General features: G+C 51.4%; 18 protein-coding genes, 3 long non-coding RNA genes and 1 pseudogene across 44 annotated transcripts; 15 read left to right on the top strand and 7 right to left on the bottom strand.

The window, feature by feature from the left end:
* The first annotated feature begins 37,965 nt into the window (after positions 1–37,965).
* On the top strand, positions 37,966–99,577 carry LOC103347436 (uncharacterized). Its single transcript, XM_089320840.1, has 5 exons — positions 37,966–38,208; positions 39,569–39,730; positions 41,843–41,952; positions 97,803–97,968; positions 99,440–99,577. Exons 1-5 carry the CDS (start codon positions 37,966–37,968, stop codon positions 99,575–99,577), a joined length of 819 nt encoding a protein of 272 aa, XP_089176966.1.
* A 2,056-nt stretch (positions 99,578–101,633) lies between these two features.
* Positions 101,634–116,642, bottom strand: LOC103346781 (speckle-type POZ protein-like; annotated as a pseudogene).
* A 17,365-nt stretch (positions 116,643–134,007) lies between these two features.
* Positions 134,008–141,244, bottom strand: LOC100356855 (interleukin-9 receptor). Its single transcript, XM_051842138.3, is given in 10 exon segments — positions 134,008–134,390; positions 134,392–134,775; positions 137,176–137,260; positions 137,884–137,989; positions 138,397–138,595; positions 138,954–139,099; positions 139,495–139,673; positions 139,751–139,949; positions 140,124–140,235; positions 141,108–141,244. Coding segments are annotated over 9 exon segments (1,614 nt in total). The 5' UTR covers positions 140,203–140,235; positions 141,108–141,244; the 3' UTR covers positions 134,008–134,153.
* A 3,599-nt stretch (positions 141,245–144,843) lies between these two features.
* On the bottom strand, positions 144,844–146,555 carry LOC138846946 (uncharacterized). The gene is made up of 2 exons (XR_011384489.2): positions 146,339–146,555; positions 144,844–145,545 (listed from the first exon to the last, which is right to left on the bottom strand). It is a non-coding gene; the product is annotated as an uncharacterized LOC138846946 (long non-coding RNA).
* A 5,120-nt stretch (positions 146,556–151,675) lies between these two features.
* Positions 151,676–159,575, bottom strand: POLR3K (RNA polymerase III subunit K). Its single transcript, NM_001171411.1, has 3 exons — positions 159,465–159,575; positions 157,266–157,353; positions 151,676–151,803 (listed from the first exon to the last, which is right to left on the bottom strand). Exons 1-3 carry the CDS (start codon positions 159,573–159,575, stop codon positions 151,676–151,678), a joined length of 327 nt encoding a protein of 108 aa, NP_001164882.1.
* Positions 159,576–159,816: 241 nt separating this feature from the next.
* Positions 159,817–162,223, top strand: SNRNP25 (small nuclear ribonucleoprotein U11/U12 subunit 25). Its single transcript, XM_002723906.6, has 5 exons — positions 159,817–160,033; positions 160,775–160,865; positions 160,969–161,074; positions 161,498–161,572; positions 161,854–162,223. The coding sequence occupies exons 1-5, from the start codon at positions 159,992–159,994 to the stop codon at positions 161,909–161,911; spliced, it is 372 nt and encodes a 123-aa protein (XP_002723952.2). The 5' UTR covers positions 159,817–159,991; the 3' UTR covers positions 161,912–162,223.
* A 1,339-nt stretch (positions 162,224–163,562) lies between these two features.
* On the bottom strand, positions 163,563–179,644 carry RHBDF1 (rhomboid 5 homolog 1). Of its 11 annotated transcripts, XM_089320627.1 has the most exons (19): positions 178,474–178,609; positions 171,844–171,984; positions 171,644–171,774; positions 171,348–171,452; positions 170,667–170,880; positions 170,162–170,371; positions 169,952–170,074; positions 169,721–169,878; positions 169,101–169,358; positions 168,919–169,030; positions 168,763–168,837; positions 168,525–168,686; positions 165,831–165,931; positions 165,628–165,691; positions 165,265–165,359; positions 164,983–165,058; positions 164,816–164,916; positions 164,560–164,713; positions 163,563–164,370 (listed from the first exon to the last, which is right to left on the bottom strand). In XM_089320627.1, exons 2-19 carry the CDS (start codon positions 171,958–171,960, stop codon positions 163,951–163,953), a joined length of 2,676 nt encoding a protein of 891 aa, XP_089176753.1. In that variant the 5' UTR covers positions 171,961–171,984; positions 178,474–178,609; the 3' UTR covers positions 163,563–163,950.
* Positions 179,645–181,869: 2,225 nt separating this feature from the next.
* MPG (N-methylpurine DNA glycosylase) lies at positions 181,870–187,436 on the top strand. The gene is made up of 4 exons (XM_051842208.3): positions 181,870–182,016; positions 182,895–183,128; positions 185,442–185,646; positions 186,985–187,436. The coding sequence occupies exons 1-4, from the start codon at positions 181,993–181,995 to the stop codon at positions 187,359–187,361; spliced, it is 840 nt and encodes a 279-aa protein (XP_051698168.3). The 5' UTR covers positions 181,870–181,992; the 3' UTR covers positions 187,362–187,436.
* Positions 183,951–185,314, bottom strand: LOC138846945 (uncharacterized). The gene is made up of 2 exons (XR_011384488.2): positions 185,171–185,314; positions 183,951–184,602 (listed from the first exon to the last, which is right to left on the bottom strand). It is a non-coding gene; the product is annotated as an uncharacterized LOC138846945 (long non-coding RNA).
* On the bottom strand, positions 187,357–225,586 carry NPRL3 (NPR3 like, GATOR1 complex subunit). 13 transcript variants are annotated; one of them, XM_070063753.2, is made up of 14 exons: positions 225,388–225,585; positions 220,982–221,051; positions 212,658–212,787; positions 209,996–210,070; positions 206,008–206,161; positions 203,279–203,360; positions 197,477–197,614; positions 194,898–195,054; positions 192,235–192,341; positions 191,698–191,827; positions 189,421–189,556; positions 188,687–188,879; positions 187,938–188,108; positions 187,357–187,823 (listed from the first exon to the last, which is right to left on the bottom strand). In XM_070063753.2, the coding sequence occupies exons 1-13, from the start codon at positions 225,503–225,505 to the stop codon at positions 187,943–187,945; spliced, it is 1,656 nt and encodes a 551-aa protein (XP_069919854.1). In that variant the 5' UTR covers positions 225,506–225,585; the 3' UTR covers positions 187,357–187,823; positions 187,938–187,942. The 13 variants fall into 13 exon arrangements, with proteins under 13 accessions (XP_069919854.1, XP_069919859.1, NP_001164884.1 ...); XM_070063758.2 differs by having other exon boundaries at positions 189,421–189,610; positions 225,470–225,555; NM_001171413.2 differs by having other exon boundaries at positions 189,421–189,610; positions 225,388–225,549.
* Positions 225,587–225,614: 28 nt separating this feature from the next.
* LOC138846944 (uncharacterized) lies at positions 225,615–226,513 on the top strand. The gene is made up of 2 exons (XR_011384487.2): positions 225,615–225,861; positions 226,019–226,513. It is a non-coding gene; the product is annotated as an uncharacterized LOC138846944 (long non-coding RNA).
* A 5,853-nt stretch (positions 226,514–232,366) lies between these two features.
* Positions 232,367–233,346, top strand: LOC138846943 (hemoglobin subunit zeta). The gene is made up of 3 exons (XM_070064224.2): positions 232,367–232,535; positions 232,816–233,020; positions 233,165–233,346. Exons 1-3 carry the CDS (start codon positions 232,441–232,443, stop codon positions 233,291–233,293), a joined length of 429 nt encoding a protein of 142 aa, XP_069920325.1. The 5' UTR covers positions 232,367–232,440; the 3' UTR covers positions 233,294–233,346.
* Positions 233,347–237,735: 4,389 nt separating this feature from the next.
* HBZ0 (zeta globin) lies at positions 237,736–238,677 on the top strand. Of its 2 annotated transcripts, NM_001171415.1 has the most exons (3): positions 237,736–237,830; positions 238,111–238,315; positions 238,460–238,588. In NM_001171415.1, the coding sequence occupies exons 1-3, from the start codon at positions 237,736–237,738 to the stop codon at positions 238,586–238,588; spliced, it is 429 nt and encodes a 142-aa protein (NP_001164886.1). The 2 variants fall into 2 exon arrangements, with proteins under 2 accessions (NP_001164886.1, XP_089176768.1); XM_089320642.1 differs by having other exon boundaries at positions 237,808–238,315; positions 238,460–238,677.
* Positions 238,678–241,458: 2,781 nt separating this feature from the next.
* Positions 241,459–242,566, top strand: LOC100357885 (hemoglobin subunit zeta). Its single transcript, XM_089320838.1, is given in 5 exon segments — positions 241,459–241,636; positions 241,917–241,960; positions 241,963–242,064; positions 242,067–242,119; positions 242,264–242,566. Coding segments are annotated over 5 exon segments (597 nt in total). The 5' UTR covers positions 241,459–241,541.
* Positions 242,567–245,984: 3,418 nt separating this feature from the next.
* Positions 245,985–246,696, top strand: HBA (alpha-hemoglobin). The gene is given in 3 exon segments (NM_001082389.2): positions 245,985–246,115; positions 246,193–246,397; positions 246,481–246,696. Coding segments are annotated over 3 exon segments (429 nt in total). The 5' UTR covers positions 245,985–246,020; the 3' UTR covers positions 246,610–246,696.
* A 2,193-nt stretch (positions 246,697–248,889) lies between these two features.
* Positions 248,890–249,663, top strand: LOC149120675 (hemoglobin subunit theta-1-like). The gene is made up of 3 exons (XM_070064222.2): positions 248,890–249,069; positions 249,154–249,358; positions 249,454–249,663. Exons 1-3 carry the CDS (start codon positions 248,975–248,977, stop codon positions 249,580–249,582), a joined length of 429 nt encoding a protein of 142 aa, XP_069920323.2. The 5' UTR covers positions 248,890–248,974; the 3' UTR covers positions 249,583–249,663.
* Positions 249,664–252,118: 2,455 nt separating this feature from the next.
* LOC127490061 (hemoglobin subunit zeta) lies at positions 252,119–255,195 on the top strand. The gene is made up of 2 exons (XM_051842108.3): positions 252,119–254,894; positions 254,980–255,195. Exons 1-2 carry the CDS (start codon positions 254,787–254,789, stop codon positions 255,106–255,108), a joined length of 237 nt encoding a protein of 78 aa, XP_051698068.1. The 5' UTR covers positions 252,119–254,786; the 3' UTR covers positions 255,109–255,195.
* A 2,433-nt stretch (positions 255,196–257,628) lies between these two features.
* LOC100357627 (hemoglobin subunit zeta) lies at positions 257,629–258,477 on the top strand. Its single transcript, XM_070063795.2, has 3 exons — positions 257,629–257,723; positions 258,004–258,208; positions 258,376–258,477. Exons 1-3 carry the CDS (start codon positions 257,629–257,631, stop codon positions 258,475–258,477), a joined length of 402 nt encoding a protein of 133 aa, XP_069919896.1.
* Positions 258,478–262,191: 3,714 nt separating this feature from the next.
* On the top strand, positions 262,192–265,417 carry LOC149120674 (hemoglobin subunit theta-1-like). Its single transcript, XM_089321656.1, has 3 exons — positions 262,192–262,367; positions 262,452–262,656; positions 262,752–265,417. The coding sequence occupies exons 1-3, from the start codon at positions 262,273–262,275 to the stop codon at positions 262,878–262,880; spliced, it is 429 nt and encodes a 142-aa protein (XP_089177782.1). The 5' UTR covers positions 262,192–262,272; the 3' UTR covers positions 262,881–265,417.
* Positions 265,418–267,258: 1,841 nt separating this feature from the next.
* On the top strand, positions 267,259–268,498 carry LOC138846919 (hemoglobin subunit zeta-like). The gene is made up of 2 exons (XM_070063941.2): positions 267,259–268,191; positions 268,277–268,498. The coding sequence occupies exons 1-2, from the start codon at positions 268,084–268,086 to the stop codon at positions 268,403–268,405; spliced, it is 237 nt and encodes a 78-aa protein (XP_069920042.2). The 5' UTR covers positions 267,259–268,083; the 3' UTR covers positions 268,406–268,498.
* Positions 268,499–270,950: 2,452 nt separating this feature from the next.
* On the top strand, positions 270,951–271,881 carry LOC138843081 (hemoglobin subunit zeta-like). The gene is made up of 3 exons (XM_070063793.2): positions 270,951–271,049; positions 271,330–271,534; positions 271,681–271,881. Exons 1-3 carry the CDS (start codon positions 270,955–270,957, stop codon positions 271,801–271,803), a joined length of 423 nt encoding a protein of 140 aa, XP_069919894.1. The 5' UTR covers positions 270,951–270,954; the 3' UTR covers positions 271,804–271,881.
* Positions 271,882–275,601: 3,720 nt separating this feature from the next.
* On the top strand, positions 275,602–276,209 carry HBQ1 (hemoglobin subunit theta 1). The gene is made up of 3 exons (NM_001171416.1): positions 275,602–275,696; positions 275,781–275,985; positions 276,081–276,209. The coding sequence occupies exons 1-3, from the start codon at positions 275,602–275,604 to the stop codon at positions 276,207–276,209; spliced, it is 429 nt and encodes a 142-aa protein (NP_001164887.1).
* The last annotated feature ends 3,334 nt before the right edge of the window (positions 276,210–279,543 follow it).

Raw genomic sequence — 279,543 nt, 5'->3', positions numbered from 1 at the left:
CTGGCAAAAAAAAAAAATACCTAAATGAAAGACCTCTGTGAGTGAGATCCCAGTGGAAAGAACAGGTCATCAAAGAAGGAGGTACCTTTCTCTGAAGGGAGGAGAGAACCTCCACTTTGACCATGGCCTTGTCAAAATAAGATCAACGTCGGCGAGCTCAGAGGGCTTCCATACCCTTGGCAACTCATGACTAGAGCCTAGGGAGATTACTGACGCCTTAAACAAGAGTGTCAATTTGTTAAGTCAACAACAGGAGTCACTGTGCACTTACTCCTCAGGTAGAATCTCTGTCCTTAATGTGTTGTTCAATGTGAATTAATGCTATGACTAGTGCTCAAACAGTATTTTGCACTTTGTGTTCTGTGTGGGTGAAACTGTTGAAATCTTTACTTAATATATGCTAAATTGATCTTCTGTATATAAAGATAATTGAAAATGAATCTTGATGTGAATGGAATGGGAGAGGAGCAGGAGATGGGAGGGCTCCGGGTAGGAGGGAAGTTATGGGGGGGGGGGGGGAATCCATTGTAATCCACAAACTGTACTTTGGAAATTTATATCTACTAAATAAAAGTTTTAAAAAAATATGGAAATTGGGGCTGGCGCTGTGGCATAGTGGGAAAAGCCATGCCTGCAGTGCCGGCATCCCATATGTGTGCCGGTTCAAGTCCCAGCTGCTCACTTCCTATTCAGCTCTTGGTATAGGCTGGGAAAGCAGTACAAGATAGTCCAAGTCCTTGGAAACTGGCTAAAGAAGCAAAGATGGATATTATTTGACACTGACTGTGAATGCAAACAAATATGGATTAGGGAGTTAAACTCTAAAATATACACAGACAAAATTTGCTGCATTCTCTGAGTGCCCTGAAGCATGGTAGTTTTCAATTTATTCATGTGTTAACCTATTTTTGTTAGCACGATGTTTAACTTTTATGCATGCAATTTTAAAAATGTTATATTAATTATTCTTGAATCAACTAAAAAAGATTGTCCTTGATTACTTTTATGTGTGTAGAGAGACCAAGTGTCAGTTGGGGACTGCACTGTGGTGTAACGGGTAAAGCCACCGCCTGCAGTGCCAACATCCCATATGGGCACCGTTTCAAGTCCCAGCTGCTTCACTTTTGACCAGCTCCCTGCTATGGCCTAGGAAAGCACTGGAGGATGGCCCAAGTCCTTGGGGCCCTGCAGCCATGTGTGAAACCCAGAAGAAGCTCCTGGCTCCTGGCTTCAGATTGGCACAGCTACAGCCATTGAGGCCATCTGTGGAGTGAACCAGCAGATGGAAGACCTCCCTCTCTCTCTCTGCCTCTCCTTTTCTCTGTGTGTAACTCTGACTTTCAAATAAATAAATAAATAGATCTTTTAAAAAATGAGGGCATTAGACACACTGTTTTTTAGATGACTCATTTTTAGTAGACTTCTTACATGAATGAACTTGTGAACCTAATCTACAGTCTGGCTCACATGATAATCTCATTTCCAAATACATGCAAACAATTTTTGCACTTGCAGTTGTCCTTGAGTCATGCCCTGAGTTTCACAACTTGGAAAGCTTGAGAAGATCCCCTTCATTGGGCCCAAAAGAGAGAAGGACGCTAACCTTTTGGAGCAATGTAACAACTTGGCTTTGTTCATTTTTTCTCCGTAGGATTCTGAAAACTCCTTCCTTGAGGCAGGTGATAAGGAGCATCCAGACACAGAAACTCAGATGATAAGAAAATATCCCACCCACAGTCTATGAACAGTGAGTGGAACAGAAAGGATTTGAACTCAGATCAGACACAGGCTGCTATGTGCTATGCTGCCTCCCCGGCTGAGAATGCACTCAGAACTTTAGAGGTAAGGAATAAAAAGCTGTGAAGAGAGCAGATTTGTGGTTCGGATCTCTTAGATGCTATTCTTGCTCCACTACCATCCCTCTAACATTTTTCCCCACCCACTACCCTCCAGAGATGCCCTCTCCGAGACACATCCCGTTCCAAGTGTTTCTTGAGTTCTTTTCAAATTAAGCTACACAGTTTCTCTATTCACACTCCTCCACTCTAACAAGTTTTCCTTTGAGTGCAAAGGTGTAGCCATCTAATATCAGACAGATGTGAGGCCTTTGTATGTGTCTAAGTATATTGAATATGTGCATAGGAAGCTCCTATGGTATTTTTAAAGTGTTAAACCCACACCTCTGTCTGTTCACCCCCAGGTAGGGGTCACTGCGAAACTGTCTGGAGAGTGTGGCTTGCCCCACTGGCAGTCAAAATGGCAGTTGGAACCCTAGTGTCCTGCCTCCTACCTGCCAGCATCCGAGCTACTGCCCAGGCTGCACGTGGGACGTGAGCTTGCTGCTCCCTTTCCCCTGTGAATCAGCAGGGGACTCTACAGTGGTAAGTGCTTGGAAACATCAGAAAGGAAATTTTCTGCCACCCAGAGAAGGCCTAACCAACACCTTGCCATGTAAAAACAAACCCACAGGCACACGCTGCATTCCCAGTTTTTTCCTTGAGGCTAAGAAAATTAAACTTCTGCCAAAATGTCCCAATACTTTTAGATTAAAAGAGTAAGGGTTTCTTGTAATGCCCAAGCAGTTAGAAAGGTTAACTCTAGATTTTAAGTGGTTCCAGGATGTTCTTTGGTGAACCTGTACCAAATCCTAAGCAACAAATTTACTCACTTTAAAGTGCTGGGAATGAATGAATCACATACTTATCACGTATGTTATATTTAGCACAAGATCACCTCCTCAGCTGTTTATTTCATCACTACACATGCCCTTCACATCTCGGCACATTGTTTGATGGTGGTGATGTTGCTTAGAATGCTGTCTTTCACTGTGGCAAAAAAATGACCTAAATGAAAGATCTCTGTGAGTGAGATCCCAGCAGAAAGAACAGGCCATCAAAGAAGGAGGTTCCTTTTTCCGAAGGGAGGAGAGAGCTTCCAATTTGATTATGGCCTTGTCTAAATAAGGTTGGAGTTTGTGAACTCAAGAGGCTTCCATAGTCTTGGCAGCTCATGACAAGAGCCTCAGGTGATTACTGATGTCACAAATAAGAGTGTCAATTGTTAAATCAACAACAGGAGTCACTGCGCATTTACTCCCCATGTGGGACCTCTGTCCTTAATGGTCTTGTACTATTAATGGTAATACCAATTTTTAAAAAGTGCTTTATACTTTGTGTTTCTGTGTGGGTGCAAACTGTTCAAATCATTACTTAGTATATGCTAAGTTAATCTTCTGTATATAAAGCTAATTAAAAATGAATCTTAAAGAATAAGGGGATGGGAGAGGGAGTAGGAGATGGGAGGATTTGTGGGTGGGAGGGTGGTTATGGAGGGAAGAACCGCTGTAGTCCAAAAGTGGTACTTTTGGAATTCATATTTATAAAATAAAAGTTTAAGAGTTTTCTATTAGGGGTTGGCGCTGTGGTACAGCTGGTTAAAACCCTGGCCTGAAGCTCCAGCATCCCATATGGGCGCTGGTTCTAGTCCCGGCTGCTCCTCTTCCAATCCAGCTCTCTGCTGTGGCCTGAGAATGCAGGAGAAGATGGCCCAAGTCCCTGGGCCCCTGCACCCACATGGGAGACCTGAAAGAAGCTCCTGGCTCCTGGCCTCTGATCAGTGCAGCTCCAGCCATTGTGGCCAAATGGGGAGTGAATCATCGGATGGAAGACCTCTCTGTTTCTACCTCTCTCTGTAACTCTGTCTTTCAAATAAATACACTTTTTAAAAATGTTTTCTATTAAAAATATTAGATTCAATGAGTAAATCAAATTTTCCAAAACAATTCATTCCTGGGCTTCATTACAGGCATTCTAAGGGTAGCATAAAGTTCTATGTTTTGGTGTATCAGAACAACTGTAACCAGTGCACAAAAACTATGAAATACAAATCCTAGTTCTGGCTACGGCATGAAAGAGTAAATTTACACTTTTTGTTCCTCAGGGCATATAGCCTGAGAATCTGACAGATAAATCCTACTCTATTGCAAACAAGTACATTTAATTTTATAATTTATTGCTTAAAATGTATTTGGAATAAAAGTTTCATCCTAAAGCTTATTCACAATGCTATGTAAATATTTGAAAGAAGAAATTTCTGGTAAGGTATAAAGTGTTTAATTTTATAGGAAAAAATGGTAAGCTAAAATATCCTCAATCTATACAAAGATAGGTGACATGCACTTCAGATAATCTCCTTGAAGCATATTTATATTTAGATAAGATTATTTCCCATGAATAAAAATAAAAGCCATGTGAAATCAAGGGCTAGGTGGCTCTGCTCTAACTGGATGTCACGCACTGAAATGTCTCAAGTCTGTAAGAGTCAAAAGTGTGACAGAAAGCAAAGCTTATTGACAAAAGGGAAATATTGGGCTGGGTCTGAATAAATGGTGTTACATGAGTAGAAGTAAAAGAACAAAAAGGACAACATGAAGAAAGGTGGAGAGATGGAAAAGTAGGCCCAATTAACTCAGAGTTTGATTAAATCCAATAACACAAGAGGAAAAAATTTTTGTCCATGCAGTATGGTGGAAATGAATGTTCATGGTAACATTAAGTGGAGACAATCTAAGTGCTCATCATACAACAGAACTGTATTCTACTACATTGAACATTGTTTTACAAAAAAAGATTAAATAGATGTTGTAACATGGATGGTAGCATACTACTGAAAGTAGTATACTAAGTGAAATGACATTTCCTGGGCAGGGAAATCTTTGGAGACAAAACATGGTGGTTGTGTAGGACTAAGGAACAAAGAAGGACTAAAGGGGTGATGGATAAGTGATACATGATTTATTTTCAGGGTGATTACAAATATTCCAAAATTGACTGAGGTAATGGTCATCCAACTCTGGGAATGTACTTTGGAATAGTGACTTTTGTTATATTAATTGGGTCATCTACATATGCAAAATATATAAGAATTCTTTGAAAAGTTTCTCAAAATGGGTTAAGAGGTAAGGGCACTTTTTGCAAAAAATTTTTGAATTGCTGCACAATTTCTCAGAGTGCACATTTCCTGTGAACTAAATGAAATTGCATCTCAGTTATTCATTTTTTAATTTTTTTTAATTTATTTATTCGATAGGTAGAGTTACAGACAGTGAGAGAGAGAGAAAGAGAAAGGTCTTCCTTCCGTTGGTTCACTTCTCAAGTGGTGTCCATGGCGAGCGCTGGCGCTGATCCAAAGCCAGGAGCCAGGTGCTTCCTCCTGGTCTCCCAAGCGGGTGCAGGGCCCAAGCACCTGGGCCATCCTCCACTGCCCTCCCAGACCGCAGCAGAGAGCAGGACTGGAAGAGGAGCAACCAGGACTAGAATCCAGTGCCCATATGGGATACCAGTGCCGCAGGCTGGTGGAGGATTACTCAAGTGAGCCATAGCGCTGGCCCCCTAGTCATTCATTTTTAAAAATCTAGGGGCAGGACCTATTTTGGATTTATAGACTATACATGACCTGAACATTTCCCTACATCTATGTGTGTGTACATGTTTGTTTGTGTATAAACACACGTATGTGAAGTTCAAAAGAAAGAAATGAGAATTCTTCAGTTAGACTGTATATTTTATACAATATTAGCATTTTGTGGAATAGTATAATGGACTTTCTGAACAATTTATCCAGAAATACATTAAATTAATATACATAGGTTCTATGTCTTGTCACTTTAAGTAAAAATAAGAAGTAACAGAATTTTTAGAGAATTATAGTGAATTTTATCCTTCAATTTAATCTTCCCTGTTTCACCATGGCAGTGAAATACTACTAACTCTATTATATAACAGGAAAAATGCCTCTCAACTTCTGTGAAGAATGGTAGTTAATAGTGATCCGAAGCCAGGAGCCAGGTACTTATCCTGGTCTCCCATGGAGTGCAGGGCCCAAGCACTTGGGCCATCCTCCACTGCCCTCCCAGGCCACAGCAGAGAGCTGGCCTGGAAGAGGGGCAACCGGGACAGAATCCAGCGCCCCAACCAGGACTAGAACCCGGTGTGCCGGCACCGCAGGCAGAGGATTAGTCTATTGAGCCGCGGTGCCGGTCATATCTTTTAGTTTTAATTAGTGTTTCCCAGACTCAGCTTGCTTTGTTGACACAGTTGTAAGAACTTAATGATATTCCCTTCCTCACTCCCCCTTTCTCCCTTCTGCCATGTTTCCTTCTCCCTTTTCTTTGTCTTTGGTTTTAGTTTTTGAAGAGAGCCAGTTTTCAAATTACATTACAGTAAAAAGGGTTAATATTTTACCACTTAAGTTTAACAAATAAAAAAACAAAATGCCAACAGTTTAGTGAGAATATAGACAATGGCTGTAAACAGCAATTGAATAAAAAAAGATCATTTCACTCTTATGCAGTAAATTTTAAAGTAATTACATATGATTAAAAATTTAGTAGTATAAGATTGTTAATCATTGGTTTCACAAAGGCATAAAATAAAGTTTAAGAAAACTGTATTTGCAGCAATACTAATGCACAAAAACATTTATTTTCCCCCCTAAATCCATTTAAGGGGGAACATGTGTTATTTTTCTTTTTGGGTCCAGCTTATTTCACTCAACAGGATGTGCTACAGTTAATGTCCATTTTGCTGCAAATAGAAGAATTCCATTGTTTTTGTGGCTGGGTAAAATTCCATTGTGTGTGTCTACCACATTTTCTTTACCCATTCATCTAATGATGGACACCTTGATGGGTTCCAAATTTTGGCCTTTTTGAGCAGTGCTGCTAAAAACATGATGCAGGTATCTCTTGGATATCTTGTGTTCAAGTATTTTGGTATACACACAGTGCTGGGAATGCTGGATCATGTGATGTGGCACATCACATGATTTCTGGTTTTAAAACACATCTCCACACTGTTTTCCACAATGGCTGCACTAATTGAGATTCCTTTCAGCAGTGTCTAAGTGTTTCTCTTTAATTCACCACGTCCTTGTTTGTTACTCTGTGTTTTGGCTTTTATCCATTCTAACATGGGTGAGGAGATATCTCATTGTGGTTTTGACTTGCATTTCCCTGCAGCCCAGAGATGAGCATTTTTTCATATATTTGTTGGCCATTTGCATTTTCAACCTGCTTTTCAAGAACTGTCCGAGTCCTTTTCCATTCCTGTATTGGATTGAGGTTTTTGACTTTTCTAAGTTGCTGATATATTCGAGATTTTAATGCTTTGCCAGATAGATGGTTTACAATTATTTTTTTCCATTCTGTTGGATGTCTCTCCACTCTATCATTTTCTTTGCTTCTGAGTTCTATACAGTCCCATTTACTTAGTTTTGCTTTTGTTGCCTGAGTTTTGGGGATCCTGTCCAAGAAGGTGTTCCCTACATTGATGTCTTTGAGTGTTTCCCTTAGTTTTCTTTCAGGAACTTCAAAATATCAGGTCTAAAATTAGGTTTTTGATGTATGCTCAATTGATTTTTGTATGTGGTGAGAGATAATGGATCTAATTTCATTGTTCTATGCACATGCATCCAGTTTTGCCAGCATCATTTTTGAAGATATTGTCGCTAACTCCACTGTATGGGGAGCACGTTTGTCGTAAGTCAGCTGGTTATATGCATGTGAATTGATCTGGGACTCTCCTCTATTCCACTGAGCTGTTCATTGGTTTTTATGCCAATGCCAAGCTATTTTTAATTACTGTAGCTTTGCAGTCTGCTTTGAGATCAGGGATTGTGATGCCTTCAGCTCGGGTTATCTTGTTCAAGATAACTTCAGCTCTTTGTGGTCTTTTGTGATTCCATGTGAATTTTAGGATTGTCTTTCCAACTCTGTATAGAATACCATTGGTATTTTGATAGGGATTCCATTGAGTCTGTAAATTACTCAGGCAGTATATACATTTTAACAGTACTGACTTTTCCAATGCATGAGTAAGGAATAGCTTTCCTTTTTTAATAACCAAATCATCTTTATTTTTATTAGTGTCTTTCGTGTCTTTTTGATTGGGTGATGCTACATACTGGCAAACCATTTATATTGTTAAAATAACAAATTACTCCATACTCATGGACCAAAATGAATGGATCTACCTGTTGAGTGAAAACTCATAATCTTATTTCATGAAACCTGAGACATGCCCCAAGTATTAGATCAATTGTAATTGCTTTACCTAAATCTTAAAACCCTGGGGGAACCTTTAATTTCTGAGACATTAAACATGAATCATTGTATTTTACAAATTTTTTCTTCAGCCGTAGTCAGTTATTGTTTTTTCCTAACTGTAGATGTTAATCTTTTTCAGTATGGATTCTTTTCTATTAATTATCCCTTTTCTTCAAGAGTCAGTGGTTATCCTTGGACTTTCTCATTTTTTCTTGGTTCATCCTTTGTTTTGTGAGTTCTTATTTGCATCTCTATACATAATACAGTACGGTTGTCCACTGTGGGGTTAGAACTCTCTAATGAAATGATGATAACTGGGCTTGTAAACATCAGTTAGAGCCACTATTGCAGAATGACTCCAATACTGACTGAAAATATTACTTCTTATCTTTTTTTTGACAGGCAGAGTTAAACAGTGAGAGAGAGAGACAGAGAGAAAGGTCTTCCTTTTTCCGTTGGTTCACCCCCCAAATGGCCGCTATGGCCGGAGCTCTGCGCTGATCCGAAGCCAGGAGCCAGGTGCTTCTTTCTGGTCTCCCATGTGGGTGCAGGACCCAAGAACTTGGGCCATCCTTCACTGCCTTCCCGGGCCACAGCCGAGAGCTGGACTGGAAGAGAAGCAACCAGGACAGAATCCGGCGCCCCAACAGGGACTAGAACCCAGGGTACTGGCGCCACAGGCGGAGAAATAGCCAAGTGAGCCATGGCACCGGCCTACTTATTATCTTTAATTGGCTCAGTGGTACTTCCTAAAATTTGTGATTGCTGTCATCACTCATCTCAGAGAATGAAGCACCTGCCTTGAGCCAAGGGCCTCAGAGATTAATTACAATTTCCAGATATGGTCAGAAGAGGGTAGAAAAGGGTCCTGGCACAAGTTCATGATGTCAGGGTTTTGGGATCCTACACTTTGTGGAGGCAAAAATGGGTTAGTAGAATAAGGATACAGAAAGGTCCTAGCTAGCACGAGGAGAGGTAGTTACAGTGACAGTGACCCAGAGTGTAGAATAAGGACGCAGACAGGTCCTAGCTAGCATGAGGAGAGGTTGTTACAGTGACAGTGACCCAGAGTGTAGAATAAGGATACAGACAGGTCCCAGCTAGCACAAGGAGAGGTAGTTACAGTGACAGTGACCCAGAGTGTAGAATAAGGATACAGACAGGTCCCAGCTAGCACGAGGAGAGGTAGTTACAGTGACAGTGGCCCAGAGTATAGAATAAGGATACAGACAGGTCCCAGTTAGCATGAGTAGAAGTAGTTACAGTGACAGTGACCCAGAGTGTAGAATAAGGATGCAGACAGGTCCCAGCTACCATGAGGAGAGGTAGTTACAGTGACAGTGACCCAGAGTGTAGAATAAGGATACAGACAGGTCCTAGCTAGCACGAGGAGAGGTAGTTACAGTGACAGTGACCCAGAGTGTAGAAAAGGGTGATTGGCTTGTGGAAAGGATTGTTGTAGGGGTCCACAGTCGATAGCTGGGAATCTGTCATGGTGGTGGGCACTAGTAGATTTCAGGAAATGAATCATCAGAGCCTTTTCCCAATCATGGATTCTAATCTCAACCTAAAACCCAAGGTATGGCTCCCTGAAGTAGCAGTGTCTATGGAGAGCCCTGAGAACCCATGCAGATTTGCTGTGTGAGAGTGGCACCAGGCTGCCCACAGAAGTGGGAAAGTCCACCTCTGTCTGAGAGAAGACGGCGAGTGGGTTTGAATCTGTCAAACCCAAATGCAGACAGTGATGGAGCTGCAGGTATATCCCAGGAACATGATGTAGCGCCCTTGAACAAAATGTGGCTTCAAACAGAGGAATATGTTTCTCTCCATGGCTGACAGCATTAGTTACAAATGGATTCGTCATGCGTTTTAGGCACCTAACCAACCTGAGAGCAAATTCTCAGATATGTGAATCTCACTTCCTTAATTCCACTGAGTCTCAGTTTCTCCCCCCAATCATCTGGGGTAATGATTTTCATGTTGCAAGGTGATCCTGAGGATATGACTGTCAAAAATGTAACTGGAAAGGAATTTGACACCTTGCAATTCCTGAATGGATTTGATTGGATGAGTTTTTCTCTTTACCTTCTCATGGAAGAACATACATGTTACAATTTCCCATCTTTAAAGGCATAGTCTTGTCTGCTACAAAAACAACTGATGTTACTGAAGTAATTACTGTGCCACATGTCACACTGTTCTTTATTTAGACATATTTATCTGAAAGGCAGAGTGAGAGAGACAGAGAATAGGTTCTCTCAACTGTGTACTCAGTGTCCAAGTGTCTAAATAGAGGTGGGCTAAGAGGGAGCCAGACACCAGGAACTCCATCCTGTTCTCCCACATGATTGAGAAAGGCACAACTATTTGGGCCATTTTCCACTGCTTTCTCATGTATATTAGCAAGAAACTGGATTGGAAGTGAAGTAGCCTGGACTAGAACTGGCACACTGAAATGGAATGCTGGTGTCAGAGGTGGCAACTTAAACCATGAACCCCCCCCCCATACTATACTTTCTGTAATGTTACTTTATTTAGTAACCATGAAAATTCCCTGAGGTGCTTCATTTCTTTTGAAAATGAAGACATGGAGATGTTTCTAGAGTAATTGATTTTCCCCATGTCACATGCATGATGAAAGATATAAAACCATCCAGTATATTGATATTTGATCATCCATTTGGAAACTTAAGGGGAAAAGAATGAGGAAAATAGTTCTGTGTCTGTGATATGCTTAAATATTATAGGCATAACATTATTTTTATATGATTTCTTATATTTAGTACTCAGAGTAGAAAAGTCAGTGTTAAAAGTAATAAGTGAATGTAGATGATGATGGACTAAATTGTTTCCCCACAAATGCTCACACTGAAGCCCTCACCTCGTTCTCCTTCCCTGTCATGTAAAGATACAGTGAGAAGATGATTGTCTACAAGCCAGGAAGAGACTAGATCAGGAATACTGCATGATCTTGGACTATAATAAGTAAAATAAACCTCTCTTCTTTATAAATTACTGACCCCAGATATTTCTATAGGAACAGAAGATTGGTGGAACCATAAGTATAATATTGAACTGTAGTTTGGGGAGATTGTGCCATTTGTAGAAATTAAATGAAAAGAGTTGTTGGCGTCCCAAATTGCATGTGAATCAGTAATCACCTCTGATAAGTTTTGGAAAACTAAAGAAGGGGCTTTTATATGGGAAACCAGTATGGCAGATTGTCAGTTATGGCATGAGCCTTAGAACCTTGACATCATAGTGGCAAGTTGCCCTGACTACTAGAGAATCCTTGATGTTTCTGGATTTGTCTATAGTGCTCTAGCAAGACATATAGGCTGCTTCATTTTTGTGCCAAGGAGTGAAGAAAAAAGCTGTTCACATCCACCAAACAGCAGTCCAGGAGTTTTGAAGGTCATCCAAACCTGCACCACACAAGGTAGTATTTTCATACACTACTTGAGATCATCCCAACACACTGATAATCCCAGGAAATGCACTGACTTGCTTCCCCTACGTCATAGGAACCAATTCTTAACTTAAGCACTGATTTTATAAGAAGCTATCAGGTTCCTAATAAGTAGTGCTGCTGAGATCAAGAGAACCCCTTGTATTCTCAGAGGAGGTGCTTTCGTGGCTCCAGGAGAAACACGTTTCTGTAAATCTCTGAAAATGCCTGCCCTATTTATGAGTTTTATATTTTCTATAATCTGTTTGGTTCTGTCTAGTATGGTCACAGACTTCTGTTTGAACATAGTCAAAACACAACCAAATTATAGCAAAGAATGGTTTTGTCTTTGGAATCTTTTTGATGTGTCCAGCATTTTATGTTATTTAGCACTTCATTTTCCAAAAGGTCAATATTAAGTAAGGTGGAAATTAATTCATCATAAGCTTTAGTAATTTACATTTTCATGCTAATATAAAACTAACTAACTTGTAATTACTTCTTTACAAGTATTTTTGTTATTTTGTCTTACACATGTTTGTCCAAACATTGTCTTGGTTCTCATTTTGAAAATTGTATTTTAAATGGTTGATCAGTCAAACTATCCTACTCATCCAAGTGTTCCTTACTGAATGCAGCAAAATGGCTTGTGTAGAATGAATATTCACTGGTTTATTGACTGGAAATACCAAGTTTTAAAGATGTAAATTGGTTTAAAATATCAGGGAAAAATAGTTTTATCTTTTTCTTCTGTCAAACAATCCATGGTCATTGTTAATTCTGATGAACTAGCAGCAAATATTTATTGTGAACTCTACTGATTAAGAATTATTTGGGGGCTGGAACTATGGCATAGTTGGTAAAGCTGCCACTTGCAATGCTGGCATCCCATGTGAAATCCAGTTTGAGACCTGGCTGATTCACTCCCAATCCAGGTCCCTGCTAATCTGTCTGGGAATGCAGTAGAAGAAAGCCCAAGTGTTTGGTCCCCTGAACCCACATAGGGGATCCAAAAGGAGCTGGCTGTGGCCTGGCACAACCCCTGCAGTTGTAGCCATTTGAGGAGTGAACCATCAGTTGGAAGATCTCTCTCTCTCTCTCTCTCTCTCTCTCTCTCTCTCTCTCCCCCCATCCCCCATGTAACTCTGAATTCAAAATAAATAAATTTTTCAAAAAAGTTTTTGGTATCTTTCTTTGTTGCATCATGAACTTGTGAATAAACATTAGTTTTTTGGTTACATATTATAGTTTACTTATATGCTATCATTGGTATTAACATGGAAACTGAATTTTAATGGTCCATTGGCATAGAGTGTGTATGTAACGTATTTTAAATACTGTTTAAGGTTGCTTCAAGTATAGCTTTTTTGTATCTCTTGGGCCCGCCTTCTAGGGACTCGGTCCTGTTTTCTGCTCTTCTGGCTCTTATTCCCGTGTCAGCCTTCCTGTTGCATGAACAGTAGAATGGGTGTGCAGCTGATTCATTGGATCAGTCTGTGTTCTGTTTGTGGGATTTTGGGGTTGAAGAGCCTTCTTTCATTCTTTACTTTGTTCCTCTCAGTCCAAGCTGGAAGTGTTTCTGCTGATACAAAGAACTTTGTTCCTCCAGGGTTATGGGTATCAGTTGGATAGAAGACAGGAGCACCAGTCTCTGTTTCTGTCCTGCCCTCTGTATTTCTGTCTTTGGCCTGAGAGGGCTGAGAGGCAATGCCTTTAGCTTTTTAGAATCCCTCTGCTTGGCCTGAAGGGATCTGTGAGCCGCACTTTTCATCCTTTCTAACCTCGTGTGACTGAACATTCTTATTGCTTGATCTTTATGAAGCATTAGTAACAAGGTGTACAACCATACCCTTTTATCTGTGCCACATTCTCTGAAACATCCTCTTCAAAAATAATCACATCTTTTATGTCTGGATAGTCTGGGATTTCCCCAAGCCTTGAAACTCTGTCTCTTTTTGTTCAGTAACATTTCCTTCACTGTATCTTGCTCTTCTCAATTTCCCATAAGCAGCAAGAGTGAAAGAGGCCACCTTCTGAATATTTACTTGGGAATTTCTACTCCTTATATCCAAATTTGACATTGAAGAAGCCTACATTCCATATCACTACAGGAAGCAGTTCTTCTCAGGATTTCTGTTTTTTTTTTTTTTAATATTTATTTCTTTACCTGGGAGGAAGAGACACAGAGATATGTCTTCCATCTGCTGGTTCATTCCCAAATGGCCACAACAGCCAGAGCTGAGCTGATCCAAAACCAGGAGCCAGGAGATTCTTCTGGGTCTCCCATAGGTATGCAGGGACCTAAGCATGACCATCTTCTACTGCTTTCCCAGGCCATCAGCAGGGAGCTGGATCAGAAGTGGAGCAGCTGGGACTTGAACCGGTGCCCACAGGGGATGCCGGCTCTGCAGGAGGATGCTTAACCTACTATGCTGCATCAGCAGTCCCGGAGTTTCTATTTTCTAATAAGTGTTTCCCTTTGTCTGGTTTACAAGAACAAGTCTCTTCTTTTTCCCAGAAGTTCATGATGACCTAACATATTCTGTAAGTGAAATTGGTTATTTTTCTTATTTTTAAAATTTTTTTCCTTTAGTGCTTCTCAGTAACTTCTGAACCCTCACTAGCAGTATCCTTGATGCCAACAGTTCTCTAACAGGGTATTCAACACAATCTAGCCTATGCCCTACCATGATCCTCAAGTGATTTTTTTTGTGGCTACAATTACCAGAAACTTAGTGGCTTCAAGTCACAGGAATTCCTTGTTACAGTCCTGTATCTTATATGTTTAACAAGGCTTTTTCTGACTTTCTGCTTAGAATCCCCTAAGCCTTGTCAAGGGGTTGGCAGGCTGCATGCCTTATTGAAGACTCCAGGCCGACATCTACCTCTGAGCTCTCAGTCTGTGCCTGAATTCAGTTAGTTGTGGTTGAAGTACTTGGTTTGTTTGTTTGTTTGCTCACCACCTACCAGACAGCAGTGTTCCTGAAGACATTATTCATCCCGTCTGTATCAAATGGGAATTTTGCTCTTCATTAATGTGTAAGACCCCCTCAACTCAGGCTGGAGTCTGTGTTTTTTTTTTCTAAGTTGTGTTTGGCCTGTAGGGTACAGTATTTCAGTTTTAGCCAGAATCTACAGGAAAAATATCTGATTCAAATCTTAAGGGAAATTTGAAATAACCAATGCCTTAGACAATCTTATAAAAACCATGATTCCATGTGTTTTCACTTCCTCTAATCCAAGGTTATATATGCTTAGTCTGCTTTCTTAAGAAAAAAAATTGATGAAAAGCCATGTGCTTTTTTTATTCAGACCTCAAAAACATCTTTAAAATTTTTCTTTTTTTCTATTTTTTCCTCAAATACTTTTGAAGTAAGATACAGACAATAAATGAATGTGCGGTTCTCTAAAAAGTACTATCTTTAAAATACAGAATGTGGTTCATACCACATAGTCAACAATGAGAAGGAGACCAGTCAATCTACAGCTATTGGTTCCCTTTGATCATATGTGTCCAAGACCCTCCTTGGGCAAGCTGTGCTCAGGATACACCTTGTAAAATTTCATCTTATTTTCTACCCTATGCACTGAGGGGTAATAGATGTGAATGTTTTGTGCTTGACCCTGTAGCAGGTATAACAGGGATATTCTCAGGAGCATAGCTGCTCCCATCATATTTCAGAAACAAGCTAATAATGAGCATTGCTTGTTCATCTTTCTAGGAATAAGAACAACCTTAATACTAACCATCAAATTTCATCAAACAACCTGCAGTTGACTGACAATATAGTGAACTAAATGGAGGAAAGGATTAACACCTATGCCAAAATATTGCTTCTCTTGGATGGGCCTAGGATGAAACTCATGGCCACCTTCCAGTGAGTAATACAACTCAGTTTTGTGTGATTTTTTTAAACCTGGAAACCTTTTATTTAGGTGTGTTTACATAGATTAGCCATGGAAGGGCACAGTCAACTTATATTTTCTTTGACAGAGAGAAAATGTCGCTAAGTATCTCCCCGAACTTTCTGGAAGGGGAAGACATTGAAACTGATCATGTAATATGCTAATAATTCACATTTTGGTCTCCAATAAAGGCACTTGTAAAATGCCTTGTACTTCTTTCAAAAGGTTTTGTGAGCCAGTACATACAGAGGGCTAGTCTAATAGCTAGCACTTCAGGGGTAACTTCACTTGTTTTTCAGCAGAGGGTTTCCAAGGGAACTATATGGGCTATTTGGGGAGTATGTATTAAGGGACCATGGGAAAAAGATTGAGAGAGCAAAGCTCTAGGGCCTCTTTCCAATATTTTCCACCCTAAAGGTCTGGGTATTTTATCTTTTGCTAACTATGACAATAGATCTTTCTTCATCAGATATTATTAAATAATCCACTTAATTTGGAAAAATTTCTGTTGTACTATCAATTCAGCTTGCTAAAGAACTAGTATTGAATTTTATCAATTAAATTATACTGGATCTGGTGAGAGGAGAGAATGGGGAGTGGCTGCTTCAGGCACCCAGGGTTTGTTTGTGGGATATTGAAGATTCTGGATCAAACAAACCATGGGTTGTGAGAATTGTTGTGTCGCAGATTATCTTATTTTTGTCTGAAGAGAAGTAAGTATCCATATCAAAGGTTTGAGTCATCATATGTGAGTTAGTTTACCAATACCCATTTTGGGTCTGGCATGAGAAAGGGAATGGGGATCTCTATTCTGAACAACCTGAGCTGGCCTTCTTGTGTTCACAGGGAACGTGCAACACTACCCCTGCTCTGAGCAACCACACACCGAGTCTCACACATGCTTTGCACATTCTGATTCAGCACTCTACTTTCCTCTAGTTCTCATCCTACTCTAGCAAACTGTCTCAGGTTATTTTAAAATTGAGACAAATAAAATTTTCACGAAATTATTCTCTAATGCAACTGTTGGCTGAAAGAAATACAATGTTTATTGGGTAGAAACGCATTCCTGCAGCATACTCTCCCTGTCTCTTTTCCATAAGAGATTTCTCTAAACGTTTTCAAGTCCCATTTCTTAACTTCTTCACTATTTTGCGAGGGAAAGAAAATAGTTTTCTTTGGGAATATATAGAGACTTTGATGAGAGAATTGGTAAGACCCATATTTTTACGGAGGAGGAAGTGTGAGCACCACGTTAACCTGTTCTCTTGTGAACACATCCAAGGCAGTTACAACAATGCCCAGCATCTAGTGCGTTTGCTCTGCAAGTTCATCACTCTTGTGAAGAGTGGAAAGAGTAATTAGAATCTGGCCTTTATCCTATGCAAGTTGAGGACAATGAAGGTTCCACTCTCCTGATGAACCAGGTCTTGAGAAGCCATGGAAGTGGGGAGTGGAGAAAGGTTTGCAGGTAGAAATGGAACATGTGGCAGCCATGGCAGCAAAGCTTGTTTTCTTGCATGAATTAGCCATAGGAGGTCCATATGAGTCAGGCATGGCACTCTTTGGGATAGGCCCCAAAACAATGAAAATATAAACTCACACTCAACTTTGTGCACAATAATCCTAGCAGCATTCTTTACAATATCCATAAATAGCTAGTAATCGAATGTCTATTAACTGATGAGCAGCTTATAGAGGGTCTGGTGAGAGGAGAGAATGGGGAGTGGCTGCTCCAGGCACCCAGGGTTTGCTTGTGGGATACTGAAGATTCTGGAGCAAGACAATGTGGTTGTTGCAACAAACATCATAAATGGTCAGCTTTGTGTGTTTATTGCACATTTTGTGAAAGCAGTTAAGTGATAAGTACTTCAATGACTGAACCTTGAAACCTCTTCAGTTTGGATATTAAATGTGGCAGTTATATAGACGAGAGACTATTAGTCATTAGTATGAACTGATTTTCATCAAATGATCATATTAATAAAAATTATAACTTGGCCGGCGCCACGGCTCAACAGGCTAATCCTCCACCTTGCGGCGCCGGCACACCGGGTTCTAGTCCCGGTCGGGGCGCTGGATTCTGTCCCGGTTGCCCCTCATCCAGGCCAGCTCTCTGCTGTGGCCAGGGAGTGCAGTGGAGGATGGCCCAAGTGCTTGGGCCCTGCACCCCATGGGAGACCAGGAGAAGCACCTGGCTCCTGGCTTCGGATCAGCGCAGTGCGCCGGCCGCAGCACGCTGGCTGCGGTGGCCACGGCAAAGGAAGACCTTTCTCTCTGTCTCTCTCTCTCACTATCCACTCTGCCTGTAAAAAAAAAAAAAAAAAAAAAAATTATAACTTCTAAAAACTCATTGAACATATTATAACTCTGAATCTGTATGAAGAAGTAAATATGGCTATCATTTACAAGGGTTATTCTTGTCTCTGGTCCAACATGTTTATCCAAATGTCAATAATCTTCAATACAATTTAAAGTAAATTATAAGACTTTTTACTTTTGAATAGAATGTCAAGCTTAAATGCCCCCTGTGGTTCAACTTTACACCTTTTCACTTGTGGAAACTGAGGCTTACAATAGCTAAAACCATCTTCACATGTATGCTTACTGATTTCACCCTAAAGCTTCTATAAGTAAGATTCCCACCTGAGTAGTGAGGACTCTCTTAGTACTAGCAGTATTCTGTTCTTAATTTGAGTATTGGTTATGAGTGTGCTCAGAGGACAAAAACCTTGGTTATCTGTACAGTTATGTGCATTTCTTGATATGTATCATATTTTTCAATAAAATGTTTAAAAAGCAGCTAAAAATAATAGACCTGAAAAATAAAAAGCAAAGTCCCCAAATTTATACACAAGTTTTGTTTATCATTTTGGAGCCATAGATGCCACTCTCATCTTTTCCTTCTCTCCAACCTGTGGGTTGGAGATAGCAGTATTCTCAACATGTATTAAATCCTTATAACTGTAGGTCACTCTGTGGAATATCAAAGAAACTGCCACATCCATACCTGAGAAGGTGCCAGGCCCTCCAGTCTAAGGAAGAGTATTTTATGGAGTGCACCTGCTACCCAAACTGCTCATCATGGAGCCAGTTACTTTTTCTGGGCCATGCCTTGATTTCTTGCGAATCTTTCCAACTCATGTTTTGATCTTGCTAAATCCATCTATATGATGTGCATTGAGAATATTAGCAGCATGGATTGATTTGAAATATTAGTTATCTATTTTGAATTATTGAATTTGATTAGGTACATCAGTCGAGCCCAAGAGGAAGATCAGCCCAAAGGCATTCTTCTCCATGTTTTTGCTGTGGACATCAGCAACAGTACCACAGTAAGTGTTTTTAGAAGTAGGGTATGGTGGGAAGAATCACTATGTTTCTAAATCTGTATATATGAAATGCATGAAATTTGTATACCTTTTATAAATTTTTTAAGGTTCATGAAAATTCAAATTATAAAAAATTGTGCATGGATTTCAAAATTTTTGCACCAAACTATACCTATTGTTTAATTTCTTTTTACAATGTCTTTAAAAATACACTTTATTGCGATTTCACACTACCCTAAAATACAAATAATTATTGTTAATTAAAAATAAAAAAGTTTTTGTTATTTTATTGCCAAAAAAAGAAATCAAAACTAAACTTAATTTCCTGATTTGGACAGGATAAAGGGTGATAGAGACAGAGACACAGATAAATGCAGATATAGGGAGTGAGGGAAAGACATAACAGAAAGAGAAAGAAAGCCAAGGTTTCAGTTTTATATACAAAAAGAAAACACTCAGCAATGCAAAGCAAGAGGAACCCATGTTAACTGTAATGCTTAAGATTAGAAGGGCTTCGTTTTGTGAAATGGCCATAAAATAGAGTGATTTTTTTAATTAAGTGGTTTTTACGAGCTAGTATTTTTAACAAATTTAATGTGTCCACTCAATTGACATTACTTTTAGAGTGTTTTTACTAATTCCAGTTTCAATGGCTTTTTACAATTATTTTTATTTGAAGACAACTGTGAGCATCTATAAAAGTAAAAATTAGTATAATGAATACTATATACCATATACACTTTGCCAAGATTTGCAAGCTTGGTGTCGTTATCCCCCATTGGCCTTACTGGTTATTTTCTCTGTTACACTGTCTATATAGGTGTATGCATAAGCCTAGTTTCAAAAGCCAGCTATCTATGCTGTCAACTTTTATCTTTTTAAAAATAATTTATTTTTGAAGGTCATATTTACAGAGAGAGAACTTCTATCTGCTGGCTTACACCCCAGATGGCTGCAAAAGCCAGAGCTGGGCCAGGCCAAAGCCAGGAGCCAGGAGCCATAAGTTTTATCCTGGTCTTCACACGGGTGGCAGGGGCCCAGACACTTGGGATATCATCTGCTGCTTCTCGCATGCCAAGAGCAGGGAGCTGGATTGCAAGTGGAGCAGCAGGGACATGGACGATTGTCTATATGTGATGACAGTGTGTCAGGCAAAAGCTTTTCCTGCTACACCATGATTCCAGTCCCATGGCACCCTTTATCTCAAATGCTGCAAATATAATATTTTTGTGAAATTTATTTTAAACACTTATCAAACAGAGAGGAGCCATATATTTCTTTAGTTTTAATGATTTGGGATATATTTTAAAATTATATGCATGAAGTTAAATATCTTTTCCTTTAATTAATGTTTCTGTTTTCCTGCTGGACTATGGCCTTCATATTTTTGTTTATTGAACTTTTTATTTAAAGAAGTCAATAAGCCTTTGACTATAATGAAAATTATATGTTCCCAAAGCAAAATAAGTGCATATTTCCAAAAATCAGGGTATTTCCTTGCGTAGGAACCATTTCTTTCTCATGTGTACACTGAACATTGGGAGTATGTTGTAATCTACACTTCATGTTCCACTTCTGCTGGTTTGCCCGTGGATGCCCACTTTCTGAGACAGTATCTTCTCCAGGGTCAGGTTTTACATTGAGTTGGTATATCAGATACAGAAGACTCAGGCAGAGTCTTTCTTTCTATGGAATGCGAGGAACTGAACTGGGAGGGATGATGCTTTGGGGAGAGCCATATCTGTGTCTGTCTACGTCCTTGTTTCTATTTTAGAATATTCTATTTTAGAATAGCTTTGATTGTGTAAACTGCTTTCTGAAAGTGCAGTGTAGCAGCTAAGACATTCATAAGCGTGGCCATGATATTTCAGATACTTTGTGCTACTTTGTTCTTTACCACAGTCCCAGGTCACACAGGTTGTGAGAGGTAAAAATGGTGTTAAAATTATTTTGTAGCAAATAGCAAATAGATGCCTTTTCCAACCTGTTTTCAACTGCCAGATGCATTGCTTGAAGGAGATGAGTGTAAAGTTTTCCTGAATGGGAGTACATTTTCTGTCTGCCTGCTTTCCTGTCAGTTGTGGCAAGTGGTTATATTATGAAATTTTGAAGAAAAATCATCTTGAAATTTTTAATATCAATATATCAATATTGATATATTGATATATAATATTTTAATATCAATATATCAATATATCAAATTGATATATAAATAACTTATGTAAAATAAATAATGCTTTCCTTCATTTCTGAAAATCAGTTTCCTTCTGATGCTGTTTTATTTCAACTTACTGAAACTTAGCTTGCCATTTCTTTTCATTAAATTCTCATACCAATAAATTGAAAAGTCTGTATTTCAATTTTACTTCAGAAAGATATTTTTGCTCAAATAAGGAAATATTTCCATTCAGCACAGTAAAGACATTCCACTCACTTCCGATTCCACTCACTTCCTAATGGGTATCAGTATCATCTACCTCTGTGGTTTTTGCTTTTTTCTCCACTGCTTTTGAGATTTTTTTCATTTTTAACTTTCAAGAACTTGAGTAAACATGTGGTTTTCTTGGAGTCTATTCTATTTGAAATGTTTTGAACTTCTATCTGTAAGCCTTTGTTTTTGACACACTTTGAAAAATTTCAGCTCTTGTTATTAAGTAAATTGAAAATATGTTACTCAAACTTTTCCTTCCCCATTTTCTTTTCTGTCATTCTGGAATTCCAGTTTCATAGATATTACACCTTTTAGGTTTTATATATTTCCTCAAGGCTGTGTTACTATTCTGGATTTGTTTGCTTCTTTAGACAGGATACAGTTTCTTGATTTATTTTCAGAGTCACTGACTATTCCATTTATCACATCAGTCATGCCTTTAAGCTGAACCACTAAATTTTTCTTTCATATATTCAGATTTAAAAATTTCATTTTAAAAGTTTTTTCTATTTCTGTTATCAGATTTTCTATTTCTAGCATATTTCCTTATTTCAAAGGGCAGCATAATAATAACTGCAGCTGTGCCATAACTTGAGCATCTCTATTGTCTCCTAATTGTTTCTAAACTCCAGAACTAGCCACATTTTCCTGGGTCTTCGTTTGTCAACATCATCTCACAATTACACTTTCGCTAACTATTGCCTGATTTACTTTTAAAATGCTGTCTACTAGCAAAAAGCTGACTCTGCTTGAATTTATGTGTTTGTCCAGAAGGAAAACAGGATCAGGAAGAAATGAATATATCCTTAATAATTCTTTTTAAATTTCATACTACCTGAATGTCTTGAAAACATGTAATACAAAACCACAGAAATTAGAAAACAATTATTAGCATTTTAAGAGTGATTCTTTTTTTAAATTTATAGGAGGATTTTAAAATTCTGTGGAAGGACTTTCTGATATCTGATAAAACAAGGAAATCTTTCAATGAAAGCTAAAACTAAAACCTAGTGTTTGACCTTCCAAGATATTTTATGTTAAGTACCCCTGATATTCCTGATTTGGGTGACTTAAGTATTACTGTTGGTTGCGGAGGCACTTTCACAATACCCAGGACTACAAGTAACAGAATGTGAAATTTAAAAATTTAGAGCATCTTCTTTCAGAAAAATTTGATTAACAGCTTTCAAGAACATTTGCTAAGTCAAGCAGTTAGATCATAATAAAAATTCAATGCAAATGAAAGTAATGAATTAAAACAGGATTACTCTAAGGGGGGCATACAATGTTGGACCCCTTCTTTCAATACTGGCATCCCATATGGGTGCCAGTTTGAGCCCCAGATGCTCCACTTCTCATCCAGCTTCCTACCTAATGCCTCTGTGAAAGCAGCAGCAGATGGGCCACTGCACCTGTGCTGGAGACCCGGAAGAAGCTTAGAGTTCCTGGCTTCAGCCTGGCCATACTGGGAATGAACCAATGGATGGTGGATCTCTTTTTCTCTCCCTCTCCCTGTATTTCTATCTTTCAATTAAATAAAATAAATATTTTTTGATTTTTTTAAACTTTTATTTAGTAAATATAAATTTCCAAAGTACAGTTTATGTATTACAATGGCTTTTTCCCCCCATAACATCTCTCCCACCTGCAACCCTCCCATCTCCCGCTCCCTCTCCCATTCCATTCACATCAAGATTCATTTTCGATTCTCTTTATATACAGGAGATCAATTTAGCATAGATTAAGTAAAGATTTCATCCGTTTGCACCCACATAGAACATAAAGTGTAAAATACTGTTTCAGTACTAGTTATAGCACTAATTCACATTGGACAACACATTAAGGACAGAGATCCTACATGAGGAGTAAGTACACAGTGACTCCTGTTGTTGACTTAACAATTTGACACTCTTGTTTATGGCGTCAGTAATCACCCTAGGCTCTAGTCATGAGTTGCCAAGGCTATGGAAGGCTTTTGAGTTCGCTGACTCTGATCATATTTTGACAAGGTCATAGTCAAAGTGTAGGTTCTGTCCTCCCTTCAGAGAAAGGTACCTCCTTCTTTGATGGCCCGTTCTTTCCACTGGGATCTCACTCACAGAGGTCTTTCATTTAGGTAATTTTTTATTTTTTGCCAGAGTGTCTTGGCTTTCCATGCCTGAAATACTCTCATGGGCTCTTCAGCCAGATCCGAATGCTTTAAGGGCTGATTCCAAGGCCAGAGTGCTGTTTAGGACATCTGCCATTCTATGAGTCTGCTGTGTATCCCGCTTCCCATGTTGGATCGTTCTCTCCCTTTTTCATTCTATCGGTTAGTATTAGCAGACACTAGTCTCGTTTATGTGATATCTTTGACTCTTAGACCTATCATTATGATCAAATTGTGAACAGAAATTGATCACTGGGACTAGTGAGATGGCATTGGTACATGCCACCTTGATGGGATTGAATTGGAATCCCCTGGCACATTTCTAACGCCACCATTTGGGGCAAGTCAGCTTGAGCATGTCCCAAATTGTACATCTCTCTCTCTTATTCCCACTTTTATATTTAACAGGGATCACTTTTCAGTTAAGTTTCAACACTTAAGAATAATTGTGTGTTAATTACAGAGTTCTACCAATAGTATTAAGTAGAACAAAAAAAGTACTAAAAGGGATAAAGTATTCAATTGTACATCAACAGTCAGGACAAGGGCTGATCAAATATTCTTTTTTAACTTTTATTTAATGAATATAAATTTCCACATAACAGCTTATGGATTACAATGGCTTCCCCCCCCCCAAAACTTCCCTCCCACCCGCAACCCTCCCCTTTCCCGCTCCCTCCCCCCTTCCATTCACATCAAGATTCATTTTCAATTCTCTTTATATACAGAAGATCAATTTAGTATACATTAAGTAAAGATTTCAACAGTTTGCACCCACATAGAAACACAAAGTGAAAAATACTGTTTGAGTACTAGTTATAGCATTAAATCTCAATGTACAGCACATTAAGGACAGAGATCCTGAATGAGGAGTAAGTGCACAGTGACTCCTGTTGTTGACTTAACAATTGACACTCTTGTTTATGGCATCAGTAATCACCCTAGGCTCTTGTCATGAGCTGCCAAGGCTATGGAAGCCCCCTGAGTTCACTGACTCTCATCATATTTAGACAAGGCCATGGTCAAAGTGGAAGCTCTCTCCTCCCTTCAGAGAAAGGTACCTCCTTCTTTGATGACCTGTTCTTTCCACTGGGATCTCACTCGCGGAGATCTTTCATTTAGGTCTTTTTTTTTCTTTTTTCTTTTCTTTTCTTTTCTTTTTTTTTTTTTTCCCCAGAGTGTCTTGGCTTTCCATGCCTGAAATACTCTCATGGGCTTTTCAGCCGGATCTGCATGCCTTCAGGGCTGATTTTGAGGCCAGAGTGCTGTTTTGGACATCTGCCATTCTATGGGTCTGCTGTGTATCTCACTTCCCATGTTGGATCATTCTCTCCCTTTTTTATTCTGTCAGTTAGTATTTGCAGACACTAGTCTTGTTTATGTGCTCCCTTTGGCTCTTAGTACTATCATTATGATCAATTGTGAACAGAAATTGATCACTTGGACTAGTGAGATGCATTGGTACATGCCACCTTGATGGGATTGAATTGGAATCCCCTGGTATGTTTCTAACTCTACTGTTTGAGGTAAGTCATCTTGAGCACGTCCCGAATTGCACATCTCTTCCCTCTCTTATTCCCACTCTTATATTTAACAGCGATCACTTTTCAGTTAAGTTTCAGCACTTAAGAAGAATTGTGTATTGATTACAGTATTCAACCAAAAGTATTAATAGAACAAACAAAAAAATACTAAGAGGGATAACGTATTAAGTTGTTCATCAACAGTCAGGGCAAGGGCTGATCAAATATTCTTATCATAAATTTTTTGAAATCCGTATCTTGCATTTCTTCTATCTCATCATCTTCATAATCTTGGCTTGGGGTGTCTTGTTCATTTGTGGGCGTCATAATGTCTTCCTTGTTGTTGTTTCCTCAGTTTCTGTGTTTGTCGCTTGGCGTTGTGGAGATATTCTTTGGATTCTTCTTCCCTCGCGGTGGTGTTTTTTTTCTTGTTATACTATGACTGTATTACGTGGACTGTCTGCTTTTGATGGAGCCTTAGAGGCTTGAGATGGGTGTGGCCAGAGTTCTGTTTGGTTCTTCAGGGTTAAGGGTGTGCCAAAGGTGACACACCCAGGTTAGTCGTGGTAAATCTCTCTCTCTCTCTTTTATTCAGAAGAGAAGTAATCCCACACAGCTGAGCAGAAATGAAGGTAGTCAGCTTCCGATCTCTGGCTCCTGTGGGTATAACATTTGCCTGCTCTTTCCCAAGGACCACACAAAGAATCTGTTCTGCCCTCAGTGTGGGCTCAAATTCCCCTGCTGTCTCCCACCGGTTTGCCAAGGTTACCGAATTGTAGCGTCTCTGGAGAGTACTCACGTGAACTCTGTGAGTGTTCTCACCTACCATCTCTTTTTTCACAGTCTCAGTTCATTAGCTCCACACATTCACTAGGTCCTAACCTCCTGTTATTTCACCACCCCCAGAGTCAGGTTTTCCTGCTTGAATGAGGGCAGGCACAGCCCTGAGGTCACGCAGCTTTTATGTATGTCCAAAATGGCACCTGCTCTTTGTCTTGCTCGCCTTTGAGAGGTGAGGAGAGAGAGAGAGACTCGTGTCTATATCGGTCCCTTTTTTTATTTCCTCTCTCCTCTAGTTAGCCTGGTGAACTTTCCCCCACAGGGCTTCAAGCTTCGTTCCCTCTAGGCTCCTCCTTCTGGTTTCCCTCCGGTGTCTCGGGCTACTGAGGTTCGGCTCACTTCACATTCCAGTGCTGGTGCATAGATTCTGGGGTTGGCTCCCGCGCCCTCCACGCAGGTCCACTGTGAATCACTATTTCCAGAAGAGTTTCCTCTGCTGTTTCTTCCCCAACTCTTCCTTGAACCTGCAGTATCTCCACTTTTATTAAACTGTCTCTTCCTGGACTATCAGTGTGCTCCCTTCATATTCTGCCATCTTGCCCCTGTGTCACTAAAATAAATATTAAAATTGATTTCCCTTCCTTTCTCTGAAGGGAGGAGAGAACTTCCACTTTGACTATGACCTTGTCTAAACAAGATAAGAGTCGGTGAACTCAAAAGGCTTCCATAGCCTTGGAAACTCATGACTGGAGCATAGGGAGATTACTGATGCCATAAACAGGAGTGTCAATTTGTAAAGTCAACAACAGGAGTCACTGTGCACTTACTCCTCATTCAGGATCTCTGTCCTTAATGTGCTGTACATTGTGATTTAATGCTATAATGAGTACTCAAACAGCATTTTTCACTTTGTGTTTCTATGTGGGTGCAAACTGTTGAAATCTTTACTAAATGTATACTAAATTGATCTTCTGTATATAAAGAAAATTGAAAATGAATCTTGATAAGAATGGAAGGGGAGAGAGAGTGGGAAAGGGGAGGGTTGCGGGTGGGAGGGAAGTCATTGGGGGGGGAGCCAATGTAATCCATAAGCTGTACTGTGGAAATCTATATTCGTTAAATAAAAGTTAAAAAAATTGATTTCCCTTTAAGTTTGTTTCAGTGCAATTGCTAAGACCTGTGACTGTCCACTCATGCTGTTTATTTGTCCTCTTTAAGCTTTTTATTTTCTCAGAGGATCTCAGATCCAGACCTCATTGTGGATCTCTCTGATGTTGTTACAATTTCTTAGTTACATGTTGTCTCATTTGAAACTCTACCTTTTGTGGTTCAGATAGTTCGGTAGATCTATTTCAAATCCTCTTCAGCCCTATTAGGTGATTTTCTGCAAATTGTCCCTATTTTTATGAAGCAGCCTATGAGTGTGAGGGATGGAGGGAACTATTTTCTTGTTCACCGACAGCATTGCAAATGGATGCTAAACTTCTGAAAAGCTCAGTTTTGAATCCTACATTTCATTGTCTCAGTATATGTCCATGATAACCTAAGTGGGTTTGGTGCCTGACTCTCTAGGGATTCCTGAGTTGCTAATTTCCAGCTCATTCCACTGTGGTCTGAGAAGCTGCATGGTATGATTCTAATTCTTTTGAATTTGCTGAGACTTGTTTTATGGCCTACTATGTGGTTAATCCTAGAGTAGGTTCCATGCACTGCTGAGAAGAATGTAAAGTCTTTAAATGTAGGATTGAAAGTTCTGTAGATATGTATTAGATACATTTGGGCTATAGTGTTGATTAAATCTGCTGTTTCCTTGTTGATCTTCTGTCTGGTTGATCTGTCCATTTCTGAGAGAGGAGTATTTAAGTCCCCCAATACTATTGTATTGGATTTTTACCATGTCTTCTTAATGAAAGCCCAGTTTTCAAAATAAAATTCACATTAAGCTTTTGAAAACTGTTACAGAAGTCTACGACAGTAAGCAAATATTTGAGTTACAATGAATGAAAATGAAATGAAATGAATGAAAAAATGCACAAAATTTCCAACATAAGGGAATATACTGAATGGCGTGAGGTTGCCCATTAGGATAGGAACACATTCCTCAATCTTCTTCTTATGTTGAACAGTAGGATATTTAGATAGCATAAAAGTGGAAGCACTGGTTATTGTGAAGAGCTTCTCTCAAGAGTACCTGTAGTTAGTCAGAAGGCCCCATCTCCAGATTCCATGTGGATGTGAATGCCTGTGTTTTTAGCTCATTTGATTCAGGACCTTTCAAATGCTTAAAAGCATTGTTCTTAAAAATTCCCCAAGATGCCCCAACTGTAAGCACATGGATAGGAGGTGTATAGAGTAAATATTGTCTGGTATTCCCTTAATTTTAATTGTGGATGAGACTATTTGATCATGTACATGCATTTAGACTTGATGAAGTTATTGGTGATTGAATTTTGCTTTTCTGGGAACATGGATCACCATGCAATATTCTTCTCTTTATTTTCTATCACTGGTAAACATAATTTCTTTGAAGATTTTGAGGAAGTAAAGGCATAACTCTGAAATAATCAAGCAAACTGTAAATGTTTATTTGTTTTCAAGAAATAGTCTGACTTGGGGTAAATTATTACCAGACTATCAGTTTGCACTGGTTTGCTATGCCACAAAAACAAGTTCCATACAACAGGACAAGCCTTGTTCCCAATCCCCAACACTGCCCACCAAAGTCTCCTTTAAGCTTCTAATTTCATTCAGAAGAGTCGTTTCTGCATGTGCGAATCACTGTAAAATTAAAGGCCCACCTTCAAGGTAGGTGACAGCTTGTATAGCTGTGAAGAAAGTGAAAGTAAACAGAATCTTTCAGCAGAATGTTTTCTTTGTAATTTCTCCAATATGTATTTGCCGACAAGTTAATGTGGCTTATTTTTCCATCTTTTTAAGGTTTTTCTGCAAGCTAACAAAGAAAGTATATTTGTGACCAGTCTCTGGGATCAGGGGCTTGGTGTTCTTGCTGATGCAAATGAGGATAAAGAAGTAACTACAATCCAAAGGTGACGATGTGATAATTTCTCTACTCTGGGCATGTCTGGAATATACAACCAACATTTTCTTACAGAACTATTAGCTTCTGTGTTGGAGCCTTATCCAGTAAAGCATTAACCAACATGAAATTGTTGATTTTGTCACACACATGGTAGCCAGTTTCAATGGACATACAGGATTACCACTGTCATCAGTGAGGAAATCCATGAGTCAAAGAGATGCTATTAAACCAAATTACCCAATTATCAATACTAACATTGTCACAAAGTTACCTAAGCAGATAAGGCTACATGTGATCAAGGAATTGAATTCAGTGACTGATTTTTCCATGCATTAATGCCTGCGGTGAGTCTGTCAGATAATAGGCTTTTGCCATGAGGCAGCATTCCTGTCTTATTTTCCCATTCAATTAAAGTGTCATTTAATTTCAGTGAGCTTGGCCGGCGCCGTGGCTCAATAGGCTAATCCTCCACCTTGCGGCGCCGGCACACCGGGTTCTAGTCCCGGTTGGGGCGCCGGATTCTGTCCCGGTTGCCCCTCTTCCAGGCCAGCTCTCTGCTATGGCCAGGGAGTGCAGTGGAGGATGGCCCAGGTGCTTGGGCCCTGCACCCCATGGGAGACCAGGAAAAGCACCTGGCTCCTGGCTCCTGCCAGGATCAGCGTGGTGCGCCGGCTGCAGCGGCGGCCATTGGAGGGTGAACCAACGGCAAAGGAAGACCTTTCTCTCTGCGTCTCTCTCTCTCACTATCCACTCTGCCTGTAAAAAAAAAAAAAAAAAAAAAAAAAAAAAAAAAAAAAAAAAAATTTCAGTGAGCTTGTAGTTGAGCATGTTCAGGGATGCAAAAAGTGTTTGTAGTATACTTCTGTTAATTTAGATATGAGAAGTTGCCAAAATTAGAATATATGGTTGGGGTTTCAACAAATTTGCAGGCAATGTTTGTAAGACACATTGTTGCATTTCCCTGTATTTGCACTGGGTTGTGTCAATGGAATTAAAAATATTCTGTTGTCTATCTGTACATACTGTTTCCTTGTCAAATGTCCTGCTTTAAGATTGTATTTTCTATCTACAGACTCTCAAGACACTTTCCAAAAGCCAGTGATATGTTGTGGTACATGTTGGGGTTCTTTCCCAAAATTTTTCAACATTCCTCATTACATCCAAAGACAACTTTGAACTCACCATTGTGCGTTGTTCCAAGCATGCTTTCCCATTGGCCATCAACTTCCAGAATCTCATCACTGGAAGAGAACCAGGAGGTAATAGGATGCTTTATTTTTGTACTCTGAGGAGCAGAATGCCTTTTGGAAAATGTAATTCAGGGTATGAATTATTTTTTCATTATTTATTTGAAATGCAGAGTTACAGAGAGAGGTAGAGACAAAGAGAGAGGTCTTCCATCTGCTAGTTCACTCCCCAGATGGCCACAATAGCTGGTGCTGAGCTGATCCGAAACCAGGAGCTTCTTCCAGGTCTCCCACATGGGTACAGGGGCCCAAGCACTTGGGCCATCTTCTACTGCTTCCCCAGGCGATAGCAGAGAGCTGGATTGGAAGAGGAGCAGCCAGGACTAGAACCAGCTCCCATGTGGGATGCCAGCACTTCAGACCAGGTTGTTAACCCTCTGCGCCACAGCCCCGGCCCCCAGGAAATGAATTCTGATGGGCAAAATTATAGAGCAAAAAAATAATAAAACTTTGGAGTGTTGGCTGGCGCCGCAGCTCCCTAGGCTAATCCTCAGCCTTGCGGCACCGGCATACCAGGTTCTAGTCCCGGTCAGAGCGCCGGATTCTGTCCCGGTTGCCCCTCTTCCAGGCCAGCTCTCTGCTGTGGCCAGGGAGTGCAGTGGAGGATGGCCCAGGTCCTTGGGCCCTGCACCCCATGGGAGACCAGGAGAAGCACCTGGCTCCTGCCATCCGATCAGCCCGGTACGCTGGCCGTGGTGGCCATTGGAGGGTGAACCAATGGCAAAGGAAGACCTTTCTCTCTGTCTCTCTCTCTCACTGTCCACTCTGCCTGTCAAAATAAAAATAAATAAATAAATAAACCAAAAAAAACCCACTTTGGAGTGTCAAGGTTATTTATTCTATTCTGGAAGTTATGGAACTGTGGGTTCTAAGCAGAGAATTGATAATATTGAGACACTTCTTTCCAATCCAGGAGATAACTCACTGATGTGATTAAACCACAGAGAGAGAAGCAGCTCATGTTATATAACCTGGAATCTGGTCTTCGTAATTGGGCAAACCGATGTGCAACTCTGGCTGCCATCATTGAGGGTTGTGGGAAATTGGACAAGGTTTCCACACCAGAATTTCCTCTGCTGAGCAGTGGTACTGGTGATAATGACCATCTCCTGAGTTCACTATTGACTTCCTGGTTGGCGTGAGCTAGATGAGCACATGTAGCTCCACACAGTGACTTCCTCTGCTGTCGCTCCCCCTCTTCGTGGAGGAACGACACAGGACCCTGCGCTGTTCTTTCGTCTGCTCGGCCCTCCCCGGGTTTGCTGCTGGTTCTTCCCGGGTTGGCTACTATCCCTTCCACCTCCGTGGAAGGGCAGTTCCCCCTAGCCACATTCCCCACTTCCGCAGGGGAGCGGCACACCGCCGGCCGGCTCTTCTCGGGGGCTGCACAGGTGTTCCCTCAGATGTTCCCCATAGATGTTCCCGGTGCATGCCGTCTCTCTCCTTTATAGTCCTCCTCCGCCAATCCTAACTCGGCTGCCCACATGCTGAGTACGCTGCTCTCCAATCAGGAGCAAGTCCTACAGTTTATTGGTTGAACTGGAGGCAGCTGTGCGGAAGCTGTTTACTTCTCTCCCAGCGCCATATTGTGGGAGAGCAGATGCATAGAATAAGTCTTAATTCCAGTAACTCAGTCTAGTCCGGTTTGCTCCCCACACTCTGCCATTTGTGGCACATTCAGACACATGCCCATCTATCCTTTCATTTTGGCTACTGCAATCTGAAAATGAGCTGAAATTCCCAGAGCATTCTAGTGGAACTGCAGCATTCCAGATCAATCATAGCTCTTCCCCAAGATCCTCCGGTATGTAAGGCTGGGTTGAGGTACAACAATCCTGCTAGCAGCTGCAGCTAAACTAGCAGACTTTATCCCACAGCTGGTTCCTTTCTTTCCAAGGGACTCGCCCAGAGTCTCTGCTTCCCACGTTTAAGACACCTCACTTCTCACAACTGGTTCCTTTCTTTCCAAGGGACTCGCCCAGAGTCTCTGCTTCCCACGTTTAAGACACCTCACTCGATAAGTGCACTTCACACGGCTTTGTCTGTTGGGTGGTTTACAAAACTTAGATGATAGTGTGCATCCTAACCCAAAACATCCCATAAAGGTTAATTGAAAATTATAACTTTACTGATGAATTTAGTGACATCTAAAGATTATTGACTGAGCTAGGCCACAGTCTGTAAGTCTTCTGATGAGAAGTATTTTAAGATGAGTTAGAGGCCGGTGCCATGGCTCAATAGGCTAATCCTCCACCTGCGGCGCCAGCACACCAGGTTCTGGTCCCGGTTGGGGCACCGGATTCTGTCTCGGTTGCCCCTCTTCCAGGCCAGCTCTCTGCTGTGGCCCAGGAGTGCAGTGGAGGATGGCCCAGGTCCTTGTGCCCTGCACCCACATGGGAGACCAGGAGAGGCACCTGGCTCCTGGCTTCAGATCAGCGCTGGCCACAGCGGCCACTGGGGGATGAACCAACAGAAAAGGAAGACCTTTCTCTCTGTCTGTCTCTCTCTCTCACTGTCCACTCTGCCTGTCAAAAAAAAAAAAAGATGAGTTAGAAAATATTCTTGCAGCTATCATTGTTTATGTGGAAAGCTGAAGCACTTTTTTTATCAATTCAAGTTTTGAAAAATCCTGCTTTTTTATATTTCTGTAATGTCCAAATTTATTTATCACATGATTTATAACTATACCAAATTTAAAAGACAACCCTGTTTTCCCTCTTTTTCATGTCACAGATTTCTCTTGTTGATTCTCCTATCAAAAATTGCCTCTGCATACACAGAGATGACATCGTTGCGTGCCAGATGGAGAGCAGCCTGATTTCTCCCACCAGCTTTGGGAAGAGCCCCTTCAATTCTGACACCACAAAGCATGAACACAGCTTTGGTAAGAGCTCCGTGATTGTGACCACAGTGAGAGCATGGCAGGTCCGCAGTTAAATTTCTCTGGCTGTGGTGAGAAATAAACAACAAGGTCCCCAGAGATCGTGGGTGGTACTTAGACAGTGTCTGTCCTGGTTCCCAGGGCCAATCCCAAGGACAAGAGTGCATCGCCCATAGCTGTGTCTGCTCTGTCCCAAAGCCAGAACAGACCAGGAATGGTTTCCTATTGTCTTGTGAATGAAGAGAAGATACCATGAATTCTTTGACCTAATATAGTTCCTGATGCAAATTATAACTGCATGAAAGACATCATGTGATAATACTTCGGAAACACGTTTTAACTAAATTTAAGCAGATCCCATATGTGTAAGGGTACCTCACAGATTTTTGTGGCAACACAGAATTACAATAGCATTTTATTTCAGTGCTAAGGAATTCAAAGTAATGCATCCTCCCTTTATCCCAGGCATACATACACAGAATGGAAAATTGTTTTGGCATCAATTTAAAGTAATACTTTCAGTATTTCATTCTCCACAAGATTGTTGTCAGACATTTAATAAGTGTGTTAGTGTAAAACTCCCTTGAGGGACTTACAATATTGCCTCCCACCTCACACTCTGTAGGACCTGAGGCAACAGTTTTGTAGTGCCCATTGAAGGAGCTACTAAAGGAATACAATCTCAGAAAAAGCACTCGGTTTGATGTAAAGAGCGCCAAAACCTGTGCCATCATTTACCAATGATGTTATCTTTGGCATATATTCTCTGTCAGTCTCAGTTTGGTATCACAAAATAGAAATAACTGGAATATTTGCGTTTTAGGATATCCTTAGCACAAAATAGGGCAATGGTTGTAAAAATAAATTTACTTTACAAAAGCATGAATAGGGCTAGGAGAAGTTTCTGTGAGCCTAGAAACTAATACTATTCAAAGCAAGGTAATACAGCCGAGAGCCAAATGCCCATTTTGTAGGGGTGGATATTTTGGCACACGTATGAAGAGGTCCTTCCTATTTTTTTCATTTTCCTGTTCTAATGACCATAACATTGTTTTTGGGACATAAGTAGGAATATCTATTTCTTTAGAAGTTGAGATGCATCTGCTATCTGAGAGTATTTGTACTAAAAAACCTGTTTTTCCTTCAACAGAAGAAATGCAACAAAGTCTTGAAATTAGTTTGATGCCAATTATATCAATGGACAAACAGGCACAACTGAAGGATGATGCCAAGCCCATAACTGGTAGGGACCTACCCAGCTCTATGTCCATTTTCTAAGATATAAAAGAGTAGAACCTTCAATATAAGCATGGACTCTGCTTTTCCTTTGTTTCTTCTATTGTTTTGCTGAAAACTTTTTTTTTTTTTTTGGACAGGCAGGAGTGGACAGTGAGAGACAGAGACAGACAGAAAGGTCTTCCTTTTGCGGTTGGTTCACCCTCCAATGACCGCCGCGGCCAGCACGCTGCAACCAGCACACCGCGCCGATCCGATGGCAGGAGCCAGGTACTTATCCTGGTCTCCCATGGGGTGCAGGGCCCAAGCACCTGGGCCATCCTCCACTGCACTCCCGGGCCACAGCAGAGAGCTGGCCTGGAAGAGGGGCAACCGGGACAGAATCCGGTGCCCTGACTGGGACTAGAACCCGGTGTGCCGGCGCCGCTAGGCGGAGGATTAGCCTAGTGAGCCGCGGCGCCGGCCTGCTGAAAACTATTTATCCAAAATGTTTGCAGGCTTTCTCTGAGATTAAATTAAATCCTCACATTCTATCACATAATAGATGTATATCTGGCAAAAAAATTATGATGAGGAACATTATGTTGAGACATACCATTTTTGATAGTGTTTTCTGTCATTTGCTTTGAACATGAGTTTCCCTGTAAAATTGTGAAAGCCACAACTTCTTAAATGTCTATGCCATTGCCTCTGGATATTGCTTTGTCAGTTCCCCTCAAATAGGGTGTGGGCAAGATTCATTTTTCCTTGCATATTTACATGTATAATCTGTAATTGCTGGTTTTTTCTTCTCCATCATCTGTTCCTCTCTTGAGATGAGTGACCCATTTGCACAGAGTTGACTTTTTGTGGCATTGTTTCCATCAAATTTCTGTGAAGCATAAATGAATTCACCATTCTTCTATTCTTGCTTCACAATAAAGTTTATATTAATTCTTTCATCAATATTGGCAGAAAATCTACTGCTCTTATGTCTTTTCAACTGGATGTCTTTCCCTTCCTAGTTCCTCAAATTATCCTATTCATATATGTTATAAAACATATATTTATGTTTTATAACATACATAGCCTTGGAAACTCATGACTGGAGCATAGGGAGATTACTGATGCCATAGACAGGAGTGTCAATTGGTAAAGCCAACAACAGGAGTCACTGTGCACTTACTCCTCATGTAGGATCTCTGTCCTTAATGTGCTGTGTATTGAGATTTAATGCTATAACGAGTACTCAAACAATATATTTCACTTTGTGTTTCTATGTGGGTGCAAACTGTTGAAATCTTTACTTAATGCATACTAAACTGATCTTCTGTAAAAAAAAAAAAAAAGAAAGAAAGAAATTATCAATTCCCAACTTGACTCTCACTGGGATTAAACATGACAATAGGTCTGATCTGATTTCATCATCATTTAAAAAAAATCATCTATTATTTTTCACTTAATGTTTCTGTGTGGGAGCAAACTGTTGAAATCCTTACTTAAGGTATACTAAGCTGATCTTCTGTATATTAAGATAATCGAAAATGAATCTTGATGTGAATGGAAGGGGAGAGGGAGTGGGAAAGGGGAGGGTTGTGGGTGGGAGGGACAGTATTGGGGGGAAGCCATTGTAATCCATAAGTCGTACTTTGGAAATTTATATTCATTAAATAAAAGGTAAAAAAATAAATAAATAAATATGAATTTATTGTGGTACTGTAACTTCTAAAATATTTATTTTGAAAAAATTACAGGAGGGGGAGAGATTCCAATTGCTGGCTACCTCCCAAGATGGCCACAGTGGCCAGCACAGGGCTAGGCAGAAGATGGAACTAGGGCCTTCATTTGGGTCTCTCACATGGGTGGCAGGGACCCAAGCACTTGTAACATCTTACACTGTTTTCCAAGGCCAGTAGCAGGGAGGTAGGTGGAAATGGAGAAGCCAGGGCATGAACTGTCACTCTTAAGAGATGCCAGCATCACAGGCAGTGGCTCAACACATTGCACCTGTATACTGGCTCCCAGTGTTGCATTTTTAAAAAGACGTTTATCTGAAAGGCAAAGTTACAGAGGCAGAGGCGGGGGGTGGGGGGGAGAGAGATTTACGGTATCATAGTAAATATTCTTATGGAAGAAATAGTGATTATGTAATTTATCTCATGTGTGTGACCACTTGTAAAAGGCATATTTCAAAGGCAGCATTTCAGAGAAAAAGAGAAAGAGACAAAGAAAGGGATCTTCCGTCCATTGATTTATTCCTAAAATAGAAGCAATGGCCAGCCTGCCTGATCAAAGCTAAGACAATGGAGCTTTAAGTAGTTTTCCCAAATGTGTTGCTGTAGCTTGAGCGCTTGGGCCCCACTTCGCTGCTTTCCCAGATGGAGTAGCAGGAATCTGGATGAAGAACAGAATACCCAGGACTTGAATCAGCATTACAATATGAGATGACTGCATGGCAACTAACCATACTGCCACATAACACATGCCCCTGTAAACATTTTTCTGACTACTTATTTCTTTTAGTATTTGTGTAGAAGCTCACCTGATCACTCTGATCACATCTGGGCTACTCATTGGCCTGCAATCAACTGACAACTTGACTATTCATACATGACCAAGAGTAGGGACACCAGTTATGTAAAATGAATCAAGCTATATGTTCATGTGTAACTGAAGCAAACATTGACAAAAGTTGACATCCAAGAATTGGGTGAATTTAACAATTTAATTGTGTATTTGGTTTCTTCCTTCTTCATTTGAAAATGGTAGGTGTATGAGTTCTAGGTAGAGGTGGCATTGTTTTATGACTGTGTATCTATCCCAGAGGCTACTACATGAGATGGAGAACTGGAATGAAATGTACTACTGGGGGAGGAGAACTAGGTGTAGGCTCTCTTGGGTCAAATGAATGAGAGATAAAGTTGCTTTCGTCAAGGATGCCAAGAGTAAGAAGCCTGTTGAATATTCTATTACCAAGTCCCCAAAGATGTAAGTAGCATCAATCACGTCTAAGATGAGCAATTTGAAAATCACCAAATTTTGATTTGCTTGCCCAATAGAGTCATCTTGTTTTCTCTGACTCACCACTATGATCTCATATATGAAGTGATAATGTACTCCATGAACTGAAGTGTGATAAAACTTTTCTAGAGAAACCTTGCCCATTAGTTAATCAGATTATATCTCAGCTATGCAGGTGAAAATGGAAGGTACTTGGTAAGTGAGTTTATAGGATGAAAAATTAATGCAACTTATTGAGAAAGTGTGCACAGCTGCATAGGAGACACTTTAACGTCAGCTATTTTTGCTTTGAAAAGCAGCTGTTGGTCAGCACTGACTTTGCTGATGTTGCTGACTAGTCAAAATGATTTGGTTTACTTGGCCAGGGATTAGAATGAAAAGGCAATGGAGGATCATCCCATGCAACCAAGGGTTGTGACTTGATGCTGCCAGCCCTCTTGAGTGAAGCTGTGTCAGAAATGACAGAGTTCTGATGTGAGATACTTGGCAATGCATGTCATTCAAAATGGTGGAGGAAACCTCAAGACGTAGAAACCCTACTTTGAAAGCATGTGGTTATGAATATTTGGAAAGATATCTGACCCATGAGCCTACTGATTACGGTTGACATCAGGATATTTGTACCTCAGCATACCAAGCACTTCCTAATATGATACAACAGGCTGTGGTTGGCTCTCAAGGAAGTACTCCCACAGTGTGAATTGAACCCAAGTCTGTTCAGGTTCTAGGTTTCACTAATTCCTAAGTGGTGGGGAATGAGAATGCATTCTTAGCACACGAATATATGTTTTGAAACAAATTTCAGAATATAGACCTTTCTATGCAACAGCTGACTCATTTTTTTACTAGCCAATTCAGGAAATGTACAGTCATCTAGAAATGGTAGAAATGAGGTTCCATGAATGGAACTCTGCATCTAACCATCTCACTTCTTCCACAGATTCTCACATAAAGCTTACTCAAAAACAGCATTCCACTAAAAAGAGGCTATGTCGGCATGTCTTAGGCAGAAACCACAACAAGTTGGTACCAGCACCAGCACCTGATCTGCCCATATCCCAGCAAGCACCACTATTTGGGTCCCCCCTGCAAGATGTGTGCAAAAATGACAAGCTGCCAAAGCCAATTTTGGTAAGTCTCAGTTTAGTGTTCTATGGCCCAATGTTGTTGAGCGTACTTGGTGAGGTAATGTGTCCTCAAATGGAGAAATCATGAGAGAGCTGCTGGCTTTGTGTGACAAATTTTGTCCACACTGCACATCGAATAGTCTGATTTAGTTATTGACCTGTGAAGAGGCAAAGATAACAGATAGAAACAGACTCTGTATTACTGGCATCAGCAAATACCACACACACCTGTGCAGAGAAATTAGAATGTGCTCTGGATGTCTGAGTCTAAGTCCACTTCCCCTTCACATTCTCTTGCTGGTTTCTTCAGAAGTTGAACTCTCTGCTCAGCTGAAGTCTTCTTTCATTTCCTCTTAGTGTAGGATACTCACTTGGACAACTTATCGTATCTCACATGTATTTCTTTCCCTCTGAAGTGCTTCAACTCAAAAATTCACCCTCCAGTATGTATCCATCTTTCCATCCTAACACATCCTGTAAAATGAAATATACGGATTTGGGTCTGTGTAACTGAGAATTATATTAAAGCTTCCAGTGATAACATTTTGTGAGCGTCCATTATCTCTGCCAGCTAAACATGCAGTCTAGAGAATTTTACTCTGTATTCAAGGAACTTCACCAGTTTAGATACTCGGTATATATCACACTAGATTTAGCTCTTTCACAAAAAGTGTAGGGGGCATCTACGTGTGTCGTCATCCACATCTCACCAAATGAATAAAGTGAAGCTTTAGTGTTCTGTTCTGTCTAGTGTCACTGATTAAATGAGTGGACAATGCCTTGGGTCGTCTTATTATGATGCTTATTCCTCTTCTGCACTAGACATGAAGATAGAGCAGTAGCAGATGAAATATTGGCGAGCAGGGAATGCATTCAAAGAAGGCTTCCGCAAGATGACAGGTGTAAGCCTAGTTTAAAAAGAGAATTGAAACTATAGGAGGATAGAGATGAAGTGTATAGTCACCAGCAAGATAACAAATTTGGAAATGCAGTTAGCACAAAGATGCTGCACTTAGGGATAATCACTGATATTTGAGAAGATTGAGCACAGAACGATAATTTACAAGAGGATGATCCAATAGCAGTTTTCCAGCAGAGAATTTGGATTGTAAAGTATAAAATTCCCAGAAAGAGCCGTATTGTAAGATCTACACCTCAGTTGTTTTTTGTGGTATATCAGATATGAATATGAATGGTTGGTGTTCCAAAATGTAGAGATATAACAAAATAAAATTTTTCAGTGTTGATGTCATTATGTGCCTGCAGACCTGAAACCTCACCAATGCTGTAACAGGATACACTGGCTTTCTGTGCTTATGGATATGAAATGTCATATAATATCATTTCTTCCATTTTACTCATAGGATATGCTTTTCATAATTGATCAAAAAGGTCCTGCCACAAAGGCCATCTTCAGCAAATGTGCCACCTTTAAAGACCGTCTAGCTCTAAAGGAGAAATTAAATTCCAGAGAGTGTGTCGACTGGGAAAACGCATGCCCTATTGTGGTAGCAACTGTCTTGAAGGTAGGGGAAGTACTGACATCATCCATGCATGGTATGGAAGCCCAGTGTTGCATTATTTTCACCAAGTTTATCCCAAGCCATGAATAGGCATAAAGAATTCAGATTCTGAAAAACATGACACAAACTGCACGTTAAGTGAAGACAGTCTCCAGGCTGTTCAAAACTTCATAGTTTACATTTGCTTTGAGTTCAGAGACTTCGCTCTCCTTCCCACTCTATGGGAAATACTGTAGCATTGTTAATACTATTCACAAAACAATGCCAAAACATACCCTTCTCCATGAAGAATGGTGACCCAAAGCAGCATCTTTTATCTGATGACTTTACCCTGTTTTTCTAGCACATGTCCATCTTCAAACAAAGCAAAACAAAACACTTATCAAGAATTTGAATACTGTTAGAGAAGATTTCTATGGCAAGCACACAATTTCCTAATATGAATCAGCAACAGCCAAAAGGCACATCTGAATGTCCACTTGTTTCTTCATCATGCTTTCCTTTGTCTCTTACTCCTTCATATTCAAAGTCGTTTGAGTTGTTCCAGCAGTTGTGCCTTCCTCCATGTTTACTACCTCTGGAATGCTGGCCCAGTTATGACTGTGTTCACCACACAGCCCACTGCAAGGAATACTGAGAAATTTACTGCCACCACAACTTGATTTGGAAGTCAAACTATGAATGCAAATGCGGTGGATACAATTAGTCTGATACTGCAAGCATTCAATGGATCCATGAAAAACAAATGTGTTTGGAAATAAAAGAGCTAAGCCAAATATATGCAGGTGCATATCCATAAGGGGAAGTAGTAGAACATAGAAAGAATGTAATCCATCAGTTTTAGTATTTAATAATAGCTGTGAACCTATACATGTTTCTGAAAATTCCTTGAGATTTGGACACGGGCTTCCCTATCTCCGAATTCCCCTTTTTCTGTCAGATAAGTTGCACATGTTCAGTAATGATTGGTAACTGATCACACGTTATATACCATAATAAAAACAACAAAGTGAGTGTTGGCCTCAGAAAGGTATGTTCATAAAATTAGATTGATATTCAAGTCAGGTTCAAGACTATTCCTCTGAAGACTTTGCAATCTGGGCCTTTATACTACCATGTCAAACGCTGGGGAATTCTTCTAGGTTGTAAAAGCTATAGGATCAGTACCACAATGATTTTTTTCATTGAATAATCTATTTGCATAGTGCAAATAGATTTGGCAGTTTTTGCTTGGGTTGTGTTCTGAGTCCACCAATGGCTCAAAATCATGGGACCAGAAAATTAGAAAGAAGATGGGATGCCACCTCATGTGAGTTTAGTACACATTAGCCAAAGATGTTCCCAGGCCTGCCTAAATGCAGAGCCAATCAGAGGTTTAGCACTTCTCTTCTCCAAACTCATAGCATGTTCCATGGTACAAAAACTGATGCCTGTCTCCTACAGGAGGTTGTTGCACACCAATAATGTAGTGAATACCACTTACTGATTCCAGCAAAGCGTGTAAAAAATAACTTGTAGCCACGTATGGAAAATTCGGTAACATACGAAAGAAATTTCTATGTAAAACTGAACAGAATTTCTAAAAAGGAACGAAGGCTGAGTTTGCTGTGGAAGTTTCTTCCCTTGCGCACACAGCTCAAGGTAGAGGGCTGAACCCTCACTTCTGTATTAGTAGAAATGCATGAGAGGGGGTATTACTTGATTTGAACCATTCCTGTTAAGAACTAACATGTCATGACCTGAAATGAACAGGTAAAATGTGTGCACTCCATTTCATGTCAAGAAAACAACAGAAGCAAGAATGGTGTATCATGAGATCTTATAACTCTGTACTAGTTTCCTCAATCGTACATAAAAAGGGAGTGTCAGATATGAGAGGAGACTGTTTTTCAGAGTCGCTGCTGTCCACACCCTGATTTTATGCTGATGCATTTCATCAAGAAATTCAAGCTCATGCTGCTATATCTTGAAATTGGTGGAGAGTTGTAGCCAAGCTCTGTGTAAATCAGTTTGGGTAGCACTGAAGCAGTTGAGGATTAAACGTCACTGTTTAATTTTTAGGATGCTAACACATGCATGTTCCATGAGAATAATACATGTTTTTATCTATAAAAGGATTTACTTCAAAACATACCTGGAAGCATACTTACAGTCAATTTCTATGAAAAATTCATTGGTGTTCTGGATGAAGGAAATGAGGAAGCCAAGATAGCCATGAGTAAGAGGTAAAGATGTGATACTTATTCTTTTCCGTATGCCACAAAAGTACAAGCAACATTCTCTCAGCAAAGTATCAGCTTGAAATTTACCCTTTTATCCACTTACATTATCACCAATGTCAGCACTTTGATTTTGTCACACGTGTGGACACCAATTTAGAAAGAAATGCATTCCTTGCTACTGCCATTCAGCTTTTGTTTCTCTCTTAACATCCTGAATCTTTGTACACATCCTGAATATATGACACTGATACAGGAGTAAATCCATTGGTTTTTTTAAACATTTATTTTATTTCCTTGAAAGAGTTACAGAGAGAGGTAGAGACAGAGGAAGGAGAGAGGCCTTCCATCCGCTGGTTCACTCCCGGAGCTGAGTTGATTCTAAGCAAGGAGCAAGGGAGCTTTTTCCAGGTCTACCATGTGGGCACAGTGTCCCAAAAACTTGGGCCATCCTCACTGCGTCCCCATGCACATTAGCAAGGAACTGGATGGGACATGGGGCAGCCAGGACCCAAACCAGAGCCAGTATTGGATGCAGGCACTGCAGGCTAGGCTTTAACCCTTTGTGCACAGCCCCGGCCCCAGTAAATCCATTGGTAGAGGACAAATCAGCTGGTGATTTTTGTTTAATGGTGCCAAATAGATAGTGAACCAGAGAAGTCTACAGGTGATCAAGAATTGAATTCAACAAAACATTTTCCTAGGAATTCATACCTGGCTTGTCACTCAAGATAAATGAAGAGCTTTTATCTCTTGTCACAAAGCAGCATTCTTGTGCTACTGCTTTATAAATCAGAAGAGTGCATTGTTTCCACTTCTGTTTTCATTCAGTAGGCTTTATAATTGGCCACATTCTAAAGTGGAAGAATGTTTCAAGTATGCTTCTGTTAACTTAGATATGAATAATATTTGCTGTGTTGAACACAGGATGTAATAAAAGTCACACAATCACAATTGATCATAATGAAAGGACTAAGAGTCAAAGGGAGCACATAAACAAGTCTAGCACCTGCTAACACTAACCGATAGAATAAATAAAGGGGAGAGTGATCCAACATGGGAAGTGAGATATTCAGCAGACTCATAGAATGGCAGATGTCCTAAATAGCACTCTGGCCTCAGAATCAGCCCTAAAGGCATTCGGATCTGACCGAAAAGCCCATGAGAGTATTTCAGGCATGGAAAGCCAAGACACTCTGGCAAAAGATCTCTGCGAGTGGAAAGAACAGGTCATCAAAGAAGGAGGTACCTTTCTCTGAAGGGAGGAGAGAACCTCCACTTTGACTATGACCTTGTCTAAACAACATAAGAATCGGAGAACTCAAGGGGCTTCCATAGCCTTGGAAACTCATGACTGGAGCATAGGGAGATTACTGATGCCATAGACAGGAGTGTCAATTGGTAAAGTCAACAACAGGAGTCACTGTGCACTTACTCCTCATGTAGGATCTCTGTCCTTAATGTGCTGTGTATTGAGATTTAATGCTATAACGAGTACCCAAACAATATATTTCACTTTGTGTTTCTATGTGGGTGCAAACTGTTGAAATCTTTACTTAATGTATACTAAACTGACCCTCTGTAAAAAAAAAAAAAATAAATTATCAATTCCCAACTTGACTCTCACTGGGATTAAACATGACAATAGGTCTGATCTGATTTCATCATCATTTAAAAAAATCATCTATTATTTTTCATTTTATGTTTCTGTGTGGGAGCAAACTGTTGAAATCCTTACTTAATGTATACTAAGCTGATCTTCTGTATATTGAGATAATCGAAAATGAATCTTGATGTGAATGGAAGGGGAGAGGGTGTGGGAAAGGGGAGGGTAGTGGGTGGGAGGGACGGTATGTGGGGCAAGCCATTGTAATCCATAAATCGTACTTTGGAAATTTATATTCATTAAATAAAAGTTAAAAAAATGTAAAAAAAAAGTCACACAAAATATTTCAAAGATAATTTGGTACATTTTCTCCACTATTTTTGTTGTATTTTACCAATGGTATAGAAGATTTTTTTCCTGTTTGAGAGGAAAATATCCTGAGTTAAAATTCTTGCTTTAATAATGCCTTTTTCTGTTTTCAGGCTTTTAGCACAGCTGCCCAAACCAAACGTTCATCTCCTGCAATCTCTCTTTCGCTGTTTACACAAGATTTCACAGAAATCACCCTCGAAGGAGATGACAAGTTCTAACTTGGCATGGTGCATTACCCCAAGTCTTCTATGGCCACCAGTTGCCAGCATCCTAGATATAGCAATGGAATGGGAGAAAAAGGTAATTTTTATTTCCTATGGAGTACAGTCTCCACTTTCATCCTAAAATTTAGTATCTTAGTTCTGATGGAGTATTTGCTAATTGCACGTGTTAGGTACTCCTCTGCAGAGGCAGCTATTTATCCTTTGTTGCAGTTACGGGTGGGTGAGGCATTAGGTAGGACTTTGGGAGCAGGGAGTCATTTCATTCCTATGAAAGATCAGAACACCAGATTGAAGATATCACAGAGGGGAAGGTGAAACGATGTGATAGAAATTAATTTGGACAAAACAAGTTTTAAATTTGAGTCTCATCTGATATTTAACAATCATTCCAGGCCAAGCTTTGATCATATAATAATTTCAGTAGTTACAATACCAAAGGAGCTGAGTGAAATTGCTTAGTAGGCCTGGAAAATGAGGACACATGCTATGAACTTTCTGTGCTAATTGTGATTCAGAATAATAATGGGTTCATCTCTGCCGTTGGGATGTGTAATTGGGAGCTTCTATATGCCAAATAGGACATTAGCCTTTCCCCAAGCTGATCTGGAAAGCAAGGCTGGGGTGATGTATGACAGTGTGCAAAGACACACTATCAGAAATTTCTGTCTCCACAGCCTACTTTCTTTTTTCATAAAGATTTATTATATTATTTATATGAAAGTCAGAGTTATACAGAGAGAGAAGGAGAGGCAGAGACAGAGAGAGACAGAGAGAGACAGAGAGAGAGAGAGGTCTTCCATCTGCTAGTTTACTCCCCAATTGGCTGCAATGGCCAGAGCTGCGCCATTCTGATGCCAGGAGCCAGGAGCTTCTTCCAGGTCTCCCACGCAGATGCAGGAGCCCAAGGACTTGGCCATCCTCTACTGATTTCCCAGGCCATAGCAGAGAGCTGGATCTGAATTGGAACAGCCAGGCCTCGAGCCAGCACCCATTTGGGATGCCGGCACTGCAGGTGGCAGCTTACCTGCTATGCCACAGCACCAGCCCCTCCAACAGCCTACTTTCTTGTCAGAAGAACACACTGAGATACCCTGCTCCACATGTTGACAACACTTTACACAGGAAGTGAATTTTCCAAATGTGTATCTACTGGGTCCTCTACAAATTTTAGAACAAGAATACACATCTTCATTGCAATTATCCTAGGGAATGTTAATTGAATTAAAATATTTCTAAATGTACTGTCATTGAAATAAAATGCTAAAAGCTAGTTAAGCCATAAATAATAATGTTAATGCATTGACTAGAAGTACTTAAAGATTTGTCCCCTAAAACTCAAAGAATCTGACATTATTTCATATAGAAAATAGGTTTATGTATTTTATGACAGCTCTGAATTTTTCTCTTCTGATTTTCAAATTTTTGTAAGACCCAAGATTCATATACAAAATATGATTTCTCTTGATGCCAAAGTAGACCTACATCAACCACTTTTTGCTCTTTTTTTCAGGTTGCTCTTGTACAATTCTTGCTTGACCACTGTTCTGAGATTTTTGGAGACAGCATCACTTCCACCATCAGAGATCACCCAAAACATAGGGACCACTACCAGAAAGTTTCGGGTACCATGATTCATTTAAGTGCCTTTGATGGCAACTAGATGGACATACTGGTGGGATCATGAATGATGTTCACACAGTGTCTACCTGGGAGACCAGGGCATGTCTAAAGGACCACAGTGAGGGGCCCAGGGAGCAGTATGTTCCCTCATCACAAGCTGGCCTCAGGTTTCAAACTTACACCTGTGAAGTGATGGAAATGTAAGGCGAGGCCCAGATTTCAGGAGCATTAAGAGACTTCATAGTCAACGTGATCCATGTTAAACATAAGAGTGGGAATAAGAGAGGGAAGGGATGTATAATTTGGGACATGCTCAAGCTGACTTGCCCCAAATGGTAGAGTTAGAAACATAGCAGGGGATTCCAATTCAATCCCATCAAGGTGGCATGTACCAATGCCATCTCACTAGTCCAAGTGATCAATTTCCATTCACAATTGATCATAATTAGGACTAAGAATCAGAGAGATCACATAATCATGACTAGTGTCTGAAAATACTAACCGATAGAACGAAAAAGGGAGAGAATGATCCAACATGGGAAACGAGATACACAGCAGACTCATAGAATGGCAGATGTCCTAAACAGCACTCTGGCCTCAGAATCAGCCCTAACAACATTCGGATCCGGCTGAAAAGCCCATGAGAGTATTTCAGGCATGGAAAGCCAAGACACTCTGGCAAAAAAAAAAAAATGACCTAAATGAAAGGTCTCTGTGAGTGAGATCCCAGTGGAAAGAACAGGTCATCAAAGAAGGAGGTACCTTTCTCTGAAGGGAGGAGAGAACTTCCACTTTGACTATGACCTTGTCTAAATAAGATAAGAGTCGGTGAACTCAAAAGACTTCCATAGCCTTGGCAGCTCATGACTAGAGCCTAGGGTGATTACTGATGCCATAAACAAGAGTGTCAATTTGTAAAGTCAACAACAGGAGTCACTGTGTACTTACTCCTCATGTAGGATCTCTGCCCTTAATATGCTATACATTGAGATTTAATGCTATAACTAGTACTCAAACAGTATTTTTCACTTTATGTTTCTGTGTGGGTACAAACTGTTGAAATCTTTACTTAATGTATGCTAAACGGATTTTCTGTATATAAAGAGAATTGAAAATGAATCTTGATGTGAATGGAAGGGGAGAGGGAGTGGGAAAGGGGAGGGTTGCGGGTGGGAGGGAAGTTATTGGGGGAAAAGCCATTGTAATACATAAGCTGTACTTTGGAAATTTATATTCATTAAAAAAAAGATATTGGAGGTGATCCAAATGTCTAGTAAATTAGTTGAGTAAACTAAGGTAGAGTCAATGATACCTCTTTGTAGTCAGTATTACACTATAAAGATGCACCACTAATTAAACAAAATCAATTTTTAAAATAATACATAATTTTTGAACAATCATGTAAAATAAATGTTAATGAGTGAATATTTTGGTTCATACTCATGGTTGGCTGGTTAGGATTACAAGTGAATTTTATTTTCTTATGTTTACTTATTTGTGTCTTCTGTCTTTTGTTTAATTAATATGTACCACTTGTATGCACTAGCTCTTTTTAAAAAGCACATTAAAATAAATGTATAACTTGTACTGACAAAGAGACTTCATAGTCTATGATATAGTAGCTGGATCCTTTCTCACGTAAGTTTAAGGGAACCCTACCACTTGAGTGTACTCCAGAAAGCAGCTCTATGTATGGAATTTAAGCCTGAGTTTATTTTCTTAATTATTCGGATAAAAGAGTTGGGGCTGGCATTGTGGTACAATGAGTTAGCTGCTACTGTGACACCAGTATCCCAGTGCAAGTTCAAGTCTCAGCTACTTAACTTCCAGTCCGACTCCCTGCTGATGTCACTGGAAGTCAGCAAATGATGAAACAAGTTCTTCAGCCTCTGCACCCTTGTCGGAGATCAGTGTAGATTTCTGGATCCTGGCTTTGCTTAACCCGGCATTAACTATTGCAATCAATAGTGGAGTAAGACAGTTGATGGGAAAAAGTTCTCTCTGTCTCTTTCTCTCTCTGCCTTTCACGTAAATAAGTAAATAATCAAGAAAATGGACCCAGAGAGACAGACACTGGTGAGCAAATCTTGTTTGCTGGTTCGTACCCACAATAACTGCAGTTCTGGGGCCTAAGCTGGGCCAAAGTAATGAGGGAAAGTAATCCTCTTCTCCTGTTTACATGGCAGCAAACCAGCTCCTGAAACCAACACTTATATTTAAGTTAATTTTGTTAGAAAAATAATTGAAGTTGAATTGAAGGAGACTTACTATGAATATATGTGATTATGAATTTTAACTTTATTTGCATACAAAATGCCTTTTATCTTTTGAAAAGTGTGACTCAGGAGCTCACTGATTATAGCAATACTAAGCACCTCTCACTGCAGTAAAACAGGCTGTGGCTAGCACTGTCCAGGAAGTACACCCACAGTAAGAACTGAACTCAACACTGTTCAGGCTCTAGGTTTCACTACCATTTCATCAAAGGCATAGAAGTAGAATACATCCACACTACATGAGTGCTTTGAACAAATTTCAGGGTCCAGGCCTTTCTATGTAACACTGACTCACGGTCTTTTTTTTTTTTTTTTTCTAGCCATTTCAGGAAACATGGAGTCATCTGGAAATGCTGAGGGTCTGCCTCCTTCTTCAGATCCACACCAGAAGCCAACTCAGAAACGGCGTTCCGTTAAAAAGTGGCTGTCTGAGCATATCAGGGGCAGAAAACACAGCAAGGTGGCACCAGAAACTTCTACGCCCACATACCAGCAAGCAAAGATATTTGGATCAATTCTACAAGATGTTTGCAAAGATGACAAGCTGCCAAAGCCAATTCTGGTAAATCCCCACTCGATCCTCTACGGCCCAGTATTGTTGAGTGTACTTAGTGAGGTGCTATCTCTTCACCCCTATATATCCTCAAATGGAGAAGTCATGAGAAAGCTGCTAGCTTTGGGTGACAAACTTTGCCCACACTATTCACTGAATGTATCTTAGTTCTTGCCCTGTGGAGAGACAAACACAACAGACAGAAACAGACTGTGTCTACAGCACTGGCATCAGCAAACACCACATACACCTACGCAGAAAATCAGAATAGGCTTGGGTTTCTGATTCTCGGTGAGGCCATTTCCCCTTCCCATTCTCCTGTCGGCCTCTTCAGAAGCTGAACACTGCACAACTCACATTTTCTTTCCTTTCCTCTTAATGTAGGATACTCACTCTGACAACTCATCATATCTCACCTCTATTTCCTTTATCTCTCAAGTGTTTCAATACAAAAATTCACTCTTTAGCATGTATTCATCCTTTCCTTGTGACACATCCTGTCACATGAAGCCTACAGCTTTGGACCTTTATAACAGAATGATTAAGTTTGCAGTGGTAACATCTGCTGAGTGTCCGTTATCTGTGCCAGCTCACATGTAGAGAATTTTAGTCTATGTGTGAAGAAATTTTTCGGCATGGTATAAGTTGCCATATTCACAGAAAATGTAGGGAGTGTCTATGTGTTTCATCATGCACACCTTACTAAACAATGAAGACTTAACGTTCCGTTGTATTTAGGTCACTGATGTAAAGGGTGGCATAATATATGGACAAGGCCTTTGGTTGTGTTATTCTGATTCTTATTCTATTTCTGTACTGGACATGAAGATAGTGCAATAGGAAATGAAAGGCTGATGGGAAGGGAATACAATCAATGAAGGCCTCATCAAGGTGTCGAGTTTTAGTTTAAAAAGAGAATTGGAAGTATAGGAAGGTAGGGATGAGGTATGTAGTAACCATAAGGATAGTAAACTGGGAATTGCATCTAGCACAAATATGCCCACACTTGGGGACTGTGATTGATATTTGTGAAGAAAACACAGAATGGAAAATTACAAGATGATTCTGTAGAGGCCTTGATGCAGAGAACTTGAATTTTAGATCTCAAACATCCTGAAAAGAACACTAGTGTGAAATGAGGCATCTAAGATATTTTACTCTGTGAATATCAGATACGAATATGGGTTACTGCTGTTCCAAAATGTATTCAGAGACACAAAAATGGAAATTCTAGTGTTGGTTTCATTATGTGCCTCTAGACTTGAAAGTTCACGTATTTTAGCTATCTATCTTAACAGAAGTATACTTCCACTCCGGGCTTATGACTATGAAAGGTCATATAATATCATTTCTTTCATTTTACCCACAGGATATGCTTTTCATAATTGATCGAAAAGGTCCTGCCACAAAGGCCATCTTCAGCAAATGTGCCAACTTTAAAGACTGTCTAGCCTTAAAGGAGAAATTAAATGCTGGAGAGCGGGTTGACCGGGAAAACGCATGCCCTATTGTGGTAGCAACTGTCTTCAAGGTAGGGAAGGTAGTGGCACCATGTGGCAGATCACGTTCTTCAAGGTTGCCCCCAGCCAACAATAGGCTTAAAAATTCGGATTCTGAAAAACATGACACAAACAGCACATCGAATGTAGCCACTCTCAATGCTATTCAATATCACATGAACCACATATGCCTTCTTTTATTTCAGAGACTTCACTTTCCTTCTATCTCAGTGCACTGTATAAGAAAATCATAGCATTAATACTATTCACAATGTCAAAACATACCCTTCTCCATGAGAAAATATGACCTAAATTATCATGCATTTGATGATTTTCACCTTAACAAATGTCTATTTTCCAAAAGAAGGACCTAATCAAGCATTTGAAAACTGCTGGAGAAGTTTTCTGTGGCAATCCCACAATTACCTAAAGTGAATAAACAAGTGCCCAAGGGGATCATCAACATTTCCCTTTATTTCCTCTCTATGTCTTTGTCTCTCATGCCTTCACATTTAAGGTGGTATGAGTCATTGAATATTTGTGTCTTCCTTTACTTTTAACACCTCTGGAATGGTTGTTCCCTTGTTACTGTGTCTATCACAAAACTCACATTACTGAATGTAGAGTAATTACACCACAGGCCTTGACTTGTAAATTAGACTGTGCATGCAGGTGTAATAGAAACAATTAGTTTGAGATTCTGAACATTCAAGTAACCTCTATGAAAAATAAATCCATTTGGAAATGAAAGAATTCAGACATTTGCAGGTACATTTCCACAAGGGGAAATAGTAAAACATAGAAAAATCAAATCTATCCATCTTGCTGCTCAGTAATAGCTGTCAACCTAGAGATGGTATTGAAAATTGCATGAGGTTGAGACACTGGAGCTTCTCTAGTCCCGAATTCCTATTTGTCACCAGATGATTGTCACTGGTTCTGAAATATTTGTAATTGGCCATACTATATGCACATAATATGAACAACAAATTGAGTTTTGCCCTCAGAAAGGTATGCTCATAAAATGGACTTAATTTCCCAACAGACTCCAAGTTATCCCTCTGAAAACTTTGCACCCCGACCCTTGATAAAACCATGTCAAATAACAAGGGAGTTATTCTAGACTAGGAAAATTACAGGATCAATACCACAATGATTCTTCCACTAAATCATCTATTTGTATATCACACATAACTTTTGTGTCTTATGCTTGTGTTGTGTTCTGGGTACACTACACTGCTCTGCCAATGGTTCAATAACATGGAATCCAGGAAAGCAGTGAGTAGATAAGATGCAACTACATTTGAGTCTGGCACATATGTGCCAAAAGTGCCCCCAGGCCTGCCAAAATCTCAGAGCCAGCCAGAGATTTAGGACTTCGCTTCTCCAAATGTTGGCATATTCCATGGTATCAAAGTGAATACGTATTTCTCCTTCTGAAGATTATCCCACACCAATGATATATTAGATAAAAGGATTAGGATTGTGTCCCTTCTCTTCACTGTACTATTATACTCCTCTATTTATGACAAAGAGTAGATCTTAAATATTAAAATGAGAAAGTCATTTTACTATAAATAAAGTCACTGAAGTACTTTGAAACATTCCTACACCTGACCGCTACTCACCCACCATAATTATGGTTTCACTGATCAAGACTAGAATAAGCTATCTGTATTCCTCCAGGTGATTTTAGAATGCAGCATGGGCTATATGATTATCTCAATAGATGCAGAGAAAGCATTCAATAAAATTCAACACCCTTTCATGATGAAAACTCTAAGCAAAGTGGGTATAGAAAGAACATTCCTCAATACAATCAAAGCAATCTATGAAAAACCCACAGCCAGCATCCTATTGAATGGGGAAAAGTTGGAAGCATTTCCACTGAGATCTGGTACCAGACAGGGATGCCCACTCTCACCACTGCTATTCAATATAGTTCTGGAAGTTTTAGCCAGAGCCATTAGGCAAGAAAAAGAAATTAAAGGGATACAAATTGGGAAGGAAGAACTCAAACTATCCCTCGTTGCAGATGATATGATTCTTTACTTAGGGGATCCAAAGAACTCTACTAAGAGACTACTGGAACTCATAGAAGAGTTTGGAAAAGTAGCAGGATATAAAATCAATGCACAAAAATCAACAGCCTTTGTATACACAGGCAATGCCACAGCTGAGAAAGAGCTGCTAAGATCAATACCATTCACAATAGCCACAAAAACAATCAAATACCTTGGAATAAACTTAACCAAGGACGTTAAAGATCTCTACGATGAGAATTACAAAACCTTAAAAAAAGAAATAGAAGAGGATACCAAAAAATGGAAAAATCTTTCATGCTCATGGATTGGAAGAATCAATATCATCAAAAAGTCCATTCTCCCAAAAGCAATTTGTAGATTCAATGCAATACCAATCAAGATACCGAAGACCTTCTTCTCAGATCTGGAAAAAATGATGCTGAAATTCATATGGAGACACAGGAGACATCGAATAGCTAAAGCAATCTTGTACAGCAAAAACAAAGCTGGAGGCATCACAATACCAGATTTCAGGACATAGTACGGGGCAGTTGTTATCAAAACAGCATGGTACTGGTACAGAAACAGATGGATAGAACAATGGAACACAATTGAAACACCAGAAATCAATCCAAACATCTACAGCCAACTTATATTTGATCAAGGATCCAAAACCAATTCCTGGAGCAAGGACAGTCTATTCAATAAATGGTGCTGGGAAAACTGAATTTCAACGTGCAGAAGCATTAAGCAAGACCCCTACCTTTCATCTTACACAAAAATCCACTGAACATGGATTAAAGACTTAAATCTACAACCTGACACCATCAAGTTATTGATCAAGAGAAACCCTGCAAGGTATAGGTACCGGCAAAGATTTCTTAGAAAAGACCCCGGTGGCACAGGCAGTCAAAGCCAAAATTAACTATCGGGATTGCATCAAATTGAGAAGTTTCTGTACTGCAAAAGAAACAGTCAGGAAAGTGAAGAGGCAACCGACAGAATGGGAAGAAATATTTGAAAACTATGCAACAGATAAAGACTTGATAACCAGAATCTACAAAGAGATCAAAAAACTCCACAACAACAAAACAAGCAACCCACTTAAGAGATGGGCCAAGGACCTTAATGACATTTTTCAAAACAGGAAATCCAAATGGCCAACAGGCACAGGAAAAAATGTTCAGGATCACTAGCAATCAGGGAAATGCAAATCAAAACCACAATGAGGTTTCACCTCACCCCGGTTAGAATGGCTCACATTCAGAAATCTACCAACAACAGATGCTGGAGAGGATGTGGGGAAAAAGGGACACTAACCCACTGTTGGTGGGAATACAAACTGGTATAGCCACTATGGAAGTCAGTCTGGAGATTCCTCAGAAACCTGAAGATAACCCTACCATTCAACCCAGCCATCCCACTCCTTGGAATTTACCCAAAGAAATTTAAATTGGCAAACAAAAAAGCGGTCTACACCCTAATGATTATCGCAGCACAATTCACAATAGCCAAGACCTGGAACCAACCTAAATGCCCATCAACGGTAGACTGGATAAAGAAATTATGGCACATGTACTCTATAGAATACTATACAGCAGTCAAAAACAATGAAATCCAGTCATTTGCAACAAGATGGAGGAATTTGGAATACATTATGCTGAGTGAAATAAGTCAGTCCCAAAGTGACAAATATCATATGTTCTCCCTGATTGGTGACAACTAACTGAGCACCAAGGGGGAAACCTGTTGAAGTGAAATGGACAATATGAGAAACGGTGACTTGATCAGCCCTTGCCCTGACTGTTAATGAACAACTTAATACTTTATCCCTTTTAATATTTTTTTGTTCTACTTAATACTATTGGTTGAATACTGTAATCAATACAGTTATCCTCAAGTGTTGAAAACTAACTGAAAAGTGATCTCTGTTAAATATAAGAGTGGGAATAAGAGATGAGGAGATGTACAATTTGGGACATGCTCAAACTGACTTGCCCCAAATGGTAGAGTTAGAAACATACCAGGGGATTCCAATTCAATCCCATCAACATGGCATGTACCAATGCCATCTCACTAGTCCAAGTGATCAATTTCCATTCACAATTGATCATAATGATAGGACTAAGAATCAGAGAGATCACATAACCAAGACTAGTGTCTGCAAATACTAACTGATAGAATGAAAAAGGGAGAGAATGATCCAACATGGGAAGCAGAATACACAGCAGACTCATAGAATGGCAGATGTCCTAAACAGCACTCTGGCCTCAGAATCAGCCCTTAAGGCATTCAGATCTGGTTGAAAAGCCCATGAGAGTATTTCAGGCATGGAAAGCCAAGACACTCTGGCAAAAAAAAAAATGACCTAAATGAAAGATCTCCGCGTGGGAGATCCCAGTGGAAAGAACAGGTCATCAAAGAAGGAGGTACCTTTCTCTGAAGGGAGGAGAGAACTTCCACTTTGACTATGACCTTGTCTAAATAAGATAAGAGTCGGTGAACTCAAAAGGCTTCCATAGCCTTTCAACTCATGACTAGAGCCTAGGGAGATTAGTGATGCCATAAACAAGAGTGTCAATTTGTAAAGTCAACAACAGGAGTCACTGTGCACCTACTCCTCATGTAGGATCTCTGTCCTTAACATTGTGATTTAAGGCTATAACTAGTGCTCAAACAGTATTTTTCACTTTGTGTTTCTGTGTGGGTGCAAACTATTGAAAGCTTTACTTAATCTATGCTTAATTGATCTTCTGTATATAAAGATAATTGAAAATGAAGCTTGATGTGAATGGAAGGGAAAGGAAGCAGGAGATGGGAGGGTTGCGGGAGGGAGGGAAGTTATGGGGGGGAGCCATTGTAATCCATAAGCTGTACTTTGGAAATTTATATTCATTAAATAAAAGTTTTTAAAAAAGAATGCAGCATGGTTTGAAACCATTGATATTTTAGGCAATTTTAAAAAAACAATTCCAAATGGTTATGTTTTCTTTATGTTCTTTATTCCTTTGCAAGTCAAAAAGTAGGAATATTAATCAGTAAAACTATGAGTTACTTTTTCATGTTTGAAAATTTAATTTTGAAGGTGAATAAATTTTATGTATGTCACATATACAGATTTGGGAGCATAGTAATATTTCCCATCCTACCCTTTCTCCTGCCAATGCTGCCACCTTCCTTCCTTCTCTTCATTACTTTTTTAAATTTTTACAATGATCTACTTTTACTTTATTTTATACTCATAAGGTTAACCCTACACAAAGCAAAGAATACAACAAAAAATAGGCAGGAAATACCACTGTTCCTTAACAGTAGAGTCAAGGGCTGTAAACAATCAATGAATCTCAAATTTTTAGTTCTGCTCATACCCATAACATTTTCTTGTGTTCTACTAGTTATCACAGATCAGGGAAAACACATTGTATTTTTTTTTTCAGAATAGCTGTTTTCACTAAATATAATTTTTTCCAGGTTCATCCATTTTTTGGAAAATATTTAAATTCATTCTTTTTTTTCTGCTGAGGAGTATTCCATACTATATATACACCACAGTTTCTTTTTTTTTTTTTTTTTTTTTTTTTTTTTTTTTTGACAGGCAGAGTGGACAGTGAGAGAGAGAGAGACAGAGAGAAAGGTCTTCCTTTGCCATTGGTTCACCCTCCAATGGCCGCCGCGGCCGGCGCGCTGCGGCCGGCGCACCGCGCTGATCCGATGGCAGGAGCCAGGAGCCAGGTGCTTCTCCTGGTCTCCCATGGGGTGCAGGGCCCAAGCACCTGGGCCATCCTCCACTGCACTCCCTGGCCACAGCAGAGGGCTGGCCTGGAAGAGGGGCAACCGGGACAGAATCCGGCGCCCCGACCGGGACTAGAACCCGGTGTGCCGGCGCCGCTAGGCGGAGGATTAGCCTAGTGAGCCGCGGCGCCGGCCCACCACAGTTTCTTTATCCAGTCATCAGTTGATGGACATGGGGTTGATTCCATATGTTAGCGAATGTGACTTGAGAACAATAAACATAGGAGTGCAGATAACTCTTTCATATGCTGATTTCATTTCTTTTGGATAAATTCCCAGAAGTGGGTTTGCTGGGTCATATGGTATATCTATTTTCAGCTATCTGAGGTATCTCCATACAGTCTTCCCCAACGACTGTACTAGTTTACATTCCCACAAATAGTAGATTAGGATACCTTTCCCCCACAACCTCACCAGCATTTCTTGTTTATTGATTACTGTATAAGAGCAATTCTAACTGGGGTGAGCTGGAACCTCATTGTGGTTTATATTTGCATTTCCATCATGACTGATGGTTCCAAGCATTTCTTCATATGTCTGTTGAACATTTGAATTTCCTCTTTGGAAAAAATGCCTGTTCAAGTTCTTTGCCTACATCTTTACCAGATTGTTAGTTTTGTTGTTGAATTTCTTGAGCTCTTTGTAAATTCTGGATATTACTCCTTTATCAGCTGCATAGATTGCAAATATATTGTCCCATTCTGTAGGTTGATTCTTCATTTTCCTGAGTGTTTCCTTTGCCCTGAAGAAGCTTCTTAGCTTGATGTAATCCCACTAGTCTTTTTTATTATTATTATTTGATTGTCTGTGCTTCTGGGATTTTTCTAAGTATTCTTTGCCTATGCTAATGTCTTGCAGTTTCCCCCATGTGCTACTCTAATAATTTATGATATCAGGTCTTAGATTTATATCCTTGATCCTTTTTAATGTTGATTTTTCTATAAGATGTAAGGTAGGGGTCTTATTTCCTCCTTCATGTGAAGGTCCAATTTTTTCCTCACCATTTGTTGAACACTCTTTTTGCTCCAGGAATTGAATTTAGGTCTTTTGTCAAATATTAGCTGGTTGTAGATGTATGGATTAATTTCTGGTGGTTTATTCCATTCCATTGGTCCACTTGTTTATTTTAGTGCCATAGTCTTCTTGAAAATCTGGTAGAATTCAGCAGTGAAGCCTAGCCAAATATAGATTTGGCTGTTTTTATTTATAACTGCCCTGGACTATGTCTTGAAATCTGGTATTATAATGCCTCTAGTTTTGTTTTTGCTGGATAAGATTGCATTATCTACTTGGCTTCTCTTGTGTTTCCATAGGAATTTTGCCATTTTTTTCTAGACCTGAGAAGAATGTCATTGCTATTTTGATAAGAATCACATTGAATCTGTAAGTTGTTTTGGGTAGTATGGACTAGGTTTGATGATAGTGATTCTTCCAATCCATAATTATGGAAGATTTTTCCATTTTTTGTGTCTTCTTCTATGTCTTTCATGTTTTGTAATTTTCATCATAGAGATCTTTGACATCCTTGGTTAAACTTATTCCAAGGTATTTAATTTTATAGCTATTGTGAATGGGCTTGATCTTTGAAGTTCTTTTTCAGCCATGGCATTGCCTGTGTATACAAAGGTTGTTGATTTCTGTGAGTTAATTTTATATATTTCCATATTACCAAACTCTTTTATGAGTTACAATGGTCTCTTAGTGGAGTCCTTTGGTTCCCCTATATATAGAATCATGTCATCTGCAAATAGGGACAGTTTGACTTCTCCTTCCCAATTTGTATCCCTTTGATTTGTTTTTCTTGCCTAATGGCTTTAGCTAAAACTTCCAGGACTGTATTGAATAACCATGGTAAAATTGGGCATCCTTGTCTGGTTACAGATCACAGTGGAAATGCTTCCAACTATACCCCATTTAATATGATGCTAGCTGAGGTTTTGTTGTATATTTCCTTAACTGTGTTGCAGAATGTTCCTTGTATACTCAAGTTGCTTAAAGTTTTTATTATGAAAGATAGTGTATTTTATCAAATGCTTTCTCTGAATCTATTGAAATAATCTTCTGGGAGCCAGTGATCTCTCTGCCTCTGCTTATATCTGTGTAACTCTGACTTTCAAATAAATAAATAAATCTTTTAAAAAAGGAAATAACTTTCTGGTTTTTATTCAATTTGTTAATGTGATTTAACTCATTTATTGATTTGCAAAGGTGAACTATCCCTGCATAACAGGAATAAATCCAACTTGGTGCAGGTGAATGATATGTTGTTGTATTCAATTAGGTACTATTTTGTTGAGTATTTTTGCATCTGTGTTCTTCAGGGATATGCTATGTAGCTCTTTTTTTTGTATATTTTTCTTATTTTGGAATTAAGGTGATACTGGCCTCATGGAAGGAGTTAGAAAGGATTATCTCTCTGTAAATTGTTTTTAAGTAGTTTGAGAAGAATGGAATTAGTCTTCTTGAAAAGTCTGGTAGAATTCAGCAGTGAAGCCTAAATGGGCTTTTATTTATTGGGAAGGTCTTTATTACTGATTCAGTAGCCATCTTGCTTATTGGGCTGTTTAGATTTTCAATGTCTTCATGACTCAATTTTGGTAGGTTGCACGTGTCCAGAAATTTTTCCATTTCTTCTAGATTTTCCCATTTTTTAGCATATGGCTGTTTGTAGTTATTCCTGATGATTCTTTTTTTTAAATATTTTTATTTATTTATTTGACAGATAGAGTTAGACAGTGAGAGAGAGAGACAGAGAGAAAGGTTTTCCTTCTGTTGGTTCACTCCCCAATGGCTGCAACAGCCGGAGCTGCACAGATCCGAAGCCAGGAGCCAGGTGCTTTTTCCCAGTTTCCCATGTGCATGCAGGGGCCCAAGCACTTGGGTCATCGTGTACTGCTATCCCAGACCACAGCAGAGAGCTAGACTGGAAGAGGAGCAACTGAGACTAGAACTGACGCCCAAATGGGATGCTGACGCAGCAGGCGGAGAATTAACCTGGTGCACCACAGCGCCAGGCCCCTGATGATTCTTTTTATTTCTGTGGTATCCACTGTTACCTTTCCCTTTTCATCTTTGAATTCACTGAATTTCTTTATTTGGTCAGTTGAGTAAATGATGTATTGATTTTTTTATTTAAAAACAGCTCTTTATTTCCTTGAACATTTGTATTTTTTTTTAATTTTGTTTATTTTCTAATATTACTTAATTCTTTTCTCCTACTAATTTTAGGTTTGTTTTGTTGTTGTTTTTCTAGGTCTTTGAGATGCACTAATACCAAATTTATTTTATGGCTTTCCAATTTGTTGATATAGGCACTAATTGTTGTAAACTTCCCTGTTAACACTGCATTTGATGTACCCATAAGTTTTTATATATCGTATTTTCATCTTCAATCATTTCTAGGAATTTTTTGGTTTCCCTTCAATTTCTTTTATGACTCACTATTCATTCATGAGTATGTTGTTCCATCTCCATGTATTTGCATATTTTCTATAGATTCTTGAGTTGTCAATTTCTAGATTTATTCCATTGTGGTTAGAAAAGATACATGGTATGATTTCAATTTTTTCAATTTGCTGAGACTTTTTTTATGGCTGAGAATATCAGCTATACTAGAGAAAGTTCTGTGCACTGCTAAAAACAATGTGTATTCTTCAACTGTGGGATAAAAGGTTCTGTAGCGGGATGCCCACTCTCACCACTGCTATTCAATATAGTTCTGGAAGTTCTAGCCAGAGCCATTAGGCAAGAAAAAGAAATTAAAGGGATACAAATTGGGAAGGAAGAACTCAAACTATCCCTCTTTGCAGATGACATGATTCTTTACTTAGGGGACCCAAAGAACTCTACTAAGAGACTACTGGAACTCATAGAAGAGTTTGGAAAAGTAGCAGGATATAAAATCAATGCACAAAAATCAACAGCCTTTGTATACACAGGCAATGCCACAGCTGAGAAAGAGCTGCTAAGATCAATACCATTCACAATAGCCACAAAAACAATCAAATACCTTGGAATAAACTTAACCAAGGACGTTAAAGATCTCTACGATGAGAATTACAAAACCTTAAAAAAAGAAATAGAAGAGGATACCAAAAAATGGAAAAATCTTTCATGCTCATGGATTGGAAGAATCAATATCATCAAAAAGTCCATTCTCCCAAAAGCAATTTGTAGATTCAATGCTATACCAATCAAGATACCGAAGACCTTCTTCTCAGATCTGGAAAAAAATGATGCTGAAATTCATATGGAGACACAGGAGACATCGAATAGCTAAAGCAATCTTGTACAACAAAAACAAAGCCGGAGGCATCACAATACCAGATTTCAGGACATAGTACGGGGCAGTTGTTATCAAAACAGCATGGTACTGGTACAGAAACAAATGGATAGACCAATGGAACACAATTGAAACACCAGAAATCAATCCAAACATCTACAGCCAACTCATATTTGATCAAGGATCCAAAACCAATCCCTGGAGTAAGGACAGTCTATTCAATAAATGGTGCTGGGAAAACTGGATTTCCTCGTGCAGAAGCATGAAGCAAGACCCTACCTTTCACTTTACACAAAAATTCACTCAACATAGATTAAAGACTTAAATCTATGACCCGACACCATCAATTATTAGAGAGCATTGGAAAAACCCAGCAAGGTATAGGTACCAGCAAAGACTTCTTGGAAAACACCCCAGAAGCACAGGCAGTCAAAGCCAAAATTAACTATCGGGATTGCATCAAATTGAGAAGTTTCTGTACTGCAAAAGAAACAGTCAGGAAAGTGAAGAGGCAACCGACAGAATGGGAAGAAATATTTGAAAACTATGCAACAGATAAAGGCTTGATAACCTGAATCTACAAAGAAATCAAAAAACTCCACAACAACAAAACAAGCAACCCACTTAAGAGATGGGCCAAGGACTTCAACAGACATTTTTCAAAACGAGGAAATCCAAATGGCCAACAGACACATGAAAAAATGTTCAGGATCACTAGCAATCAGGGAAATGCAAATCAAAACCACAATGAGGTTTCACCTCACCCCGGTTAGAATGGCTCACATTCAGAAATCTACCAACAACAGATGCTGGAGAGGATGTGGGGAAAAGGGACACTAACCCACTGTTGGTGGGAATGCAAACTGGTAAAGCCACTATGGAAGTCAGTCTGGAGATTCCTCAGAAACCTGAAGATAACCCTGCCATACAACCCAGCCATCCCACTCCTTGGAATTTACCCAAAGGAATTTAAATTGGCAAACAAAAAAGCGGTCTACACCCTAATGATTATCGCAGCACAATTCACAATAGCTAAGACCTGGAATCAACCTAAATGCCCATCAACAGTAGACTGGATAAAGAAATTATGGGACATGTACTCTATAGAATACTATACAGCAGTCAAAAACAATGAAACCCAGTCATTTGCAACAAGATGGAGGAATTTGGAAAACATCATGCTGAGTGAATTAAGCCAGTCCCAAAGTGACAAATATCATATGTTCTCCCTGATTGGTGACAACTAACTGAGCACCAAAGGGGAAACCTGTTGAAGTGAAATGGACACTATGAGAAACAGTGACTTGATCAGCTCTTGTCCTGACTGTTGATGTACAATGTAATACTTTATCCATTTTAGTATTTTATTTGTTCTAGTACCATTGGTTGAACTCTGTAATTAACACACAATTATTCTTAGGTGTTTAAATTTTAACTGAAAAGTGATCCCTGTTAGGAATTTGGAAAGCAGTATACTGAGTGAAATAAGCCAGTCCCAAAGGGACAAATATCATATGTTCTCCCTGATCGGTGACAAATGAGCACCAAAAAGAAAACCTGTTAAAGTGAAACGAACGCTATGAGAAATGGTGACTTGATCAGCCCTCACCCTGACTGTTGATGAACAACTTAATACTTTATCCCTCTTAGTACTTTTTTGTTTGTTCTACTTAATACTTTTGGTTGAATACTGTAATCAATACAGTTATTCTCAAGTGTTGAAACCTAACTGAAAAGTGATCTCTGTTAAATATAAGAGTGGGAATAAGAGAGGGAGGAGATGTATAATTTGGGACATGCTCAATCGGACTTGCCCCAAATGATAGAGTTAGAAACATACCAGGGGATTCCAATTCAATCCCATCAAGGTGGCAGGTTAAATATAAGAGTGGGAATAAGAGAGGGAAGAGATGTGCAATTCGGGACATGCTCAAGATGACTTACCTCAAACGGTAGAGTTAGAAACATACCAGCGGATTCCAATTCAATCCCATCAAGGTGGCATGTACCAATGCCATCTCACTAGCCCCGGTGATCAATTTCTGCTCACAATTGATCATAATGATAGGAGTAAGAGCCAAAGGGAGCACATAACCAAGACTAGTGTCTGCAAATACTAACTGACAGAATAAAAAAGTGAGAGAACGATCCAACATGGGAATCGAGATACACAGCAGACCCATAGAATGGCAGATGTCCTAAACAGCACTCTGGCCTCAGAATCAGCCCTTAAGGCATTCAGATCTGGTTGAAAAGCCCATAAGAGTATTTCAGGCATGGAAAGCCAAAACACTCTGGCAAAAAAAAAAAAAAAATAAAGGACCTAAATGAAAGACCTCTGTGAGTGAGATCCCAGTGGAAAGAACAGGTCATCAAAGAAGGAGGTACCTTTCTCTGAAGGGAGGAGAGAACTTCCACTTTGACCATGGCCTTGTCTAAATATGATCAGCCTTGTCTAAATATGATCAGAGTCGGTGAACTCAGGGGGCTTCCATAGCCTTGGCAGCTCATGACAGGAGCCTAGGGTGATTACTGATGCCATAAACAAGAGTGTCAATTTGTTAAGTTAACAACAAGAGTCACTGTGCACTTACTCCTCATGTAGGATCTCTGTCCTTAATGTGCTGTACATTGAGATTTAATGCTATAACTAGTACTCAACCAGTATTTTTCACTTTGCGTTTCTGTGTGGGTGCAAACTGTTGAAATCTTTACTCAATATATGCTAAACTGATCTTCTGTATATAAAGAGAATTGAAAATGGATCTTGATGTGAATGGAAGGGGAGAGGGAGCAGGAAAGGGGAGGGTTGCGGGTGGTAGGGAAGTTATGGGGTGGGGAGCCATTGTAATCCATAAGCTGTACTTTGGAAATTTATATTCATTAAATAAAAGTTAAAAAAATGAACTTCAAAAAAATAAATAAAATAAAAGTAAATATACAAAAAAAGGTTCTGTAGATATCAGTTAGGTCCATTTAGTTCATAATGTATATTAGCTGTTTATTCATTTACTTTCTGTTCAGTTGTTCTTTCCATTGATGTAAGTCGAAGTAGACTGTTGAAACCCCCCCCATTACCATTTTTTTAAGTATATCTGTTCTTTACTATCCATTAACATCTGTTTTACTCTCCTGGTGCTCTGGGTACATATACATTTATTATAGTAACATCTTCCTGTTCAATTGATCCCTTAATCATTATATATTATCCTTCTTCATCTGTTTTAAGAGTTTTTGTGTTAAAGTCTATTTTTATCTGGAATTTGCATAGCTGCATCTGCTCATTTTTGCATTTGGTTAGCACAGAATATTTTTTCCATCCTTTCACTTTCAGTCTGCAGATATATTTGTTGGTGAGATGTGTTTGTTGTAGAAAACAAATAGATGGATCTTGTTTTTTATTCCATTCAGCCAGTCTGAACCTTTTTTAAAGATTTATTTATTTATTTGAAAGGTAGAGTTACAGAGAGACAGAGTGAAAAAGAAAGAGAGTCAGAGAGAGAGAGAGAGAGAGAGAGAGAGAGATTCCATCCACTAGTTCACTCCCTAAATGGCTACAACAGCCAGGGCTGGGCCAGGCCAAACCCAGGAGCCTAGAGCACCTCCCAAGTCTCCCACATGAGTAGCAAGAGCCCAAACACTTGGGTCATCTTCCCCTGCTTTTTTCCCTTTGTAAGATTTATTTATTTATTTGAAAGGCAGAGCTATGATGAAGTGGTTGGGGGACACAGAGAGAGATCTTCCATCTTAGGGTTCACTCTCCAAAGGGTTACAACCTATAGAGCTTGGCTGACACAAAGCCAAAAGGCAGGAGCTTTCTCTGGGTCTCCCACGTGGGCACAGCGGTCCAAGTACTTGGGCAATCTTCCTTTGCTTTCCCAGATGCATTAGCAGGGAGCTGTATCAGAAGTGGAGCAGCGAGGATTTGAACCCACACCCATATGGGACGCTGGCACTGCAAGCAGCAACTTAACCTGCTACACCACAGTACTGGCCCCAGTTTGCATCTTTTAATAGCAGAATTCTTGTCATTTACATTCAAGGTTATCATTGATAAGTAATGACATGGCCCTGTTATTTTTCCATAAATATTTTTATTTTTGGCTTTCCTTTCCTTTGTACTTTTTCTTTTTTTCTTTGTACTTTTTCTAGGAAAATTTTTGCATTCACATTATTTAATAAGAAGGCTTATTTAATAATGAGAAGGCTGAGCGAGTGTTTAAAAGTTATTTCAATTCTCTTTGTTCTGGAAGGCATTTATTTCTCCTTCATATATAAATGGGAGTTTTGTAGGATACAGTATTCTAGGCTGGCAAATTTTTCTTTTAAAATGTAAACTAGTCCCTCCATTTTCTGTTAGCCTGTGCAGTTTCTGATAGAAATCAACTGTGATTCTAATTGCAGGTACTCTGAAGACACTCTGGCATTCCTCTCCTCACATTTTAGAATATTATTTCATTATGTTTACTGTTGGACCATTGACTACATTGTTTAATGTTGAAGATCATTTCGAGACATGTCTGTTGGGAGTATTATTTACTTCCTGTATTTTGATGTCTCTTTTTTTCTTCAAATTAGGGGTCTTCTGTTATTATTTTACTGAATAGGCCTTCTTTTTAAAGATTTATTTATTTTTACTTGAAAGACAGAAATACAAAGTGAGAAGTCTACCATCTGCTGGTTCACTCTTCAAATGGCCACATTGCACAGAGCTGGGTCCACCTGAAGCCAGGACCAGGAGCTTCTTCTGAATCTCTGACATGAGTTCAGGGTCCCAAGAACGTGAGCCAACTTCCACTGACTTCCCAGGCCACTAGCAGAGAACCGGGTCAAAAGAGGAGCAGCTGAACTAGCACCCATATGGGATGCCAGTGCTGCAGGTAGAGGCTTAACATACTACACCACAGTGTCAGCCCCTAAACAGTCCTTCTAAACCATCCTTCCTTTCCACACCTTCAGGAACTCATAAGATTGGTATGTTGGATCATTTGATAGTGTCCCATGAATCTCCAACACTTTAAAATTTCTCCAGTTTATTCTTCTTCTCCTCCTCCTCCTGAGATATTTACAAAGAATTGTCTTCTAGCTTGGATATTCTTCATTCTGCCTCACCAAGTCTATGGTTAAGGCTCTCCACCGTACTTTGTTTTGGACATACTGAATGCTTCATTTCTAATATTTCAATTTTATTTCAAAACTTAAATCTCATGGGAAAATTTTTCATCCATAACATGTGTGGATTTCTTTAACACATGAATTTGCTTCTCATTGCCTCTGAGTAATCTTATGAACATTTTTGAGTTATTTTCCAAGCATTTGATCAATCTCTTCATCTTCACATTCTAATATTTAAGTGCAGCTATGTTCGTTTATGGGAGTCATATTGTATTCCTTGTTCTTGTTTCTTTTACTTCTGTGTTTATTTTTAGGAATTTTGTGGAAATCTCATTGAGGTTTCCTCTTATGGGTTTTATCTTTGAATTATGCCTCCATGGCTTAGTGGAGTGTCTGCTTTTTCAGTGAATACCCAGAGGTTTGTCCCAGAAACTCTGGTCAGTTACCAAGGGTGAGGCAAGAATCTGGGTGACAGCCCAGTTGGGTGAGGTAGATCTCCTCTACTGTGGCAGTGGAGAGGGTTTGATCACGCCTGTTGGCATAAATCAGCTTCGCCTCCTGTCTTCCAAGGTAATCAACGTTTGGATTTAGATCACAGTTGATTACTAACCCCATCCATGCTTGTGCATGACCCACACAAAGGATCTGTGGGACTTCAGTGTGAGCACAGAACCTCTCAGTGACCCTCAACAGGCCCTCAGGGAGCTCTGAACCTCTGTCACCAGACAGAGTGATTGCCCAGAGACACAGTTATGCCCATTGCCCTATCGTGAAGTTACAGAATTTCCAAGTCACTGAACTCAAGGCTCCCACAGTTTTGGATACAGAGGTTCTGCTCAGTCGTGTGAGCCTGCTCTTTCCCCAGAGAGGGCAGTCATTCTCAAAGCCAGCTGCATGTGGGTGCTCCACCTTGGCAGTTTGAACCCTGGAGCCTGAGATTTGTGGAGAGGATGGTGTCACCTCACATTCCTGTGTGGGTGCCTAGCCCCCTGGCAACCCTCACAAACAGACTCAGTGGGGAACACAACCTTTCCCCGCTGGTAAAATCCCCTGGCTTACACACATGTACAAGGGTTGCCTGCAGCCTTTACTGGTGTCAAAATGGCTCCTATCTGCCAGATCTCAGACACCTTGGAGGGGGTTAGGGAGAAAGAGATGCACTCTTCTTTCACTGTGAGTACCCTGCCCCTTTTGGGGACTCCAGTTCGGACTCAATGCCTGTGTGGTCTGAAGTGTCCTTCCTCAGGTAGTATCTCCAGAGTTGGGGCTCACCTGTCTCAGATGCTGGCACATCCCCAGCCCCCAGCTCAGGAGTCACTTGTGTAGTATTCCTGCTCACTAGAGTTACATTTTTTTTGACAGGCAGAGTTAGACAGAGAGAGAGAGACAGAGACAGAGAGAAAGGTCTTCCTTACGTTGGTTCACCCCCGAAATGGCTGCTATGGCCTGCGCACTGCGCCAATCCGAAGCCAGGAGCCAGGTGCTTCTCCTGGTCTCCCATGTGGGTGCAGAGTCCAAGCACTTGGGCCATCCTCCACTGCACTCCCTGGCCACAGCAGAGAGCTGGACTGGAAGAGGAGCAACCAGGACAGAATCCGGCGCCCCGACCAGGACTAGAACCCAGGGTGCCAGCACTGCAGGTGGAAGATTAGCCTAGTGAGCCATGGCGCCGGCCCTTGAGTTACATTTTTAATTAAATAAAAATAAAATGAGTGTACCGTCACTGGATTATAATTGTGACAGTTGCCTGGATTTATTTCTTCAATATGTTACTGTCAGAAAGATTCATTGATGGGCTCAGTAGTTGAGACCAGTGAAAATGATATTAGCGATGACATTTAAGAACATTTCCCATGCTTACACAGAGAAAGTGAGAGCGTTCATGGACCCTGTTTCATGGTACTGACATTGTTCACTAACCATACAAATAGAACAATTTACCAAGACAAAATTCAAGCTTACCCATAACACTGATAGTCTAAGGTCTGAATAATTATAAATCTCAATTGTGACAAATTTATCTCCTTGTATGGATTGCATTGGTTCCAAAAAGTTGCAAAGAAGAATTTGTAGGAATTCTTGGTGATATATATATACATATGTATATATATATATATATATATGAATTTGATGATATATGAGAGAAACTTTTGCTTAAAGTAAAAAAAAAAAAGCTGAATTTCTATTATGACAAAAAGATTGAGATTGGTATGACAATTTTTCCTAAGGAGCAAACAGCTCAAGGCAGAGAGCTGCACCCTCCTGTCTCTATTCAAGAGTACTCATGAGTGGGATATTACTTGATTCAGAACCATTCCTGATAAAAGTTAAAACTCTGTGACCGGAAATAAATAGGGAAAATGTATGTGCTTCCTTTTGTGTCAAGATAATAACAGGAGAAAGAGGATGAATCATCTTCACTTGTCAGTCTGTATGATTTTCCTGAATTGGCCATAAAGAAGGAGGGTCACGTGACAGGAGATGGTTTCAGTGTCACTGGTACCCCCACTCTGCATTTATGCTGATGCTTTTCATTAGAGAAATGCGAGCCCATGCTTCTGCACACTGAAGGTAGTGGAGAGTTGTATCCAAGCTCTGTGCAGGCCACAGATTGGGTGGTTTGAAGTATTTGGGGGTCAAATGCTTTATTGTTTTGTGTTTAGGAGACTAACCCATGCATGTTCCATGAGAATAATCCACATTTTTATCTATACTACCAGGATTTACTTCAAAACATACCTGGAAGTGTGTTTACTGCTAACCTGTATGAAAAATTCCTTGGCGTTCTGGATGAAAGGAATGACAAGACGAAGATAGCTATGATTCAGAGGTGAAGATGTGGTATTTATTTTCTTTAGTACGCTGGAATAATGCAGCCAACATTCTCTTAGAAAGATAGAAAATTGAATTTTATGTTATTTTATTCACTTTTAAAAATATATACATATATAAATATATTTTTAAGATTTATTTATTTACTTGAGAGGCAGATTTACAGACAGAGAGAGGGAGAGATGGAGAGTAAGGTCTTCCATCTACTGGTTCACTCTCCAAATGGCCACAATGGCCAGAGCAGGGCTGATCTGAAGCCAGGAGCCAGGAGCTTCTTCCAGATCTCCCACGAGGGTGCAGGGGCCAAGCACTTGTGCCATCTCCTACTGCTTTCTACTGCTTCTTTAACAGAGAGCTAGATTGGAAGAGGAGCAGCCAGGACATAAACCAGTGCCCACATGGGACGCTGGCACTACAAGCGAAGGCTTAACCTATCACACCACAGCGCTGGCTACTGGTTTGTTCGCTTTAATAATCACTTAGACTAACGCTTTCATTTTGTCACATTTGGAGGCCTGTTTATAAACAAAGGCAAATCTTGCTACTGTCATTCTATTCTTATTTTTCTCCTAAAATTATTCTTGATCTTTGTACTCATCCTGGATATAGGGAATAGCTATGAGAGTAAATTCATGGATCAAGCCAGATGTTAGGGGACCAATATACTGGAGATCTTTGTGCAACGTTAGCATAAGACTTAGAAAACAAGTGTAGGTTAGATGGACAGGAATTGAATTCAAGGAAACATTTTCCTGTGCCTTCATAATTGGTTTGAGTTATTAGATACAGGATAACCTTTGATCTCTTGACAGGAGACAGCATTGTTGTGTGACTGTCTTAAAACTCAGAGTACATTGTATTCAACTTCTGTTTTCATTCAGTAGGCTTTATAATTGGCCACATTCTAAAGTGGATGAGTGCTTCAAGTATGCTTCTGTTAACTTAGATATGAATAATATTTGCTGTATTGAACACAGGATGTAGTGGATTCAAAGAAAAGTCAAACAAAATATTTTAAGATAATTTGGTATATTCTCTAGCATTTTTGTTGTATTTTACCAATGGTATACCAGACATTTTTTCCTATTTGAGAGGAAAATATCCTGAGTTAAAATTCTTGCTTTAATGATGCCTTTTTCTGTTTTCAGGCTTTTAGCACAGCTGCCCAAACCAAACGTTCATCTCCTGCAATCTCTCTTTCACTGTTTACACAAGATTTCACAGAAATCACCCTCAAAGGAGATGACAAGTTCTAACTTGGCATGGTGCATTACCCCAAGTCTTCTATGGCCACCAGTTGCCAGCATTCTAGATATAGGAACGGAATGGGAGAAAAAGGTAATGAGGTGTCTCCCTTTTATTCCCTATGCAATAGTGTTCCCCTATGATCCTGAAATATAGTATGTTAATTCTATTGGAGCATTTTTTTTTGACAGGCAGAGTGGACAGTGAGAGAGAGAGACAGAGAGAAAGGTCTTCCTTTGCCGTTGGTTCACCCTCCAATGGCCGCCGCGGCCGGCGCGCTGCGGCCGGCGCACCGCGCTGATCCGATGGCAGGAGCCAGGAGCCAGGTGCTTTCCCTGGTCTCCCATGGGGTGCAGGGCCCAAGCACCTGGGCCATCCTCCACTGCACTCCCTGGCCACAGCAGAGGGCTGGCCTGGAAGAGGGGCAACCGGGACAGAATCCGGCGCCCCGACCGGGACTAGAACCCGGTGTGCCGGCGCCGCAAGGCGGAGGATTAGCCTAGTGAGCCGCAGCGCCGGCCCGGAGCATTTTTTAAATGCACGTGTTAGGTACTCCTCTGTAGAGGCAATTATTTATCCTTTGTTGCAGTTGTGGGTGGATGAGACATTAGGCAGGGCATTGGGAGCAGTGAGCCATTTTATTCCCATCAAAGAATTAACACATCACATTAAAACAGAGGAGAAAGTTATACGATGTGATAGAAATGAATTTAGATCTTGGAGTTGGACAAAACAATGTTCAAGTTCCTGTCTCATCTGACATTTAATAATCTTTTCTGGCCAAAGTTTTCTCATGTGAGAAATTTCAGTTGTTACAATACCAGAGAAGCACTGGAGAGTGCCTGGTTGCCCTGGGTGACATGGTTATGTGTCATCGCCTTCCTCTTCTGATTGTGAGCCAGAGATGCCATGTTCCTATTTCATCTCTGCAAGTGGATATGTGAAAGCTCATCAAAGTTCCCAGAGTTCTCAGAACAAGCTAAAGGGGCAGCAACCTGCCAGACGGAACGTCAGTCCTTCTCTGAACTCATCCGGAAGGCAAGGATGAGGTGATGCACGCCCGTGCACAGAGAAACACTTCTCTCTCCAACTGGCCACATTCTGGCAGAAAAACACACTGAGATGCTCTCTGTTCTCTAGTTGAGAACAATTAACTCAGGAAATAAGTTTCCAAAATGTGTGTGTGTCCATTTGGTGTCATTTACAAATTTTAGAATAAGAACACACATTTTCACCCCAAATATCCTGAAAATGATCATATTTGTAAACATGCAGTCATTGAAATAAAAATACTAACAAATTAAAGCCACAAAATGATAATATTAAAGCATTGACTGGAAGTATTTAAAGAATTGTCCACAACTCAGAGAAACAGACATCATTCCGTATTGAAAATAGGTTTATATACTTTATTGCAACTCTGAGTTTTTCAGTTGAGTTTCACATTTTTGTTTGATCCGATATTCATATATAAAACATGATTTATAATGATGCCAAATGTAAAAGTACAACACCTTTTTGGTCCTTTGTGTTATAGGTTGCTCTTGTACAATTCTTGCTTGACCACTGCTTCAAGATATTTGGAAGCAGCCTTACTTCCACCATCAGAAAGCAAACAAAATATAGGAAACACTACCTAGAAGTTTCAGGTAACATCATTCGTTTAACTACCTTTGCAGACAAGTAGATGAAAATACTTTTGGGATCATTAGAAGTCTAAACATTGTCATCCTTGAGGTCCTGAGCCTGCCCTGAGGGCAATGATACAGGGCCCAGGAGTCCACCTATTTCTTCATTGCAGGCTATCCCACAGACTCCAAACTTATACATACAGGGTAGTGGAAATGTATAATGAGTTACCTGATTCCCAGATCATTAAGAGACTTCATATTCTATGATACAGCACCTGTATCATAAGGGAAATCCTACCATCTGAGTGTATCTCAAAAAGTACCTATATGAATAGAATCTATGCATGCATGAGTTTATTTTCTTAATTATTTGGATAACAGAGTGGAGGCTGGTGTTGTGGTGTAGTAGGATAGTTGCTGCTATGGAACCAGCATCCTACTGCATGCTCAAGTCTCAGCTACTCAGCTTCCAACCCATCATACTCCTTTATTAAAAGATTTATCCATTTATTTATTTGAAAGTCAGAGTTACACAGAGAGAGGGGGAGAGGCGCAGAGAGAGAGAGGTTTTCCATCTGCTGGTTCACTCCCCAAATGGCCACAATGGCCGGAGCTGCACCGATCCAAAGCCAGGAGCCAGGAGTCTCCTCCAGGTCTCCCATGTGGGTGCAGGGGCCCGAGGCCGTGGGCCATCTTCCACAGCTTTCCCAGGCCACAACAGAGAGCTGGACTGGAAGTGGAGCAGCCAGGACTCAAACTGGTGCCCACATGGGATGAGGGCACTGGAGGCAGTGGCTCCACCCACTATGCTACAGCGCCAGCCCCCATCATACTGTTAATGTGGCTGCTACATCACCAGAAAATGGGACAAGTGCTTCAGTACCTGCCACCTATGTGGGAGATCAAAGGTGGGTTTCCTGGGTCCTGGCTTTGCTTGGCCCAGTCCTCATTGCTACAGCCATTGACGGAAGGATTCAGTTGGTAGATCTCTCTCTCTTTTTCTCTCTCTCTCTCCTCTCTTTGTCACTCTGCCTTTCACATAAATAAGTGAATAATCATGAAAAATACAGAGGAACAGACACCTGGATGGAGATAGGGTCTGCCAGTTCACACCCAAAATGACTGTACCTGGTGGGATGGGCTAGACCAAAGTGGGGAAGGGACTTAATCCTGGTCTCCTGCCTATGTGGCAGCAATGCAGATCCTTAAGAATTAACTTTGGTTTCATTATTTTGGTGGAAAAGTGATTGAGGATGAGTTGAAGGAGACTTAATATAAATGCATGTGATTATGAAATTTAGCTTGATTTGGGGCCGGCACCATGGCTCACTTGGTTAATCCACCTCCTGCGGCGCTGGCATCCCATATGGGCGCCAGTTCTAGTCCCAGCTGCTCCTCTTCCAGTACAGCTCTCTGCTGTGGCCCAGGAGGGCAGTGGAGGATGGCCCAAGTGCTTGGGCCCTGCACCCACATGGGAGACCAGGAAGAAGCACCTGGCTCCTGGCTTCAGATTGGCGCAGCGCCGGCAATAGATGCCATTTGGGGAGTGAACCAAAGGAAGGAAGACCTTCCTCTCTGTCTCTCTCACTGTCTAACTCTATCTGTCAAATAAATAAAAAAAAGAAAGGAAAAGAAAGAAATTTAGCTTGATTTGAATACAAAATGACTTTGTATTCATTTGAAAAGAGATATGAATCATGAACCCACTGATTACCATTAACATAAAGATACTTGCCCCTCAGCATACTAAACACCTATTTTATTTATTTATTTATTTGAGAGGTAGAGTTACAGACAGTGAGAGGGTCTTCCATCCACTGGTTCACTCCCCAAATGTCTGTAATGGCCAGAGCTGCACTCATCCGAAGCCAGGAGCCAGCAGCTTCTTCTGGATCTTCCATGTGCGTGCAGGGCCCCAGTGCTTGAGCCATCTTCAACTCCTTTCCAAGGCCATAGCAGGGAGCTGGGCTGGAAGAGGAGCAGCCAGGAGTAGAACCAGGGCCCAGGGATGCTGGCGCTGCAGGCAGAGGATTAACCTACTGTGCCACCAAGCTGGCCACTAAGCACTTCTTAATGCAGTACAACAGATTGTAGCTGGAACTGTCTAGAAAGTATTCCCACAGTACGAACTGAACCTGAGTCTTTCAAGTCTGGGTTTCACTACCAATTCATGAGAGGTGGGGAGACAAGAATAGATCCACAACACATGAGTGCTTTGAACCAATTTCAGTATGTAGACCTTTCATCACAACCATTGCTCATTGCTTTTTCTAGCAATTTCTGGAAACATGCAGTCATCTGGAAATGATGGAAATGAGATTCCATTAATTGAACTCTCCCTCCAAACTTGTGCCTTATTCCTCAGATCCTCAGCTGAAGCCAGCTCAAAAACAACATTCCATTAAGAAGTGGCTAACTCCGCGTGTTTTGGGCAGAAATCAAAACAGGGTGGCACCAGAACCCGCTCGGCCCACAGCCCACCAAGCACAGCTATTTGGATCACTCTTACAAGATGTGTGTGAAAACGGCAAACTTCCAAAGTCAATTTTGGTAAGTCTCAGTTTGGTCTTCTATAGTCAAACATTGTTGAAGAATAGATTCGTCATCCATGCCTGTCTCCAAATTGACAAATCATTGAGCAACGACCTACTTTGGCTGGCATTTTTTTCAATGCAAAATAATCTGATTTACATATTGCCCTGTGGTGACATGCAGTAAACAAATAAAAACAGATAGAAACATTTCTCTTGTCAATGTCACTGGCTTCAGCAAAATCTCCCATACACCTGTACAAATTGGTCTGGGTGTCTCTCAATAGCAGTGAGCCCACCTCCCCTCACATTATCCTCTTGGCATCTTCAGTATTTAAATCCTTTTCTAACTGAAAATATCTTATTATTTCCTCTCAACCAGACTATTCAGTCTTACAACTGAACACCTCTATCTTTGATTTCATGTTTCTCTCAACTGTTTGAACATAAAAAACCTCATCTACTGGCATGACTTTGTTCTTCCATTCTAGCAGAACTTGCCAGTTTAAAGGTACAAATTTGGACATTTATCACTGAAAAATACAACATTATAATGCCAGCAATAGCATCTACAGCATTTCCAGTGTCTCTCTGTGTTCACTACATGATGTAGGGAATTTCAGTCTCCATTTAAAAAATTCATCATGTTAAGTACATCATAAATATGCTAGTCCTTCCCTCTTTCAGCATTAATGCAAAGCAAATATATGAGTATGATCATCTCTACCCTCACGGAAGGGATAAAGGAAAGCCTTAATAATGTATTGTGCCCCATATCACTGAGCAAATAAATGTCATATTGATTCAAAATGCCTTAAGACACCCTACTCTGACACTCTCTTTTTTCACTGAACACAATAAGAAATGAAAGATCAGTGAGAAGGTAATCTAATGAGAAAAGGCTTTGAGATGAAACAGGTTTCAACTTTTTTTTTTTTTTTTTGAAAGGCAGAGTGGACAGTGAGAGAGAGAGACAGAGAGAAAGGTCTTCCTTTTTCCATTGGTTCACCCTCCAATGGCCGCCTCGGCCAGCATGCTGTGGCCAGCGCACCACGCTGATCCGAAGGCAGGAGCCAGGTACTTCTCCTGGTCTCCCATGGGGTGCAGGGCCCAAGCACTTGGGCCATCCTCCACTGCACTCCCTGGCCACAGCAGAGAGCTGGCCTGGAAGAGGGGCAACCAGGACAGAATCCGACGCCCCGACTGGGACTAGAAGCCGGTGTGCCAGCACTGCAAGGTGGAGGATTAGCCTAGTGAGCCGCGGCGCCGGCCTCAACTTTGTTACAAAGAATTGGAATTAGTGATGTATAGTAATGGGGTATGTAATCTATCCCGGGGGGATAAAACTTAGAAATTGGTCTAGTAAAAAGATGTCTGCACTTAGAGATTACAAGGATATTCAGAATGAATGAGCACAAAATGATAACTTATGATAGGATGACTCCACGGAGGATTTGAAGCAAAGAACTTGGATTTAAATGTATAAATCCCCTGGGAAAGAACCGACTGTGAACTCAAGCATCAAGGATGTTTTATTTTATGATTATGGACTATAAATATGTATGATTGATGGTACAAAAAGTAATCTGACACCAAATGGAATTTTTTAAAGTTGATTCCATCCCATACCTTACAGATCTGTAACCTTGTGTACTCTTGTCAAACAAGGTTATGCTTGAGCTGTGCTCCTGCTATGAGATGTGATGCATTTATTTCACTTATCTTACACACAGGATATGCTTTACTTCATTGATTTGAAGGGTTCCATCACAGAGGGCATCTTCAAAAAATGTGTCAATGGCCAAGCATACAGAACCCTCAGAGAAAAACTGAATTCTGGGGAAGAGGTAGATTGGACGACTGAATCACCTTATGTCGTGGCAACTGTTTTAAAGGTAAGAAAGTGTCTGTGAACAGAACTGAAGCCATTATGATGGATCTTCTCTACCATGATTGCTCAAGAACAATATTAGACCAAAATATTTAGATCCTGTAAAACATGTTACAAACTACACAAGAAGGAGCCACTCATTTGGTTATTCAGAACCCCAGGGGATGCATATGTTTTCCTTGATGATCAGAGAAACTATGCTGCTGTTCTTCATCCTCAGTACCCTATATCAAAAAAAATCAAAGCGTTATTAATACTGTTCATAAAAGAAGATCAAAACATGCCCTTTTATATTCAGAATGCTGACCAAGATGCATCCTGCATTTGATGACAGTCACAATTTCCAACAAAGGCACAATTTCCAAAAGAAAACTTCTATCAACATGTTGGATCAGTGAGCTATTGTAAGCACACAGTTATCTTCCAGTGATTCAATACATGGTTACATGAGCCATCAAAACCTCCATTGATTTCATCATCCTGCTTTCGCCTATCTCCTATGCCTTCACTTCCAAGTTGGCATGGGAAAAGATGGTTTCATCCACCCACTTTTACCTCCTCTGGTATACTGCTTAGTAGTTACCATGTTTACCACACTACCCGTTTTGCATAGAGGAACTTGTACCCACCACAAGTTTGTAATGATAATTCTGACTACAAATGTATGTGTGGTAGCCTCAATTGTTTGGACTTCTGAACATTCAACTGATGTCTTTGTAAGGTAAATCCACTTTGAAATGACAAAGCTGAATCACAGATATGCAGGTCCAATTCTATGCAAGGAAATATAAAAAATAAAAACAAACGGAATGAATCCATTTTGAAACTTGTTGACAGCAGTGCACAAGTAGTCAGACAATGATCAGAATACAAACCAGTTTTGAAAGTTACGTTGGGATGAGAAACTTGGGCTTTCCTTTTGCCCATTCCTATTTGACCGTAAGATAAGTTGTCATAGATTGATAATGACTTGTTTGATTACTATTGTGCTCTGACCAAAATAATAGAAACAAGTTAAATATTACCCTTTGTATGGTAATGTATGGTGAAATGGATTTCATTTTCCAGCCAGACTCAGAAGTATCTCTCTGATTTTGCATCTGGTCCTTGGTAGTCCCATGTTATGTAAGCAGCAGATAGGTATGGACTTGAACTTGTTTACATGGTCAGGACCACATTGACTTTGCCACCCAAGTGCCTAGATGCTGAGACCCTGCAGAAAATACTTTCAGTACATTCTGCTTGGGCTGTGATTTGGTTTAACTCACTAACTTAACATGTGGGATCTGGGTCATGGGATCCAGAACACCAGAGAGAAAACACTGGTTGTAAGTGCATGTTAGTGTGGTGCACACCCATCAAATGTGCCTCTGCATCTACCAAACCCTCACAGACAGGAAGAGCTTAGGATTACTTTACTCCAAACGTGGGGCCCACTCCATGGGAATGCAGTAGACACACAGAACTGCAATGGACTGTTCCACGCTGGTGACATTATAATGTACTAGAGGACTGGTACTGTGGCTCTTTTCTTCATTCCTCTATCCTCAGTCCTCCAAACTGTATCTGTGACAAAGACTACCACAGTGAACATTGGAGTGAGTACACCATCACTGGGCTACATTCACGACAGTTGCCTGGAGGCATTTCTTCCATCAGTTAGTATCAGGATGTTTCATGAGTTCTATAGTGATTCCAATTCAAATAAAATGAGTAAGGCAATGTGATAACTTCCTCTCATGCTTACACACACTCCCTGAAGTCCCACGTGTTCAAGGTCATGGTATTATCAAAATCAGTCACATATGGACCAATTTTTCATGACACCTCATAGGAAACAACGCTGATACACCAAAGCATGGAATTATGATATATCTCAATTATTATTACATTTCTTTCTTGTGGGTATTGTACATGTATCAACCAAAGAGTTGTAATGAAGAACCTGCAAATAAACATAGAATTTTGGTAACTTGTGCAAGAACCTGGTTAATAGCAGAGAATGGGTTGTCTATAAAGAAGGGTGAGGATATTATGAGAACTTTGTTCTAAGGAGAAAACACAACTCAAATCAGAAAGTGCCATTCTCACTTTCCATGTGTAAGTGAATGCATGTATCATTGTGGGTATTTGTTTCATTTGGTCCAGAATCTCTGCAGCTAAAAATTAAAATCACAGGGCCTGAAAAACAGGCAAAATATATGTGATTATTACTTGTCAAGAACTAGCATAAAGGTGATTCATCACCAGATCTTGTCAGTTTGTAAAAGTTGGCTAAAATGCACACCAACAGGGAGTGTGGGGTAATGGGAGAATTTGTCTTCATTCTCAACACTCCCCAGATACTGATTTTCATGTTTGTGTTATTGGGCTAAGTCCAAGCCCCTGCTTCTGCATGTACAAGTCATGGAAGAATTGTAACCAAACTCTGTAGACACAACTGCATGCTTTAAGTAAATGCTTTCTCAGTAGGTTAGCCAAAGAATGTTTTCCATGAGAATAATAACATTTTTCAATCTGTGTAAGGATTTTCTCCAAAGTATACCTGGAAGCTTGTTTACGACCGAGCTGTATGAAAAGTTTATTGGTGCTATGGATGAAGGGAATAAGAAGGCCAGAATTTCCATAATTCTCAGGTGATGATGTAATACCTATTCCCCTGGACATGTCTGAAAAACACAACCAGTGCAAACCTGGAAAAATATCAGCTTCTGTTTTATCAATGTATCGAGTCAACTCATGACTTAGGAAAAGGACTTCATTGGGTGATACGCGTGGAGGCTAGATTAGAAAGGAAAGGAGGCCTTGATTTTGTCAGTGAGTCCATGTTTCTCTCTTATTATGAACCTGGAGGACTTGACCTTTGTACACATCTTGGACTCTAATATATTTATACAAAAAGAAACCCTTTGGTTCAATGCACATGTGAGAGAATTGACCAGTGTTCTTTGTGTAACATTGTCAACACAGACCCACCAGTCTACTGGAGCTCAGGAATTGAATTCACTGAAAAATTTTCAAACATATTCATACCTCGAGTGAGTTTCTAAGATAACTGATGGCCTTTGAGTGCTTGCCACAAAGCAATGTTGCTTTGCTACTACCTTATATACCTAAGGAAACATTCTATGCAATTTTTGTTATTAACAGATTTTCAGTTTAGCACATTCTGGAATGCCAGATATTTTAAATATATTTATGTTATATTAGCTATTTATAATATTTACTCAATTTAAGACATGATATAATGTATTCACAGAAACATTGAAGACAATATTTTGATGATACTGATATATTCTTCTCTATTTTCATTTGTTTTGTCAATATGACCAAAACAATGTGCTCCATTTTGTATGTGAGTGCAAGGTTCTGAGTTAAATTCTTGCTTTATGAGTATCTTTTTCTGTGTTTAGGCTTTTAGATCAGCTGCCCAAAATGAATTTTCATCTCTTAGAATGCTTATTCACGTGTTTATACAAGATTGCACATTCACCACTCAATAATATGACATCGTCTGATTTGTCACTGTACATGACCCCAAGCCTTCTTTGGATACCCATTTCCAGAAACTCAGAAAGAGGAATGGAATGGCAGAGAAAGGTAATGTCTCTACTGTGAATCTGAAATCCTGTGTATTAATTCTGAGGGACCATTTTTAATTGCATACTTTAAGTACTGCTCTGAAGGGAAAGAGTCATTCATCCATTTGGCAACTGTGGGCAGGTGGTGTATTCACCAGGACACTGAGTGCACTGAGTCACTCCACCTTTCTCATGCAGGATTCAGTCACTAGAGACATACGACCACAGAGAGCAATGTCATACCATGTGCTAGAAATGACTCAGACATTGAGGTTGGACAAAACAAGGTCAAGGCTGGGTTTCACCACTGGAGATTGCGCGATAGTATACAAAATTTCCATTTTAGACATTCTTACCTAAGTAATGTCAATTGTATTGACAGCAGGAACCAGGTGACACAACCAAGGTGGCCTGAACAAAAGTGGTCACCTGCATGTAGCTTATTCTGCTGATTGTGATTCATTAAGAGAGATGGCAGGTTCTGATTTCATCTCTGCTGGTGGATTATAAAAACTAAGAACATCCCATGGAATCACAACAAGCAAGGTTGAGGGGAGGCAGGACAATGCACAGGAGAAACCACAGTTAGGCAGGCAGAAATTTTCCTTCAACATTCTCCTTTCTTGTTGAAAAGATTCACTGATGCTCTGTTTGCCAAACGGAGGATACTTTACTTAAGAAGGGAATTTCCCACGGATGTTTTTGTTGGGTATGTTACAAATTTGGGAATGGTGATATATATCTTCACTTCAAATATCATTAGGAAGACTTATTGGAAATGATACTACCTGTAAACAGGTAGTCAATGAAATAAAACTGCAAATAATTTGAACCACAAATGATAATGGTAATGTACTGATAAGAAGTATTTATTTTTATTTATATTTTTGTAAATGTAAAGAGATTTAATGTAGTTTATAGAGACAATTATAAAAATATAATGAATCCTTCCTTCCTTACATCTTCCCTTTCTTTCTTTTTTTAGTTTTTGTGATATTTCCATTACTTTATACCAAAAGGCTTATTGCTCCACTAAATTAACAGTTCAAAAAATAAAAACAAAAAGACCACTCTTTTGCATGAAAAAAGAGAAGGGCTATAAAAAATTATCAGATTGAAAGATCCCAATTTTACAATACAAGTAAAATTTTATATTCTATATATTAACTATCACAAATCAGAGAAAACATGATTTTGTTTCTTTTTTGAGTCTGACTTATTGCACTAAGCATATTGATATCTCATTGCACCCATTTTGTTTCAATGGTCAGGAATTTATTCTTTTTAAAAGATTTGTGCCCAAGTACTCTGGATTTTTCATATCATTTCATACAAAAAATGGGTTCATATATTTTATGTCAACTCATTTGTTTTAGAATTCTAAATGACATATTTTCGTGGGTTATAAGATTCTTATGTGTTTTATGATTTATAGCAATGTCAAATGTAAAAGTGCATTCTCTTGTTGCCCTTCATCTAACAGGTTACTCTTATACAATTTCTAATTGATAACTGCAAAAATATTTTCGGACATAGACTGACCTCCTGCATGGGAGGACACACAAAATATGAGGACACCTTCCAGGAACTTTTAGGTATAATGAATCATTTAACTTCCCTTGATTACAAACGGAGACAACCGCTGTGTCATGAGAGATTCTTATACAGTGTCTCCCTTGGAGTTCACGGCATGTCCAAAGGGCAGTGAGGCGGGACCCAGGAACCCTTCTGCTCCTTGTTCAAAGTATGGCTCATAGGTCAAGGATAGTTTTCACATTGTTGTGAGATAAAGAAAAATGTAAAGTGATGCACTGGATTTCAGAAAATAGTGTCAATTCTAGCTGCCTCAAGATACATCACATTGTATGACATAGGGGCTAGGATCCTGCAACAGGTAGGTGGAACCCTGTATGAGATTATCTCAGCAAGTATGAAGATTAATGGAATTTAAAATGTTAGCTTCTTAAAATTTATTAAGTTAAGACAGAAACCCTCTGGGAGAGAGAGATCCCTTTCACTGGTTTGTTCCTCTACGGAATATATCATGTAGGGTTGCACTGGTCCAAAGTCAGAAGCAAGGAGCTTACTGAAGCTTTCCCCCATGGGTAGAAGGAATCCAGGTAATCCAGTCAACACTACAGTTTTATCTTATTTTCATGGAAAATATTTTGAAATTCAGGCCTTGTTTTTTCATATTTACTTTCCATATACAGGGAAAATCATTTTTTGAACCAATACACTTTTGTCAGCAAAATATAATAATTTTAATTCCATTTTTCACAAGGAGTTTGAAGTTCTCTGTACATATAATCAATGTGCTCCAGATTAAACTCAACTAAGGGGCTCACAGCACTGCCTTTTAGTTTCCTTCCCCCTTCTTACTCAGTGAGCCCTGAGGCCCATGGATATTCTCAATATCCATGGAAAAGTCTCTGAGAGAATCACAGTCCTTGAGCAGAATAGCCTCTGTTCTGATGGTCTGCTTTCCAAAATGTAAAACATTGTGCCATATTTTTCTTGCTACATTAATGTCACCTTGTTCTCTGTCAGCCTGTTTTTGACCTCTAAAATAATGATAAAAGCAATACCTAAATTTTAGGATTGCTTTAAGGGATGAATGAGATAGTGGCTGAAAATTAATTTAATTGGGATAAAAGGAGAATTCATTGGGCTACTAGAGTTTTTTTTTTTTTTTTGAAACTTAAACTAACTAGTACTAGTCAAATCTAGCCAGTGATAGCCTACAGGTTCTCCATTTAATAGGGTAGAGTTCAGGTGAAATTTTTGAGGATATCTATTTTGGTTCCTTCACATTTGTGCCCTTTCCTGACTTTATGACATTCACCTCATTGCTTAGGAGAAATATGCAGGAAAATCCAATTCATTAGCAAGTGGGAGGACTGTAGAATTTGAGACTATAGGTAGTAAGGCAACATTTTGTTTTTCATTCAACAGAGAAAATGGAGCTATCTGTTGACTCTGAGCTCATGGAAGTCCCATACATCGACTAGAAGACCCAAATACGGAAGGATGGAAAGGCCACATCTAGTATGGGCCCATGTAACTCTGTATTCTACTTTCTGAACATCTACATACTTACATATGATTTTTTTTAACCATAGACTTCTTTTCACATTATTCTAAGACCATTTTAAAAATATTTATTGGAATTTTCTAAATTTAGTTGACATCTTAAACTTGTTTCTAGATAAAATGGATTTCTTGGTAAAAGACTGGTCATGAGACACCTGAAAATCAGACCAACTTTTTGCTTCATGTCTAACATTACTTGGTCTTAATGGAACATTCAGTGAGCAGCTTCTAACACATGAGCTCATCTTGTTAGATCTTAGTTCTACCATCACCCATACACAAGGGAGACTTGAAATGGTTCCTGCGAAAAGGGTATAGAAAGATTAAATGAAAAACAACAAAAATAGAATTTAACAGAGGAGTTTTTTGGTCAAAAATTTTTAAAGTCATGCAAATATTTCTGATAAGATGTATTTTCACAAACATTTTCATGATGCATATTTTTGAAAATACATCTTATCAGAAATATTTGCATGACTTTAAAAATTTTTGACCAAAAAACTCCTCTGTTAAATTCTATTTTTATGCTTTTCATTATCTTCTTACACCATTCTCTGTGTACTGTTTACTTTTCCCTAGACAAATTTGAGAACATCTTCCAACCAAATTTTTTTAATATTTCCAGTACTAACTTATTTTTCATCAACTGAAATTCCATTTAACAGATCAGCTTGTACATTCCTTTATGTTATATACATATAATTTTAAATATACAGATGACATCCCAAAAACCAAAGGAATCTTTCTGAACGAATAGGCTTCCTAGACAAATTCATGACCTGAATCATTTAAAAATATTCAAGACTCACAGTATATCTTGTAACTGTAAATGGAACCACAAAATGACAGATACATAAAAGTGCCTTGTTTCAAAAAACTCTATTGTGCCACATATATTCAAATGTTCATTAATAATGTTCATTTATACCTATTTGACTGTTAATATCTATTTGACTCTTTATTGATACCTATTTGTTAATACCTATTTGACTGTTCATTAATACCTATTTGACTCTTCATTAATACCTGTTTGACTTATTGTTAATACCTATTTGACTATTCATTCATGAATATTTGACTCTTCATTAATACCTATTTGACTTATTGTTAATACCTATTTGACTATTCATTCATGAATATTTGACTCTTCATTAATACCTATCTGATTCTTCATTAATACCTATTCGACTATTCAGTAATACTTGTTTGACTTACCGTTAATACCTATTTGACTATTCATTAATGAATATCTGACTGTTCATTAATATCTACTTTATAAAATTCCAATTTTATCTTTATTAGAAAAGGATTTAAAGATCAAATATGGAGACAACTAAAAATATGAACTACTGTTATTCTGAAAATGTTAATTTTTCATGTGACTAAAGTATGAAATTAGAACTATCCTCCAAAAATCTCAAATATTTTATAGAGCAAGAAACACAGGACCAAACATTGTTACATGTGCTTTTTATCAGTTCTATAACTACTTTTAATATTTTGTATATTCTTATGATGACTTGCAATATACTAAAACATATATACATAGTAATTCACTATTGCATCAAGGAATGTATAAATAAAATGTCTGATTACAAACTGTATTTTCTCAAACAAGCTAATTCAGCTTAATGACTATACAATAACATTTGATAAAGTCTAGTAATTTGATGAAGAAAATTCAGTAGTACACAAGTTCAGCTTTCAAACTATCATCTGACAATCTACATTTATTCTATTGTTTATGTCTTTTCTTGATGAAATAAAATTCACTATACAATTTACTGACTTTGTTAATCATTTTATTTGCTCGTGATTAGTGCTTTGTTGGAGGCTTAGCAGGATAGTCCTTGTGGTTTCATCTGGGTCACTCAAGGGCTTTCGGTGAACTGCCAGTGCCACCAGAGATGCTTAGGAGTCTTTCAATTTATGGTGGTTCATTCTTGATCTCTGAGGCATGAACACAGAAGCCCTGCCTCCTGGATAGGCAGGAAGGAGTTTCCTACAACAGGGATGCCAAATACTGTTCAAACTGCCACTTGCCTCACATTTGCTAGTGACCCATTGGTCAGAGTCTAGAGGTACAAGGTGCAAGGTCAAGCTCAGATTGAGTGGAGAATGGGACTGTACAAGGGGTCATGAGACATACCTGCATGTTCTAAGACAAGGTGGCAAAATTATTACTGAGGGCTGTTGCTGTAGACTGCTAAAGATAATCAAAACACACGGCATCATTACTAGCACACACATCCTTTTTATTCATCAGCCTTAACACTTCATTTTCCAGGAGGCTAAAACGGAATTTGGGTATGCTACATGGGTGAAAGAGCCCCAAGTGCTTGAATTCAAAGATAAAGGGGGCTTCAAAAACTTAAGGGATAATGTACATTCTCTTTTTCTTCCATTTCCCCACAAATGTATGAAGCCTCCTCATAGAAATCTGCAGGTAAAAACAAACTGTGTATGATTTAGTATTTTTCTCACTGGCTTTTAACTGCATCAAACTCAATTTGCTGTTAGTATCTTTTTCTTTGCTCCAGAATTTAAAGATGGCTTATAATACCTGGTGGAATTTATCTTTCCTCTACATAAACTTAACATGTTGAGAATTAATTTCCATTATCTCTAATGTTCCTCCTAATATCCAGCTAGAACAAAAGTCTACTAATATCGTGGGTCTTCTTAGCATCAGTTTCTCTGTAATTTTTATCCCCAAATTCCCATTTGTTACTTTACTATGTATGAAAAATTTGATCTTGATGCCCTATGAAGTTTTTAAAGAAAGATTTATATACTTATTTATTTGAAAGACACAGTTTCAGAAACAGGGAGAGAAATATCTTCTATCCACTGGTTTATACCCCAAATAGCCAAAACATCCAGGATTGAGCCAGGTTGAAGTGAGATGCCAGGAGCTTCATCATGTTTCCCGCATGGGTGGCCCAAGTACTTGGATCATCTATTCCTGTTTTCCCAGGCCATTAGCAGGGAGTTGATTGGAAATACTACAGCCACGACTCAAACCAGTGTCCATATCAGAAACAGTCACTGTAGATAGCGGCTTAATACACTAGGCCCCAATGCTGGCCCCCTGCCATATAAATTTTTATTAGTGATGTAAACTGTAATCTGATTAAGTTTTCCAGTTTTATTCATTCTGTTGCAAATGGCCAGATATCATTTTTTTAACCATTGTGTGGTATTCCATGGTGTATATATCCCATAATTTCTTTATCCAGTCTTCAGTTGACTAGAATCAGCATTTGGGCTGATTCCATATCTTGGCAATTGTGAATCGAGCTGCAGTAAACATGGGAGTAAAGATAATTCTTTCATATGCTTATTTCATTACTCTTGGGTAAATTCCCAGGAGTGGGATGGCTGGGTCATATGGGAGATCTAGTTTTCAGCTATTAGAGGTATTTCCATAGTTTTCCCCCAATGGCTGTACTAGTTTACATTCCCACCTACAGTGGATTAGGTTATCTTTTCTCCCACATACTCACCAACCTTTGTTGTTTGTTGATTTCTATATGAAAGCCATTCTTTTTTTTTTTTCTTTTGACAGGCAGAGTTAGACAGTGAGAGAGAGAGAGAGACAGAAAGGACTTCCTTCCATTGGTTCACTCCCCAAACAGCCACTACAATATGAAAGCCATTCTAACAGGGGTGAGGTGAAACCTCCTTATGGTTTTGATTTGCATTTCCCTGATGGCTAGTGATCCTGAGCATTTTTTCATGTGTCTATTGGCCATTGGATTTCCTGTTTTGAAAAATGCCTGTTTTAGTCCTTTGCCCATTTCTTAACTGGGATGTTTGTTTTTGTTGTTGTTGAGTTTCCTGAACTGTTTATATATTCTTGTTATTAATCCTTTATCAATTGCGTAGTTTGCAAATAGTTCCTCCCATTCTGTCGATTGCCACTTCACTCTCCTGAGTAATTTCTTTTGCAGTACAGAAGCTTCTCACTTTGATGTAATCTCACTTGTCAATTTTGGTTTGTTTGCCTTTGTCTCTGGGGTCTTTTTTAAGAACTCTTTGCCTATGCCAGTGTCTTGCAGGGTTTTACCAATGTTCTGTAGTAACTTGGTGGTTACACTATGTTAGTAGAATCAGCTTAAGAAAATTGTGTTATATAAACTGTGAAAAAAATCCAACTCTGGAGAAATTTTCCTTTTTCGAAGCTCTTTCATCTTCGTTTATTTTAAGAAAACATTTTCTCAGAAAATATTTTGTTAAAAGTATCGTTTAATAGAGAAATCACTAGCTATAATTTTTTCTAAACGATGTTTACCCATTTTTTAACTTTTATTTAATGAATATAGATTTCCAAAGTACAGCTTATGGACTACATTGCCGCCCCCCCCCCCCGATGACTTCCCTCCCACCCGCAACCCTCCCCTTTCCCGCTGTCCCTCCCCTTCCATTCATATCAAGATTCATTGTCAATTTTCTATATATACAGAAGATCAGTTTAGTATACATTAAGTAAAGATTTCAACAGTTTGCACCCACACAGAAACACAAAGTGAAAAATACTGTTTGAGTACTGGTTATAGCCTTAAATCACAATGTACAGCACATTAAGGACAGAGATCCTACATGAGGAGTAAGTGCACAGTGACTCCTGTTGTTGACTTTACAAATTGACACTCCTGTTTATGGCATCAATAATCTCGCTATGCTCCAGTCATGAGTTTCCAAGGCTATGGTAGCCTTTTGAGTTCACCGACTCTTATCTTGTTTAGACAAGGTCATAGTCAAAGTAGAAGTCCTCTCCTCCCTTCAGAGAAAGGTACCTCCTTCTTTGAAGACCTGTTCTTTCCACTGGGATCTCACTCACAGAGATCTTTCATTTAGGTTTGTTTTTGTTGTTGTTGGCTTTTTTTTTTTTTTTTTTTTTTTTTGCCAGAGTGTCTAGGCTTTCCATGCCTGAAATACTCTCATGGGCTTTTCAGCCGGATCCAAATGCCTTTAGGGCTGATTCTGAGGCCAGAGCACTGTTTAGGACAACTGCCATTCTATCAGTCTGCTGTGTATCTCGCTCTCCCCTTTATTAGCAGGCACTAGAGTTGTTTATGTGATCCCTTTGACTCTTAGTCCTTTCATTATGATCAATTATGAACAGAAATTGATCACTTGGACTAGTGAGATGCCATTGGTACATGCCACCTTGATGGGATTGAATTGGAATCCCCTGGTATGTTTGTAACTCTACCATTTGGGGCAAGTCAGCTTGAGCATGTCCCAAATTGTACATCTCTTCCCTCTCTTATTCCCACTCTTATATTTAACAGGGATCACATTTCAGTTAAATTTCAGCACTTAAGAATAACTGTGTATTAATTACAGAATTAAACCAGTAGTATTAAGTAGAACAGACAAAAAAAATACTAAGAGGATAATGTATTAAGTTGTTCATTAATAGTCAGGGCTATGCTGATCAAGTCAGCGTTTCTCATAGTGTCCATTTCACTTCAACAGGTTTCCTTTTTGGTGTTCAGTCAGTTGTCACCGATCAGGGAGAACATATGATATTTGTTCCTTTGGGACTGGCTTATTTCACTCAGCATGATGTTTTCCAGATTCCTCCACCTTGTTGCAAATGACCGGGTTTCATTGTTTTTTTACTGCGGTATAGTATTCTAAAGAGTACATATCCCATAATTTCTTTATCCAGTCTACTATTGATGGGCATTTAGGTTGATTCCAGGTCTTAGCTATTGTGAATTGAGCTGCAATAAACATTAAGGTGCAGACCGCTTTGGTATCTTGATTGGGATTGCATTGAATCTATAAATTGCTTTTGGGAGAATGGACATTTGATGATGTTGATTCTTCCAATCCATGAGCATGGAAGATTTTTCCATTTTTTGGTATCCTCTTCTATTTCTTTCTTTAAGATTTTGTAATTCTCATCGTAGAGATCTTTAACGTCCTTGGTTAAGTTTATTCCAAGGTATTTGATTGTTTTTGTAGCTATTGTGAATGGGATTGATCTTAGAAGTTCTTTCTCAGCCGTGGCATTGCTTGTGTATGCAAAGGCTGTTCATTTTTGTGCACTGATTTTATATCCTGCCACTTTGCCAAACTCCTCTATGAGTTACAATAATCTCTTAGTAGAGTTCTTTGGATCCTCTAAGTAAAGAATCATATCGTCTGCAAAGAGGGATAGTTTGACTTCTCTCTTCTCAATTTGTATTCCTTTAGTTTCTTTTTCTTGTCTGATGGCTCTGGCTAAAACTTCCAGAACTATGTTAAATAGCAGTGGTGAGAGTGGGCATCCCTGTCTGGTGCCAGATCTCAGTGGAAATGCTTCCAACTTTTCCCCATTCAATAGGATGCTGGCGGTGGTATTTTCTTAAATTGCTTTGATTATATTGAGGAATGTTCCTTCTATACCCAATTTGCTTAGAGTTTTCATCATGAAAGGGTGTTGAATTTTATCGAATGCTTTCTCGGCATCTATTGAGATAATCATATGGTTTTTCTTCTGCAGTCTGTTAATGTGGTGAATCACATTGATTGATTTGCGAAAGTTGAACCATCACTGCATACCAGGGATGAATCCCACTTGGTCTGGGTGGATGATTTTTCTGATGTGTTGTTGTATTCTATTGGCAAAAATTTTATTGAGGATTTTTGCGTTTATGTTCATCAGGGATATTGGTCTATAATTTTCTTTCAGTGCTGCATCTTTCTCTGGCTTAGGGATTAAGGTGATGCTGGCTTCATAGAAAGAATTTGGGAGGATTCCCTCTTTTTCGATTGTTCTGAATAGTTTGAGAAGAAATGGGATTATTTCTTTAAATGTCTGGTAGAATTCAGCAGTGAATCCATCTGGTCCTGGGCTTTTCTTTGTTGGGAGGGCCTTTATTACTGTTTCCATTTCTGTTTCAGTTATGGGTCTATTTATGTTTTCTATGTCTTCATGGTTCAATTTTGGTAGATTGTATGTGTCCAGGAATCTATCCACTTCTGATAGATTTTCCTGTTTGCTGGCATACAAGTCCTTGTAGTAATTTCTGATGATTCTTTTTATTTCTGTGGTGTCTGTTGTTACATTTCCTTTTTCAATCTCTGATTTTATTGATTTGGGTCTTTTCTTTTTTTAGTTAGTTGGGCCAATGGGGTGTCAATCTTGTTTATTTTTTCAAAAAACCAGCTCTTCGCTTGGCTGATTTTTTGCAATGTTTTTTTGAATTCAATCCTGTTAATTTCTTCTCTGGTTTTAATTATTTCTCTTCTCCTACTAGATTTGGGTCTGGTTTGCTGCAGTTTTCTAGGTCCCTGAGATGCTCTGAAAGCTCATTTATTTGGTGCCTTTCCAATTTCTCGATATAGGCACCTATTGCTATAAACTTGCCTCTCAATACTGCTTTTGCCGTATCCCATAGGTTTTGATATGCTGTGTTGTTATCCTCATTTACTTCCAGAAAGTTTTTGATTTCTCTTTTGATTTCTTGAATGACCCAGTGTTCATTCAGGAGCATGTTGTTCAGTCTCCATGTGTTTGCATACTTTCTAGGGTTTCCTGAGTTGCTAATTTCCAGCTTCATTCTGCTGTGGTCTGAGAAGCTGCATGGTATGATTCTAATTCTTTTAAATTTACTGAGACTTGCTTTATGGCCTAGTATGTGATCAATCCTAGAGAAGGTTCCATGCACTGCTGAGAAGAATGTAAAGTCTTTAGATGTAGGATTGAAAGTTCTGTAGATATCTGTTAGATCCATTTGGGCAATAGTGTCAATTAAATCTGCTGTTTCCTTGTTGATCTTCTGTCCGGATGATCTATTTCTGAGAGGGGAGTATTGAAGTCCCCCAGTACTATTGTATTGGAATCTAAATCTCCCTTTAAGTCCCTTAACATATCTTTTAAATAGACCGGTGCCCTGTAATTAGGTGCATATGCAGTTATAATAGTTACATCTTCATGTTGAATTGAACCCTTAATCATTATATAGTGCCCCTCTTTGTCTCTCTTAACAGTTTTTGTATTAAAGTTTATTTTGTCTGATATTAATATGGCTACACCTGCTTTTTTGGTTTCTGTTGGCATCGATTATCTTTTTCCAACCTTTCACTTTCAGTTTGCATGCATCTTTGTTAGAGAGATGTGTTTCTTGTAGGCAACAAATAGTTGGGTTTTGTTCCTTAAGCCAGTCAGCCAGTCTATGTCTTTTAACTGAAGAGTTAAGTCCATTAACGTTTAATGTGACTATTGATACATAGTGATTTTGCCCTGCCATTTTCCCAGAGATATTTTCTAGTATATGCTTTGAGCTTCCCATGCTCTTTTACTGGTAGGTGCTCTTCCTTTCCCTTCTTTCATATTGATGGCCCTGTTTCTGTGTTTCTGAGTGTAGCACATCTTTAAGTATCTTTTGCAGGGCCGGACGAGTGGCCACAAAGTCTTTCAATTTCTGTTTGCTATGAAAGGTCTTTATTTCACCTTCATTCACAAATGAGACCTTAGCAGGATATAATATTCTGGACTGGCAATTTTTCTCTCTTAGCACCTGTGCTATGTCTCACCATTCCCTCCTAGCCTGTAGTGTTTCTGATGAGAAGTCTGCTGTGAGTCTAATTGGAGATCCTCTGAGAGTAATCTGACGTTTCTCCCTTGCACATTTTAGGATCTTTTCTTTATGTTTCACTGTGATGAGTTTAATTACAACATGTTGTGGTGAGGATCTCTTTTGGTCATGTTTACTGGGGGTTCTATGAGCTTCCTGTACTAGGATGTCTCTATCCTTCCCCAAACCTGGAAAGTTCTCTGCTAGTATCTCACTAAAAAGGCCTTCTAATCCTTTCTCTCCATGCCTTCAGGAACTCCTAGAACTCGAATGTTGGTTTTTTTTTTTAATAGTATCCTGTAGATTCCCAACAATATTTTTTAGATTTCTGATTTCCTCTTCTTTTCTTTGGTTTGACTGTATGTTTTCCTGTGCTCTGTCTTCTAAGTCCGATATTCTCTCTTCTGTTTCACTGACTCTGTTTTTTAGACTTTCTAATGTGTTTGTCATTTGATCTATTGAGCTCTTCATTTCATTTTGATTTCTCTTCACTATCACACTTTCCTGTTCTACTAGTTCCTGCGTTTCATTTTGATTCTTCCTTAGAATTTCATTTTCACGAGAGAGATTTTCAATCCTGTCCAATAAGGATTTCTGTAGTTCAAGGATTCGCTTTTTGAAAACTTCTAAATGTTCTTATCATAAATTTTTTGAAATCCGTATTTGCATTTCTTCTATCTCATCATCTTCATAATCTTGGCTTGGGGTGTTCTGTTTATTTGGAGGTGTCATAGTGTCATCGTTGATCTTGTTTCCTCAATTTTTGTGTTTGTTGCTTGGCATTGTTAATTCTTCTTCCCTCACTGTGACTTTTTTTTTATATACTATCTCTGTGTTAAGTGGACTGCCTGCTGTTGGAGGAGCCTTGGAGTCTTGAGATGGGTGTGGCCTGAGAGCTCTGCTTGGTTCTTCCGGGTTACGGGTGTGCAAAGGTGACACCCTCAGGCTATGCGTGGTAAATCTCTATTTATTTATTTATTTTATTTTTTATTCAGGAGGTAAGTAATACCGCACGGCTGAGCAAAATTGATGGTGTTTAGCTTCCGATCTCTGGCTTCTACCCAAAGAGTCTGTGCTGGTTCAGTTTCTCCTGCAGACTCCCACTGGGTTGCCTATGCTACTGAATTGTAGCGCCTCAGTTCCTTAGCTCTCCCCTTTTGTTATGTATATCCCAAGTGGGGCCTGCTCTTTGTCTCTTGCTCGCCTTTGCAAGGTTGGCGGAGAGAGAAACTTGTTTGTACCAGTACCCCCCCACCCTTTTTTTTTTTCCTTCTCTCCTGTAGTCAGTCTGGTGAACTTTCCCGCCTCAAAGCCCGCTTCCCTCTAGATTCTGTCCATTTCCTCGCCAATGTCTCGGGTTAATGAGCTCACCTCCCCTTCCAGCGCCGATGTGTGGACTCGGAGCCCTGGGTGTCCCTGCTCTCCCCGCTGGTGTCTGTGTGACATCCACTCCCCTTCCTGCACTGGCGTGCAGACCCTGCGGCTCCCGCAGCTCGGCTTCTGCGCGGTGGGCGACCCTGCTCTCCCAGTAGGTCCTCTGAGTCACAGCCACTAGATCCGGAAGAGTTTCCTCTGCAATTTTTTCCTGATCCTTTTTCTGAGGCTACCTCCACTTTTATTAAATTAAATTTTCCCGGACTATCGGTGCACGCCCTCACTATTCCGCCATCTTGGCTCCGCCCCCTCCATGTTTACCCATTTTTAAAACTGCAATATGACTACCCTTCATCAGTTCACAGATCACTGCATTTTCTTTAAATGCACTGTGTAACCATCATGGAGGTCTAGATGTAGGCCATGACCAGCTCTTGCAAGTCACCATATGTTCCTCTTAAATCCCAATCTCTCTCACTTAGTGTAACCACTTTCTGAGCTCCATTTTTTCTTTTTTTTTCCTGAATAAGTAATAATAACTTCATTTTAACTCAATGTGCTGAAATACAAAAAATATTTTCAGCAGCAAATGTATGTTTCTCATTAACATCAACTAGTTAAAAATGAGGCTGAAAAGTTAAATACATTTTATATATCTGAATCTTGAAAATTAATTTCCACCATTATTAAATAACTTTAGCAGAATTTTATTTTCAAAAATGGGACTCAAATAAGTTATATCTTCATTTTAAAAACTGAATGCAAAATTAACTGGGTTACAGTTACAATGATAAAATCTAACAACAAAGATTTAAATATAAGAATTCCTTTTTAAACATAAAGTTCACATACTGCAAACAGAAAACAAGGTGTTATTTCATTCTTAGTGAAGAAGTCTTGCAAATGGTAGGCACTCAATATTTGCTCAACTGGATCTAACATTAACATCATTCCAAGAATAGTTAAATAAAGTACAGCTCATAATCCATATAAAAAGGTTTGCAAAATACTGTTATGTGTACTGAAAATGCTGTCTTTAAAATTTGAGAACACTTAAAACAAACCCAAGCACCCACCTACATTTTTTTGAAAGAATACACTGAATATTTCAATTTTACCCAATCAAGAGCATGCTATCCAAGTCAGAGAGTATAACCTCTTTGAGAGTATAACTGGCTAGGAGAAATGCAAAATTGCTGATGGATATTCACAAACTTATCAGATTCCTTGTATTTTAGTAGCACTTTCTATGATCCACAATTTTATAAAGAATTCTGCTTTGATTTTAAATTTATACACAAAACTTAAATGGGTGGGTTAGTTGGTAATTATACTTTTGACAATTTAAGCTCTCAGAGCCAAAAATTAAATAAAAATGTTCATAACAGCTTTGTAAGAGATCTTTGATAATATTTAATTCTGTTATAACTGATGACCTTAAAGGGCACTATCTTCATATTTTATCATGCAGTAAATTGAACATTTTTAAGAATTATCTCTGTCAGTTAACTGTGCCCCCAAATAAATCACATTTAAGTGAAATATTTCAACCAACCTGAACTTTCAACATTAAACTGAGTCCTAGTTTCAGAAATACACTCTTGAACAAACCACACACAAGCCCAAGCAAATACAAGTACACACATACACACACATACACACAATCACATAATTCATGCAAGGTTCTCCAATTACAAGACAGTAACACATGAGTATTTAAGGAGATAACATTGTCAAGCCATAGTATGGTACCTATTTGTGTTCCAAAAACCAATATATATTAAAATTCAAAAATGAAAAAGGCACAAATATTGTATATCTTAAAGAACAGTTATCCAATGGTCATTTTTTAAACATGTATTTAAAACAACTCACTACTTTCCTTTTTTTTTTTTTTTTTTTTTTTTTTTTTTTTTTTTTTTTTGGACAGGCAGAGTTAGACAGTGAGAGAGAGAGAGACAGAGAGAAAGGTCTTCCATTTTTCCGTTGGTTCACCCCCCAAGTGGCCACTACAGCGTTGTAGCCGGCACGCTGCCCTGATCCGAACCCAGGAGCCAGGTGCTTCCTCCTGGTCTCCCATGCGGTGCAGGGCCCAAGGACCTGGGCCATCCTCCACTGCACTCCCAGGCCACAGCAGAGAGCTGGACAGGAAGAGGAGCAACTGGGACAGAATCCGGCACCCCGACCGGGACTAGAACCCGGGGTGCCAGCGCCGCAGCCACAGGTGGAGGATTAACCTAGACCACTCACTACTTTCTAAGGAAAAGCCCTATTTGGGTGACAAAAGGGAAGCGAGAACAGACTGATAAATTGAAAGGCAAGATTGCTCTGGAAATAATCTGTGCCTATTTTGAGAATGTGTTTTAAAAATGGAAAGAGGAAAAGGCTAGTAGAGCACTTGCTTCAGAATACACTAACAGATTTTATCATTGTTTCAAGCACCCATGATACCAAAAATATACATAATAAATAAAAAATAAATCAACTACCATAAGATGGTAGGCATTGCATTACCGGAAACGTGGACACTTTATAAACATGGATATTCTTAAAGCACAGCGTTCGACATTTTTGGTATAAAATGTGCGACTAAACTTAAAAATCTTTACAAAATCCTTAGGATTTGCAATAAACACTACAGTAGGCAAGGGTAAACTGAAATACTCACTAATACGGTATGATTATTGAAGTCACTGTCGCTAGAAAATGTAGATTAGAGCAGTGAATCAATTCTCAATGTACCAGTGTGGTGTCCTTTAGATATATCAATTTTTTTGATAGATGACAACATTAATTACCAAGCAAATTTTTGTTTTCCTGTAAGACTCTGTTAAATTCTTAAAAGTTATATTTCACATGGAAATTTAATAGGCTCAATCTTAATGGTGGAGTAAAGGAAGTCAATTTTTATTCTCCATAACATTCTTACTTAGGATGAAGTCCATCACCAGGGAACAATATTTCTCCTATTCTAAGAGATTCTTCCAATTTAAGTTACTACAACAATTAAACATCACAGAGAGAGGCTGAATCTGAAAATGTGATCTTTCAAACTCCTCTTTGTTGTGAATAACAAATGCTTATTTTGATAGTACCTGCTCAAAGTACATATGAATCAGTCCTGATATGTTTGATTCCTCAGTTAACACCTAGTAAAGAGATAGCAAAAATAAAATCTATTGCAAATTCTCAAGCTTCATTTTTCTCCTTTTGCCCTGAACTGAAAAACTAAATAAACAAATTATATAAAGTCTAATCTACAGAATAAAGTTATATATGCAAACACATAGTTATATGCATTTTTCCCGTGACACACTTTTCTCTTGTGGTTAAATATAAATTTTACCTAAGAAGCACACTGTCACTGCTACAGTAAGTCAGATCCAACAGCCTGACACTGACTGCTCCTGCTTCTCTGGGACAATGCACCAAAACAGACCTTCCTTAGGAACACAACTCACAAACATTGAACATGTACACGTGTTTAAAGCTAAAACTCATTTGTCGTGAAAAACTGGCCCATGCAAAGCAGTTTATAGTTTTTCCTGTTCACATTGTGCAGAATTTTAATATCATCCACAGTTAACAGTAATGAAACACAAAGGAGAACACAAAGGGAGAAAGTTTCATAGTGCAGCCTGAAACAAACTTAAGAGTTCTCTCCTTTGTGTGCATCTTGCACATGCAAATTGTATTAGTTCACTGTTTGAAGGAGAGTAGACTGCCCAGGAATTGTTTATTGTTCAGGTGCCTTTTCCAAAGTGAAGAACCTTAAAAATCAAACCAAGATGGAGTGACCTAAGCCAATACCATTAAAAACAAGAAGTTACCTTTGCCCCAAATAAAAAATTACAGCCCTAAACTTTTTCCCCCAAAGCTAAAATTAGGTGCAGCTATAAAAATAAGGGACCCTATGCTCAGCTAGCTGCGACACTTGCGCCTGGCTGTGCTAAGACCTAACCCAGTTTGTATGCCTCCTAATACTCAAATAACGGTGCGGGAAGCGGGACGCCGCTCTCCCACCAGGGGAACAAAGGGAGCGAGACGTCGTCCCCCTCAGGGTGAACAAGATGGCGCTGGCAGGGAAAGGAACTACTAAAGAAGTAAACAACAAAATGGCGACGAGGTGCATGCCTCCCATGTGATCCCGTAGCTGATTGGATAGAAGACGCATGCCCTTCACATGATCAGCTCATGGACTGGACTGCTGTGTGCATGGACTCTATAGTGCTTTTGATTGGTTGCTGCGGGTATACAAACCGTGTGGCTTTGTGCTGGGGGCGCTCTCTGGACTCCCGAGTTCAGGAGGCCCGTCTGTGCAGACGCCGAATAAATCCTCTTGCTTTTGCATCAGCTGGTCTGGAGTCTGAGTCTTTGGGGTGTGCCCCTCGACGTGTTAGCATCCTCACTCTGAGGGTCTTACATTTCGGGGGCTCGTCCGGGATTGGTGCGCCCCCAGACTCAATTCCAGGTTCGGCTGGAGGTAAGAGCTAGCTCAGTTTTCATTTTGTGTTGCTGTTGTGTGTATGTCTTCGGTGTTTCGAAAAACTGTACCTGTACAGGGCTTGTTTCGCTTGGGCCAGCGGGGGAGGCAGACGTGCCCTGAGACCCCTGGTCCCGCCCTGGAGGACGCTCCAAGAGTTTTGTGGGGGAGGGAGAGAGATCAGGTCTCTCTCCTCCCCGGGGAACCCGGCCGTGGTCGGCCGCTCCCCTCTCGATTCGTACTTTCGGTTTGTTGCTGATCAGTTGCCACGCGACTTGTGTGGTTTGTTCTGTTCGTCTGTCTAGTCGGTGTCCTGCACGTTGTCGATTCAATTGTTTTACCCATGGGTCAACAACTAACTACTCCTTTAAGTCTGACTTTAGGACATTGGAAAGAGGTCACGAAACGGGCACATAACCAGTCAGTGGAAGTGCGCAATAAAAAGTGGCTGGCTTTCTGTACCTCTGAGTGGCCCTCCCTTGAGGTCCGATGGCCGCGGGACGGCACTTTTAACCTTACTACTATTTTACAGGTCAAAGAGGTTTTCCAACCAGGACCACATGGACATCCTGACCAAGTGCCCTATATTGTCACCTGGGAGAGTCTCTCCCAAGATCCCCCAACATGGGTTAAGCCTTCCCTTTCCTCTTTAGGGGCACAGACCCCGAAACCAGGCCCCAGGCCTTCTTCAACCCCACTTGTGCCTTTACCTTCGGCGCCACTCACTTCTTCTTCCCTTTTTCCCCTGAATGAACCACCTAAGCCTATGCCTAAAACTCCACCAGTTCTCCCAGATACTCAGGAAAGTCTTCTACTTCTAGACCCTCCTCCTCCGTACCCTCCTCGGGTCCCACCACAGTTGGTTCAGGAACCCCAGGACCCCAAGCCGCCCTCCCCCAACTCCACCGAAATGGGAGGGTTAGAGCCTTCCTCCTCCCCACCCTCTACTCACCTGCGGCTGCGAAGGGAACATGCCAGTGGCCCGGAGGGTGTCTGGTCCTCTCAAGCATTTCTTTTAAGGTCGGTGGCTGGCCAGATTCAGTATTGGCCGTTGTCCACCTCCAACCTATACAACTGGAAGACCCATAATCCCTCCTTTTCCCAAGACCCCCAAGCTTTGACCAGATTAATTGAATCCATTCTACTCACTCACCAACCCACTTGGGATGATTGTCAGCAACTTTTACAGGCCCTCCTCACCACGGAGGAAAAACAGCGAGTCATATTAGAGGGTCGTAAAAATGTGCTGGGAGCAGATGGCAGGCGACCCAACTGCCTAACGAGATCGAGGACGTCTTCCCTCTGACTCGCCCGGAGTGGGACTACAACTCCGTGGCCAGTAGGGAGCAACTCTGTCTCTATCGCCAGACTCTGTTAGCGGGTCTCAAAGGGGCAGGGAAGCACCCCACCAATTTGGGCAAGGTACGTGCGATTATCCAGGGTCAGGAAGAGACACCGGCAGGGTTCTTAGAACACTTAATGGAAGGTTATCGCATGTATACCCCTTTTGACCCTTTGGCCACCAAATGCCAGTCGGATGTAATTATGTCGTTTATCGGACAGTTGGCTCCTGATATCCAAAACAAGTTACAACAACTGGACGGGCTGCAAGGGTATACATTACAGGACCTACTAAAGGAGGCAGATAAAATTTTCAATAAAAGGGAAACACAGGAGGAAAAGGAAGAAAGATTACGCAAAGAGCAAGAGCGGAGGGAGGACATCCGGGACAAAAAGCGGAATCGAGAATTAACCAAAATTTTGGCCACGGTAGTGCAGGGTGCAGGGCAAAGTAGGCCAGGACAGAATAAGACCCTGGGAGACAAGAGAAGGCCCCGAGTAGAACGAGACCAATGTGCCTACTGCAAAGAAAAAGGACACTGGGTTAAGGACTGCCCTAAGCTGTCTCAGGAAACTAAGACAAAGACAGTTCCAGTCCTGCCCTTGGGGGAAGACAACTAGGAAAGTCAGGGCCAGGAGCCCCCCCCCCCGAGCCCAGGGTAACTCTTGATGTAGGGGGGCACCTGGTGACCTTCCTGGTAGATATGGGAGCACAACATTCAGTGTTGACCGAGGCCAGGGGCCCTCTGAGTTCTAAAACTTCTTGGGTCCAGGGAGCTACTGGGGAAAATTGTACAGGTGGACAACTGAATGAAAGGTCCATTTGAACACCAGACAGGTGACTCACTCGTTCCTACTGGTGCCAGACTGCCCATACCCCCTATTGGGCCAGGATTTGCTTTCAAAAGTGGGGGCCCAAATTCACTTTCATGATAAGGGGATTTCAGCCACCAGCCCAGAAGGGCAGCCCCTTCAAATACTGACAATACGCCTAGAGGATGAACATCAATTGCTCGAAAAAAAACCAGCTAATACAACCTCTCTAGACCCCAAGCGGTTAACGGACTTTCCCCAAGCTTGGGCAGAAATGGCCAGAGTAGGATTGGCTGTCAACCAGCCGCCCCTAATAATTGACTTACAACCCTCGGCCACCCCAGTGTCAATCCGGCAGTATCCTACGAGCAAAGAGGCCAAGGAGGGCATCAGGCCCCATATAGACAGACTGTTGTGGTTGGGCATCTTAAAACCATGCTGCTCGCCTTGGAATACCCCCCTCCTCCCAGTAAAAAAGCCAGGCATGGGGGACTACAGGCCAGTGCAGGACCTACGGGAAGTTAACCGAAGGACGGGAGACCTGCACCCTACTGTGCCCAATCCTTACAACCTGCTAAGTGCCCTACCACCAAGCCATCAATGGTATACGGTACTAGACCTTGAAGATGCATTCTTTTGTTTAAGACTGAGTCCTCAAAGTCAACCCCTGTTCACCTTCGAATGGAAAGACCCGGAGGCCGGACTTTCCGGACAACTCACTTGGACGACATTGTCACAGGGGTTTAAAAATTCGCCTACCCTGTTCGATGAGGCCCTGCACCAGGATCTGGCAGACTTCCGAGTCAACAACCCCAGCATAGTCCTCCTTCAATATGTGGACGACATGCTTTTGGCGGCAGAGACCAGGACTGTCTAAAAGGTACGGGGGCCCTGCTAAAAAAATTGGGGGAATTGGGATACAGAGCCTCCGCGAAAAAGGCACAAGTGTGCAAAAGACAGGTGACCTACCTGGGATACCTGCTAGAAGGTGGTCAGCGGTGGCTAACAGAGGGCCGGAAACAGTCGCCCTAATTCCACTGCCCAAGAGCGCCCGACAAATGTGAGAATTTCTCGGCAGTGCAGGCTTCTGCCAACTATGGATACCAGGATTTGCGGAATTAGCAGCACCTCTGTACCCCCTCGCTAAACCCAATGCCCCCTTTATATGGGAAAAAGAACATCAAATGGCATTTGATCAAATCAAAAGGGCTCTATTGTCAGCCCCTGCCCTAAGCCTCCCCGATGTGACTAAGCCCTTCACATTGTACGTTGATGAACAAAGGGGAATAGTGAAGGGCGTCCTGGTTCAGAAACTGAGACCTTGGAAAAAGCCGGTGGCTTACTTTTCAAAAAAATTGGATAATGTGGCCACTGGTTGGCCCCCGTGTCTGCACATGGTGGCCACAGTGGCAGTCCTTGTCAAAGACGCAGATAAATTGACTCATTGACACCATCATCCAGCAGCCGCCAGATAGGTGGCTCTCCAATGCCCGAGTGACTCACTACCAAGCTATGTTGCTCAACCCGGAGCGGATTCAGTTCGGACCTGCCACCCCCCTGAACTCCCGGATATGGAACCTGGCACCTGGGTACCTCATGACTGTCATCAAATCTTGGTTGAGGCCCATGGCACCCGGGAGGACCCGACGGATCGGCCGTTACCGGATGTGGAACACACCTGGTACACCGACGGGAGCAGTTTTCTACAAAACGGTGAGCAGAGGGCAGGGGCGGCCGTGGTGGATGGACACTCCATAATATGGGCAAGCACCTTGCCTGTGGGAACCTCGGCTCAGAAAGCCGAGCTTGTGGCCCTCACACAGGCCCTTAAACAAGCTAGCGGAAAAAAAGTTAACATCTATACTGATAGCCACTATGCATTCGCTACTGCCCATATACATGGAGAAATTGACCGAAGAAGAGGCCTCTTAACCTCAGCAGGAAAAGACATAAAAAACAAGACTGAAATTTTAGACCTCTTACGGGCACTTTTCCTACCTAAAAAGTTGAGCATAATTCACTGTCCTGGACACCAGCGGGGAAGTGACCCTATAACAAGAGGAAATAAAATGGCGGACGAGGTTGCCAGAACGGCTGTGGTAGGCCCGCAGACTCTATACCTGAGTACTGTGGTGGCCCACCATACGCCAGACCGCGGGGACCTCCCCTTCCCCTACTTAGATCAAGATTTGGACGAGGACCGGCGCCGTGGCTCAATAGGCTAATCCTCCACCTTGCGGCGCCGGCACACCGGGTTCTAGTCCCGGTCGGGGCGCCGGATTCTGTCCCGGTTGCCCCTCTTCCAGGCCAGCTCTCTGCTATGGCCAGGGAGTGCAGTGGAGGATGGCCCAGGTGCTTGGGCCCTGCACCCCATGGGAGACCAGGAAAAGCACCTGGATCCTGGCTCCTGCCATCGGATCAGTGCGGTGCACCGGCTGCAGCGGCGGCCATTGGAGGGTGAACCAACGGCAAAAGGAAGACCTTTCTCTCTGTCTCTCTCTCTCACTGTCCACTCTGCCTGTCAAAAATAAAAAAATAAAAATAAAAAAAAAATAAAAAAAAAAAAAGATTTGGACGAAATCCAGCGGCTTAGGGCGGATTACGGTGAACAAAAGGGAGTTTGGACATTCCAGGACAAAGTTGTCCTGCCCCACAAAATGGCCCGTGAACTAATAACTCAACTCCATAAGTGGACTCATTTAGAACATAAAAAACTAAAAATGCTGCTGCAACAAAAAGATCAACCTTACTTTATCCCAAGGCTTAACTCTCTAGTTCAACAGGTCACCGAGTCCTGCGTTCCCTGCGCTAAGGTCAATGCAGGGCGCCTCAAGCTGCCGGAAGGAACAAGGTCCCGGGGGGATCGACCCGGAGTCAATTGGGAGGTAGACTTCACCGAGGTTAAGCCAGGAAAATATGGTAACAAGTATCTCCTAGTTTTTGTAGACACCTTCTCTGGGTGGGTGGAAGCCTTCCCCATCAAACGAGAAACCACTCAAGTGGTCGTCAAAAAAATCATCGAGGACATCTTCCCGCAGTTTGGTCTCCCTCAGGTAATTGGGTCTGATAACGGACCTGCCTTTGTCTCCCAGGTAAGTCAGCTGGTGGCCAAAACACTGGGGATAAATTGGAAATTACATTGTGCTTATAGACCCCAAAGTTCAGGACAGGTAGAAGGGACAAATAGAACAATTAAAGAGACCTTAACTAAATTAGCTATGGAGACTGGCACTAGAGACTGGGTCCAACTCCTCCCTATGGTCTTGTTCCGGGTCCGGAACACCCCCTCACACCATGGGTTAACCCCATATGAAATACTGTATGGGGGATCCCCTCCCGCCGCAAATCTGCTTGACCCTATGCTTGACCCCTTTATTAACGCACCTAATTTGCAGGCATGACTAAAGGCGCTCCAGATTATACAGAACCAGATCTGGAGACCTCTAGCTGCGGCCTACTGGACCGGGAACGCGTCAGTCCCTCACTCCTTCCAAATCAGCGACTCTGTCTACGTCCGAAGACACCAGTCTAAGACTCTCGAACCCCGCTGGAAGGGCCCCTACACTGTACTGTTGACCACTCACTCCAATAGCCCTTAAGGTAGACGGAATCACCACCTGGGTTCACGCGTCCCACGTCAAGCGAGCACCATCGGGAGCTGATAGAGCTTCGGGCGAGCCAGCACAATGGAAATTGCAACGCACCCAAAATCCGCTCAAGCTGACTTTAAAAAACTCCCTAATGCTTTTAACTTTGCTTACTTCCACTGTAATAGCCAGGAACCCCCGCCCACTTTACCCTGACCCAAGTTTCCGGAAAGGGAACATGCCTAGGAAACCCTTCCCCATCTCATATACAACTGTGTAATGTTACCATCCCAAGTGCAAATTTAACAACCTATGCCCATGTTAGTCCAGGCTACGGAAACTGGTGGGCTTGTAACAAGGGACTTACCCCCTGTGTGTGTCCCTCGGTCCTTAGTGCCACCCAGGACTTTTGTTATGGTACAGCTAGTGCCTAAAATAATTTACCATCCAACCAACACACTAGAAGATTCCTATGATAGACGCCCCACCCGCATCCGTAGAGAGCCAGTTTCTCTGACCCTAGCAGAGTCCTGTTAGGGCTCGGAGTTGGGGCCGGGGTTGGAACTGGAACAACAGCCTTAATCCAGGGTCCTCGGCATTACAATGACTTAAAAATCGCCATTGATGAAGACATACAGGCCCTGGAACAATCTATAACTAGGCTGAAGGAATCCCTCACTTCCCTGTCCGAGGTAGTCTTACAGAATAGAAGGGGGGCCTTTGTGCAGCCCTTGGTGAAGAGTGCTGTTTTTATGTTGACCACTCGAGAGTCATAGAAGACTCCATGGCAAAACTAAGGGCTAGGTTGGACAAAAGACATAGAGATCAAGAGGCCCAACAAGGCTGGTTTGAGGGGTGGTTCAACAAGTCCTTCTGGTTAACCACTCTCATTTCCACAGTCACGGGCCCCCTCATTATCCTCCTCCTAATTTTAACTTTTGGCCCGTGCATCCTCAATCAATTGCTGCAGTTCATCCGGCACCGGCTGTCCATCATGCAGGCCCTTGTACTCACCCAACAATACCAGGCACTCAGGGACGACGCTGACCTTTAGATTTTAGGATTAAAATCTCTCCAAAAAGAAAAGGGGGGAATGAAGAACGTTAAAAATCAAACCAAGATGGAGTGACCTAAGCCAATACCATTAAAAACAAGAAGTTACCTTTGCCCCAAATAAAAAATCACAGCCCTAAACTTTTTCCCCCAAAGCTAAAATTAGGTGCAGCTATAAAAATAAGGGACCCTATGCTCAGCTAGCTGCGACACTTGTGCCTGGCTGTGCTAAGACCTAACCCAGTTTGTATGCCTCCTAATACTCAAATAACGGTGCGGGAAGCGGGACGCCGCTCTCCCACCAGGGGAACAAAGGGAGCGAGACGTCGTCCCCCTCAGGGTGAACAAGATGGCGCTGGCAGGGAAAGGAACTACTAAAGAAGTAAACAACAAAATGGCGACGAGGTGCATGCCTCCCATGTGATCCCGTAGCTGATTGGATAGAAGACGCATGCCCTTCACATGATCAGCTCACAGATTGGACTGCTGTGTGCATGGACTCTATAGTGCTTTTGATTGGTCGCTGCGGGTATATAAACCGTGTGGCTTTGTGCTGGGGGCGCTCTCTGGACTCCGAGTTCAGGAGGCCTGTCTGCGCAGACGCCGAATAAATCCTCTTGCTTTTGAATCAACTGGTCTGGAGTCTGAGTCTTTGGGGTGTGCCCCTCGACGTGTTAGCATCCTCACTCCGAGGGTCTAACAAAAGTACGAAAAAACAGGAATAAATTCAGTAATGAATATCTGAAATCCAAACCAATTTAAATATAATCAAGGAGACCCTTCTTATCTATTATCACAAATATCCCAGTTGCTTCCATGTGTCTTAAAAAATCATTTCAAAAGTTGACACAATTAATTACACCTTATTAATTCCCTCAAAACAGGAAAAATATATGTACCACTCAGCATACAAAAGTTACACATGAAAAGTGCATATATATCTTTCTTAATTGATCCACTCATTAAATTTACATTCGGTCATCCTTAACTTTTTTTTTTTTTTTTTGACAGGCAGAGTGGACAGTGAGAGAGAGAGACAGAGAGAGAAAGGTCTTCCTTTGCCGTTGGTTCACCCTCCAATGGCCGCCGCGGCCGGCGTGCTGCGGCTGGCGCACCGCGCTGATCCGATGGCAGGAGCCAGGAGCCAGGTGCTTTTCCTGGTCTCCCATGGGGTGCAGGGCCCAAGCACCTGGGCCATCCTCCACTGCACTCCCTGGCCACAGCAGAGGGCTGGCCTGGAAGAGGGGCAACCGGGACAGAATCCGGCGCCCCGACCAGGACTAGAACCCGGTGTGCTGGCTCCGCTAGGCGGAGGATTAGCCTAGCGAGCCGCGGCGCCGGCCCATCCTTAACTTTTAACATGTACAGAATTCTCATATAAACATAGGTCACTATAAGTTTTTTAAAAATTACTTCAGCAGAAAACATGCTTTCTTGTTGAAATCTTAACCTCAATTAGTTCTCGATCACTGTAAATTTGGATAATCCCACAGTTTGTTAAACAGTTAACATACAAACACCACAAATTTTACTAAAAGTCTTGGCCAACGCATTGCATATCTGCCCCTTGAAATGAAAAATAAATTAGAACTGAAGCAGTATATTGCCATAACTTACCTTGAAGGTAAGCAGGCTCATCTATATTTATATAACTTAGACTGGAGACATTACTGGTAATTTCTGATACACGTACTTTTAAGAAGAATCTACAATTAAACTTTGAGATAGCACAAGACAAAACCTCTAAATTCATTTTTCTTTTCAAGAAATAATGGAAGATCTTTTTGAAACTTAGTATCTTCAGTTATCCAAATCACCGCCTTATGGAGCTGCGCAATCCTGCGTAGCCTGGTCAAAATGGCAAGGCACAATAAAAAAAAATTAAAGTATTATATAAACAAGAGAAGTCATTGATAATTTAAGGCTTTGAAGTGAATTAATCAGACTAATTTAAAGCTTAAGAATAAAACATGAATTATCCACCTGAAATGCAAGTAATATGCTTTTCACCATCTGTTCTGTGTACAAGAAAACAGATACAACTCTTGCTTATGGTTTGTATATTAGCATCCTTTTGGACCTGGAAGGGTAACGGTCAATTCCATTTTTATAGTGTTCATGGAATATGTCAGGACTGTTTTAGCCATTTGCGAGGAATGCCAAACTGTGAACACTGTGCAGAGGCAAGTGCTCAGAAGGCTTCTGCTACTAAGTGAGGGCGTGACTGAATCATGGACTTCCACCCTGATGTTCCCGTTACGTCAGTTGCTTGACTGCTGTTCCAGATTTTCCCATCTTCACACCCAACCTGGCAAAGCACAGTGCACCTGTTAATAAAATCTATAGCTTGTGCTTTCAACTGTTCTGCATTGTACAAATCTGCAAGAAGAGGGGTATCAGCAACATTTTCTACTGAAAGGTCAATACACAAAGTTCTTCACACATGACCTAAAGTCGCTCCAGTGCAGATCTGTCTGCAGCTGCCAACAGTTGACAGCCATTTTATCAAGATTTGGTGGTTTCCTGTGTAAACGAATACCATCATTTCTTTAAAAAGGTCAGGGTCTAAATCACTTATTTCTACTCAATTCTTTTGCTTTCTTCCATTTCATGGTCAAACATTGCATTGAAAACTGGGGATTGGGCTGCAAGTACAGATTTATGAGCTTTAAATTCTTGTCCACGCGCAAAAAAAAACTGCAATCTGTAAATCTTATGTTTTCCCAGAAGTCACCTAAATCTTCTGCTAGTCGACATTCAGGCACCTTCAAAGCACTTGTATTAGTATGTCCGGATTTGTTTACCGCATCTTGGACCACACTCACCTCACAAAATAATATAAGCTTGTCATCTGGTAAAAGACCATTGGTTTCATCAAGCAAAAAAATCCTTTCTAATGAATTTTTTAAAACCCCAGTCCTGGGGCTGGCGCCATGGCACAGTGGGTTAACTCCTTGGCCTGAAGTGCTGGCATCCCATATGGTCCCAGCTGCTCCACTTCCAATCCAGCTCTCTGCTGTGGCCTGGGAAAGCAGCAGAAGATGGCCCAAGTCCTTGGGCCCCTGCACCCACGTGGGAGACCCAGAAGAAATCCTGGCTTCGGATTGGTGCAGCTCATCCAGTTGTGGCCAATTGAGGAGTGAACCAGCAGGTGAAAGCTCACTCGCTCACTCTCTCTCTCTCTGCCTCTCCTTCTCTCTCTGTGTAACTCTTTTAAGCAAATAAATAAATCTTTTAAAAAAATAAGAAAGGCTTTGCTGATGACCTGCTCCAAAGAGCAACCCCTTAGGCCCTCCTGATCCTCCCACTTTACCTAGCCTGATATCTTCCATTAGCACATTCTCCTGCTTACATGCTATTTGTGTTTATTCCTTTGTTTTTATATTATCTCCCTCTGCTGGGACACAAGCGCTGTGTGAACACAAATTATTCTATGCCTGGCATACAGTGGGCAGTAAATAAAGATATGGCTATGGAGACTGGGGTCAGAGTGACAGCTAAATTTAATTACTAGCAGATGTTGTCTTGGAAACTTTGAGGACATTTGGGAAAGAGCTTCTGATCTCTGGCTCCTGTGGGTATATCATTTGCCTGCTAACTACCTCCAACTTTGTTCAGCTGTGCAGAATAACTTCCCTGTTGAATCAAAAAAAAAGAGAGAGAGAGAGAGAGAGAGAGAGAGAGGTTTACCACGCCTAACCTGGGAGTGTCACCTTTGGCACACCAAACAGAGCTCTCAGGCCACACCCATCTCAAGCCCTAAGGCTCCATCAAAAACAGATAGTCCACTTAATCTAGAGTCATAGTATAACAAGAAAAAGCACCACAGTGAAGAAACCAAATATCTCCAATATGACAAATAACAAACGCAAAAACCAAGGTAATAAAAACAAGGAAGTCACCATGAAGCCCTCAAATGAAAAAGACACCCCAATTCAAGATTATGAGGATGATGACATAGAAGAAATGCAAGAAGCAGATCTCAAAAAATTGATAAGAACATTAAGAAGTTCTCAAAAACAAATTCTTGAACTACAGAAATCCTTAATGGACAAGATAGAAAATCTCTCTCGTGAAAATGAAATATTAAGGAGGAATCAAAATGAAACGAAACAACTAGTACAACAGGAAACTGGGATAGTGACTGAAGTGAAGAATTCAATAGATCAAATGAAAAACACAATAGAGAGCCTTACAAACAGAATGGGAGAAGCAGAAGAGAGAATATCGGAAACTTTGAGGACAGATATTTCCTGGCAAGTCAGATTTGAAAACAGGTAAGTATCTCTCAGCTAGGGTCTTGGCTTGCATCCTTTGTTTTCCATGGGACTCTAAGCACTTTCTGTTTTTTTCTTTGCTTCTTTAAAAATGGTAAAAATGATAAATTTTGATTTCTTTTTCCCAAATAGGTTTGTCATTTATTGTGTTTCAGGCTAAAATCTCACATTTTTTTTCTTTTGTTTAAAGGGAAATCCTCACATTGACCTGATACTATACTCAGATGAGTGTGACACTTAAAAATCTTCTCATTCAAAAGAGCACACAGCACAGATTGAGTAAGAATGAAAATGCCTGTGGAGACACTTCTGGGTGGTCCACATTGTATATTGCCTGTAAGTTTCACTCTTTTCTTTTCAAAGACTTGAGATTCCATTCTAAAAATAAAACAGTCCAAAGAAAACAAAAAATTTATTATCAAAATAATAATCTAGGCCTTGAATATTTCTTTCTCAGACTGAACTGAGATTATTTCTAGAATCAAAGCAGATGTCACCCATCCTGACTAAACTACACTATTTTGCTCTTGGACTTATATGAGATTTTTTCCATTTGGTGGCTGCAATTTTCCAATCTCAGTGTAAAATTTACTTTCTGGATAAAGACAACAATTTGGAAGTCTCTAAGCAAAATCCTGCACCAGCAGTGTACAGCAACTACATGTCCAAAGTGATTAATTTTGAAACCCTTTCAATGTTCCTGAGATTTGTCAGGATACCAGAACTTGGCGTGAAATGAAGATTTGCCAAACAGCTTCCCCTTAGCATGAAATCTTGAGTTGATTTAATGTCCAATGACTGGTACACCCCATCCCAGCCCAGCCCAGCCAAGAATGCCATTAGAAGTCTGGGGACATTTCTGTTAACTGTATTATCAGCCATCTTCTTAGGTCTCATCGAATCTCTGCTTAGTTGTTCCAACATTAAATAAGAATAGCTGTTAAGAATTTCTCCTTTGTTGAGCAAATCTTATCAAATTGTCACTTTCAATTTGAGACAATCTTTCAAAACTTTAATAAATTGCAGTGTACACACTTCCAGTCTTTGCTGGATATAATCTAATATCTAGCAACCTCCAGATATCCCACTTATTTCCAACCGTTTCTTCCATCTCAATTATCTCATAACTACCTTTGCTTTAGTTAACTCATAGAGATGAAGAAACATAATGAATGAAAGGAAGGTTCCTTCTCTTTCTGCAAACTATCAGGTGTGTGTCTATGTGTGTGTGTATGTATGTGTGTCTAGTCCAATAAAGGAAGAAAACTGTGTCAAGCTGAGGTTTTTGATACAGTCACCCATCATTCTAGTCTAGAATGGACTTTTGTGTGACTGGGTAGATTTGCTTTAATTCTCAGTAAACAAATATGCACCTCCCCCCATACACACACATTCACGTGAGTGTACGTGGACATACATCAACCATACTATTCATCCCAGATAATCTACATCAATTTTTTGTAAATAAAATCAGACCCAAGGAACAAATCGTCCAATGAATACTGAAAAGTAATTCTAAGTTTATTATAAATCTATTAGAGAAGGTATGTATGATTGCTTGAATTCTGGTATGCCCTGAAATTTCATTTGTTGAAATCCTCACCTCGAGTCATACAATATTTTGGTGTGGTACCTTTGGAAGGTTACTGGCTAATGAGGGTACAGTCCTCAAGAACGGGATTAGTGCCCTTAAAACACAATCTCCAGGGAGCTCTCCAGTGCTCTTTCTACCATGTGAGGGCACATTAAGAAGTTAGCAGTCAAGAAGACAGCTCTCACCAGAACCCGGCCCTGCTGGCAACCTGACCTGAGACTTCAAAAACAGTGAAACTTCTGTTGTTTATAAACCCCCCAATCTTAGTCCTTTGTTACAGCAGCATGAATGAAGCAAAACAGAAAACACAGCAAATCACATTTGGTCAAGCCTAAGATCTTTACCAGTAGCTGGAGCTCATCAACATTATTTGCAGTGTTTTCTTCTTTAGTCAAAGATGAAGTAAATACTGGGGAAATGCTACTATTTGTTTATCCACAATGGTGGGTAAGTGAGCATCTGTTACATGTCTTAATATGTTTTTAATATTTGCAATGAAAATAAGTTGAAGCAATTTCAAGGACAAGGTCCAGTCAGTATTAGATATCATGCTAAAGAATTTTGAGGCTTATCCCATAAGTCAATGGAAATTTATTTGGTTTTTGTGCAGAACAGTGATATGAAAACAAACACATTTCTATGTGGGGAGAAGTTAATTGGGCAATGCTGTGAGAGATGATTTGGCAGAACAAAGTCTAGTCTGACGAAAACAAGGCATGCCCTTGCAGCAGAGCTTGAAGAGAGTGAGATGAGTCGGAGAGGAACGGTGAGAGCAGGTCTCTTGGTTACGATGGCCCTAAAGAGCAGCGAGAAAATCTGCTCTAGAGCTTCTCATTTCTTCATGCATTTATGGACTCACTCCTTCTTGCAATATCTAGTGGGCACCCAGCTTAGTTAGGAACTTAGAGTATAAAGCTGTGGACCTTGCACCAGCCACTTACTAGTGCTAGAAACACAAGGAGATGGTACAGGATTGCGAAAAGGAGTGGTTGCTTACAAAACAGCCAGAGAAAGCAAAGGTCAAGATCTGGGGCATGTGTGAGCAGGGCTACCAGGGTGTCAGGTGAAGCATCCATAGCACAGAATGCAATGTGTCAATGCAACGTCACTGACTTTCACTGTTCTCCAACTGTAAGAACTGTCTTTGGATGTTATCACCTCCACTAATTTGTGATTTATGAATGTAAACAAAGCTGCTTGAATTCCAAAAGCCTGGAAATTGGTGCAGTTTTACAATCTTCAGTTAGTCCCACACTAGACCTACTTCTGGAGGAGTTGAAAGGATGCGAGCATAGACAACAGGACAGGGAAGGCGGCATCAGATTCTTCTGCATTCAGGAGTCTCAGTCCAACAAAAACTGATGTGCTCCACAGCACCATCTGAAAATAACATTTGGATGGCCAACAGACACATGGAAAAATGCTCAGGGTCCCTAGCCATCAGGGAAATGCAGATCAAAACCACAATGAGGTTTCACCTCACCCCGGTTAGAATGGCTCACATACAGAAATCTACCAACAACAGATGCTGGTGAGGGTGTGGGGAAAAAGGGACACTAACCCACTGTTGGTGGGAATGTAAACTGGTAAAGCCACTATGGAAGACAGTTTGGAGAGTCCTCAGAAACCTGAATATAACCCTACCATACAACCCAGCCATCCCACTCCTTGGAATTTACCCAAATGGAATTAAAGGGGAGAAAAAAAGAGCCAATTGCACCTCAATATTTGTTGCAGCTCAATTCACAATAGCTAAGACATGGAATCAACCTAAATGTCCATCAACGGATGACTGGATAAAGAAACCATGGGATATGTGCTCTATGGAACACTACACAGCAGTAAAAAAAAAAAAAAAATGAAATCCGGTCATTTACAACAAAATGGAGGAATCTGGAAAATATCATGAAATAAGCCAGTCCCAAAGGGACAAATATCTTATGTTCTCCCTGATTGATGGCAACTAAACGAGCATCTAAAAGGAAACCCATTCAAGTGAAATGGACACGATGAGAGACAATGACATGAGCAGCCCTTGTCTAGACTGTTGAGGAACAGCTTACTATTTTATTCCTTTTAGTATTTTGTTGTCATTGTTGTTGCTCTGTTTGTTCTACTTAATACCACTGGTTGAACTCTGTAATCAATACACAATCATTCTTAGGCATTTAAAATTAACAGAAAAGTGATCTCTGTGAAACATAGGAGTGGGAATAAGAGAGGGAGGAGATATATAGGTCGGCACACACTCACTCGGACTTACCTCCAATGGTAGAGCTAGAAATGTGCCAGGGGATTTCAACTCAATCTTATCAAGGAGGCTGTACCAATGCCAGCGCACTTGGTAAAGTGATAAGTATAAATACACAACCGATCAAAAAGACAGGGTAAGTGTTGAAGAGATTTCATAAATAAGACCAGTGTATACAAATAATTTAGGATAGAATTAAAAGGGAGAGAATGATCCTGCAGGGGAAGCAGGACACACAGCAGACTCATAGAATGGCAAACGCCCCAAACAGCACTTGGGCCTCAGAATCAACCCTTGGGGCATTCAGATCTGGCTAAAAGGTCCATGAGAGTCTCACAGGCATGGGAAGCCATGACACAGTGGCAAAAACAACCTAAATGAAAGATCCTGGTGAACAAGACCCCAGCAGAAGGATCAGGCCATCAAGGAGAGAGGCGCCTTTCTCTGAAGGGAGGAAGGAACCTCCACTGTGATATGTCCTTGACTAAACAAGTTCAGAGCTGGTGAACTCAAGGGGCTTCCATAGCCTAGACAGCTGATGGCAAGAGCCTAGGGTGATTGCTGATGTCATAAATAAGAGTGCCAATTGTTAAATCAACAACGGGAGTCACTGGGTACAGGCTCTCCACGTAGGATCTCTGTCCTTAATGTGTTTTACTATGAAACTTAAAGACAACACTACTAGTCGAAGAATGCCCTATACCTTGTGCGGTTGTGTGAGTGCAGCCTGTTGAAATCTTTGCTTAGTATATACTAAATTGATCTTCTGTATATGAAGGTAATTGAAAATGAAACTCGATGAAGGGCAGGATGGGAGAGGGAGTGGGAGAGGGGAGGGCTGTGGGAGGGAGGGAGGTTGTGGGGGGGGAGCCACAATAATACAAAAGTTGCACATTGTAAATTCAAATTCATTAAATAAAAAAAAATAAAAATAAATAAAACAATTTAAATGCAAAAAAAAGAAAATAATATTTGGAAACCTGCCTAGAGAGGTATAGACACTGGCTGTTTGGAGACTGAATTTTTTTAACTTTTATTAATAAATATTAATTTCCAAAGTACAACTTTTGGATTATAGCAGCTTTTTCCCCCCATAACCACCCTCCCACCCACAACCATCCCATCTCCCACTCCCTCTCCCATCCCATTCACATCAAGATTCATTTTCAATTCTCTTTATATACAGAAGATCAATTTAGCATATATTAAGTAAAGATTTCAACAGTTTGCACCCACACAGAAACACAAAGTGTAAAGTACTGTTTGAGCACTAGTTATAGCATTAAATCACAATGTACAACACATTAAGGACAGAGATCCTACATGAGGAGTAAGTGCACAGTGACTCCTGTTGTTGACTTTACAAATTGACACTCTTATTTATAACATCAGTAATCACCCTAGGCTCTTGTCTTGAGCTGCCAAGGCTATGGAAGCCTCTTGAGTTCGCCAACTTCGATCTTATTTAGACAAGGTCATAGTCAAAGTGGAAGTTCTCTCCTCCCTTCAGAGAAAGGTACCTCCTTCTTTGATGGCCCAGTTCTTTCGGCTGGGATCTCACAGAGATCTTTCATTTAGGCTTTTTTTTTTTTTTTTTTTTTTTTTTTTTTGCCAGAGTGTCTAGGCTTTCCATGCCTGAAATACTCTCATGGGCTTTTTAGCCAGACCCGAATGCCTTAAGGGCTGATTCTGAGGCCAGAGTTCTGTTTAGGACATCTGCCATTCTATGGGTCTGCTGTGTATCCCGCTTCCCATGTTGGACTGTTCTCTCGTTTTTAATTTTCTCAGTATTTGCAGACACTAGTCTTGTTTATGTGATCTCTGTGACTCTTAGTACTATCATTATGATCAATTGTGAACAGAAATTGATCACTTGGACTAGTGAGATGGCACTGGTACATGCCACCTTGATGGGATTGAATTGGAATCCCCTGGCATGTTTCTAACTCTACCATTAGGGATAAGTACGACTGAGTATATGCCAAACTGTACATCTCCTCTCTCTCTTATTCCCACTCTTATATTTAACAGGGATCACTTTTCAGTTAAATTTAAACACCTAAGAATAATTGTGTTAATTAAAGAGTTCAACCAATGATATTAAGTAGAACAAAAAAATACTAAAAGGAATAAAGTAGTAAGTTGTTCTCGATAGTCAGGACCAGGGCTGATCAAGTCACTGTTTCTCATAGTGTCCATTTCACTTCAACAGGTTTCCTTTTAGGTGCTCAGTTAGTTGTCACCATGCATCTTTTAAGAAAAGATAAATCTGAATATCATACTATCAGGGAGAGTGGGACATAGCAAACCAAAGTTGGACAGAGAGGGGCAGTGGTGCCAAACACGGGCTTGAACTAATTCTTCCTTTGGTACTAGGAGTCTCACAGCTTTGCACTGCTGATGTCCACTGCCCAAAATGAAAACCTTCCTTGAGCATGAATTCCCTTCACCTTGCTACGCCCATGGGAGGTCATTCAGCTAAAGCAATATTAATAAATGGTTCACCACATAGTAGCACTTAGATGAGCAATTAATAGTGTATTTTAAATAAGTGGTTCCAGTTGTACACAGAGACCAGTTTATGCATTAACAATGAAGGTAATAGGGCTGGCATTGTGGCACAGTGGGTTAACACCCTGCCTTGAAGTGCCGGCATCCCATATGGGAGTTGGTTCGAGACCCAGCTGCTCCACTTCCAATCCAGCTCTCTGCTGTGGCCTGGGAAGGCAGTGGAAGATGACCCAAGTCCTTGGGCCCTGCACCCATGTGTGAGACCTGGAAGAAGCTCCTGGCTCCTGGCTTCAGATCAGCCAATGGTTGCGGCCATTTGGGGAGTGAACCATCAGATAGAAAACCTCTCTCTCTCTCTCTCCCTCTCTCTCTCTCTCTCTCTCTGTGCCCCTCCTCTCTCTGTATAACTCTGAATTTCAAATAAATAAATAAAAATCTTAAAAAAAAAAATGAAGGCGGATAGGCAGCAAGTCCTTTGAATTAAACCAGTGGTGGGATAGAAGAATATGAATAACCTCCTGGATGTCTCTAATGGCTTTCAAGCCATATAGAGAGTAGAATGCTCACAAACAAAATTTTACACAGAACTATAATATACTGTATAGATAACAGGGGATCTGTTCTTATTGGAATGGGGAGCTGGCTTAAGGAACAAATTGTAACATATTAACAGTCCGCACACACCTGATGCTACTGCAATCACACTGTGGTCCTCAAATAATACTACCAAATTAGACCACTTCAGTGCTGATAAACAAGAGTCCCATGTGCTTCAGGGACTAAAATTAACCGCAGTATTTCTTTAAAATTACAGGTTGTCCATGACAAATATTGACTATCCTCTCAGATCAAAGTATGCTGTACCCTAGAAAACCCATAAACTGTTCACACAAATTAGCAGGTACATTTTAATAAACTCACCAGATCTAATTCATTCAAATGAGTGTCCTCATTTATCTAACACTTTCTGTGTGCCACACCCTCTTTTATGTTCTTCACATAGATGAACATCTTAAATTCTTATTATAACTCTACCAAGTAAGAACTGTGATTATACACATTTCCAGACAAGAAAACTCAATGAAATGCAGACTTAAGTGATTTACATCAGATTAAACAGCTAGAGATTACAATAGCTGAGATGGTAACCCAGGCAGACTAGCTCTCTGCTCTCCTGACCAATTCTTTGTAGAAGCTGTAAATTTATTTTAAGGATGCTATCATTTTCCAAATTGAGTTTTGGAATTCTATTTTAGGATTGTGTTAAATTGACAACACAACCCATGTCAATAATTGGGAATAGAGCATTTTTTTTTTATTCACAAACTGGTGTTCAAATCATATGGCACAATTTCAACCTCAAGAAATGAAACCTTAGGAAAATAGAAATGATTGATACAATTATGCTACAGAGAAAACACCAGTACCTGATTGTGTTGGCGCAGTGAAAAGAAACTGAGCACAAACAGTCCTGCTCCAGGCTGGAAACCACACCCCTAAATTCACTTGCCCCGGTACACTTCAGAATGTGACTACCTGGAGATAAGGCTTTTGAAAGAAGTAATTAAATTAAAAGTAAGTAATTTGGTGGACCTAATCCAAATAACTGGTATCCTTATGAGAGGAGGTTAGAACCCAGTCACACAGAGGGGAAGCCAGGTGAGGACTCAGGGAGAAGACAGCCACCTGCTAGTCAAGGAGAAAGGCCTTAGAAGGAACCAGACCTGCTCACACCACAGTCTCAGCTTCCAGCCTCTAGAACTGTGAGAAAACTAATTTTTGTTGTTCCAACAGAAGATCCCACACAATGGGGAGACCAAGAGCTGCTACAGCAGCAGACATGTGCACAATGGAAACTTTCTTGTCCATAGCTCAAGAGCCATGCATTAAGAATAGTGGCTACAGCAAAGTTGTATGTGACAAGATGGCTGACAACAGCAAAACAAAACAGTATTACTGGGTTAGTCCAGGAGCTCACAACTGCCTTAGCTTAGGTTACGAATGAAATGGGATTCCCTTAAGCACGCCTACAATACTGTAAAAAGAATGCTGCCCCTGGTGCAACTTCAGCTTTGCAAAGGACAGATGGCTCTTCAGCAGTGACTAGAAGGGAAAACCACAGTGACTCGCTTCAGATGGTACGAATCAGAGCTTGCTGAGGGCCAGAACAAGGCATTCTGAAGGAGGATGCAGCCAGGCAATTTTGGCTCAATGCCTTGGAAGTAAGAAACTGCGGCAAGGATGACTGGGTCAAGCGAAGAACCACCTCCACCGCTGCCATTTGGCACCGAGCTATGGCACCTCTCCTCTGCAATGCTGCAACCGCCTCTCAACTGTTCTCTTGCGTTCACCCTCGCCATCTGGAGTCTCCTCCAGACCACCCAAGGGGAGCCTCCACAAGCGCGTCACACAAGCTCACAACCCTGCTCCAACACACCCAGCTAATTCAAGTCCACAGGATGGCTGTGACCCTTCTCCCATCACATTTCTGACCTCCTGTCCTGCACCTCCCTTCCCTCTGGCCATAGAGGCCTCCTGAAGCTGCTGCTATCTGTCGCAGCTGGCAAAGGCTCCTCCCATGCCCGGCAGAACACACAAGACCAGCTCCCTCTCACCTTCAAGTTTTTGCTCACATCTGACCCTCTCAGGTTGGTCTTACAACTGCACATTCCATACACTCTCCTCTTTTTGCCCCTATTAATCTATCATTTGGTTATTATGTTTATTGTTTATTTCTGCCTTCTGCCACCAGAAGGCAAGTTCCATTAGGGCAAGCATTTTTTATGGAGAAGGACTGGGTATGTAGCAGGCATCTAATCTATATTTGCTTGATGAATGATGCTCACATTCTTGCTTTCTAAGAAATAAATGGGTCAGGGAGCATCCTCACCTGTAACAGAGTCATACTCAAGCCACAGGCTGGTGAGTAGCTCCCTCTTTTAGCCCACTTCCCACCAGGGTGTATAACAGTGTGACTTGGGGTGGAGCCTTGCATGAAAGAGAAAGAGAACTTACAAACTTGTAGCTAATGTCAGAAGGTAGATCTCTTCCCCTCTTAGAAGTCTTCTTTTGGTCTTTTTTTCCTTTTAGATGGTTTCTTTCATGGAACATTACTGGCTGAGTTGTGCCCAACAGCAAATTCCTATGTTGATGTCCTAACCATCCAGGCCTCTGAATGTCACTGTAATTGAAAACAGAGTCATTGCAAATGCAATTATTTATAAGTTAAGGTAAGCCCGATTGTAACATGAATGTTCTTATTAAAGGAGGAGATTTGGATTCAGAGATTTGCATAGAGGAAGCCCATGTGGAGACACAGGGAGATGGCCAACTGCAGGACAAGGAGAGAGGCTTGATACAGACCTTTTTCTAAGAGCCTTCAGCAGCAACTTAAGAGATGGGCCAAGGACCTCAATAGACATTTTTCAAAAGAGGAAATCCAAATGGCCAACAGACACATGAAAAAATGTTCAGGATCACTAGCAATCAGGGAAATGCAAATCAAAACCACAATGACCATTGAAAACTGGCACCAGACAGGGATGCCCACTCTCACCATTGCTATTCAATATAGTCCTAGAAGTGTTAGCCAGAGCCATCAGGCAAGAAAAAGAAATTAGGCCGGCACCGCGGCTCACTAGGCTAATCCTCCGCCTAGCGGAGCCAGCACACCGGGTTCTAGTCCCGGTCGGGGCGCCGGATTCTGTCCCGGTTGCCCCTCTTCCAGGCCAGCTCTCTGCTGTGGCCAGGGAGTGCAGTGGAGGATGGCCCAAGTGCTTGGGCCTTGCACCCCATGGGAGACCAGGAGAAGTACCTGGCTCCTGCCATCGGATCAGCGCAGTGCGCCAGCCGCAACACGCCGGCCACGGCGGCCATTGGAGGGTGAACCAACGGCAAGGTAAGACCTTTCTCTCTGTCTCTCTCTCTCACTGTCCACGCTGCCTGTCCAAAAAATAAATAAATAAATAAATAAAATAAAAAAAAGAAAGAAAAAAGAAATTAAAGGTATACAAATGGGAAAGGAGGAAGTTAAACTATCCCTATTTGCAGATGACATGATACTATATATAGGGGACCCGATAAACTCCTATAAGAGACTACTGGAACTCATAGAAGAGTTTGGTAAAGTAGCAGGATACAAAGTCAACGCTCAGAAATCAATAGTCTTTGTATACACAGACAATGCCAGTGCCAAGGAAGAACTACTAAGATCAATCCCATTCACGATAGCCACAAAAACAATCAAGTACCTTGGAATAAATTTAACCAAGGAGGTCAAAGACCTCAATGATGAAAATTACAAAACACTAAAGAAAGAAATAGAAGACGACACAAAAAAATGGAAAAAACTGCCATGCTCATGGATTGGAAAAATCAATATCATAAAAATGTCCATTCTCCCAAAAGCAATTTACAAGTTCAATGCAATACCAATCAAAATACCAAAGTCATTCTTCAAAGACCTAGAAAAAACAATGCTGAAATTCATATGGAGAAACAGGAGACCCAGAATAGCTAAAGCAATCCTTAACAATAAAAACAAGGCCGGAGGCATCACAATTCCAGATTTCAAGGCACACTACAGGGCAGTTATAATCAAAACAGCCTGGTACTGGTACAAAAACAGATGGATAGACCAATGGAACAGAATAGAAACACCGGAGATCAATCCAAACATCTATAACCAACTCATATTCGGCAAAGGACCTAAAACCCACCCCTGGAACAAGGACAGCCTCTTCAACAAATGGTGCTGGGAAAACTGGATGTCCACATGTCGCAGTATGAAGCAAGACCCCTACCTTATACCTTATACAAAAATCCACTCAACATGGATCAAAGAACTAGAGAAGCGCCACGACACCATGAAACTAATTGAGAGCATAGGAGAAACCCTTCAAGATATCTGAATAGGCGAGAATTCCTGGAGAAGACCCCACAGGCACGGGTAATCAAAGATAAAATAAACAAATGGGATTACCTCAAATTGAAGAGTTTCTTAACAGCAAAGGAAACAGTCAGGAAAGCGAAGAGGCAACCAAGAGAATGGGAGACGTTATTCGCAAACCACACAACAGATAAAGGATTAACAACTAGAATCTACACAACGATCAAAAAACACCACAGAATCAAAACAACCCAATAAAAAAAAATGGGCCAAGGACCTTAACAGACATTTTTCAAAAGAGGAAATCCAAATGGCCAACAGACGCATGAAAAAATGCTCAGGATCCCTAGCCATCAGGGAAATGCAGATCAAAACCACAATGAGATTCCACCTCACTCCGGTTAAATTGGCTTACATACAGAAATCAACCAACAACAGATGCTGGCGAGGATGTGGAGAAAAGGGGCCACTAATCCACTGTTGGTGGGAATGCTAACTGGTAAAGCCACTATGGAAGACAGTCTGGAGAATCCTCAGAAACCTGAACATAGCACTACCACAGGACCCAGCCATCCCACTCCTTGGAATATACCCAAATGGAATTAAAGGGGAGAAAAAAGCCATTTGCACCTCAATATTTGTTGCAGCTCAATTCACAATAGCTAAGACATGGAATCAACCTAAATGTCCATCAACGGATGACTGGATAAAGAAACTATGGGATATGTACTCTACGGAACACTACACGGCAGTGAAAAAAAACAATGAAATCCAGTCATTTACAACAAAATGGAAGAATCTGGAAAACATCATGCTGAGTGAAATAAGCCAGTCCAAAAGGGACAAATATCACATGTTCTCCCTAATCGATGGCAACTAAATGAGCATCTAAAATGATACGCCTTTCTCTGAAGGGAGGAAGGAACCTCCATTGTGATACGGCCTTGACTAAACAAATTCAGAGTTGGTGAACTCAAGGGGCTTCCATAGCCTAGACAGCGCATAGCAAGAGTCTCAGGTGATTGCTAACATCATAAATAAGAGTGCCAATTGTTAAATCAACAACGGGAGTCACTGGGTTCATGCTCCCCACGTAGGATCTCTGTCCTTAATGTGTTTAACTATGAAACTCAAAAACACTACTACTAGTCGAACAATACCCTATACCTTGTTTGGTTGTGTGAGTGCAGCCTGTTGAAATCCCTGCTTAGTATATACTAAGGTGATCTTCAGTATATGAAGGTAACTGAAAATGAAACGTGATGAAGGGCGGGGATGGGAGAGGGAGTGAGTGAGGGGAGGGCCACGGGAGGGAGGGAGGTTGGGAGCGGGGGAAGCCACAACAATACAAAAGTTGCATTTTATATTCTACTTAAAACTATTGGTTGAACTCTGTAATTAATACACAATTACTCTTAGGTGTTTATTAATGCTATAACTAGTACTCAAATAGTATTTTACACTTTGTGTTTCTGTGTGGGAGCAAAATGTGGAAATCTTTACTTAACATACGCTAAATTTATCTTCTGTATATAAAGATAATTGAAAATTAATCTTGATGTGAAGGGGAAGGGGAGAGGGAGTGGGAGAGGGGAGCGTTGTGGGTAGGAGGGAAGTTACGGGGGAGGGGGAGGAAGCTATTGTAATCCATAAGCTGTACTTTGGAAATTTATGCTCATTAAATAAAAAAAAAAAAAAACACATACACAATGAGGTTTCACCTCACCCCGGTTAGAATGGCTCACATTCAGAAATCTACCAACAACAGATGCTGTCGAGAATGTGGGGAAAAAGGGACACTAACCCACTGTTGGTGGAAATGCAAACTGGTTAAGCCACTATGGAAGTCAGTCTGGAGATTCCTCAGAAACCTGAATATAACCCTACTATTCGACCCAGCCATCCCACTCCTTGGAATTTACCCAAAGGAATTTAAATTGGCAAACAAAAAAGCGGTCTGCACCTTAATGTTTATTGCAGCTCAATTCACAATAGCTAAGACTTGGAATCAACCTAAATGCCCATCAATAGTAGACTGGATAAAGAAATTATGGGATATGTACTCTATAGAATACTATACAGCAGTCAAAAACAATGAAACCCAGTCATTTGCAACAAGATGGAGGAATCTGGAAAACATCATACTGAGTGAACTAAGCCAGTCCCAAAGGGACAAATATCATATGTTCTCCCTGATAGGCGACAACTAACTGAGCACCAAAGGGGAAACCTGTGGAAGTGAAATGGACATTATGAGAAACGGTGACTTGATCAGCTCTTGTCCTGACTGTTGATGTACAATGTAATACTTTATCCATTTTAGTATTTTTTTTGTTCTAGTACTATTGGTTGAACTCTGTAATTAACACACAATTATTCTTAAGTGTTGAAACTTAACTGAAAAGTGATCCCTGTTAAATATAAGAGTGGGAATAAGAGAGGGAGGAGATATACAAGTTTTATTGACTCTCTTGAAAATTAAGAAAAATGGGCCGGCGCCGCGGCTCACTAGGCTAATCCTCTGCCTAGCGGCGCCGGCACACCGGGTTCTAGTCCCGGTCGGGGAGCCGGATTCTGTCCCGGTTGCCCCTCTTCCAGGCCAGCCCTCTGCTGTGGCCAGGGAGTGCAGTGGAGGATGGCCCAGGTGCTTGGGCCCTGCACCCCATGGGAGACCAGGAAAAGCACTTGGCTCCTGGCTCCTGCCATCGGATCAGCGCGGTGCGCCGGCCGCAGCGCGCCGGCCGCGGCGGCCATTGGAGGGTGAACCAACGGCAAAAGGAAGACCTTTCTCTCTGTCTCTCTCTCTCTCACTGTCCACTCTGCCTGTCAAAATAAAAAAAAAAAATAAAAAAAAGAAAATTAAAAAAAATGAATATAATACCTTAGAAAATTATTAATAAATTAGAAACATGTGATACTGACATAAAACACTCCTGGCCAGACACATAGCAGGTAGAAGTCATCATGTCTTTCTCAAAATGATTGTGTGCACTTTGCTCAGCTCACAATCTCTATATGGCAAAGTTCTGCTTCCATTAATTCAAATATAATAACATTTTAATACATGGTTAAAGCATACGTACTTATAAATGGTTTTAGGCAACAAGCAATATTAATTGTTGGCATTAAAAATACCATCATCCTGCTTCCAGCTTTTAAAACTGATTCAAAGGGGCTGGTGCTGTGGTGTAGCAGGGAAAGCCGCTGTCTGTAGAGTTGGCATCCCATATGGGCGCCGGTTCGTGTCCTGGATGCTCCTCTCCCGATATGGATCTCTGCTATGGCCTGGGAAAGCAGTAGAAGATGGCCCAAGTCCTTGGGCTCCTGTTCCCACATGGGAGACCCGGAAGAAGCTCCTGGCTCCTGGCCTCTGATAGGCCTAGCTTGCGGCCATTGTAGCCATTTTGGGGAGTCAATCAGCAGATGGAAGACCTTTCTCTCTGTCTCTCCCTCTCTCTGACTTTAACTCTACCCTCAAATAAATAAAAACAATATCTTTTAAAAAATGATTCAAGGAACCAGCACTGTGGGTAGTAGGTAAAGCCCATATGGGCACTGAGTCAAGTCCCAGCTGCTTCTGCCTCTCTGTAACTCTGCCTTTCAAATAAATAGATAAATAAATGAAAATGATTCAGAAATTTTTCTTGGAACAATATCATCCACATTTGGAAGAGGTCCTGCTGTGTATGTTTGTATGTATGTGTGCAAATATCTAAGTAGATAATTTCTAACAACTGAGTCCTGCCAAAGGCATCTTATTAACTAGCTCACTTAAAAGTGTCAGTTATGACAATTCCCTCAATGAAAACCAAGATAAGCGAAGACATATACTTTTTTTTTTTTTTTGACAGGCAGAGTTAAACACTGAGAGACAGAGAGAAAGGTCTTCCTTTCCGTTGGTTCACCCTCCAATGGCCGCCGTGGCCGGTGTGCTGTGCCAATCTGAAGCCAGGAGCCAGGTGCTTCCTCCTGGTCTCCCATGTGGTTGCAGGGGCCACGTACTTAAGACATCCTCCACTGCCTTCCTGGGCCACAGCAGAGAGCTGGACTGGAAGAGGAGCAACTGGGACAGAACCGGCACCCCAACCGGGACTAGAACCCAGAGTGCTGGCGCCGCAGGTGGAGGATTAGCCTAGTGAGTGGCGGCACTGGGGTAAGACACATACTCTTAAGATACTGTTGATGGGGCTGGCGCTGTGGTGTAGCAGATAAAGGTGACCAGCTGCTCCACTTCCAATCCAGCTTCCTACTACTGTGCCTGGGAAAGCAGTGGAAGGTGGTCCAAGTCCTTGGGCCCCTCACCCACGTGGGAGACCTGGAAGAAGCTCCTGGCTCCTGGCTTCAGATCAGCCCAGCTCTGACCATTGCAGCCATTGGGAGAGAGAACTAGCAGATGGAAGATCTCTCTCTCTCTCTGCCTTTAACTCTGACTTTCAAATAACTAAACAAATCTTTAAAAAAGATACTGTTGGTGAAAAATTAGTAAAAGTAAATAGGAAACGGCCAGCGCCACAGCTCACTAAGCTAATCCTCCGCCTTGCGACGCCAGCACACCGGGTTCTAGTCCCGGTCGGGACGCCGGATTCTGTCCCGGTTGCCCCTCTTCCAGGCCAGCTCTCTGCTGTGGCCAGGGAGTGCAGTGGAGGATGGCCCAAGTGCTTGGGCCCTGCACCCCATGGGAGACCAGGAGAAGCACCTGGCTCCTGCCATCAGATCAGCGCGGTGTGCTGGCCACAGCGCGCCGGCCGCAGCGGCCATTGGAGGGTGAACCAACGGCAAAGGAAGACCTTTCTCTCTGTCTCTCTCACTGTCCCAAAAAAAAAAAAAAAAAAAAAAGAGTAGGATTAATGATTTATTTTAAAATGGAAAAAATTAAACATCAAATGACAGAAACCTACAGCATTAAACTGGAAATCTAGAGAAATACGCAATTTACCAGTAAAAACACACAGAAGCAAAATGCACTCTTACAACAGAAAGCGGGGCCATGTGCCTCGGAGGGTCAAGCCGCCCACTGCGGTCCATGCGGGTGCTGGCTCGGCCGGTGGCTCCACGTCCAGCCCACATCCCTGCTAACGCCCTGGGAAATGGCAGAGGACGGCCCACGTGCTGGTCCCCGCGCCCACGCGGGAGACCTGCGAGAGGTCCCGGATCCGGGCTGCAGCCTGGCACGGCCCTGGCCACTGTGGCCATCTGGGAAGCGAACCAGTGATGGAAGACCTCTCTCACGCTTTCAAAATCTGAAAAAAGAAAGAAGACGACGACGAACTGGCATGGAAACGCCCGGAGCCGCCGCGGGCAGACCGGGCGCGGGGACTCCCGGCGGGCGCGTGGCCTCCACAGACTGAACTTCGCTTTTCTAAAGTCACAGAAAACAGCAGGCGGCGGCTCTCCGCCGGGGACTTCCCGGCACGACCCCGAGGGCGGACACGGGGAGGCCGGTCACTGCGGGCTGACCGGACACGGCCGGCCGGCACCAGCGGGAGCCGCTCGGCCGCGCGGCGACCCTCACAGGCATAAACAAGTCTCACGTATCGACTTTTCCTCGAGGCTTTGCACCCCTGAGGATCTGTTTGTTTAAAAGAAAGGGCGACAGAGAGAGAGAGAGAGAGAGAGAGAGAGAGAGAGATCGTCCATCCGCTGCTTCACTCCCCAGATGCCCCCAGATGCCCTCAAAGCCAGGGCCCGGGAGCCGCATCCGGGTCTCCCAGGCCGGGGCCAGGGCCCGGGAGCTACATCCGGGGTTCCCCGGGTCGAAGCCAGAGTCCAGGAACCGCATCCAGGTCTCCCACGCCAGGGCCAGGGCCCGGGAGCCGCATCCGGGGCTCCCCAGGCCGGGGCCAGGGCCCAGGGGCCGCATCCGGGGCTCCCCAGGCCGGGGCCAGGGCCCGGGAGCTACATCCGGGTCTCCCAGGCCGGGGCCAGGGCCCGGGAGCTACATCCGGGTCTCCCAGGCCGGGGCCAGGGCCCGGGAGCTACATCCGGGTCTCCCAGGCCGAGGCCAGGGCCCGGGAGCTACATCCGGGGTTCCCCAGGTCGAAGCCAGAGTCCAGGAACCGCATCCGGGTCTCCCAGGTCGAGGCCAGGGCCCGGAGAGGCATCCGGGTCTCCCAGGCCGGGGTCAGGGGCCGGGAGCCGCATCCGGGTCTCCCCGGGGCAGGGGCAGCACTGGGCCTGCGCCGGCGCTCAGCAGGGGCGGCAGGGGAGCGTCGCGGCGCCTCGGCCCCTCAGACACCACTCGTCAGGGTTGGGATGGGCACGATTCTGCCTGTGAGGAGACCCCAGGCCCCGGGCCGGCGCCCCAAGGACAGCACAGACCCGCTGCCGCCTCACCTTTTCCTCAGGCCGCGGCGGAGTCTCCCGGCCACGAGGAGGAGACGCGGCCCCTCAGCGTCCCCAACCAAGCACAGCCGCGCCCCGCACGCCCCCTGCCGGCCACAGCGCCGCACAGCACGCCGGGCGCTGCACGGTCGCGGGGAAGTGCGCCCCCTCCCGGCGAGCCCGGACATTCACACTGGAACGGACCCCCCATCGCGAGCCCTGACAGGGATGCCGGGGGCCATGGCTGCAGCGTTTGCCGCGCGGGGTCCCCAAAGCCGTGCGCAGGTGCGCAGAGGGGGCGCCTCCTGAGGGCATCGGGGAGGCTCACGGCGGTCGCGAGGCAGAGACCCTCGCTGGTGCCCTGGCCCCCTGGCCCGGCTGCCTCAGACGCTGCGGAGCCCCCAGACGTCACCCCGTACCTCGGGCCTCCGGGCCTCCAGAAGTGTGAAAACCAAGTTTCTCTTCTTTATGAATTACCAGCCGCAGGTATTCAGTCACAGCAACAGATCACAGACCGAAACAGAGGGGGGTGACAAGAAGCAAAGCAGGTAACCAACAGACCGAAACAGAGGGAGGTGACAAGAAGCAAAGCAGGTAACCAACAGACCGAAACAGAGAGGGGTGACAAGAAGCAAAGCAGGTAACCAACAGACCGAAACAGAGGGGGGTGACAAGAAGCAAAGCAGGTAACCAACAGACCGAAACAGAGGGGGGTGACAAGAAGCAAAGCAGGTAACCAACACAAAAGTCGGTGATTTCCTGTGTACCAGAGGAACGGCTGGAATCTGAAATAAACAGCAGCGCTTACACTAGCACCCGAACACTGGGGTCCTTAAGAATAAACCTCACACAGTCTATACAAGCGTGCACTCAGAAACCTTTGAACATAGTGGAGAGACATTGGAACACACTGTAATGGGGCATTTCTTTGTCCGGGAGCAGTGTACTCATTGTTATTAGATGACAATTCTTTCCAATTTGTTCTGTGGAATCCCAACCAACTTCCCAGAAAAGGCACTGACGAGCTTTCTAAATCTAGAATAGACGACATAAGACTTACAATTACAAAGTTAAAGAACTGACGTATGAAGCCATTGTCTGGCATAGCAGCTACGATGCCACTTGGGCACCCCCATCCCATATCAGAGTGCCTAGGATCTGAACCCCAGCTCCGCTCCTGATTCCAGCTTCCTGCTAACACACACCTGGGGAATCCGCAGGTAATGGCTTAAGTCCTTGGGTCCCTGTCCCTCACATGAGAGACCTGGATTGGGTTCTGCTGCCTCCTGGCTTCAGCCTGGCCCTGGCCCAGTCCTGACTGTTGTGGGCATTTGGGGAAGGAACCAGTAGATGAGATCTCTCTTGATCTGTGTGTGTGTGTGTGCGTGCGTGTGTGCGCCTTTCAAAAAAATAAGTAAATTTTTAGAAAAAGACACCTTACATACCACAAACAGAAACTCAACACACAACTGTATACAGAAGCTGTCTTCATAACGATCAAATGCTGAGGGATCAGGATGACCTTCAATAGCAGAATGAGAGACAAACTGGAGTGCATCCGTCAGTGTCACACTGTCCAGCAGGAGAAACGGATGTCCACAGACACTGGTGAATCTTACATGCATGTGACTGAGTGACATCAGCCAGTACAGGCTGGCACTGTGGCACAGTGGGCTAAGCTGCCGCCTGCAACACAACATACCATATTAGAACTTCAAGACGTGGCTGCTCCACTTCTGATCCAACTCCCTGATTCTGTGCCTGGGAAAGCAGAGGAAGATGGCCCAAGTGCTTGGGCCTCTGCCACCCACATAAGAGCCCCAGATGGAGCTCCTAGCTCCTGGCTTTAGCTTGGACCAGCTCTGGCTGTTACAGCCATTTGGTGAGTGAACCAGCTGATGGATGATCTCTCTCGCTCTCTCTCACTCTGCCTTTCAATAAATAAGTATATCTTAAAAAAAGAAAGGAAGGAAGGAAGGAAGGAAGGAAGGAAGGAAGGAAGGAAGGAAGGAAGGAAGGAAGGTCTGAAGAAGCTGCACTCTGTACAGTCCCATATAAATGACATCATGGAAAAGGAAAGATTACAGAGACAGTAAACAGACCTGGCACAGACAGTAGTTTGGAGGGGTGGGGACTGAGTTCTATAAGGAAATAGGGCAGTGGGGGAGTGGAGGGACCACAAGTGGGTCAGGTGGGAGAGGACTCCCTCTGGGTAAGATCATGTGGGTATGTGAGGCAAAGCTGGGCTGTGTGGCCCCAGTGTGAACAGGATGGCCATTTCTCACTTCAGAAGAGAAGGGTCTTCTTCCTCACATATGGGACTATTTCAGGATCAGATCTGAGAAAGACCTTGGGGGGAGGGGGGAGTAAAATAAACATAACATTTTACCATTTTTATTATTTTATTTTAGTAGAACTTTTTTTTTTTTTGACAGGCAGAGTTAGAGAGAGAGAGACAGAAAGGTCTTCCTTTTCCATTGGTTCACCCCCCAAAATGGCCGCTACGGCCAGTGCTGCACCGATCCAAAGCCAGGAGCCATGTGCTTCCTCCTGGCCTCCCATGCAGGTGCAGGGCCCAAGCACTTGGGCCATCCTCCACTGCCTTCCCGGGCCACAGCAGAGAGCTGGATTGGAAGAGGAGCAACCAGGACAGAATCCGGCACCCCAACCAGGATTAGAATCCAAGGTGCCGGCCCCACAGGTGGAGGATTAGCCAAGTGAGCTGTGGCGCCAGCCATTTTAATTTTTTTAATTTATTCTATTTTATCTGAAAAGCAGAGTTACAGAGAGAGAGGAAGACAAAGAGAGAGTTTTTCCATCTGCTGATTCACTCCCCAAATGGCCACAATGGCCAGAGCTGGGTGCGACTGAAACCAGGAGCCTGGAACTTCTTCTGGGTCTCCCACAGGGGTGGTAGGAGCCCAAGCAGTTGGGCCATTTCTTCTGCTTCCCCAGGTGCTTCAGCAAAGAAATGGATCAGAAGTGGAACAGCCAAGACTCAAACCGGTGCCCATATGGGATGCCAGCATCACAGGCTGCGGCTTTACCTGCTATGCCACAATGTCAGTCACTATTTTATTCTCTTAATTGGGATAAAATGGACAAAATATAAGCTGCACCATTCTAACTCTCTTTATGTGTACAGTTCAGTGGCAGTAGGTACACTTACATGGTTGTGGGACCCATCACCATTACATTATCTTTTCTCATTCTCACAGGCAAATCCCATGAATTGATTTCCCACATACTCACCAACACTGGATTGCACTTTTCTAAACAGTCACAAGCTTTTGTAAATTTTCAGATATAAGGACTTACTAATATATCCACTGATTGATATTTCATATTAGTAATGCAAAAATACAGGTTTATATAACCTAGGTTCAAATCTCAGAAGCTTTTTATTTTTATACCATATTTAAAAGGATACACTAATAAAACCAATTGCCTTTCTCAAAGCAGGGCAGATCTGTGAGTAAAGTTGGAGGTCACATGTTTTGAAACTTTCAAGAACATGCCAGTTCTAAATTATTCCTTCATCAGACACCACATGATGACCTGGTGCTTCCACAGCCCACAAGCTGTTAACAAGACTGTGTTTATACCCCCAGGCTTACCAGACAATCAGACACAGTATAGGCAGTGAGGCCGGGAAAGACAGACAATTTAAAGACATTGCTTGGCCAGCGCCATGGCTCACTAGGCTAATCCTCTGCCTTGCGGCGCCAGCACACCGGGTTCTAGTCCTGGTCAGGGCGCCGGATTCTGTCCCGGTTGCCCCTCTTCCAGGCCAGCTCTCTGCTGTGGCCAGGGAGTGCAGTGGAGGATGGCCCAAGTGCTTGGGCCTTGCACCCCATGGGAGACCAGGAGAAATACCTGGCTCCTGCCATCGGATCAGCGTGGTGCACCAGCCGCAGCACGCCGGCCGCGGCGGCCATTGGAGGGTGAACCAACGGCAAAGGAAGACCTTTCTCTCTGTCTCTCTCTCTCACTGTCCACTCTGCCTGTCAAAAAAAATAAAAATAAAAAAGACATTGCTTAACTGTGCAAATCCACAGTTAGGAAGAGAGAAGAGCTTTTATGTCTTCAGTCCACTCCTAAATTAGGCATGGGTAGACTCTATCAGATCTCCACAGAGATCAAGCTTAATTAATTTTATACAACATTGAAATGGACAAGTATCTGTAACAAAATTGTTGGAGAGAATAGGTACTCTTAGATACAAGATTGCAAAGTTTCCAGAGATTTCAAATGAAGGCCAGTATACGTTACAAAAATACAACATTTTTGGTCTTCTAGTCTGTCTGCATGGTAGTGACTCTGCTCTTCCTGGCTGGTTAGCTCTTCTGTGACTGACCCATGAAGCATCAAGTGAACAGGGCAGCAAGGGCTTGTGAGTGGGACACAAGTGGCCCAAACCCTGCGCAGGCCCACAAATCACTAGGTGAGCATGTGCTCCTGGCCCACTGTCAGGGAAACAGGGCGAGCATCTGGACTCGCCGATCCTGCCTTCTTCTCAGTTCCCACTTTCATGATGCTTGCCATTCTAGTGTGAATGACTTGGTTCTCACTGTGCTTGGATTTTCAATTATCTAAGGACTGAACAGTGTTGAGCAGCTTTTCACGTATTTAGCAGCACTAGATTTTGAAAGGATTTTTTTTTTTTTTGGAGTGACACCCAAAGCACCAGAAACAAAAGGAAAAGTAAATATATTGGAGTTCACAAAAATTACAAACTCTGGGGCCTGCATTGTGTAACAGCAGGTAAAGCTGCTGCCTACAATGCTGGTATCCCATTTGGGAGTGCTTGTTCAAATCCCAGCTGCTCCAAGTCCAACCCAACTTCCTGCTAGCAAGCCTGGGGAGGGAACAGACAGTGGTCCAGACGCTCGGGCTACTGCCACCCAAGTGGGAGACCTGAGCAGAGTTCCGACTCCTGGTTCTGGCCTGGCCCAGACCTGGCTGCTGCAGCCATGTATGAATAGAAAATTCTCTCTCGCGCTTGCTCGCGCTCTCTCCCTGTCTCTTGCTCACTCTTTTTGTTTTCTGTTTTTCAAATAAATCTTTTATGAATTTCATATAAATTCATATTCGCTCTCTTTCAGCCCTCTCTTTCAAATAAATAAATCTTTTATAAGTTTTATATAAAAATGTTTTGTGGGACAAGGATCATGCATAGTGGGTGAAGCCACCATTTGGGACACCTTACAGCCTATGTCAGAGAGCCTGGTCCAGGTTCCAGCTACTTTGCACTTCCAATCCAGCTTCCTGATAATGTGCTTTGGAGGCAGCAGATCTTGGCCAAAGTTGTAGGGTCCTGGCTTTGGCCTGGCCCAGCCCCAACCTGTAGCAGCCATCTGGGGAGTGAATCAGCAGATGGAAGATCTCTCTTCCTCTCTCTCTTCCTCTCTCTCTCTTTCTTCCTCCCTCCACCCTTCTCTTGCTGTCTTTCAATAAATAAATATTTACTTAAAAAAATACTTTTGGGGCCGGCGCCGCTGCTCACTAGGCTAATCCTCTGCCTTGCGGTTCTAGTCCCGGTCAGGGCGCCAGATTCTGTCCCGGTTGCTCCTCTTCCAGGCCAGCTCTCTGCTGTGGCCAGGGAGTGCAGTGGAGGATGGCCCAAGTGCTTGGGCCTTACACCCCATGGGAGACCAGGAGAAGCACCTGGCTCCTGGCTTCGGATCAGCGAGATGCGCTGGCCGCAGCGGCCATTGGAGGGTGAACCAACGGCAAAAGGAAGACCTTTCTCTCTGTCTCTCTCTCTCTCACTGTCCACTCTGCCTGTCAAAAAAAAAAAATTTAAAAAAAATAGAAAACCAACAGAATGGAAGAAAATGTTTGCAAATCAAGTATTTCATAAAGGGCTAGTACTAGAATGTATTTTTTAAAACACTTAGAACCCAACAATAAAAAGACAATGCCATTTAAAATGGGGCAGAGGACTTACAGACTGTTCTCCATAAAAGATGCACAGAGACACTCAAGATCATCAGCTCTTAGGAAAAGGTGACCACAGCAAGGGGACACACCTTCGGCCTGGATGTTACGATGCCACATGGGACACCCGTAACCCCTGTGGGGTGGTCTGGCTTCGAGTCTCAGCTCTGCTCCTAGTTCCACCTTCACACTAATGCACATCCTGGGATGGAACACCACTAATGGAAATGTAAGGTGGTGCAGTCACTGTGGACGACAGTTTGGGAGCTGTATGAAAAGCTAAACAGAATTGCCACAATCTCACTCTGAAACAGACAAAGGAACTGAAAACCAGCAGAAACTTGTACACAAATGTCCACATCAGCATAATTCTCAGTAACAGAAAGGTGGAAAGAACACAATGGCCCTCAGCAGACACATGGACAAATGAGTCGTGGTGAATGCGTCCCCTGGAATAACATCCACGCAATGGAAAAATCAGGACTGAGGTGCTGACACACGATGGAGGGTGCAGGAGACACGAGAGACAAGGTGGCCACAAGAGTCATGCACCGCCCAACTCCAATCACACAAAGCACCAAGAAACCCAGAGACAGAAAGCTGACTGGGGGGGGGGGGGGTCAGAGGGAGGGGAGAATGAGGAGTGACTGCTTAATGGTAGGGGTCTCTTTTGGGTGATGAAAATGCGTTTGAACTAAGCAGATGGCTGCACAACATTGTGCAGTGTACTAAAATATCACTGAGCTAAAAAAAATTTATATTATATGAATTTTACCTAAAAACAAAACAGAACAAAACCTGTAGTCCCCAGGGTTCACTCACCAGGGTAAGTCCTCCTCCCACAGTGTTCCCTCAGCCTGGCATTCGCGTTTAATATTTATTCACTTATTTATTTGAAAGGCAGGGGCCCCAGGACTTGGGTCATCCCCTACTGCTTTCCCAGGCACATCAGCAGGGAGCTGGATTGGAAGTGGAGCATCCAGGACCCAAACCAGCACTCTTATGGGATGTTGGTGTCACAGGTGGCAGCTTAACCCACTGAGCCACAATGCCAGCCCCCAGTGGCCACTTCGTATTTAAGATCAAGGTCAGCATCGCTCTGAGGACCTCACAGATGCCCAGTGACCAATGAGGCCTCCTTGCAGTTTACAGGGTCTTCTACCCTAGCCCTGCTGTAACCCAGACACTGGCACAGGGTTTCCAAGGGTTGTCCCATCCAGGTGAGGGGAACTCAGCACTTCTGAGCACCCCATACCCAGGTGTCTTGCTCAAGTGAACTCAGAGCTGCTCTGCCAGGGGTGGCTTAGCCACATGTACAGACAGGAAGGTGACGGTGCACATTCAGGCTCCAGCCCAGAGCCACATACCCAGGTGCTCAGGGGAAATGAACGTATGTTCAGGCCTCACAGGAGAGCTGTCCCGGCTGTGCAGGTGGCCCAGGTCCCATGTGAAGCTGCACAGACGGTTACAAATACACCAGCCAGGGGCTGCCCAAAGGCCGGCCCCAGGAAGTGGGTTCACGCTGGTATTTTTATACTTGGCTAGAGCTGAGGATGCCTCCACCTCACTTCCGCCCACAGCCCTCCCACTCTCTGGGGCTTCCCTCATCCCCACTGACAGGATCCTGCACCACTGAGACTCACCACAAAACCTCAGGGGCTTTGCAGACATGCAGAGCAGGAGGGAAGCCAACCTGAGCCAGATGGGGCTCTGGCCTCTGGGGGCCAGGGGCTGAAGGAATCCCCCTCCCAGGCCTCAGGGAATGTGGGAGCACCCAGGAGGCTCATCACCTGAAAAGAGAGCAGCCTCCACTTTTCCCACCTTCAGAACTTCAGAACAGTCTCACCCCAGCCCTCACCAGCAGATGACCCAAGTGCCACCTCCAAGGTCAAGAGTCAGGTTCTCATGAGCTCTGCCTGGGGCAGCCAGGAAGGACCAAAGTCTTGGGGCCATCAAGGAGGTAGTCATGGGCAGAGGCAGGGGTGCTGTTGTGTTGAATGGTGTCCCCACAATTCATAGGCTGAAGTCCTCACCCCCAGTACCTGTGAGGGTGACCTCATCCTCAGATGGAAATAGGGTCTTTGCAGATGACCGAGCTAAGATGAGGTCATCAGGGTCAGCATTAACCTGCGGCTATTGCGTCCTTAGAAAAAGAGGGAACCAGGAAGATGCCTTGTGAAGCTGTGTCAGCCATCACAGCCATGAGACAAGCTGGTGACCAGGACAGTGCTTGCCCGGCGCCTTCAGAGGGAGCCCAGCACTGCCAACAGCTGCCCTCCACACTTCCCTGCTGCACAGCTGTGAGATGACAGCTCTGTGGTCTGAGCCACCCAGTTTGTGGTACTCGGCAATGGTAGCCCTAGGAAAACATCAGGTGCATGCTCCTCCATCGGCCACTCTCCCAGACCACTTCCTGGAGTGGCCACCTCCCAGGCCACCGCTGCTGCCAGGTGGGGACCTGCAGCTCTGACAGCCCAGGAGCACTGGCACAGGGACAGCAGGAGCACCTTTGGGGCGTTGTGCTCCCTGCTTTCTTTGGGAGGCCGTGGGTCAGCCCTGAAAGTTATAGAGTCCGGACTGCCAGTTGCATCCTGTCTCAGCATCGTGAGGGGCCGACTTCCCTGGAGCTGGTCACTGAGCCTCCATCCTGCTGTCGTCAGAGCCCAGGAAATCAGGACCAGCCCCTCCCAGCCTTCAGAGCAGCCACAATGCCCCTTACAGTCTCAGGAAGGCAGAGAGAAGCAGCTCCACCTGTCGGGGCATCTCACTGACCTCAGAGTCCAGGCTGGCCCACCCAGGGTGAGGACAGAACAGGCTGGGGGGGGGGGCACACCCGTCTTACCAGAGAGGCCAGGTGCAAGGCCAGAAGGAGGGAGGGTGGTTGTCAAGATGCTGAGGGGGAGGCCCTCCCCACAGGAGCTGGGCAGAGGGGTGAGGGGCAGCTCCTGCCTCCATCCAGACAGGGCCTCTGACACAGCACAGGTGCCCTCCTCAGGAGACCCAGTGCTGATCAGGGGTCAGCTCCAGAGACCTAAGCCATTTCCATCAACAAAGACAGGATGCAGCTGGCAGTCCGGACTCCATAACTTTCAGGGCTGAGCCACGGCCTCCCGAAGAAAGCAGGGAGCACAATGCCCCAAAGGTGCTCCTGCTGTCCCTGTGCCCTGGTCTTGCCCCTCATTCTGACCAACTGCCACATAGGCGTCCCTTGGCTGGAGATCTGAGCCCTGTGGGTCACAGGAAAGGCCACGGGCCGCAGCTGGAACAGGCTCCGAGCTCTGTGTGTTTCCTGGGAGGGCTGTGGGATAGCAACCTCCATAGAAGCCCAAAACACAGTACTTGCTCCTGTCCTCTAGGTCTGAGGCAGCCAGCCCAGTGGGGGCCATGGGAGCCCAGTCCTCCTGTGGCAGATACACAGGTGGCTGTGCCTTCCACTCCACACACCCTGCTGGCGGCACCTCTGAGCCTGGGGCCCCTGGGAGGCCCATGCCAGTGCCTTCCTTCCTCTGCAGGCCCACAGACTCCCGTGGGTGCATCGGGCTGTATGTGAGCGGAGTGATGGTCTCCCAGTCACTGGACTCTGAGGCTCCTGGTAGCGTGTGGACACCATCCGGGCTCAGCTGCAGGCCTGGTCTGTGGGCTCCTGTCCAGGTCTGGAACAGAGCACAGGAGAAGGAAAGGGCTCTGGGACACATTCAACCGGGAGCAGGGGCCTCCTGCACAGCCGGCCCAGCCTCCCTCCCCCTGCAGGAAGCTCTCCTGACAGCCACACCCAGAGGCCAATCAGGGCCTGTGCTGGAACATTCTGTCTTCCCTATGGGACCCGAGTCCTTTCAAGCCCCTCACTGCTCCCCCAGCTGGGCCTGATGCTCACAGGATCCAGAGGGAGAGTACAAGTAGTGCCTGGTGCTGAGGACAGAGCAAACCCTGCCAGCACATGCAGACCTAGTCATCCCCACCCCAAATCCTGCAGTCAGCAGACACCTGTCAAAGGACTGGGCTAAGGCCAGCAGCCCTGACACTTCTGAGAGGCTACAGAAGGCCCCGCCCCTGAAAGGAGGCTGGTTACTCAGTGGGACCAGGAGCCTCCACCAGACGCTCCTAGTACCCCACCCCTCCTCACTGCACTGCTCCTGGGAAAGCCAGTCCACAGACACTCCCTGTACCCCACCCCTCCTCACTGCACTGCTCCTGGGAAAGCCAGTCCACAGACGCTCCCGGTACCTCACCCCTCCTCACTGCACTGCCCCTGGGAAAGCCAGTCCACAGACGCTCCCAGTACCCCACCCCTCCTCACTGCACTGCTTCTGGGAAAGCCAGTCCACAGAGGCTCCCTGTACCCCACCCCTCCTCACTGCACTGCTCCTGGGAAAGCCAGTCCACAGACGCTCCCGGTACCTCACCCCTCCTCACTGCACTGCTCCTGGGAAAGCCAGTCCACAGACGCTCCCGGTACCCCACCCCTCCTCCCTGCACTGCTCCTGAGAAAGCCAGTCCACAGACGCTCCCGGTACCCCACCCCTCCTCCCTGCACTGCTCCTGGGAAAGCCAGTCCACTGACGCTCCCTGTACCCCACCCCTCCTCACTGCACTGCTCCCACCCCTCCTCACTGCACTGCTCCCACCCCTCCTCACTGCACTGCTCCTGGGAAAGCCAGTCCATAGCAGGCCAGCCCTGAAGGTCTGACTAAGCCCTGGCAATGCCACAGCTCTGTAGAGAAGACCAGGTTCCTGCAGCTGAGTGACACAGGCCAGAGGCCACTCAGAGTCTCGCCCTGCTCAGCCTTGGCTCGCTGCCCTGCACCGTGGACCAATCCTCAGTGCTAAGCTCCACGTTGCCTTTGTCTTGAAGCCTAGGCTTCCCATTAAGAGATACAAGGATTTTCTGGAGACACAGGGGAAGGAGACATCCCTTCCCACACAGGGTGCAGGGAATCCTGGGGAAGAGCAGGGTCAGCGTGGCCCAGATCCTGGGGAAATGTCCAGGCCACTTCCTTTCCTTTGTCCTCAGTGAGGAACCTGAGAAGGCAGAGCAGAGAGTGCCCAGTGGAGCCTTCATCTCAGCCCAAGAGGGGAACAGTGCTTGGTGCACACGGTCTGACGTCTCCCATGTGCACTGCATTGCGATGACTGTGTGTGGCCTGTGGGAGTCCAACAGACCCTGCACAGGGGGAAATGCAGAGTCTACTTGTGGGCCTTGATGCCAGAGAACTACCTGGGGGGAGGCAGAAGGGACCAAGGACCATGCAGTGGCCCGGACAGCAGGAGTCCAGGAGCCAGCCAGAGCCCCAAGGGCAGCACATTCCCAGAGGCCCTTCTCACAGACGCACTTGGAGGATGACGGAGAGGAAGAAAGAAGGGACAAGGGGCCGGCCCTGTGGTGTAGCAGGTAAAGCTGCCATCTGCAGTGCCGGCATCCCATATGGGCGCCAGTTTGAGTCCCAGCTGCTCCACTTTGGGGAGTGAACCAGTGGGTGGAAGACCTCTCTCTCTCTCTCTCCCCCTCTCCCTCTCCGCCTCTCTCCCCCTCTCTCCCCTTCTCTCCCCCTCTCTCTCCCTCTCTCCCCCTCTCTCTCCTTCTCTCCCCCTCTCTCTCCCTCTCTCTCCTTCTCTCCCCCTCTCTCTCCTTCTCTATCCCTCTCTCTCCCTCTCTCTAACTTTGCATTTCAAATCAATAAATAAGCCTTTTAGAAAAAAAGGAGGGGAAGGGGAGGGAGAGGAGGGACGAGACCGTCCCCAGCGTTTGCTCCCTGCAGCAAGGACTTCCCTGGATGGAAAAGCAGAGCAGAGCCGTCATGAAGACAACAATGGGACGGAGACAGGAGAACAAGAAAGAAATCAGCAAGGAAAGAAGAAGCTAATCTTTGCCCAGTTGAGACAGTGTGTGAAATTGAAAGCCACTGTAAATATAAACATGTACACATATATAAAGGCCCGAAGCTCTGAAAAAAGCTCCCAGGCTTGCCCCCACCCTTCCCCTAAGTGTGCATCCTGGGCAGGCCACACCTCTGAGCCACACCTGCACCCACACCTGCAGCGGGGCCCACACATACCTGGAAGTTCCCGTTGTGCACACTGTAGAGGGGCTGGAAGAACACAGCTGGGGTGGGCACGTCCTGGTGGAAGCTTCTCTTTACCCTGAGGCCAGAGGAGGCAGAACCAATGGGGACCCGAGCAGGGGCTGCCTCCAAGGGGAATGCTCCCAAGGCTCTCCTTGGCTCCCAGGCCTGGCCCCACCAAGTGCCCCTTCCCCCACCCCACCCCCATCTGTCCATGGCCTCTTGTGCTCTGTTACACTCAACCCTGGCCAGTCTTCTCCAGGACCCACTCAGGACAGGGGCCCTGTGCCCCCGGTAACTTGACACACATTCAGACTTGATGGCTTACTCAAGGGGACTCCTGTCTCAGTCTCTGGGGCGTCCATTAGGGCTGAAAACAGGGTTCTGTGCACAATAGAACCCAAAACTGCATTTTCCTAGAACGTGTGAACAAATGAGCAAGCCAGCCAGCTCCCCAAAGACAGGGGACTGAGTCACACCTTGGCTGGGCAGGGCCAATCCAACGCCATCTTCAGGCCTTACCACAGAACTGCTTCCCCTCTCTTCTCCAGGGACATGGAACCCCTCACCACTAACCCTGGGTGGAGACTTGAAAACCCTACCTAATCCAGGATCAGCCAGTGAGAGGTGGGAAGGGGCGGCCCTCGATGCCTGACTCACCACCCACACACACGCACACATACACACACACGACCTACTTACCTGGGTGACAGCTTGAACAGAAGGTAGATGAGGCCACTCAGGAGGATAAAGATGGACACAGCAACAAGGGTGCTGTCCAGCTGCCCCCAGGGTGGGATCAGGGAACCTGTGGGCAGAAGGGCTCAGGGCTGTGAGCAGCCTCCTTGCCAGGATATTGTCTCCAAACCCCCACAGCCAGAGTCCCTGTTACTGCACTGGGCCAGCACTGCACTGGGGTGAGTCGCAGCCAGGCCTCCTCTCCTCATCTGCCATTCAGCCGGGGGTGAGCACAGCCCCCACCCAGGTGACTGGGTCATGTCTGGCCTCCAGCAGCCCTGGACCACATGCCCTCTAAACTATGCCGCAAAGCAAAGGCTCTCGGGAAACCCAGGGCATCCGCTCCTCTGTGCATACCTCTGACCTCCAGGCGAGGGGTCAGCGGGGCAGGACTGCCCGAGGGAGGGGGTTTGGCAGGGTGCAGGGGGTGGATAGGCAGAGAGGGAACCTGGACAGACTCTGGAGGGCAGCACCCACCCCATCTCTGGGGAGGGCGGAAGCACACCGGCTGGCTCCACTCGCTCCACTGGCCCTCGTAGCGCTCCTCCTCCGTGTCATCCTCCAGTGTGGCCATCTGCACCCGCAGCCTGGCCTCGTAGGTGGAGCCGGGCTCCAACTCGATGGCTTCAAGGGTGATCCTGGTCACCCCAACAATGCGGTCCTTGTGCTGGGCCCCCTGTGGGTTGGAGGCAGTTAGCAGGTGCTGAGGGTGGTGCTAGGCCCACCAGCCCTTGAGATCAAACACGTGGGCACACACAGACACATTCACACTCACATTCCTTCACACACAGACACAGCCACACTCACTAGTCACACACTCACACAGACCCACAGAAGCGCTCTGTGTGCACACGCATCCAGACGTACACACGAGCACATGCATGTGCGTGCAGACACACCAGTGCACACACACACACCTGGCTCTGATCTCCCTCCTCATCGCTCCACGTTGGCACTCTCCCATGAAGGACAGGAAGCCTACCCCGGGCTGCTGCTCCCAGGACAGAAGGCGCCAGGGGAAGCCAGCCAGTTACCTCCCAGGCTTCTTCCTGCCTCTTGAAAGCCAGCTCGTAGCTGAGAAGTGTGGTCAGTGGCTCCAACGCAAGGCTGACGCTCCAGGTCAGGACACAGGAGCCGGAGCTGATGTTGCTCTGCAGGTCAGAGGGCGGGTCCAGCTTCACTGGAACAGGGGGAGGCCTTGTGATGCAGAACCCATGGCTCAGGGCGTGCCGCGGTCACGCCTCAGCGCGGCCGATGCCCTCTCAAGCCAGAGGCCTCAGAGCAGTCTGCTCCAGGGGAGCCTCAGGGACAACAGCTGCACAGGGCCTCCTGCATCTCGCACCCCTTCCTTCACGACCGTGTGGCACGGTGCAGCCTTCCTGCTATCCCCGAGGGAGGCAGACAAGGCTCCGATCCCAGTCCCTGCCCTGACTGGACGCCCTGCGGTTCATCCCGTGCCAAAACTCCGCCTCTGCACCAACCACACAGCCACGCAGGCGCCCACCCCCAGCTCGCCCCGGCCCTGGGCCAGGCGGGCCTGAGAAGGCCCACGAGGCCTGTGGCCACGCTGCTCACCGTTTCTCCGGGGCAGGTACTGCTGGTCCACCAGGCGGACCTGCTCCTTCCCAGACACACAGTAGTGGAGGGTGATGCTGAAGCTGTCAGACGGCACCAGCACCTCCGTGGGTGGCAGCAGCACGGTGCACGCACTGCCCCGAAACACACACCGGTGCTTGCTGCCCGGCACCTGGTTGCTGAAAGGGCTGATGTCAGCACCAAGGGGCTGCCACGCCCCTCCCCGCCCCGAAGGCGGCCCTGGCCTCCTCCCCACCTGGTGAACAGGAGCCAGGGGCCGCAGCCCTGGTCCAGCTCCGGGGCAGAGCCGCGGCAGTCGATCCTCAGGATGTTGTTGTTGAGGCAGGTGAAAGCTGCAACCCTCGGCCCCGGGGTCAGTGACCGCTGGGAGCCCACGGTGGGGGCGTACGGGCCAAGCCCGGGGGTGGGTGGGGGAGGGTCTGACCGTGCACACCCTAATGAGACAGTCACCACAGACGACGTCAGGGCCCTGGCAAGCAGGCAGGGCAGGCCCAGAGAGGCATCGGGAGGGTCCGTGAGGGGCCCCGGGGTCAGTGGGACTGAGATCCAGGCTGAGCCCTGCTTCCCCACCCCACCCCATGCACACAAACTGGGGCGCCCGCCCTCACCTCCTCCTGCCTCTGAGACAGAGACCTCCCAGCAGGCACAGACACACAGGCAGGTGCAGACGAGAAGCCAGGTGCCCATATCGTCTCGGGGCCTTGCTCACCAGGTTCCAACCTGCAAGGGACTGAGCTAAGGTTCAGGGTGGGGACAGGCCTGGGCTAGCCACCCCTCTCTGGGTAGGGCACTCCCCATGAGGCCTACCCCCTCAGACTGCCCTCTGGAGCACTCTGGGTGAATGGGTCACAACCTGTACCCTCACCACGTTCTGTGAGAGACAGGCACCTGGGCACTGTCGGGGTAGGTGCTTGGCACAGCAGTTAAGACATCATTTGGGGGGCCGGCACCATGGCGTAGCTGGTAAAGCCGCGCCTGCAGTGCTGGCATTCCTTATGGGTGCCGGTTCGAGTCCCGGCTGTTCCACCTCTGATCCAGCTCTCTGCTGTGGCCTGGGAAAGCAGTGGAAGATGGCCTAAGTCCTTGGGCCCCTGCGCCAGCGTGGGAGACCCGGAGGAAGCTCCTGGCTCCTGGTTTCAGATTGGCCCAGCTCTGGCTGTTGCAGCCATTTGGGGGGTGAACCAGCGATGGAAGACCTCTCTCTCTGTCTCTGCCTCTGCCTCTCTGTAACTCTGACTTTCAAATAAATAAACACATCTTTCAAAAAATAAAAAAGCCATCATTTGGGATGTCCACATGTCCTAGCATACTGGCTGGAGTCAAGGCCCAGCCCTGCATCCCACCAGCTTCCTGCTAATGTGCACCGTGAGAGGCAGCAAGCATCCACACAGGAGACCAACCGAGCTACAGGCTCCTGGCTTCGGCCTGGCCCAGCACCAGCTGTTGAGGGCACCTGGAGCGTAAAAAAGCAGATAGGAGTTCTCTCTCTCTCCCCCTACCCTCTCCCCTTCTTCCCACCCTCCCAAATAAAATAGAAAAATAATAAACAAATGAACAATTTCAAACACCAAAGCTCAGAAAGGCCACTGTACCTGACTGCAGTGGGTGAGATGCAGACTGGGGTCTCCTGACAGGTCCTGCACTCAGTGAGCAGCCACCTCCCCACGGCTGCCTGCGAGGCTCCTCTCTGGAGACGGCAGCCTCTACCCGCCCGTCTGCAGGAGGGCCAGGCCTGGGGGAGCCACGGGTGATCGGTCCTGGGATCTCTGGTGTTGCACCCACACACCTTTCCTACTTCAGTTCTCACAAGAGCCATGCGGGGCTCACCGACGGGGAAGCTGAGAAGCAAGCCTCGCCCAGGACACGGTTAACCTCCACCGTCCTCGCCGCCTGAAACAGCCGCATCCCCGAGATCTGCCCCAGGAACACGCTGAGGACACCACTGGGTGTCCGTGTCATGGACGGCACCTCCTAAACTCTCTCCATCACACCCCTGCAAAGCTCTCAGCGCTGAAGTGCCGGCCCTGGCCCTGAGATCCCTGGGGAGCCAGAGGCTGGGCGGGGTCAAAGGTCTGGGTGTCAGGAAGTGCCTGGGTGCAGGGAGCTGCTGCGGCCCTATCACCCCATTTGCAGCTCCAGATGGTACAGCGATATCCCCCAAGCAGGAAGCAGGGCCAGTCTGGTTATACAAGCCTGATGAGTGATAAGCAGGAGAGACAGAAGCAGACATGCACGAGGCCACAGTGCACGCACCTCCAAGGAGCCTGCAACAGGCATGGCTCCACCCCCACCCAGCCCCAGCTGCTAGCCACGGTACCCACAGGGTGGACTCCCACTCAGACCTCCGATCAGGAAGACCTCACCCTCGCCGGCCCAGAGCCTGCGGCCTGGCCCAGGCAGCCACTGCGTGACAGACCGTGCTGAGCTGTCCCCTCTCCTGCAGCAGCCATAGGAAAGGCGGGGATGGGAGCAGCCTCAAGACAGACAGCCCACATGCACACGCAGCAGCACCAGGACCCAGCAGGCTCAGGCACAGCAGGTCCTTCCCAGCCCAGAGCCTGCTCGGGCCCCGCAGAGGAGGGACGCCCACATCTGCAGAATGGGGCAACCCCCACAACAGGCTCAACCCGAGGGCGAGATGGTCTGAGGACAAGGACGAGGTGGCTCCTCGCTCAACCAGCTCTGACTAGACAGGGCTGGGCTGGCGGAAGGGCAGGACCCCACATGGAATACCTGGGCCGGGACACAGCCGAGGAGTGCGTCGGACAACCGGGTGCCACCACGCAGCCACGTGCCCCTCTTGTGCCTTGGCACAGAACACTGCCCCTACACCGGGCAGCTGGCAGAAGCGGAGTCGTGACCCTCCTGCCACGAGGAAACTGAGACCCAGAGAAACAAGAGACTCGCCTGATACCTGGCTCCCGGCCACTTCCACGCGAGCCTGTGAGCTTCCTGAGAACAAGGCCTGGGACACACCCCTTAGCGTCTGTGCCTGCAGAAGACATCACAGATCTTCATAAATGGGGCAAAGCCACAGGCAGAGCCCAAGCTGCCCCTTCTCCAGGGCTCCTCGGGCAGAGACCAAGCGTTACCAAGTCGCTGCTGCCCCCGACCATAGACACTGGGCCAGGTCGTTGGGGCAGGTGCGACACCCTTCCCACCCGGCTCCCAAGTTCTGGCAGATGCATTGGGAGGGCCGCAGGGAGGCTGAACCGCAGGTCAGACAATACCAGGGCACAGGACGGCTGTGGGAGCAGCAGGGCGAGCCAAGGTCTGCCACGTCGAGAAAGTCACTTCCTGACACCTCCCGTCCCCAGTCACACACTCACACATCTGCTGTGGACGTGCACTCTGGCCCAGGGCCATCCTTGTCTCCCACCTCCGCCATGGAAGGTCTTGAGGTCGAGGTCCGGCCCAGATGGCTGCTATGGTCTCACGCTGCTAGGCCTGAAGCAGGACCTCTGCACTGGCACACAGGCTCTGCCCAATCGTGCGGAGAGCGTCCAGCTGGCCCCTCCCCACTCACTCGAAGCCAGAGCAGGCGACTGCTATGGAAGCACCCTCGGGAACACAGGCGAGAGCTGGGCGTGGGCCAGCACGGCAGAGGTGCTGGGTGGACAAGGGCGCAGACCCAGGCAGAGCAGAAAGGGATGAGGATGGAGGCCTGAGGAACCCAGAGACAGGAGGAGCAGCCTGGGGGCCTCCCTAGCGAGGACCCCTGCTGCTCGGCTCCACACCTGTCCGCCTCCTTGCCTGTCTCACGCCTCTCCTTTCAGAAACTCCCCCCCCACCCAGCTCACTGCCCATTTCCTCAACCCACCCAGACAGCCCCTGAGGCAGAGCCCAGTGTCCCCCACGTAGCGTCAAGGGGGCAGGCGGTGGCTGCCGGCCAGGGCTAGAGGAAGGGTGCTGACACACATCTCTGGTGGACACACAGAGGGAACGATGCCGCCTGCACGTGCGCTGCCCTCCAGCAGCCCACGGCAGTCAAAGCTCATTGCCACGCCTTGTCCCTACAGAACGCCCTCGGGCCAAGTACAGATCCCACCGGGCTGCGTCCCCTGCACCCACCCCTGAGGCCACCCTTGCCTCTGGATGGTGTCACTGCTTTCTTCACTTGGGAGGGGGCCCTGCAACGTTCCTTGAAGATTCCCTGGCAGGACACTCACTGTTGACCTCCTGTGGCTAGGCTGTGGCCAGAGCACGGGCCCAGCACAGCACGAGTCACAGGAAGACTGACCGGGCGCAGGGAGGAGAGAAGAGGATCCCGGCAGGGCCCATAAAATCCTCCAAAGAGCAGACCCCGAGAACCCCAGGTGGTGCTCCCGCTCCGCAAACCCTCGCCTCCCTTTCCTCAGCCTGGTGGAGCCGATTCTCCACCTTGGAACCCCACCCAAAGCTCCAAGTGGGGGGACCTCCATTCTCCCAGCTCCCCTTCTGCCCTGGAGCTCCCCAGAGGCCTGGGGGCTTGCAGGGGCTTTGGCACCCACCAGGGTCTGGGATCAGCTTCACCTTGCCGCTGTCACAGCGAATCCATCTCGAGAAGACCCATTTGCCAGTGTCCCCACAAAGTCAACACGACACCAAGGAAGCGGTTTCTTCCATGATCTGGGATTCTGCCTGACAAACCCAGTACTATTCCCTCCAACCAGAGCACGGCCACTCTGACCACAGTGGCACCCTCAACCCTGCAGGCCTAGAGGCAGTAGCATGCACTGAACATTCTGCCATCTCTGAGAGGCACCCAGGGTCAGGACAGCAGACACCAGAAGAGGTGAGAAACGGGTGTAGCTCCCTCTCCGCCCCCTGGCCGGGGAGCCCCAGTACAGACTCACCTTCCCCATGCATGTGCCCAGGCCCCCGGGGGCACGCCCCACCTGGAGGCGGCCATCCCTGCACGGCCAAGGCCCTCAGCTCGATCCAGGAGATAACTCAGCAGGCAGTGACCCGAGCCCTGCAGGGCAGGCTGACACGGGCCGCCCACACAAGAAACCACAGGCGCCTCGCACAGCTGCTATGCTGAGCAGTGACTGTCACCACTGATTGCAGCCAGGGTCATCGTGCAGTGGAATGACCTGCATCCCCCGTGACACTGCAGGCTGCCAAACATGGATGTCAGCGGCACATCCACGGACTGGCAAGCAGCGTTCTTCCCAAGAAACTCCACTGGGACGCTGGGCCCAGGAGCCAGGATCGGGTCGGGGCAGTGCAGGGACCTGCTCCCTCACTAAGCTCTTCCAAGACCAGAGGTGCAGATTCTCCTTCTGCAGCTGATTTCAACATAAAAGTAATGCACTCGATCAAAGAAAAACGACACAGGAGGAAAAGTTTTAAATAGGAATCATCTTTTATTTTGGTCCACAGGTAGTCCCCGTGAGCAATGAGGCACTAGTCCCTCCAGGCAAATGTTTTTAAATGAAATAACTGAATTGAAAGGCAGAGTGACAGAGAGCAGAGAGACAGAGAGAGCGTTCTCTTCCATCCACTGGTTCACTCCCCAAATGGCTACAACAGCCAGGACCAGGCCAGGCAGGCCAAAGCCAGGAGCAAAGACCTCCATTTGAGGGGCCGGCATTGCAACACAGTGGGTTAAATCGCCGCCTGCAATACTGATGTCAGCATCCCATGTGGGCACAGGTTCGAGTCCCAGCTGCTTCACTTCTGCTCTAGACTCTAGATCCCTGCTAACGCGCCTGGGAAAGCAGCAGAAGATGGTCCAAGTCCTTGGGCTCCTGCACTCGCGTGGGAGACTTGACTGTCCCTGGCTCCTGGCTTCCACAAGGCCCAGCCCAGCCGCTGCAGCCATCTGGGGAGTGAACCAGCGGATGGAAGCTCTCCCTCTCTGTCTCTCCCTCCCTCTGTGTATCTCTGCCTCTCAGATAAATACATAAGTCCGTTTGGGTTTTCCACACGGGTGGCAGGGACTGAAGTACTAGAGCCATCATGCACATCCCAGGCACATCAGCAGGGAGCAGGATCCGACAGGCGCTCCAATACGGAATGCAGGTGACACTGGACACAGGCCGTGGTCTAAACTCATGCAAACAAACACAAATTGTTAATGAAACCACACTGTGCTGTCGGCATTGCAGCCTCCGGCACCTCTGCCTGTCGGTAGCATCTTTCCAGGTCGGCACCCAGGAACGTGGCTCCTGCAGCAATGGCAGTAGACGAACGGCTTCATAAGCCCTGAAATGGACCTTGGGTCGCTGCTGCCCACTGTTTAGTGAACACTTCCGGGCATGGATCTCTGAACAAGAGTATTTCTGCAGAAAAAAGTTATGGGGTGGAATTGTGGGGCCTTGGGGTTAACATGTGAAAATATTGACAGGTACTGCCAGGTGGCCCTACAAAAACGTTACAGCTTCTACTCTCACAGCAGCGTGAGAATGGCTGTAACCCTCACCAACAGTAAACACTATCAATCGTTTTAATCTTTGCCAATCCGGTAGGCAAAGATGTTTCTGTGCTGTTTTAAGCTGCACTTCCTTGATTATTAGTCAAGATAAGCATCTTTTTATGTATTTACTGGCTGGAACCAAATAAGGTCATATCTCTGTATGCGTGTGCTCGCTCACGTGTGTGAACGTGAGTACGTGTGAGCACATATGTGTGCCAGTGTGAGGGACCAAGCACTGCACCTGGGGTACAGTCTGGACACTCAACGGCTGCAGCTCCCTGGACTCTGACGATGCCCAGACCATCAAGAAGCAGAATCAAAGGCTCAAGCCCACTGTCCAAGCAGCGAACAGGAATGCATTACATTTTTTTTCCTAATTCTTAAGTTTTAGGGGCAGGGTTGGCACAGCAGTTAAGACATCACCTGAGATGACCACACCACAGACTGGAGTGCCTGGGCCGAATCCTGCTCCCATGTCTGACTTCACCCTCCTGTGGAAGGCAGCAGGTGGACAGCTCAAGCATTCGGGTCTCTGTCAACGCCTACACTGAATCTGTCTCCTGGTTCCAGTCTGGCCCAGCCCTGGCTGTTGCAGAAATTTGGAGAACAAACCAGCCAACGGAGATCTCTACCTCTCCGCCTGTCAAACAGACAAAATAAGTAAATAAACAAAAAAACTTCCATCAGGGCTGGTGCTGTGGCGCAGTGAGCTGAGCTGCTGCCCGCGGTGGCAACACGCACACTGGAGCACTGGTTCAAGGCCCAGCCGCTCTGCTGCCGCTCCAGCTCCCTGCTGATGGAGCCCCAGGCTCTTGGATTCGGCCTGGACAAGCCCCAGCCACTGTGGCCATTTGGGGAGTGAACCAGCACATGGAAGACCTCTCTCTCCCTCTCAAATGAAAATCTTTCAACATTTTTTTCATCAGCTCGGCCTCACCTAAACTATCATCAGCACACACATCTGCACTCCATGGCGTCAGCCCTTCTCCACATCCCGAGAACCTCCTCCTGTCAGGGTCCCGGCCACCTTGCTGAAGCTGGACTAAGACCACCCACACCATGACTCCAGAAGTGGACACCGTAGGGCCAGACAAGGATCAAGGTCATACTCGAAAGGGAAAAGAGCCCTACATTCTGCATCTAAACCCTACTCAAATCTCTGGAGGCTCTCTGAGCTACGCATGTACGGCTCGGCGAAGGTTAAGCAAAGCTGAAGAGGCCAGCAGCTGCCCGACTCAGCGAGCTTGCACCTGCCCGGAAACAAAGCTGAATGCAGTCCCAACGACGTTCATCCCTCACAGTCACCAAGAGAAAACACAAAACTGCCAGACAGCAGCAAATGTGGTGGTGCACCGGGTTAAGCCACCGCCTGTGACACTGGTATCCACGTGAGCACTGGTTCAAATCCCAGCTACTCTGCTTCTGATCCAACTCCCTGCTAAGGTGCCTGGCAAAGCGGTGGAAAACGGCCCAAGCTCCTGGGCCACCTCCACACACTGGGAAGACCCGGATGGAGTTCCAGGCTCCTGGCTTTGACCTGGAGCAGCCTTGGCTGTTGAGGCCATTTGGGGAGTGAACCAGTGGATGGAAGATTCTCTCTCTCTCTCCCCCTCTCTCTAACTCTGCTTTTAAAATAAATAAATAAATAAACCCTTTTAAAAGTGTGACATCCATAGACAGGTGAGGGAACAGAAAACCAGGTATCATCAAATCTCTATGAAAACCAGCACCGTGGCAGACAGACCCAGTGATCACACACACGGGCAGTGAACGTGCTGTGGGATTCTGCATGGCTCCAGCTGCAACCACAGCCCGGTAAGACGCGGCAGGGGTCAGCAGACCACACGGGCCAAACCCAGCAAGGCTCTGAAACCTGTGACCCAAGAATGGCTCAGACATTTTCAAATGGATGAAAATATTTTTATGAACTTCCTGACACATGCAACTAATAGAAATTCATATTTTAGTGCCACAAAGTATATAGACTTCCTAAAATAACTTTTATTATGGGTATACACAACAAAATTTAGCACTTTAACATTTCATTGGTGGTGGTTTCTGTAATACAGATTTAGTTTGGTTTTTCTTTTTAGGATTTTCTTTATTTATTTGAAAGGCAGAGTTAGAGAAGGAGCAAGATATCCCATCTGCCGTTCCCTCCCAAATGGTCATAACAGCCAGGACTGGGCCAGGATGCAAGGAGCCCGATACTTGGGCCATCCTCCACTGCTTTCCCAGATGCATCAGCAGGGAGCTGGATCAGCAGTGGGGCAGCCGGGACTCAAACTGGTGCCCATATGGGTTGTCGACACTGAAGCAGCGGCTTAACCTGCTACACCACAGTGCTGGCCCTTCAACATCTTTTTTAAGGCTGACTTATTTGAAAGGCAGAATGACAGATAGCTTCCGTCTGTTAGTTCACTCGCTAAATGGCCACAACAGCTGTGGGCCAGGATGAATGCAGGAGCCAGGAACTCCATCCTGATCTCCCACGTGGGTGACAGGAACTGAAGTACTTGAGCCATCATCCACTACCTCCCAGGTGCATCAGCAGGGAACCAGATTGGAGGCAGAGCAGCCAGGACTGCCTGGGACACCGCAGCCCAAGCACCACCAGGCCCACCCCCCGCATCTTAACCAGACACATCACTGATTTCAGGTGCATTCCCACGGCTGTACAACCGTCACCATCGTCCATCTCCACAACACTCTTCAGCTTGCAAAACTGAAACTCCACTCATTTAAGAACAGTTCCCGGGGTCAACATCAGTTCGAATCCCCACTGCTCCACTTCTGATCCAGCTCCCTCACACACCTGGAAAGCAGCAGCAGACGGCCCAAGTCCAAGTCCTTGGGCCCCTGCACCCACGTGGGAGACAGACCGGGAAGAAGCTGCTGGCTCTTGGCTTCATTCTGGCCCAGCTCCAACTGTGGCAGCCATTTGGGGAGTGAACCAGCTGACAGAAGACTTCTCTCTGTTACTCTTTCAAATTAAATACATCTATACCAAAATAAAAGGTTCCCCACTCCCCCACTGCAGCCAGCACTCTGCTTCCCGTCTGAACGTCACTCCTGTGGGCCCCGCCAGAGAACCGTGAGCGCTCCCCCTGCAGGACTGAGTGTGCATTGCAGCCACCCTGCCCTCTTCTGGCGGCCATGGGCATGGCATCTTCTGTCCTTTGATTTTCTCTTTAAGTATTCATTCTCCTTTACTCTAGGACTTTTTTTTTTTTTTTTTTTTAAAGATTTATATATTTGAAAGTCAGAGAGAAAGCTACAGAGAGAGGACAGGCAGAGAGGTCTTCCATCTGCTGGTTCACTCCCAATTGGTCACAACGGCCGGAGCTGTGCTGATCCGAAGCCAGGAGCCAGGTGCTTCTTCCGGGTCTCCCATGCGGGTGCAGGGCCCAAGGACTTGGGCCATCCTCCGCTGCCCTACCAGGCCACAGCCAAGAGCTGGACTGGAAGAGGAGCAACCGGGACAGAACCAGTGCCCATCTGGGATGCCAGCAACGAGGCAGTGGCACCCACGCCACAGCGCCAGCCCCTCCTTTCATTTTCACCTTATTTGTGTCTTTAGATCTAGAATGACAGTATGCAGTTAGGTCACCATTTTTTATTGTGAACTAATAAATTATAATCACATGATTAAAAAAGCTCATGGAAAATTGACATTATCCTTTAATACCAGATTATATGTTTATTAGGAATGCACCTGTTTAAACTGATGCCCTAATTCTAAGTTGCTGGGTCTAGGGTGCAGCCTTGACCTAAGGATGGGTCCAAGAGACGGCTCTGGTGGAGGTCCTTGGGAGCGTGCCCCCAGGGCAGAGCCTTGCAAGAGGCTTCATTACCTCAGCTCCAGTGTGGCCGAGGTGCCCTCCCCCCTTACGGGCTCACTCTGAACACGCCTCCAATGCCCACCACGACCTGCCTCCATTAGAGGCTGGACTCTGGGGCCTCCAACCCTCTCATCTCTAAACTGTGAGCTGAAATAAAGCTCTCAGACACTCCTCTCAGGGATTCAGATGAAAGGAACGAGAGGCAGATTAACACCTTCCATTTTTCAGCAAACTCTGAAGCCCTTTCACACACATTTTTGGAGAAAACATGATGTTTAGTACAGTACCACATCCTGAGCTAACGGACGTCAGGTTGCTAAGACCTATGGCAAGAACAAAGCCCCAGCTGCACCACCTCCAATCCAGCTCCCTGCTAGTGTGGCTGGGAAAAGCAGTGGAAGACGGCCCAAGTGCCTGGGCCCCTGCGCCTACGTAAGAGACCCAGAAGACGCTCCTGGCTCCTGATCGGCCTAGCTCCGGCTGTTGCGGCCATTTGGGGAGCAAACCAGCAGATGAAAGACCTCTCTCTGTAACTCTGACTTTCAAATAAATAAAATCAGAGTTACAGAAAGAGAAGGAGACAGACACACTGAGATCTTCTATCCCTGGTTCTCTCCAAATGGATATAATGGCCAGGGCTGGGCCAGGCCAAAGCCACAAGTCAGGGACTTCATCTAGGTCTCCCACATGAGTACAGGGCCCAAGCACTTGGGCCATCCTCTGCTGTTTTCCCAGGCACATTAGCAGGAGCTGCATTAGAAGTGGGGCAGCCAGGACTTAGACCGGTGCCCATATGTGATACCAGAGTTGCAGGTGGCGGCTTAACTCACCGTGCCACATGTCAGGATGGAGTGCCTGGCTCCTGGCCTCAGCCTGGCTCACATTTGGGAAGTGAACTAGCAGATGACAATCTCTCTCCTCCACGCCAACCCTTGTCTGTCACCCTTTCAAATAAATAAGTAAATATTTTTCTAAAAAAAAAAAGATTAACACAAGAAGTATAAAGAACCTAATACATTTATTGCAACCTTAGGAAGCAAACTGAGGAAGGCTCAAAAAGGAAAACAAGGAGTAAGAACAGAAAGGATAAAGAAGCGGAAGGTCAGGCTGTCACATTTCGTGCTGTTTAATCCCAGGTAGAGCAGTCAGTTTGAAGTCACTGAACTTGAAGGTTTGCTAGGAAGGGAAGGCATTATCAGACTTTTCCTTTTTGTACAAGATTCCAAATAAATTGTGGTTAAATAAGCTTGCAGTCAGCAGTTACATATGCAGGGGCGTGCCATGGGTTGAGCTGTGCAGACAGTACAAATACTGAAGGGCTCTGGAAGAGGAGCAGAGTGAACCTGAAGCAGAGCTCCCACCGAGGGTCTCCCCCGAGCAGAGAGAACAGAGTGAGGGTCTCCCCCGAGCAGAGAGAACAGAGTGAGGGTCTCCCCCCTCCCCAGCAGAGAGAACAGCAAGGGTCTCCTCCTGGAGCAGAGAGAAGACAGCGAGGGTCTCCTCCCCCCAGCAGAGAGAACAGAGCGAGGGTCTCACCACCCCCCAGCAGAGAGAACAGAGCGAGGGTCTCCCCCCAGCAGAGAGAAGACAGCGAGGGTCTCCTCCCCCCCCCAGCAGAGCGCACAGTGAGGGTCTCCCCCCAGCAGAGAGAAGACAGCGAGGGTCTCCTCCCCTGAGCAGCGCACAGCGAGGGTCTCCTCCCCCGAGCAGAGCACACAGTGAGGGTCTCCTCTTCGCCCACGAGGACTCTCTGGCCCCCCGATGACTTCCTCCACCGACGGACGATGTTCCTGACACCCTGGCCCTGCCCTCAGGAGGGCTCGCTCTCTGCCACACCAGCGAAGACCCTAGGACACACAGCTCACATTCCTTGCCAGGAGTTCACCCTGGGGACCGGCACAGCTGGGCCAGCGCAGCCCTAGTCCCTCCAGCGGTGCCCGCACTGGGGGCTGCAGCACTTGTAGAAGGTGGTCATGGGCTCGTCTGCAGAGCGCGTCTGAAGCTGCATGAAGTAAGCACGAGGATGTTCGCACTTGGGACACGGCTCTGCAAAGGAGAAAAACCAACCAGGGAACCACATTACATAAAATGACGCTGGTGGGGCCAGCACGGCGGCACAGTGGGGGGCCACCGCCTGCGACACTGGCATCCTATGTGGGCGCTGGTTCGAGTCCCGGCTGCTCCACTCCGGATCCAGCTCCCTGCTAATGTAGGGCAAGGGCAGCAGAGGACGGCCCAAGTACCTGGGCACTGCCACCTGTGCGGGAGACCCAGGCGCTGGCCTCAGCCTGGCCAGCCTTGGCCATCACAGACATCTGGGGAATTAACCAGCAGTTGGAGGGTCTCCTTCTCTCCTACCCTGTCATCTTGCCTTTCAAATAAATCTTATCTTTAAAAAAGAGTTATTTATTTGAAAGAGTTAGAGAGAAAAGGAGAGACAGACGTCCACCTGTTGGTTCATCCCCAAATGGCTACAACAGACAGGGCTGGGCCAGGCCAAAGCCAGGAGCTTCATCTGGGTCTCCCAAGTGGGAGCAGGGGCCCAAGGACCTGTGCCATCACCCGCAGCTTTTCTCAGGTCATTTGCAGGGAGCTGGATGCGAAGTGAAGCAACTGAACTTGAACCGGCGCCCATCTGGGAAGCTGGTGCTGCAGGGGCAGCTTAACCTGCTGGGCCACAGCGCTGACCCCAAACAGATAAATCTTTACAAAAACGATGCTGGTGAGGGACACTTTGTAAGATCACGTAAGGACACTACCAACAGAGGCTCCACTCCCACCAAGCTCGAACACTGAAGGGACAGGTGAACCTGTGGCCTGTGAAACACTCCTCCCGTCCTGGGACCCTGCGTCTCTCCCATCTGGCTGGAGACTGATTAGAGAAGTAACTTGGAAGGGGGCTATCTCCACGGTTGGTGCTGCTGTAACAAACTGCTGGAGACTGAGTAATGGGGAGAGGCTCAAACAGTTTTGAAGTAAGTACTGAAAAAGCCTGTGTAAGAGAATTTCAAAGAGCTCATAGAAAATGAAACTAACAGTTTCCAGTCCATGTATAGTTTCTAAAAGATTTACGGATCTATTTGAAAGGCAGAGTGACCTCTGATGAAGGAAGAGAAAGAAGCCAAGTCTGATTATTATCAGACGCCCTGGTTAATATCAGACGCCTGTCTCCCTTCTCGTGCAATCCACAGGAATAATTTACCAACTACTGTTTAAATGCACGTTTTTCAGTAGCTCTAGAAACATTTTTTTTTTTTAATTTTTTTTTTTTTTTTGACAGGCAGAGTGGACAGTGAGAGAGAGAGACAGAGAGAAAGGTCTTCCTTTTGCCATTGGTTCACCCTTCCATGGCCGCCGCGGCCAGCGCGATGCAGTGCATCGCGCTGATCTGAAGGCAGGAGCCAGGTGCTTCTCCTGGTCTCCCATGGGGTGCAGGGCCCAAGCACCTGGGCCATCCTCCACTGCACTCCCGGGCCACAGCAGAGAGCTGGCCTGGAAGAGGGGCAACCGGGACAGAATCCGGCGCCCCGACCGGGACTAGAACCTGGTGTGCCAGTGCCGCTAGGTGGAGGATTAGCCTAGTGAGCCGCGGCGCCGGCCAAGTGTAAATGATTTTTAAGAGGTGAAATCACTTGCTGGTTGTTTGTTTTTTGATACAACCAGAAAATAGTAGCATTATAATAATATAGACAGACAGACAACACAGTCCATCATGGGAGGCTTCGGCTGTCGTGGCTGTCAGCTTGACACTCCACAGGTGGGGGTGGCTTTTATATGCTACAACACATACTAAACGGCAAAGGTGTATTTCATCTGTCCTGACAGAAAACCACCCGGCGTTGCTGTCAGACCACGTGTGCTCTGTCAATCTCTGGCTGTGGGGGTCCACTTTCCCTAGTGGTTTTGTTCACGTTTTTGAGTCGGTCACATACAGGATGTTACCCTGTAAAGGGCGGGATTTATGTCACATCAACGCTTGAAGATGCTGGTGCTTGATGGGAAGAGCTGCCTCCAAATTTGAAGCTGGAAATGACTGGAGTGACTTTTGAAAACAGAACGAAAATTCAGGCTTCCTAGATTCTGCCTTGCATGTTAAGAACTGTGTAAAAATGAAAATGTCTGTGTTGATTCTCAACACCAGTGAAATCTCAGTTAACAAGCAGAAGGCCGAGACCTTCCTTCTGTGGTTCACTCTCCAGACGGCAAGAGCAGGAGCCGGTCAGGTCCCACCCAGGAGCCCAGAGCGCCAGATACGTCCTGCACGGGCGGCAGGGCCCAAGGACGCTGCCAGGCACATCAGCCCAGTGCTGGTTGACGCCCCAACACAGGATGCCAGTCGCGGGCGGCGGCCTAACCCGCCACACCACAGCGCCAGCTCTCAGTATTTTCAGTGAAATGTAACGATTCCACACGAGCTTCCTGACAAGCCTGCTGCGTTTTCATGACCAGCGCATTACGGGAGACTCTGGCGGGCTCAGAGTCGCAGAGGGGCCGGCGCTGGGGCACAGCGGGCTGAGCCTCTGCCTGGGCGCCGGCATCCCATGTGGGCGCCAGTGTGAGTCCCGGCTGCTCCACTTCCGATCCAGCTCTCTGCTGTGGCCTGGCAAAGCAGTGGAAGATGGCCCAAGTCCTTGGGCCCTGCACCCACGTGGGAGACTCAGAAGAAGCTCCTGGCTCCTGGCTCCTGGCTTCACACTGGCTCAGCTCCAGCTGTTGTGGCCAATGGGGAGTGAACCAGCAGATCAAAGACTCTCTCTCTGCCTCTGCCTCTCTGTAACTCTGTGTCTCAATAAATAAGTATCTTAAAAAAAAAAAAAAAAAAACAGTTGCAGAGAGACTCTCCTTAGGGTCTTCAACAAGGTCCAGGAAACACCTACCATAAGACACCAGGAAGGACATTCTGATTTTTTCCATCTAAGTAAATTTATTTTTATCTTTTAATTCCATTTCTCCACAAACATTTTATAGTTTAAATTTTATTTTCTTTCATTAACACTTTTTTCCATTTTTATTTAAAAGGCAGAGAAACATGGACAGAGATCTTCCATCCATTCAATTCACTCCCCACATGCCTGCAACGCCCAGGAGCCCAGGTCTCCAACTACAGCCTCCCTGCATATGCATTAGCAGACGCTGAGACAGGAGGCAGGGCCAGGACTCGAACCCAGGCACATGACCTCCACTGCTCCGCCAGATGTCCGTGTGTGAAATCACTGCCCCATCACAGACAGGCTGTACACAGGACGTCGGTGGAAACACGGACACTAAAGGCTGCTATCCAAGTCTCAGACAGGAGAAACATCTGGGAAGGCCATCCTTGCTACAAAGCAGCAAATTCTTGGCCGACTTCCATCCATGTCCCAGAAACAGACTCTGGATTTACCTAGAATTATCTAGCAGAAGCTTCAGGCAGCCGACTGCTCAGGAGGCTGCCTGACTTTTAAATCCTCTAGTGATGGGCGGGTGCTATTGTGTTGCTGGCATCTCATAAGAGCACCTGCTCCATTTCCAATCCAGCTCTCTGCTGTGGCCTGGAAAAGCAGCAGAAGATGCCCAAGACCCCGGGCCCCTGCACCCACGTGGGAGACTCGGATGAAGCTCCTAAACCCTGGCTTCAGCCTGGCCCAGCCCTGGCGGTTGTGGCATCTGGGGAGTGAACCAGTGGATGGAAGAGCACGCACTCTGTGTCTCCCTCTCTCTCCGTCACTCCGCCTCCCAAATAAAGCTTTAAAATAATAATTCTAGTAAAAAGCTGAAAAAGGGGCCAGCTGTTAGGTTCAGGTTTTCAGGCCCAAAGAAAGTGAAGTCAAGAGATCAAAGCAGAAAAAACTCACTTCGGCTCGCTCGCCCGCCGTCGGGGCAGGCTAAAACCTTACCAACTTTTACAAACGCCTCTCCCAGGACACACCTAACTGACAGAACCGTGTACTGGAAGTCATCAGCTTTGATTATCCACTGCGGTGGGCTTCCTGCACGTTCAAGCCCCCTCATCAAGGGGGTGTGGCATTCTGCTCGTCCACATGACTCTCCCCAGTGAGTAGTTTACATAAATGTCTGTCTTCACATGAGAGTCATTGAAACTAACAGGAAAATGGAATTAAAAGCATGAGTTTAGGGTCAGCACAGTGGTGCAGCGGATGAAGCCGCTGCTTCCAACACTGGCCTCCTCTATCGGAGCACAGGTTAAAATCCTGGCTGTCAGGCCGGCGCTGTGGTGCAGTGGGTTACTGCCCTGGCCTGAAGCTCTGGCATCCCACATGGGTGCCGGTTCGAGTCCCGGCTACTCTTCTTCCGATCCAGCTCTCTGCTATGGCCTGGGAAAGCAGTGGAAGATGGCCCAAGTCCTTGGGTCCCTGCACCTGCGCAGGAGACCCGGAAGAAGCTCCTGGCTCCTGGCTTCGGATCAGCACAGCTCCAGCCGTTGAGGCCATCTGGGAAGTGAACCATCAGATGGAAGACCTCTCTCTCTCTGCCTCTCCTCTCTCTGTGTAACTCTGACTTTCAAATAAATAAATCCTTAAAAAAATTAATAAATAGATCTTAAGGAAAAAAACAGAGAGAGAGATTCAACCAGGAACAGGCACTGTGGTGCAGCTTGGGACAGGTGCACCCTGTATCACAGTGCCAGTCTGAGCCCAGCTACTGTACTTCTGAGCCAGTCCCTGCTAGTACACCCGGGAAGGAGTCTACGATGGCTCAAGTACTTGGGCTCCTGCCACCCACGTGGGAGACCAGATGGAGATTCCAGCTCTAGGTCTCAGCCTGGCCCAGCTCCAGCTATTGTGGCCATCTCCAGAGTGAACCAAAGCAGAAGAGCTCTCTCCCTCTCTCCTTCCAACTCTGCCTTTCAAATAAATAAAAGCTAAATCTGAAAAACAGACTCCACCAAGGTCCCCAACTAGAGGTTGCCTTGAGAATATAACCCCTGCCTATGACTCCAAGACTTAAACCAAAACTTGGTGTAACAATTATAAAATAACAAATATTATAATTATAATATTTATTATAAAATAACAAATATTTTTTGTTATTTTATAATAACAACAATAATTATAATATCTTCCTTTTTTTTTGACAGGCAGAGTGGACAGTGAGAGAGAGAGACAGAGAGAAAGGTCTTCCTTTTGCCATTGGTTCACCCTCCCATGGCCGCCGCGCTGCGGCCGGCGCACTGCGCTGATCCGAAGGCAGGAGCCAGGTGCTTCTCCTGGTCTCCCATGAGGTGCAGGGCCCAAGCACCTGGGCCATCCTCCACTGCCCTCCCAGGCCACAGCAGACAGCTGGACTGGAAGAGGGGCAACCGGGACAGAATCCGGCGCCCCGACCGGGACTAGAACCCGGGGTGCCGGCGCCACAGGCGAAGGATTAGCCTAGTGAGCCGCGGCGCCGGCCGAAGGCAATATCTTCCATTCTGAGGTGCTTACATCATCCAAGTGATCAGATGAGACAGGGCACAGTTAGCAACCTCAGGCCACTCCCAGCTCGGAGTCAGAAAAGGTTCCCCTCACCTGCAGTGGAGTCAACATTCTCCCAGGCGGCCGCTCCCCCAAGCACGTCGTCCACTTCTTTCAGCTTCGGATACTTCCGGTTTGTGACCTAACAGAAACAAGTCCTCAGCCTCCAAGCAAGGGGACAGGACCACCAGGGCAGAGAATGGAGGGAGCCCAGCAGACGCACAGCCGTGAGGAGGAGGGGAAGTGACAGGCGCTAACCATGTGTGCACGAGAGTGCGCGGCTGGCCGGCTGGACACCCCGGGGCTCCAGGTGGGTGCCAGGCCAGTGCGGGCGGCTGGCCGGCTGGACACCCCGGGGCTCCAGGTGCACGGCAGACCAGTGCGCGCGGCTCGCCGACTGGACACCCCGAGGCTCCAGGTGCACGGCAGACCAGTGCGGGCGGCTCGCCGTCTGGGCACCCCGGGGCTCCAGGTGGGTGCCAGGCCAGTGCGGGCGGCTCACCGGCTGGACACCCCGGGGCTCCAGGTGCACGGCAGACCAGTGCGCACGGCTCGCCGACTGGACACCCCGGGGCTCCAGGTGGGTGCCAGGCCAGTGCGGGCGGCTGGCCGGCTGGGCACCCCGGGGCTCCAGGTGCAGGGCAGACCAGTGCGCGCGGCTCGCCGGCTGGACACCCCGGGGCTCCAGGTGCACGGCAGACCAGTGCGGGCGGCTCGCCGGCTGGACACCCCGGGGCTCCAGGTGCGTGCCAGGCCAGTGCGGGCGGCTGACCGGCTGGGCACCCCGGGGCTCCAGGTGGGTGCCAGGCCAGTGCGGGCGGCTCACCGGCTGGGCACCCCGGGGGCTCCAGGTGCACGGCAGACCAGTGCGCGCGGCTCGCCGGCTGGACACCCCGGGGCTCCAGGTGGGTGGCAGGCCAGTGCGCGCGGCTCGCCGGCTGGACACCCCGAGGCTCCAGGTGCACGGCAGACCAGTGCGGGCGGCTCGCCGTCTGGGCACCCCGGGGCTCCAGGTGGGTGCCAGGCCAGTGCGGGCGGCTCACCGGCTGGACACCCCGGGGCTCCAGGTGCACGGCAGACCAGTGCGCACGGCTCGCCGACTGGACACCCCGGGGCTCCAGGTGGGTGCCAGGCCAGTGCGGGCGGCTGGCCGGCTGGGCACCCCGGGGCTCCAGGTGCAGGGCAGACCAGTGCGCGCGGCTCGCCGGCTGGACACCCCGGGGCTCCAGGTGCACGGCAGACCAGTGCGGGCGGCTCGCCGGCTGGACACCCCGGGGCTCCAGGTGCGTGCCAGGCCAGTGCGGGCGGCTGACCGGCTGGGCACCCCGGGGCTCCAGGTGGGTGCCAGGCCAGTGCGGGCGGCTCACCGGCTGGGCACCCCGGGGGCTCCAGGTGCACGGCAGACCAGTGCGCGCGGCTCGCCGGCTGGACACCCCGGGGCTCCAGGTGGGTGGCAGGCCAGTGCGCGCGGCTCGCCGGCTGGACACCCCGGGGCTCCAGGTGGGTGCCAGGCCAGTGCGGGCGGCTGGCCGGCTGGACACCCCGGGGCTCCAGGTGCGTGCCAGGCCAGAGCGGGCTGCTGGCCGGCTGGACACCCCGGGGCTCCAGGTGCGTGCCAGGCCAGTGCGGGCGGCTGGCCGGCTGGGCACCCCGGGGCTCCAGGTGCACGGCAGACCAGTGCGCGCGGCTCGCCTACTGGACACCCCAGGGCTCCAGGTGGGTGCCAGGCCAGTGCGGGCGGCTCACCGGCTGGACACCCCGGGGCTCCAGGTGCACGGCAGACCAGTGCGGGCGGCTGGCCGACTGGACACCCCGGGGCTCCAGGTGGGTGGCAGGCCAGTGCGCGCGGCTCGCCGGCTGGACACCCTCGGGGCTCCAGGTGCGAGCCAGGCGGCCGGACAAACACAGGGAAGGAGGCCTGCCGAGGCCTTCTGCCCTGGACCGCGCTCGGGCCACACGGCAGCAGAAGGGACCGAGGGGGGCGGGAGCACTCCAGGGAGCGCGAGTAAACGGAGGCCGCCCGAGGAACGCCGGGCGCCACGCGGGACGCGGAGCGGCACCGAGGGCGGCCGCGGCCGGAGCTGGAGCCGCCGCCCTGCCCCGACCAGGCGACTCCGAAACCAGCCCCAGAAGGGAGGCGGCGGCCGGGCCAGGCGAGAGGCGCCGGCGTGCGCGCGTCTTGGACAGATGCGCCCACAGGCCAGGGACGGGAGGCCGGGGCCGCCGGAGGCCGACCCTGACGTCGAGGCCCACCTTGCGGGTGATGTTGTGCACGTAGGGGCAGGTGTTGCAGGCGAAGCGGTGGCAGCGCTGGCCCTCCTCCACGATCAGCCCGTTCCCGCAGCCGGGGCAGAACAGCAGCATGGCGGCGCCCTGGCCCGCGCGCCCCCACGGCCGGAAGCTCCCTGGCCGCGCGACGCCGACACCCCGCCCACCTCGACCTCACGTTGGTCCCGGCGGCCCCCGCCGCGAGCCCACCAATAGACACGCCGACCCTCGCTCCCAGCCGGCCCTGCGGCAAGCCGCCTCGCACTCCCATTGGTTGGGGCGCCCGCCCCGCCCCTTGGCCCGCCGGTGGTTGGACGTCCTCACGCGTCCGTGCTCCGCCTCCCGAGCGTGGAGTGGCTGGGCCGGCGGCCGGCGGCTCCGGGCTGGCGACCGTGGAGGCAGCGGAGCAGGCCGAGGAGGCCGAGGGGCCCGAGGTGCCGGAGGAGGATGAGGACGAAGAGGAGACGCTGCCTCACTCGGAAGCGGTGGACGTGTTCCAGGAGGGTCTCGCCATGGTGGTGCAGGACCCGCTGCTCTGCGACCTGCCGATCCAGGTGCGCGCGGCCAGAGCGGCCACCTGCCGCCGGAGAGGTGCTGATGGGGGACTGCGGCCGGCCTGGTCCGGGCCCGGCGTGAAGGGGCAGGGGAAATGGTGCCAAACTTGATGCAGAAGGTTGTCGGTAAAGGACAGTTGAAGAATGGGAGCTCCGGCTGCTCCGCTCCCATCCGGCTCCCTGCCAGCGCTCCTCGGGGAGCGGCGGAGGGCGGCCCAGTGCCTGGGGCCCGGTGGGGCTCCCGGCCCCTGGCTTCGGCGTGGCCTAGCCCTGGGTGCTGGGGCCGTTTGCGGATGGAAGATTCGTGTTTCTCTCTCCCTCTCCTTCCTCCCCGCCCCGCCCCCGTCAAATAAGTAGATGCAGAGGCGAATTTCCTCCAAGAAAAGTGTTATACTGCAGTCTTATCACTGCCGTGTGTTCCTGCCTTGTGTATTTTGCACACATGCCTCCCACTTAGTCCAGGGCTCTGGCCTGGATCCTGGTGACCAGGGGCTCTTGGGCAAACTGACAGGCCCAGCATCTCCCCCCCCCACCCCAGCAGCCCCTGGGGGCTCACTCTCCCTGCTTCCACAGCCATTCGGCATGAAATAGAGAAGTCGGGTGGAACCTGAGACTGAGGTGCTAAAGGGAGCCCCTCCCATATAGGCGAGAGCCCCTCCCCCGGCCCTCCATAAAGTTTGGTTCCGTTTGGGCTGATAAACAAAGCCAGGGTTCCCACTGCCCCTGCTTGGCGCTTTCTAGGTGACTTTGGAAGAGATCAACTCCCAGATTGCACTAGAATACGGCCAAGCGATGACGGTCCGAGTGTCCAAGATGGACGGAGAAGTCATGCGTGAGTGCCGCTCTCCGCTTCAGATGGTAGCGGGCCTGGCCGTCGGGAAACCCGCAGGCGGAAGCCAGGCTGTGAATCCCCACCCCACGTCTTCTCCCTGCAGCTGTGGTCGTGGTGCAGAACGCCACGGTCCTGGACCTGAAGAAGGCCATCCAGAGATACGTGCAGCTCAAGCAGGAGCGAGAAGGGGGCATTCAGCACATCAGCTGGTGAGTGGGACAGCAGCCCCGTCACGGCCCGTCACAGGGGCCTGCAGGAAAGCTCCCTCCGCTGCTCTTACACGTCTCTCGTCATGTCACCCAGCTGAGCTGCTGATACCTTCACTTGGGGACACTTAGGACACTAGTGTGTCCAGAAGTGGCCTCCCCAGTGTCGGCTGGAGCACCGTCCATGGCCTACGCTGGTGACAGCTGGAGCACCGTCCGTGGCCCTGTCCCTTCCTCAGACACTGCTGGCCTCGCTGTCCTGCTGAGTCGCGTGTCCTCACAGCAGCTCAGCACTGCCGTCTGTTTCCTTCGCGAGGTGTGCGGGGCCCAGCTGCCCCTCTGCCCCTCTGGCAGGCCCCACGGCACTGTCCCCCCGAGCTGCCGCGCTCGGCCTGCTCGGGAGTTTACCTGAGGCCCCCCGTGCAGGTCCTACGTGTGGAGGACGTACCACCTGACCTCGGCGGGAGAGAAGCTCACAGAGGACAGGAAGAAGCTCCGCGAGTAAGTCCAGGGAGGGGTCACGTGGTCTGCTGCCTCCGCGGGGCTCAGGAGATGGCAGGCAGCGGAGCAGAGCATGGGCACTGCTGGTTCTCTCCAGCCGTGGCTCAGGGCTGCACAGCTCCGGGGCGACGCGTGCAAGTGAACCGCGGCCGGCTGCTCCCCTCGGGCCTGCGGGCGGGCGCGCACGCCTCACCTGTGGCTCACTCGGGGTCTCCCACACCCCTGCGGTGGGGACTTACACACCCACCTGCAGTCAGACACTGCGCCTTTTGTCCTTTCAGTTACGGGATCCGCAATCGGGACGAGGTTTCCTTCATCAAAAAGCTGAGGCAGAAGTGAGCCTCCAGACAAGACAGCCCTGCACCAGTGGCCAGGCTCCTCCTGGGTTGTGCCCCTTCACAGAACGGCTGTTGACGCAGCCTGGCCGTGCCCAGCACGAGCTGTCAGGACTGAGCAGCACGGGGTGGGGCTGGTTCTTCCCGGGAGCATGACCTGAGCCTGTTTTTACCCGAGGGTAAGCACCCGAGCCACCAGCAGACCCCCCGGGCTGTTTGGCCCCACCCACTGTACAGAATGAACTGTGTGCTGGGGGTCTGGCCCCACCCTCTGTGCAGAATAAACTGTGTGGTCTGGCCTGGCCCCTGTATAGAATGAACTGTGTGCTGTGGGTCTGGCCTGGCCCCTGTACAGAATGAACTGTGTGCTGTGGGGTCTGGCCTGGCCCCTGTATAGAATGAACCTGTGTGCTGTGTGGTCTGGCCTGGCCCCTGTATAGAATGAACTGTGTGCTGTGGGGTCTGGCCCCTGTATAGAATGAACTGTGTGCTGTGGGGTCTGGCCCCTGTATAGAATGAACTGTGTGCTGTGGGTCTGCCCCCTGTATAGAATGAACTGTGTGCTGTGGGGTCTGGCCCCTGTATAGAATGAACTGTGTGCTGTGGGGTCTGGCCTGGCCCCTGTACAGAATGAACTGTGTGCTGTGGGTCTGGCCTGGCCCCTGTATAGAATGAACCTGTGTGCTGTGTGGTCTGGCCTGGCCCCTGTATAGAATGAACTGTGTGCTGTGGGGTCTGGCCTGGCCCCTGTATAGAATGAACTGTGTGCTGTGTGGTCTGGCCTGGCCCCTGTATAGAATGAACCTGTGTGCTGTGGGGTCTGGCCTGGCCCCTGTATAGAATGAACTGTGTGCTGTGGGTCTGGCCTGGCCCCTGTATAGAATGAACTGTGTGCTGTGGGGTCTGGCCTGGCCCCTGTATAGAATGAACTGTGTGCTGTGGGTCTGGCCTGGCCCCTGTACAGAATGAACTGTGTGCTGTGGGGTCTGGCCTGGCCCCTGTATAGAATGAACTGTGTGCTGTGGGGTCTGGCCTGGCCCCTGTATAGAATGAACTGTGTGCTGTGGGGTCTGGCCCCTGTACAGAATGAACTGTGTGCTGTGGGGTCTGGCCTGGCCCCTGTATAGAATGAACTGTGTGCTGTGGGGTCTGGCCCCTGTACAGAATGAACTGTGTGCTGTGGGGTCTGGCCTGGCCCCTGTGCAGAATGAACTGTGTGCTCTGGGTCTGGGACATGAAAGGGCCACCGCACTGTGCTTGGGCAGGAGTGGGCTCGCCCTCGGGGCAGTGAGGGCAGAAAGCTGGTGCAGGTGAGCCCTAAAGTCTAGAGAGGCCACACTTGAGCCCTGGGCCACAGCTCCCCACCGCTCAGCAGTGACCCCCATGTGCACAGCACGCAGAGGGAGTGAGATGCAGCCTTGCTGTGGGTGGGCCCCCAGCCTCAGCCCCCAGCGCTCACTTAGAAAAGTGCCAAGCATCTGGGGCGATGCCACCACCCGCCCCGGTGTCCGCTCCCAGTCGCACGCACCCGCCTGAGGCGCCGTGGCTGTGTCTCACACTCGGTTCCCGTTCCGGGGACTCGGGCCAGGGGCTGGCAGGGGCTCCCTCCATGGCCCCGAGCCAGACGCCAGGAAGGAGGAGACACCTCAGTCGAGTCAGTGGCAGCTAAAACGCTCCCGGTACGTTTATTGGCCACGTGAGGTGGTCGTCGAAGGACTGGTTAGACGGTTATCACAGGGACGCGGACAGTGAGCACCGGCAGTGCGGAGGCTTCAACAGGCACGAACAAGGCACAGGCGGTCCGTGTTCAGTTCAACAGGCGTGAACAAGGCACAGGCGGTCCGTGTTCAGTTCAACAGGCGTGAACAAGGCACAGGCGGTCTGTGTTCAGTTCAGCTGGCGCGAACGAGGCACAGGCGGTCTGTGTTCAGGAAACGCAGGGCCCTGCACCCAGCAGGCCGTCTCCTAGGCCTCGGGCTCAGGGGTCATGCCTGCCCAGCTGCAGCCCGCTGGCGCACGGGGCCGCCAGCTCCCACAGCCAGCTCAGTGCAGCTGAGCGTCCAGCTCGTACTTCTCACAGAACTTGTCGGTGAAGGGGATGCAGGTGAGGAACTCGCACCACTCACAGCGCACGGGGTAGAAGTAGAACAGGACCACCAGGCCAGCCAGGAGGCCCAGGAAGACCAGCTGGAAGACGATGATCTGGCAGCGCTTGCGGTACAGGTCAAACTTGCCGAAGCTGATGTAGGGCAGGAAGGCAAAGGAGAGGAAGAGGCCGCTGACGAAGCCAGAGACGTGTGCGAAGTTGTCGATCCAGGGCAGCAGCCCGAAGGTGAACAGGAAGAGCACCACGGCCAGCAGCTTGAAGAAGGCTCGCCAGGGCCGCGCCAGGATCTGCCAGCTCTGGAAGAGCTCCACGAAGAGGCAGGCCAGGATGCCAAACTGAGAGCCGGCCGGGCCCACCTGGGGGCAGAGGCGGTCCCCGTGAGCTCGCAGGGCTCCATCCCCGACCCTGCCTGCCACGGCCCAGAGCCGATCAGGGCTGACCCGCCAGGTGGAGACCCAAAGTGTGTGGCCGACCCTGAAGGGGACTCGGGCTGGCCACAACCCACGGCAGCAACCCCACCCGAGGCCAGGGCTGTGAGGGGTTACCTCTGCCCGGTATGGCAGGAAGATGGCACTGGCCAGGTTGCCAGTGACACCGCTCAGCAGGTAGATGATGGCGATGCGGTGCCAACCCGCCAGCTTCTCCAGGTCCCGCAGCACCGTCATCTGGAAGCAGACGGACACCAGGCAGTGCAGGATCCTGTGGGGCGGACGGGGCATCAGCCGGGGAGTGGCCGCCCCCACCCCAGCCAGCTCCCACTCCTGGGGTCTCAGACCATCTGCTCGGCCCAGTGTCACTTGCCCTGCGTGCAGGAAGAGGGACAGCCACAAGCGGTAGAACTGGTCGGGCACCTCGGGGTTGAGGAAGGGCAGGAGCCCGCACACGTCATCCATGCAGTGCACCTGCGGAGAGCGGCCGTCAGTGCCTGCGGTGCTGGGCGGGGGCAGGGCTGCCCGGCGGAGGCCTACCTGGGAGCACAGAGTGGCCTCCTCGTGGAAGTAGCCTCTCATGAAGTCACAGTACTCCCGGGAGGTGATCTCACACCTGGAAGGCAAGCCGAGCTTGGAGGGCGCCACCTTGCAGAACGAGACTGCGGGCTCAGGGGCCAAGGCGCCGCCCTCAGCCCTGAGTGAGTCCCACCCCACACCCTGGGGAGTCGGGATTTTTTCAAGATTTGGCAAGGGGGAAGGGCACAATCGCAGGGCACGTGTGAGGCTGGCACAGCAGGTGCAGTGAGCACGCACACTCACCTGCCCTTGGTGCCGATGCAGCAGGGCCGGCCTGTTAGGACACAGTCCATGTGCGGATGGTTGGTGTGGTTGCCAGCACTGCTTTTCGTGCAGATCTGGGTCAGAGACAGGGGTAAGCTGGGCCAGGGGCTCCCCCAGCCCTTGGCCTCTCTGTGTGTGTGGACACAGGACCCGCATAAGCAAGTCCACTGGAGACAGTGTCCTGACTCCAACCCAGCACACACCGCCTGTCTGCCTGACCTCACAGGTCGCCAGGGGCGTCTGGAGACACTAACCCCACAGTGGGGGTCTCTCTGGCACCACTGCTGGTGAGGTGTGGCCTCAGGGGAGGAGGGTGGCTCCCCAACAACCCCCCCAGCTCACCGGCCACTTGGTGATGTCTTCTGGCCACTCATGGGGGTCCTCAGAGGAGGGCTCGTCACACACCCTGCGTGAGCCCAACACGTGAGCACTGTGCCAAGCCCCTGCCATTGTGCCCTCCCACCCAACTCAACCACAAGAGGGGGAGCCTGTGCCCTTGCCGCACCCCCCAGGAAGATGGACAGACGTAGAACAGCCACACTGACCTGGGGTCCTGGTGGCAGACAGAGCCAAACTGCCTCTTCTGGCCAGCAAGGTCCGGGGCACTAGGATGAATGGGCCACTTCACCCAAACTGCAAGTGTGGACTGTGGGGACACACAGGGTCACCCCTGGTCAGAGCCCACCGCTTGCATTGTGGGGGATCAGGGCAAAGCCAAGAGATCCTGACTGCAGCTCAGCCTCGGAAACGCACTTGGCATGTGGGGAGACTTCCTCTTAGCAAAGCTGAGCAGCTTAATTCCTGTTAGTTTACAGTTAAAAACTGGTATTAACTATGGACACTTTGAGGAGTTCTCAAAAAGTTCGTGGAGTTACAAAAAAGCTGCATGGGGGCCAGATCGCGGTACAGCGAGCTAACCGCCAGCTCAAGTCCTGCCTGCTGCTCGACTTCTGACCCAGCTCCCTGCTAATGCACCTGGGAAGGCAGAGGAGGGCCCTAGTGCTTGCGCCCTCGCCACCCACATGGGAGACCAGGATGAAGTTCCTGGCTCCTGGTTTCAGCCTGGCCCAGCACCAGCCGTTGCTGCAGCCACTTGGGGAATGAACCAGAGGATGGAAGATACCTCTCTCTGCCTTTCAAGTAAACAAGAAATAAAGGAAATATGTGTGGACTCTACATTTTTTGCACCACAAAGATTTTTTTAAAGAAACTCATCTGGAGCCAGCATCATAGCATAGCAGGTAAAGCCACCAACTGTGATGCCAGCATCCCATAGGGACATTGTCGTTCGAGGCCTGGCTGCTCCACTTCCACTCCATCTCCCTGCCAGTGGCCTGAGAAAAGCAGCAAAGATGGCCAAAATGCTTAGGCCCCTGGCCCAGGCCCAGCTGTTGTGGCCGTCTGGAGAGTGAATCATTCTCTCTCTCCCTTCACCCCATGTAACTCAGACTTTCAAATAAAGTAAATAAAATAATTAGGATTGTCTTTTTAAATGGCTTTTAAAAAAAAGATTTATTTATTTATTAACGTATTTAAAAGTCAGAATTACATAAACAGACATATCTTCCATCCACTGGTTCACTCCCCAAATGGCCACAATGGCCGGGGCTGAGGCAGGTTGAAGCCAGGAGCTTCTTTCAGGTCTCCCACGTGGGAGCAGACCCCAGCACTCGAGCCATCTTCCACTGCTTTTCCAGGCCATAGCAGAGAGCTGGATCAGAAGTAGAGCAGCCGGGACTTGAACTGGTGCCCACATGGGATGCTGGCACTGCAGATGGGAACTTAATCCACTGTGCCACAGTGTCGGCCCCCCAAATTTCATTTTTCCATTAATTTGTTAGGTGCCCTGTATAAGATGATCTGTATAAGATGATGCGATAAAAGCCTGAATTAGTCTTTTTTGTTGTTAGATTACGGGGGGGGGGGGGGGGGGGTTGTGGTGCCGTGGGTTAAGCTGCCGCTTGGAATGACTGCATCCCGTATCAAAGTGCTGGTCCAAGTCCCAGCTGCTCCACTTCCAATCCAGCTCCCTGCTTATGCACCTGGGGACCAGCCAGTACTGACTTCTGTACTTGAGTTCTTGCCATGCATGTGAGAGACTCAGATGAAGTTCCTAGCTCCTGGCTTCAGCCTGGCCCCACCCTAGGTAGTACAGCTATTTGGGGAGTGAACCAGCAGATGGAAGATAAACCCCCTCCCCCTACTCTCTCTTACTCAGCCTTTCATATAAATTTTAAAAACTGCTGGGAGCCAGCGCTGTGGCACAGTAGGCTAGGCCTCCACTTGTGGCGCCAGCATCCCATAAGGGCGCCCATTCATGTCCCGGCTGCTGCTCTTCCAATCCAGCTCTCTGCTGTGCCCTGGGAAGCAGCAGATGGCACCTGCATGGGAGACCCAGAAGCAGCTCCTAGCTCCTGGCTTTGGATCAGCTCCGCTCCAGCCGTTATAGCCATTTTGGGAGTGAACCAGTGGATGGAAGACCTCTATCTCTCCTCTGTGTAACTCTACCTCTCAAATAAATAAAATCTTTTTAAAAAAAAAATGCGTAGTGAAGAAACAGCCACTTAGGTGAAGGTTAAGATCCATGCACACGTGGCTGGCTCTGTGGCACAGAAGCCCCATCCTGTAGTGCCGGCATCCCATAGGGGCATCGGTTCAAGTCCCGGCTGCTCCACTTCCGATCCAGCTCTCTGCTATGGCCTGGGAAAGCAGTGGAAGATGGCCCAAGTGCTTGGGCCCCTGCGCCCACATGGGAGACCTGGAAGAAGCTCCTGGCTTCAGATCAGCTCAGCTCCAGCCATTGTAGCCACTTTGGGAGTGAACCAGCACACAATAACCTCAAATGACTGTCTACAGGCCAGGAACTGGTGGTTGGAGGCGTGTAGGGGCGCCTGCATTGGTGTCTGGATCTCACTGCTGACTCCAGCTTCCTGCCAGTGTGGACCTCGGGAGACAGCGCAGACAGCCCAGGTAGGCGTGTTCCTGCCACCTGGATGGCAACTGCAGCTGCCGGCTTGTGTCTGCCTATCCCTGGCAGGCATCTGGGGAGTGAGCAGCCGAGGGGAGTGGTCCTCTCTGCCTCTGCCTCTGCCTCTCAGGAAATAACATGGCAGGGAGAGTCCCAGGGATTAATGTGACAGCAAGGCCCTGGCCCGCGGGTGCCAAGAATGGCAGTAAAGGACAACTCCGGCGGGTCTGCCTGCAGCGGGACCCTCAGAGAACACCCAGAGGCCACGCACCGAGCACTCCTCCTCTGAGGTCTGCACACAGCCCGAGCGGTCGTTGCGCACGCAGCACGCCGAGTGCTTCTCGCGCTCCCGCGCGGCGCGGATGAAACTGTGCACCTGCGGGTCCTGGCGCATGCACGGTGAGAACTTGGCGCCCAGGTGAATGAGGGCCTCCTGTGGGTGAGGGGCACGTGAGGCTGCAGGCCGGGTCCCCCGCCGCCACCCCAGCCCCGGCGCCACGCGCCCTCACCGAGCTGGGCCCGATCCAGAAGTTCTCCTGCTGCACGTACTTCACGTTCTCGTAGACACCGCGGTTCCGAAGCACCTGTGGTGCGGGCGGGGGGTGGGGGTAAGATGCCGGCAGGGGCGGGGGCAAGGCCCGGCGGGGCGGGGCGGGGCAGCTCACCGAGTCCACGGTCTCGTGCTGTGAGAAGCCCACGGGCGCGATGCCGTAGATGCACACGGCGAGGATGGTGACCAGCGAGTGTACGAAGGTGAGCCAGTAGGTGAAGAAGGGCCTGCGGGGCGGCGCATCAGCAGGGGCCCGGCCCCGGCCCAGAGCCCACACCCTCGGCCTGCGGGGCCTACCTGTGGTCGTCCATGTCCTCGATCTGGCGCCTGACGTAGCTGTCGATGCGCTTGCGGTAGGTGCGGTTGGTGAGCCGGCCCACCATGCCCAGGCCGTAGGGCCGCTTCTCCCGGGCGAAGAGCTTGCGCACTGGCACGGCGATGCGCTGGCCCCGCCGCGCCCCGGGCGGGCTCACTACCTCCTGCCGAAGCCGCACCTTGGGCTGCGGGGCCACAGCACCACCATCCTTCTGCTTCCGCCACCCTCGCTCCAGGGGCCTGGAAAGAGCCCATGTGTCCACCTGCTGCCTCAGGCCCCGCCCCTGCTGCCGTTCTGCCCAGCTCTGTCCTGCCCCCACCTCACCGAGGGCCCGGGGCCCGGCACTGTCAGGATCAGCCTCCTCTTTAGAGAACAGAGGAGCCCCGCGCCCCTCCCCGGTGGCAGGGAGGAGGAGACCGGGCCCAGCCAGCAGCGCTGCACCTCCTAGGGACGACTGTGACACCTGGTGCTTCCCTGGGGCCTCAGTCCCCACCCCGTGGCCACGCAGGACCCTCAGTCCAGGAGGCTGCCCTTCTGTCACCCTCACGGCCATGGCCGACATGGCTCTGCCTCCCCTCCCTGCCCGCCTGCCCGCGCTCACAGCATCAGATGGCTGCGCTCCAGCTCACTGCGGTCCAGGGCCCCGCCGGTGAGCTCCGCCTGCTCCGGGGCCTTCTCCCAGTCCTTGAGTGCGGCCTCCGACGGGGACTCGAACACCTCGTCCGGGTACGTGGACAGCTCCTCGTGGAGGACACCTTCCTGAGCAAACCACACGAGGTCAGGGGCGACGCCGAGCCCACGGGGCCGGGAGTGACGAGCGGGCTCTTCTTACCCGGGCGAAGAAGGACGTGTCCAGCTCGTCGGGGAAGTCTGCCGTGTCCTCCTCCAGGAAGCTGGCCGGCGTGAAGCTGCGGCGCTGTGCCCGGCGCAGGGTGCCATCTCTAATGGAGCGCCCCTGAGGAGGAGGAGGAGGAGGAGGAGGAGGGAAGTCTGGGAGCTGGGGCCAGCTGCGCCCCCACCGCACCCTCGGCCGCACACCCACCTTCACCAGCGCGGCGGCGGCCCTGAAGCTCATCTTGGCCACCGACTCCCGCTTGCGCCGCCGGGGGAGCCGGCTGAAACCTGAGCGGGAGCTGGAGAAGGAGCAGAGGGAGGCGGCCCCCGGCGTGATGGGAGTGTGCGGGGCGCTCAGGCCATCGGCAGCGTCGTCAGCCACACGGAACGCCCGCCCCCGGGCCAGGGGGTCTATGATCTGGACGGGAAGAGGTCGCACTCAGAGCCGGGTCAGCACCACGGGGGCTCCTCACACAGACAGCGGCTGCCCGCTGCCCCCCGCCCCGCCCTGTCCTGCCCCAGCTCCCTCTCCCTGCAGCGGGCACGGTGGTCCCCTCCCCCGGGCCGGTGGACACCTGCATGAGACTGTCCCACTGCCCCACTGCCCTCTCAGACCATGCGCCCCGGAGAAGCGTCCTCCGCTCAGGCTGATGCGGCCCCGACCCCAGCCCCGGGGAGAAGGCGGGGCCGAGGAGGCAGCGGTGGCCGTGTACCTTCTGCATGCCCAGCTGGCACGGCCCCACATAGAGCGGCGGGGGGGTCTCGGTGCTGGTCAGCGACACGTTGTCCTGGCTGGGCAGGTCCAGCTCCCGGATGACCTGGGGCTTCAGCTTCCCGTAGCGCTGGCTGCAGTGGCGGATGCTCTTGCGCTGCCACTTCTGGGTGCTGTCGCTGTCCTTGCTCACGCCGAACCAGTCGGCTGTGCCCCTGGCACAGGAGGGGCCCAGTGAGGGGCCGCCAGTCCCACAGGGGCCAGGCAGGACGGCAGCAGAGGACAAGGAGGCCAGCCCAGGCCACCTCTAACTACTTAACCAACCCCAAGTTCCCACTACACGACGTCTGATCCTACCTAGCTGAGGGCTGCATACCTGTGCCACCCTGAGGGGAGCTGGGGTACAGGGTGGGGGAGGCACTGGGTCCAGAGAAGGAATGGACAGCTCAGTCCAAGGGAGCCTGGCCCCAGGCAGCGGCAGTGACCAGGACGGCAGAGGCCTGACAGCAGGTGCTACAGGCCTGGACAGGCTGCCCATAGCCCTTGGCCATGCAAACAGAAACACCACCAGCACCTGCCGCTAGGAGCCCCAGGGAACACAAGCCACTCGGGCAGCTCCCGAGAGCCACACGCCATGCACACGCCAGAAAACAGCAGCACACCCATGACCTGCCTGAGGTACCTGAGCAGGGACCAGGAGAGAGACTGGCGTTGTGGGAGGGCCCTGCGGGCAGCCTGGGAACCCAAGAGGGGCAGAGTGTGGACACGCCCAAAGCGCACCTGTCGGCTGCCGAGGGCCAGCGCGTTCAAGCAGGGGGAGACAGAGAAGGACAGATTGAGCCCTGGGGGGGCAGGGGTGAATGCAGTCAGGCCCCAGAACAGAACAGGGAATGTGCAGACCACGGCGAGGAGGAGGCTGGGACAGGAGGGGACCCGCCCCTAGCCCCCACCCCACCCCGCGAGTGGCCGGGGCAGTACCTGCGGATGGTCTGAGTGATGGAGGCCTGGCGCTGCAGCACGGGCCGCCGGGGCTCAGGGTGAGCGCAGGGCACGTGTGCCGTCTCCGCAGGCATGCTCACGCTCCGCAGGAAAGCCTGGCGCCGCAGGGGCTGGGCAACAGGGTCCCGGTGAGGGGGCCATGCAGGGGCCGCACTCAGCCCGCGCTGGCCAGGGCCTACCTGCAGAACACTGGGCTCCTCCGCCGCCGGGGGCGCCACGGCGGGAATGTCCAGCTTCAGCCAGGGTGGCTTCTTGCGCTGCAGGCTGCTCGTGCTGTCCCGGCGGCACTCGCTCATGGCTCCAGGCGGGCGTAGGCAGGCCTGGGGGTGTGGTGTGTGTCACTCAGCGTGACAGTCCCGACAGACCCCGGGACTCTCACTGGAGCGGGACCCAGGAGAGAGAGGTAGCGGTGCCCACGGCCCCCGGGGGCAGAGCCCTCCTCGTGCATCCCCACAGAGCTCCCGGGCCTGCGCGTGGTCCCAGTGCAATGGGACAACGGCCTGAGCGAGACACTTGGAGCTGGGGGGAAAGGGCCGAAAGCCGGCCCTCCCAGAGCCTCAGGCGACAACGCCTCGCAGTAAAACGCCAGGGACTGGTGGGCGTCTGGTGCTGGGCTCCAGTCCCTGACTGCAGCCTCCGCGCAGGTGACGGCTCTCGGAGCTGGGTCCCTCATGCCTACGGCAGGAGACCCAGAGGGAGTCCTGGGCTCTGGCTCCCGCTGCTGTGGGCACTCCGGAAGGACCCCGGCAGATGAGAGGTCTCTGCATTTCAAATAAGTGAAAACAAGTCGATACATTCTTTCAAACCCTCCATGAAAAATACAGTTGTGTGGTGAGGGGTGGGGCGGGCCTACGCAAGATGCCCTGCAGGGTCACATCCGGGCGGAGGCTGGAGGGCACAGCTGCCTGAGGGTCGGCCAGCAGCCTGGGGCACCCCATCTGTGCCCGGGGCAAATCTCCACCTCTCCACCCCGACTTCCAAAAACTACCCGGTGAACACCAGATGGCGCCATGAACCCAGACCCCTGTCCTGGGACAGGTGGGGGCTCCGGGCCTGGCACTGCCCAGAGCATGTGGGATCCCCCACCTCAAACCTATCACCAGGCACAGGGCAGGGGCCCAGAGCAGAGCTCAGGGATGCATTGGGGCCAGCACTGCCTTGTCACACACTGTGAAGCAAAGTCAGACTCCGCTCCCTCGAGCAACGACACCTTCCCCTCTGGCAGCTCCGCACCCCTCGGCTGAGACGGCCACGACCGGGAGCTTTTCTGAGCTCAAGGGGGACACAGATGCCATGGGGTGTGGCCAGAGCCTCCTGGGCCTCCTCCAAGAACGACAGACCCCAGGAGCCGACTCCCCCAGAAATGGCCTCCACACGGATCTCCCCTCTCAGCTGCCTGGAGGAGACAGAAGATGCCTGACCCACTTTGCACAAAGAAGGAAACCAAGGCCTTGCTCCCAGTCACCCAGGTAGAGGCCCAGGTCACTGCCCACGGCTCCTTCTAGGCCAGGACCTCAGGGACCGATCCAAGGTTCCAGTGGTTCAGGGACGGCTCTCACGACTCCTCCCGACCCTCGACCTTCGTCTGACCAGGAACGGACCCAGTGGTGAGGAGTCCCAGCGTGCCTTCTTCCAGCCCCCTCTCCTGTTCCAGCCTCTTCTCTGAGGTGGCAAGGTGGCAGCCAGGGGTGCAAAGCCCCAGGGAGCTCTTCAGCCAGGCTTAGGGCACAGCCTAAAGGCTGAGCTCTCCCGGCCTTCACGAAGCCTGACCGCAGGGTCAAGGACAAGGTGGCGTTCAGCTCGTCACCAGGAGCTCCTTCAGGCCCCTGCCCGTGCTGGGCCTCACAGCACCACGGGGCAGACCTCTGAGACCCGCTGAGAGCCAGGGGGAGCCAAGCCCCCTCAGGAACTGAGCCAGGAGACAGGCACTCAGCACGGTGGTGCAGAAGGCCAGGCCAGGCCCAGCCCACACATCCCATCCACGGCGAGGAAGGCCACGGCTCAGCTTTCGCTCAGAGACAGCACGCACTGCGGTAAGATCAGGCTGCGAGCGCCGAGGGCACCCCACATCCCAGCACAGGCTGCGTCCCAGCTGCTCTGCTTCTGACCCGGCTCCCACGGACGCACCTGGGAAAGCAGCGGACGATGTTCCAGTACATGGGCCCCTGCCACCACCCACGTGGGAGACTTGGAGGGAGCTCCTGGCTTCAGCCTGGCCCAGCCCTGGCCGTTGTAGTCATTTGGGAATGAACCAGCAGATCAAAGATCTTCCCCCCAACCCCTCTCTGATGCTTTGCCTTTCAAATAATTAAGTCTTTTTGTTTGTTTGTTTGTTTTTGTTTTTTTGTTTGTTTGTTTGTTTTAAGATTTATTTACTAGTTTCAAAGAGTTACAGAGAGAGAGGGAGAAATAGACAGATTTTTCCATTCACTGATTTACTCCCCAGAGAGCTGTAACAGCCAGGGCTGGGCCAGACCGAAGCCAGGGGCCAGGGGCTTCCTCTGGCTCTCTCACGAGAGTGGCAGGAGCCCAGACATTTGGGCATCTTCCGCTGCTTTTCCCAGGCCGATCAGAAGTGAGCTGGAGCAGTTAGGACATGAACTGGCACTCGCATGGGATGCCGGTAGCACAGGCAGCAGCTTTACCTGCTATGCCACAACGCCAGCCTCAAATAAATCTGAAAAAAAGAAAGAAAGAAAGAAAGAGAGAGAGAGAGAGAGAGGGAGGGAGGGAGGAAGAGAGAGAAAGAGAGAGAGAGAGAGAGAAAGAAAGAAAGAAAGAAAGAAAGAAAGAAAGAAAGAAAGAAAGAAAGAAAGAAAGAGAAAGGAAGGCAGGAAGGCAGGAAGGCAGGAAGGCAGGAAGGCAGGAAATCCACCGTACCGGTGCGGAAAGGGCCAGTGGGCCACCTGAGTCTGACATGTCAGGCATGTCGGGGACACAGGTGCTGCCCAGGAGGGGCTTCTGAGCTGAATGCCGCCTCGAGTCGTGAGCAAGCCCTCCTGGGGGACCCAAGTGGTCCCACCTCCCAGGCCTTGCCGTGCCGAGGGTCAGACAGGGCCTCCCCCACAGGGCGAGCGACGCTGCCTTCAACACACGCTGAGGGCTGTCTGGCCCTGCCACAGCTCACAGCCGTGCTATGGCCTGGAAATGAGCCGATGCTCTTGGCGATGCTATTACGGGGTCCAGAGAAGAGTAGGGGAACAGTGGAGACTGAGGCACCCCTGGGAACCCACAGGCAGACTGCTGGGGGCTGTCCTCTCCAGGACCACCCACGCTGTGCCCAGAGCCTCTAGGGACACAGAGCTGCTTCCTCACTCCGGGGAGCAAGCACCCGTTGCCAAGTGATCAGCTCACACACACCCAAGATGCTCCCCCAAGGGAGGGGCACCTGTCCCCCTCCTTGGCCAGGCCAGGAGGGGCACAGGAACTCATTCTCGTGAGGGCCTCTGTCCTGGCCCTGCAGGGTCCACAGTGCCCCGGGAGCCACTGGCAGGAGACAGTGGTCCCTGCAGAGTGCAGGCTTGGTGGGGGGCAGTTCCCGGGGCCCAGGCAGATGGGGGAGTCTAGACGTCAGCTGGGTCTGGGAGGAGGGGCTGCGGCTGCAGAGGGTGGGAGTCGGGACAGCACATGTAAGAGGTTAGGGGGCTGCGAGACGCCAGGCACCAGCCCCTGCCTGCACATCCACGCCTCGCAGGGCCCGCCCTCCTCCCAGTGGACGCAGTCGGGTGCTTGATGACCAGTGGGGCCTGCGCTCCTCCTCTGGGCCTCTAGTGAGTGGGACTCTCAAGGCCTGTGGGGGTGTCCCCCAGCAGGCACGGGGGAGGCAGCCCAGGCCGCACAGAGGGTGTGCCCAGAAGAGACAGTGGCTCAGTGTGCAGGCCTCCCCAGCACACAGGGGGCTCTTGTTCCCCGACAGCCCCTCAGGGCAAGTCCCAGCGGCTCCTCCCCTCGCTGACCCCTCAGTGCACGCAGGGCCTGACGGCCAGGGTCACGCTGCAGCAGCGTCTGTGGCGGTCCCCAGGCCCAGAACCATCAGAGGCAGCTGGGAGCTGGGACACACAGACACCCAGCAGGGGGGCCGAGGGAGGCAGGGCAGCCTGGGCGGGGCAAGGCTGCAGGGAAGCTGAGGGGTGAGGGTGTCAAAGGCCCCTCTGGGCTGGGTGGGTCCTGCTGACCACGCCTCCTGCTGGGGGCTGCTGAGCCTGGTCCCCTGTCTCCACCACCTGCAGACCCGAGTAGGCCCTGCTCTTCCCATCTGAAAAGCAGAGTGGCAGTGCCGGGCACACAGTGGGCAGCGGGCGGGGGCTGGAATGTCCCCTCCACACTGGGGGAGCAGAAAAGGTGGCCCACACCCCAGAGTGCAGAGGGCCCTGCAGCAGGTGCAAGCAGAGGGTGACCACAGGGAACCTGAGCACTGGACCCCCGGGCAGGTACGGTCAAGAGGCAGCGAGGACACAGGGCCAGGCTGGCCGCGCTGTGCAGAGCCACTGCTGCCCACCCCGCACACTCCCTGACCGCTGGCGGGGACAGCCTTTACCACACTGTCAAAGCCAGTCTGTCCAAGCCTGGGCCCAGCGCCACCGCAGAGGTCAGCTGGAGGAACGGCCAGGCACAGGACACCTGTCCAGACCTGTCCGTACCTGAGCCCGGCTCCAGGAGGAACCGGCTCCTCAAGCATCCCCTGGCATCGCTGACCCGCGGCCTCTGGTTTCAGCCTGAGTCAGAGGTCCAGTTCCTGATCCCCCGGGGGAGAAGGGATCACCCGTGGCCCTGGCCCGCCACCTGACTGCACAGTGCTCCCAGGACACGGAGCGCGCCGGCCAGCGGCTGTCACAGTGCCGTCCCCTCCCCAGGAGGACACAGCATGTCCCGGCCTCCCAGCTGCACCCCTCCCCTGCCGTGCCCCAGGCAGGTTTGCCGGGGCTCTGTGGGTGAGGAGGGGCATGGGAACGCGGGCGACAGTTACGCGGCCTCAGGAGTCAAACACCGGGACCTGGCTGGGGCAAACGGGCTAGACAGTCAGAAAGGACAGACAGCGGCCAGGAAGCCCCAAGGTTCAAACAGGCCATGCAGAGCAAGAGGGTGGCCGTGCGGACTTAGGACGGCAGACTGTGGGCGTGCTGTGGTCCCAGTCCGGGGTCCAGCTGGGGACCAGCGTACACACGTGCCCCCCGGTGCCCGGGCAGCCCTGGATTCATCTGCAGAGGCGGACGGGGCAGGGGAGGGAGCCACAGGAGCCTGCCCCCAACCTGATCCTGACTGTGGCCCGGGGGGTGCAGCCTCTGCGGCCTCACGGGTCACACAGCCGCCCTGAGGCTCGGGCCAGTCACTGCCCAAGCTCACAGCACCTCAGGGAGTTCCAGCCTTGGGCTGGGTCTGCCTGACCGCTGGCCGGACTGCAGATCCCCAGAGCAGAGCGAGACCCTCCAGGGGGCTGTGGCAGGCTGTCAGACCCCTCTGGGCCAGGGCCACACCCGCCAGGGGATGAGGGAGTTGTGAGGAGTCCCCCTCAAATACGCCCAACCCAGAGAAAGCCAGAGGCTGAGCCCACCACAGAGGAACCCAGTCCTGGGGGGGGGGGGGGGCTGGGGGATTCCCCCAGACCAAGGGTGGAGGGGGGCAGGTGCTCCAAGCTGGGTTTGTCTGATTGGCTCGCTGGTGCTGGCCAAGGAAGCAGGGCTGCCCAGGGGGCTGTGCAGCAGGAGGCTGGCCCGTGGGGGCAGGGGTCTGAGACCCCCACCAGATCCCCACGCCCCGTTCTACCCCCTGCTAGTCCAGAGAGACCCTGGGGCAGGGGGCTCAGCCTCAGGGACCCCTTCAGCTCCCCAGCATCCTCCCGACCTGGCGGGGGGTGGCTCCCAGGGGTGGGGAGAAGCCAGCCTGGGACTGCTGGGCCTGGCGCTGGGCTAAACCTGAAAAGCCAGTTTCATCCTTGAATCTTCTCCCGGACTCCGCAGGAAGTCCGCGGTGGGGGCAGGGGGCTTTCCCACACCGCGCGGAGGCCTCCAGACCCAGGCCCCGCCCGCCAGGCAGAGCAGGCCTGAGCTGCACGCCCCAGGAGCTGCGGCCAGGACGTCCGGGACCCTGCCCACTTCCCACCCAGCGGGGGACCCCCGCCCACTCCCACCCAGCCCCCCTCGGCCCCGCGCAGCACGGACAGCCGGCGGGTCCTCGGGGTTGGTCTCAGACTCAACCCCAGCTGCCGCACGGACCCCGGCCCGGGGTGGGGTGGGGGCTGCATCCGCTGCAGCCCCCGGGGCTCTGGAGCTTCTGAGTCACGAACGGGGGCGACCGAGACGCGCCCACCCGCGGCGGCACAGCTGTTGCTGCTCCCACTCCCACCCCAGGCGGGACCGCGGACCCGGACGGGGACGCTCCCGCCCATCCCGCCGACAGCCAGAGTCCCGAGCCCCACCCACCGGAAAGTGCGGCGGGGGCGCCGCTCCCAGGGGTCCGGGCGAGCCCCGCTCCCTCCGGCTCCGCGACCCTCGGCGGCGGGGCGCGGGGCAGGCCCGGGAACGCGCTAATCCGGCCACGGCTATTTTTGCGGCGCGCCGGGCGGGGAATCCGGGGCTGGGCCGCCTCCGCGGGCGGCTGGGGAAACTCCGGCGAGGAAAGTGCGGCCGCCCGCGGGACACGCGCCCACCTCGCGCCGGGACGCCGGGACCCCAGGACCTCGGGCCCCGCGCCCCGACCCCGGACCCGGACCCGGATCTAAGCCCGGCCGTTCCAAGCGCTCCGGATGCGGAGGTCTGGGACCGGCCCCGCGTCCCCGGGGTCCGCCCGCGCCCCGCGCCGCGCTCACTCACCGCCACTACCGCGGGCGCTCCGAGGGTCCCGCGGGAGCCGGGGAGGGGCTGCCGCTACTCGCCGGGAGGGCGCCCGCGCCGAGTCCCCGCCCGCCCGGGAATGCCATGGAGCGAGGGGCGTGCGCGCCGGGGGCGGGCCTCGCCGGAGGGGGCGGCCGCTCTGACTCAGGGCTCAGGAATGCGCGCCGCCCGCCGGCCCGGCCCTTGTCACCTCCTCCGGGAAGGCCGCTGGGCTCCGCAGCCCAGCGCAGCTAAGAAGACACCTGTGGCTGGGGGGCCGGGGGCGCCTTGGCCGGAGAGCATGGGCCTGGTGGGCGTCAGTCTTGACCCTCTACTCCACTCAGAGTTCCCCTTGAGAAGGAGCAGTGGGGGGCGTGTCACCCAGTCCCATAGGTCGACTTCCTGCACCGCAGAGACCACACTCACACACGCACCTGCCTATGGACGAGAGCAGGGTACGCACCTGTGCCCACTCCGTCACCTCCATTCCCCGGACAGGGTGGGAGGCTTTGACCCGCTCTGGGCCCCCAGCAGGCACTGTGAAGCCACAGGGTTCCTGGCGTCCACTCTGGGCACCAGTGCTCTGGCCCTGCATGACCAGGACACCAAGTGGCCCCGCTGCATCCAGCTGGGGCAGTTAGAGCGAGTTTCCCCACCTTCCTCTCAGACTCTGGGCACAGCCCTGGGGGGTGGGGGGTGGCAGCAGCAGGGTGCAGGCGGCTGCCCAGAGAGTTGAGGGTGGCGGAGGGTCTCCCTGCTCCCCCTGGCTCCCTCCAGGCCTCCCGTGCCCTCCGTGCCCTGTCCCCTGGACACAGGTCACACTAGCACTCCCAGAACTGAGTTGCTGACCCCAAAAGGTAGCGGCATCCTGTGGCCAAGGGAAATTTGATTGACACTGAAAGCAAAACTGACAGTTTGGGCGGAAGGCAGCAGTATGTTTCCTGCATCCATCGGTCAGCTGGGCCCAAGACAGAGTGGAGCCCGCGCAGTGGGTCTGCGCACACAGCTGACAGCAATGCGGATTTCACACAGGAGGAGGGGCTGAGGGTCCAGGCCCCGAGGCAGGAGGGAGGCTGTGCAGGTACAGGCCCCGTGGGGCCACCCCTCCGAGCCCGGGCTCACAGCCAGACACAGGACAACCTCATACCTAGCATTCTTGACCCTGCCAGGGCTGGATCCCCAGACTGGGCAGCCAGGGTCAGCGGCGGTGTCCTCTCTGGAAAGCCAGGGTCTGGGCTCGCCTCCAAAGCGTGCCACAGCTGGCTGTCTGGTGTCACCAGGTCTCTTCCTCCATGAGCACTGAGGCCCAGCTGCCAGGAGCACTGGCCAGTGAGGCTCGCACCCCAGCCCTGTCCAGAGGCAGGCACCCGCCCCGGGGAAGGCTGCACCAGTGACCAGCGCAAGGCCTCCCTCCTGGGCCATTCAGGGTCCCTCCCAGAGCCCTCCCAGCCTCCAGCCCCGGTGGGATCTGCAGCAGCCTCGGTGGCTGCCGCAAACCCCGGTCCCCCGCCTCAAAGGTGGTGTTCCCAAGAGCACGCTCAGTACTTCCCTGCCCCAACGTGGGGACCGGGTGAGCAGCCCAGCCACACCGGACTCCTGTGCTTGGACCCTGAAAGACCCCAGAAGGCTGGCTCCTGGACAGGTCAGGAAAAGCCACCCCTGCCCGGGCAGCAGAGGCAGCGATGGGCCTGGGACCAGCCCTTGGCAGCCTGGGGAGGAGGCGGAAGTGGGCCAGGCTGGCCGAAGGCCTGAAGTCACAGGCTATTTCGGAGGCAGCTGCCTTCTTCCCAGGGCCCAGGGTCCCAAAAGGGCCCGGCTGCAGGGCAGCGAGGCGGCAGGAAGGGAGGAGCCAGGCGCGCCGCTCCCCTGGCCTGCCCCTCGGCAGCCCTGTCTGCCCAGGGAGCCTCCTCCACCCGCCACACAGCCAGGCTCAGAAAGGCCAGCCAGGATGAACTGGACAGCTGGCAGCTCACCCCGTGGTACAGAGGGACCGAGTGCTGGGCACCCCGCCTCTGGGGCCAGCAGACCTGCTTCCGAAAGCTGCAGACGGGCACATCTGCCACAGCTGGAGGCAGCTCCAGACCCCCACAGCGTCATAGGGCACCCTGGGGACGGAGGAGGCCCCTGTGTCACCTCTTGCTGTCCCCGCCACCCTGGCAGCCAGCCCCGCAGGCCACAGTAGGGAAAGCTCCCGGCCATTTCCAGCGTGCAGCAGGGGCCTTGTCCCACAAGCCAGGAAGTGAGGGGTGGGGCTGGAGGTTGCGCAAGGCTCCCCCCTGGGCCAGAACATCTGGAGAAGTGGGTTCCTGGCCCTGCCCCAGCTCCTTCTGCTGCCCACCCTGAGAGCTTGTCTGCCTGGCCAGAAGGTGGGGTCAGAACCCCTCCCTAGTCTCATCTGCGAAATCAGCGGGGGCCCCCACCCCCACTGCGGGGGCCTGTTGTCCTTCTAGATGGACAGGAGCTGACCGCGGGGAGGGGGAGAGGGCAGTGCCTGGGCATGGGCAGAATGCCTGCAGGGGTAAGGCAGAAGGGGACTCGCACCAGACCTGCCTGTGAGCCCAGAGTTAGGGCACTGTCCCCCACCCCACCCCCACCCCCGGAAGTGGCACGGGGGCTGCTTCCAGCGGGCCGCTGCCCCTCCTTCCCAGGAAGTGCTAGCTGGGGCCCATGGAGGTGGGAGGCTGGGCTCCAGTCCCAGCCAGAGACCAGCCCCGGAACTGGTCAGAGGAGCAGTCAGCGGCCACGATGCTGCCCTGCCGGCCTTGCCCCAGGACCCTGCCAGTGCATCTGGGGGGGGGGGGGGTCACAGGCCCCGGCCTTATCGCAGCCCAACTCCCACCTAGCACCCACCGCCCGCCGAGGTCTCTGCGTACCCCTTCCCAGGCCCAGAGTCCGCTCAGGACAAGACCCTGGGTGTTTCTCCCAGGGTAGGGCAGAGTGGGGTAAGGGTGGCTCGGCGGGTTGGGGGGCTGCCGAGACCCCTCTCCTGGGCCCTCCTCCCTGCTACGGGCAGGGTGGTCGGTGAGGCCCCGCAGGGAGTTCGCAGGTGCCACCCGGGGCGTGGGCGGCGGATGGGGTGGGGGCTCCACCCCGGGGGCTGATCGCCCACTGCTCCCCTGACGACCCGGCTAGGGGCGGAGCTCCCGGATGGGCCTGGGGTCCCCATCCCGGGTCCTGACCCCAGGCCACGCCACTGAGGTCTGGAAATCCGCGTCCCAAGTACGGGGTTCGGCCGCCGCCGCGCAGGCGCGCCCGCCGCGATCGGCCCTGCGCCCCCGCGCTCGACCCTTGCAGCCGCAGACTATCGAGGGCCCGGGCCTGGGTCCGCGCGTCTCTCCCTGCGCGGGGGGCGTCGGCCGGGCGCCGCTCACCAGCCGCCGGGCCCGGGACCCAGAGGCGCGGGGAGGAGGAGCCGGCCGCGTGGCCCCGCCCCCGGCCCGGCGCGCAGGCGCGGCCCCGCCCCGGCCCGCGGCGCTTCCGGAGCCGCTTCCTCGCAGGCTTGCTCGCCCGAGCCGAGCGATGCGGGCGCGCCGCGGGGCCCAGGTGAGCGCGCCCCCCGAGCGGCAGAGCCCGAGCCGGCCCCGACCCCGACGGGGCTGCGTGGCCCGGACGAGCGGCCGCGGGGGCTCGGGGCGGAGGCCCGGGGTGACCCGCGGGCCGGGCTGTGGAGACGGTCCGTTCCCGGCAGACGGGCAGTCTCCGCGGTCGTGTTAAAAATAATGGGCCTCGCGCCGGCCTGGGGCCTGGCCCCGGAGAGGCGGGGGTGTGAGGTCAGGGCCCGGTCTCGCAGCTCTCTGGGGACCTGGGACGGGGCCAGGGGGATGGGCAGCCCGCGGTCGCCCACCCGTGTTCCTGGGGAGGAACCTGCGGGGGTTTCTCGGCCAGGCCCTGCTGAGGTCTGGGCTGTGCCATTACTTCACGGGTCTTTTGTATTTTCCCTGTTGGCCCATCAGAGACAGCAGACAGATCTTCCAGCCACTGGCTCAGGAGCGAGGACAGGGAAGTACTTGAGCCTTATTCTGCTGCCTCCCAGGGCGCAGGAAGCTTGGAATTGGGGGGTGGAGCTGGTGCTCAGATACGGGAAAACTTGGTCAGACACACACAGCGGGCGCTCCCACCCGTGGTCCACTGCCCACATGTCCAGGAGCTGGGGGCTGGATCTGCTCTCCCACGTGGCAGGCAGAGTCCTTGTGGAGATGCCGCCTGCAGCCCTGCAGCCCTGGGGCACCAGGCTGTGCCTCTTGGGGGCGGAGCAGAGCAACCACCTGCGGCCACCGTCACTTGCACCCATTCCCCAGCCCTGCTTCTGCCTTCTGCCGGCCCACAGCGTGGCCACGCCCACCACACGGGGCAGTCTGGGCTTAGACCTGAGTGCAGGGCCGTCCTCTCCTGATGCCTCATTTTCTTCTTTCCTACTACAGCTCTCCCAAAAGATAGGGCATAAAAAGCAGCGGCTGGCGGAGGCAGACTTGCAGCGCAGCCCGCTGGACGCAGCTCCCATACCTGGCCCCGAGGAACCCCGCCTGGGACGGCCAGCGAGCCTGGGTCCCCAGCGCAGCGTCTACTTCTCGAGGCTCAAAGACCGTCCTGCTCGGCTGGGCTCAGAGTTTTTCAACCAGCCAGCCGTGCCCCTGGCACAGGCATTCCTGGGACAGGTAATGTGAAGACGGCGACTTGGTCTCTGCTGAAGTGGCCCCCACCCCTGCCTCGGCCCTCAGCAGGCTCTCGTCTTTGTGCAGGGATGGTTTCACGGCCTTGCTGGCTTCCCTCGGTGGAGGCACGGGTGTCGCTGTCTGCTTCCTGCCCTGGCTGTGAGGTCAGGAGCACTGGCACCTTTAGCCCCGCTTCCTGGGCCACCTGGGCTGTCCCCCAGGGCGGCCGCCTTTGCCCACGCAGCCTGATGGTCACTGCCCTGCTGGGGCTTGTCTGTGTGTCAGTGGCCTCAGCACTTCCCAGGCACCTCAGAAGGCAGCTGGACTGGGAGTGGAACAGCCTACCTGCCCGCTGCACCACAGGGCCGACCCCAGCGGTGACAGGTTTTAGCCATACTGGAGCCGTGGCTGGGGCCAGCAGAGTCGCGCTGGGATGGCCTGCTTCCCACCGAGCAGCTCACGGCGCCAGTGCTGACCTTCCAGGGTCCCCTGCTGCTCAGTGTAGGTCCAGGGTCTGGGCTCTGCCCATCAGACTTGAGTGGACCTGTCCTGGGGGGCCTGCTGTGCAGGCAGCTCACGTGCCACCATGGGCGAGTGCCCACGCAGCCCCGGGGTTTGGCCGATCCACCTCTGGCGCACCCGCTCGGGGTGGTTCTGGCTTTCCCGTTCTGGAGGTGCTGTGGCCTGCCCCTTTCCTTTGACAAGGTGTACGTCTAGGTTACGAGGACCAGGGATTCATGGGAAAACCAGCGCCAGGAGTTGGGTGCCCAAAGGAACAGACCCTGAGCTGCTTAATCCAGCAGAGAGTTTCCAGGAGGTTGACTCAGCTGCATGGGCCCAAGGGTCCTTTTATTTTTGTTTGAAAGACTTAGAGGTTTCTTCCCGAAATGGCCTCAAGGGCCAGGCTGAAGCCAAAAGCCAAGAGCTCCATCCTGGTCTCCCACGTGGGTGCAGGGGTCCGAGCCATTGGGCCATCTGCTGCTGCTTTCCCAGGCCACTGGCAGGAGCTGGATCGGAAGCAGAGCAGCTGGGACTGGACCCAGCACTCTGACACGGGATGTCGGTGTCACGGGCAGCAGCTTAACTCTGCCACAACGCCATCCTGGCCCCCGAGGGCCCTTCCGAAAGCACCTTCACAATAAGCCTTCCGTGACAAAACAGCACGTGTGTGTCGGAGCTGGTGGGTCCCAAGGTCCAGTCAGGGCCCAAGTTGGGGTGTCAGGCCACCCTCGATGTTGCAGGGTTCCCTTTGGGCCCCCACTGGGCCCACTTGAGCCCATGGGAGAAGCTGCTGTCCAGCTGTTTCCTGAGTATCCACTCTGGTCAGGGACCATGGCCTCCCAGTGCAGGCCCTCCACCAGGCCACGTCACACACTTCAGAGTCTCTGCAGGGCTGCACTGTGGGTTATGCCACTGCCTGCAGTGCCGGCATCCCACACGGGTGCGGTTCATGTTCCCGCCAGCGCTCTGCTGTGGCCTGGGAAAGCAGAAGATGGCCAAGTGCTTGGGCCCCGCACCGCTGTGAGAGACCCAGAAGAAGCTCCTGGCTTCAAATCGGCCCAGCTTCAGCTGTGGTGGCCATTTGGGGAGTGCACCAGTGGGTGAACACCTCTCTCTGCAGCTGGTGAGCAGGAGGGCTCTGCGGCCACTCCCACAGCCCAGGCTGGGGGCATGCCGCAGGCTCTGGAACCAGCTGGCCACGTCACCTTGGGGCCCTTTGTCTTCTGCCACCCAGCCTCATGCTAAGTGTTTAAGACCGACTGGTGTGAAGGGCAGTTATGGAAAGAGAGGTCTCGCAGCTCTCTGGGGACCTGGGACGGAGCCAGGGGGATGGGCAGCCCGCGGTTCACTTCCCAAAAGGCCAGGCTGAACCCAGGACTCCCCCAGGGTCTCCCACATGGGGGGCACAGGCCCAGGGCTTGAGCTACCCTCTGCTGCTTTCCCAGGTGCATTAGCAGGGAGCCAGGACTTGAAGCAGTGTTCATACGAAATGCCGGTGTCACAAAAGGCGTTTAACCTACTGAGCCGTAACGCTGCCCACCTACCTCATGCGAGGGACGAGGTAGGGAATGGAGGGTCCCACTCAGAGAACGTGAGCGTGAACCCACGAGGGAGTCCTCAAGCTCTGGCCAGTGGTCAGCTGGTCCAGGGGGCTGGGGGAGACAGCTGGCAGCCTCAGGGATCAGGCACTGGGCAGGGACAAGAGGCAAGATGGAGGAGACAGGTGAGGGCTGGCGCGTCCCAAGCTGGCCAGCTGAGGCTGGAACTGGCAGGCTCTCCCCTTCCTGCCCTAAGCAGGGCCTGACCACTCAACAGGTCCTGGTCCGGCGACTCGCCGATGGCACAGAGCTCCGCGGCCGCATCGTGGAGACCGAGGCCTATGTGGGGCCAGAGGACGAAGCCGCCCACTCCAGGGGTGGCCGGCAGACTGCTCGCAACCGCGCCATGTTCATGAAGCCAGGGACCCTGTACGTCTACCTCATCTACGGCATGTACTTCTGCATGAACGTCTCCAGCCAGGGTGAGTGGTCCTGGGGTGGGAGCCCCCGCGGTGGGGCCACTGCTGGCCAGCTTAGGGTCTCAGAGCTCTGGCTGTATCAACAGCAAGGCTGGTTAAAGGAACAGGGCCCCCTACAGAGACCATGCAAAGCAGGCAGTTTCTGTCGGGTCACCACTGGTGCCAGAGCTTAGAGCTGGTGGCTGAGGCTAGGTGGGTGGGACCCACCTGGAGTGAGCGATCGGGGGGAGGGGGGGGTCTGCGTCAGCTGCTCCTAGTGACTTGGGCGAAGTCACCACAGCTGGGGGTGCTGCTGGCGTCCAGCGGGCAGGGGCTCTGATGCTGCTCGCAGGGCACAGGACAGCCCCGACCTGTGAAACCAGCTGGGCCCGAGCATCAGCAGTGGAGACACTCACCTCTGGCTGCTGGTGGGCCTGTGGCTCTGGGTGACCCGTGCTCGAGCGGAGGAGGTGGCCAGGCAGGACCAAAGCCCACAGCCATAGAGCTGTGGTGTCAGTGCCAGAGCCACAGGCATCCAGGGCAGGCCCTGGCACAAAGCAGGTGTTGAGACCCTGGGTAACTGGACATCAAAGACAGTGGGGTGCCCCTCCTGAAGGGTCCTGTCACTCTGCCAGTTTGGGGCTGGTGGTGGAACCAGGCCTTCCTATGAGGCTAAACTCAGGGGAGAGACCCAGCCCAGAAACGCTGGGCGCTGTGGTGAGCAGGGAAGGGAGCCCAGGCTTCTGGGGTGTGGTGGTCAGGGCAGAGACCGGGATGATGTGACCCCCGCAGGGGTGCAGTCAGGCCAGGGTCGCCTAGGTGGAGCAGAGGAAGCTGCAGAGTGAGTGTGGGCGTCTGCATGCCCCCGAGCGAGCCCTCGGGCCTACCAGTGGTTTGTGGTCTGTGGCCTCTGGGCTCGAGGGGGCCCTCCAGCTCTGCTGGCTGCTCCAAGCCAACCTCGCAGCTTGGCCAGCTGGGACGCTGAGCAGCCTGGGCCAATGTGGAGCCTGGGGCTTGGCGACCCTGCCCTAGGAGGATTGGCCTCGCAGCTTCTGCCGGTCGTGGGACCAGAGGGAGTCGGGGGAAGGCACGACGTGTCCTTACGGGGTCCCCGAGCGAGTCCTGGTTCCCAGCAGCTAGACGCACACACAGAAGGCACAGCTGCCTTGCGGGGGAGGCTGGCAGGAGGGGCAGACAGGGAGATGCAGACCCCACCCCACCACCAGGTCAGACAGAAGGCAGCGAGCGCAGGTTTGCACACAACGGGCCTCCCTCAAGAAGGCAGCCAGTCCATCCCTGTGAGGCTGGGCGCAGGCAGTGGCCCAGGGAGGCTCCACTTCATGCTGTCCGTCTGTCTCACAGGGGACGGAGCGTGCGTCCTGCTGCGAGCACTGGAGCCCCTGGGGGGCCTTGAGACCATGCGGCAGCTTCGTAGCACTGTCCGGAAAGGTACCGCCAGCCGCACCCTCAAGGACCGTGAGCTCTGCAGTGGCCCCTCCAAGCTGTGCCAGGCCCTGGCCATTGACAAGAGCTTTGACCAGCGGGACCTGGCCCAGGATGAGGCCCTGTGGCTGGAGCATGGCCCTCCTGGGCCCAGTGCGTCAGCCGTGGTGGCAGCAGCCCGGGTGGGCATTGGCCATACAGGAGAGTGGGCCCAGAAACCCCTGCGCTTCTATGTCCGGGGCAGTCCCTGGGTCAGTGTGGTGGACAGAGTGGCTGAGCAGAACATGCAGGTTTGAGCAAAGGCCCTGCTCAGACAAGCGAGGCGTTTTAATGTCACTTTGAAAACAAATAAAGGATACATTTCTAGAAAACTATTTCTCCCCTCTGGGCGGTCAGCACATGGTCTGGGCCTGCTCTAGGAGGAGCAGTGTGGACACGGACAGACACTGGAGAGCCAGGGACTGCAAGGTGGGTTCTGCCTCCCCAGCCACAGGATGAGCACAGGTAACAGGGACCTCAGATGTCAGGACTGGGTGACAGCTTGGCCAAGCCTGCTGGTGGCTCGTGGGGCTATGTGGAGGGCCAGGCCAGGGGAGGCCCACAGAGAACTGGCAGGAACGGCGCGCGTGGTGGACAGTGGTGCTGGCTGCAGGGCCTCACACGCCGACAGCCAGGACAGGCGTGGCTGCCCACTCCTCTGGCTGCCACAGGCAAGGCCCGGAGCAGATCTGCGAGGCCCCCTCCAGCTGCTCTGGAGACTGGAGGAAGGGGTGAGCACAGTGGGCAGCTGCCACTCAAGCTTAGAGCACCTCGGTGTCGGGGGAGGGGGAGGCTGGGCCCCACCCACACCCGAGCAGCCTCGCTACCCTCACCTGGCTCACGTGAGCAGTGCCTGGAAGACGGCTATGACGGGGTCCTCGTGGGTGGTCACCACCAGCACGCTGCGGAACTTGTCAACGAGCATGAGCAGCTGGGAGCGCCGCGTGTTCTCGTGGTACATGATCTCCTCCAGGTGGTGGCGGCCACGGAAATAGTGAAGGAGCCTGCAGGGAGGGGTGCGTGAGCCGATACGGGCAGGCACCCCCCAGAGGCCCAAGAAGCCGGCGTGTGGGCCTGATCTGCCCATGGGTGTGCGGCTCTTCTGGCTGCACCCTCACAGGGTGGGCAGACAAGCTGGCTGGTGGTGTGGGGAGGGGTCTGCGCTGGCAGAGACCCGTGTGGCTCTAGATGCACACGTGGTCACTGCTCTAGGTGGGGGCTCCAGTTGAGCTGCACAAAGGAGGGCGAGACACAGATGCAGCCCGGAACATTCTGCAGCTTAAGGCCTCATCCCCCCCACCTGACTAGAGAACCGTGCACCTGTGCAGCCGCCCCCGTCAGTGGGGGTGACAGACTGACGGCCATCAAGGGTCCTGGGCAGATGAACCCCTGCAGAGCCCATGAGGGAGGGACCTTGCTGAGAACTGAGTGCTGCCTCTCGGCACTGGGGAGACCCCCACGGGCAGGCGCACAGGCCTCAGGTGAAGACAGCCCGTCAGCCAGTGGGCACTGCTTCCTGTCGGAGGTTGAGCACGTCCCTGTCTGCTTCCTGTCCATGCTCCAGAACTGTCCCTGGCCCCACCTGGCAAACATGCGGAGGTCCTCAGGGTTCTGGGCCGCGGGCACGCTGAGGATGGCCGCCCGCTCGTGCTCCGACAGGCTGGCCAGCAGGTTCTCGGTCACCCTCTTGTTCAGCGGCGAGTCCCCACTGGGGAGCAGCTCTGCGCTGGAGTTGTCCATGCTGGGGCTGGTAAGGGTCATGTCATCGCTGCTGGCTGTGGGTGGGCACAAGTCAGCTGACAGCAGCATGGGTGGGCACAGCGAGGGCACATCCAGCAGCCAGTGTCCACCCTGTCGCCTGGGTGTGACACACGCCCTCGCCTGGGGGGGCCTGGAGCACAGGCAGTCTGTTGAGGGGGCAGCCGTGGGGGCCCTGAACGGCGCACCCCGCCTGGAGGACAGAGCACCCAGGACAGGTGGGTCCTCACCCCAAGCCCGGGCCCACTGAGGAGGACTTGCAGAGCCTTCCGGCCTCGCCGTTCCCCAGGCCGCACACCGTGGCCACGACAGCTCTCCCAGGCAGTGACTGACAGTCCCTGTCCCATCATGGGTCCTCCAGGGACTATGGAATTGCTCAGATCCAGGCTGAGGCAAAGAATTCCGGCAGTGGTTGTGGTGGGGTGGGTTCCACTCCTGACTCCAGCAGAGCCGAGGCAGAGCCTCTTCCCCAGGGCAGATGGGACGTGTGAGGGGCACGCACGTGCGCCTGCCATGACAGGCCTCCATTACCAGAGAGATACCTGGGGGGCGTCTTACTTGGGGAGCCGAAGCTGAGGGCATTGGGTGTGCTGAGGCTGCGGCCGCCGACCCGAGCAGTGAAGGGGACCTCGTCCTCTCGCAGGCGGGGCTCCTCCTCGCTGGGCGAGGCCATCAGGCAGACATAGGTGTGCAGCTGGATGAGCAGCCGATGCTGCAGCATCCACACCACCATCTGGATGAGCTGGGTCTGTGGGGTGGGCAGTGCCAGAGCCCAGGGAGCAAAGGGCGACGAGGTCCACGCCAGGCCCCATCCCCTCCTGGGGATCAGGGAGCCATGGCCCAGCCCCAGCCTCCTGGCGCAGGGAGCCCCAGCTACTGGCCATCTCTGCAAAGGCAGCTAGCCCTCCAGGGAAGGGCCAGGGCCAGGGCTCCAGGACCACACTCACAGGTGGACGCCCTCGCTATGCTGCGGAGCGGCCCCGGCTCTGCCCGTGGGTCCCGCACTAGACACTGTTCAGAAAGGGGCTGTGGGGCCTGCCACTGTGGCACCGCGGGCTAAAGCCCCAGCCTGCACACCGGCATCCCATATGGGTGCTGGTTCAAGACCTAGCTGCTCGACTTCAGCCCCAGCTCTCTGCTGGTGCACCTGGGAGGGCAGCAAAGGATGGCGCGAGCCCTTGGGCCCCTGCACCCACGTGGAAGACCTGGAGGAGGCTCCTGGCTCGTCGGATCAGCTCAGCTCTGGCCGAAGCAGCCATTTAGGGAGTGAACCAGCAGACTTCTCTCTCTGTCTCTACCTCTCTTTGTAACTCTTTCAAATAAATAAAATAAATCTTTGAAAAAAAGAAAACCTATTTAAATAAAAAGAAAGAAAAGAAAGGGGCTGTGGACAGTCATGCCCTGAGAGCAGGAGTCCTCTTCTAGGGCCTACCTGAACGTCTGCCCTGGGCACACAGATGCTTCCAGAAGGAAGCTGGGGATAGAGATTCCCTGCTTAGGCATGGCCTGGCCAGGCCCGCAGGGGAGTGAGGAGCCCTGTGCAGGCACAGCCCCGGTGCCAGTGCCAAAGCACCCTCCAGACAGCCGTCTGCTCGTCTTTGGGAGAGTCCACCAGGAACTGCTGACCAGGGCCATTCCATGCCAAGTTTAGAAACTTTGCAGTCTGAGTAAGCCCTAGAGAGCAGATCCCTGGGACTTGGCAGGACCAGGCCCCTTGACCAGGCCCAGAGCAGTCCCTCAGGCACAGCCTGGAAAATGCACCGTGTCATCCGGACTACAAGAAGGGGAGCTCTGCCTTGGGCGGGGGCGGGGGGCAGAGGCAGTCGCTTATTCAGTGGCCTGACTGGCACAGTTCCTGGAGGCCACAGGCGCTGCGAAAGACAGCATTGCACTCTCACGCTTGCCATCTCATGAGCTGAAAAACCAGGGTCTTCCAATCCAGCTCTCTGCTATGGCCTGGGAAAATAGCAGAACGCGGCCCAAGTCCTTGGGCTCCTGCACTCAAATGGGAGATCCAGAAGAAGCTCCCGGCTCCTGGCTTTGGATGGCACAGCTCTAGCCATTGTGGTCACTTGGGGAGTGAACCAGTAGATGGATGGAAGACCTTTCTCTCTCTCTCTGACTCTCTGTAACTCTGGCTTTCAAATAAATAAATCTTAAACAGTAATAATAATAATAATAATAATAAAAACAGTACTGTACTTCAAAAGACAAAGCCTGGAGAACCCCCAGCCCGCATCTGGTACCTGTCCTATCTGCCCCGTCCTGGGTCCCTGCCCAGGGTCCAGGTGCTCAGTACAGGGAAGAGGGCACGAAGCTGTGAACAGTGACCCCAACCCAGAGAGCCACCGACCCGACCCTGCCCCAGACCTGCCAGTTCATCGCTGCCACCAAGCCCTGGCCTTGATGCAGGCCCTCTGTGGGCACCAACCCAGGCTGCTGTCTCCTTGGACAAGGAGGCTGTGGGACCCCTCAGGCCCTGTGGCCGCCTTAAACACAGCTGGGGCTATGGAGAAGCCCGACCCTGTCACAGAGCTGGGCCCAGGCTGTCTTTGCATCCTCCATCTGCAAGAAAGCCCCAGGCCCCAAGGGGTCCTGGGAGATCTCCCTGCCAAGCCACCTCACCACAGCAGCCAAGGGGCGCGTGCCCTGTGGCAGGGAAATGGCAAAGTGCCGGCAGGTGGCTTTAGGGTCACCCTGGCATAGCAGATGTTCCACAACCAAAGCCAAGGGGGCGGCCAGGCTGAGGCGTCAGGTCGGGGTCAACAGCCAGACCGGAAGGGCCTGAGCTACTGCACTGCTGCCACACCAGGTTCCCGGGGCTCCTGGACTCACCTCCTGTACAGGGGGGGCCAAGGGGTTCCTAAATTCTGACAGAGAGACGGGCAAGGAGAACTTGGACAGGACGGACGGCAGGTCGTGCGCCGGGAACTGGCGGGAGAACTGTTCTGCCAGCGGGGAGTACCTGCACACAGGGAGGGCGGCTGTGAGCACGGCAGATGCTCCTGTTCAGGGGCCGTGGGCCCGATCGGTGGGATGAGGCACCGTGGGGAGGTGACAGTGGAACTGTGCAGGCCTCAAGGTAGACAGAGGCCAGGCAATTTCCCTCTGGGGCATCAGGAGCCATGGCACAAGCTACACCCCTCTCGCCCTTGGTGCCCTGGTTGTGGGCGCTGCAGGAAGTACGGGAGGCGAGACCCATGGATGCCCCAGCTTCACAGCACAGCCAGGAGGACACCCCAACACCAGCAGGGCCACGCAGACCAGAGCCAGACCGGAGTGGAGGCACTCAGCCAGCTCCACCTGGAGGGCCCCGCCAGCCCTACCCTTTCCCACCAGGGGGCGCAGGCGGCGGCAGCCAGAGGCACTCACAGACACACGCTGGCATTGGGAGACAGCATGTAGACGTTGTTCTCGCATAGTGGGTAGATGATGATGGCCTTGCCCCAGTACACCAGGTGAGCTGCAAGCTGGAAAACCTGTAGGCCGAGAAGCTGGCCTGAGGCTGGCAGCACAGCGTGGCCACAGTGCCCAGCGCTCGTCCCGCACACAGCATGCCCTGTGCTGTGTGACACCTCTGTGTCCATTAGGCCCTGCACTGTCTTAGCTCCTCCTGGGGAATGTGGACTCAGGCCCAGGCTACAAGCCCCTGAGCACAATGACATCGGGGGTGCCAGGGACACAGGGTGGGAGCTGGGCTGGGCACTCGCACACCTACCAGATCCCAGCATGGCAACGCGTGCGGGATGAGCCCCGAAGCCACCCACACACTCAAAGGCCCTGACTCACCCCTGCAGGCCCCACCTCCCTGCAGAGAACAGCCCACTGCCTTGTTCCCCAGGTTCTCAGACACCAGGAGATGCCAGAAATCGCCTCCAGGGGCACCTTGGGGGACAGCAGGTCCAAGAGCACTGCCCACGGCACTGAAGGAGACGCACGCGAGATTCCAAGCACTGGGTGTTTCAGGAGCCCACTCCCTCCCTGGACACAGCACCCACATGCCGCTCATCTTGGCAGACAGGACCCCCAGTGACACTGCCAGCTGCAGCACGGAGGAGAATCCTGTTCCTTCGCCAGCCCTGTCCCCTCATGACAAGTGCCTCCGACACTCCCTCCGAAGCAGACCTGCAGCTGCCCGTCTGTCTGTGTCTGTGTCTGCCAGTCTCTGCTGCAGCCCGGCCTGTGGGCTCCACGCCTCCCTAGGCTCTGCCCCTCCGGGACACCCTCCAGGAAGTGGTCAGAGTGCCATTCTGGACCAGAGACCTGAAGTCAGTGCTGCAGGGCAGGAATCAGGCTGGCAGGGCCACCATGTTCCCTCTGGAGGCTCCAGGAGAAAACCCGAACCTGCCTCTCCTCGCGGCTAACGGACCTGGCTGGTGGCCGCACGGCCCCAGTGTGCCGCAGCAGTCACAGGGCCCTCTCTGCTGTAGTCAGATCCGGCTCCCTCCTGCAGTCCCTTGGGACTACACTGAGGGCCCAGCAGGATCCCCCTCCCATCCCCACACACTCAAAGCCCCAAACGAGGAACACAGCTCCTGCAGGTGGGGACACAGATGTCTGCGGGGCCATTATTCAGCCCATCACAAGGATCCCAGCGTGGTCCTCATCCCAGTAAAGGAGCCACAGTAGCTTCTTCTGGGAGGTGCAATTATGGGGACTTTCTCTTTTTGCATCCATCACTGGTGCAGTACTTGAATGTCTGCAAGAAACAATATGTGAATCTTATCATGGAAAAAAAACCCAAAATTGGTCCTCTTTGGACTGAGAGGGAACAACCACTTGGTGACATCTGACACCGCCCTGGGGCCACTGCTCCCCACGACAGGCGGGTGCAGCTGGGTCCGGGGGCTTCAGCCACACCAGCAGCAACCCCTGGAGGACCTGCCCCAGCTCCAGCAGGGAGGCCGCACAGGAGCAAGGAGCAGCCTCCTCAGCCGAGGCCGGGAAGTGAAGGGGACATCAAAGGGACATCAGCGTGCTCTGTCCAAGGAGATGGCCAGGCTGAGGCAGTGCAGTCAGCCTCCCAACAGACAGCAGCTCCTTCCAGAGCTGAGAAGGGTGACACGTGCAGCAGTCACAGGAGTCGGGCCCATGGCCAGCGCCGAGCCCAGCACAGGGTCCCCGCGCGGTGCTGCGGCTGCTGTGGGCGACAGCAGTCCTCGTGGGCCCAGGAGGCAGAGGCCCGCAAGTGCTGTTACTGAGGCTGGACACAGGGCTGGCACAGGAGACAGAGGAGGGGCGTTCGCTCTGAAAGCTCAAAAAGGCCGCTTGGGGAAAAACCAGCCTGAGAGGCCCTGTGGTGAGAGCCCCTCTAACGTGCTAGCAAACACAGGCCAGCACCCCCCAGACACCCAGCCAAACAGAGCCAGGAAGCTGGGCCAGAGACACCAGGCGGGCCCGCCGCACACAGAGGAAGGCGTCACCGCTTCGGCCTCGGCAGGAACGAGTTCCCTGGGCTGGCCCTTTGCTGCCCCCTGGTGGCTACAGAGCGCCAACAGCCACCCGTCCCACAGTCCTGGCTTCCTGCCCTCACGCTGTCAGCTGGGGGTCCACAGCCGGGGTTGCTCTTGCATAAGTAGCATCATGGGGACCCTGAAGTCTGCCATCCAAGGCCACTACATCAGCAGCCGATGCTCCTGGCCACACGCCCACCACGTCTGAATGAGGCTGAGGGCCCCTCAGTGCACAGCAGCAGGAAGGAGGCAGTGTGCACACACAGTGGGGTAAGGCCTCTGCATGCTGGCCCCTGCCCCGAGCTCCTGCCTCCCTCTTGGTCCTGGAGGCCATTCCCTGGTGCCGGGAACACCTCACTGCCTTCCTCCTGCAGCCTTGCCTCCCCTTCAAACACAGGAAGTCGTTCCTGTAACCGACTCACCAAGCCAACCCCGAGCCCAAGCCAGCCCAGCACCCGGACCCATGGCAGGCTGCGCAGCTAGACCAGGGCTCTCAGCTGGGAAGGGGCCCTGAAGCCCCGGACCCTGCCACCTTCCCCTAGGGGCCCCTCCCTCCCAGGCCTCCAGGCCCCAGGGCCGCACCTGCAGCAATGCGAGGTCGGCGTCCTGGGCTAGCTGCTGCAGGTTCTTCACGGCAGACGTGGTCCTGATCACGCGCACCAGGGCCGGGGAGCAGTCCACGGGGAGCTCACCGAGCAGGGCCTTCTCGTCACTGAGCAGCAGCAGGGCGTGGTACGGGCTGTGGAGCAGAGCCACACGTCAGCCTGGCGCACAGACCTGGCGGCCCCCACTACAGTATCTGCAGCACAGAGGGTAGCTGGGGTCCCAGAGCATGCAGCTGCAGGGAGAAGAGGCCAAGGGAGCAGTCAGGAAGGAGGGTGTCCAAGGCCTTTAGAAATGAACGTGGGAGCCAGCATGTGGTGTAGCGGGTGAAGCCGCCCCTGCAAGCCATACGGGTGCCGGTTCAAGTCCCGGTTGTCCGACTTCTCACCCAGCTCCCTGGCAATGGCTGGGGAAAGCAGCAGCAAACAGCCCGAGTGCCTGGGCCCCTGCACCATGTGGGAGAGCTGGATGGAGCTCCTGGCTCCTGGCCTTGGCCTGGCCCAGCCCTGGCCATTGGGGCCATCTGAGGAGTGGACCAAAAGATGAAAGATCTCTCTCTCTCCCTCTGCCCCTGTAACTATTTCAAATAAATACATCTTAAATAAATAAATAAAATAAGCATGGATTACTGTCACTGTGGGGGTAAAAAACAAAAATAGGAAAAATCTGGAGAAGGTCCTAAGGCTGCCCAGCGAAACATCTGTTGATTGAAGAAATGAACCTTTCTTAAGGGAACGGCCCCGTGTATGGTAAAACAAAGTACCCCCCCAACTGTGAACAGAACTACATTAAAACGTGCTTAACGAAGCTGAAAGGGCAGATCTCTGACAGGAGGCGTGGCAGGGGAAGGGGGAGAACTCTGCGGCACTGTGCTGTCATTTCCAAATTTTCTAGAATGTACCCAAATTTCTTTCCATTATTTTTTAAAGATTTATTTATTTGAAAGGCACAGTTACAAAGAGCAAGAGGTAGAGAGAAAAGCAGATGGGGGAGGCTGCAATGGCCAGAGCTGAGTCAATCTGAAGTCAGAAGCCCGGAGCTTCTTCTGGGTCTCCCACATGGGTGCAGGGGCCCAAGGACTTGGGCCAGCCTCTACTGCTTTCCCAGGCCACAGCAGAGAGCTGGACTGGAAGTGGAGCAGCTGGGACCTGAACTGGCGCCCATATGGGATGTCAGCACTGCAGGCCGCGGCTTTACCTGCTATGCCACAGCATTGCCTCTCACCCCCTTTTTCTTTCTTAATAACTCAATTCCTCATTTTGGGGAGTGAATCAGTGGATGGGAATTCTGTCTCTAAAACTTTCAAATATATAAATAAATAAATTGTAAAAAAATGTATTTGAAAGGCAGAGAGAGATGGACAGAGAGAGATCTTCTTCCATTAGTTCATTCCCCAAATGCTCCCAAGAGCCAGAGCTGGACGGGGCTGAGGCTGGGAGCAGGAATCAGTCTGTACCTCCCACATGGGTGAAGGGACCAAAACCTTCAGCCATCGCCTGCTGTGGGGAGCAACCCGGACTAGACTAAGTTACTGGAATTAAGACTTATTCTATGCATCTGCTCTCCCACAATATGGCGCTGAGAAGGGAGTAACAACTTCTACGCAGCTGCCTCCAGTTCAACCAATAAACAGCAGGACCTGCTCCTGATTGGAGGAGAGCAGCGTACTCGGCATGTGGGTAGCAGAGTTGGGATTGGCGGAAGAGGACTATAAAGGAGGAGAGAGACAACATGCACCAGGAACATCTATCTAAAGGAACACCTGTGCAGCCCCCGAGAGAGCCGGCCGGCGGTGTGCCGCTCCCCCGCGGAAGTGGGGAAAGTGGCAGGGGGAACCGCCCTTCCACGGAGGTGGAAGGGTCGGTAGCCAACCCGGGAAGAACCAGCAGCAAACCCGGGGAGGGCCAAGCAGACAAAAGAACAGCGCAGGGTCCTGTGTCGTTCCTCCACGAAGAGGGGGAGCGACATAATGGTGCCGTGACTCGGATAGGAAGCCTAGGCAGGGTCCTGTGTCGCTCCTCCGCGAAGAGGGGGAGCGACAACCTGCTGCCTCCCGGGAGGTTGGAACTCGGAGTCGAGCAGGGACTCAAACCCAGGTGCTCCAATATGGCGTGCAGGCATCCCAAGCGGCCTCCAGGTTAACCTGGTTAACCTCCAGGTTAATGTTAACCGCTCTGCCAAATGCCCACCCTTCCAGATTCCTTTTTTTTTTTTTTAAGAGTATTCGAGGAAATGAGGGTCTACTGGCAGCGGGGCCGGTGCCACGGACCGGATTCAGGTCTTCCCTTGCAGGGACTGATGGCTGGACAAACTCCCTGAGACCAGTTCTCACTCATAGGCAGAGGACCAGAGGAGCAGCACCCTCAGCCCCACTCCCTGCCCAGGCTGCGCTGAACATGCTGGAGGGCCGGGGGGTACCTGGGACTGGTCACTTCTGGACAGAACTGGACACAACAGCAGGTGCTTTCACTAGGCAGCAGGGCCTTCCCGCAACCTCTGCCGCAGGAACAGGAACTTCGGGAACGTAGCGGGCAGCCGCCAGAGGGCAGGGCACTCACCGGATGGCTTTCAGGCTGCGCTCAATGGCCTCGGGGGGGATCAGGCTGGAAGCAGCGTAGTGGATCTTGTGGGGCAGGCAGAAGCTCACCTCCAGCCAGCTGTTGATGTGGAGCCGCACCACGCCAGAGGTGCACAGGCTGCAGAGAGCGGGCGCCGTCACCGCAGGAGCCACTCACCCAGCCACATCAGCCAGGTCAGCCGGCACCTGCTCACCGGCTGCTTCCCCCGCAAAAGGCCCTCCCGGTTAGAGGAGGAGACCTCACGGGCAAGAGGGCTGTTTCGGATCTCAGAGTGTTCAGGGGGCTCACCCACACACACAGCGTTCCTGGCCACGCCTGCAGTCTGTAGTCTAGCCAGACGGCCAAGGCTCGAGGTAAGCCTCCACTGTCCAGCCCTGCACACCTGATGGAGGCCCAGTCACAGGCAGGAGCCTAGGCTGGAGAGGCGGGAAGGAGACGAGAGGGGGTGCCACATCTCCCAGAACACTTCAGGGGTGAGCCGCTCCCTGCGCCTCAAAGGCAACATGTGGGAGTCACCCCAGGCAGCCATCAGTCCCAGCCCCGACCAGAGTCTCTGGGTGATCCAGGCCGACTCTGCTTAGGCAGATAACGGGGCCCTAACTCCTTGTTTTTCTCACACTATACCTGAAGCTGTCAGTAAATGCGTCTGCTCCACCCGCGGCGATGTCCAGAGCACCAGCCTGGTCAACACACTTCTGTCCACCCTCCCCACAGTCCCAAGTCTCACCCCTGGGCAATCCAGGCTAAGGCCAGCAACACAGAGGCCCCTCGTTTCCACGCCACTCAGGCCCAGCATTCTCGGTGCAGGCACCCGCCCTCACCACAGCTCTCTCCCCAGACACCCTGGGCCTCCTCCACCTCCTCAGTCAGCTCAAGCACACATCACATTCCAGGTGAGGCACCCCTGACCCGGGTCCCGAGGGCACTCTGAGCCCTTGGACCACGCGATGCTCCCTGTCTGCTGACTGATGCCTTGTCCCAGCCAGAACATGATTCCAAGGACAAGGTATGGCCCCCTGCCATGGCACACACGGCCCAGCGTCAGGCACATGGTGGGCACAGAGAACCCTGTCATGAACAGGGAGAGGGAAGGGGCCCCGGGGACACACTGCCCTCTCCAGGTGTCCAGCCTGTCCAGGGAGCCCATGGCCCAAGATCAGACCTGAAGGGAGTTCCCTGGGGACACCACACACAGAGAAGGGACAGGGCTGTTTCAATAGGAGCTCCTGAAATTCTGTGATGAGAAGCCCCCAACAGCTCAGTGACACAGTCCCTGTGCTAAGTGGCAGTGGCACAGGGTGTGTGACCCAGAGAAGCAAGGATGCTTCTCACAGTCCCAGGCTCCAGGTGGTGGCACCTGTGCCTGTCTGCCGAGGCCTGGCCTGTGTGAAGACACTTCCAGTGACCAGCAGGCGGGGAAGAGCCAAGAGGGCAGGCACCCTCCTTGCGATCTGCCTGGCAGACGCACAACAAAAGCCTCGTGGTAGCACCAGCTCCCAAAGCAGGCATGGCACACACCAAACTCCTCCAAGTTTTATGCTGTCCTCCATTACGTCTGCTACCCCCACCCAGGAGGGCAGCCAAGCAGTACAAGAAAATAAAAAGATTTATTTGAATGGCAGGGTTACAGAAAGAGAAGGAGAGACAGAGATCTTCCACCTGCTGGCTCTCTCCCCAGATACCCACAAGAGCCAGGGCTGGACCAGGCTAAAGCTAGGAGCCGGGAGCCAGCCTCTTCTGGGGTCTCCCACATGGGTGGCAGAGGCCCAAGTCCTTGGACCATCTTCCACAGCCGCCTCTGGCACATCAGCAGGGAGCTGGAATGGAAGAGGAGCAGCCGGAACACACACAAGCGCCCAGGGGATGCTGGTGCGGCAGGTAGTGGCTTAACCTACTACACCACAATGCCAGCCCTTCTCTGCCTTTCAAATCAATAAAATTAAGTTTCAGAAATTTTAAAAAAGGAAGGAAGGAAGGGAGGGAGGGAGGGAGGGAGGGAGACAAGACGAGACACTGATGGGGCTGCTTGCATGCCAAGGTCAGAGAGCCTGGGCTGCAGTCCCAGCTCTGCTCTGGGCTTCCACCCCCTGCTGATGCACACCATGGGAGCCAGAAGACGACGGCTCAAGTACTTGGGTCCCTGACACCGAGGAGGGGACCCAGATGAAGTTCCCAGCTCCTGGCTTTGGCTCAGCCCCCTTCCATCTGTTGTGGGCATTTGGGGAATGAACCAGAGGATGGGAGATCTGTCTCTGAAATAAAATAAAATAATTTCTAAGTCAACATTTCCATCACCCCCCAAATTAAAAAAAAAAAAAAAATTTACTCTAAAAACTATTGCAGGAAAACACCGTCGCTCCCTGAGGCTTATCCAGCCCCACGTGCTCTGGCCTGCCCTGCAACAGGAGATAGGCACTCCCAGGAGTGCCTTCCAGACACACTCTTATCTCTCACACCCATGAGGGGAACCGAGTCTGCTTCGCTGAGTCCTTTCTGTGCCCTTGACCCACCCTCCTCCCGCCGGGACAGACCCTCGTGAAACCGTCCTGCACGCTGCGCCCTCAGCTCCCGCACAGGGCCTGCTCCCCATCACACGTGGTGAGATCTGCGTGAACCAGGACACCCGCTGGACTCCAAAGGGCCTCCTGAGCATTCCACACACGAGTTCCTCTTACAGAAGCAGGTCTGTGACGCTCAGGACACTCCAAGGCGCCAAGCTCTGAGCCTTGCGAGTCCTGTTAAACTCTGAGAGCCACTCAACAAACGTTCTACCCTCAAGGGATCTGCGATGCAGTCACCCCGCCCTACACACTCCTTCAGCCACTAGTGGACACACTGTGTCCCGCACACGCTGAGGTCACACTCGTAAGTGGGTGGCTCTCACCGTGGCTGTGAGCTCCACAGGGAGACTTAAGTGCTAGGACAGTGGAGGTGGCTCCCTGAGGGATACACCTTTCCAGTCTATATTCAAGGACACGTAGGCCACAGGACACAGGGCCGCCAGGCTGCTCAGCCACACTGTAACCTGGGCTTCTCGTTAAAACAGCAAATCCGTGGCACAGGCATTTGGTGCAACAGTTAAGACGCCGCTTGGGACACCTGTATCCCAAATCGGAGTGCCTGAAGTCCCAGTCCTGCTTCCAGTTCCAGCTTCTGGCAAACGCACACCCTGGGAGGCAGCAGGTGAGAGCTCAAGGTTGTGTTCTGGGCTCCTCCTGGCTTTGGCCTGGCCCAGGCCTGGCTGTCGCAGGCAAGGGGGTGGGAGGTGGGGTAAACCAGCAGATGAAAGATCTTTCTCTCTGCCTTTCAAATAAATACATTTTTTAAAATTCTAAAAATAAATAAAATAGCAAATCCAGAACAGAATCCTCTGTTCAGGCTCATTAAGCCTCACACTCTGGTCTTCCAGTTCTGAGAACAGCTTTCCCAGGGACCGGCAGAGCCGCAGTCTCAAGGGGCTTGTGCTCTGTGCCCCCTGACTGCCATGTAAGCTGTCTCCCTTCCCCTGCACCAGCTGTGGTCTGTCACTCAGCGGCATAGGCAGGCAGCCTTCAGGGCCAACCGTGGACCTGCTGGGAAAAGGATGGAGAGGGGGCCACCACCAGAGGTTCGTGGGCAGCTGCAAGCAGGCGCCAGGCAGCGGTGAGAGGCAAGGGAGGAGGCCTGCCCAGGCTTCCTGCCAGAGAAGCACAGCTCCCAGCATCCCTTAGACAGGCCCCCAGCCCCAGGACTGGTCGCGGTCCTGGGCTCTGGGAAGAATGCAAAGTGCCCAAAGCCTGGGAACCTACCTTATTCAACACAAACTGGATTCCAGGTCTCCTGGAAACTAACGTCCACTAGGTGGCTCTGGGCCGCCTCAAGTTCTGAGCTGTCCAAGGTCTTACTCGCTCCCAACTTTTTAAACAACTCAAACCTAAGAAATCACAGGCCATTTTGATTGAGAGATATGAGTCACTATTTTGCCTTTAATCCCAGTTAGTGGAGGCCTGCAGGTTCCCACTGAGAACAAGACAACAATTTCCAAGGGACAGATTTCTGACAGCAGAGTGCCGTCATTCTCCTCCCACAGAAAACACCACGGTGATGACGTGAGTGGCAAAACCACAAAGGTCCCGTCTGGGCCCGGACGGAGTTCTCTAGAGCAGGTGGTGTGAGAAACCAGAGCACCGCTCTACCAGGGGAGACACCTGCAGGCAGCAAGGCAGACGCAACACTGGCCACTGCATCACGACGAAGCTCCATCCTGAACTTCCCGACAGAAAAATCAAACAAGGATCTGAGCAGACAGCACCCAGAAGACAAAATATGGGCGGCATAGCCCTTGTTCCCTAAGACTCTGTGTGGGCAGAGCAGGGGGACGGGCACCACAAGCTGCCGGTGGGAGCACAGCCAGACACAGCCCTGAGAGGGAGCTCTGCCAGTGCCCCAACAGAGACACAGGCACATACAAGACCACAGGACAAAGCACACCGCCATCAGCTAAGTGCCTCGGGGATGGGATAGTGACGCAGCCAGGAGGAGAAAGGTGAAGTCCTCACCGACCAGGTGCAACCTGGCACAGGCAGTGAGTGCCCACCGTAAAGGGGGACAGCTGGCACAGGGCTGCCTTGGTGGAACCTGCACGGGCTGCACCAAGGACAGTGGACGTGATTTTCAAACATGTGACCTTTCCAAGGGAAAGTCAGAAGAATGGAAGAGTCACCAAACGCTAACCGTGATTCTCGCTGCAGACGCTTCTGTTCTTCACACTCTCCCAAGTCTCTCACGTCCCTAACCAACAAGCACCGGTGGTGAAATCACTCAAAATGGTCACTGCTCACTCCCTGCGTACGTGGACCCTGGAGCTCCCCAGCCTCAGCTCTCGGCTCAGACCCACCTCGAGCGGGGAGTGGAGAGCCCCCAGGTTTAGGAGTGAAGCCCCCAGGAAGGCCTGGGAAGAGGCACTGAGCTGAATGCATGGCACAGGGAAGGCAGGACCGTGCAGGAAGCAGAGAGGGCAGAAGACGGAGGCCCCAGGTCACAGGGGCGCGGCATCGTGGCACACCTGTGCCAAGTTAAAGGCCTGCCCCAGATGTGCAGCTGCCAGCAATGTGCCCATTCTCAGAGGTAAGTGACGGGCAGGCAAAGCTGCCAGGGAGGGGTGCAGTCAGCTGAGTGCATCCCGGCTGCAGCTTCACGGCCAGGGAAGATCCACAGCTGGCACTGGGCACCAGGACTCCTTTAAGAAGCAACAGACCTCCTTGCTTGCCCACACTTACCAGAGCCACCAACACAACCCATCAACTGGGTGCTTTCCGTAGCATCCCAGCGCCTGCTGCCTGCCCTCACACACGGTGTCTGGGACCTCAGCTCCCCAAGCACGAGGAACAGCCGGCCGCAGCCAGTCGCAGCCGGTCGCAGCCGGTCGCAGTTCCCTCAGTGGTGACGTGAGGAGGAGGGCACTCCCCTGAGGAAGGTGGGCCCACAACCTGGCACTGCGTCACACTCGATAAAACGTCCCTCCCCAGTTGACAACTGACTCCTCCAGACGCCATACCTGACTTCAGGCGCTTTCTGTTCTCAGAAGACCATGGAGGGGACTGTCCTAGCTGAGCGCACGTCACCGGCTAAGGAGCTGGCATTGTAAAAGCAGCCATCAAGGTCACTCCTGTCAAGAGTGGCCACAGAGCTGCCCCTATGCACCCTCCCTCTCCCCAGTACCAGCAGAGCGCCAGCACCGGCAGCAGGAGACAGAGCGCCCCATCTGTGAGGCCCAGAAAGGCTGCCCATGCCCCGACCTACCTGTCGTAAGCCTCCTTGAGGTCCCGGGCCAGCTTGCACTTGGGCAGGATGTGATGGAACGGGGACTGGGGCCCTTCACTGGCTGCAAGAACCACAACACAGGACTCAGGGCTCTCAGACAGGCTGGCATGGGGGCATCGTCACAGCAAGTCGGCCTTCGGAGGAACATCAGCCAACTCCCCGTCTCCACCTAAATAACAGCTGTTCTGACTGGTGGGTGCTGCGGCCAGCGGGCTAAGCGGCAGCTTGGGACGTCCATGTCACATTACCAGAGGGCTGGTGTGAATCCTGGCTGCCCTGTGCTTCTCATTCTGCTTCGAGCTAGTCCCTCCTGGGGGCGGCAGATAACGGCTCCAGTGTTAGGGCCTCTGCCACTCACAGAAGACCTAGATGGAATTCTGTCCTGGCTTCGGCTTGTCCCAGACCTGGCTGTTGTGGCCATTTAAGGAGTGAAATCAGTGGATGAAGATTTCTCTCTCTTTATGTCACTCTGGCTTTCAAGTAGATGGAAACAAACTTTTAAAAATGACACAGGGGCCGATGCTGCGGCTCACTAGGCTAATCCTCCGCCTTGCAGCACCAGCACACCGGGTTCTAGTCCCAGTTGGGGCGCCGGATTCTGTCCCGGTTGCTCCTCTTCCAGGCCAGCTCTCTGCTATGGCCAGGGAGTGCAGTGGAGGATGGCCCAAGTTCTTGGGCCCTGCACCCCATGGGAGACCAGGAGAAGCATCTGGCTCCTGCCTTCGGATCAGTGCAGTGCGCTGGCCGCAGTGCTCCGGCCATGGCGGCCATTGGAGGGTGAACCAACGGCAAAAGGAAGACCTTTCTCTCTGTCTCTCTCTCTCACTGTCCACTCTGCCTGTCAAAAAAAAAAAAAAAAAAAAATAGACACAGGGAGCTGGCATTGTGGTGTAGTAGACAGAGCCACCACCTGTGATGCTGGAATCGCATATGGGTGCTGGCTCACATCCCAGCTGCTCCATTTCCCATCCAACTCGCTATTAATGGCCTGGGAAAGACGCAGAGACTGGCCCAGGTACTTGGGCCCCTGTTCCCGACCTGGAAGAAACTCCTGGCTCCTGCTTGGCCCAGCCCTGGCCATTGTGGTCATCTGGGGAGTGAACCAGCACATGGATTCTCTCTCTTCCCTCCCTCGCACGCTCCCTCCCTCCCTCCTCCCCCACCTTTCCTCCCTCCCTCCCCATCTTTCCTCCCTCCCTCTCTGTAACTCTTTCAAATAAATAAATAGATCTTAAAAAAAAAAATGAGACTTAGGAGACAGGCATTTGGCACAGTGGTTAAGACACTGTACTCCATACCAGAGTGCCTGAAGTCACATTGGGTCCAGCTTCCTGTTAACGTACACCCTGGAGGGAGCAGATGGCAGCTCAAATATCAGGGCTCCCTGCTACTCACACAGGAGACCCAGGTCGGGGTCTGGCTCCTGGCTTTGGCCTGACCTGACTGTGCCTGTTGTGGGCATTTGGGGAGCAAACAAGAGGAAGGGAAATCTCTCTCTACTTTTCAAATAAATAAATAAAAATAAACTTCTGGATTGTAGTCATATTAGCACATACTTGGTCAAAACAGAAATATATTGTAAATTTTGATAGGTAACTGTCAAATATAAAGACTTCACTGATAATACATCTGCGTCAAGCAGAGGAGTTTCCGTGTTATTAACTCGTGCGTGACAACTGCTGCTTGGTGTGCGGCTATAAGGGGCAGGCCAGACTTTCAGGCTGTTCCCAGTTCTCTCATCTGGGATAGAGGTGCTAACTGGGAAAACGAGGTACAGAGCTTCTTACAGGTATCCCTCCACGTTTTAAAATGTTTACTCAGGACAAACATCACAGCCATCTACATGCGAAGGTTAATTTTAGTAACTGGTTAGTTGGTAACTCTGTTAGGGCTTAGCTGAATGATAAGAATCAAGGCTTCTCACCTCCAGCTGGGTCCACCCAGGTCCACTTACCCCAGGGAAACTCACCAGCAGGACCAGGGCCTGGCCTAGGGGAAGGGGCCCCCACAGCAGCACATGGGGAGAGAGAATGTTCCAGCTAGGAAACAACCTTGGCGACTCTACCCGATGAAGCAGAGCCTGGTCAGAGCTGTGCTGCATCAGGCTAAGCCTCAGCCTGCAGTGCCAGCATCCCAGAGGGGTGCCAGGTCAGTCCTGGCTGCTCTACTTCTCATCCAGCTCCCTGCTAATGCACCTGGGAGGGCAATGGAAGATGGCCCTAGCCCTTGGGCCCTACCACCTACATGGGAGACCCAGAAGAAGCTCCTGGCTCCTGGCTCCTGGCTTCAGCCTGGCCCAATCCAGGGCGTTGCAGCCATTTGGGGAGTGAACAGCAGATGGAAGAGCTCTGTCTCTCCTTCCCCAACTCTGCCTTTGGAATCAACCAACCAATCAAAAAAAAAAAAAAAAATAGTGGTGCTACAGGGGTGCTCCCTGGACCCCAGCAGTTCAACTCACAGATGCATCAGCTTCTCCCAGCCTCACTCCACAGTGTCAGAAGAGGGACGGGAGCAGCCCCTGCCCCGTGAGCTGCTGTGAGGCTGTCTCCAGGGCCCAGGGCACCAGAGGCTAATGCTATCGCCAGCTCCTGGCTGCTGTGCTGTGCTGGGGTGGAGAGGCCTCACTAACGTCTGCACCAGCAATATGGAAGGACAGACAGGCCCTGAGCTAGCCCAGACCCACGCCCACCATGCCCTGCAACACTCACCATCGGCCACCGCGGACACCTCGTCCTGGAGTGCCAGGATCAACTTGGCCTCTCTAGTGAGGTACTGGCAGCGGCGCTCCTCGTGCTGCAGCACCGTGGCAATGCGCCGAGACAGGTTGTGCAGACAGTTTATCACCGAAGGGTCAGCGTTGGCCTGCAGCAGAGAGGCCGCACACGGACTTACACATGCACACAGGACAGAGCTGCACACACAAGCTAAAAGGAGCAAGACTGCAGCTCTGAGGAAACCTCTCCACTCCGTCTGCCAAGTCCTCTCCAGTGCTGCCCGGGCTCCCAGCTCCTCACAGTGCAGCAGCAGGAATGCCAGGTGCCACTGTTCCTGGGAATGGTCACCGGGGCCACATCCAGAGACGGCTCCATGGGGCCCCAAGGGGAGCACGGGCACTTCCACCACACGGGACCATGCAGACAGGCAGGGCGCAGCTGAGGGCAGAGCTGCGGGAACCAGGTCACAGGTCTTCATCTGAGACAGCTGAGCAGAGAAGTACGTCAGACACGTAAGTGCTCAAAGTGCCCAGGCAAAGACCCTGCGAGTGTCTGTGGTCATCACAGCCTGCCACACGAGAACCAGTGACAACAGGAGCAAGGGGACAGGGAGCCCAGGACGGCCCAGAAGCACTGCACCAGCTGTCCACTGAGCACTTTCCATCAAGGCTGAGAAGCTCTTGTGGGCAAAAAGGACCCCTACTACCCAGAGAACCAGCAGGCTCCAGGCCCATGTCTCACAGCTCCCTTCGCGTCCATCTTGCCCAGACCAAGGAAGGGCGCAGAGGCTCTCGGGAGTGAGAAGGCCCTCGCTCCTCTGGAGCTATCAGGAGCCACAGGTGGCCAGGTAAGTGCATCGCCCAGGCCAAGGGTGGAACATGCAGCCACAGGGTCTGTGAAGACGTTCAGGGGAGCAGATAACCAGGCCAAGCATGACTCAGTGCTTTGGAGGCCCAGAGGGTGCTGAGTCACCCCATGGGGTGGAGGGGAGAGGGGAGAGGGGCAGATGGTCCGGACGATTGCAGCCTCTGGTGCTGCCTCCCTCCTGCTTATCTGAGAAGTGGGCACAGCAGACTCTGGGGCCAAAGGCTCACCCGGGCACGTGAACACTTTCTTCGCCTGGAACTGGAGAGATTTTCTACTCTCCCAACAGAGCTACGGTGAGTCACAAGGGGTGCCGGAACTCGTCCCTGGGCGGCCTTGCCGCCTCTCAGCTGCGATGGCCGCAGAATGGGCGAGCTGACAATTCGCATGTTCGGTAGTCACTTTCCAGAGCAGACACATCTCCAGCTCAGCCGTCATCACAGAGGTCTCTGTGTGGGTCAGGGGTTCTGTGTGGTAGCGAGGACACCCACATCCCACACCAGACTGCCTGGGCTCAGCTCCCAGCTCTGGCTCCTGCCTCCAGCTTCTGCTAACACAGACCCTGGGAAGCAGTGCTGACTCAAATCACTGGATTCCTGCCACCCATGTGGGAGACTTGGACTGAGTTCCTGGCTCCAAGCTTCAGCCCTCACCCAGCCTTGGCCATTACAGACCTGTGGGAAGTGAACAACTGACTAGAGCACTCTCCCTCTCTCTCTTCTCAAATTAAAAAAAAAAAAAAAAAGCCCGGCGCCGTGGCTCACTAGGCTAATCCTCCGCCTTGCGGCGCCGGCACACCAGGTTCTAGTCCCGGTCGGGGTGCCAGATTCTGTCCCGGTTGCCCCTCTTCCAGGCCAGCTCTCTGCTGTGGCCCGGGAGTGCAGTGGAAGATGGCCCAAGTGCTTGGGCCCTGCATCCCATGGGAGACCAGGAGAAGCACCTGGCTCCTGCCATCAGATCAGCGTGGTGCACTGGCCGCAGCACGCCAGCTGCAGCGGCCATTAGAGAGTGAACCAACGGCAAAAGGAAGACCTTTCTCTCTCTCTCTCTCTCTCTCACTGTCCACTCTGCCAGTCAAAAAAAAAAAAAAAAAAAAAGCCGCTGTCTCCTTGCCAGCAGGACTGTGGCTGCTGAGGGCAGCGCACACTGTGCTGCCAGCACTGCTCCTCAGAGCCAAGAGCCTGCCTGGGTGAGGCTGTGGCTGCTTCAGCATCATCCCCCGGGGGGTATCAGGGCTGACAGGTGGACAGCATTCATCATGGCTTGCTTATTCATTTATTCTTATTTTCATTATGTAATTACGTAAAAAACACAGGATATGTGAAAACAGTGAAGTGTATCAAGCACAGAGTGACGCTCTCCTCCCAGGGCCTCAGGCCACAGGGACGGTCTCACCATCACTATCTAATAACAAGGTGGGAAGTTTAAAATTGAGCTCCCTTTATTTTTTTTTTAAAGATTTATTTTATTTATTTGAAAGAGTTACACAGAGAGAGAGAGAGAAAGAGAGAGAGAGAGAGAGAAAGTCTTCCATTCCACTGATCCATTCCCCAAATGACCACAATGGCCAGAGCTGAGCTGATACAAAGCCAGGAGCCAGGAGCTTCCTCCAGGTCTCCCTCATGGGTGCAGGACCCAAAGACTTGGGCCACCTTCTACTGCCTTCCCAGGCCATAGCAGAGAGCTGGATCAGAAGTGGAGCAGCCGGGACTTGAACCAGCACCCACATGGGATGCCAGTGCAGCGGGCTGGGGCTTTAACCCACTGGACTACACTGCCGGCCCCTGAGCTCCCTTTAAAAGGAGCTTTCTGCTCTCATATTTCCATTTTGAGCCATTCACAGTGAGACCTGTGGTCTCCACACCAAATAACTCTAAACGGAACCCTAACCTGGAGACGGGGCAGAGCCCCTTGCTCTGAAGGTTTCCAAAGCACATACGGCACCTGACCCTGAGACCCAGGCCCTTCCCTGCATGTCTGCACGTGTGCCCGCAAAGCAGCACGGGACGCTCTGGCGCATACAGAGTGGGTATTCCAGAGGGCTCCATTATCTAACGGTCATGGGAATTAAATTTCTTAGTATTTCAGTCCTTGCAAACACAAGCCAGTCTTTACCCAGGCGTACATTTCCAGTTCATCTGGATCACACACATTGTGACAGGTCAGGTTTAAGGAAAACACGTTTTCTGTGAGAGGTGGAAACAACCTTAGGCGGAGCTGAGAACTGCCTCGAGAAGTAACAGCTTGGGAGCAGGCCTGGTGGAAGATCCTTCTCTCAGTCTCCCCCCTCACTGTCTGCAACTCTACCTCTCAACCAAAATCTTTAAAAAAGAAAACAAATGGAATACAACAAGGTGTTGATGAGGATGTGGACAATCGGAACCCTCACACACTGCAGATGAGAATAAAAACAATGCATACAGTCAGCAGTTCCTCAAAAGGATAAACACAGTTACCACAAGACCCAGAATTTCCCTTCTAGGCACACATCTGAGAGAAACGAAGATGCGTGTGCACACAAAAACTTGCAGCACGCACGGGCCCGCGGCAGCACCGTTCCTAGCAGCACGCACGGGCCCACGGCAGCACCGTTCCTAGCAGCTCAAACGTCCACCGACAGATGAATGAGTGACTGGGCCGCAGAAGGGACACAGCGCTGACACAAGCGACCACAGGGACGGTCCTCGGCAGCCTGCCAGGCGAAGGAGCCACACACCAAAGGCCAGTACCACGTGATCACACCTACTAAAACACACACAGCAAACCCACAAGGACAGAAGGCACTGGTGCTCTCCAGAGGGGAGACCAGGGAACAGCTGTTGATGGGTTCAGGGGTTCCTTCCACGGTAGTGAGAGTGTTCTGGATCTGGACGGTGGTGATGAATGATCAAGAGTGACAGACAATGAGGGAGGGGGTGGTGATGGATACTGTGAATGGAGTGGCATCGGTCACTCACTACGCACTTGAACATGGTCAATACCCTCATTTTACCAAAACAAAGGGGAACAACCAGGTGGGTTCTGCCTGCCCATGGTGTGAGCTCTGACTAAACAGCACAGCTGTGGGAGCGGAGCCTCCCTGACCCTGCACCCTGAGCCCAACCATTCATACACTCACCCTCAGCGCAAACACCACGTTGAAGAGAATCATGGTAGGGGCATCCCTCTTCGGAGACGGATCTGTTTTGGAGATCTGTAATAGAGGGGTCGTTCCAATTAACGCAGAGCCATGACTTCCAGAAACAGCTGCTCAGAGCAGAGGCAAAGGCCCCCGAGCGGAACCAGGGGATCAGTGCCTGTTCCAGAGGAGCCAGCTGTGACCCGAGCAGGACAGGTCTGCAGACGTGAGCCGACCACGCCCACAGGAAACAGGCTGGGGGCTCACGGCGGCAGACGGCCCAGCCCCACGGCCCTGCTGTTGTCCTCAGAGTCTACCTGCACCCACCCAGACTGCTCTGTCACAGATGACAAGTATTTAGGACAGTTTCTAGAGACAGGGCAGTACTCAGGGTCAGCAGAGGCCTAGGCAGATACCCGGTGAGGTGGAGCAGCTGGCCTCACTCCAGTCAAGTCCTCGGCTCGGAGCCACTCTGACATCACAAACACCGAAGCACCCAAAAGCAGCATGGAAGGTGGTGGGTGGGTGGGGGACGCTCTACAGAGCTCTCCTAAGCCAAGTACAAGCATCGCCACTGGGGGAACTGGAGTCCCTTCCCCAGCTCTCTCTCAGCCACCCCAGGCAGGATCTCCATCCGCACCTGTCACTCCAGTTCCACCGGGCAGGCTGCCAGGCCCCCCCCATCACCCACAGACAGGGACTGAGCCCCACGGTGAGGGAGAGGGTGCCTTCCATCCTCCTCCTGGGCTTCTTCATGGAGGTCTGTGAAGCACATCTCACACGACTTCGGGACTCCCTAAAGGAATCTGAGCGACGCTGCTGATGCCTGTGTGCAAAAGGCCAACAGCAGGCGCTGGGCTGCAGGTTGCCTTGGAAACCAACAGGACAACCCACCTTGCTGACACTGCTTGGTACTGTGAAGTGCGCTCATCAGAGACCCACCTGGGACACCCAGAACAAGCTCCTGGCCCCTGGCTTCAGCCTGGCCTAGCCCAGACCGCTGCAGCCATTTAGGGAGTAAACCAGCAGATGAAATATCTCTCTGTCTCTACATCTCTGTTACTCTGTTTTCAAATGAATAAATAAATAATAAAAAAGACAGAGACCAAGACAAGAGCTTAGCACAATACCAAGTGCTTCTTTAGAACACTGGCACTGGCTAGTGGAATAGAATTTAATAAATGCTTCCTTTAATACAAAGGAAGAAGAAACATCTGCACCATTTTGTGGGTTTGGGGCTGCAGTGGGTTAAAGTCCCGGCCTGCAGTGCCAGCATCCCATATGGGTACCAGTTTAAGTCCCAGCTGCTCCACTTCTGATCCAGCTCCCTACACCTGGGAAAACCAGTGGAAGATGGCTGAAGTGCTTGGGCTCCGGCACCCATGAGGGAGACCTGAAAGAAACTCCTGGCTCCTGGCTTCAGATCAGCTCAGCTCCACCTGTTGCAGCTATCTGGGGAGCCAACCAGCAGATGGAAGACCTGTCTTTCTCTATCTCTACCTCTCTCTCTCTTTTTTTTTTTTTTTTTTTTTTTGACAGGCAGAGTGGATAGTGAGAGAGACAGAGAGAAAGATCTTCCTTTTGATCCGATGGCAGGAGCCAGGTGCTTCTCCTGGTCTCCCATGGGGTGCAGGGCCCAAGCACTTGGGCCATCCTCCACTGCCTTCCCGGGCCACAGCAGAGAGCTGGCCTGGAAGAGGGGCAACCGGGACAGAATCCGGCGCCCCGACCGGGACTAGAATCCGGTGTGCCGGTGCCGCAGGCGGAGGATTAGCCTAGTGAGCCGCGGCGCCGGCCTTCTAATTCTTTCAAATAAATTTTTTTAAAAATATTTAATTAAAAACAAGAAAGAGAAGTTCAGGTTTTATGTGGGAGACCCAGGAAAAGCTGCTGGTTCCTGGCTTCAGCCCAGCTCAGCCCTGGCTATTGTAGCTATCTTGGGAGTGAATCAGTGCTTGGAAGACCTTTCTCTGACTCTAACTCTGGATTTCAAATAGATAAATATATCTTTAAGAACAAAAACAAAGTTCTGGTTTGACAGAGGCTGGCTGGTCACGCTCTGGGCCTCTCTAGAAACATACACGTCTTGCGCGTAAAGGGGAAGGCACAGTCAGGAGACCCGGGATGCAACAGCTAAGGCCAGGGCAGGAGCTGAAGCACACGGAGCACCCGAGGGCCTGTGAAGACACACAGCTCACAGCAAACGCCTGCTGCCACTGCTGCCTTAGCAGAGCCAGCACCAGCCACACAGCTAGAACGAACCAGCCTGCCCACCCAGGAAGGGCCACGCTGCCCACCCAGGAAGGGCCACGCTGCCCACCCAGGAAGAGGCCATGCTGCCCACCCAGGAAGGGGCCAGGCCTCCCACCCAGGAAGCGCCACGCTGCCCACCCAGGAAGGACCACGCTGCCCACCCAGGAAGGACCATGCTGCCCACCCAGGAAGGGCCACGCTGCCCACCCAGGAAGGACCACGCTGCCCACCCAGGAAGGGCCATGCTGCCCACCCAGGAAGGGGCCAGGCCTCCCACCCAGGAAGGACCACGCTGCCCACCCAGGAAGGGGCCAGGCCTCCCACCCAGGAAGGACCACGCTGCCCACCCAGGAAGGGCCACGCTGCCCACCCAGGAAGGGCCACGCTGCCCACCCAGGAAGGGCCATACCTGCCCCAGAGCATGTTGCAGTAACGTTGGGTGCCCAACAAACCGCACATTATCGATCTTCAGCTCAAATTTTTGGCCACACATTTCAGACTTGGTTGCCAAAATTGTTGCCAGAATAACATCTGAAAACCTTAAAATTAAAAAAAGGTAGAACAGAAATAAGTTACCAAGTAGCACATCACCAGGGCCCACGGCATGGGCGAGGGCCTGCGTGAGCAGCCGCCGCCAAGCTGCTCAGCCTCCACTGCTGGCCCGGTTCCCACCAGTCCCCCCACAAGGACTCCGCGCGGCGAAGGACGGGAAATCGTCAGAATCCTGGTGAAGCACGGGAAGCAGACAGCACCAGCTGTCAACCGGCCCAGGTGCCATGAAATGCAAGCAACAGCGCAGTTTGCTTTTGCAAGGAGGACCCTCTGGAGCTGGCAGTGCCCCAGAGAGGGGCTCCCCGGCTGCGTCAGGTGTGCGCGGTACCCCTCGGCCCCAGACCCTGCCGCCAGCCCAGGGTACTGAAGGGGCAAGGGCACCGCACTGAGCAATGCGTGCGGCACAGCACCTGGTCCTGAATGCGCTGAGTGGGCTGGAAACTGTCTACGGCGTGCAGAACCACCGTGGTTCCAACTATTGCCTAGGGACTCACAGGAGTGGCTGCCACAGAGGCGTGGGGAGGGCAGGGTGTGGCATCTGAGACGTCGGAACCCGTCTGGGCAAGGGAGAGAGCCTGCAGGGAGGAGAGCGCTCTGGGCAGTGCTGGCTCCCACCTCAGGGCCCAGGGCTCCGAGGGCCTCTCCTCCAGAAACATGGAAGCGCGTGTCTGCTCAAGCTAGGAAAGAGGAACCCCGTCCTTCCAGCCACCAGGAAAGTCATTCCTGCCGTACGCTGTCTCGGGGCGGGCCACAGGCCACAGCCCAGGCCCCTGCAGTGCGTGTGCCTGATCACACTTCCTTCCTGGCCGTCCTCTCATGGGGGCTGGGGGAGACTGACCTCCTAACACCTTCATTGATGATGAAAAGCAATGTCTGCTTGGCGAAGCAGCCGTAACCCGACTCCATATCAGCAAGCGACCGGGATGAAGGCCTGGGAAGGGAGCCAGCCCTCCTGGCAACCTTACACAAGGCAGGGCTGGGACTGGAGTGACTGAAGTCAGTCTGCAGCAAATCTCACCATGGCCAACCAACACTGGCACCCAACAAAGACCAGCAGCTGTGGGTTCTTCCCAGGTCTCCCCCGGACCAGTGGGGGGCCAAAGACTGCCAAGTCCTGGTTTCCTCCAGAACAGGTCACGATGGACCTCCACACAAACCAGACGCAGGAGGGCTGGTGAGAAGGGGCCGTCTTGTCTCACATGGCCACAGTGGCGGTCAGGCCTTCTGAAACTGAGACACCCTCAGAAGCGGCATCCTGGCCACCTGCTTCAGACCTCCTTCCCTGGAATACTGCTCTCCGGGATGACGACACCAGACAGGGAGGCTCAAGGACCAAACGCCACCCTCAAGAACTCTGTGTCTCACCCTGTCCTGGAATCTGAGGACTCAGAGACCAGAGGCGGCTTCGGCTATCAAAGCCCCTAGGAACACGTCTGCCCCAACAGATAACCCAGGGCCCTCGCATCTCATCTGGACAAACAGCCTCCGCTCCCCACCCCTGGCAGGGAAAGCAGACAGAAAATGACCTCTACTACTCCAGAGAGTGTCCTTCCTCCTGGGACCGCCAAAGCTCCCCACTGGAGGCCACCGTGTCATGAAGAACCACAACGTGCCTCAGGTCCGGCTCCAGGCCAGGGACCCTCAGGGGTGAGCAGAGGCAGTCCAGTTCCCACGCACACACACTCCAGCCCCAAGCTGTCATTGCAAGGGCCACAGCGTTCCTCCCTAGGGCAGCTGCACGAGCCGGCAGAGCTGTGTGTGGCGTAGTAGAGCGCGGCACAGCTCCGTGTCACACACCTGGGGTGGAGAATGCACCAGTGGCTTCATTCTTTAAATAACGCATCTGCTGATATTACGTGCAGTCACAATTATAACATGAGGTGACAACATCTGCTTGTTGCTTCTAAAACTGAAAAAAATCCTTTCCCTTTATTTTGATCGTTAATGGCCTGATAAATGTATGTAACACACAGTAAGACAACTGTCATGAAAACTAAAGATTCCTGGGATAACTACGAAATGTAGGAAAAATACATTTAGCAAAGTGGAGCAGCCCAGCCAGCATGGGCCAAGTCCTCTATTCCTGTCAAGATGCTTGTTCCGGAGCACGGCTTGGCCAAAAATGGGGGTGGGAGGACAGCCCAGGAGGGAGCTCGACTGTGTCCCCTGCCCCAGCCTCGATGCTGGGTGCTCCCAGACAGTGTTAGGAGCCTGGCCTCCCCAACACGAGCTCCAGCACAGCCACCCCATCAGCTCCGTGGGAACACTTCTGCTCTTACGAGGCATGCCCAGTGGCATCACACTAATGCCCAACCCTTGGGGACGGTCCCACTAAGTCCCATGAGAAATGGAGACAAGGAGCAAGAACCACAGCGGGGTGGGCCAGGGCGATGAGAAACCCCTCCGCCCTCACAGGAAAGCCAGTACCCACCAGGGAGAGCCGGTGGTCTGTGTGACACACTTGGTCCTAGAGTCTCCCTGGTCCCAGGCAACCATGCTCACCAGCTGGAAGATATGGCTGGCAGAAACGGGAGCAGAACCATCAGGACCAGGCAAATAAGCACCATGAAATGTTACGATGCTGTTTTATAAAAACAGTAGTAACATCAGGGGCAGCACTGTGGCGTAGCGGGTAAAGCCACCGCCTGCAGTGCAGGCATCCCATATGGGTGCCGGTTCAAGACCCAGCTGCTCCACTTCCCATCCAGCTTTCTGCTGTGGCCTGGGAAAGCAGTAGAAGACGGCCCAGGTCCTTGGGCCTCTGCACCCACATGGGAGACCCTGGCTTCAGATCGGCACAGCTCTGACCGTTCCGGCCATCTGGGGAGTGAACCAGCGGATGGAAGACCCCTCTCTGTCTGTCTCTCTCTCTCGGCCTCTCCTTCTCTCTCTGTGTAACTGCGACTTTCAAGTAAAATAAATAAAATAAATCTTAAAAAAAAAAAATAGTAACGTCAAGCAGAAATGCCATCATGAAGCTTCAGCTGCTGGCCAGCTTAGCCAACAAGAACCTTACCCACCTCGAATGCTTACCACGAGGTTTTCTTACCAAAGCTTAAGTTCCCACACATAAGAGTGGGCTGGGGATGGCTGTGGCGGACAACAGACTAGACTTCTGTCTGGGATGCTGCTATCAGAGGGCCTGGGATCCAGCTTCTCGCTCATGTGCGCCCTGGGAGGCAGCAGTGAGGGCTCAAATACTCGCTCCCTGACACGCACACTGGAGACCTGGATGGAGTTCCAGGCTCCTGGCCTTGGCCTGGCCCGGCCCCAACTGTTTCGGGCATTTGAGGAGAGACCCAACAGATGGAAGCACTCTCTTGCGCACTTTCTGTTGCTATGTCTTTTTAAAAATAAACTTTTTAAAAAAACAGGTTGGGTGGGAATGTGAGTCTCTCTGGAAGCAAGTGCAACGCTGCAACGCTGCAGCCCTACTCCAAAGGCAGCACGCTGGACTAGCTGAGCGCCGGCACACAGGGCGCTATCTGCACAAGCACACGGCTCTCATCTGCACAGCTGGAACCATCTGCTCAGCATCAGACACGCCCCGCAGGCAGAGGCATCTGGCTATCATCAGCCCCAGTGCCGCCCTGGGCCTGGCCTCTGCAGTGAGCAGCCCTGGTGGACCCACAGGTATTCGTGTCCACTAAGAATGTGTGTTCCCCGACAGAGACTTTCATGCTGGGACATGCTGCTTTCCAAGCGTCGAGGGAACAAAGAGGAGATCTGAACCCAGCAGTGAGACCATGTGCTGTGACCATGTGCTCATCCACGGAGCCTCCTGCCGGCCAGCTGCTCCCACAGTGCTCGCTGAGAAACACACACTGCCTGATCCAGGCAAAATCCACAACCAAGAACCCGCTCCTAAACTTCAGCCTCTCAGCTTCCATGAGTCTAACATAAGCAGTCTTCAAAAGTTCATGGAAAATGCAAATTATGAAAAATCCACGCATGAATTTCCAATTTTTTTGTACCAAATAAACTTACATTTTAATCGCATTTTTCTGTGAACCTCCTGAAATATCCTCAAGTTAAAGGGTCAAGAAGTTGCATGGGCCGGCGCCGCAGCTCACTAGGCTAATCTTCCACCTTGCGGCGCCGGCACACCGGGTTCTAGTCCCGGTCAGGGCGCCGGATTCTGTCCCAGTTGCCCCTCTTCCAGGCCAGCCCTCTGCTGTGGCCAGGGAGTGCAGTGGAGGATGGCCCAAGTTCTTGGGCCCTGCACCCCATGGGAGACCAGGAGAAGCACCTGGCTCCTGGCTTCGGATCAGCACAGTGCGCTGGCCCCAGCGTGCCGGCCGCGGCGGCCATTGGAGGGTGAACCAACGGCAAAGGAAGACCTTTCTCTCTGTCTCTCTCTCTCTCACTGTCCACTCTGCCTGTCAAAAAAATTAAATTTAATTTAATTTAATTAAAATTTAAAAAAATACAAATAAAAATAAGAAGTTGCATGGACTTTCCCAAAACAGCCAAGAAAGCCAGAATCCAAAACGAGGCTCCCTCTGAGCCTTGTCTCCTACAACCACACAACACAGTGCAAGCCCTGCACCTCCAGAGGACAACAGCAAGCACACCGCAGGGCTTCTGAGTGCCTGCAACGTCCCATCTCCTGGTAGGGGTGCTGGAAGGACCTGCGGCTGCCCTGAGAGGGCCAGGGCAGTCAGCGCTCACCACTGAGACACGGATGCTCCCACAGCACCCAGGTCTGCGAGGGGCGGGAGGTAACCTGCCATCCGCAGGCACCCACGGAGGATCTGAGACCGAGGCTCACCTAAGGAGCACACACTGTGGGATGCAGAGCAGGCGTCAAGCCTGGTGCCACGGGTCTGCACCTGCCCAGGGCGCTGCCCTGCAGCGTGGGGACACAGCCACCGCCCACTTTCTCACACGTCGACCTCACCACAGGAAGGAGGGCCTACGGCTCCAGGCACGTGCTAAGGCAAGGCCTGCAGAAGCAGAGCCCCGTGTGCACTTGGTGACAGAACTGAGTGCTGTGAGCTGCAGAGGGCTTGGGCTTGCCTAGACAGACTCCATCCGGCCAGCGCCTCCCCCATCTGCAAGCTGGACCCACTACCGGGAGAAAAGCAGCCCAGCCTAGAGGGCAGCAGTGCCTCCACAACGGCCCTCCAGAGGGGAAGGGTGAAGAGAACCTGAGCCCAGCTCTGGGAAGGTCTTCCAGGCGGTATCTAAGGAAAACTGATTTCTGGGCATTTTGGTACTAAAAGAAATCAACTCTTCCCCAGGTTTCTAACTCCCTGCTTCTCTTAAAGTAGAGGCCAGAGGGCTGCTGGCAGTCTTGCAGAGGGGCAGCAAGATGGCTGGCCACACTGGGATGGGAGGGGCCCTGCTTTCTTCTCAGACCCCTCACTGACCTTGGCCCCTACGGGTGTGAGGAACACGAGACACACTGAAACACAGCACCCATCCCCTCACCCTAACCAACACAACTTATCTGATCTCAAATTTCAAGTCCTAGAAACAATGAACAATACCCATTTTCTTTACTCCTTACTGAATTTTTTATATGTAAAAAATAACTTCTACTTTCTATGAATTACATCTTGATGATACACCTTAAAAAACTGGCCTACTGGGGCCGGCACTGTGGTGCAGCGGGTTAATGCCCTGGCCTGCAGTGCTGGCATTCCATATAGGCGCTGGTTCTAGTCCCGGCTGCTCCTCTTCCAATCCAGCTCTCTGCTGTGGCTTGGGAAAGCAGTAGAAGATGGCCCAAGTCCTTGGGCCCCTGCACCCACGTGGGAGACCTGGAAGAAGCTCCTGGCTCCTGGCTTCGGATTGGCGCAGCTCTGGCCGTTGCGGCCAGTTGGGGAGTGAACCAGCAGGTGGAAGACCTCTCTCTCTGTCTCTCTCTGCCTCTCTCTCTCTGTGTAACTCTGACTTTCAAATAAATAAATAAATAAATCTTAAAACAACAACAGGCTGGCCTGCTCTCTAAGCCAGCATACACAGAACTTCTGCAGCAGGAGTGTCACAGATCTGCACCATTCACACAGCAGCTTCCAGTCCAACATGGCCCCTAGCACCTGAAATCTGGCCAGTGCAACTGGCCATTTTTTAACTTTATTTGTTATTTTTCCAATTAAACGTCCAGTTCGAGGGGCAGACATTTGGTGCAGCAGTTAGGATGCTCACATCCCTTACCAAGAGTGTCTGAGTTCAAATCTGGCTTCCCTTCTGATTCCAGCTTCCTGCTAATGTGTGCCCGGGAGACAGCAGGGGATGGCTCAGTGACTGGGTCCCTGCTACCACGTGGGAGACACAGAGTGAGCTCTCGGCTCCTGGCTTCAGCCTGGCCCAGGTCCAGCTGTTTCTCCAGCATCTGGGGAATGAATCAGTGGATGAAAGATCTCTCTTTTTCTGCCTTTCAAATAAATTTTAAAATAATTAATAAACTAATTTTTAAAAAGAAATGAAAAGGAGTTCTCAATTTTCTAGGACTTCCTGGGCCCTTCTAAAGAAAGTCAATCCACAAAAGGTCACAGAGACTTAAAGAGGATTTCATGGCTGCCATTTGTAAAGACAGCCGATGGTATGTTCCATATATAAATGGCCACACGGGCCAGTGGTTACAACACCGGCAGCTGTGTCCTCACTTCTCTAAGGCCTCACCACTCAGATGCTACTGTGTAGCCCATTAACATTGCTAAATCTGGCAAACTGACAAGGACCATTCTGCTGGTTCTTAAAATAAAAGTACCAAGACAATCAGCAAACACACCACGTTCAAAGCACCGCTCCAGGAATACGCTCTGAGCAATGCAGAACAAGGTCTGACAAAAGCATCAAGGAAACTGGGCCCAAGGGTCCAGCAGACTCGGGTCGGGGATCGGATCAACGCATGCTGTGACGCGTTCAACTGTCAAATGAAGCGCTTCTTAGCCCACAGGAGAACAACTCTCCACCCACTGTTCTCTCTGCACTGCAGCGAGTGATGATCACCTGCCTAGAGCACACCCCACGGTCGCTCCACCGTCTGAAGTGGAGCTGCAGGAATGAAGTGTCCTGGCCTTGCTGTTCTGAGGGCTCTCTCTGAGTGCAGCAGCCCAGCCTCACGTCTAGAGACGCCTGGCGGAAGGAGAATGAGGTGTGGGGCAGGAACAGCCCTGCTCTGTGTGGACAAGACACAGCTGTCCAGTGTACAGGGACAAAAGCTTCTGTTCCAAGCCCTCTCGCCCCAAAATACTAAACCCCCACAAGCCCTTCTGTCAAGAAGACTATCCTCTGGGAATCCAGCAACACCTGCCTTCAGCCACCCCCACCTGCTGGGCTTCCTCCATAGGCCACTCCCCTTGGAGAGTCACTGGTCATGCTAGAGTGGCCAGCATCCTTACACAAGATAAAAACCTCACAGCTCCTCGAACTGCAAACAGCTATGGCGGGTGGTGCCTTGTCCGAGAACTGGAGGGAAGGCACGTGTTCAGCACAGGCCCAGTGTGCGTTCTCCCTGGATGGCGGAGGCCACGTCCCTTACCTCAGGAGGCCCTTTCTGTGTTTAGAGGAACCCAGAGCAGGTAACTTACACTCTTCCCTCCTTCATCTAAGCCTACGTCATCATCCACTAGGCTATAAAATGAACCCAGGAGCTAAGTGGCCTTTTCCGAGGTTTCTGGCTTGACAGCACCTCCCAGGGAGAGCAGGGCAGTATCCTCTGTGTCGAAAGAGCCCTCAGCCTACTGCCCCTACTACCACCTGAGCCTGGCAACCGGGCAGGCCTGGGCAGGCTGTGCCATACCTGAGCTCTGCACAGGGCACCCGGCACTCAGCTGAAGACAGCGCATGAGCCTGGCAACCGGGCAGGTCTGGGCAGGCTGTGCCATACCTGAGCTCTGCACGGGGCGCCCGGCACTCAGCTGAAGACAGCGCATGAGCCTGGCAACCGGGCAGGCCTGGGCAGGCTGTGCCATACCTGAGCTCTGCACGGGGCGCCCGGCACTCAGCTGAAGACAGCGCAGGGTCTGCTTTCCTCTCCCAGGAGCTCAGTGTCCCGCTCCACCCCCGACCTGCTCACAGCCTCACAGCCCACAGCTGGAACAGAAACGGCACTGCGGTGCCCCGCTCCGCACTGCCTCAGAGCGCTCGGTGAGCAGGTTTCTCAGAGAAGGAAGCGTCCTCCACAGGAGAGGAGGGCTCTGCTGAGGCCTGGGCACACAGAGTCCTTACCTGGAGTCGCCGTCCTGGTCATCAACGTGGTCCCCGGTGTGGTTAACAGCATACCTGCTACGTGGCTGACCTGAGTGAGGGCAAAAAGACGACAGTGGCTAAGAAAGCAGGATCTCTCCAGGGGACTGTGGGGCCACGAAAACCACTGTTTCCAAAACAGTCTACCCACACAACAGAACAGGCTTCAGCCATCAAAAGCAGTGAGCATGAATCTTTTCTTAAAAAAAAAAAAAAAGATTTATCTTTATTATTTAAAAGGCAGAGTTACAGAGAGGAAGAGGCAGAGAGAGGTCTTCCATCTGCTCCTTCATTCCCCAGATGGCTACAAGGGCCAGAACTGTGCCGATCCGAAGCCAGGAGCCAGGAGCTTCTTCCAGGTCTCCCACGCAGATGCAGGGCCTCAAGCACTTGGGCCATCTTCTACTGCTTTCCCAGGCCACAGCAGAGAGCTGGGTCGGAAGTGGAGTAGCCGGGACTCAAACTGGCATCCATATCGGCTTTACCCACTATGCCACAGTGCCAGCCCCAAGCATGAATCTTAAAAGCACTGTTCTGGGCCAGCACTGTGGCACAGTGGGTTAATCCTCTGCCTGCAGCGCTGGCATCCCATATGGACACCAGTTAGTCTCCCTGCATGGGAGACCTGGAAGAGGTTCCTGGTTCCTGACTTCGGCTCAGCTCCAGGGAGTGAACCAGCAGGTGGAAAACCTTTCTCTCTGTCTCTCTCATTGTCTGTAACTCTACCTCTCAAACAAAAAAAGCACTGTGTTTACTGAAATAAGCCAGACACAAAAGGACAAACACTGTGCTCCTATGGATTATCTGGAACACACACATTCCTCAAAACAGAAAGTGCCAAGTCAGCAGGAGCTGAGGGCCGAGGGGAGATGAGCGTTGCTGCTGCACAGGTGCAGGGGTACAGTTTAGACGACAGGTGTTGGAAATGGGTATTAGTGATGGTTGAATAATACAGTCCAGTGTAACTACTGCCACTGAACTACACCCTTAAAACAGCTAAACATATTAAATTTTCAAAAAAACTATGGTTTCCAAGAAGTTATGACAACATGGAGGAAATGTCTTTGCTACTACGTTTCAGGTATTTAGGTGTGGGCATTGTGATGTGACAGATTACACTGTGCCCGCGTCGCGGCACTGGTCTGAGCCCCAGCTAGCTACTCTGCACGTCCATCAGCCTCCTGCTCGCACCCCTAGGAGGCAGCGGAACATGGCCCAAGTACTTGGGTCCCTGCTACCCACGTGAGACCTGGACGGAGTTCCTGGCTCCTGGCTTCAGCCTGGCCCAGCCACAGCTGTGGTGAACATTGAGGGAGTAAGCCAGCAGATAAAGATCTCTTGTCTCTCTCTGTCTCTCCCTCTGTCAGATGAATTGTTCCATAAAATGATGCTGGAACTAAGAGGTCATATAGAAAATAAAATCACACTGGCTCTTTCACCACTGCTCCCTGGCACTCCTGGCAGCCGCGTCCTGGCCTGTCACAGCTCCCATGCCACACGGCTCCAAAGGGTGCACACGTAGCTCTTAGCAAGTGCCCCCGAAACACCAATTCTTAAAAGGAGCCTCGATAATTATAACCAAGATAATTATAACTGAAAACCCAAAAACGGGGGCAGGCATTTGGCACAGCAGTGAAGACACTGCTTGGGATGCCCACATCCCATAACAGAGTGCCTGGGTTCAAATCCTGGCTCCACTTCCAATTTTAGGTTCCTGATAATGAGCACGCTGGGAGGCAGCAGTTATGGCCGAAGTAACTGGATCCCCACCACACACGTGGATTGAGTTCCACACTCCTGACTTCAGCTTGGCCCAGCCCTAGGCACTGAGGTCATCCGGGAAGTGAAGCAACAGACAGCAGCAGTCCCTGTACAGGACTTCCTTTTTTTTTAAAGGTGTGTTTATTTGAAAGGCAGAGTGACAGAGAGGGGAGAAGAGAAAGAGATCTTCCATTCATTGGTTCACTCCCCAGAGGGCCACAACAGCTAGGTCTGGGCCAGGCTGAAGGCAGGAGCTAGGAACTACATCCTGGTCCCCGCATGTGTGATCATCTTCTACTTGAGCCATCTTCTACTGTCTTCCCAGGCACATCAGCAGGAAGCAGAGCAGTCAGGATTGGAACCAGCACCCCAAAATGGGATGCCAGCATGACAAGTGGCAGCTTAACCCACTGCACCACAGCGCCAGTCCCAGAAGACTTGTTTGTCGGTAATGTCGTACAGCAAAGGCCCTTCTATGTACCAGAACAAAAAATTCAGAAACGGTCAGAGATCAGGCTGCAAACTTGATTTCATAAAACGTCAACACTCCAGGGGCCAGTGTTGTGGCGCGGTGGGTTGTCACCACCTGCGACACCAGCGTCCCACAGGAGCACGAGTCCTGGCTGCTCCGCTCGGATCCAGCTCCCTGCCAATGTGCCTGGGAAAGCAGAAGCTGGCCCAAGTGCTTGGTCTCCTGCCACCCATGTGGGAGACCAAGATCAAATTCCCGGCTCCTGGCTTTGACCTGGCCCAACCTCGTCCATTCCATCCATGTGTGAAGTGAACAAGTAGAAACACGGTCTGTCTCTCCCTTTCTGTGTCACTCTGCCGTTCAAATAAATAAATCCATCTCTTAGAAATTTCTGAAGGGGGCTGGCGCTGTGGTGCAGTGGGTGAACGCCCTGGCCTGAAGCGCCGGCATCCCATATGGGTGCCGGTTCTAGACCCGGCTGCTCCACTTCTGATCAAGCTCTCTGCTATGGCCTAGGCAAGCCATGGGGGATGGCCCAAGTCCTTGGGCTCCTGCACCCACGTGGGAGACCCGGAAGAAGCTTCTGGCTCCTGGCTTCGGATCGGCATAGCTCCGGCCGTTGCGGCCATCTGAGGAGTGAAGTATCAGATGGAAGACCTCTCTCTCTCCCTGCCTCTCCTCTCTCTGTGTAACTCTGACTTTCAAATAAAAAAAATAAATAAATAAAAATTAAAAATTTCTGTAAAAAAATCAAAATTCCATCTGGCAAGAACTACATTCATGCCAAATGGGTATTTCCAGCATTGTCACAAAGACCTATTTCTATCTTAAATATATGAAGAGCTCCTTCAAGTTTATAAGGAAAAAAAAGAGACAATCCAAGAAAAAATTAAGCAAAGGTTATACTGGTCAGTCATGGCAAAGGAAACTCAAATAGCAACGAAAAGAGAAAAATATGTGTCCTCTCAACAATAAGACATATAAAAAAAACTACTGCCAGACATGTTACTTGTGGATGGAACTCACTGCAGCCATCAAAAAGGGCCTGATTTCTTATCCAAGGTGTAGACGTCAAGTGAAGATGAAGGCAACAAGGGGTGCTTGGAAAACAAAATGTGTGCATAGGAAGATTCTAGAAAGATGCCCAGGAATAAGCTAACAGTAGTTGCCCCTATCAGGGAAACCGGGGGACCAGGGTTCTACAATGGGAAGGGACTTTTATTCTTTATAACCTCACACACACACACACACATTTTTTTTTTTTTTTAACATTTATTTGCCTGAAAGGCTGAGTGACAGAGGAGAGAGGAAGATCTTCCACCTGCTGGTTCACTCCCTAAAAGGCTGCAATAGGCGGGCCAGGGCCAGGAGCCTCACTGGGAGCAGGAGCTGGACCGGAACTGGAGAAGATGGGACTGGAACAGGTGCTGACTGGGATACGGACAGAATCGTTAAACCCTTTTGAGCGTTTAAAATTTTGTACCACGTTAGCAAGTTTTATAAGAAATTATTTATTTATTCACTTGAGAGGTACAGTTACACGCAGAAAGAGGGAGAGGCAGAGAGAAAAGCCCTCCGTCTGCGGCTTCACGGCCAGAGCTGGGCCGATCTGAAGCCAGGAGCACCAGCCGGGTCTCCCACGTGGGTGCGGACCCAGGACTTGGCCATCTTCTACTGCTATCCCAGGCCACAGCAGAGAGCGGGATCGGAAGAGGAGCAGCCGGGCCTCGAACCGGCAGCCTTATGGGACGCCAGAGGCAGAGGCTTAGCCCACTAGGCCGCAGCACCGAACCCCCCATGTCAGCAATTTTTAAAGTGCTTTTAAAGCAAAACAAACGTAAACGAAGGTCTGCGAGAGAAAAGGTGTGGACAGCGCGGTCACGTGGCGGGTGAAGCACCCCACGCGGGCGCCGGTCCGTGTCGGCGCGCTGACTTCAGGTCCGGCCCCCCTAAGGGCCTGGACAGCGCCGGGACGCAGCGCCAGGCCCGGTTCCGGCCCGGCCGCGCCCTGCTCCCCGCGGACCGCCGGGTGGGAGCGCGCGCGCCGGCCCTGGCCGACAGCAAATCTTGGAACACAGGGACCCTGAGGGCGCCCTGAACGCCCCGCGCGGACTCGGCTCGAGGGCCGGCGCGCGCCGCGGGGGCGCGCACTTACTTGACTGCGACGCGGGGTGCTCCGGGCTGCGCTGGAAGGGGTACCTGAAGAGCAGCTTGTTGCCCCTGCTGCCCGAGCTCACCAGAATCACGCTGAGGGGGCTGCTGTCGTCGCCCATGGCGCCCCGCGCCGCCGAGCCGCGCGCCCGCCGCCGAGCTCGCGAGACTTCCGCCCGCCGGCCGCGCGACAGCGCGCGCACGCACGGGGATCTGCGCAGGCGCGGCGGCGGGCGCGCCCGTGCGGCCTCCGGGGCGCGTGCCGTGGGCGCCGCGCTCGGGCGCCGGGAGCGTGCACCACGGCGGTGGTCGAGGCCCACGGCGAGGTTAGGCGGCCGAGCGTGACGCAGGACGGCGTATGCCCACAGCCGGCGGTCCCGGAGACTTCATTTGTGTTCCTATAAAGGAGGTTATAATCGTCCCGAGGTGTCCACCCGCGGTGAATGACCCGACGGCCACGTCGCGGTGTGGCGCGCAGGTGCGGGAGCGAGCCTGGAGCCCGCTCGGACACAGCGCACGCGTGGACTGGAGATGCTGGGAGGGCGAGGGCGCTGAGGGGTGACTGCCAACCCGCAGGCCTGCTTTTTGTGTTTTGGTAATGGCTTTTAAAAAATATGTATTTGTTTATTTGAAAGAGACACGGAGGCAGAGAGAGAGAGAGAGACAGAGAGAGGTCTTCCATCCACTGGTTCACTGCCCAGTTGGCCACAACGGCCGGAGCTGCGCCGATCCGAAGCCAGGAACCAGGAGCTTCTTCCAGGTCTCCCACGCAGGTGCAGGGGCCCAAGCACTCCGGCCATCCTCACTGCTTTCCCAGGCACATTCGAGGGAGCTGGATCCAAGTGGACCGGCTGAGACTTGAACCAGGGTCCTGTGGGATGTCGGCATCACAGGCAGGGGCTTAACCTGCTGCACCACAGCACTGGCCTTGGCCGGGGATTTTTATTTTTATTTATTGATTTATTTTTGCGAGGGAATGATGAAAATGTTGATTGTGGTGATGTTTGCACAATTCTGTGAATATACTAAAAGCCATTGACTTGTATACTTTAAATGGGTATATTTTGTGATGTGTGAATCCTACCTCAATAAAGCTGTTTTCTAAATAAAAATCTCTTCACCCACCCTAACCGAAGCATCCCCAGGAAATGACTGAAATAAACAGGCTGCTGTGGCTTTCCCTCAACGCCTGAACACTCGTCCGAGACACATGTAGGTTACTGACACAAACAAGTGTGTGTTCTGCGGGACAGACCCCCAGGTTGGCCTTAGCAGCATGAGGCGCCTGCATGTGAAACGTCTCGGGCCAGCAGAGCACTGCCAGGCACACAACTGCATCACAGCAATTTTATTCTAGTTTCCCCAAAATGTCCATAAAGTGAAATGATGTCTTGTTCCATAGTGCGTCTTTGATCAGTATTGAGGAGCCGTGTCACTGGATTGTTTGCCTGCGTCTGAGAAGTGCCTTCTTTTTAAATCTCTCCGCACTCTTCCCTGGCAGACAGTAGCACCATGGAGCAGGGCTGTGGAGGGCAGCACCTGCTTACAGAACAGGAAGTGCGACAACTCAAACGTGTGCAGCGTGCAGTCATCGAGTCGGAACGCTAGCATTTCTGTCCCTTACACATGTGCCATCTACTGTGTTACGAACCTTCAGCTTCTTTCTTGGAGTTCTTTAAAAATATATAACTAATTCTCACACTACGGTCACCCTGCTGTGGTTCCTCCCATTATCCAGCCTCCCTCCATTGCCCCTCTGCCACTTCCCAGCCTGCAGGGACCACTGTCCTGCTCTGCACAGCTGTGAGATCAGCTGTTTTCAGTTCCAGGCATGAGGGGCAACACGTGGCATTTGTCTCAATGGCTGGTCTGTTTCACAACATAATGTCCTCCAGTTCTGTCCACATTGCCACAAATGACAGGATTTCATTTTTTATGACTGAACAACACTCCATTGTGTATGCATACCACATTTTAAATTTTTTTCAGATTTATTTATTTCTTCGAGTTACAGAAAGAGAGGGCTTCCATCCATTGTTTCACTCCCCTGATGGCTGCAAGGGCTAGAGCAAGGCCTGGCCAAAGCCAGGAGCTTCTTCTGGGTCTTCCACATGGGTAGCAGGGGCCCAAATACCTGAGCCATCTTCCACTGCTTTTCTAGGCTTGTGAGCAGAAAGCTGGATCAGAAGTAGAACACCCTGTGCCCGCGTGGGAGACCCGGCAGAGGCTCCTGGCTCCTGGCTTCAGATCGGCACAGCTCCGGCCATTGCGGCCAATTGGGGAGTGAACCAGCGGATGGAGGACCTCTCTCTCTCTCTCTCTCTCTCTCTCTCTCTCTCTCTCTCTGTGTGTGTGTGTGTGTGTGTAACCCTGACTTTCAAATAAAAAAATAAATCTTTTAAAAAAAGAAAAAAGGTTTGAAGAATAACAGGAATTTTAAAAAAGAAGAAGTAGAGCAGCCGGGAGAGGAACTGGTGCCCGTGTGGGATGCCAGTGTCTGAGGCAGTGGCTTTATCTGCTAAGCCATGTACCACATTTCTGAAAGATTGATTCATTTATCTGAAAGACAAAGAGAGAGGTATCAAGCTTCCCTGCCCTGGTTCACTCCTCAGATGTGCTCAACAGCCAGGACTGGTGAGGAAAAGCGAGGAGCCTAGAATTCCATCCAGGTCTCCCATGTGGGTGGCAGGGACACAAGCACTTGGGCCACCCTCTACTGCTTTCCAAGGAGCTCATAGGGAAGTCGGATCAGAAGTGGAGTAACTAGGACTGCAGCTGCTCTCTGAAATGGGATTGCGGTCATCCCAAACAACGGCTTCATCTGCTGCACCACAACACCCACCCTGGACTATTTTTGTTGTTGTTGTTGTTTGAGTCCATTTTAAAATTTTTTTAAATTTCTTTTCATTCTATTTGATGGACAGAAAGGCAGAGAGAGATCTCCCAACCATTGGTTCACTCCTCAAATGCCCACAACATCAGGGCCTTGGCCAGGGACAAAGCCAGGAGCTTAGAACTCAGTTGGGGTCTCTCTTGTGGGTAGCACAAGTACTCACTTGGCTGGGAGGCCACCCAAGTACTTAAGCCAACACCGCTGCCTTCCAGGCTGCAGATGAGTAGTAAGTTGGGTGAGAAACTGATGTTCCAGAACTTAAATCACACACTCCAAATATGGGGTACAGGCACCCCAACTGTGCCAAGTGGCCTCCCTCCCCCTCTCCCCCTCCGTCTCTCTCCCCCTCCCCCTCCCCTCCGTCACCCCTCCCTCCTCCTCTCCCCACGAATCTCTTACAAATGCCTGATGTGAAATCACTGGCTTCAAGCCTGCGGGTGACCTCACTCTACTGATGGTCTCCTTTGCCATACAGAAGCTGCCGAGTCTCATAATCCCGTTTATCTACTTTTGCTGTCATTGCTTGTGTTTTTGGGGTCTTTTTAAGCAGATTTATTTGTTTACTTGAAAGGAAAAGTTCTGGTTGCCCCTCTTCCAGGCCAGCTCTCTGCTGTGGCCCGGGAGTACAGTGGAGGATGGCCCAAGTGCTTGGGCCCTGCACCCCATGGGAGACCAGGAGAAGCACCTGGCTCCTGGCTTTGGATTGGCGTGGTGCGCCGGCTGTGGCGGCCATTGGAGGGTGAACCAACGGCAAAAGGAAGACCTTTCTCTCTGTCTCTCTCTCTCACTGTCCACTCTGCCTGTCAAAAATAAAAATTAAAAAATTTAAAAAAAAAAAGAAAGGAAAAGTTACAGAGAGAGAAATAGACACAGCAAGAGATCTTCCAACCTCTGGGTCACAGCCCACATGGCTGCAACAGCCCGGGCTGGGCCAAGCTGGAGCCAGGGGCTTGGAACTCCATTTGGGCCTCCCATGTGGGTGACAGGGACCCAAACACTCGAGCCATCTTCTGCTGCCTTCCCCGGCCATCAGCAGGGAGCTGCGTTGGAAGTGCAGCAAACCAGCGCCCAGCCACTGCAGTGGTGGCTTAGTCTACTCTCCCACAGTGCTGGCCCCTCTCGGGGTCTTCCTTATCCAGAAGTCATTTCCTCTTCTGACGTCTTGGAGTATTTCCCCTGTGTTTTCTTCTACTAGCTTTATAATGTGGGGCCTCACACTCAGGTTCTGGTCCACGTTGAGTTAATTTTTGTAAATGGTGAGACGCGGGAGGAGGGTTGAGTTTCGTTTCTCCTGCACATGAACGTCCAGTTTCTCCAGCACCATTCATGAGAGTTTCTTTCTCTGGAACAGAAATGAGCGTGTCGGGGGCATGTAGCACAGTGAAGAGCACGGGGGACTCCAGCCCACCGGCCCGGAGCGTGTCCCTCCGCAGGCTGCCAGAGCCGGGGGTATGAGTCCCATGTCACTGTCATGGGCAGGACCTCAGTGCCATGTCTGCCAGCCTCCCAGGGCAGCTTCAGGAATCGGAGCTCACCGTCAAGTGCTGGGCGAGGTCAGCAGGCCCCTCCTGAGCTGAAGGTTCCCACCAGGCAGCGCTCAGAGTGGACGGTGTCCACAAAGTTGTCCCTCAGCTCTCAGGGGGTCTCTGAGTGAGGAAACCAGGGCCGACTCTGCTAATTACAGGAGTGCAGACCGCATCCTCCCCGCCATGTCCAGCTTTCTCTGCTAGGACCGCCTCATTTTAAGTGTGAGAAACTATGTTTTGAAATCTGTTTATTTGAACACAGTGGATTTTTTGACCTTGAAACTCTACCCTTCCTCCCCGCCTGGGTCTCCATGGGTTGGGTAGGAGGCCCACTTGGACGCTGGGCCTTATCTACCCCACCATCTGGGCCAAGGGCTGGGTGGGGCTCAAGATGCTTTTGGCCCCCGCCTAGCCACCTCCACCCTCTGGGCTGCGGGGTTCCTGTCCCACAAGGGAAGAGCCACTCACCTCAATAACAAGAATCATCTTAAAAAGTTCATGCTGCCACGTCTCCAGCTCCTGTGGCAGCAGATCCTGACCTCAGGTGGAAGTGAGACCAGCTCCCACCACCAAGCCTAAAATTGGCAAAACTGAGTCCCCAGGGTGCACATCCCAGGAGGTGAATGAGTGAACAGGTGCCCCACGGGGCTAAGCCCTGCTACCCAGGCTCAGCATGGACTTGGAGCTTGGAATTCCATCCAGAGACCAGCAGCCCCAGAACCGGACCAGCTGCACAGCTGGGGTCCACACAACACAGGGGAAAGCCCAGAGACAGGCAGGACCACCAGCCATCTGTCCAAAATGGCAGGGTGCTTCCCTCCTCACCTCTTGGAGCCTCCATCCCCTTATAATAAAACACAGAACCATGATGCGGGACAGCAGCTGTGAGGGTTGAGTGCAGGCTGCAACAGGGAGGGAAACCAGGCAGGTTCCTAGGATGTCAGAGACACACGTGTCTACCCGGCTGGGAACCCTGCACAGAAGGAAGCCTGTGTTCCCACGGAGCCCACCCCGTGAATGTTCACAGCGGCTGTCTGGGCCTTAGCAACCCAAATGTCCTCAAGGCGTGCACAGACCACGTCCAGCCTTGCCCCAGAGAGGAGTCGAGTGCTGCCGCCCAGCCCCGCCCGGATGAAGGGGAAGGAGGCATCTGCACAGACTGCACCGATGACTCCATGGACACGACGTTCCTTTTGGGATTTACTTATTGGAAAAGCTGAGTTGTAGAGACAGAGACATGGAGAGAGAAAGAGAGAGAGGGAGAGAGAGAGAGGGAGAGAGAGAGAGACGACAGAGAAAGAGAGGGACAGAGAGAGAGGGACAGAGAGAGATCTTCCATCCACTATTCACTCCACAAACGGCTTTGAAGGCTGGGACTGGGCCAGGCTGAAGCCAGGAGCCTGGATTCCATCCTGTGTGGCACGGAGGTGGCAGGCACCCAGGCTCTGGGGCCATCTTCTGCTGCTTTCCCAGGCACATTAGGAGCGGGCTGGACTGGAAGAAGAGCAGCCCACCCTCCAACCGCTGCCCACATGGAATGCCTGTGTCACACACAGTGGCTTAACCCACTGTGCACGGTGCTGGCCCATATAGGGCATTCTTGCAAAACACAAACTTGTAGTGGTTTCCAGAGGTTGGGAGGGGAGGAGGGCAGCCAGAGCGTGGCTGAGGAGTGTGCGGGTGATGGAGCTGGCTGTGTGTGGCAGCTGCTGGTTACAGCTCAGACAAGCCTAAAGCGACGGAGGTGACTATCTTGTGCTGGGATTTTTCTTCTATCTCGTCGTGTGGGGAGGCTATCGGCCTCACTGCTGGGAGAGCCGGGTCAGGGCCCACCTCCACTCCTGCTGGTGTGGCCCCGGGAGGCAGCACTGACAGCTGCACTACCTGGATTCTGCCACTCCCGCGGGAGACCTGGATGCACTTCCTGGCTCCTGGCCTCAGCCCTGGCCCAGCTCCTGCCGTGCAGGCCCTCGTCTGCCTGGCAAGTACACAAAGGATCTCTAAGACATAGAAGGCAGGTGCCCGTGCTGCAGCGGCCCCGCCCAGGGCAACACTGGGGTCCCCAGCAGCAGCACGTGACCTCAGGTGGCTGATCTCCCATCAGCCTGCCGGCTCCTCCCAAGCTCAGGGCACAGAGGGCTCCGCTCAGCGCCCCAGGGAGAGCCGTGTTCCTGGAGGGAACTCAGGGTCACAGACACCCGTGGGTCGGCCTGACCAGTGCCTGGGTGGGGTGGCCCGAGGGCGGGCAGCGGCCCCTGCTGCTCTGGTTGTCCCCATTTTGTGACTCTGGGAGGATGAGGACAGCGCAGCACGGCCATGCCGGGATGACCCCTGGGACGGCAGGGCCCCTATCTCCCCTGGACCCAGTGGAGAGACTGCGGCCAACGCCCCTGGAAGGCCCAGCAAGAGTGGTAGCCCCTCACCCGCCTCCCCCACCAGGCCCTGACCTCCCTCTGTCATTGCTCCAGATAAGAGACCCCACCCCCACCGCCCCTTCCCCTCTTCCCCTCTTCCCAGAAGAGCCAGGGCCTGGCTGGACTCTGCTCCCCGTATATAAGGGAGCCTGCGGGCTGAGCACCACCACACCCAGTGCTCAGCACCTCCAGCCCCTGTGCAGCAGCCCAGCCCCGGCCTCACCATGTCTCTGACCAAGAGCGAGAGGACCATCATCATGTCCCTCTGGGACAAGGTCTCCTCCCAGTCTGAGGCCATCGGCACTGAGGCCCTGGAGAGGTAGGTGCCCCATGGGTCGCAGCCTGAGTGTCCAGACCAGGGACGGGGAGAGGTCAGGAGGAGGGACGGTGACGCAGTGGCCAGTCTTCCTGCTCACGGCCTCCACCAGCAGCTGGGGACTGAGTGACAGGAACAGGGGAGCAGGGGCTGGGCTGGGCCGCAGTCCCTGTCTGAAATGCCCGTGTGCGCTCCCTGTGGACTGCACGCTGGGTTTTGCCTTGCAAACACTGCGTGAAAGTGGGCTTCTCCTGACTGCTGGGTGTGGGGCGCCCGCCCCCAGGCTCTTCCTCAGCTTCCCGCAGACCAAGACCTACTTCCCGCACTTCGACCTGCACGCGGGCTCTGCGCAGCTGCGCACTCACGGCGCCAAGGTGGCGGCCGCGCTGGGTGACGCAGTCAAGAACATCGACAACTTGGCCTGCGCGCTGTCCAAGCTGAGCGAGCTGCACGCCTACGTGTTGCGTGTGGACCCGGTCAACTTCAGGGTGAGTGCAGAGCGCGGGCGACTGGGTGGGACGGGGCCGGGTGGGCAGGGCTGGGCGCGAGGTCCTGCCTGGGGTAGGAGTTGGGGTCCGGAGCGGCCCACGGCGGCCACCCCTGCCTGTCCCTGACCGCCCCCTGCCGCACAGCTCCTGTCCCACTGCCTGCTGGTCACCCTGGCCGTGCACCTGCCCGCGGACTTCACTGCCGAGACCCACGCCGCCTGGGACAAGTTCCTGTGCCAAGTGTCCGCCATCCTGACTGAGAAGTACCGCTGAGAGCGCTCCGCACCCCTGGACACCCCCGCCCCATACCTCTGAACCCCCCGGGCCCTCCCTCCACTCCCCAATAAACTCATGTGGACGGACGCGCTGTGTCCTGTATTCCTTGTGCTGGGGGAAAAGGGGCAGAAGCTGTGCCCTGGGGGCTGGGTGGGTGTCCCCAGTGAGCCTTCCATGCACTGAGTCAGGAGCCTGGCACCCTGTCACCCGTGACCCCAGTGTCTGAACTGGGTTCCAGCTGCTCCCGCCGTCCCAGGGGCATCCCCGAGACCTTGGAGAGTGGGAGCAGCTCTGGAGCAGCTGTGGGGCAGGGTGGGCAGGGGAGGAGGCCCCAGACTTCCTCAGGGGGAAAGGTGTCCTGGGGCCAGCACCCTCCTTTGAAATATGGCCAACTACATCACACCCACCAAACGGAAGCAGGCTGTCCTACACAGAGGCAGCCACCAGAAATCCTCTCTCACTGACACCCATCCCCTGGAACCAGGGCCCCGGGTTGGAGAGTTCGTGTCGGGGGCTCACCTCTCCTCCTCTGTTGCACAGCCCCACAGCCAGGCCCTGGGCAGGCCCCTGGTGCCCTGCTTCCTGAGTCCTGCAGGCTGGCCAGGAGCTTGCTGTGTGCCCAGGCCTCTGGCATCTCCCTCGTCCACGGCTGGCACCCCTGGAACTGGCCCCTGTCCTAGTGCAGACGCCCAGACTCCTGGCTGAATGCCATGGGAGCACCATCGGGCGTCCAGCCTGGCCCAACCCCAGCACAAGCCTGGGCACCAGCCCTCGTAGCACTCTGGGCAGTGTCAGGCCCTGGCACTGTTCTCTGCCATGGCCCCGGCTGAGCCGTTGGCAGCTCCCTTCCCACCACCAACTCCCCCTGCACAGCCCCATCCATCTTCACTCAATATAGAAAAACATTGAAGAAATAACCAGGGGCCCGCGCTGCGGCTCACTAGGCTAATCCTCTGCTTGCAGGGCGTTGGATTCTGTCCCGGGTGCCCCTCTTCCATCCCAGCTCTCTGCTGTGGCCCAGGAGTGCAGTGGAGAATGGCCCAGGTCCTGGGGCCCTGCACCCACATGGGAGGCCTGCAGGAGGCATCTGACTGTTGGCTTCGGATCAGCGCAGCACACCGGCCGTAGCGGCCACTTGGGGGTGAACCAACAGAAATGGAAGACCTTTCTCTCTCTCTCTCTCATGAACTCTGCCCGTCCAAAAAAGAAAAAAAAAGAAAAAAAAAAAAAAGAAAGAAAGAAACAAAGAAATAACCAGGGGTGGGTGTTGGCACAGTGAGAAGTCACACCCACATCCCTGAGTGCCTGGGTTCTTGGTCCTGGCTCCATGTGCGTCAGATCCATTTCTTGCACAGTGCACCCTGGGAAGGAGGGAGGTGATGACTCAAGGACTTGGGTTCCTGACAGGCACTGGAGACACTGGCTCCCGGCTTAGGCCAGCACAGCTGGAGCTGTTGCAGCTCTTTGGGAAATGAACCAGTGGGTGGGAGTGCTACCTCCCTTACTCTCTTCTCTCTGCCTTTCAAATACAGAAACATCTTGAGAAGAGAGAGACAGAGACAGGATCAGGCTTGTGTGGCCCCTGATGAAGCGCCCTTGGGAGGCCTGCATGTCGTACCAGAGTGCCCGTTGAAGCCCTGCTGCTTCCCTCCCTCAGCTCCCTGGGATGCAGTGGGTGACGACCCCTGCACTTAGGGCCCTGCCACCCAGGTGCGACCCGGATGGAGTTCCTCCTGGTTTGCCCAATTCAGCCCAGTGAAAGCATATGGGGAGTGAAGTAGCAGATGGGAGACCAATCCGAGGACTTCCCTATCTTTGTGTCACTCTGCCTTTCAATTCAGTACATAAATAAATCATTAAGAACCAAACAAAAATGAAGAGGAATTTTTTTCTGATTTATTTGAGAGGCAGAATAATAGAGAGGAAGAGTCAGAGAGACAGAGATCTTCCACCTGCTGGTTCACTCCCCAAAAGGCTGCAATGGCCAGAGCTGGGCCTGTTTGGAGCCAGGAGCCAGGAGCTTCTTCTGGGTCTCCCACATGGGAGGAGGGCTCCAAACACTTGGGCTGTCTTCCACTGCTTTCCCAGGCACATTAGCAGAGAGCTGGACCAGAGCAGAGCAGCAAGGACCAGAACTGGTGCCCCTATGGGATGCCACAGCTGCAGGTGGCAGCTTTACCCACAGGGCAACAGATCCAGCCCCACATCAAATTTTCAAATGAGCACAGCATGGGGTTGCTGTCATGGCACAGGGCCCTGTGGCTTAGCCGCCTGCACCTGGCATCAAACTGGAGTCCCTGGCAGCTCCACCTCTGACCCAGCTCCATGCTACCAGCCTGGGAAAGGCATGGGGAGGTGGCCCCAAGTGTTTGGGAGACCTGGGTGGAGCCCCTGCTCCTGGCTTCAGCCTGGGTCAGCTAAGGCCTTTGTGGCAGCAGAGCTGTGGGCCGGCAGATGGAGGAGCTCTCTCTTCTGTCTCTGCCTCTCTCTTGGAAGTCTTTCACTAAATGAATAAAATAATTTCAGCAAAACACTTGTACAAATATTCACCAGAAACAATAGAGCAGAGCAAATGAGCACACACAAGGAGGCGTCCATGCTAGCAGAGGCACAGGGTGAGCCACAGGGACACACGACGGCACGCCCGTCAGGACAGCCTGGAGGGACACGGTGGCACATTGCAGGCCGTGGCCCGTCCCTTCATGCTGACAGGGCGGGAACAGGGCAGCTTCCGAGGATATCAGAGACACACGTGTCTACCCTGCTGGGAACCCTGCACAGAAGGAAGCCTGTGTTCCCACGGAGCCCACCCCGTGAATGTTCACAGTGGCTGTCTGGGCCATAGCAACCCAAATGTCCTCCAGGCGTGCACGGACCACGTCCGGCCTTGCCCCAGAGAGGAGTCGAGTGCTGCCGCCCAGCCCCGCCCGGATGAAGGGGAAGGAGGCATCTGCACAGACTGCACCGATGACTCCATGGACACGACGTTCCTTTTGGGATTTACTTATTGGAAAAGCTGAGTTGTAGAGACAGAGACATGGAGAGAGAAAGAGAGAGAGGGAGAGAGAGAGAGGGAGAGAGAGAGAGAGGGACAGAGAAAGAGAGGGACAGAGAGAGAGGGACAGAGAGAGATCTTCCATCCACTATTCACTCCACAAACGGCTTCGAAGGCTGGGACTGGGCCAGGCTGGAGCCAGGAGCCTGGACACCATCCTGTGTGGCACGGAGGTGGCAGGCACCCAGGCTCTGGGGCCATCTTCTGCTGCTTTCCCAGGCACATTAGGAGCGGGCTGGACTGGAAGAAGAGCAGCCCACCCTCCAACCGCTGCCCACATGGAATGCCTGTGTCACACACAGTGGCTTAACCCACTGTGCACGGTGCTGGCCCATACAGGACATTCTTGCAAAACACAAACTTGTAGTGGTTTCCAGAGGTTGGGAGGGGAGGAGGGCAGCCAGAGCGTGGCTGAGGAGTGTGCGGGTGATGGAGCTGGCTGTGTGTGGCAGCTGCTGGTTACAGCCCAGACAAGCCTAAAGCGACAGAGGTGACTATCTTGTGCTGGGATTTTTCTTCTATCTCGTCGTGTGGGGAGGCTATCGGCCTCACTGCTGGGAGAGCCGGGTCAGGGCCCACCTCCACTCCTGCTGGTGTGGCCCCGGGAGGCAGCACTGACAGCTGCACTACCTGGATTCTGCCACTCCCGCGGGAGACCTGGATGCACTTCCTGGCTCCTGGCCTCAGCCCTGGCCCAGCTCCTGCCGTGCAGGCCCTCGTCTGCCTGGCAAGTACACAAAGGATCTCTAAGACATAGAAGGCAGGTGCCCGTGCTGCAGCGGCCCCGCCCAGGGCAACACTGGGGTCCCCAGCAGCAGCACGTGACCTCAGGTGGCTGATCTCCCATCAGCCTGCCGGCTCCTCCCAAGCTCAGGGCACAGAGGGCTCCGCTCAGCGCCCCAGGGAGAGCCGTGTTCCTGGAGGGAACTCAGGGTCACAGACACCCGTGGGTCGGCCTGACCAGTGCCTGGGTGGGGTGGCCCGAGGGCGGGCAGCGGCCCCTGCTGCTCTGGTTGTCCCCATTTTGTGACTCTGGGAGGATGAGGACAGCGCAGCACGGCCATGCCGGGATGACCCCTGGGACGGCAGGGCCCCTATCTCCCCTGGACCCAGTGGAGAGACTGCGGCCAACGCCCCTGGAAGGCCCAGCAAGAGTGGTAGCCCCTCACCCGCCTCCCCCACCAGGCCCTGACCTCCCTCTGTCATTGCTCCAGATAAGAGACCCCACCCCCACCGCCCCTTCCCCTCTTCCCCTCTTCCCAGAAGAGCCAGGGCCTGGCTGGACTCTGCTCCCCGTATATAAGGGAGCCTGCGGGCTGAGCACCACCACACCCAGTGCTCAGCACCTCCAGCCCCTGTGCAGCAGCCCAGCCCCGGCCTCACCATGTCTCTGACCAAGAGCGAGAGGACCATCATCATGTCCCTCTGGGACAAGGTCTCCTCCCAGTCTGAGGCCATCGGCACTGAGGCCCTGGAGAGGTAGGTGCCCCATGGGTCGCAGCCTGAGTGTCCAGACCAGGGACGGGGAGAGGTCAGGAGGAGGGACGGTGACGCAGTGGCCAGTCTTCCTGCTCACGGCCTCCACCAGCAGCTGGGGACTGAGTGACAGGAACAGGGGAGCAGGGGCTGGGCTGGGCCGCAGTCCCTGTCTGAAATGCCCGTGTGCGCTCCCTGTGGACTGCACGCTGGGTTTTGCCTTGCAAACACTGCGTGAAAGTGGGCTTCTCCTGACTGCTGGGTGTGGGGCGCCCGCCCCCAGGCTCTTCCTCAGCTTCCCGCAGACCAAGACCTACTTCCCGCACTTCGACCTGCACGCGGGCTCTGCGCAGCTGCGCGCTCACGGCGCCAAGGTGGCGGCCGCGCTGGGCGACGCGGTCAAGAACATCGACAACTTGGCCGGCGGGCTGTCCAAGCTGAGCGAGCTGCACGCCTACGTGTTGCGTGTGGACCCGGTCAACTTCAGGGTGAGTGCAGAGCGCGGGCGACTGGGTGGGACGGGGCCGGGTGGGCAGGGCTGGGCGCGAGGTCCTGCCTGGGGTAGGAGTTGGGGTCCGGAGCGGCCCACGGCGGCCACCCCTGCCTGTCCCTGACCGCCCCCTGCCGCACAGCTCCTGTCCCACTGCCTGCTGGTCACCCTGGCCGTGCACCTGCCCGCGGACTTCACCGCCGAGTCCCACGCCGCCTGGGACAAGTTCCTGTGCCAAGTGTCCGCCATCCTGACTGAGAAGTACCGCTGAGAGCGCTCCGCACCCCTGGACACCCCCGCCCCGTACCTCTGAACCCCCCGGGCCCTCCCTCCACTCCCCAATAAACTCATGTGGACGGACGCGCTGTGTCCTGTATTCCTTGTGCTGGGGGGAAGGGGGCAGAAACTGTGCCCTGGGGGCTGGGTGGGTGTCCCCAGTGAGCCTTCCATGCACTGAGTCAGGAGCCTGGCACCCTGTCACCCGTGACCCCAGTGTCTGAACTGGGTTCCAGCTGCTCCCGCCGTCCCAGGGGCATCCCCGAGACCTTGGAGAGTGGGAGCAGCTCTGGAGCAGCTGTGGGGCAGGGTGGGCAGGGGAGGAGGCCCCAGACTTCCTCAGGGGGAAAGGTGTCCTGGGGCCAGCACCCTCCTTTGAAATATGGCCAACTACATCACACCCACCAAACGGAAGCAGGCTGTCCTACACAGAGGCAGCCACCAGAAATCCTCTCTCACTGACACCCATCCCCTGGAACCAGGGCCCCGGGTTGGAGAGTTCGTGTCGGGGGCTCACCTCCCCTCCTCTGTTGCACAGCCCCAGAGCCAGGCCCTGGGCAGGCCCCTGGTGCCCTGCTTCCTGAGTCCTGCAGGCTGGCCAGGAGCTCACTGTGTGCCCAGGCCTCTGGCATCTCCCTCGTCCACGGCTGGCACCCCTGGAACTGGCCCCTGTCCTAGTGCAGACAGCCCAGACTCCAGCAGCTCTCGCACACCCTCCTGGCTGAATGCCCTGGGAGCGCCATCGGGCGTCCAGCCTGGCCCAACCCCAGCACAAGCCTGGGCACCAGCCCTCGTAGCACTCTGGGCAGTGTCAGGCCCTGGCACCGCTTTCTCTGCCATGGCCTCGGCTGAGCCGTTGGCAGCTCCCTCCCCACCACCAACTCCCCCTGCACAGCCCCATCCATCTTCACTCAATATACAAAAACACTGAAGAGATAACCAGGGGCCCGCGCTGCGGCTCACTAGGCTATCCTCTGCCTGCAGTGCTGGCACCCCGGGTTCTAGTCCCGGCCGGGGCGTTGGATTCTGTCCCGGGTGCCCCTCTTCCATCCCAGCTCTCTGCTGTGGCCCAGGAGTGCAGTGGAGAATGGCCCAGGTCCTGGGGCCCTGCACCCACATGGGAGGCCTGCAGGAGGCATCTGACTGTTGGCTTCGGATCAGCGCAGCACACCGGCCGTAGCGGCCACTTGGGGGTGAACCAACAGAAATGGAAGACCTTTCTCTCTCTCTCTCTCTCACGAACTCTGCCCGTCCAAAAAAGAAAAAAAAAGAAAGAAAGAAACAAAGAAATAACCAGGGGTGGGTGTTGGCACAGTGAGAAGTCACACCCACATCCCTGAGTGCCTGGTCTGGGTCCTGGCTCCATGTGCGTCAGATCCATTTCTTGCACAGTGCACCCTGGGAAGGAGGGAGGTGATGACTCAAGGACTTGGGTTCCTGACAGGCACTGGAGACACTGGCTCCCGGCTTAGGCCAGCACAGCTGGAGCTGTTGCAGCTCTTTGGGAAATGAACCAGTGGGTGGGAGTGCTACCTCCCTTACTCTCTTCTCTCTGCCTTTCAAATACAGAAACATCTTGAGAAGAGAGAGACAGAGACAGGATCAGGCGTTGTGTGGCCCTGATGAAGCACCCTTGGGAGGCCTGCATGTCGTACCAGAGTGCCCGTTGAAGCCCTGCTGCTTCCCTCCCTCAGCTCCCTGGGATGCAGTGGGTGACGACCCCTGCACTTAGGGCCCTGCCACCCAGGTGCGACCCGGATGGAGTTCCTCCTGGTTTGCCCAATTCAGCCCAGTGAAAGCATATGGGGAGTGAAGTAGCAGATGGGAGACCAATCCGAGGACTTCCCTATCTTTGTGTCACTCTGCCTTTCAATTCAGTACATAAATAAATCATTAAGAACCAAACAAAAATGAAGAGGAATTTTTTTCTGATTTATTTGAGAGGCAGAATAATAGAGAGGAAGAGTCAGAGAGACAGAGATCTTCCACCTGCTGGTTCACTCCCCAAAAGGCTGCAATGGCCAGAGCTGGGCCTGTTTGGAGCCAGGAGCCAGGAGCTTCTTCTGGGTCTCCCACATGGGAGGAGGGCTCCAAACACTTGGGCTGTCTTCCACTGCTTTCCCAGGCACATTAGCAGAGAGCTGGACCAGAGCAGAGCAGCAAGGACCAGAACTGGTGCCCCTATGGGATGCCACAGCTGCAGGTGGCAGCTTTACCCACAGGGCAACAGATCCAGCCCCACATCAAATTTTCAAATGAGCACAGCATGGGGTTGCTGTCATGGCGCAGGGCCCTGTGGCTTAGCCGCCTGCACCTGGCATCAAACTGGAGTCCCTGGCAGCTCCACCTCTGACCCAGCTCCATGCTACCAGCCTGGGAAAGGCATGGGGAGGTGGCCCCAAGTGTTTGGGAGACCTGGGTGGAGCCCCTGCTCCTGGCTTCAGCCTGGGTCAGCTAAGGCCTTTGTGGCAGCAGAGCTGTGGGCCGGCAGATGGAGGAGCTCTCTCTTCTGTCTCTGCCTCTCTCTTGGAAGTCTTTCACTAAATGAATAAAATAATTTCAGCAAAACACTTGTACAAATATTCACCAGAAACAATAGAACAGAGCAAATGAGCACACACAAGGAGGCGTCCATGCTTGCAGAGGCACAGGGTGAGCCACAGGGACACACGACGGCACGCCCGTCAGGACAGCCCGGAGGGACACGGTGGCACATTGCAGGCCGTGGCCCGTCCCTTCATGCCGACAGGGCGGGAACAGGGCAGCATCCTAGGATGTCAGAGACACATGGCAGCCCTGCTGTGCACTCCTCTTCCCCTCTTCCCAGAGGAGCCAGGGCCTGGCTGGACTCTGCTCCCCGTATATAAGGGAGCCTGCGGGCTGAGCACCACCACACCCAGTGCTCAGCACCTCCAGCCCCTGTGCAGCAGCCCAGCCCCGGCCTCACCATGTCTCTGACCAAGAGCAAGAGGACCATCATCATGTCCCTCTGGGACAAGGTCTTCTCCCAGTCTGAGGCCATCGGCACTGAGGCCCTGGAGAGGTAGGTGCCCCATGGGTCGCAGCCTGAGTGTCCAGACCAGGGACGGGGAGAGGTCAGGAGGAGGGACGGTGACGCAGTGGCCAGTCTTCCTGCTCACAGCCTCCACCAGCAGCTGGGGACTGAGTGACAGGAACAGGGGAGCAGGGGCTGGGCTGGGCCGCAGTCCCTGTCTGAAATGCCCGTGTGCGCTCCCTGTGGACTGCACGCTGGGTTTTGCCTTGCAAACACTGCGTGAAAGTGGGCTTCTCCTGACTGCTGGGTGTGGGGCGCCCGCCCCCAGGCTCTTCCTCAGCTTCCCGCAGACCAAGACCTACTTCCAGCACTTCAACTTCGCCACCGCTCGGCACAGGTGCGCACTCCGGGTGCCAACGTGGTGACTGCACTGGACGACGCAGTCAAGAACATGGACAACTTGGATGGCGGGCTGTCCATGTGAGCAGACTGCACGCCAATGTGCTGCAGGTGGACCCGGTCAACTTCAGGGTGAGTGCAGAGCGTGGTCTGCTGGGTTGGACATGGCCTTGAGGGTAGGGCTGGGCGCAAGGATTGGGCTCGGTGTGGGTGGGGTATTCAGAGCGGCCCTGGGTGGTTGCCGCCAGCAGATCATGACCACCCCCTGCCACGCAGCTCCTGTCCCACTGCCTGCAGGTCACCCTGGCCAGGTACCTGCCTCAGGACTTCACCGCCGAGACCAAAACTGGCTGGGAGAAGTTCCTGGAGGAAGTGACCTACGTCCTGACCAATAGGTACTGCTTGGAGCGCTCCACACCCCTGGACAGCAGGCAACCCCTCTGTGGTCCTGAACTGCCCGGGCCCTCCCTCCACTCCCCAATAAAGTCATGCCAATGGATGAGCTGTGTCCTGTATTCCTTGTGCTGGGGGGAAGTAGCAGAACCTGTTCTCAGAGGGCTGGGTCGGTGTCTGCAGTGAGGGCCTTCAATGCCAGCCCGGCATCCCGACTCCTGCGACCCTAGGGGCTGCACTGGGGATCCAGCCGCTCCCTCTGTCCCGGGGAGCATCCCCAGGTCCCTCGGAGAGTTCAAGCGGCACAGGCACTCTGAGTCCCGAAGGCTGAAGGCACAGGCTGGTCCCTGGTCTGATAAGGTTGTGCAGGGCTGCAGCGCCATGCATGTGTGATAAGCACCCCCACACACACCCGCACTCAAGTCCCGCTCCAAATCTCCCGCCACCAGAAGCACGCGGGACAGAACAGCGGTGCAGTGGGTCCTGCGGGGTTACAGACCCTCAGCGAGGCCAGAGCAGGAACTCAGTTCAGGAGCAGGGAAGAGCTGTCACGGAGCCTCACGGCTGCCTGCAGGTGCTCCTCCCAGGAGCTACAACGGGAGCAGGGGCCTGGCTTCATTCACCCCGAGGCACTCCCTGTGGTCCGTGTCGTTCCTGGGTCTTTTACTTTAAACATGCTAATATACCTCGTGATGTGACAGAGTCTAGACATTACGGGTTTTTTAAAGGAGATTTATTTATTTGAAAGGCAGAGTTACAGAGAAAGAGGCAGAGACAGAGAACAAGAGATCTTCCATCTGCTGGATGGCTCCTCAAATGGCCACAGTGGCCAGGGCTGGGCCAGACCAGTCAGGCACCAGGAGCTTCTTCCAGACCTCCCCGTGGGTGCAGGGGCCCAAGCACCCAGGCGTCTCCCACTGCAGTCCCAGGAGCATCAGCAGGGCGCTGGGTCAGAAGTGGAGCCCCCGGGGCCTGAACTGCTGCCCACACGGGACTTGGGCTCCACAGGCAGCATCTTTCCCCGCTACGCCACTACTCCGCCCTTAGCCTGAGTCCTAACCGCCTAGCCACACACGGGCCTGAAGGGATGTTGAGGGCAAGCTGAAGGCGGTGCCATGCAGCCTCGTGCTCCCCCTCCCAGCCCTGTCCAGGGGCCCCTCCCCCAATCCGAGTCTCCCCAGGCCCCAGTAAGGAGCTAGGGTACTGGGGCTCCCAGTCTTGGAAACAACTAACACAGTGAGGAGATCCTGGAAGACAGCTCCTGGCTGAGGATCCCAGACTGTGCCGGGGCCGCCAGGCAGATGGCACCCAGCCCTGAAGAGGGGTCCTGGGGCTGGGGTCTTGAGCCTGTTGTGCAGAGCTGCCCCTCCCCCACATACTGAGATCCTGTTCCCAGAGCTGTGAGGGAGGGGCTTAGAGAACTGACCCCACGTTACCTGCAGATATGGGTAAGCTGGGGTCGGGGAGTTCCCCTGCCCCCTGTCCCCTCCCACATCCCCACTCTGCACCCCACCCCTGGTCTTTGAATAAAGCTTGACTGTCAGTGGAGTCTCTGTGTCCCTGAGGTGGGGGAGATGAGCTGGAGGACTCCACGGCACACACTGACCCCCTCTGCAGCAGCTGTGGGGCAGGGTGGGCAGGGGAGGAGGCCCCAGATTCCTCAGGGGGAAAGGTGTCTTGGGGCCTTTTCTGAACCGTTGGCAGCTCCCTCCCCACCACTAACTCCCCCTGCACAGCCCCATCCATCTTCACTCAATATACAAAAACACTGAAGAAATAACCAGGGGTGGGTGCTGGCACAGTGAGAAGCCACACCCACATCCCTGAGTGCCTGGTCTGGGTCCTGGCTCCTTGCATGTTGGATCCATTTCTTGCACATGCACCCTGGGAAGGAGGGAGGTGATGACTCAAGGACGTGGGTTCCTGACAGCTACCTGAGACAGCAGCTGGAGTTCTGGCTCCTGGTTTTGACCTGGCTGGGCCAGCTTGTGGAACCTGGGAAATGAAGCAGTGATCAGGAGTGCTCTCTCTCCCTCTGCCTTTGAAATCCATAAAGGAAGGATTTTTCCTCTCTTGGAAGCCCCCCTCCATCCACTCTGGCTGGATCTCTTGATTCTAATAAATGTTATGAAATCTCTCTAAAAAATAAACAAATGAAATAAACTACAATCCAACCATGCCTTCCACAGTTTTTAGCTTTTAGTATTTTTAAAAATATTTTATTTATTTAATATTTGAAAGGTGGAGTTCCAGAAGCAGAAAGAGAAAGGGAGAGAGTGAGGGAGGCCTTCTGTGTGCCTGTTCATTCCCCAAATCGCCACAACGGCCAGAGCAAGGCCAACAGGAACCCAGGAGCCCGGAGTTTCTTCCAGGTCTCCCATGTGGGTCAGAGGCCCAAGGACTTGGGGCACCTTCTGCTGCTTTCAGGCCATGGCAGAGAGCTGGTTGGAAGAGGACCAGCAGGGACTTGAACTGGCGCCCATATGGGATGCTAGTACTGCAGGCGGCAGCTTTACCCGCCGGGCCACAGGGCCTCCCCCCCCCCCCCCGCTGGTTTTTTGTGCTACTCTAAGTGGGGAGGGAAAGGCCTTCTGCCCTGTCCCACAGCCCAGCACAGGGCCCAGGCCGGGTTGCCGGGCTCACCACTGGGTCTGTGCTCGGGGAGCCTGGGCCCTCTGCGGCTGCTGCCCCGCGCTCCCCTCCACTGTGCCCACTCCACACTCCTTCCAGGCGGCTCTGCACAGTGCTGTCACAATGCGTGCTCAGTTGTTCCCAGAAGTCATTTGCTCCACCTTTTTGCGGGACAGCTCTTCCTGCACGGGAAGCATCGGCCTGGGAAGGGCTCAAGGCACTCAGGGACTTGCGGCAGGCGGGGAAGGAAAGGGCTCCCACAGGCCTGGAGGGGCCTCAGCCCCCAGACTCCGGGGAGCGCAGGGTTGGGGCAGGACCAGGACCAGGGCAGGTGTGAGAAGGGGTGAGGAGAGCAGGGCTCAGGCGGGCCTGCACAGCTCGGCCTCCTGGACACGGGGTCTTGAGTCGGGGTCCTGAGCCGGGTGGGGGTCGGGGTTGGGGTGAGGGGGACGACCGGCCGGAGGACACCCCTTCAACTCACTCCCCAAGCAAGGGGACGTGAACCGGTGCCCATAGGGGACGCCAGCATTCCAGGCCTCCGGAATGCCACACGTGGGAGTCCTCCCAGCCAGCAAGGGGGCTGTGCCGGCGGGCACCGAGTCCTCGACAGCCCCGTGGTCCGCACAGCTCCGCACGCCCCGTGGGTGCAGCGGGCGGGGAAGAGGCCCCTACAGGCGCAGGCTGGGCGCGGAGCGGGAGCCCCGGCTGCGCCCATTTTGCGCCGCGGTGTTTGTCCCTTCCCGCGGCCGTCGCTGGGTCCCGCGCGGCGGGGCCGGCCGAGCGGCCAGCGCGGGAGGGACTCTGCTTCGCGGAGCGTGGCTCGGCGGGGCCGGGTCCAGGGCAGACGCCGCGAGGGCGCCCCCAGCGGTGGCCGGCCGCCGCGCGCCCCGGCCGCGCCGGCCAATGAGCGGGGCCCCGCTGGGCGTGCCCGCAGCACCTCGGGCTTAAAAGCGCCGCGCAGTCTGGGCTCCGCACACTTCTGGTCCAGTCCGACTGAGAAGGAACCACCATGGTGCTGTCTCCCGCTGACAAGACCAACATCAAGACTGCCTGGGAAAAGATCGGCAGCCACGGTGGCGAGTATGGCGCCGAGGCCGTGGAGAGGTGAGGACCCCCGCCCCGCCCCGCCCCGCCCGAGCCCGCCGGCGCCGCGCCCCGCTCACGGCCTCCTGTCCCCGCAGGATGTTCCTGGGCTTCCCCACCACCAAGACCTACTTCCCCCACTTCGACTTCACCCACGGCTCTGAGCAGATCAAAGCCCACGGCAAGAAGGTGTCCGAAGCCCTGACCAAGGCCGTGGGCCACCTGGACGACCTGCCCGGCGCCCTGTCTACTCTCAGCGACCTGCACGCGCACAAGCTGCGGGTGGACCCGGTGAATTTCAAGGTGAGCCCGCAGCCCGGCTGGGAGCGTCGCGGGGGTCGGCGGTCCCCGACCACACCCACCGACGTCCGCCCCTCTCTCTGCAGCTCCTGTCCCACTGCCTGCTGGTGACCCTGGCCAACCACCACCCCAGTGAATTCACCCCTGCGGTGCACGCCTCCCTGGACAAGTTCCTGGCCAACGTGAGCACCGTGCTGACCTCCAAATATCGTTAAGCTGGAGCCTGGGAGCCGGCCTGGCCCTCCGCCCCCCCCATCCCCGCAGCCCACCCCTGGTCTTTGAATAAAGTCTGAGTGAGTGGCCGACAGTGTCCGTGGAGTCTCTGTGACCTGAGGTGCAGGGCCGGCCTGGGGACACGTCCGTGCACGTGCCGAGGCCCCCTGTGCAGCTGCAAGGGACAGGAGTGGGCAACCGGCTGGTTCCTTCCTTCCTGCTTGCAAGTCCACGAGGGGCTGCTGAAAGAACCCCCCACACACACATGCACACACTCGTGCCACTCGGCTGCCTCCAGCCTGGGTCCCCGGCTCCCCCAGATCTCGGGGGGGCACTGGCTCTCCCTCAGCCTCCCAAACGTACCCACCCACCCACCCACCCACGGTGCAGACAAAACCGGAGGTCGAGTGCAGGCTGCAGATCCCAGCAGCACCCGGGGACGCTCACTCCTAAGACCCTTAGGTCGCGCTTGGGGCCAGTGAGGCCCAGTGCCCACGTGGCCACCCTGGGGCTGGCACCCCTGCCTTGAGGCAGCGGGGGCCCGGGGTGGACAGTGCCCGCGGCAGGCTTCCTTCCTGAAGAGGGAGGTTTGCCGTGCCATCCAGCCCCTGGCTAACACCAGTGTCCTCTCACGCCCAGTCTGGGGCTCCTCCTTGGAGGACACCGTGGCAGCCCCTTGGGCACCTCGGGGGCAGTGGGAGCCGTGGGAAGGGGCGTCTTCGCTCCTTGAGAGGAAGGGAGACAGGTGAGGGTGGGGCGGGACAGGTGCACCTGAGCAGGTGAATGGGCAGACTGTGGTGCCACCGTAGCCAGGAATGGTGGAGCACCGCCGTAGCCGGGAATGGTGGGGCACCGCCGTAGCCGGGAATGGTGGGGCACCGCCGTAGCCGGGAATGGTGGGGCACGGCTGAACCTGCAACACTGCCTGCTGAGGAGCAGCCGGGCGCAGGAGCCCACCCACTGGGGTGGAGACCCCGCTTCTCCAACCAGACGCCCAGCTCCGTGCAGCTCAGGTTGGGGAGCAGTGGTCATCGATGACCAGGCTGGAGACTCGGCTTCTTAGCCGCTGGCTTGCTTCCTCTGCTCCCGCCTGGGTTTTGTGGTCAGTCAGCAGAAGGGCGGGGGGGGGGGGCTCCAGTGCCCAGGTCTGTGGGAGGGGTGGAGGCACTGTGAGGGGACCACTTGGGGGTGCGGCTGGCAGGGCGTGACCCCATGTGCTCTGTGGGTCTCCTGGAGTTCCATTCAGGGACGTGGCCCCCACAAGTGCCAGGGCTCAGCAGTGGGAGACACACTGCCCGGAGGCGGCACACCCACATTAGGTGGACCACAGACGCCAGTCCTCTGCTGGCCCCGGCTGTGTCCGGCTTCCCCTGACCCCCGCGTGCCCTCTCGGGTCCAGGGCCACCTCTGCAGCAAGCAGAGGCGCTCACTTGCCTGGAATCACGGCAGGCCAGTCCTGCTTGGTTTAACCCAGAGTGGACACTGATAAGTGTCATAAGTAGAAAGTATAGCTAATTGGCGTCATGGGTATACAGCTGCTATTTAGTAGGTTAGGAATTTGTGTGTGTGGCTGTCTCTGTAATTACAATTACAACCTCAGTGCCTTAAGTCATCAACACTCAGCTTATAATGTCTGTGTGCATCTTGTTTCATAATTGGATAATGAATCTATATTCAAATTAATGTAACATTGATTTCTGTCCAAGAAAAATAAATGCAAGCATTTAAAAAATCTATGACTTTTTTTAAAAGTCCACATGTTGAATAATCCCATTTATTAAACACACACACACACACACACACAACAAGCAAATCCGTGGAAACAGAGAGGAGGTTGGTGGGCTGGAGGAGGGGCTGGAGGCACTGCCCCGGCAGTTTGGGAGTAGAGGTGGGGAGGGTCGCACGCGCTGGCTTGACAGCTCAGTGTGGGAGCTGCAAGGCTCGGCTAGGCACTCAGCAGGTGCAGGTGTTGGCCGCCCGCAACGGAACTCCTGCTGCGAGCCACCCCGACCGACCGCGCGGCGGCCCAGCCCGGGAGTCGCTGTCACCATCTCGCGCAGCGCCCGCGCTCTGCCGGGGTTCCGCGTCCTGTCCAGGTCTCCCTCTGCGCGTGTGCATAACATGTGTCTCCACTGAATGTTTCAAATGTGTGTTTTGCTGAAAGGCCTGGGGTTCAGAGCGAGCCCGAAAGTGGCGGACCGAGACTGCGTGCGTGCGCGGGCCTCCGGGTGCGCGCGGCGGCGCCGCGGGGCGGGACGGGCCTGCGCCACGCCCCCAGAGGCCCGCGGGGACCCGGCCCGCCGCGCCCGCCGCGCCCGCCGCGCCCGCCGCTGCCCGCCGCTGCCCGCCGCTGCCCGCCGCTGCGGGATGGCGCTGTCGGCGGCGGAGCGGGCGCTGCTGCGCGCCCTGTGGAAGAAGCTGGGGAGCAACGTGGGCGTCTACGCGACCGAGGCCCTGGAGAGGTGCGCACCGGGAGGGCGCCCCCGGCCCGCCGCGCCCCGCGCCCGCGGGGCCCCCACACGCACCACATCCCCCTCCTCCCGCAGAACCTTGGAGGCCTTCCCGCGCACCAAGATCTACTTCTCCCACATGGACCTGAGCCCGGGCTCCGCCCAGGTCAGAGCCCACGGCCGCAAGGTGGCCGACGCGCTGACCCTCGCCGCAGACCACCTGGACGACCTGCCCGGCGCCCTGTCCGCTCTGAGCGACCTGCACGTGCGCACGCTGCGCGTGGACCCCCACCACTTCGGGGTGAGCGCCGGGACTTCGCCGGGGAGGGGGCTCCCCTAGGCGGGGTGGGGGAGGAGAATCGATGGACCGCGAGCGGGAACGACCCCTCCCTGCAGCTGCTGGGCCACTGTCTGCTGGTGACCCTCGCCCGGCACTACCCTGGAGACTTCGGCCCCGCCATGCACGCCTCGGTGGACAAATTCCTGCACCACGTGATCTCGGCGCTGACCTCCAAGTACCGCTGAATGGAGGGTGGGAGGTCGTGGGACGCCCCGCCCCCCGCGACGCCGTCGCGTTGGAGTAAAGCCCCGGGGCAGCAGCCTGAACCGAGTGCTCCCTGGGGATGCGTGTGTGGGGATGGCCTCGGGTCCGCAAACCAAGGGGCTGGCGGGTTTGGGGCACCAGGTCCCAAATTCCAATTCCTTGGCCTTGGCCAGGAGGGTGGCAGGCGGGAGGTGGTCGGGGGGCTGTTGATGCCCAGTCCAGGCCCTTCGCAGTACTGCTCGCTTAGTCCTCCTGGACTCCGCTCAAACCCAGCTGCACAGGCCTGGTCCCAGGCCGAGGCCCTTCTGTCTCCCGGGGCGGAGTCCGGCCTAGGCCCTGGCAGCCGCACAGCGTACAATCGGGGAAGGGAGCCCCCTGCTGCCCAGCGCAGGAACCGGGCCCTGGACGTCGGAGGTCCGTGGCGAGACAGGACCCCTGGACCAGCCTTGCAGCCCACGGGGCTGGCGGGACCCCACCCCTCCCTGGAAAGCCAGAGCTGCCCTCGCTCAGGATTTTGCCTCAGATGTGCAGTCACGGCCACTGCAGAAACTCCACCTTCTGTCCCTACTTCTTCGAGGTCCACGTGACACTCGGCAAACTCACTCCTGCACGGCAGTACCGCTCGGCAGAAGCAGCCACATGGAGACACACAGCATTCTTTTGAGAGGGTTGATTTGAGAGGCAGAGTGATGAGGGGTGGGGTGGGGGAAGGTCTTCCACCGCTGGTTCACTCCCCAGACCTGCGATGTCCGAGGCCAGGAACCTGGAGCTCCATCCGGGTCTCCGACCGCATCTGCCCTCCCCGGCACCTGGATCAGAAGTGCACAGGAGCTGGGACTTGAGCCAGGCACTGCTACGTGGGACAAGGATGTCTGTAAACTGTGATTTCTGGGGCGCCTGCGAGGTGTTCCCAGGAGAGAAGCGAGCTCAGGGGAAGATCCGCCGGCGTGGGTGTCGGGCCTAGCAGCCGAGATGCCCAGGCTGTGCCAGGACTTGATGCCTGGCTCCTGCGGACTCTGGGGGGTGACAGTCACTTCAAGCACCTGGGCCCCTGCCACCCATGTGGGAGCCCTGCATTTCCAGTCTGGGCTCCTGGCGTTGGCTTGGCCCGGCCACCGCCACTGCGGGCACCGGCAGTGAGCCAGATGGAAGGTCCGTCCCTTTCACATAAATATTTGTGTAGTTTGGTGGGGTTTAGTGTATTTGCAGTGCTGGGTGCCCTGGCTCACCACGTTCTGGAACTTTTCTTCTTTAAAGATTTATCCATTTGTAAGCAGCTGGGACTGGGCCAGGCTGAAGCCAGGAGCCTCCGGCATTCGTGGCAGGGGCCCAGCTGCTGCCTCCCCAGGGGCGTTAGTGGGACGCTGGGTTGGGAACTGAGCAGCTGGGCCTCAAACCAACACTGACACGTGCTTAACCCGCGAGCCCCATCGGGGCACCGAGACCGCAACTTCTAGAGGACCACAATGCTGACGACGGTGCTTTGTCTGCCAAGACGCCCATGCAGTGTGGGGCAGGTGTTTAGCTCAGCTGTTAGGGAGCTCCTCGCTCCGGCTTCTCGCGCATGTAGTGCCGGCTCAAGTCGTTGGGTTCCTGCCCCCCACATGGGAGACCCGCACTCAACTCCTGTCTCCCAGAGAGAAGTTAACTACTGGAGGAGGGCTCTCCATTTACCTCCGAAACAATAAATTTAAAAATTATTTTTAAAGATTTATTTGAAAGGCAGAGTTTCAGGGAGAGACAGAGACTGAGTGAGATCTTCCATCTGATGTTTCACTCCACTAACGGCAGCGATAGCAGGAGCAGGGTGGATCCGCAGCTGGGAGCCAGGAGCCGGGAACTTCCTCCACGTCTCCCAGTGGGTGCAGGGGCCCAAGCACCCAGGCGTCTCCCACTGCAGTCCCAGGAGCATCAGCAGGGCGCTGGGTCAGAAGTGGAGCCCCCGGGGCCTGAACTGCTGCCCACACGGGACTTGGGCTCCACAGGCAGCATCTTTCCCCGCTACGCCACTACTCCACCCTTAGCCTGAGTCCTAACAGCCTAGCCACACACGGGCCTGAAGGCATGTTGAGGGCAAGCTGAAGGCGGTGCCATGCAGCCTCGTGCTCCCCCTCCCAGCCCTGTCCAGGGGCCCCTCCCCCAATCCGAGTCTCCCCAGGCCCCAGTAAGGAGCTAGGGTACTGGGGCTCCCAGTCTTGGAAACAACTAACACAGTGAGGAGATCCTGGAAGACAGCTCCTGGCTGAGGATCCCAGACTGTGCCGGGGCCGCCAGGCAGATGGCACCCAGCCCTGAAGAGGGGTCCTGGGGCTGGGGTCTTGAGCCTGTTGTGCAGAGCTGCCCCTCCCCCACATACTGAGATCCTGTTCCCAGAGCTGTGAGGGAGGGGCTTAGAGAACTGACCCCACGTTACCTGCAGATATGGGTAAGCTGGACCGGGGAGTTCCCCTGCCCCCTGTCCCCTCCCGCATCCCCACTCTGCACCCCACCCCTGGTCTTTGAATAAAGCTTGAATGTCAGTGGAGTCTCTGTGTCCCTGAGGTGGGGGAGATGGGCTGGAGGACTCCACGGGCACACACTGACCCCCTCTGCAGAAGCTGTGGGGCAGGAGTGGGCAGGGGAGGAGGCCCCAGACTTCCTCAGGGGGAAAGGTGTCCGGGGCCAGCACCCTCCTTTGAAATATGGCCAACTACATCACACCCACCAAACAGAAGCAGGCTGTCCTACACAGAGGCAGCCACCAGAAATCCTCTCTCACTGACACCCATCCCCTGGAACCAGGGCCCCGGGTTGGAGAGTTCGTGTCGGGGGCTCCCCTCCCCTCCTCTGTTGCACAGCCCCAGAGCCAGACCCTGGGCAGGCCCCTGGTGCCCTGCTTCCTGAGTCCTGCAGGCTGGCCAGGAGCTTGCTGTGTGCCCAGGCCTCTGGCATCTCCCTCGTCCACGGCTGGCACCCCTGGAACTGGCCCCTGTCCTAGTGCAGACAGCCCAGACTCCGGCAGCTCTGGCACACCTTCCTGGCTGAATGCCCTGGGAGCGCCATCAGGCGTCCAGCCTGGCCCAACCCAGCACAAGCCTGGGCACCAGCCCTCGTAGCACTCTGGGCAGTGTCAGGCCCTGGCACCGCTTTCTCTGCCATGGCCCCGGCTGAGCCGTTGGCAGCTCCCTCCCCACCACCAACTCCCCCTGCACAGCCCCATCCATCTTCACTCAATATACAAAAACACTGAAGAAATAACCAGGGGTGTGTGTTGGCACAGTGAAAAGTCACACCCACATCCCTGAGTGCCTGGGTCTGGGTCCTGGCTCCATGTGCGTCAGATCCATTTCTTGCACATGCACCCTGGGAAGGAGGGAGGTGATGACTCAAGGACTTGGGTTCCTGACAGGCTTGGAGACACTGGCTCCCGGCTTAGGCCAGCACAGCTGGAGCTGTTGCAGCTCTTTGGGAAGTGAACCAGTGGGTGGGAGTGCTACCTCCCTTACTCTCTTCTCTCTGTCTTTCAAATACAGAAACATCTTGACAGAGAGAGACAGAGACAGGATCAGGCGTTGTGTGGCCCCTGATGAAGCGCCCTTGGGAGGCCTGCATGTCGTACCAGAGTGCCCGTTGAAGCCCTGCTGCTTCCCTCCCTCAGCTCCCTGGGATGCAGTGGGTGACGACCCCTGTACTTAGGGCCCTGCCACCCAGGTGCGACCCGGATGGAGTTCCTCCTGGTTTGCCCAGCTCAGCCCAGTGAAAGCATATGGGGAGTGAAGTAGCAGATGGGAGACCAATCCGAGGACTTCCCTATCTTTGTGTCACTCTGCCTTTCAATTCAGTACATAAATAAATAAGTCATTCAAAACAAAATTAGGCCGGATCCGCAGCTCAGTAGGCTAATCCTCGGCCTGCGGCGCCGGCACCCCGGGTTCTAGTCCCGGCTGGGGCACCGGATTCTGTCCGGTTGCTCCTCTTCCAGTCCAGCTCTCTGCCCTGGCCCGGGAGTGCAGTGGAGGATGGCCCAGGTCCTTGGGCCCTGCACCCGCATGGGAGACCAGGAGGAAGCACCTGGCTCCGGGCTTCGGATCAGCATGGTGTACCGGCCGCAGCAGCCATTGGAGGGTGAACCAATGGAAAAGGAATGAGCACAGCATGGGGTTGCTGTCATGGCACAGGGCCCTGTGGCTTAGCCGCCTGCACCTGGCATCAAACTGGAGTCCCTGGCGCTCCACCTCTGACCCAGCTCCATGCTACCAGCCTGGGAAAAGCAGGGGACGGTGGCCCCAAGTGTTTGGGCCCTTGAACCCACCTGGGAGACCTGGGTGGAGCCCCTCTCCTGGTTTCAGCCTGGGTCACTTAAGGCCTTTGTGGCAGCAGAGCTGTGGGCCGGCAGTGGAGGAGCTCTCTTTCCCTGTCTCTCCCGCTCTCTTGGAAGTCTTTCAATAAATCAATAAAAGAGAAGGAAGCCTGTGTTCCCACGGAGCCCACCCCGTGAATGTTCACAGCGGCTGTCTGGGCCATAGCAACCCAAATGTCCTCAAGGCGTGAACGGACCACGTCCGGCCTTGCCCCAGAGAGGAGTCGAGTGCTGCCGCCCAGCCCCGCCCGGATGAAGGGGAAGGAGGCATCTGCACAGACTGCACCGACGACTCCATGGACACGACGTTCCTTTTGGGATTTACTTATTGGAAAAGCTGAGTTGTAGAGACAGAGACATGGCGAGAGAAAGAGAGAGAGGGACACAAAGAGAGAGAGGGACAGAGAGAGAGAGGGACAGAGAGAGATCTTCCATCCAGGGTTCACTCCACAAACGGCTTCGAAGGCTGGGACTGGGCCAGGCTGGAGCCAGGAGCCTGATTCCATCCTGTGTGGCACGGAGGTGGCAGGCACCCAGGCTCTGGGGCCATCTTCTGCTGCTTTCCCAGGCACTGTAAGAGGGAGCTGGACTGTGTGGCAGGAAGGAACAGGGGAGCCCTGGCTCGGCTGGGCCGCAGTCCCTGTCTGAAATGCCCGTGTGCGCTCCCTGTGGACTGCACGCTGGGTTTTGCCTTGCAAAGACTGTGTAAAATGTGCTTTCCTGACTGCCGGGTGTGGGGCCCCCTCCCCCGGCTCTTCCTCAGATTCCCAAATACCAGGACCCACTTCTCGCACATCCCCCGCATACGGCCTCGGCGCAGGTGCACACTCATGGCGTCAAGCTGGCATGGCGGTGGACAACGCGGTCAAGAACATGGACAACTTGGATGGCACGCTGTCCACGCTGAGGCACACGCTCCCCTACATGCTTCGCGTGGACCCGGTCAACTTCAGGGTGAGCGCAGAGCACAGACTCCCTCCTGTGGGCAGGGTTGGGGTCTGGGGCTGCCCACCCGCCCTGACTGCCCCCTGCCACGCAGCTGCTGCCCAACTGCCTGCTGGTCACCCTGGCCGGGTACCTGTCCAGGGACTTCACCGCCGAGTCGCAACTCACCTGGGACAAGTTCCTGCGCCACGTGTTCATCATCCTGACCGAGAAGTACCCCTGAGAACACTCAGCACCCCTGGACAGCCGGACACCCCTCCCGTGTCCCTGACCCGCCCGGGCACCCTCTCCACTCCCCAATAAACTCATGCAGAAGGATGAGCTGTGTCCCGCGTTCCTTGTGCCAGGGGAAAGGGGCAGAAGCTGTGCCCAGCGGGCCGGGTCGGTGTCCGCAGTGCAGGCCGACTCCCGCGACCCTAGGGGCTGCACTGGGGATCCAGCCGCTCCCTCCATCCCGGGGAGCATCCCCAGGTCCCTCGGAGAGTTCGAGCGGCACAGGCGCTCTGAGTCCCGCAGGCTGAAGGCTGGGCACTCCTTTGGCACAGGCCGGTCGTTGATCTGATAAGGTCATGCAGGGCGATGGCGCCGGCGCATCCGGGTCCCGCTCCAGATCTCTGGCCAGGATCACACATCCGGGAGGTGCTGGGGCACAGTGGGTCCTGCGGGGATACAGACCCTCAGCGAGGCCAGAGCAGGAACTCAGTTCAGGAGCAGGGAAGAGCTGTCACTAGCCGTCAAGTCAGCTAAGGCCTTCGTGGCAGCAGAGCTGTGGGCCGGCAGATGGAGGAGCTCTCTCTTCTGTCTCTGCCTCTCTCTTGGAAGTCTTTCACTAAATGAATAAAATAATTTCAGCAAAACACTTGTACTAATATTCACCAGAAACAATAGAGCAGAGGCGTCCATGCTAGCAGAGGCACAGGGTGAGCCACAGGGACACACGACGGCACGCTGTCAGGACAGCCCGGAGGGACACGGTGGCACATTGCAGGCCGTGGCCCGTCCCTTCATGCCGACAGGGCGGGAACAGGGCAGCATCCTAGGATGTCAGAGACACACGTGTCTACCCTGCTGGGAACCCTGCACAGAAGGAAGCCTGTGTTCCCACGGAGCCCACCCCGTGAATGTTCACAGCGGCTGTCTGGGCCTTAGCAACCCAAATGTCCTCAAGGCGTGAACGGACCACGTCCGGCCTTGCCCCAGAGAGGAGTCGAGTGCTGCCGCCCAGCCCCGCCCGGATGAGGGGAAGGAGGCATCTGCACAGACTGCACCGACGACTCCATGGACACGACGTTCCTTTTGGGATTTACTTATTGGAAAAGCTGAGTTGTAGAGACAGAGACATGGAGAGAGAAAGAGAGAGAGGGACAGAGAAAGAGAGGGACAGAGAGAGAGAGGGACAGAGAGAGAGGGACAGAGAGAGAGAGGGACAGAGAGAGATCTTCCATCCAGTGTTCACTCCACAAACGGCTTCAAAGGCTGGGACTGGGCCAGGCTGGAGCCAGGAGCCTGGACACCATCCTGTGTGGCACAGAGGTGGCAGGCACCCAGGCTCTGGGGCCATCTTCTGCTGCTTTCCCAGGCACATTAGGAGCGGGCTGGACTGGAAGAAGAGCAGCCCACCCTCCAACCGCTGCCCACATGGAATGCCTGTGTCACACACAGTGGCTTAACCCACTGTGCACGGTGCTGGCCCATACAGGACATTCTTGCAAAACACAAACTTGTAGTGGTTTCCAGAGGCTGGGGAGGGGAGGAGGGCAGCCAGAGCGTGGCTGAGGAGTGTGCGGGTGATGGAGCTGGCTGTGTGTGGCAGCTGCTGGTTACAGCCCAGACAAGCCTAAAGCGACAGAGGCGACTATCTTGTGCTGGGATTTTTCTTCTATCTCGTCGTGTGGGGAGGCTATCGGCCTCACTGCTGGGAGAGCCGGGTCAGGGCCCACCTCCACTCCTGCTGGTGTGGCCCCGGGAGGCAGCACTGACAGCTGCACTACCTGGATTCTGCCACTCCCGCGGGAGACCTGGATGCACTTCCTGGCTCCTGGCCTCAGCCCTGGCCCAGCTCCGGCCGTGCAGGCCCTCGTCTGCCTGGCAAGTACACAAAGGATCTCTAAGACATAGAAGGCAGGTGCCCGTGCTGCAGCAGCCCCGCCCAGGGCAACACTGGGGTCCCCAGCAGCAGCACGTGACCTCAGGTGGCTGATCTCCCATCAGCCTGCCGGCTCCTCCCAAGCTCAGGGCACAGAGGGCTCCGCTCAGCGCCCCAGGGAGAGCCGTGTTCCTGGAGGGAACTCAGGGTCACAGACACCCGTGGGTCGGCCTGACCAGTGCCTGGGTGGGGTGGCCCGAGGGCGGGCAGCGGCCCCTGCTGCTCTGGTTGTCCCCATTTTGTGACTCTGGGAGGATGAGGACAGCGCAGCATGGCCATGCTGGGATGACCCCTGGGACGGCAGGGCCCCTATCTCCCCTGGACCCAGTGGAGAGACTGCGGCCAACGCCCCTGGAAGGCCCAGCAAGAGTGGTAGCCCCTCACCCGCCTCCCCCACCAGGCCCTGACCGCCTCTGTCATGGTGCCCAATAACAGACCCCACCCCCACAGCCCCTTCTGCTCCTCCCCTCTTCCCAGAAGAGCCAGGGCCTGGCTGGACTCTGCTCCCCGTATATAAGGGAGCCTGGGAGCTGAGCACCACCACACCCAGTGCTCAGCACCTCCAGCCCCTTGCAGCAGCCCAGCCCCGGCCTCACCATGTCTCTGACCAAGAGCGAGAGGACCATCATCATGTCCCTCTGGGACAAGGTCTCCTCCCAGTCTGAGGCCATCGGCACTGAGGCCCTGGAGAGGTAGGTGCCCCATGGGTCACAGCCTGAGTGTCCAGACCAGGGACGGGGAGAGGTCAGGAGGAGGGACGGTGACGCAGTGGCCAGTCTTCCTGCTCACGGCCTCCACCAGCAGCTGGGGACTGAGTGACAGGAACAGGGGAGCAGGGGCTGGGCTGGTCCGCAGTCCCTGTCTGAAATGCCCGTGTGCACTCCCTGTGGACTGCACGCTGGGTTTTGCCTTGCAAACACTGCGTGAAAGTGGGCTTCTCCTGACTGCTGGGTGTGGGGCGCCCGCCCCCAGGCTCTTCCTCAGCTTCCCGCAGACCAAGATCTCCTTCCCGCACTTCGACCTGCGCCCGGGCTCCGCGCAACTGCGGGCTCATGGAGCCGAAGTGGCGGCCGCGCTGGACGACGCAGTCAAGAACATGGACAACTTGGATAGCGCGCTGTCCTCTCTAAGCGACCTGCTCGCCTACAAGCTGCGCATTGACCCGGTCAACTTCAGGGTGAGCGCAGAGCACGGGCGACTGGGTGGGACGGGGCCTTGTGGGCAGGGCTGGGCGCGAGGTCCGGGCCGGGGTGGGGTCCTGGATCTGGGGAGGCCCTTGGTGTCTACCTCTCCGCCTGCTGCTGACCGCCCCCTGGCGCACAGCTCCTGTCCCACTGCCTGCAGGTCACCCTGGCCAGGAACCTGCCCAGAGACTTCACCGCCGAGGCCCAAGCTGCCTGGGACAAGTTCCTGGGCCGAATGTCTGACGTCAAGACCGCTAAGTAGTCCTGAGCGTTCTCCGCACCCCTGGACAGCCGGACACCCCTCCTGTGTCCCTGACCCGCCCGGGCACCCTCTCCACTCCCCAATAAACTCATGCAGAAGGATGAGCTGTGTCCCGCTTTCCTTGTGCCAGGGGAAAGGGGCAGAAGCTGTGCCCAGCGGGCCGGGTCGGTGTCCGCAGTGCGGGCCGACTCCCGCGACCCTAGCGGCTGCACTGGGGATCCGGCTGCTCCCTCCATCCCGGGGAGCATCCCCAGGTCCCTCGGAGAGTTCGAGCGGCACAGGCGCTCTGAGTCCCGCAGGCTGAAGGCTGGGCACTCCTTTGGCACAGGCCGGTCGTTGATCTCATAAGATCATGCAGGGCGGTGGCGCCGGCGCCGGCCAGGTACAATAAGTGCACCCGCCACATCCGGGTCCCGCTCCAGATCTCTGGCCAGGATCACACATCCGGGAGGTGCTGGGGCACAGTGGGTCCTGCGGGGTTACAGACCCTCAGCGAGGCCAGAGCAGGAACTCAGTTCAGGAGCAGGGAAGAGCTGTCACGGAGCCTCACGGCTGCCTGCAGGTGCTCCTCCCAGGAGCTACAACGGGAGCAGGGGCCTGGCTTCATTCACCCCGAGGCACTCCCTGTGGTCCGTGTGGTTCCTGGGTCTTTTACTTTAAACATGCTAATATACCTCGTGATGTGACAGAGTTTAGACATTACGGGTTTTTTAAAGGAGATTTATTTATTTGAAAGGCAGAGTTACAGAGAAAGAGGCAGAGACAGAGAACAAGAGATCTTCCATCTGCTGGATGGCTCCTCAAATGGCCACAGTGGCCAGGGCTGGGCCAGACCACAGTCAGGCGCCAGGAGCTTCTTCCAGACCTCCCCGTGGGTGCAGGGGCCCAAGCACCCAGGCGTCTCCCACTGCAGTCCCAGGAGCATCAGCAGGGCGCTGGGTCAGAAGTGGAGCCCCCGGGGCCTGAACTGCTGCCCACACGGGACTTGGGCTCCACAGGCAGCATCTTTCCCCGCTACGCCACTACTCCACCCTTAGCCTGAGTCCTAACAGCCTAGCCACACACGGGCCTGAAGGCATGTTGAGGGCAAGCTGAAGGTGGTGCCATGCAGCCTCGTGCTCCCCCTCCCAGCCCTGTCCAGGGGCCCCTCCCCCAATCCGAGTCTCCCCAGGCCCCAGTAAGGAGCTAGGGTACTGGGGCTCCCAGTCTTGGAAACAACTAACACAGTGAGGAGATCCTGGAAGACAGCTCCTGGCTGAGGATCCCAGACTGTGCCGGGGCGGCCAGGCAGATGGCACCCAGCCCTGAAGAGGGGTCCTGGGGCTGGGGTCTTGAGCCTGTTGTGCAGAGCTGCCCCTCCCCCACACACTGAGATCCTGTTCCCAGAGCTGTGAGGGAGGGGCTTAGAGAACTGACCCCACGTTACCTGCAGATATGGGTAAGCTGGACCGGGGAGTTCCCCTGCCTTCTGCCCCCTGCACCCCCCATCCCCGCAGCCCACCCCTGGTCTTTGAATAAAGTCTGAGTGAGTGGCCGACAGTGTCCGTGGAGTCTGTGACCTGAGGTGCAGGGCCGGCCTGGGGACACGTCCGTGCACGTGCCGAGGCCCCCTGTGCAGCTGCAGGGGACAGGAGTGGGCAACCGGCTGGTTCCTTCCTTCCTGCTTGCAAGTCCACGAGGGGCTGCTGAAAGAACCCCCCCCCGACACATGCACACACTCGTGCCACTCGGCTGCCTCCAGCCTGGGTCCCCGGCTCCCCCAGGATCTCGGGAGGGCACTGGCTCTCCCTCAGCCTCCCAAACGTACCCACCCACCCACCCACCCACCCACGGTGCAGACAAAACCGGAGGTCGAGTGCAGGCTGCAGATCCCAGCAGCACCCGGGGACGCTCACTCCTAAGACCCTTAGGTCGCGCTTGGGGCCAGTGAGGCCCAGTGCCCACGTGGCCACCCTGGGGCTGGCACCCCTGCCCTGAGGCAGCGGGGGCCCGGGGTGGACAGTGCCCGCGGCAGGCTTCCTTCCTGAAGAGGGAGGTTTGCCGTGCCATCCAGCCCCTGGCTAACACCAGTGTCCTCTCACGCCCAGTCTGGGGCTCCTCCTTGGAGGACACCGTGGCAGCCCCTTGGGCACCTCGGGGGCAGTGGGAGCCGTGGGAAGGGGCGTCTTCGCTCCTTGAGAGGAAGGGAGACAGGTGAGGGTGGGGCGCGACAGGTGCACCTGAGCAGGTGAGTGGGCAGACTGTGGTGCCGCCGTAGCCAGGAATGGTGGGGCACCGCCGTAGCCGGGAATGGTGGGGCACCGCCGTAGCCGGGAATGGTGGGGCACGGCTGAACCTGCAACACTGCCTGCTGAGGAGCAGCCGGGTGCAGGAGCCCACCCACTGGGGTAGAGACCCCGCTTCTCCGACCAGACGCCCAGCTCCGTGCAGCTCAGGTTGGGGAGCAGTGGTCATCGATGACCAGGCTGGAGACTCGGCTTCTTAGCCGCTGGCTTGCTTCCTCTGCTCCCGCCTGGGTTTTGTGGTCAGTCAGCAGAAGGGCGGGGGGGGGGGGCTCCAGTGCCCAGGTCTGTGGGAGGGGTGGAGGCACTGTGAGGGGACCACTTGGGGGTGCGGCTGGCAGGGCGTGACCCCATGTGCTCTGTGGGTCTCCTGGAGTTCCATTCAGGGACGTGGCCCCCACAAGTGCCAGGGCTCAGCAGTGGGAGACACACTGCCCGGAGGCGGCACACCCACATTAGGTGGACCACAGACGCCAGTCCTCTGCTGGCCCCGGCTGTGTCCGGCTTCCCCTGACCCCCGCGTGCCCTCTCGGGTCCAGGGCCACCTCTGCAGCAAGCAGAGGCGCTCACTTGCCTGGAATCACGGCAGGCCAGTCCTGCTTGGTTTAACCCAGAGTGGACACTGATAAGTGTCATAAGTAGAAAGTATAGCTAATTGGCGTCATGGGTATACAGCTGCTATTTAGTAGGTTAGGAATTTGTGTGTGTGGCTGTCTCTGTAATTACAATTACAACCTCAGTGCCTTAAGTCATCAACACTCAGCTTATAATGTCTGTGTGCATCTTGTTTCATAATTGGATAATGAATCTATATTCAAATTAATGTAACATTGATTTCTGTCCAAGAAAAATAAATGCAAGCATTTAAAAAATCTATGACTTTTTTTAAAAGTCCACATGTTGAATAATCCCATTTATTAAACACACACACACACACACACACAACAAGCAAATCCGTGGAAACAGAGAGGAGGTTGGTGGGCTGGAGGAGGGGCTGGAGGCACTGCCCCGGCAGTTTGGGAGTAGAGGTGGGGAGGGTCGCACGCGCTGGCTTGACAGCTCAGTGTGGGAGCTGCAAGGCTCGGCTAGGCACTCAGCAGGTGCAGGTGTTGGCCGCCCGCAACGGAACTCCTGCTGCGAGCCACCCCGACCGCGCGGCGGCCCAGCCCGGGAGTCGCTGTCACCATCTCGCGCAGCGCCCGCGCTCTGCCGGGGTTCCGCGTCCTGTCCAGGTCTCCCTCTGCGCGTGTGCATAACATGTGTCTCCACTGAATGTTTCAAATGTGTGTTTTGCTGAAAGGCCTGGGGTTCAGAGCGAGCCCGAAAGTGGCGGACCGAGACTGCGTGCGTGCGCGGGCCTCCGGGTGCGCGCGGCGGCGCCGCGGGGCGGGACGGGCCTGCGCCACGCCCCCAGAGGCCCGCGGGGACCCGGCCCGCCGCGCCCGCCGCGCCCGCCGCTGCCCGCCGCTGCCCGCCGCGCCCGCCGCTGCCCGCCGCTGCCCGCCGCTGCGGGATGGCGCTGTCGGCGGCGGAGCGGGCGCTGCTGCGCGCCCTGTGGAAGAAGCTGGGGAGCAACGTGGGCGTCTACGCGACCGAGGCCCTGGAGAGGTGCGCACCGGGAGGGCGCCCCCGGCCCGCCGCGCCCCGCGCCCGCGGGGCCCCCACACGCACCACATCCCCCTCCTCCCGCAGAACCTTGGAGGCCTTCCCGCGCACCAAGATCTACTTCTCCCACATGGACCTGAGCCCGGGCTCCGCCCAGGTCAGAGCCCACGGCCGCAAGGTGGCCGACGCGCTGACCCTCGCCGCAGACCACCTGGACGACCTGCCCGGCGCCCTGTCCGCTCTGAGCGACCTGCACGTGCGCACGCTGCGCGTGGACCCCCACCACTTCGGGGTGAGCGCCGGGACTTCGCCGGGGAGGGGGCTCCCCTAGGCGGGGTGGGGGAGGAGAATCGATGGACCGCGAGCGGGAACGACCCCTCCCTGCAGCTGCTGGGCCACTGTCTGCTGGTGACCCTCGCCCGGCACTACCCTGGAGACTTCGGCCCCGCCATGCACGCCTCGGTGGACAAATTCCTGCACCACGTGATCTCGGCGCTGACCTCCAAGTACCGCTGAATGGAGGGTGGGAGGTCGTGGGACGCCCCGCCCCCCGCGACGCCGTCGTGTTGGAGTAAAGCCCCGGGGCAGCAGCCTGAACCGAGTGCTCCCTGGGGATGTGTGTGTGGGGATGGCCTCGGGTCCGCAAACCAAGGGGCTGGCGGGTTTGGGGCACCAGGTCCCAAATTCGAATTCCTTGGCCTTGGCCAGGAGGGTGGCAGGCAGGAGGTGGTCGGGGGGCTGTTGACGCCCAGTCCAGGCCCTTCGCAGTACTGCTCGCTTAGTCCTCCTGGACTCCGCTCAAACCCAGCTGCACAGGCCTGGTGCCAGGCCGAGGCCCTTCTGTCTCCCGGGGCGGAGTCCGGCCTAGGCCCTGGCAGCCGCACAGCGGACAATCGGGGAAGGGAGCCCCCTGCTGCCCAGCGCAGGAACCGGGCCCTGGACGTCGGAGGTCCGTGGCGAGACAGGACCCCTGGACCAGCCTTGCAGCCCACGGGGCTGGCGGGACCCCACCCCTCCCTGGAAAGCCAGAGCTGCCCTCGCCCAGGATTTTGCCTCAGATGTGCAGTCACGGCCACTGCAGAAACTCCACCTTCTGTCCCTACTTCTTCGAGGTCCACGTGACACACGGCAAACTCACTCCTGCACGGCAGTACCGCTCGGCAGAAGCAGCCACATGGAGACACACAGCATTCTTTTGAGAGGGTTGATTTGAGAGGCAGAGTGACGAGGGGTGGGGTGGGGGAAGGTCTTCCACCGCTGGTTCACTCCCCAGACCTGCGATGTCCGAGGCCAGGAACCTGGAGCTCCATCCGGGTCTCCGACCGCATCTGCCCTCCCCGGCACCTGGATCAGAAGTGCACAGGAGCTGGGACTTGAGCCAGGCACTGCTACGTGGGACAAGGATGTCTGTAAACTGTGGTTTCTGGGGCGCCTGCGAGGTGTTCCCAGGAGAGAAGCGAGCTCAGGGGAAGATCCGCCGGCGTGGGTGTCGGGCCTAGCAGCCGAGATGCCCAGGCTGTGCCAGGACTTGATGCCTGGCTCCTGCGGACTCTGGGGGGTGACAGTCACTTCAAGCACCTGGGCCCCTGCCACCCATGTGGGAGCCCTGCATTTCCAGTCTGGGCTCCTGGCGTTGGCTTGGCCCGGCCACCGCCACTGCGGGCACCGGCAGTGAGCCAGATGGAAGGTCGTCCCTTTCACATAAATATTTGTGTAGTTTGGTGCGGTTTAGTGTATTTGCAGTGCTGGGTGCCCTGGCTCACCACGTTCTGGAACTTTTCTTCTTTAAAGATTTGTCCATTAGTAAGCAGCTGGGACTGGGCCAGGCTGAAGCCAGGAGCCTCCGGCATTCGTGGCAGGGGCCCAGCTGCTGCCTCCCCAGGGGCGTTAGTGGGACGCTGGGTTGGGAACAGAGCAGCTGGGCCTCAAACCAACACTGACACGAGCTTAACCCGCGGAGCCCCATCGGGGCACCGAGACCGCACAACTTCTAGAGGACCACAATGCTGACGACGGTGCTTTGTCTGCCAAGACGCCCATGCAGTGTGGGGCAGGTGTTTAGCTCAGCTGTTAGGGAGCTCCTCGCTCCGGCTTCTCGCGCATGTAGTGCCGGCTCAAGTTGTTGGGTTCCTGCCCCCCACATGGGAGACCCGCACTCAACTCCTGTCTCCCAGAGAGAAGTTAACTACTGGAGGAGGGCTCTCCATTTACCTCCGAAACAATAAATTTAAAAACTATTTTTAAAGATTTATTTGAAAGGCAGAGTTTCAGGGAGAGACAGAGACTGAGTGAGATCTTCCATCTGATGTTTCACTCCACTAACGGCAGCGATAGCAGGAGCAGGGTGGATCCGCAGCTGGGAGCCAGGAGCCGGGAACTTCCTCCACGTCTCCCCGTGGGTGCAGGGGCCCAAGCACCAGGCGTCTCCCACTGCAGTCCCAGGAGCATCAGCAGGGCGCTGGGTCAGAAGTGGAGCCCCCGGGGCCTGAACTGCTGCCCACACGGGACTTGGGCTCCACAGGCAGCATCTTTCCCCGCTACGCCACTACTCCACCCTTAGCCTGAGTCCTAACCGCCTAGCCACACACGGGCCTGAAGGCATGTTGAGGGCAAGCTGAAGGTGGTGCCATGCAGCCTCGTGCCCCCCCTCGGCCCTGTCCAGGGGCCCCTCCCCCAATCCGAGTCTCCCCAGGCCCCAGTAAGGAGCTAGGGTACTGGGGCTCCCAGTCTTGGAAACAACTAACACAGTGAGGAGATCCTGGAAGACAGCTCCTGGCTGAGGATCCCAGACTGTGCCGGGGCCGCCAGGCAGATGGCACCCAGCCCTGAAGAGGGGTCCTGGGGCTGGGGTCTTGAGCCTGTTGTGCAGAGCTGCCCCTCCCCCACATACTGAGATCCTGTTCCCAGAGCTGTGAGGGAGGGGCTTAGAGAACTGACCCCACGTTACCTGCAGATATGGGTAAGCTGGACCGGGGAGTTCCCCTGCCCCCTGTCCCCTCCCGCATCCCCACTCTGCACCCCACCCCTGGTCTTTGAATAAAGCTTGAAAGTCAGTGGAGTCTCTGTGTCCCTGAGGTGGGGGAGATGGGCTGGAGGACTCCACGGGCACACACTGACCCCCTCTGCAGCAGCTGTGGGGCAGGAGTGGGCAGGGGAGGAGGCCCCAGATTCCTCAGGGGGAAAGGTGTCCTGGGGCCAGCACCCTCCTTTGAAATATGGCCAACTACATCACACCCACCAAACAGAAGCAGGCTGTCCTACACAGAGGCAGCCACCAGAAATCCTCTCTCACTGACACCCATCCCCTGGAACCAGGGCCCCGGGTTGGAGAGTTCGTGTCGGGGGCTCCCCTCCCCTCCTCTGTTGCACAGCCCCAGAGCCAGACCCTGGGCAGGCCCCTGGTGCCCTGCTTCCTGAGTCCTGCAGGCTGGCCAGGAGCTTGCTGTGTGCCCAGGCCTCTGGCATCTCCCTCGTCCACGGCTGGCACCCCTGGAACTGGCCCCTGTCCTAGTGCAGACAGCCCAGACTCCGGCAGCTCTGGCACACCTTCCTGGCTGAATGCCCTGGGAGCGCCATCAGGCGTCCAGCCTGGCCCAACCCAGCACAAGCCTGGGCACCAGCCCTCGTAGCACTCTGGGCAGTGTCAGGCCCTGGCACCGCTTTCTCTGCCATGGCCCCGGCTGAGCCGTTGGCAGCTCCCTCCCCACCACCAACTCCCCCTGCACAGCCCCATCCATCTTCACTCAATATACAAAAACACTGAAGAAATAACCAGGGGTGTGTGTTGGCACAGTGAAAAGTCACACCCACATCCCTGAGTGCCTGGGTCTGGGTCCTGGCTCCATGTGCGTCAGATCCATTTCTTGCACATGCACCCTGGGAAGGAGGGAGGTGATGACTCAAGGACTTGGGTTCCTGACAGGCTTGGAGACACTGGCTCCCGGCTTAGGCCAGCACAGCTGGAGCTGTTGCAGCTCTTTGGGAAGTGAACCAGTGGGTGGGAGTGCTACCTCCCTTACTCTCTTCTCTCTGTCTTTCAAATACAGAAACATCTTGACAGAGAGAGACAGAGACAGGATCAGGCGTTGTGTGGCCCCTGATGAAGCGCCCTTGGGAGGCCTGCATGTCGTACCAGAGTGCCCGTTGAAGCCCTGCTGCTTCCCTCCCTCAGCTCCCTGGGATGCAGTGGGTGACGACCCCTGTACTTAGGGCCCTGCCACCCAGGTGCGACCCGGATGGAGTTCCTCCTGGTTTGCCCAGCTCAGCCCAGTGAAAGCATATGGGGAGTGAAGTAGCAGATGGGAGACCAATCCGAGGACTTCCCTATCTTTGTGTCACTCTGCCTTTCAATTCAGTACATAAATAAATAAGTCATTCAAAACAAAATTAGGCCGGATCCGCAGCTCAGTAGGCTAATCCTCGGCCTGCGGCGCCGGCACCCCGGGTTCTAGTCCCGGCTGGGGCACCGGATTCTGTCCGGTTGCTCCTCTTCCAGTCCAGCTCTCTGCCCTGGCCCGGGAGTGCAGTGGAGGATGGCCCAGGTCCTTGGGCCCTGCACCCGCATGGGAGACCAGGAGGAAGCACCTGGCTCCGGGCTTCGGATCAGCATGGTGTACCGGCCGCAGCAGCCATTGGAGGGTGAACCAATGGAAAAGGAATGAGCACAGCATGGGGTTGCTGTCATGGCACAGGGCCCTGTGGCTTAGCCGCCTGCACCTGGCATCAAACTGGAGTCCCTGGCGCTCCACCTCTGACCCAGCTCCATGCTACCAGCCTGGGAAAAGCAGGGGACGGTGGCCCCAAGTGTTTGGGCCCTTGAACCCACCTGGGAGACCTGGGTGGAGCCCCTCTCCTGGTTTCAGCCTGGGTCACTTAAGGCCTTTGTGGCAGCAGAGCTGTGGGCCGGCAGTGGAGGAGCTCTCTTTCCCTGTCTCTCCCGCTCTCTTGGAAGTCTTTCAATAAATCAATAAAAGAGAAGGAAGCCTGTGTTCCCACGGAGCCCACCCCGTGAATGTTCACAGCGGCTGTCTGGGCCATAGCAACCCAAATGTCCTCAAGGCGTGAACGGACCACGTCCGGCCTTGCCCCAGAGAGGAGTCGAGTGCTGCCGCCCAGCCCCGCCCGGATGAAGGGGAAGGAGGCATCTGCACAGACTGCACCGACGACTCCATGGACACGACGTTCCTTTTGGGATTTACTTATTGGAAAAGCTGAGTTGTAGAGACAGAGACATGGCGAGAGAAAGAGAGAGAGGGACACAAAGAGAGAGAGGGACAGAGAGAGAGAGGGACAGAGAGAGATCTTCCATCCAGGGTTCACTCCACAAACGGCTTCGAAGGCTGGGACTGGGCCAGGCTGGAGCCAGGAGCCTGATTCCATCCTGTGTGGCACGGAGGTGGCAGGCACCCAGGCTCTGGGGCCATCTTCTGCTGCTTTCCCAGGCACTGTAAGAGGGAGCTGGACTGTGTGGCAGGAAGGAACAGGGGAGCAGGGGCTGGGCTGGGCCGCAGTCCCTGTCTGAAATGCCCGTGTGCGCTCCCTGTGGACTGCACGCTGGGTTTTGCCTTGCAAAGACTGTGTAAAATGTGCTTTCCTGACTGCCGGGTGTGGGGCCCCCTCCCCCGGCTCTTCCTCAGATTCCCAAATACCAGGACCCACTTCTCGCACATCCCCCGCATACGGCCTCGGCGCAGGTGCACACTCATGGCGTCAAGCTGGCATGGCGGTGGACAACGCGGTCAAGAACATGGACAACTTGGATGGCACGCTGTCCACGCTGAGGCACACGCTCCCCTACATGCTTCGCGTGGACCCGGTCAACTTCAGGGTGAGCGCAGAGCACAGACTCCCTCCTGTGGGCAGGGTTGGGGTCTGGGGCTGCCCACCCGCCCTGACTGCCCCCTGCCACGCAGCTGCTGCCCAACTGCCTGCTGGTCACCCTGGCCGGGTACCTGTCCAGGGACTTCACCGCCGAGTCGCAACTCACCTGGGACAAGTTCCTGCGCCACGTGTTCATCATCCTGACCGAGAAGTACCCCTGAGAACACTCAGCACCCCTGGACAGCCGGACACCCCTCCCGTGTCCCTGACCCGCCCGGGCACCCTCTCCACTCCCCAATAAACTCATGCAGAAGGATGAGCTGTGTCCCGCGTTCCTTGTGCCAGGGGAAAGGGGCAGAAGCTGTGCCCAGCGGGCCGGGTCGGTGTCCGCAGTGCAGGCCGACTCCCGCGACCCTAGGGGCTGCACTGGGGATCCAGCCGCTCCCTCCATCCCGGGGAGCATCCCCAGGTCCCTCGGAGAGTTCGAGCGGCACAGGCGCTCTGAGTCCCGCAGGCTGAAGGCTGGGCACTCCTTTGGCACAGGCCGGTCGTTGATCTCATAAGATCATGCAGGGCGGTGGCGCCGGCGCCGGCCAGGTACAATAAGCGCACCCGCCACATCCGGGTCCCGCTCCAGATCTCTGGCCAGGATCACACATCCGGGAGGTGCTGGGGCACAGTGGGTCCTGCGGGGATACAGACCCTCAGCGAGGCCAGAGCAGGAACTCAGTTCAGGAGCAGGGAAGAGCTGTCACTAGCCGTCAAGTCAGCTAAGGCCTTCGTGGCAGCAGAGCTGTGGGCCGGCAGATGGAGGAGCTCTCTCTTCTGTCTCTGCCTCTCTCTTGGAAGTCTTTCACTAAATGAATAAAATAATTTCAGCAAAACACTTGTACTAATATTCACCAGAAACAATAGAGCAGAGGCGTCCATGCTAGCAGAGGCACAGGGTGAGCCACAGGGACACACGACGGCACGCTGTCAGGACAGCCCGGAGGGACACGGTGGCACATTGCAGGCCGTGGCCCGTCCCTTCATGCCGACAGGGCGGGAACAGGGCAGCATCCTAGGATGTCAGAGACACACGTGTCTACCCTGCTGGGAACCCTGCACAGAAGGAAGCCTGTGTTCCCACGGAGCCCACCCCGTGAATGTTCACAGCGGCTGTCTGGGCCTTAGCAACCCAAATGTCCTCAAGGCGTGAACGGACCACGTCCGGCCTTGCCCCAGAGAGGAGTCGAGTGCTGCCGCCCAGCCCCGCCCGGATGAGGGGAAGGAGGCATCTGCACAGACTGCACCGACGACTCCATGGACACGACGTTCCTTTTGGGATTTACTTATTGGAAAAGCTGAGTTGTAGAGACAGAGACATGGAGAGAGAAAGAGAGAGAGGGACAGAGAAAGAGAGGGACAGAGAGAGAGAGGGACAGAGAGAGAGGGACAGAGAGAGAGAGGGACAGAGAGAGATCTTCCATCCAGTGTTCACTCCACAAACGGCTTCAAAGGCTGGGACTGGGCCAGGCTGGAGCCAGGAGCCTGGACACCATCCTGTGTGGCACAGAGGTGGCAGGCACCCAGGCTCTGGGGCCATCTTCTGCTGCTTTCCCAGGCACATTAGGAGCGGGCTGGACTGGAAGAAGAGCAGCCCACCCTCCAACCGCTGCCCACATGGAATGCCTGTGTCACACACAGTGGCTTAACCCACTGTGCACGGTGCTGGCCCATACAGGACATTCTTGCAAAACACAAACTTGTAGTGGTTTCCAGAGGCTGGGGAGGGGAGGAGGGCAGCCAGAGCGTGGCTGAGGAGTGTGCGGGTGATGGAGCTGGCTGTGTGTGGCAGCTGCTGGTTACAGCCCAGACAAGCCTAAAGCGACAGAGGCGACTATCTTGTGCTGGGATTTTTCTTCTATCTCGTCGTGTGGGGAGGCTATCGGCCTCACTGCTGGGAGAGCCGGGTCAGGGCCCACCTCCACTCCTGCTGGTGTGGCCCCGGGAGGCAGCACTGACAGCTGCACTACCTGGATTCTGCCACTCCCGCGGGAGACCTGGATGCACTTCCTGGCTCCTGGCCTCAGCCCTGGCCCAGCTCCGGCCGTGCAGGCCCTCGTCTGCCTGGCAAGTACACAAAGGATCTCTAAGACATAGAAGGCAGGTGCCCGTGCTGCAGCAGCCCCGCCCAGGGCAACACTGGGGTCCCCAGCAGCAGCACGTGACCTCAGGTGGCTGATCTCCCATCAGCCTGCCGGCTCCTCCCAAGCTCAGGGCACAGAGGGCTCCGCTCAGCGCCCCAGGGAGAGCCGTGTTCCTGGAGGGAACTCAGGGTCACAGACACCCGTGGGTCGGCCTGACCAGTGCCTGGGTGGGGTGGCCCGAGGGCGGGCAGCGGCCCCTGCTGCTCTGGTTGTCCCCATTTTGTGACTCTGGGAGGATGAGGACAGCGCAGCATGGCCATGCTGGGATGACCCCTGGGACGGCAGGGCCCCTATCTCCCCTGGACCCAGTGGAGAGACTGCGGCCAACGCCCCTGGAAGGCCCAGCAAGAGTGGTAGCCCCTCACCCGCCTCCCCCACCAGGCCCTGACCGCCTCTGTCATGGTGCCCAATAACAGACCCCACCCCCACAGCCCCTTCTGCTCCTCCCCTCTTCCCAGAAGAGCCAGGGCCTGGCTGGACTCTGCTCCCCGTATATAAGGGAGCCTGGGAGCTGAGCACCACCACACCCAGTGCTCAGCACCTCCAGCCCCTTGCAGCAGCCCAGCCCCGGCCTCACCATGTCTCTGACCAAGAGCGAGAGGACCATCATCATGTCCCTCTGGGACAAGGTCTCCTCCCAGTCTGAGGCCATCGGCACTGAGGCCCTGGAGAGGTAGGTGCCCCATGGGTCACAGCCTGAGTGTCCAGACCAGGGACGGGGAGAGGTCAGGAGGAGGGACGGTGACGCAGTGGCCAGTCTTCCTGCTCACGGCCTCCACCAGCAGCTGGGGACTGAGTGACAGGAACAGGGGAGCAGGGGCTGGGCTGGTCCGCAGTCCCTGTCTGAAATGCCCGTGTGCACTCCCTGTGGACTGCACGCTGGGTTTTGCCTTGCAAACACTGCGTGAAAGTGGGCTTCTCCTGACTGCTGGGTGTGGGGCGCCCGCCCCCAGGCTCTTCCTCAGCTTCCCGCAGACCAAGATCTCCTTCCCGCACTTCGACCTGCGCCCGGGCTCCGCGCAACTGCGGGCTCATGGAGCCGAAGTGGCGGCCGCGCTGGACGACGCGGTCAAGAACATGGACAACTTGGATAGCGCGCTGTCCTCTCTAAGCGACCTGCTCGCCTACAAGCTGCGCATTGACCCGGTCAACTTCAGGGTGAGCGCAGAGCACGGGCGACTGGGTGGGACGGGGCCTTGTGGGCAGGGCTGGGCGCGAGGTCCGGGCCGGGGTGGGGTCCTGGATCTGGGGAGGCCCTTGGTGTCTACCTCTCCGCCTGCTGCTGACCGCCCCCTGGCGCACAGCTCCTGTCCCACTGCCTGCAGGTCACCCTGGCCAGGAACCTGCCCAGAGACTTCACCGCCGAGGCCCAAGCTGCCTGGGACAAGTTCCTGGGCCGAATGTCTGACGTCAAGACCGCTAAGTAGTCCTGAGCGTTCTCCGCACCCCTGGACAGCCGGACACCCCTCCTGTGTCCCTGACCCGCCCGGGCACCCTCTCCACTCCCCAATAAACTCATGCAGAAGGATGAGCTGTGTCCCGCTTTCCTTGTGCCAGGGGAAAGGGGCAGAAGCTGTGCCCAGCGGGCCGGGTCGGTGTCCGCAGTGCGGGCCGACTCCCGCGACCCTAGCGGCTGCACTGGGGATCCGGCTGCTCCCTCCATCCCGGGGAGCATCCCCAGGTCCCTCGGAGAGTTCGAGCGGCACAGGCGCTCTGAGTCCCGCAGGCTGAAGGCTGGGCACTCCTTTGGCACAGGCCGGTCGTTGATCTCATAAGATCATGCAGGGCGGTGGCGCCGGCGCCGGCCAGGTACAATAAGTGCACCCGCCACATCCGGGTCCCGCTCCAGATCTCTGGCCAGGATCACACATCCGGGAGGTGCTGGGGCACAGTGGGTCCTGCGGGGTTACAGACCCTCAGCGAGGCCAGAGCAGGAACTCAGTTCAGGAGCAGGGAAGAGCTGTCACGGAGCCTCACGGCTGCCTGCAGGTGCTCCTCCCAGGAGCTACAACGGGAGCAGGGGCCTGGCTTCATTCACCCCGAGGCACTCCCTGTGGTCCGTGTGGTTCCTGGGTCTTTTACTTTAAACATGCTAATATACCTCGTGATGTGACAGAGTTTAGACATTACGGGTTTTTTAAAGGAGATTTATTTATTTGAAAGGCAGAGTTACAGAGAAAGAGGCAGAGACAGAGAACAAGAGATCTTCCATCTGCTGGATGGCTCCTCAAATGGCCACAGTGGCCAGGGCTGGGCCAGACCACAGTCAGGCGCCAGGAGCTTCTTCCAGACCTCCCCGTGGGTGCAGGGGCCCAAGCACCCAGGCGTCTCCCACTGCAGTCCCAGGAGCATCAGCAGGGCGCTGGGTCAGAAGTGGAGCCCCCGGGGCCTGAACTGCTGCCCACACGGGACTTGGGCTCCACAGGCAGCATCTTTCCCCGCTACGCCACTACTCCACCCTTAGCCTGAGTCCTAACAGCCTAGCCACACACGGGCCTGAAGGCATGTTGAGGGCAAGCTGAAGGTGGTGCCATGCAGCCTCGTGCTCCCCCTCCCAGCCCTGTCCAGGGGCCCCTCCCCCAATCCGAGTCTCCCCAGGCCCCAGTAAGGAGCTAGGGTACTGGGGCTCCCAGTCTTGGAAACAACTAACACAGTGAGGAGATCCTGGAAGACAGCTCCTGGCTGAGGATCCCAGACTGTGCCGGGGCGGCCAGGCAGATGGCACCCAGCCCTGAAGAGGGGTCCTGGGGCTGGGGTCTTGAGCCTGTTGTGCAGAGCTGCCCCTCCCCCACATACTGAGATCCTGTTCCCAGAGCTGTGAGGGAGGGGCTTAGAGAACTGACCCCACGTTACCTGCAGATATGGGTAAGCTGGACCGGGGAGTTCCCCTGCCTTCTGCCCCCTGCACCCCCCATCCCCGCAGCCCACCCCTGGTCTTTGAATAAAGTCTGAGTGAGTGGCCGACAGTGTCCGTGGAGTCTGTGACCTGAGGTGCAGGGCCGGCCTGGGGACACGTCCGTGCACGTGCCGAGGCCCCCTGTGCAGCTGCAGGGGACAGGAGTGGGCAACCGGCTGGTTCCTTCCTTCCTGCTTGCAAGTCCACGAGGGGCTGCTGAAAGAACCCCCCCCCGACACATGCACACACTCGTGCCACTCGGCTGCCTCCAGCCTGGGTCCCCGGCTCCCCCAGGATCTCGGGAGGGCACTGGCTCTCCCTCAGCCTCCCAAACGTACCCACCCACCCACCCACCCACCCACGGTGCAGACAAAACCGGAGGTCGAGTGCAGGCTGCAGATCCCAGCAGCACCCGGGGACGCTCACTCCTAAGACCCTTAGGTCGCGCTTGGGGCCAGTGAGGCCCAGTGCCCACGTGGCCACCCTGGGGCTGGCACCCCTGCCCTGAGGCAGCGGGGGCCCGGGGTGGACAGTGCCCGCGGCAGGCTTCCTTCCTGAAGAGGGAGGTTTGCCGTGCCATCCAGCCCCTGGCTAACACCAGTGTCCTCTCACGCCCAGTCTGGGGCTCCTCCTTGGAGGACACCGTGGCAGCCCCTTGGGCACCTCGGGGGCAGTGGGAGCCGTGGGAAGGGGCGTCTTCGCTCCTTGAGAGGAAGGGAGACAGGTGAGGGTGGGGCGCGACAGGTGCACCTGAGCAGGTGAGTGGGCAGACTGTGGTGCCGCCGTAGCCAGGAATGGTGGGGCACCGCCGTAGCCGGGAATGGTGGGGCACCGCCGTAGCCGGGAATGGTGGGGCACGGCTGAACCTGCAACACTGCCTGCTGAGGAGCAGCCGGGTGCAGGAGCCCACCCACTGGGGTAGAGACCCCGCTTCTCCGACCAGACGCCCAGCTCCGTGCAGCTCAGGTTGGGGAGCAGTGGTCATCGATGACCAGGCTGGAGACTCGGCTTCTTAGCCGCTGGCTTGCTTCCTCTGCTCCCGCCTGGGTTTTGTGGTCAGTCAGCAGAAGGGCGGGGGGGGGGGGGGGCTCCAGTGCCCAGGTCTGTGGGAGGGGTGGAGGCACTGTGAGGGGACCACTTGGGGGTGCGGCTGGCAGGGCGTGACCCCATGTGCTCTGTGGGTCTCCTGGAGTTCCATTCAGGGACGTGGCCCCCACAAGTGCCAGGGCTCAGCAGTGGGAGACACACTGCCCGGAGGCGGCACACCCACATTAGGTGGACCACAGACGCCAGTCCTCTGCTGGCCCCGGCTGTGTCCGGCTTCCCCTGACCCCCGCGTGCCCTCTCGGGTCCAGGGCCACCTCTGCAGCAAGCAGAGGCGCTCACTTGCCTGGAATCACGGCAGGCCAGTCCTGCTTGGTTTAACCCAGAGTGGACACTGATAAGTGTCATAAGTAGAAAGTATAGCTAATTGGCGTCATGGGTATACAGCTGCTATTTAGTAGGTTAGGAATTTGTGTGTGTGGCTGTCTCTGTAATTACAATTACAACCTCAGTGCCTTAAGTCATCAACACTCAGCTTATAATGTCTGTGTGCATCTTGTTTCATAATTGGATAATGAATCTATATTCAAATTAATGTAACATTGATTTCTGTCCAAGAAAAATAAATGCAAGCATTTAAAAAATCTATGACTTTTTTTAAAAGTCCACATGTTGAATAATCCCATTTATTAAACACACACACACACACACACACAACAAGCAAATCCGTGGAAACAGAGAGGAGGTTGGTGGGCTGGAGGAGGGGCTGGAGGCACTGCCCCGGCAGTTTGGGAGTAGAGGTGGGGAGGGTCGCACGCGCTGGCTTGACAGCTCAGTGTGGGAGCTGCAAGGCTCGGCTAGGCACTCAGCAGGTGCAGGTGTTGGCCGCCCGCAACGGAACTCCTGCTGCGAGCCACCCCGACCGCGCGGCGGCCCAGCCCGGGAGTCGCTGTCACCATCTCGCGCAGCGCCCGCGCTCTGCCGGGGTTCCGCGTCCTGTCCAGGTCTCCCTCTGCGCGTGTGCATAACATGTGTCTCCACTGAATGTTTCAAATGTGTGTTTTGCTGAAAGGCCTGGGGTTCAGAGCGAGCCCGAAAGTGGCGGACCGAGACTGCGTGCGTGCGCGGGCCTCCGGGTGCGCGCGGCGGCGCCGCGGGGCGGGACGGGCCTGCGCCACGCCCCCAGAGGCCCGCGGGGACCCGGCCCGCCGCGCCCGCCGCGCCCGCCGCTGCCCGCCGCGCCCGCCGCTGCCCGCCGCTGCCCGCCGCTGCCCGCCGCTGCGGGATGGCGCTGTCGGCGGCGGAGCGGGCGCTGCTGCGCGCCCTGTGGAAGAAGCTGGGGAGCAACGTGGGCGTCTACGCGACCGAGGCCCTGGAGAGGTGCGCACCGGGAGGGCGCCCCCGGCCCGCCGCGCCCCGCGCCCGCGGGGCCCCCACACGCACCACATCCCCCTCCTCCCGCAGAACCTTGGAGGCCTTCCCGCGCACCAAGATCTACTTCTCCCACATGGACCTGAGCCCGGGCTCCGCCCAGGTCAGAGCCCACGGCCGCAAGGTGGCCGACGCGCTGACCCTCGCCGCAGACCACCTGGACGACCTGCCCGGCGCCCTGTCCGCTCTGAGCGACCTGCACGTGCGCACGCTGCGCGTGGACCCCCACCACTTCGGGGTGAGCGCCGGGACTTCGCCGGGGAGGGGGCTCCCCTAGGCGGGGTGGGGGAGGAGAATCGATGGACCGCGAGCGGGAACGACCCCTCCCTGCAGCTGCTGGGCCACTGTCTGCTGGTGACCCTCGCCCGGCACTACCCTGGAGACTTCGGCCCCGCCATGCACGCCTCGGTGGACAAATTCCTGCACCACGTGATCTCGGCGCTGACCTCCAAGTACCGCTGAATGGAGGGTGGGAGGTCGTGGGACGCCCCGCCCCCCGCGACGCCGTCGTGTTGGAGTAAAGCCCCGGGGCAGCAGCCTGAACCGAGTGCTCCCTGGGGATGTGTGTGTGGGGATGGCCTCGGGTCCGCAAACCAAGGGGCTGGCGGGTTTGGGGCACCAGGTCCCAAATTCGAATTCCTTGGCCTTGGCCAGGAGGGTGGCAGGCAGGAGGTGGTCGGGGGGCTGTTGACGCCCAGTCCAGGCCCTTCGCAGTACTGCTCGCTTAGTCCTCCTGGACTCCGCTCAAACCCAGCTGCACAGGCCTGGTGCCAGGCCGAGGCCCTTCTGTCTCCCGGGGCGGAGTCCGGCCTAGGCCCTGGCAGCCGCACAGCGGACAATCGGGGAAGGGAGCCCCCTGCTGCCCAGCGCAGGAACCGGGCCCTGGACGTCGGAGGTCCGTGGCGAGACAGGACCCCTGGACCAGCCTTGCAGCCCACGGGGCTGGCGGGACCCCACCCCTCCCTGGAAAGCCAGAGCTGCCCTCGCCCAGGATTTTGCCTCAGATGTGCAGTCACGGCCACTGCAGAAACTCCACCTTCTGACCTACTTCTTCGAGGTCCACGTGACACTCGGCAAACTCACTCCTGCACGGCAGTACCGCTCGGCAGAAGCAGCCACATGGAGACACACAGCATTCTTTTGAGAGGGTTGATTTGAGAGGCAGAGTGACGAGGGGTGGGGTGGGGGAAGGTCTTCCACCGCTGGTTCACTCCCCAGACCTGCGATGTCCGAGGCCAGGAACCTGGAGCTCCATCCGGGTCTCCGACCGCATCTGCCCTCCCCGGCACCTGGATCAGAAGTGCACAGGAGCTGGGACTTGAGCCAGGCACTGCTACGTGGGACAAGGATGTCTGTAAACTGTGGTTTCTGGGGCGCCTGCGAGGTGTTCCCAGGAGAGAAGCGAGCTCAGGGGAAGATCCGCCGGCGTGGGTGTCGGGCCTAGCAGCCGAGATGCCCAGGCTGTGCCAGGACTTGATGCCTGGCTCCTGCGGACTCTGGGGGGTGACAGTCACTTCAAGCACCTGGGCCCCTGCCACCCATGTGGGAGCCCTGCATTTCCAGTCTGGGCTCCTGGCGTTGGCTTGGCCCGGCCACCGCCACTGCGGGCACCGGCAGTGAGCCAGATGGAAGGTCGTCCCTTTCACATAAATATTTGTGTAGTTTGGTGCGGTTTAGTGTATTTGCAGTGCTGGGTGCCCTGGCTCACCACGTTCTGGAACTTTTCTTCTTTAAAGATTTGTCCATTAGTAAGCAGCTGGGACTGGGCCAGGCTGAAGCCAGGAGCCTCCGGCATTCGTGGCAGGGGCCCAGCTGCTGCCTCCCCAGGGGCGTTAGTGGGACGCTGGGTTGGGAACGGAGCAGCTGGGCCTCAAACCAACACTGACACGAGCTTAACCCGCGGAGCCCCATCGGGGCACCGAGACCGCAACTTCTAGAGGACCACAATGCTGACGACGGTGCTTTGTCTGCCAAGACGCCCATGCAGTGTGGGGCAGGTGTTTAGCTCAGCTGTTAGGGAGCTCCTCGCTCCGGCTTCTCGCGCATGTAGTGCCGGCTCAAGTCGTTGGGTTCCTGCCCCGCACATGGGAGACCCGCACTCAACTCCTGTCTCCCAGAGAGAAGTTAACTACTGGAGGAGGGCTCTCCATTTACCTCCGAAACAATAAATTTAAAAACTATTTTTAAAGATTTATTTGAAAGGCAGAGTTTCAGGGAGAGACAGAGACTGAGTGAGATCTTCCATCTGATGTTTCACTCCACTAACGGCAGCGATAGCAGGAGCAGGGTGGATCCCCAGCTGGGAGCCAGGAGCCGGGAACTTCCTCCAGACCTCCCCGTGGGTGCAGGGGCCCAAGCACCCAGGCGTCTCCCACTGCAGTCCCAGGAGCATCAGCAGGGCGCTGGGTCAGAAGTGGAGCCCCCGGGGCCTGAACTGCTGCCCACACGGGACTTGGGCTCCACAGGCAGCATCTTTCCCCGCTACGCCACTACTCCACCCTTAGCCTGAGTCCTAACCGCCTAGCCACACACGGGCCTGAAGGCATGTTGAGGGCAAGCTGAAGGCGGTGCCATGCAGCCTCGTGCTCCCCCTCCCAGCCCTGTCCAGGGGCCCCTCCCCCAATCCGAGTCTCCCCAGGCCCCAGTAAGGAGCTAGGGTACTGGGGCTCCCAGTCTTGGAAACAACTAACACAGTGAGGAGATCCTGGAAGACAGCTCCTGGCTGAGGATCCCAGACTGTGCCGGGGCCGCCAGGCAGATGGCACCCAGCCCTGAAGAGGGGTCCTGTGGCTGGGGTCTTGAGCCTGTTGTGCAGAGCTGCCCCTCCCCCACATACTGAGATCCTGTTCCCAGAGCTGTGAGGGAGGGGCTTAGAGAACTGACCCCACGTTACCTGCAGATATGGGTAAGCTGGGGTCGGGGAGTTCCCCTGCCCCCTGTCCCCTCCCGCATCCCCACTCTGCACCCCACCCCTGGTCTTTGAATAAAGCTTGAATGTCAGTGGAGTCTCTGTGTCCCTGAGGTGGGGGAGATGGGCTGGAAGACTCCACGGGCACACACTGACCCCCTCTGCAGCAGCTGTGGGGCAGGGTGGGCAGGGGAGGAGGCCCCAGATTCCTCAGGGGGAAAGGTGTCCTGGGGCCAGCACCCTCCTTTGAAATATGGCCAACTACATCACACCCACCAAACAGAAGCAGGCTGTCCTACACAGAGGCAGCCACCAGAAATCCTCTCTCACTGACACCCATCCCCTGGAACCAGGGCCCCGGGTTGGAGAGTTCGTGTCGGGGGCTCCCCTCCCCTCCTCTGTTGCACAGCCCCAGAGCCAGGCCCTGGGCAGGCCCCTGGTGCCCTGCTTCCTGAGTCCTGCAGGCTGGCCAGGAGCTCACTGTGTGCCTAGGCCTCTGGCATCTCCCTCGTCCACGGCTGGCACCCCTGGAACTGGCCCCTGTCCTAGTGCAGACAGCCCAGACTCCGGCAGCTCTGGCACACCCTCCTGGCTGAATGCCCTGGGAGCGCCATCGGGCGTCCAGCCTGGCCCAACCCAGCACAAGCCTGGGCACCAGCCCTCGTAGCACTCTGGGCAGTGTCAGGCCCTGGCACCGCTTTCTCTGCCATGGCCCCGGCTGAGCCGTTGGCAGCTCCCTCCCCACCACCAACTCCCCCTGCACAGCCCCATCCATCTTCACTCAATATAGAAAAACACTGAAGAAATAACCAGGGGTGGGTGTTGGCACAGTGAGAAGTCACACCCACATCCCTGAGTGCCTGGGTCTGGGTCCTGGCTCCATGTGCG

This window comes from Oryctolagus cuniculus, chromosome 19, assembly GCF_051225735.1.
Source record: "Oryctolagus cuniculus isolate XC-2025 breed Fujian yellow rabbit chromosome 19, ASM5122573v1, whole genome shotgun sequence".
Lineage (NCBI taxonomy): Eukaryota > Metazoa > Chordata > Mammalia > Lagomorpha > Leporidae > Oryctolagus > Oryctolagus cuniculus.
This window is presented reverse-complemented; position numbering and strand designations above follow the sequence as displayed.

Coding starts and splice junctions, on each gene's coding strand:
- LOC138846919 (XM_070063941.2), top strand. CDS start 268,084: ATGGCGGTGGACAACGCGGTCAAGAACATGGACAACTTGGATGGCACG. Junction 268,192..268,276: donor TGGACCCGGTCAACTTCAGG/GTGAGCGCAGAG, acceptor CCTGCCACGCAG/CTGCTGCCCAACTGCCTGCT.
- LOC103347436 (XM_089320840.1), top strand. CDS start 37,966: ATGAGGTTCCATGAATGGAACTCTGCATCTAACCATCTCACTTCTTCC. Junction 39,731..41,842: donor TGGTAGCAACTGTCTTGAAG/GTAGGGGAAGTA, acceptor TATCTATAAAAG/GATTTACTTCAAAACATACC. Junction 41,953..97,802: donor AAGATAGCCATGAGTAAGAG/GTAAAGATGTGA, acceptor TGCTGGGAGCAG/ATGGCAGGCGACCCAACTGC.
- LOC149120675 (XM_070064222.2), top strand. CDS start 248,975: ATGGCGCTGTCGGCGGCGGAGCGGGCGCTGCTGCGCGCCCTGTGGAAG. Junction 249,070..249,153: donor GCGACCGAGGCCCTGGAGAG/GTGCGCACCGGG, acceptor CTCCTCCCGCAG/AACCTTGGAGGCCTTCCCGC. Junction 249,359..249,453: donor TGGACCCCCACCACTTCGGG/GTGAGCGCCGGG, acceptor CCCTCCCTGCAG/CTGCTGGGCCACTGTCTGCT.
- HBZ0 (XM_089320642.1), top strand. CDS start 237,842: ATGGGTCGCAGCCTGAGTGTCCAGACCAGGGACGGGGAGAGGTCAGGA. Junction 238,316..238,459: donor TGGACCCGGTCAACTTCAGG/GTGAGTGCAGAG, acceptor CCTGCCGCACAG/CTCCTGTCCCACTGCCTGCT.
- NPRL3 (NM_001171413.2), bottom strand. CDS start 225,505: ATGGGCGACGACAGCAGCCCCCTCAGCGTGATTCTGGTGAGCTCGGGC. Junction 212,788..220,981: donor GACCAGGACGGCGACTCCAG/GTAAGGACTCTG, acceptor TTTAATTTTAAG/GTTTTCAGATGTTATTCTGG. Junction 203,361..206,007: donor GGTGTCCGCGGTGGCCGATG/GTGAGTGTTGCA, acceptor TGGTTCTTGCAG/CCAGTGAAGGGCCCCAGTCC.
- LOC127490061 (XM_051842108.3), top strand. CDS start 254,787: ATGGCGGTGGACAACGCGGTCAAGAACATGGACAACTTGGATGGCACG. Junction 254,895..254,979: donor TGGACCCGGTCAACTTCAGG/GTGAGCGCAGAG, acceptor CCTGCCACGCAG/CTGCTGCCCAACTGCCTGCT.
- SNRNP25 (XM_002723906.6), top strand. CDS start 159,992: ATGGTGGTGCAGGACCCGCTGCTCTGCGACCTGCCGATCCAG. Junction 161,075..161,497: donor GGCATTCAGCACATCAGCTG/GTGAGTGGGACA, acceptor CCCCCCGTGCAG/GTCCTACGTGTGGAGGACGT. Junction 161,573..161,853: donor GACAGGAAGAAGCTCCGCGA/GTAAGTCCAGGG, acceptor TTGTCCTTTCAG/TTACGGGATCCGCAATCGGG.
- LOC149120674 (XM_089321656.1), top strand. CDS start 262,273: ATGGCGCTGTCGGCGGCGGAGCGGGCGCTGCTGCGCGCCCTGTGGAAG. Junction 262,368..262,451: donor GCGACCGAGGCCCTGGAGAG/GTGCGCACCGGG, acceptor CTCCTCCCGCAG/AACCTTGGAGGCCTTCCCGC. Junction 262,657..262,751: donor TGGACCCCCACCACTTCGGG/GTGAGCGCCGGG, acceptor CCCTCCCTGCAG/CTGCTGGGCCACTGTCTGCT.
- LOC138843081 (XM_070063793.2), top strand. CDS start 270,955: ATGTCTCTGACCAAGAGCGAGAGGACCATCATCATGTCCCTCTGGGAC. Junction 271,050..271,329: donor GGCACTGAGGCCCTGGAGAG/GTAGGTGCCCCA, acceptor GCCCGCCCCCAG/GCTCTTCCTCAGCTTCCCGC. Junction 271,535..271,680: donor TTGACCCGGTCAACTTCAGG/GTGAGCGCAGAG, acceptor CCTGGCGCACAG/CTCCTGTCCCACTGCCTGCA.
- POLR3K (NM_001171411.1), bottom strand. CDS start 159,575: ATGCTGCTGTTCTGCCCCGGCTGCGGGAACGGGCTGATCGTGGAGGAG. Junction 157,354..159,464: donor TGCACAACATCACCCGCAAG/GTGGGCCTCGAC, acceptor TGTTTCTGTTAG/GTCACAAACCGGAAGTATCC. Junction 151,804..157,265: donor GAATGTTGACTCCACTGCAG/GTGAGGGGAACC, acceptor TCTCCTTTGCAG/AGCCGTGTCCCAAGTGCGAA.
- HBQ1 (NM_001171416.1), top strand. CDS start 275,602: ATGGCGCTGTCGGCGGCGGAGCGGGCGCTGCTGCGCGCCCTGTGGAAG. Junction 275,697..275,780: donor GCGACCGAGGCCCTGGAGAG/GTGCGCACCGGG, acceptor CTCCTCCCGCAG/AACCTTGGAGGCCTTCCCGC. Junction 275,986..276,080: donor TGGACCCCCACCACTTCGGG/GTGAGCGCCGGG, acceptor CCCTCCCTGCAG/CTGCTGGGCCACTGTCTGCT.
- LOC138846943 (XM_070064224.2), top strand. CDS start 232,441: ATGTCTCTGACCAAGAGCGAGAGGACCATCATCATGTCCCTCTGGGAC. Junction 232,536..232,815: donor GGCACTGAGGCCCTGGAGAG/GTAGGTGCCCCA, acceptor GCCCGCCCCCAG/GCTCTTCCTCAGCTTCCCGC. Junction 233,021..233,164: donor TGGACCCGGTCAACTTCAGG/GTGAGTGCAGAG, acceptor CCTGCCGCACAG/CTCCTGTCCCACTGCCTGCT.
- RHBDF1 (XM_089320626.1), bottom strand. CDS start 171,960: ATGAGCGAGTGCCGCCGGGACAGCACGAGCAGCCTGCAGCGCAAGAAG. Junction 170,881..171,347: donor CTCTCCTGGTCCCTGCTCAG/GTACCTCAGGCA, acceptor CTCCTGTGCCAG/GGGCACAGCCGACTGGTTCG. Junction 168,838..168,918: donor AGCACGAGACCGTGGACTCG/GTGAGCTGCCCC, acceptor CCCGCACCACAG/GTGCTTCGGAACCGCGGTGT.
- LOC100357627 (XM_070063795.2), top strand. CDS start 257,629: ATGTCTCTGACCAAGAGCGAGAGGACCATCATCATGTCCCTCTGGGAC. Junction 257,724..258,003: donor GGCACTGAGGCCCTGGAGAG/GTAGGTGCCCCA, acceptor GCCCGCCCCCAG/GCTCTTCCTCAGCTTCCCGC. Junction 258,209..258,375: donor TTGACCCGGTCAACTTCAGG/GTGAGCGCAGAG, acceptor CACTGCCTGCAG/GTCACCCTGGCCAGGAACCT.
- MPG (XM_051842208.3), top strand. CDS start 181,993: ATGCGGGCGCGCCGCGGGGCCCAG. Junction 183,129..185,441: donor CACAGGCATTCCTGGGACAG/GTAATGTGAAGA, acceptor ACCACTCAACAG/GTCCTGGTCCGGCGACTCGC. Junction 185,647..186,984: donor CATGAACGTCTCCAGCCAGG/GTGAGTGGTCCT, acceptor TCTGTCTCACAG/GGGACGGAGCGTGCGTCCTG.